This window comes from Notamacropus eugenii, chromosome 5 (genome assembly GCF_028372415.1).
Source record: "Notamacropus eugenii isolate mMacEug1 chromosome 5, mMacEug1.pri_v2, whole genome shotgun sequence".
Classification (NCBI taxonomy): domain Eukaryota; kingdom Metazoa; phylum Chordata; class Mammalia; order Diprotodontia; family Macropodidae; genus Notamacropus; species Notamacropus eugenii.
This window is the reverse complement of record NC_092876.1, coordinates 125,934,431-126,198,726: the sequence shown is the minus strand read 5'-3', so window position 1 is coordinate 126,198,726 and position 264,296 is coordinate 125,934,431. Positions and strand designations below refer to the sequence as shown.

Below are 264,296 nucleotides of genomic sequence, written 5' to 3'. Positions count from 1 at the left end.
TACCAAACAGGTAAGTTAGTTTTCCCAAAGTGGATGATATTCGCCTCCTGAAGGGTACTAGAAATTTTCAGGAGGGGTGGTAGCAGCCTTAGGTGTAACTGGGGGGCATGCATCAAATAAAAATAAGTGTTAACCTCACCTAAGGGGAGGGGGGGCACTAAGTAATTTTTTTTAAAAGGTACCAGTAGGTCAAATATCCTTGGGAATCTCTGGAAGATGCAGAGCACCCCCTTAACCTTCACATTTTTGGAGATAAGCCTGTCTCATCTCCACCAAAGGACTAGACTAAAAAGACCAGGCCAAAACTCATCAGTACCACAGGTGAAGTTCCCCTCTCTCACCTGCGTGAAGATGAGCTCTTTACAAAGATTTCAAAGGAAAATACTGTTCCCAAAAGATGTAGCTATGTGGAACTGGGACATTCAGGAATCATGAAATGAATTCTTCAAATTAGTGAACTTAGAAACCTTCCACAGACAGTGATAGCTGGCGATCCCCCCCCCAAAAGGGTTTTCTTCTGACTTTTCCCAAATCCCAAGCATTCTTTGCCTGCAACCACCACTCATTTTCTTCATCTCGGTGCTATGTTCCCCAAAGACTAGCAGAAGCTAAGATTCTTGGGGTCCATAACTGGAAGCCAGAGCTTCTAAATAAAAAATACTTAACACCCAGGAAAATTACAAAAATTAAGGAACCACAATCAATATAAGACCACCAGTGGTTTTCAAAGTGTGGTCCCCCAGACTTCCTAAGACACTTTTCATAAAAGTTGGAAAGTGTCTCATGAAAGAGTTATAAATAGGTCAAGATCCTTCCAAAACTATTTTCATGATATTAAGAAATTATTTGCCAATTTTTACTCGTTAGCATACTGTGGAGTTGTCCTAAGGCTATATGATCCATAATGATGTCATCACTCTTGAAATTCTTTGAGCAAGCTCATGGGGAATCAACTGGCAGTGATGTTCACTTAGGGTCTTAATGACCCATCTCAGTCTCAACACAAATCCAGGTAGTGACACCAATCTGTACCTAGTCACTATATTCTTCACCTCCATGAGCTCATATTTTGAAAAAAAAACACACCAATTTCACTTAAGAATGCACATGGTTTAGCAATAAAAATGACTAACTACCCTTATTTTATTGTCCACATTTTTTTTTTTATATTCTGTGTGATGAAATGGGAAGTTGGAATAAATCCTTCTGTGGCATAGCCAAGTCTGATAGTTCTCAAGGTAATGTCCATGGTTCTACATTTTTTTTTTAATTGTAAGCTGAACTAGTCACCTTTTTTATGGAACACCATTTTTTTTTTTCAGGGAAAACATTTTATTGTAGGTGCAGTGAGACAGCTGGACACAGTTTAGATGATTCCAATTTTGTTGGCAACATCCAAAGCATCATAGTCTGGTACAAGCCAGACATAAGCTTTCTTCTCTCTGTCAGGCCAGATCAGTGTGTTGACTTTGGCCACATCAATGTCATACAGCTTCTTTACTGCCTGCTTGATCTGATGCTTGTTGGCCTTGACGTCCACAGTGAAAAAACTAGGATGTTGTCCTCAATCTTCGTCATAGCAGACTCAGTGGTCAAGGGAAACTTAATGATGGCATAGTGATCAAACTTGTTTCTCTGAGGGGCACTTCTCTGAGGGTATTTGGGCTGCCTTCTTAGTCTTAGTGTCTTGGGTCGCCAGAAGGTGGGGGATGTTCAGATCTTTTTTTTGTGGCCATGGACACCTTTCAACACTGCTTTCTTGGCCTTCAAGGCCTTGGACTTGGCTTCTGTCTTAGAGGGACAACAGCTTTCTTCTTCACCTTCAGCACCATCTTCGAAGGAAAGGGTCCTAGAACACCATTTTTACATGAAAGAGTGATGGACAGGCTCAGATTAAATCCAGCTCGGACTCTGTCTGGCTGAGATTCTTTCTAGCCCTCTTATATATACAAGCATCACAAATGATTAGGCTCCTAAGAGTCAACCCAATGTGGAGAATCTTTAATAAACTTTCACTTTTGCTGAAAGAAGGCTTGAGTCAAATTCACTGGGCAGGATGCCACATGTCGGTATTTTGGAATCCCTACTACCCCAAAATCTCAACATCCCCGATCAGAAATACCCCTCATCTCAAGTGCTTCACCAGTCAACACTGGAAAGTATGTAAGCCTCACCTTTCTCTTTCCTCCCCTTCAAAACACCCTGAAAGTTAGTTTTTTGGGCCTGATTTCTCTGGTCCCGGTAGATCAGACAGATAGGAGACCATCTCAGACAGGTTTTCAGTACAATTTGAGGCCAAAGACCTGGGCAGCATACTTTCTGAAACATGGAGGACAGGGATAGATGCTCTATTTGGAAGTGAACGCCAGATTCTTTCAATTCTCTTGGCACTAGGGAATTGGGAAAGCTTCAGGTACCCTTTTGTGGGGTTTTTTTTGTCTTGTTTTGTTCTGTGTTTTTCAAGGCTTACTCCCAGATCCTCCTTTATGGAGGAAGGGACTTCCAGCCCCAGGTCACTCCTTTGCAATTCCCCAAAGTTCACCTTTGGGTTATCTTTTACAAAAGTGGGAAAATTTTAGTTTCTCTAAAGAATATAGAAAGAAAAAGTTGGTGTTCTTTTGCAATACTGTTTTGGCCTCTGCGTGACCCATTTTGGGGACTATAAAAATGAATACTCTCTTGCAGTTAGAATTATACTGTCACCGAGAAGAAAAATGGATGTCTCCTACTATATAATGGCCTTTGTCGAGCTCTCTCAGAACCCTGTTCTCAGAAAAGATTGTGAAAGATGCTCATAGCTAGAGAGCCTCCCCACAAAAGGAGAATGGGAACCATTTAAATGACCCCCTTCTAATGGCCCCCAGGGCTTCCATCCCCTCTACTCCCCTGGCCCCAGCTGTTCTCTCCCCTTGCCAGCCAGATTCCCCAAGCCTTGCATCCTAATCCAGGTCACCCAGCATTCCCCTAAGCCCTTCCCTCACAAGAAGTGGGACTTCCTATCTCTCTACCCAATCTCCTTTCAAGGATTTTTTTCCCCCTGAGGGAAATGACTGCCTCACCTAGTGGGACAAATAGAGTGCATGTCCCATTCTCCATCACAGACCTCATAACTCATTAAGCAGAAATTGGATACTCAAGAAGACCTCATATTAAGTTTACTGAAGGTTTTAGAGACATATCCTTACAACTCGAGCTTTCTTAGGGTGATTTCCTTGTCCTCTCTTCTCCATCTGTTGTATCACTGAAGAAGAGAATCTGGGAACAAGCCCAAAAAGTTTGGGGATCATTTCACTAGCGATGACCCCACACAAAATATCTCCCTTGAACTGCTGCTGTTAACACCAGTGACCCAAGATGGGATTACCAAAGGAGTGAGGATAGAGGAAAGACACCATGTGGTGATTTGCTTTACCCGCTAGAAGGCCTAAAAACTGCATTTCAAAAGTAAACTTTCAAAAAGTTAGGGAAATTACTCAAGGAAAAAAGGAAAAACCCTGCCTCTTTTCAAGACTGGCTATTAAAAGCTATTAAAAAGTATACCAATTTGGATCCTGACTTCATAGAAGGGGGCAGCAATCCTTAGCATGTACTTTATTAGTCAGTCGGCTCCACATATTCGGGGGAAACTGCAGAAATTGGCAATGGTGATGGGGTTCACACTCTGGGAACCTCCTTGAACTCCCCCCTTGAATCTTCCCACTGAATCCGGGACTTTCACAATCAAATCTGTTGCCCTTGGCCTAGCCTGGCCTTCCCCCTTCCATTTCTGTTACCTCTGGATTGCCCCACCTGCTTCCTACCCAAGTCCTTAATTGTCTAATAGCTCCCAATTGCCTCTGCCTGTTTCCCACCTTGTATTATAACATCACTAGTTACACCTCAGTCCCATCCAGATCCTTCTTAGACTCTCCTCCCAGACTACTAGACCACTTCTAGGTTTTTCTAAATTCCATCTCACCTCCATGAATGTGCTCAGATTCAATCCAGCTCTGACTTCTGTCTAGCTGGGATTCTATCTGACTTATTTATTGCCTGACCTCTCAGCTTAGAAGAAAAGCTGTTTTACATCCACTAGGGAAACTCAACAAGTAAAGGTTAGGCCAGGCCCTGTTACTAGAATCCTTTCCCTTTTCCACGCTAGTACTGAAGAAAACCATCTTCCCAAAGAGTATGACCCCAATAACCTGGGGCATCTGGGAGGCAACCAATGAACTTAGAAACATTCTATAGGAACTTCTGGTTAAGATGGCAACGATTGTAATGGAAACCCCTGACTTTCCCACACATATATCCAAACAAAAGAAAACCAGGCTTACCAAAGTAAAGTACTCCACCCATTCAAGATCTGGTCAACACAAAGATGGCAAGAATTCACACTGTGAGAACATTTACACCAGGAATTGGTAACTAAGAAGGAAACAGTATGACCAGGAGAAACTGGAGAGGTAATACTTAATCAAAAGTAAAACTCCACAATGAGCAGAAGCAGAACCATGAAGTAAAAAAATGCCTTAGCCATGAGACAAGTGAGACGACGACAACAACAACAATAGCAAAAAAACCAAAAAATTAAAATCCAAATAAAACCCTAGTGATTTCAAGTATGAAAGTCCATGGCAGTAGAACATTACATCTATCCTCAGATTTTTTCCACCATGCTAATGTTTGGCTGTTTTGTTCCTTATTTCCATTTAAAAAAAATTCTTTGGTGCAATCATATTAAACTTATTTTCACATTAGTCATGTTGTCCACCTTGATAGACAGACAAGTGATACACTAGAGGTGCAGAACGATGATTACATTTTTAGATACGGGCAATGTTTCAAGTTGTTTTGCCTTATTAAAGTTGATGCTGAAAACTAAAAATAAATTAAAAGTTTCATATGTTTGCTGCCTCCTAATTCCTCTCTACAGATACAGCCTCAAAGAAATGAGATACCTAACAGATCAAAAACTAAATGACCTAAAGTCCTCTGACCACATGAAAGGTACCTCTCTCATTAGGATGAGGAGGCAAGCATGTCCCAACTAGAATCAGATGAGCAAAGATAAGTCTAATTTAGACCATTAGAAACAAAGGAGCTTCCATTATTCTTCTGCCTGAAGATATATACCTCTCTTTGCATACATGCCTTAGGAAAATCCCCTTCCCAAAAGACATGGTTATGGAGACTATGGCATCCAGGAAATAAAAGGATGAACTCCTGGAACTACTGAAGTTAGAAACCTTCCACAGATCAAGAACTGTCTTGATCTCCAAAAGTATTTTCTGACTTTTCCCCAGTTCCCAAAATTCACTGCCTGGAAATGAATACTATTCCACATCCTTACCCTGGTACCATGTTGTTGTCCCTTGGCCATTAGACACTGGACAACATGGTACCTTCGTTCAAAGCAAACATACCCCATTTATGCTTTATTTTATCTCCAATCTATCTTTCTGATGAGGAAAATAACATTCAAAGGCCCACAGGGGAAAAGTATACTATTTCTCTCCCCAATGAAAGTGAGTACCACACTGCCTCAAGGCCAGGGAAAATGTCAAGCCTCTCTTCCCCAGGTCAGTGATAACTATGCCTTCTTGTCAGATAATGTAACCAGATAAGATTAAGAATAAAGAAAAGAGTAGAAAGAAGGTAAGCATCCTTCTGACCTCCTGGCCAGGAAAGCACTGGCCATTAAACTCGGTATAAGAAGTATTTCTCCCTTTTCTAGGCAAAGTAACAACAAGGAGATGCCTCATCACATGTGGTACAAAGAATGAAGTTGCTTTACTTCTCTCTCTTAAAGCATGCATCTCTGTTTACACATAGGCTAGAAGAAAATCCTCTTTGAAAACAGCATATTACTGGGGATTAGGCATGCAGAAAGCATAGGAATGAGCTCTTCCTAACAATGAATTTAAAGAAACCTTTCACAGATAAAAGCTTTTAGCTTTTCCAAAATACTTCTTTTTTCTCCAATCCCAAGAATTCCTTGCCTGGAACCACCAGCCCTCATTCCACCCCCCCACCCCCCCTCCAGTCTGGTCATCTACTGGCCCTAGCAGAAGTCACACAACTTGAAGGCCAGGCCTATTTGGGTTTGGTTTTTCAGAGTTTCTAACACCAAATTCACAAATGTTTGTGGGAGTCAATCTAGTGTCTAATCCCTCCCTTCCAAAGAGAGAGGGGGAAAGGCTCAGATGACAACAGGCACAATGCAAACTTCCAAGGACACTACTTTTTTTGCCCAATGAGGAAGAAAAAACAAAGGGACATTGCTCTAATTCATCCCCCAGAACAAAGCAGTCTTTTCTTTGAGATTTCATTATATCCCACTATCTATATCTCCCCTCTACACTTGAATACAAATACGCAAAAACCAAGGAAGTTCTTTGAAGAATCTGTGGGACCAAGGAAGTGAGTGTGCTCCAGATGCCAAAGCTGAGAATGCCAAAGCCAGCCTTGCTCCTCTATTCCAGCATCTCACTTGTCTATTTTTGAGGAAGAACTACGGTTTGTTATAACGTATGGATACAACCTGAGACAACTAAGATGTTAATCAGGTTACAACTCCCCATAACTTCAGCCCAACCTCCTGACCAGAATGGCACCTCTCACTTGACTTGGGAAATGAGCATCTCTCATCTTCTCCACCAGAGGACTTTGACTAGTATTGCCAACGCTAGGCTTCATCGCCATTACTGCAAATACTGAAGCCTCCTAACACATCTCTCTGAAGATGTGCATATATATTCAGGAAAAAACTTTTCCCCCCAAAAAGACCTGGCTATGAAGTATTGGGGCATCCAGGATGTATAGGAATTAGCTCTTGGTAACAATGAATTTAGGAACCTTTGACAGACAAGCATTTAATCCTACAAAATTATTTTCTCTCCCTTTCCCCCTAAATCCCAGGAATTCCTTGCCTGGAACTTTCAAAGTCCACATCCTCTCCCCCATGTGAGGCTCCCAATGGCTCCACTAAAAGCTTAAAGAAGCTCTCTTTGAGAACCAGGATTGTTTCATTTTTTTCAGTGTTTATGTCCCTAGCTTAACAACACAGTGCCTTTCACATAATAGGCAGTTAATAAAAGTTTGTGGAAATGAATTCAGTGCCCACCCCTCTACTAAACAGAAGAGAGAAAAAAAGGCTCATAAGCCCACAACAAGCATGATATGCCGACTCCCAAAGACTCCTACTTTCTGCCTCAAAGGGCAGAAGAGTCCTTTTCCAGAGCCAACAGGGACAAATCCTCCCACTGATGCCTCCAGGACAATGTGCTCTTACCCTGGAAATTTCACCCTTTTATTCTTAGTAGCCTACCTCTTCTACCTGGTAAAGGGTAGAAAACAGGCCAGAATCCAGCAACAACTTTTGAAATACTATTCCCCATCAATAAAGGGAGTACACCCCAGAGTTCAGGACAGTAATAATGCCATATTAGTTTCTTCTGCTAGTGTCTGACCTGTTTTTAGGTAGAACCATGGCTTGTCACCTGTGGATTCAGCCAGCTAACCTTATACCTCCTGACCAGAAAGAAATCTCTCACTTAGTTTAGAAAATGAGCACATCTAATTCTCCAACAGAGAACTAGATCACCAATGGCAAGGCAAGTCCTCATCACCACTACTAGAAATATTCAATATTACTTTATTCATTTGCTAGAAGAAAAGTCTTCTTTCAGACACACATGGTCATAGAGAATTGGGACATCCATGAAACATAGGAACGAACTGTTGGAACCAGTGAACTGAGAAACTATTCATAGACAGCATATTTCTTAATTCCCAGTATGACTTTTCTCTGATTTTTTTCCAAGTATTTTTTGCTGATTTTCTTCCCCTAAGAATTCTTTGCTTGCAATCCATCCCCCCCATGTCCATATTACCCATTGGCCCTAGGAGAAGATAAGCACACCTTGACAGCCAGGACTCTGTTTTTAATTATTAGGTTAAGACTACACCTTGTATGTAACAAGATAAAATTTTTTAATTGACTCATTCATGTTTCAGATAAGGAAAATAACATTCCAGAGTCCCACAGGTCCAAAGCAGACTTAAAAGACATTGCTCCTTTCCCCACAATGAGAAAAAACCCAACAGGGAAAGTTTTTCTTCACGTTTTCCCCAGGACAAAGGCATTCTTCACCTTTCTGTGGTCTAGCCTGTCTCCTTTCCACTCTATTTCTACTCCCTTTAAAAGTACCCAAACTAATATGTATTGTACCTTTTTAATTTTTCTTATCAACACTGTATAATTTAATATCAAAATGAAAAGAGTTTTATTTTGATTTTTTGGCTCGGGGTGAAGATTTCCATTTTCCTGAGCAGAAGAAGCACCTTCAGCCACTATTATTGAAACTTAATAGTTTTGGGAATCAATTTTTGCTTCAGACTTGATAAGATTACTAATGAATTCATCTCAAATACTTATAGCAAGCCAGGTTTGTCTGGGCATTCCCAAATTTTGATATGGTAAATAAAGGGGGAAACGAGGCAGCCCCTTTTGATTGGTTGCATAATGAAAACTGGCCATATCTTTAAAATTGGCAAGACAAATAAGTCTTTCTGCCATGCTTGCTGGTTTTACACTCTCTTTCCTGTGTTCATCCAGGGAGGGAAGACAGAAGTTTACTAGGATGATCACTCACAGCATGGATGCCATGAACTAAACTGTTGAGAGAGGAAGGCCTTCCTTCCACTGCTCTCTTCTAACCCCTATTATCTCCCCAGAGACTGAGACAGAGTAAAACAGAAGATCCAAAGAGACTGTGACTCCCATGTTTTAAAAAAGTTTGTATTATTTATAAATTATCAAGTAAATATTTCTTTGTAAAAGCTAATTCAACTGTGTCTAAACAAAACTGAGGTTCTGGGGACCCCCCTACACTCTAAGGAACAACAATATTGGGGTCTGATACCATTTACAGAGTACCTAGAAATCCCTTACCCTCTCTTAAAGGCATTGAAGAATCCTTGAGGAAGGGTGAGATGTACCCTACTTGGCATTCAGACAATGGGGGTCAGGGTAGTTAGCGTTACCCTTATACTGCAATAAAATCAATCGAATCACAAAAGCTGCTTTATACATTTCCTGTGCTGTCAGATGTTAAAATGTGTCTTTTCTCCACACAAATTTTCAGTGGACATTTTCTGAGCTCAAACTACAGTTCCAACTGTTTTTCACTGTGAGATAAAGAAATCTATACGGAGTCCTGCTTTCACAAATACTGTCACACACAGACCTGGCTAAAAAACTGCAGCGTTAACAGATGAGCACATCCTGTTTTTGTTGTTGTGTTTGTCCTTCGTTCTCAAAGAGGACCAGGACATCAAGATGATGGCATGACTGGCAGTTGAAAAGTCACAAGGAATGAAATGTGCCACGCAGCTGTAACTCGAGGGATCATGTATTGGTCACCAACCCCCAACTACTGAGCATGCTTAACTATCTTCATTAATATTAACTTCTCCGTCCAGGGGGAAGCAATAGCACAAAATTAGGCACAATCCCTATATTAAGGGGAAGAGGGAACATATCAAGGAGATATGTAAGTGGAATGCAAGTCAATATAAGTAGGAAAGATTGGTGGCTTAAAGTACTGCCTTGTAGGTCTGGGATTTCATCTTAGGTGGACCAGTCCTTGGAGGACTTGGAGAAAAATTCCTAAGATGAGGAGTAACAGCTCTTAAAGTAAATAAATAAATAAATAAGATACATGGGGAGGATGTGGAGAATCCTCTGGATATTCCCCAAAACAGTCTACTGGGGAAGATGCTGGCTAATCGGGCTAGTCTACCTTGGGAAAAGACATGAAAAAGATGATTAAATATTGTTATTTTCAGTAGCCAAATGAACCAATTCTTAAAACTTTCAGTATTTTGGCCAACATTTGTGGCAGATAAGGATTAGACATGCCAGGCCTTGAATTTGTATGTAAACTCTAAAACTTCTATTAACAAAGAGAAGTCAGACTATGCTTCCTACTAGAAGGGAGGTAAGTACAGGGACATTATTATTCCTGGTGAAGGAAGGAGAAAAACTCATGGGACTGCGCTCTCTCCTGCCACCCCCTACTACCCTCCCACTTCCACTCCTGATAGATCAAGTCCCTCAAGAGAAAGAGGGACCCCTCAGCAGAGATTAAGGAGCCTAGGGGAGAGAAACAAGGGAAGCAAGAGGACAGGCAAAGAGGGCCCTAAGGAAGGCTGCAAAAAAAGTTAGATCAATGTAAGCAGGATCTGATAAACTTCCAGCCTCCATCTAGCCCCAAAGCAATTCCCCATGCACCCATTAAGACAAGTTCCTATAGGAGGGGAAGAAATTGGGGTTTGTAAAACCAACCCCAACTCCTCAAGTGCAAATGAAGTTAGGAACTTCAAGAAAAAAATCTAGTCCCTGACTGAAGAACAGGTGGGACTATCAAAACAGCTGGAGCAGTTCTTGGCCCTAATATATACACTTGGGCTCAGCTGATGTGTCCATACTTAATTCTCCCTTTTTACAGGGGAGGGAAAGGAAATGAGCAGAAGGGCTGCAATGGAGGGGGAAGGAGACAGTCTGGCCCTGGAGTACTAGCAGCAGACAGGAAATTTCCAAATGACAGGAGAACATCGTAGGCATATGCACAATCTGAAAGAGTTAATAACAGAGCGAAAGAAAGGGGCCCTGCCAAAATCTCAGAATATAAATAAAGCCCCCTTGGAGATAAGATCAGGAAAAGAATTAATCTCCCTCACAATTTTTAGAAAAGGATGAGGTAAAGAATGAGGAAGTATTCAGGTATGAATCCTCAAGATCCTGTGGACCCAGGGGATGTTGAACATAAACTTTGTAACCAAGGCTTGGGCTGGACATAAACCGAAAACTGCAAAAGATCAAGAGGTGGAACATGCGAGACTCTCAGAGGACTCTTATTGAGAGAAGCCCAAAAGGTTTACGTCCAGAAAGAGAATGAAAAACAAAGACAGAAGGCTTGAGTCATGGTCTAGGCAGTAAAAGAGGTTATGAAAAAGCCTTACATAAAGGGAGGAATGAGTTTCCTAGCCGGCAAAACCAAAGAGGAAACAGAAACTGGGAGAGCAAAAGGAAGCCAAAGAGTTGACCCTCATCAGTGGATGGGTAGCATTTTCCTGCTACCACTGTGGGAAAACTAGACATTTTAACAGAATGTCTGGAACTGAGAAGGAATTCCTTTCTCCTCACCCTTTGAGGAGGATTAACAGGGGGGCTCGGGTTCTTCCTCCTCTGGCCCAACCAGGAACCCCATTGTAAATTTACAGGTTGGAAAAAACAAGTGATTTTTCTGGAGGATACTAAACAGGGCAGAGAGATCCTCTGTCTCTTACCAACAGGAAATAAATTTGGGAGGGAAACTTGAAAGGTTATGGGGGTTAAGGGAGAATACTTTTTGTGTACACATCATTCACAGAATCCCCATTTACTGGCAGAATAAGGAGATTTTAGCAGAATTCCTTTATGTAACCAGAGAAGGGAACAACCTGCTCAAGAGCCACTCGATAATTCAATTAAGATTAGATTTAAGAGTGGTGGAGGACCAGATTATAGTTAAAGACACACTCCTTGACTGTTCAGGATTAGCAAGAAATTGACCCTAAGGTCTGGGCAAGAGAGGGCAACAGGGGAGGATTATGAGTAGACTCAAGAAATACAGATAATAAATGAGGTCTTGGCACTAGTGAACTTAGAAACCTTCCCAGACAAAAAGGTTTTGACATGTAAAATCCAAATCCCAGGAATTCCTTGCCTGGATTTTCCAACATACATCTTCACACCCATCCCCATGCCAAATTACCCATTGGCTGTAACAAAAGGTAAGCTCTTTTAAGACCAAGGCTGTTTTCGGTTTTCAGTATTTACACTCCTAGGATGAACACAAGTCACTTTCCCCGCCCCCACCTTTATTGCCTATATCTCATTCCCACCTCATCTAGGCTTCACTTTAAGATAACAGCAATTTTGGAAAAATTCTTCACAGGGTGGTTCTCCTTCCAGGATGGAGGCCAAGTCAGTATTCTCTTCCTCCTTATGACCTGTCTTGTTCACCTTAGTAGTAACTATAGGTTCTTATCTGTAAATACAAGTCTGAGACAGATAATTAAGAGATATGGAAGAAATTAATCTTCAGAAAACTATCCTTCTGACCACAAGAAAGTCACCTGCCTGCACTCAAGCTCCTTAGCCAATTATGACTCACACCCACCTGAGGAGCTAGACTATTTTAGGCCAGATTAGACCCAGCTGATCCTACTGTAAAACTGGATATCTCCAAAGCTTTCTTTGAATTTGTCTTTCCCACACTAACCCACAGGAAAACCTATGGCAAGTATGTAAACCAATAATAATCTGACTAATTCAGGTAAGACTGGAATGAGCTCCTGGTACTATCAAACTCTCCACTGACAAGTGTCTCCACTCCCCCAGGTTATTTCCTATCCCATTTCTCCAACTTAAGTTCCCTAACAAGTTTCCTTTCTTCAGTTCCTTTCACCCCTTCTGCTTGGGAAAATACTGGTCCCTTTATAACGGACATTTATTGTTTTTTTTTTTTGGTGTGCCTCTGTATACCTTAGGCCTTGTACATATATAATGGATTAATAACTACGTTTTGAATAACCACCTTTCCAGGAGGTAAAATTAAGACCCCAAGTCCCCTGTAGCATTTAATACATTCCTGTAATGCTGTCTAAGCAGCAAGAAAAGGCTGACAGGTTCTCCACTTCTTTAAAAAAAAAAAAAAAAGTCCTATTTCCCTAGAATATTATTTCTCCCCTTTTTCCTGATATCTCATTTATAGGTCAATGCTTTTTAAAAACTGCTTCCCAAATAAGAGTGCATCTCACAGTCTTCTGTGGCCCTTCCTACCTACCCAAAGAATACCTATAGATTATTCTTCATGTAGCCCAGGGAAATTGTGACATCAAAGATTAGAAGTCCCAGAAAACTACTAGCTTCGTGACTTAGGTTACTCCTTTCACTAACGCTTGAAATACTTGTATTTTTTAGTTTTTCTTTTTAAATCTTCAAAGCCTATCCTATAATCTTTGTTGCTTACTAACAGTAGAGAATAGAAGTTCTTTCCTTTAAAATAAATAACATTTTGCCAGGTAGGCAAACTCATACATCCATGTAGCTCTCATTCACCTTTTCATTCCTCCTCTCCAACCCAGAGCAGGGAACCCAAATTTAGAGTATGCCATGGCGTCTACACTCCTAAAAGTTAAATACAAGTAACTAGCTGCTAATGGCAAGAGGAGGAAACAATTTCTCTACTTCGTTCTGGGATTTCTATATTGCCACTCAGCCTAGATTGCTATGGAAAGAGGACCCCCGCGGTCCCACCTTCTCCCACCCTTGCCTATTCCTATGCCACATCTTCCAATAGTTAGGAAAGGCTGCAAAGTGTTTGGCCATTGTGAAGCAAAGTGGGCCGGTTTTCCGTAGCTTCTTCAACGGCATCTGTTTGGGGGGTGGGGGTAGCAAGGTGGCCCCGATAGCTCTGGAGGAATGAAGGGAACCTAGAAAGGACTGGCTACTCCAGCGCATTAGCCTGCAACCGGTAGCCCAGCAGCTTTTTAGGGTGGACACTTGAGCCGGTCATTCTTTTACCGCACTCCCTCTCTAACATTAACTGGGGTTCGAATGTAGAAAGCAGTGACAGGGTCCCCGTTGTCGGGAAACCCCGCGGTATCTCTGACGGCTTCCCCTTCTTGGGGGTGGGGGGTGTAGGAGAAACGAGGCTGGCCCCGTCGTGCGGGAAAGGATTCCCTGGCACCACCCGGCCCACAGGACCTCATAGCAGCAGGTGGGGAAGGCTGGCACCGCCCAGCGCGGCCCTAGGGCACGCAGGGGCCGGCCGGCCTGGTCCTTTCCCAGGCCCAGCCCCAATCTCTCCCTTCCCCCGCCATCCTCATTCCCCCCGGCTTCCTTGGCCTCTCAGAGCCTGGGGACCATGGAAGGCAGACACCACAAAGGCTTCCTCCGGCGCCCAAGTCCCCTAAAGATGAATTTCAGGAGCAGGCTGCCAGAAAACACCCGCCCAAAGCTTCCCGAATTTCTCTGAAGTTCTAACTAAAACCCCATCTAATACCACGACACCCCGGCGCGCTGCCGGCTAAACGGCATCTGCCGCGGCCCCCCAGGGGCTCTGCTCTTAAAGGCTGTGGGCTTGGGCGGGGCAGCCTCGTTCTCGGCTCTGGACGCAGCCTCGTTCCCATCCACGGGGCAGACTATCCACCAATGAACAGCGTCCTGGTCGGGTCAACGCCCCGCCTCCTTCCCGGAGCAGCCTCGCTCTCCGAACTAGTTCCTAGGCCAAGTTAAAAAGTCAGGGTCGGGAGGAAAGGGCTGCCCCTCCCCCAAGTTGTATTTGTAAATTTTAATTTTTTTTAACCCAATGTAAACCTTTTTACCTTTATTCAAATATATGAAATTGTATTAAATTGCATTTGTTAAATTTCCTCAATGACTCAACAAGCCTTTATTCAAGATTTCTCATATCCCAGGCATCATGCTAGGTTTGGAGAATTGGTTCACAGACATAAGGGACTTGTATTTCGTAGATTAGGAGCGCCTAACCAGGGCTCCGTACGCTCTTTTTTTTAATATTCTAATAACTTTTTAAAATTTTAAAACATTTCCATAATTTGAAAGTTGCGCTTTCCCACAACGAGTCATTTGAACCACAAAACCCAGCGCTCCGCTGAACTGTACTTCTTTCCAGCTCCCCAGGACGTGCCCAGCAGTCCCGCCTGGGTGCTCAGCCCCGCGGGCCCCGGGACGCTCGGCCCCGCCGGCCCCGGCCCCGCCGGCCCCGGGACGCTCGGCCCCGCCGGCCCCGGGACGCTCGGCCCCGCCGGCCCCAGCCCCGCCGGCCCCGGGACGCTCGGCCCCGCCGGCCCCGGCCCCGCCCGGCCCCGCCTTCCGGCTAAAGCCTCAGCTTCTCCAGGCCGCCTTCCCCGCGGATCCCGCAGGTTCCTTGCGTGCACGGAGCTCCCGGAGGGAAGGGGCCCCAACACTTGGTGCCTGGAATTCTCAGGTGCTTAATACCATGAACATTTAATGGCCGCCCAAGACCAGAGTGAGCAGACAGGCGGCGCTGCCAAGTCCTCTTCAGCCTCCGCACAGCCCCGGTTGAGCTGTATCCGACCTGCCTGCGTCTTACAAGGTGAAACAGTGGAAACCACAAAGACGGGCAGCGCCTGCGTGGGCACCTTTCACCACAGTTCCTCCAAACCCCCTCGCCCCGGTGCAGACCTTCCCTCGGAAGGCCGTGGAGTTTCCTCTGATGTAGAATGGTCAGCTTTCTGAACCCCAGCCCCATCTGGTTTGTCCCTTTTGCCACGCGAACAGCGGCAGGAGAGACGTGTCTTCGGCGGGCAGTTCTGAACTGCATTTCCACATGTAATCCTTGGCATTTCACTTTATGCATTTTCTTTTAAATTTTAAGAGCAGTATTCCGAGAAGGGCCATAAACTCTCCCGGACAGCTCATGGAGTCCATGACATCAAAAAAGGTTAAGAATTGGAGGGCACACACGAGCACACGTGTAACATGCATGAAACACGTGTGTTACCTGTGTTAAAGATAACTCGGGAGGGACGCCCTCGTGCTGGAGGTGGGCTTTGAGATGAGGCAAGGGAGAGAAGGGAGAACATCCCAGGCTTGCGTGATGCATCAGGCCCAGCGCTCAGCCTGTGGAGGGCTGTTGGGTGAGCTTCGTCATCTGCAGACTTATTAAAGCATCGTCCCTGAGCTTCTTTTCTGGAAACCTTTAATATTTCCAAATTCACCGCTGCCAAGATCCCGGAATTCTCAGGCCACTCTCTGAGTTGACGTGTAGCCATTAATGGACACTTCTTAGGTCTCACACTCAACTAGTTCTGATTCTTCCTAATTGTACCCTACATTAACTTGTATAGCTACCTATTTTCCATTAAAATAGCATAAGACTTTTGTCAATACTTTGCTAAAATTATATAAACTACATCTGTCACAGCTCCCTGATCTACCAGCCTAATAACACGGTCCAAAAATGAGATTCCTCTGGTATGATCTGTTCTCAATGAAAGTGTCTTGGCTCTTTGCGGTCACTCCTCTTCTTTTCTAGATTCAGAATTTTTAACCTTTTTGGGTCACAGTCCTCTTTGCCAGTCTGGTGAAGTTTATAAACCCCTTTTCAAAAAGAAGTTTCATTATTCATTGTTCAAAGATAAATTCACAATTTTGAGATAGCAAGGTAGCAGTAAGGTAGCACAAGGGACCTAGAATCAGACCGACTTGAGTTAAAATCTGATCTCAGACACTAGTTGTGTGACCCTCAGCAAGTCACTTAATCTGTTTCAGCTTCCTCATCTGTAAAATGGGGATAATAATAATTCCCACTTCCCCAGGTTATTGTGAGGATCAAATGAAATATTTATAAAGCACTTTGCAAACCTTAAGGCACTATATAAAAGCTAGATATTATTCTAATTGTAGCTACATAAATAATCTTCCTAAAGCACACATCTGACCTTATTAGTTCCCTGCACATTAATTTCCAGTGGCTTCTGATCACCTCTAGGGTAAAACAGAGACTCATCACTTTGACATTTAAAGATCTTCCTTTCCCAGTCCAAGCCAATCTTTTCAGACTTATTTTGCCATGTTCTGCATCACACACTCAATTCCAGCCAAATGGGACCAGTGACTGTTTACCAGGCTCATGATTCTATCTCCTGTGTCCATGATGTGCCACAGGCTTTTCTGCATAGCTAGAATGCAGCATTGTCTTACTTCTACACCCTCTAGGGTCCTCCGAGGCTCAATTCAGAGACTACCTCCTACAGGAAGCTGCCTTCCTCCTCAAATTGTATTCAGTTACCTGTGAATATTTGGGGACTCCAATAAGACTAGGTTCATTGAAGACATAAGCTAGGATGGGTCTTTTTAATTATAAATTCTGAAATTAACACCAAATAAGGAACACATTTCCAAATACAGAATAGACCCAGAAAACTGTAAATGAACAAATATCTATGATTTTGAGCTTACTTTTGTTCTAAGTATATAATAAATTCAGCATGTAACTTTCAAAGCTGGCCTGCTTGTCCATGATTCCTTCTAGCTTTCTTTTTGTTTTCTTGTGTTTTTTTTAAATTCTTCAATGACCCTCATGACCCCCCCTTTTTTTAGTGCCTTCTAGTACCCTCCAAATAGAAAAAAAGGTCTTAGAATGTTAAATTGACCAAGATTGGAATTGTCTAAAAAATACACACAACCAGCAGGGGGCATCTTGACTCCATGAATAATACCATTCCCTTGGACCACATGTCATAGTGGAAAGAACCTTGGTCTCAAAATATGGAAACTTGTGTGTTCAAGGTCAATTCCTGGCTCTGACTCTGTGACCTTAGGCATGCCCCCAGCTTCCCCTCCTGCCTGTCTCTCTGGGTGTCAGTTTTCCTCTTCTACAAATGGGGATTTAACTGCCCTGCCTTCTAGAGGGAGCTAGGTGGTTCAGTGGGTAGAGCTCTGGGCCCAGAAGACCTGAGCTCAGATCCAGCCTCAGACACTCCCTATCTGTGTTACTCTGGGAAAGTCACTTAGCCTGTTTTCCCCATCTGTAAAGTGGGGATAATAATACCACCTATCACCTAGGGTTCTTATAGGGATCAAATGTGATAAGTGTACTTAGTTCAATGCCTGGCACATAATTTTTATCATGTGAGCTATTCTTATTATCGTAAAGTACTTACCGCAGTGCCTGGAACATAATTATTATGTAAATGTTAGTCTTATTATTGTAAAGGACTTAGCATAGTGCCTGGGATGTAGTATGTGCTGTAAGATGTTAGCTATTATTATAAAGCTGGAAGATAACCAGAACTCAAAACTTTTAAATTCTATAATCCATTTTCTTTCCACTACATCACAAATCCATTAGATTAGTCCAAGGGTTGGCAAACTATGGCCTGTAAGATCAAATCAGCCTGAGCTCATAATAAATTTCCCATTTTAAAATAATTGTATTTATGAAGTTGACTTCTGAACCCAAGCATAAGACCTTAACAGATCATCCTATTAAAATTTTCTCTTTCAGTGTGATATTCTAGTCGAGACTTCCTTTTCTTCTCGTCCAAATCTTTTTCTGATCTTGATTAGCAAGCGTTGGCTGCCCCTTCCAGCTTTGTGCCACCTACACATTTGGTAAGTACACCATCAATGCCTTTATCCAGGTCCTTGATGAGAACATCCAGCCAGAACAAGGCTAGGCATGGGTCCTTAGGGCTTCCCAAGGGGATGACTACTCTGAGACCCACATTTGACTAGCCCACATCACTCCCACTTATCCACAGAAATGTCTTGAGAATTTATTAAATGCTTTTCTTAAATCCAGGTTACCTCTTATGTATACCATCCTCTGATCTAGCAGTCCATTAATCCTGCCAAAAAGAAATTAGGGTTTAGTCTGGCATGACTGTTCTTGATAAAACCATATAAGCTCTTTTCTTTTCTATATGCTCATTAACCATCCCTTTAATGATGCATTCTAAAATTCTTCCGGAGAATCAAAGTCCAGTTCACTGGACTCCATTACCAACTCCATTCTCTTTCCCGATTTGAAAATGAGAACATTCTAGTGGGGGGTGGGTGGGGGTAGTGGGTGGTGGGTGGGGAGGGATAAAATCACAATTGTATGGCAGTGATTGTTAAACATTAAAAAAATAAAAAAATTAAAAAAAAAAAAAAAGAAAATGAGAACATTCTCCCTCCAAATCCTGCCTTAGAGGATCATAACAACACTTTCCTCAGAATTATTGTGAGATCAAATGAGATAACATAAAGTACTTTGCAAACCTGAACAGGTTAAATAAATGTGAGTTTTTATAAATATATCCATGTTGTCACAGCTAACATTCCGAGATGCTCTTTATACACATTATATCATTAGATCCCCACAACAACCTGATGGAAGTGTTATTATCCTCCTTTTACAGTGAAAACTCAGAAGTTTAGTGACTCGTCCAGTCACATAGCTAGTAACGTCTGAGTCTGGATTGGAACTCAGGTCTGACTTTATGTACAACGCTCTATCCATTGTCTAACCTAACTGCTTCCTGCTGTTTCTCTGGTTCTTAATGAGCCTATATTGGCTGGCTCTTGGTGATTCGCCTCCTTCTGCTTGTTGGCTCTAAATGCACTGTCACTTTAAAAATCCACCATAGAATTTTACCAGGAATCTACATCAAGCTCACCAGCCTGCACTGCTTGAAAATATTCCCATTCGTCTTCTTCCCATCTCCCAGGCCACTGGTACCTCTCCTGTTTGCTACCATTCTTCAAAAATCTCAGCAGTCACATTGAAAACTCCTTTTAGCACCCCATGACGAGTCTGATCCATGGCAGAAAACGGAGATTCGTTAAGGGGCTGCTAGATGCTCTCTTAACTCTCTTAGTTTGGGTTTCAGTTTCCTATTAACCATTTCCATTCCATCCTTCCCTGTTATGGGAGGCCTCCAAGTACCCATCAGGGATACTGTAGAAGGGCAGTCTTCTCTAGGGTCCAGCTAGATGACTTTGGAAAATCCTAAGACCCATTCTATAATTTTAGGCTTCAGGGAATGTTTCTTGAAAAAGCTACTATTCTGGTTCCCCTATTTGACTGTAAACTCCTTGAAGGGACCAAATCTCTATCTAAAGGAGCTGCTCTCCTTACCAGGCTGCTACCTGTTCTGAAAGGTAGACTCAGAAGGTCCAGAGTGGGATTCCCACTGTGCCAGGAGATGCCTGAATGGCCAATAAAGAAACACTCAATGAGTTTGATGGAAATTATACTTTATCCATAACAGTTCAAACAAGTGATACCTTTATATAATTCTTTACCATTTATAACAGTTCTTCCTCACAATTATTTTAGGGTAGATAGTCCAAGTTTCATTATTCTCAACTAATATATAAGGAAACTGGGACTTAGTAAAGTGACTTCTATAGGTCACATACCTCACAAATAGCAGAACCAGCCCTTAAACTTGGCTCTTCCAATCGTGAACCCAGGGTTCTTTCTTTCCACTGTATCATGGGATTGCAGATTTAGAGCTTGCAGGGACTTTTAAAGGATATCTAGTCCAACACCCCTATTTTATAGATGTGGAAACTAAGGCCCAGAGAGGTTAAGTGATTTCCTTAGGGCCAAACAGGTAATAAATAGAGCCAGATAAGTAATAGAGCCAGGTCCTCCATGTTGCTGTTGCTCTGTTGTGTCTGACTCTTTGTGACCCCATCCAAAGGGTTTTCCTGCAAAGACACTGGAATGCTTTGCCATTTTCTTCTCCAGTGAATTAAGACAAACAGAGGTTAAGTGACTTGCCCAAGGTCACACAACTAGCAAAAAGTCTAAAGCAAGATTTGAACTCGTCTTCCTCCAAGCCCAGTGTTCTATCCACTGAGCCCCCTAGCTACCTCCTAGGTAAACAGGTTAATGACTTACCCAAGTTCATATAGCTTACTAAATGCCTGAGGCCAGATCTGAACTCAGGTCTTCCTGATTCCAGGCCCAGCACTTTATCCACTGACCCATCAAGCTGCTCCCAGATTCTCTGTATTACAGGAATATTTTCAGTGCATCATGCTTTTGTATGTATGTGTGTGCACTTGTGTGTGTATGCATGTGTGCATATACATATACATACATAGAGACTTTTTATACTCACTGTAAAAAACAGTGAGTGGAGAATGAGGATGAACTGTACAGACCACTCAAAATTCATAGGTTTAGAGTTAAAAGGACCCTAGCAGTTCACCCAGTCCAATCCTTTCTTTTTACCAATAGTGGAACTGAACCTTAGAGACTTGGTCAAGGTCTCGCAGACAGGCAATGTCAGAAGCAACATTCAAAACCTGGTCCTCTGGCTCCAAACCCCCGGGACACTTTACTTGGTCAAGGGAGAGATGCTGAGGAGGGATACCCACAACCTGTCATCTACTAAAACTGAGCTCTCCCAGATAGGACATGCTACCTCTTTCTTGACCCCAATAGATTTTATATAAAGAAAAATGATGCACATATAGTATTTTCATCTCCTTTTATTGAAGGAAATAAAAACTTGTGCTGCGAAGTCTGGGATGCCTTCAGAGTAGGACTCGGTAGCCAACAGGCCTGACAGGAGGCCACAGCTAACAACACCAGCCCAGGCCCTGTCAAGGTGGGAGAACAGACTACAGAAGGGGTAGATGTGAGCCAACCATTCCAACTGCACGTGGAAAGCCAACAGCCAGGCCATAAATCTCATGGGACAGCATCTCCTTCATGGCTGCCAAACATATCATCTCACGCTGTTTCTCTTGTGCTGTAAAAGCCAAGTTTATCCAATCCTCCCCGTAACCAAGCCTGCCCCAGATCTGCCAATGCTTGAAATTTCTCCCTTGGCTCATCTGCCTTGAAGAGCCAACTTCAATCGTCCAGCTAAAACTTCTAGGCTGAAATCAGGTTGAGTTCTCTCTAAAAATAATCTATAGTAAGTTGGCATAGCCACCCTAAAAGAAGAAAATTCCTGGCTCGACAAATTTCCCTGCTCTCAGCTTTCTCTCATGTTACCCCCTCACTCAACATGTGTCCTTGGAAACTTCTCAGTGGCACGAAACATGTAGAAAATAATGTTGAGAGGGAACGAGCTTCAGGGAAGAAGGGGGCCAGTACAGGAGCAAAATTGAAAACTGTTACATTAGGCAAGGCTGGTTCACGAAAAAAGCACAGGGACCTTTATTGGGTCAAGTCCTCCCAATGGTCACAAGCAGCGCACAAACACTGAAGAGTCCAGGTCTCACCCACCAATGGGCCAGAGGGGCCCGAGTCAGGCTCCAGCAAGCAAATCCATCTCCTATCCCCTGTTGGTTAAAGCTGCTCACCATTCCTCCAGTATGTTCCAGTCTTTGAATTATAATGACGTTGGTAAATGTGGCTTGGGATTAGGAAGGCAAGGAAATATGGAAGCCTTCACTACTGGGAGAGATAGGCTGTCACAGGATCAGGCCACCCAACAGTTCTGTTTTCTTTGCAGGATGACAATAAAAGTTATAGGGAGAGAAAGAAAATATTTTGCTATGTGGAAATCAGGTTCAGCGGTTCTCCATGAAGATGCCGAGCCATCCATATGCAATCTTACCTCCTGGCCCACAGCAGAGAGGGCAAGCTCTCGGCTTAGGAGCAGCAATGGATGGATGGAGTAGTGTCTCCATTCCAGATCTCTCACTGATGTTGGACCAATGCTATTTCTGCCAACCTTTACCCAAGGTTCCCAGTCTCAAGAGCTCTAGGTGAGCAGGGAGAGGAGGACAACGACAAGGAGGTGAGGACCAGGAGCGCGCCAGGGATTGAAGGTCTCTGCGGGAATGGTTCACAGCAGGCTTGGCAGGTGGATGCTAGGGGTGGTTGGGGGTTCTAATGGTTGTTTTTGGTAGCCTCCTTTGCAGCGGCAATCAGGGGTGTGAGACTGGAGAGGGGCTTGGCGAGTTTCAAGAACTGATGCTAGAAGAATTAAAGAACAAAGAAATAGTGAGTGTGGGAAAAGCCCCCTCTGCCTCTTATCCAGAGCACCTGGCATGCAGTACTCACGAGACAAAAGGCTTGCTGATTTGACATTAAGGATCTGTCTATACAGGATGTAAAGACTGAGACAATTTTCAAACAATAACTGGTAATCATATTTTCTTTTATGGTTCTTTTATGTCTTGGCAAGTCCCAAACATTATCCCACTTGAGTCTTATAACAACCCCCAGCACAGGTGCTATAGTCAGCATTATTTCCTATTTACGGAAGAAGTGACTTGCTCGTGGTCATATAAGACAGGGAGCTCCAGAAATTGGTAGAAGTCCAACTTGGTGTTCCTGATATGCCAGGAATTACAGATGAGGAAACCATGTGTGGAAAGGGAAAGAGAACTGGATTAGAGTCTGAGTTCAAATCCTGATTATGCCTGAGTACTTTCCAAATAAGTCACTGAACCTCTCTGGTCCTCAGTTTCCTCATCTGTAAAATAAAGGAGTTGGGTTCAATGAATTCTAAGGTTGCTTCCAGCTCTAAATGTAGGATCCCATGACTCCAGCCTCCAGCCCCTATCTACTACACCTTGTCTCTGTAATTCTAAAGATGACTTTCAGGAGTCCAAATTGTCTCCTCAAACGTTATTTCCATTAGGCCCACCTAAGTTCTAATATACTAAGCAGGGGCATTTAAGCATCCCTCTTAAATTATAAGGAGATGGCAGTGGGTAAGGCTGCCTGGACAGACCCCTATCACTATTATACCTTATGTAACATTGCATCTTCCCTAGTACCCAGCATTGAGCTCCACATACAGTAGGTACTGCAAGCCTTTGTCATCATGCCCAGTTATGGTAAACCCACTTTGAGAGAAGTATTAACAAGCTTAAGACAGCTAAATGGCGCAGTGGATAGGGTGCCAGCCCTGGAGTCAGGGGGACCTGAGTTCAAATTCAGACTCAGACAGTTACTAGCTTGTGTGACCCTAGGCAAGTCACTTAACCCTATTTGCCTCAGGGCAAATGTAAAATGAGCTGAAGGAAAAAACCAATTACTGGAGTATCTCTGCCAAGAAAACCCCAATTGGGATCAGAGTTGGATACAACTGAAAACACCTCAACAAGAACAAAAATTGACAAGCTCGATTGCATTTGGAGGAAGGTGCCTGGGCCAATACAGGAAATCTAAATTAGAGGTGTCAAGAACACAAGGCCTAGAACACTCCCAGGTGCAGCCAGAACCAGATTAAAATGAGACTGGGAAATATTTCTCAAAATAAATGAAAATATACTAAAACATAAGATACCTTCACATTTGTAACACCAATGTGATACCCATAGCAGTTGCTATGAATATGCATACACACTTCCAGGGTAGATTCGTAAAATATAATAAACTCTCTTCCTTTAAGAAAAAACCAAAATACTTATTTGGAACATCACTATTAGGATACCAGAAGGCAAGATTTAGCAAGTACTCATCACCAATCCAGGGAGTGCCGACCTCAAGATACCTCAAAAACATTTTTTCTGTTAGGCCTCCCCACAAGCAAGTTTCCCCCTCTGCTCTGCCTTGTGCTGTCTCACTCTCTGCCCCACTCTCTGTTTGCCCAAGCCCCTCCTTCTCTAGAATTCTTTTCTGTTAGGTCTCCCCTCCTCCAATGGACTCTGTGTGACTCAGGATGTATCACAGTTGTTACTAGGGCCAGAGAGCAAAGCAGATCATGTAGGTCTATTAATGGACAGGGAAGATCTTCCTATTCCATTAACATTACATCATTTTAAAACATTTTAAGTCACTATATAGGCCCTCAGGGATCTTTCTATATGGATTAGAGTTTGACACCCTGCCCTAACTGTATTATAAGAGGGCATAGATTAAATAGGAATCAGTTTAGACTGGAGAGAGGAAGGTGTAGGGGGAATAAAACTGCTGTCTTCAAACACGTGGAGGACTGTAATAAGGATAAAGGAATAGTTTCACTCTACTGGGGAGTGTGAGGGAGGATGCTCAGAACTAGGGGCAATAGGAAGAAGTTAAAGGGAGAGCTTTTAGCTGTAAGCAAAAAGAAATCTCTAATAAGAAGTACTCAACAAAAGAAAGAAGAAATAAAGTGTCCTGTCACTAGAGGTGCTAAAACTGAGAAAGGATGCCAGCTACTTCTCAGGGGGACCTCAAGTAAGGGCTAGTCTAGCCCTTCTGTGATCCCTTCCAGCTCTGAGATGCTAGGACTCCAAGGAGTCAAAATGACTTAGAAATAACAACAAGGACAATAATAATAGCTAGCATGTCAACAACACTAACAACAGCTGGCTGTCAACAACACTAACAGCTAGCACGTCAACAACACTAACAACAGCTGGCATGTCAACAACAATAACAATAGCTGGCGTATCAACAACGCTAACTACAGTTAGCTAGAACGTCAACAACACTAACAACACCTAGAACATCAACAACACTAACAACACCTAGAACGTCAACAACACTAACAACAGCTAGAATGTCAACAACACTAACAACAGCTGGCATGTCAACAACAACAACAATAGCTGGCGTATCAACAACGCTAACTACAGTTAGCTAGAACGTCAACAACACTAACAACAGCTAGAACATCAACAACACTAACAACACCTAGAACGTCAACAACACTAACAACAGCTAGAATGTCAACAACACTAACAACATCTGGCACGTCAACAATAACAGCTAGCATGTCAGCAAAAATAACTACCATGTCAACAACACTAACAACAGCTGGCATGTCATCAGCAATTACTAGCATGTCAACAATTACTAGCATTTCAATAATAGTGTGTCGACAACATGTCAATAACAACAATAATGGCTAGCATGTTGACCACAACTAGCATGTCAACAATAGCTAGCATGTCAATAATTGCTAACATGCTGACGACAATAGTTAGCATGTCAACAATAATTGCCAGCATATAAACGATCTGCATATCTACAGTAGCTAGCATGTCAACAATAATTGCTAACAGGTCAGTGACAATAGCTAGCATGTCAGTAATAACAGTAACTGCTAGCATTTTAACAATCGTTAGCACATCGACCACAACAGTTAGTGCGTATATAGATAGCCCTTTGCGGTTTACAAAGTGCTCTGTTATCTCATTTGGCACAACCTCTTCTTTCCACAGGTGTTTGAACCACCACAGCCAAATAACAGCTATATTCTTGCAAAAGTTCCCCTGCTTTCCCTCACCAGCCCCTTTCACAACTAAATATGGCTCTTCTCCTGAGGTGCCTGAGTAGGACTATTTCTAGGTGTGGTTTCTCTTTCCGGGGAGAGTTCAGAAAAAAATGGTGACGTTTTTCAGCATACATCAGAATCCAATTATAATCTTAACACCTTTGGATGTGGAGTCTTCTAAATTTAAGCTGTCATGGCAAAGAGAGAACAAATTTGTTCCACTAGGGCTGTAAGAACAACATAGGATACCAATAATAGCTGATTTTATATGGTGCTTTAAAGTTTGCAAAGCATTTTAATGTAATAATATAATAAACATTTTAATATAATAACACAATAAGCATTTTAAGATAACCTAAAAGCTAGCATTTATACAGTACTTTAAGATCTGCAAGGCACCATATACATGCTATTTCATTTGACCCTTTGGATAGGTGTTATTATTACCCTGGGAAGAGTGAGGTTGAGAAATATTAAGAGACTTAGGGTCACACAGCTAAGCAAGTGTCTAAGGCAGAATTTGAATTTGGGTCTTCCTCACTCCAAATTCATTGCTCTACCCCCTGTGCCATCTAGCCTCAGAATAACCCTGTGAGGAAGATACTATAATATCCATTTTAAAGCTGTGGGAACTAAGGTAGACTGAAGGTAAGTGACTTGTCTGGGGGTCACACGGTTAGTATTAGAGGCAGGATTTGAACTCCAGTCTTTCTGACTTGTCAGGTATGTTATAAGGAGAATTCTTTTCACGTATGGTGACCAAAGTTCTTTCCAACTCTAAAATTCTGTAAATCTGTCACCAAGGCCAGCAAGTGACTACACACCATGCTGCTTTTCAGGAGGCAGATTTCAGCTCAATATGACAAACTTCCTGATAATCATGTCTGCAATGCAGCAGGCTGCCTTATAAGGTAATGAGCTCCCCTTCGCTGGACTGATGATCTACACCAGAGGTTCTGTCATTATATGGCATCGACATATAAATATGTCATCAAACCTTTGGATGACTGTTGGACTCTGAACAGCACCACATTATGTGTATAGATGCATGGCCACCTTCAGTTTGTCAGATTCATTATTTATATTTTTCTCATTTCCAACTAGACACTTTGGGATCAGTAACACTGAGGTTTCAGCCTTCCTCTGACACATACAAGTCATGAGACCACAGCCAAGTCATGGATCATCTCTGTGCCTTAGACACTGGGGAAGGAGTTTCCACAATGGAAATTCCCTACACTGATGAAATCACAAGGCTGGACGTTGTCACCTGCACGTCACTCCCATGAGCATCTCACTCAAAATGTCCAAAACAGAACTCAATCATCTTTCCCTCAAACCCATCCCTCTTTTGGGGGTGACTTGTCCTTGGTCACAAAGGCAATAAATGGAAGAGTCAGGATTTGAATCCAAGTCTGCTGACTCCAAATCCAGTATTCTCCTCAATGTGCTTTGCTCTGTGTACCCAGGAGTCACTTAATAGTTCCTTATTTCTGGGGGCATGAAGGCACACATTGATGGAAATGGCCGCAGTGATTGATGAACCCATTTGGCATAACCCCTAACCACCAATTCAATCATTCATTCATTCATTGACTGACTTATTCATCCATTTATTTATTTGATCAGTTGTTCATTTTGTGGTGACACCTGGGTGTCCATTCTTATCTGCCTTACTTCTGACTGGTAAAATTACGGGTGCCTGGGTTTTTCTTACAATTGGTGATTCCTACTAGAGTAGCTTCTTTATCACCCTATGCTATAAAGGAATATGCCCCAGGCCGGGCAGGGAGTCACTGGGGATCATTCTCTAGTCCTGGCAAAGGCAGCTAGACCTGGTTATATCCCACTCATGCCACAGAATGTCACGAAATCAGAACAGATGGGACCCACAGTAGCCCTGTCATGGGCTGGCATGTGCACCCTCACTGTACCAGATGGTACAATGCCAACAAATTCTAGTTAGGTGAGTCCCCTGGAGGTGTGTGAGTCATGTACCTTTTGAATCCATATGCGAACTATTACAATATCTCCCCCATAGTCTCTAGCCCAGTGCCTCAGATGAGCATCTAGAGTTGGAAGAGACCTTAAAAAAGACATCTAGTCCAATTCCCCCATTTTACAGATAAGGAAACTGAGACCCACTGAGATTAAGTGACTTGTCACAAAGGTAATAAATGGCAGAGCCAGGATTTGAACTCTAGCCTGCTGACTTCAAACTCAGTGTTCTTCCCACTCTGCCATGCTCTCTGTACTCAGGAGTCACTTAATAATTGTTTGTTGAATGAATGGTTCTCCCTGTCTCTGGTCTCTCCCCTCTCTCATAATATATATATATAGCCCCATTTATATATAGCCCCTTAAGGTTTGCAAAACATGTTACATATACTAAATCATTTGATCCATACAATGACCCTGTGAATTGCTATTACTACATCCATTTTACAGATGTGAAAACTGAGGCTGGAGAGGTTAGGAGATTTGTTCAGAGTCACACAGCTTACTAAGTGTCTGAAGCAGGATTTGGACCTAGCTACTTTAATGCATTGTGCAAAGGCTCCCCTGCTCCTAAAGCTTCAGTGGTTCCTCATGCATACAGGTTAACACCTATAGGCCTTAGACTATACTCTATGGATTTCTAATCTTATCTCAGTCTACATTCCAGGCAAATGGGTACACACAGTATAAACCAAAGAATTCTTAAGATTTTCCCCTCTCCTTGCTTTTGGTATCATAGTTTCCTCTGCCTGGAATACTCTTACCCTGTCAGCTCTGTCTATCTGACCCCAGTTCTAAGGCCACCTCCACCATGAAGCCTTCCCTTTCCTCCAAAGCAGAAGTGATCTTTCCCACCTCAGAAGATGCACGAATGTTGTACCTTTCCCCTCCCTGGTCACGTTTTCTTTCCCCTCCCAGACTCGGCTAGACTTCACTCATCATTGGATATTCTCCATTGCTTAGCACATGACATGCCACAAGTTTGGGAAATGTTTGTGGTTCCTACGCATCCTCTAAAGCCCAGCTCAGCAGCTACAGAACCTAAGAGAACACCACAGGTTTACAGTAGAAGGGATCTTAGAGGTCATCCCTTCAAATCCTCTCATTTTACAGAAGAGGAAGCCAATGTCATACATTCAGTGATTTCTGCTCCAAATTCAGGGGTCTTTAAAGGTACCAGACCACTAATGTCAAATTCAAATAGAAACAGGTCCCCATGGGCCACATATTGACTTGTAAAACCACAAATTAACATTATATATATTGGTTTTTTATTTATTTTCATTTATTTATTAATTTATTTTGTTAAGCATTTCCCAACTACATTTTAATCTGGTTTGCTGTGCTTAGGAGTGATGTGGCCTACAAATTTGACACATCTGTCCTGGACTAGACCACACATCTTCTTTGATGTCTGCCACCCTCAGCCCCTCAAGCCTGGTTGCTGACAATTTTCCTCCCCATGGAATGCTTTTTCTCCCTCTCTCTGAAACACTTGTCCCATGTGTAATAATAGTCTGTGTATGTGTCTTATCTTCCTGCTAGGTTATAAACTCCAATAAGGCAGGGACCAACTCTTTTACAAAATTCCTATCTCTCTCATCACCTTATACAGTGCTCTGCATGTTGGAAGCACTTAAGTGTTTGCTGAATGACTAAATGAATGAATGAGTGCCCTCTAGGCTTTGTGGACAGAATGAGCTGGGATAAGGACAGAGGATCCAGGAACCCAGGGCCCCACCAATCTGGGTGCCTGTGCACAAGGGCAGCTGTTACCTGTAACAGCTCTTTGGCTGACCCTCTCTTCTCCACATCCATCTCAAGACAGCGGTTCAGGAAATCCCGGAAGATGGCAGACAGCTTCTCTGGATTCTGGAGCTCAGGAGTACCATTAGTAGCAATGAGGTATAGGGCCTGTCAATACAAAGAGAGAGCAGACTCTGGGGACCATCATTTGATATACTCTACATGTCCAGAAACACAGTCAGTGTGTCTCAATCCCTCAAGCAGAGTAGATCCTGACATCCTGACTGGACTTTCTAAATTTCAGCCTACCAAGACCCAGATGCTGGTATAAAAATATGGGTGTATATTTCTGTCATGTATTAGGGTGACATGTGTATGTGTACACATATATACATCTGTGTATATACACCTGCACTGTTACATATACATACATGGGTACACATATACACACCACACACACACACACACACACACACACACACACACACACACTCCCCAGGTGTCCCAAAATTCAGTTCAAGTTTTAACAGCTTAAAACTACACAAAGACTTTCAGGACACTCTATACATAATAACTCCCATTTTTACAGCCCTTTAAGGCTTAAGTTCTCTTTCATATCACTTTGTGAGGGAAGTAATGCTAACATGACCCTCCCCATTTTTGAGGTAATAAGACAAAAAAATAACTTGTTAATAATGAATGTCAGAGCTAGGTCTTGAACTCTGATCTTCCTCCTCTTGCTTTCCTCCCAGCTCAGGACACTAAGACCAATCCCTGTGCCCATTTCTGCAGCATGGAAGGCTCATGCAGCATTCCCCCAATGACCCCAAGACAGCCAGGAAGACTGGCCTTATTTTCCATGTGCTCCAATAAGCCCTTGAGGAGATAATCAGCCTCCTGAGGCCCATCTTCTCTATCTCACCAATGTCCCATTGAGGCATGGGGAGAAGTGTCAACTCTTAGAGGGCTGGAACACCTTCACTTTTGTCTCTGCGACCCCTTCGTTTAGTACAGTACCCGGCACATACAAGGGTCATGAATATTTGTTGATTGCTTGATAGTGTAGGGACAGCTAGGTGATACAGTGGAGAGAGCGCTGGGTCTGGAGTCGGAAAGGCCTGAGTTCACATCCAGCCTTAGACATCTACCAGCTGGCTGACACTTGGCAAATCACTTAACCCTTTTTACCTCAGTTTCCTCATCTGTAAAATGAGCTGGAGAAAACAATGGCAAACCACTCTAGTGTCTCTGCCAAGGAAGCCTCAAATGGGATCATGAAATGAGACACAACTGAACCATAACAATGGCAGATTGTTGGAGACAACCTTGGTTCTACACAATTGGAAAGGCTTTGAACGTGGTCCTGATCACAGACTATGTCTGTTTTCTGAGAACTGGCCTAGCTAACTGTAGAGGGACTACCTGGTGACTGATTCTTTAGCAAAGGCAAGCCATGAAGCAAAGGATATATATACGTGTGTATAGGTATATATGCACACATAGAAACACATAGGTTATATGTACACATATGTTTGCGTATAGATATGCACATATCTTTATATACATGCATACATATGCATACATACATATATATGCACATATACATGCATGTATATGTGCATGTGTATACACACACACGTGTACATATGCACCATCCAGGTACCATCCAGCACAGGATTCCAACCATGATGCTTCGTTTGGTCTGTTTTGGTAAAAACACACACGTGTGTGTGTATATGTGTGTGTGTATATGTGTGTGTGAGTTTGTGTATTCTCTCTCTCTCTCTCTTTCTCTCTCAAACCCTAAAGCACTACAAATGGACAAGCAATGATAAGGTTGCCATCCATAGCACTGGGCATGGAGGAGGTTCGAATAGGAGGCGCAATCAATAGCCTAACCCCTCACGCACCCACAATCTGGCAAACAGAAGCCCGGTACACTCACCCTCAGAGGGTTTTCATTGAGGTAGGGGGGTTCCCCCTCAATCATCTCTATGGCCATGATGCCCAGGGACCAGATGTCCACCTTTGGCCCATAGGCTTTCCGAGTCACAACCTCCGGAGCCATCCAGTATGGGGTCCCAACCATAGTGCTTCGCTTGCTCTGTTCTGGGGTGATCTGAGCACAGAAACCAAAGTCGGCTGTAGAGGGAAAAGAGAACAGAAAGTGAGTTTTATTTGAACATTCATTTATTCGCTTAACATTTATGGCTTTCATTCCATGAGTCTTTAGAGATTTTAGAGTAGGCTGCAAGGTCAATATTAACCCACAATGTGATGTGGCGCTCAGAAGAGCTAACACCACCTCAGGCTACCTTAATAGAAGCACAGAACATAGGGTGATAATAACAATAACTAGCATTTATTAATATTTTTCAGCCATTTATCAGTCACGTCTGATTCATTGTGACCCCATTTAGGGTTTTGTTGACAAAGACAGTGGAGGGATTTGCCATTTGCTTATCCAGCTCATTTTACAGATGAGGAAACTGAGGCAAACAGGATTAAGTGATGTGCCCAGGGTCACACAGCTAATAAGTGTCTGAGGCTGGGTTTGAACCCCTGAACATAAGCCTTCCTGACACTCTATCCACTAGCTGTCCATAGAACACTTTAAAGTTTATTTTCTCATTTGAGGCTCATAATAACCTTGTGCAGTGGGTGCTATTATTATTCCCATTTTCCAGATGAGGAAACTGAGTCTGAGAGAGGTTAAATAATTTGCCCAAGATCACACAGCTATAGTAGGTGTCTGAGAAAGGATTTGAACTCAGGTCTTCCAGACTCAAAAGTCTAGGACTTATTCCCTGTGTCACCTAGCTACCCTCAATAAGTGAGGCAATAGTTCCTCTATATTGTCACCGTGACATTTGGAATACTGTGCCCACTTCTGGAACGCGTTCTTCAGAATTCCAATGACAAGTGGGTGTGTGTCCAGAGAAGAAAGGTGAAGATGGCAAGGAGGCTGGAGATTATATCATATGAAGAAACTGGGAATGTTTAACCCACAGGAGAGAAGCCTTGGAATGGCCATTACAACTGACTTCAGGTACTAAGGGGCTGTCATGTGAAAGAGGAATTGGACGTGTCTTGCTGAGCTCAGAGAGTAGGACTAGGAATAACATGCGAAAAATCTACCAGTTCCTAGTAATTGGAGCTGTTCAAAGACTAATGGGCTGCTTTGCAAAGCAGTAAGTTCCCCATCACTAGAGTTCTACAAGAGGAAATTGGATGATTTTTTTGTCAGCAATATTATAGGGAGGTAACATGACGTATCATAGAGTGAGGAGTTAAGGAGAGAGTAATTGCAGCCTACCTCTGATATTAACTATCTAGGCAGATCACTTAATCTCTCAGCCTCTATTTCCTCATCTGTAAAATGGGCAGTTAGGTAATGTAGTAGATAGAAATGCTGGGCCTGGAGTCAGAAAGACTCTTCTTTCTAAGTTCAAATCTGGCCTCAGACACTTACTAGCTCTGTGTGACCCTGGGAAAGTCACTTCACCCTGTTTGCCTCAGTTTCCTCATCTGTAAAATGAGATGAAGAAGGAAATGGCAAACCCACTCCAATATCAGTAACCTAGATGGGTTAACAAAGAGTCGGACGTGACTGAAAACAACTGAACTAAAACAACAACAGATGGTGTTACTAATTCTCTAGTATTTATCTCAGTGTTGCTAAGAATAAAAAGAGATGATGTACATAGGATGTAAAGTACGCAGGATCAGAGATATACAGCTGGAAAGGTGCTCTGAGGCCATTTAGTCCAAACCCTTCATTTTACAGATAAGGAAACTGAGGTGCAAAGTAACTTTCCCAAGGTCACAGAATTTGAACTCAGAGCTAGTGATCTTTCCACTGTACCATGGGCTATATACAAGCATTACTTATTGTCCTTATTAAGGAGGGGATCGTTATTCAGGTAGAAGTTGTACTAAACAAGTGGTGTCAAATTCAAATAGTAAATGAGTCCCTGTGGGCTGCATACTGACTTAGAAGACCATAAATTAAAATTATCTGTCGTACTGTGTCTTTCCTGATTTTGTTAAACATTTCCCAGCTACATCTTAATCTCTCTCTGTACCAGATGATCCCTTCCAACTTTGAGAATCCATGATTCCACTGAGCATGCACCTTGTGCCCAAAGCCCTACACTCAGCACTGTGGGGATGGTGTGGGTGTGGGTGTGCATGTTTTGGGGATGGCGTGCCACAGAAAATGCAGAGTCATAGAGGAAGCCAAGGAATGTAGAAATGAAAGGAGCCTTCACAGTTCATCTGGTTCAGACATCTCATTTTACAGAGGACATACAGAGAGACCAAAGTCCCCTTACTAATGAGGGACAGTGAGTTACCCAACATCACACAGTCAGGTCCCAACTCCAAGCATAATGAGTACCTAGCTGTGAGAAGGACCATCCAATAGAAAGCCAAACTGCAAAACAGGCTACGTTTATCTCCAGTGCCTGCCATCCCACATGCCCTCATACTTCCTCCCACCGCCAAATCAAACTCACTCTCCAAAAAGGGTGATTGATAAGGCTGACCATGCTGCTTCTCTTGTCGTCCAAGGACCTGTCCCTGATATAACTCAGTCTTCTGCAACACAGACCTCACCTACAGCCAGGACCCAGAGCTCCACAATTAACAAAGGGGTGATCAATACCCGAACGATCAACATACTTAGCTTGACAGAACCGTCCATCCCAAGCAGGATATTGTCGCTCTTAATGTCCCTGTGAATGACCTGGCTGGAATGCAGAAACTCCAAGGCCTGAAGACACTAGAGGGAGAGAAGAGAAAACAGTTAACACACCACATTCTGTGATTCTGAGGTTCTGTGGTGCTAATCCTAAAATCCTAGGAGAATCTAAAGTTCTACCATTGCAAACATTCTAAGACTTTGCAGTGTAGATTTCCTCTTGCTTCTGTTTGTGCCCAGCCTAGTTAGTTCTAGGCCTGAGTCTCTCCAGGTTGGTCAACTAGGCGTCTAAGGCCAATCTTACCTCCCTGCACACCGCTGCTATCTGTCCTTCATCCATGCAGGTTTCAGTCACGACATCTGTTAAGGAGCCACCAGCCAAGTATTCCATGACAACCCACAGCTCATCTCCCACTAGGTAACTGCAAAGACAGGAGGCCACAGAGAGAAACAATGAAAAAATGAAAAAAATCTATGAGCCATGGTACTTCCTGAAACTGAAAGGTAAAGAGTATAGATCTCCAGAGGAAACAAAACCTGCACGGTTTCCTTGCACAGCTCAAAGCAAGACACTTGGACCTTTTCTCATGGAGAATCTATGGGGCTGGGCAGGGTTACAAACCTTAGCTTCCCACTACCCTGCTATGTGAGCACCAATCCCTCCACTTCTCCTATGGTGGTTTCTTTAGATATGGGCTATGCAAGAGACTGACTGGGCCTTGAGTTTTAATGGAGACTGGGGCTAGCCTACTTAGCCTTATTAGTAAGGCCTCACAAACACCCACAGAATATGGCAGAAAAAGGAGTTCTCTGGTCTCCTTGAACCTCTGATCAACCTTAACTGGATATGGGATGTGTGTGTGTGTGTGTGTGTGTATTCATCCTTCGTTACTGAAGAATACCATGTCATCAAAGAAATAATGACATGACTTGCACTTGTTTGTTTTGTTTTTTTGTGAGGGAGGGAGGGCTATGCAGGTCACCAGCCTCACTTCTCCTCCAGAGCCATCTGAATCCAGTGACCAGATATTCATCAGGATGACTGGAGATGACCCAGGATGAGGCAGTTGGGGTTAAGTGACTTGCCCAAGGTCACACAGCTAGTGAGTGTCCAGTGTCTGAGGTGAGATTTGAACTCAGGTCCTCCTGACTCCTGCCCTGGTGCTCTATCCACTGCACCACCTAGCTGTCCCGACACCACTACCTTCCCACACCTCTTCCATTATGTGTTATTGTTCAGTTGTTGTCAGTCAAGTCCAACTCTTCATGACTCCATCTGGGTTTTTGTTTTGTTTTTGGCAAAGATACTGGAATGATTTGCCATTTCTTTCTGTACTCACTTAACAGAGGAGGAAACTGAGGCCAACAGGGTTAAGTGATTTCCCCAGAGTCACACAGCTAGTAAGTGTCTCAGGCCAGATTTGAACTCAGGAAGACTGACTCCAGGCCCAAAACTCAATCCGCTGTACCACCTAGATGCCCCCTCTCCCATTATAAGATCAAATCAAAGAACTGGAAGGCCCTTTAAGAACCCTCCTAATTTTAAGAATCTGTGATTCTGTATTTCCAAGATGCCAAGATGCTATGATTTCAACATTTTAAGATGCTATGGGCAGCATTCTGTATGTTCATCTTAAATCATGGTTAGTATTCTATATATTCATCCAGACGATTTAACTCCTTATAAAAAGAGCCATTCAAAAAAGGCAAAGAATTAGCAACCAAGACCTGCCTTGGGGCACTTAGCACAGGGAATGAATATTGGAGCTAAGCCACTGAACAAAAAAACATGACAGATGACCTGACAGGAGGAATGATTCATCAACACACTACCTGAGCCAGCTCTTCAGCAACTCCCTGACTAAGGAGAGAGGGAGAGAGGGGGAGAAGAAGGGGGAGAGAGAGAGAGAGAGAGAAAGAAAGAGTGTATGTGTGTGGTGGATGGAGAAGGGTGGCAGAATGCTGCTGGTCTACTATAAATGAATAAATATGTACGTACATAAAGAATGCTTTATTCTTTTCAAAGTACCTTTATACCCATTACCCGGCCTGTTGGAGAATAGGGAGAGTGGATTTTGGACTCAGGGGGTCCCTGTCACTTATTAACTGTTAGGCAACTTACTTAATCTCACCAAGTCTCAGTCCCCTCATCAGTGAAATGAGGATGATTATGCTTAGGCTATCTGCCTTTATGGGGGTATGAGGAAACAGCAGAGTAAATTTTACAGTGAGAAACCAGGGTCTATGACAACCTCAATCAGTCAGCAAGCACTTATATTAAGCACTCATTATATGCCAGGAACTATGCTGAGGTCTAGGGAAACAGAGAAAGGCAAAACTATGGCCCATGCCCTCAGGGAGCACACAGTCCAATGGAGGAGACAACATGAAATTCAGTAGGCACATATATGGAATATGTGGAAGGTGATTCAATGGTCATGTGATCTCTTAATGCCCATCTAAAACAGAGAGAACATGAATAAGGGCCCACATCAAACATCCTACCCCACTCACCCCGTTAGGCTGCCCAATATCCGCCAAGCCCCAAGCATAGTCCTTGTAGGGACAAAAACCCCAAAGAAACCTCAGTGGTGCCCATTCTTCAGATAAAGAGAATATTATCATTTCCATCAATGCTTATCACGCAGCATTATATCCATTCCATATCTGTGTGAATGAAAAGTTTTAAGATCATGTTTTTAGAGTTGGAAGAAACTTTAGAATTCTGGTTTCAGTATTTTGGTGCTCCCAGATTGGCATCATGCCACCTTCTTGCCACATCTGCCACCACTCTGTGTCCTTCCTAATGTCCCCAAACAGATCTCTGGAGAGGCCATCAACTACTCCCCTCTTCCTCCCTTGAGAACCTTCCCACACCAAAAATAGCACCTAGGCCTCTGCCCCTCTACAAACTCTTAGCATCACCAAGTGAGAAAGCTTGGGGAAGATGGCCAAGCTAAGCTAGGGAGGCTACAAATGGGGACCCTCCTCAACTTGGCAGAGCCTTATTGCCAACAGAAAGCCACAACATGTGCCAGTTCCCCTGAGTATTGATGCCAATTCCCAGTGAGGGGCCCTATACAGAGTAGACTGGTTGGAGGGGATACATGGAACCAAGGTGACTCTATTAAGGCTCAGTAGAACCCAAGGTTCATGGACTCATAGAAACCCCAAACCTAGAAATCATTCAAGTCAAACCTGATGCAGGAAGCTCCTTTCCAGAGTTCAATATGCGGGGTATGCCAAAGGTGTTACTGCAAATTAAGGTCATTTAGGGAAAGAGAAAATACAAACAACTAAGGGAACTGGAGAAGGCTTCACCCGAACCAAGACTTGAGAAGTTAAAGACTTTTGAGAGACAGAAATAAGGAAGGAGGACATGGCAGATGTGGAGGACAACTTGGGTCAAGGCATGGAGGTGAGAGATGAACTGGCAAATTAGGGGAACCATAAGGAGTCCAATGGGGCTGGAACAGAGAGTACATAAACTAGGGGGTCATCATACTGTGGTCTCCCTCCATCAAAACTCAAGTCATGGGAAATAAGCATCTCGTGCTCAAACACCTGCAGTGATAGGAACTCACTATCTCTTCTGAAGCTTCCTGTTCCACTGTGACACTTACAGTTCAAATGGTTAGTGCCTCTTTATACTGAGCTGAAATCTGCCCCCTCCCCGCTAAAAAACTTTCTTCCCCCAGTTGTGGTTTTACCTCTAGACAGCACCAGGACCAAATCTGCTCCTTTGCCTCTGACAAACTTTCAGATAAGAGGAGAGCAATCACATCCCTCCTAAGACTCCACTTACTGCTGCTAAAACTTTTCTCCTAAGCCTAGTGGATAGAATACCAGATTTTGAGTCAGGAAGACCCAGGATCAAATCCTTTCTCAGGCAGTCACACAGCTAGTGAGTCAGAGTTTGAACTCAGGTTCTCCTGCTTCCAAGTCTATCCACCAAGTCCCCTAGTTGCTCTAGCAATAAGGAACCCATTAGAACTTCTTAAAGCAATCCAGTCCACTTTTGGACAATTGTAGGATTAACAAATTCTTCCTCACGTTGAACTAAAAAGTGCCTCTCTGCAGTTTCCACTCCACTGCTCCTGGTTCTGTCCTGTGGGATCAAGGGGAAATGTCTAATCCTTTTTCCACATGACAACGCTTCACTGATCTGATAAGAACTATCATGTTCCTCACAGGTCTTCTCCAACCTAAACATTTCGCAGTTCTTAAAAATAATCTTTCTGTAGCACAGCAGTTAACAAGCCTCTCTTCTCCAGGAAAAGTTCCACATGCTTTATTTACAATATCCTTCCAAAAATGGGGCATCCAGAATGAGATAAAGTAATTCAGAAATAGGCTGACCAGGGCAGAGAGGTGATCTCTTTCATCACTTTGTACATCAAGCGCCCACTTGATGCAGATAAAAATTCAGTAGCTGAGATATTCTGCCCCATTGATGGACCCCACTGGCTCAACATCCTCTGATCATTTTTGAATAAATTTGTGTACAGCCATGTCCATTCTATACTTGTGTGACTGACGCTTTGATCCAAGTGTGGGATATGATACTTAGCCCTATTAAACAAGCAGTCCTTGTTAAATTACTTTTTATTCGATGCAGCCCATTACTTTAACTTGCCAAGGTTTTCTGAACTCTGATTCTAACATGCACAAATACTTATCAGCAGACAACATACATGCATTCATCCAAGTCATTGAAAAAATTCTGAATAGCACAGGGCCAAAGAATCGGGACACCCCACAGAACCTTTCTTCTGGGGGATATTAATTCCTTAATCACTATGTTGGGATTCTGTCGCATGTGTTGCCAATGGACTCATTTGGGATCTTCTTAGAGGCTGTCATCAGTCACACTGTTGATGTTCTCAATCAAATCCCTTAGATTATCTATTTTTCACAGAAACGACTGTGTATCCCCACTTCTCCCATCCTGTACTTAGTAAGGTGGTTTAAAAAAAACCCAACTAAGTAGAGAACATGTAATTTAACTCTTTAATTTCATCATTTTTTTATTTGATCCATCATGATAGGCTGTGAGATCTTTTTGCAACCTGACTTTGTAAGATATCTTTGCAAACTTTGTGTCACCTGCACATCTGGAAAGCTTTCCCCCTACAGCCTCGTTCAAATAATGGGTAAAAACGTTGAACTGTATGAGGCTAAGGGTATGCAGGACTCCACTAGAGGTCTCTCTCCAAGTTAACATCCTCTGATTTTCTCATCTAGGAACCCCTTCCAAAAATGAAATGAGACTCCTCTGGCATAACCTGTTCTCTGGGATAACTGCTTCCTTTTCTAGATAGCAACTAACTATCCCTTTAATATTTTTTTATCCTATCTGTGATTTCATTGGTATAGGGAATTCTTGGAAAGGAATTTCTTCTACCAACTCAGATTGGCATCTTCTCCACAACTTAGACCCTTTATGATTTTCCTAGAAGAATAAGAGATCAAGTGATTTTCCCAGGGTTACACATTCCATATGACAAACTGATAGCACATAAACTCAAGCCTTCCTGAATCTGTAGTGAACCTCCCTATCCACTTTTCCACACTGACCTTTAAATACCTTCTTGAATTTTGACAGAGAATCAAGTACAGCTCTCTGTCCTAAAATTTGCAGATGCAAAACTCTTTCATTTTTTTGAAAACTGGGACAAATATCCTTTCTTCCAGTCAGTCACATAAGTTCTATTCTCCACCATCTTGCAAAGATCACTGATAATAGCTCAGACGTCATTTTTGCCAGTTCTTTCAACCCTTGAAGATATGACCCCCAGGCTTGGACTCATCAATGGAAGTTTAGTGCTTTCTTTTGGTTTAGTTGTTTTTTGTCTGTGTCCAACTCCTCATGAGGACCCGCATTTGGGGTTTTCTTAGCAGAACTCAGAAATCAAAAATAATTTTTAAAAGAGTGTTAAAATTGTTTTAACATGAGGAATAAAACATTAGATTAATTTTTTTTAAATGTTCGTTACCCTTAGCATGCATCAGACAAGCCTCAGCTCATTCTGTCACTGCTGACACTTACTGCTTTGTATTCATCCTCAGTTATCCAGCCTGGTTTCCATCTTCTCTGTAGCTTTTAAAAACTCTGAATCCATTAGTGAATTCCCTGTGCATTCATAAGAACCGCTTTAGGAAACTCTTCTACATTCTGTTTCATGACAAATATGTCTGCTTGAATCTTCACAATTTCATGGGATCTAGATTTATAATTACAAGCAAGGTCATGGAACCTAATTTCTTCTTTTTACAGATAGGAAACTAAACTTTAGAGAGGATGAGTGACTTGCCCAAAGGCTCACATCATTAGAAATCTGAGTCAGGATTAGAACTTGGGTCTTCCTGACTTTTAACCCAGTGCTCTATTCATTACACTACTCAGCTGCCTCAATTCTAGAGACTCTCATCCTTCTTGGGCCTGCTTCCCCTGTAAAATATTAGAACAACAGATCCTTCTTGTCCTTTTGCTAAACATTTTAAAATCTGCTTTTCCAAAATCTAATGCATGTCTCAGGCTATGCCCATCATTTGCCAAAGTTCTCATCATTTCTTTATCAGCAGGCAATTCCTTTCATGGGTCAGAATCAGATCACTAACAGATCACTAACTACTTTCTGTAGGAAGAAACTGTCCTGGTTTTAGAAAGGAGAAAGAGCACTGGAGTTGCCCCATCATGACTACATTATGTCTCCAAGCCAGGTTTATGATCTAATTCTTCCTTCTGTCCTGGTAGTCTGCAGTATACTATCAGATGTAATGTACTATCAGACGATATCATTTTTGTTTTCCCGTCTCTTCTTATATGGTTATTGTAGGCAGGATAATAGATAGAGGACTGGACCTGGAGTTAAGACCAAATGTCAAATCCTACATGAGATACTAACTGGGCCAATTCACTTAACCTTTCTAAGGCTCAATTTCCTCTACTGTAAAATAGGGATAATAACAGCACCTAACTCCTGGGACTGTTGTGAAGATCAAATGAGATGGAAACTTGTAACATGAGTAAAGAGTAGCTAGGTGGTGCAGTGGATAGAGCACCAGGCCTGGAGTCAGGAGGATCTGAGTTCAAATAAAGCCTCAAACATTTACCAGCTACGTGACCCTGGGTAAATCGCTTAACTCTGTTAACCTCAGTTTCCTCATCTGTAAAATGAGGTGGAGAAGGAAATGGCAAACCACTCCAATATCTTAGCCAAGAAAATCTCAAATGAGGTCATGAAGAGTCAGACACAACTGAAAAATGACTGAAGGACAACAACACAGGTAAAATGTTTTATAAACTGTAAAGTGTGATATAATTACCAGTCGTTGTTGTTAGGAAAACAATCTGCGCACTTTCAAACACTATAAAAATGGGAAGCATTACAGAGATGACCACAAGTAGAAGATGCTAGAAGGCATCAGGTTAAGCAATAACCTCCTCTCCCCAGGTACATTCCAGCTCTGTGATTCTACAGAACCCCTCCCCATCAGCCTACAACTGACCGCACCTGAAATGGCATACCTGTCCAGGTAGTTCACAATGTTGGGGTTCTTGTTTTCCCTCATGACCAGGATCTCATTAATAATTAGCTCTTTCTTGGGTTGCTGTTGCAAGTTCATCTGCTTGATGGCCACCTGAAGTCAGAGCACAGAGAAAGGTCAAAGGCACTTCTAAAAGCCAGCAGCAATGACCTAGCAAGAAGCCCACCTTGCTCACAGTCAGTCAGACATCATGACCAAACCCAAAGGACAGGAAGATGGAGCATATTAGGTTGCCGAAGCATTGCCACTCTCTCCCAAGAACCAGGACATGTCTTCTGTTCAGAGACTGGACTCTTTCCCCAAGGTCACCCATGTACTAAGTGCTGGAAATGAGGGCACTCTTGATAGAAGAAGAAATGATCTTGAGGTCAGAAGACTTGGGTCCTAGTTCTGATATATCTGAGCTGTGTGAGCTAGGGAAAAGTCCCTGATAGCTTCTGGCAGACTTAGTTCCTTCACTTTGGAGGTACTTGGATGACCTCTCTCAAGTCTTAAAGGTCTTAAAGGTCATCTGGTCCCATGCCCTCATTTGACAAAGAAGGAGACCAAGGCCTGGAGAGAGAAGGAAGGGACTACCCAAGCTCACACATGTAAGTAAATAATAGAGCCAGAATCTGAACCATTTTTGTGGCTTCAAATCCAGTGACCCTCCTGCCATACCATACTACCTCCTGTACATTATCAGAAAGAGCGATTTGTAAGCCTTACAGTGCCATAGAACCGAGGGCTCTAAATACTGGTACTCCTCCTGGGACAGACTGGGGCAGCTAGGTGATGCAGCAGATATAGCCCCTGACCTGGCGTCGGGAAGACCCAAGTTCAAATCTATCTTCAGAGATTTGGACCCAGGGCAAGTCATTTAACCTGCCTCAGTCACAGTTTTTTCATGTGTAAAATGAGGATAATGATAGCACCTTCCTCCCAGTGTTATTGGGAGGATAAAATGAGATAGTATTTGCAAAGAACTTGGCAAACCTTAACGTCACTACATAAATGCTAGCTACTGTGATTCCTGTCAATCCCACTAGGTGTGAACATAAAGTCTTTTACAAACACAAAGTATTATAAATATAGCTATATATCCCATATACATATATACACACACATATAATATACATATATGTATGATATATCATGTGGACATAGAACATGTGCATTATATCACGTATGCACTTTCTTTGTTGGAAATGGAAGGACCAGACTTGAAGCTTAGTTTGTAAACTCCTCAAGAGCAAAAACAATGTCTCATGTAGTTCTCTTTCTATTTCCCATATTAAACCCTGGGTCCTGTATATTACAGGTGCTTAATAAGGATTTGTTGAGATACAACCCAACCCAAATTTTGGAAAAGTTCAATGGCCCCAAACAAGAGTAATGAGAAAGTACCACCTGGCATTCTTAAAAGAGGACTGCGAGCTATGGGTGTGGAGCTCTGTCTAGAAGGTCAGACTTTTTTTTTTTTTAATGTGTTTAGTTTTGCCTTTCTCTTTTTTTTTATTTTTAGAATTTCTTGTTCTAAGGGATGGTTCTCTGGAAGAGGAAGAATATGTGTGTTTTGTCCTTCATTGCCAAAGAAGACCATGCCATCAGAGAAATAATGACATGACTTGCATTTGACTTTGTTTTGAGTGAGGGAGGGATATGCAAGTCACCAGCCTTACTTCTCCTCCAGAGCCATCTGAATCAAGTGAGCGGATATTCATCAGGATGACTGGAGATGGCCCAGGATGAGGCAATTGGGGTTAAGTGACTTGCCCAAGGTCACACAGCTAGTGAGTGTCCAGTGTCTGAGGTGAGATTTGAACTCAGGTCCTCCTGACTCCTGCACTGGTGCTCTATGCACTCCACCACCCAGTTGCCCTGAAGGGAGGATATATTTGAGGAATAGTAATGTAAAAGGGTCTAGGGGAAACAAAGGATAAACAGAACAGAAAAAGGTCTTAAAGATTATCTAGTCACCCCTTCTCCTCCCTGTCCACCTCTCTCTCTCCCTCCCTTCATCTCTCTTTCCCTTTCTCCCACTCTTTTTCTCCCTTCTCTCTCCTTTCTCTTTGCTGTTCCCTCCCTTCCTCTCTCTCCCACTCTTCTCTCTATCCCCCTCTCCTCTCTCTTCTCTCCCTCTCTTCCTCTCATTTTCTTACTCTCTCCCTTTACCTCTACTTCCCCCAGAGGAAACAGAAAACAAAAGAGAGTTACTTGCCCACATCACAAAGCTAATAAGTGGTAAAGCTGGGGGACCTTGAATTGAGGCACCTGGTGGCAGAAATAATGCTGAGTCTAGAGTCAGGAAGCTCAAATTTGGCCTTAGACACTTACTAGTTGGGTAACCTTGAGCTAGTCACTTAGCCTCTCTCTGACTCAGTTTCCTCAACTACAAAATGGGGATTTTACACCTACTTTTCAGGGCTGTTGAAAGGATCAATGAGATAATATTGTAAAATGATTAGCACAGTGTCTGGCACATGGTAGACATTTAATCCTTCCTTCCACTCTGAGGTCAACGACCAAGGTATTGTTGCATGCTCAACTCTGAAGTACAATGATATGTCCATGTCTTAGCACCTCTGCTAGACCAAAAGGTCCTTATACATCTTGTAACTCAAAAACTTTAATAAATGTTCACTATGTACAAGATACTTCATAATGAGAAACATGGGCTCCTACTTTAGGCAGGTAGATGGAGTAGTAGACAGAGCGCTGGACATGGAGTCAGGAAAACCTGGGTTCAAATCCAGCCTCAGACACTTCAGAGCTGTGTAACTTAATCTCTTGCCTGCCTCAGTTTCCTCATCTGCAAAAAGGGACTAATAATAGCATCTCTATCCCAGGGTTGTTATGAGGACTAAATGAGATAATATTTGTCAAGTTCTTTGGAAACATTAAAGTGCCATATAAATGCTAGCTATTATTACTACTGTTATTGCTTTAATTATCATTAATGAAGGAGAAAGATGACCCTATTCAAAGTTCAAATGATGCCTTTCTCTGTTCCTGTGTGACACCAGACACACAATTTTACCATCACTAAAATGAGAAGGCAATTAGACCAGATGACATCCAAGGATCTACATCTTACAGATTACATCTACAGTCTTCTGCTACTAAGAAAAGAAACTCCCCCATGCCTGTGGTTTCCTTCCTCCTCATGACATCCAATAGCTCCTACCTCCCAGACCAACCCTGGGGCATTATGCTCCCATCCATTATTCAGAACGGCAAATGCCTATGTGCTGATGGCTCATTCAAAGATCCACAAGCCCCGATGACAGAGAGCAGCCCTTCCAGCAGCGCTGCATCAGCCACTCTAATGGGACAACTTCCATTCACATGTTATAACCACGTATAACACCAGACAATGTGACATCAAACTTCTCTTCCAGCCTCCCATGGAACAGGGCTTCTAGGGCCTTCCAGGAACCCTAGGTCTGGAGATGTTCTTCCAGGAAGACCTAGGGAACATGGATCAGGGAACCAAACGGTCCTGGCTGACTATATAGTACTTCTAACGTTTATTTTTAAATGTGTCGGGCCTTGAGAATGAGGACAGTTTCATTCCTTGTGGCATCCCCAGCATCTAACATAGTGTCTAGCACACCGTAGGCATTTAATAAATGCTTGTTGATTGTCACATTTGTCCCCACTTTACAGATGAAGAAATTGAGACTCAGAAAGGGAAAGTACCAGTTGCCACATGGCTAATTTGCACAGCTGGCTCATTAAATAAAATGGTTTTTTCTAAAAAAAAGAATTAGAGAATATTTAAATTAATTAATCTTATTGCTATATATTTTAAATCCTCTCAAGTTTTGCTGTACACATGACATGCGTTTTTTTCTTTTCTTATTTTGTATTTAAGTTTCAATATTTAGGTTTATAATATATTTCTTTTCTTATTGTATATTTAAGTTTCAGTAATAAAAAAATAATTAATCTTTAGGATTGATCCCGATCTTCCTCATTTAGAGGATTAAATAGGAACTATTATCCTCATCTTTTGAGCTTAGACTTTCTGTGCCATGCTGTTCCTTGGGCAGTTAGGTGGCACAGCACAATGGATAGAGTGCCAGGTCTGGAGACAAGAAGACTCATGTTCAGGAATTCTAATCTGGCCTGAGACACTTAGTAATTGTGTGATCCTGGGCAAGTCACTTAACCCTATTTGCCTCAGTTTCCTCATCTGCAAAATAAGCTGGAGAAGGAAATGCCAAACCACTCCAGTATTTTTTCCAGGAAAATCTCAAATGGGGTCACAGAGTTGGACATGACTGAAAAAGACTAAACAGTAAAAGTTGTCCCTCAGCCATATTCAGCTTAGTTCCTCACATGGTGTGGTACATCCCTTCGAGATATTCTACATTCCAGCCAAAATCACTGATTTATCATTCTCTGAACTTAGCATTCCTTCTAGCACCTCCATGTTTTTGTACAGCCTGAACCCCATATCCAGAATGGACTCCCACCTCATACCTCCTTTAGAGAATGGGGTGCTTAGCCTGAGTCCATGAGTTTGTTGCTTTTGTTTGATAACTGAATTTCAATAAAATTAGTTTCCCTTGGAAAGCTAAATATTTTATTTTATGCATTTGAAAAACATTATTCTGAGAAGGAGCCCTCTGGCTTCATCAGACCGCCAAGGAGGTCCAATGACAAAACAAACAAAAGCTTCCTTGAAAGCTTAGTTCACACTTCTTCTTGCTGGTCAGTCATGTCCAAGTCTTCATGACCCCATGGGCCATAGCACTCCAATATTGGCCATGCAGTTTTCCTGGCCAAGATACTGGAGTGGTTTGCCATTTACTTCTTCAGTGGATTAAGGCAAACAGAGGTTTAGGGACTTGCCCAGGGTCATTTGGCTAGCAAGTGTCTGAGGCTGGATTTGAACTCAGATCTTCCTGACTCCAAGCCCAATGCTCTAGAAATCACTGTGCCACCTAGGTTAATTCATGCACCAGCTCCTAAGGTAGACTTTCCAAATTCCCTTGGGCATTGATCTCTCCCTTTCCTCAAATAATCATGTATTTACTTATCCATTTCCTTGTTGTATTCACTCCAACAGAATGCAAGGCTCTTGAGCACAAGGACCATTTTTTCTTATTTTGTCTTATATCCTTGGTGTCTAGCAAGGTTCCTTGAATGCAGTAGGTGCCTAATAAATGTATGTTTGCTCAGACTAAATGGGAAGAAACTATACAACACAGACTATTTGGACCAGAATGAACCTCAAAATTACATAACCAAAGAATGTTGGAATAGAAAATGACAGACTCCAAAACACAGTGTTACATGTCTGCCATTGTGCTCCTGCAGCCTTCTCACCCTGAAGATCCCTCCACCCAGCAGGCCTCTTCTTCTGATTTCGTGCTTCCTCCCAGAGCCTCCATATTGCAGAAGGGCCTCAGGGCCAGCCATGTTCACACCTTCATTCCTCTCTGGATCCTGCTCCTGTCTCTCCATAGTTTTTCCACCAAGACCTAACCAGAAGCACCTTTTTCCACCAATGCCTCATCACCATGCTCCCTTCCTCTTCCTATCCAATTCAGCTGTCTTTTATATGTTGTCTTTCCCCGTTAAAGTGGGCAGGGACTGTCGTACCCCTAGCACTTAACACAGTGTCTGGTACATAACAAGTGCTAATTGACAACTATAATTGGAAAGGACCTCACAAACCATAAAATCCAACTTCTTCATTTTACAATTAAGGAGACCAGCAGAAAGCAACTTGCCCAAGATCCCATGGTGAATTTGCTTTCTTTATCTATTTCTAATTCTTTACCTATTGCTTAGGGTGCAGACATGAACAGATGCTTTTACTATTTTTCACAGAACTGGTCTTCACTACAATACAAATTTTACTATAGGAAAAAAGTGTTTTGAGTAAGTAATACGGCAATTCTATGAACCAGAGTTATGGTCCCAAAGATGGGATTTTAAACAAATGACAAAAACCAGTACCATCTCAAAAGCAGTTATCAATGACTGCCACTTACCTCCTGTCCTGTGGCCACATCCATTGCTGTATACACAGTGCCTGAAGCTCTGCAAGTGAACCAGAAAGAGGGAGAACGAGAGAATGAGAGAGAAAAACACAGATATTTAATACAGACAAGATTGCTTATTGACTTTAACTCCAAACTCATACTTCTTCAAAACATTACCATTCAGACTTTTAGCTAAGAAGAGGCTTATATTAGGTGAGCTATTTCAAGATTTCCCAGATTAAAGAGATCTTGGGATATAAAAAAACTTAGTCATCAGAGCTGGGAGGGACCTTAGAATGAATACCAGAGACAAGAAACCTGCCCTGTCTTGTCCCAAGTCCTTATTTGGGCCATGAGAAAATGGAGAACCAAAAAGAGAAAGGAATTTGACCAAAGTCACACAGAAAACTAATTAGACTTTCAAAAAAATCAAGTGGAAATTTAAAAAGAAAGGCAAGGAAGATCAATAGGTCAGGAATTGGGGAAACTGGCAGTGGCAGATTCAGATATTCTTGAGATCAGGTGTTAACTCTCTTTGTCAAGGATTCCTCCTCAGACTAATGTTTGAAAATGTATAGAATTACAAAGGAAATAAATTATATTGAAGCAGTTATTAATTTAAAAAAACAACAAGTTTACAGGCTCCAAATTATGAGTCTCTCTGGTTCAGATAGATATTGGTAGATGTCTGGTCACACCTGTGATTCCACTGATAAGAGGAAGAACTAGCATTCAGATAGCATTTTAAGGTTTTTATTGTTGTTCAGTTGTTTCAGTTGTGCTTTGTGACCCCTTTTGGGGTTTTCTTGACAGAATTACTGGACTGGTTTGCCATTTCCATCTCTAGCTCATTTGACAGATGAGGAAACTGAGGTAAACAGGGTTAAGTGACTTCCCCAAGGTCATACAGCTAGTAAGTATCTGAGGCTGGATTTGAACTCAGAGTTTCCTGACTCCAGGCCTGGAACCCTGTCCACAGCACCTTCTAACTACTCTACTTCAGGGTTTACAAAGCATTTAATGAATAATATCTCCTTCTATCCTCACAACAACCCTGAGAGATAGATGTGTTCATTATCCCCATTTTACAAATACAGAAACTGATACAGACAGATTCAGTGACTTGCCTAGGGTCACAAACCTAGTAAGTAAATGAGACTGGATTTGAACTGATATCATCTTTAACCTAGGACCAATACTCTATCCACTGGGCTACCCAGATGCCTCTACCTGTCAGTGAAAAGACTCCCTTTACCAATGCAGATCAACAACTGGTCTACAGTTCATAGTCTCAGACCTACAGCTGGGGCACTGAACAGCTTAAGGGAACCTGCCCATTATCACATAATCAGGTACAATTTGAACCTAAACCTTCCTGACTACAAAAGCCACTATGCCATGGTCCACTTCCATAACACACATACCCACAAAACCAGTAATACATATGTATACAAATTTATATATACATGTGCACATAAACAGGCAACTAGTTCAGGCCTGGAGTCAGGAAGACTCATCTTCCCAAGTTCAAATCCGGCCTCAGATACTTCTTAGCTATGTGACCCTGGGCACACAGTTTGCCTCAGTTTCCTCATCTGTAAAATGAGCTGGAGAAGGAAATGGCAAAGCACTCCAATATCTTTGCCAAGAAAACCCCAAATAGGTCACAAAGAGTCAAGACATGACTAAAACAACTGAACACCAAATAGGTATATATACCACTCATGCAAATCATATGTTGTTTCTAGATGTGTGTAGAAATAGAAATGAAATATAATTATATACTGGATACATACATACCTGAAAAGATACACACAATGAGCTATTCAATCCACACAAGGTCATGCAGGCAGAAAACAAACCTCTCACAAAGAGAAACACATTCTTAGAGTTATTTTGATAAACCATCAAGGACACTCTGTAGGAGTGGATTCAGAGTATCTAGAAGTGGGGTCAGAATGTGCTCTGACATTCCATATGCTCCCATCCTGTAGTTTAAGGTTGTATGTTCTAAAGGCCTTTCTAGCACAGAATATGAATGTATACTACAAACCAAGAAAAAAAAAATTTTGTGCCAATAACCGAGACTCTTACTGGCATGTGTTTCTTTCCAGAGTGGGGGTGGGGATGATGGTAGGAGAAAACCTAATTTGACAAATTAAAAAAAAATTTATTAAGTGCCCGTGATACATATGGCATAATTTTATGAACCTGTATCTTATAACTTTTACTTTTAGATAGCAACCTTTACTTTTCATTGAAAAGTAGAAGAGTTCCAATTACGTACTAGGGCAGGAGCTCTTTGGAGCCTATTTAAGATTACAAGGAATTTACAAGTATGCATTTTGGCCTGAAAATTACAGTAATCAGGGCCACAGAACCATAGACAGCCTTTTGCTGTGGGGCACAAACTCTATGAATCTGGAGCTAACTCAAATCCTGCAGTCTCCTATCAAGATCACCAACTACACAGGCCTTGTCCTAAGGGGGAGTGTATGCCCCCCACCCTCCATGGGGCCCAGACATGGTCTAGGGTCATGATTAGTTGACAACGAATGCCCCAAAGCTGCTTAGACCTAACAAGCCACTACAGAGCACTCTTACACTCTCTTTCTCTCTCTCTCCTTCCCTCCCTCTACCTCTGTCTCTCCCTCCATTCTTTCCGCCTCCTTTGTCTTCTCTCTTTCTCCCTCTCTCCCCATCTCCCTCCCTCTTCTCTCTCTCTCTCTCTCTCTCTCTCTCTCTCTCTCTCTCTCTCTCTCTCTCTCATAAGGGAGACATGCAATTAGCCCTCAGTCTCCAGGACTTAAAAAAAAAAACAAACCACCCACGGACAAAAAGCCAGGCTGTGGAGATTTAAAAAAAAATCGGAGCCTGAGCAGTGAGAGAATTCTAATGCATAATAAATAGATCCGAGTGGGCCAAGAACCTCTGAGACCAATACATCATTTCATCACAGAGGTCCCCAGAATGGGTCCATCAGGCACACCATAGGACTGGCATACATACTTGTGAACACCCCCACACCCATCACAATGATGATACAAGAAGAAGACCTAGAACCAATCACTTTGATCACTGGCTGGAAGCAGGGCCAATTCACTCTCTGCTGGTCTCTCACGCACCTTGCATCAGGTGCTTCCCCAATCTCACTCTCCATCTTACATTTTCTCACACTCCCAAGGCCAGTCTCAACCTGCCATGAAATCACTCATACCTCAGACCCCTTTCTGCTATCTTTGCAGGGGATTTGATGGTTGGAGGAAACTCCCTCTGCCAACGAAGACCAGAAACTATTGGGTAACTTTCATTCCTAGAGATCTGTCTAGGGCACTCAGAGGTTCAGTGATTGAGTTGAATCCAAGGTCATAAAGGCACATTCACGTCAAATCTAAGTCTTCTTGACCCCAAAGAGAGTTCTAGCCATTACTCCAGACTGCCTCTGTTACTTATCATCTGGGACAGACTTAGGACAGTTGAGGGCCACGGTACTCTCAACATTACAAAGCTATGCCAGCCCCTCTGCCCCAGGCTCTCAAGCTCTTGGTAAAGAGCTTACATAACACTGTAATACTTCAATGCAGTTATCCTGTAATATTCTGTATTACAGCTATCTGCAGTGGGATATTATCCATCTGCTTGAGGGGTTCTTAACTTTTTTTGCATCATGGACCCCTTACAGTCAGGACAAACCGATGAACTCCTGCTTGGAATAATGTCTTAAGTCCTTATGTTACAAAAAGAAAATTGAGAACCAGGAAGGAAACGGTAGTTGACCAAGGTCACACAGAGAGTTAGTCAGTAGCCAAGGGACACTTTAAAAAATAAATAAATAAGACAGGAGAGGGAATGAAGATTTACAATGATAGGTATAGGCAGTTTAAATCAGGGAGTCTCTAACCTTTTCTGCATCATAGACCTCCCCCCCAACTTTGGCAGCCTGATGAAGTCAATGAGTCCTTCCTCAGAATCATGTTTTTAAACACATGAAATAAAATATATAGGATGATAAAAGAAACCAAAAGTTAAGCAATGATAAAAATGTCATTTTTTCCCCCATCCAAGTTCATGGACCCCCAACCACTAATCCTCAGACCCCATGAGGGCTGAGGACCCTGGGTTAAGAATACTCAATCTAAAAGTGGCATAGAAGAGTGCTTAGATTTATGGGAATGGAAAATAAGGGAGGAATCCTTGGAGAGGGGGCAGGCTAGATTAAGTAATAGGAGGGCAAGGTAGTGGGTAGAAGTGGTAGAGTTAGGCTGGATAGGAAATAAGAGATATGCACAAACATAAAAACAAAGATCAGAAATAGAAATTGCTAAGGAAAGTATATGTCTATATATGTATGTATGGGTATATATGTTTATGTATATCTATGTGTCTATATCTATATCTATATATAAACGTATTCATGATTAATTGCAGCCTGGGGGTGGGGGGAGGAAGGGGGAAAAGAGCCAAGTAAAAAGCACACAGCAGGAAACAAAAGAAAACTGACAAGGAAGCAAGGAAAAGATGCAAACTCTCAACACAACAGATAGTATTCATTATAGAGGCTTTCTTGAAATGGAAATTTATTGCTATGTATTTTGAATCCTCTCATGTTCTGCTGTGCACATGGTTTTTTCTTTTCCTATTTTGTATTTAAGTTTTAATATTTAAGTTTATAATATTTCTTTTTCTTTTCCTATTGTATATCTAAGCTTCAGTAAAAAAAAAAAACAACACCCCATCTACTTGAATATACATGCCTTTGGGACAAACCATTCAACTGTACCTCCCCCCAGAGCTAAGGACGGGGCCCCAGTACAGAGCCCACAGTGGGTCCCTAATAAAGATCGGTTGTATTGTCTCCATTTATTTCTTGGGTTGCCCTACAATTTTTGACTCTTCACAGGATTCATAATAATAATAACAATTGACATTTAAGGTCTGCCAAGCACTTTACACAGATAAATGATCTTCCCAACAACTCTGTGAGTTCAGTGCTCTAGATCTGGAAACTGAGGCTGGGGTTAAAATACTCAGCCGTAGTCACTCCTCTTCCAAGAATGACCCCTTCAGCCCCTCTGATGCTCCCCTTTTGTGTACTGCAATGAGAAGAGAAGGTCTAGAGCAGGTGGAGAAGACAGATGGAGGGGGAGGCTGAGCTTTGTGCAGGCAGAAGAGCATGGAGATGGGCTGCAGTGAAGCAAAAGGTATAGGAGGGAGGGAGAATGATACAAAATGGTACAAAAGAACCCTGGTGTTGGAAACAGGACCCAAGTTTGAATTCTGCCTCTGCCACTTAATACCTATGTGACTGTGGGCAGGTCACTTAATGTCTCTGGGCCTCACTTTCCTTTATTGGTAAAAATGAGATTGGAACATAACAAGGAAAGTAGTTGAAAGTGAATGTTAATAAGATTATAAAGAACAAACAGCACCAAAGAAGAAATATGAAAAGACACCTCTTCCCACTCCTTTGCAGAGATGGGAGAACAATGGGCGTGGAACACTGCATGTATTTTCATATTTTTTTCAATGGATTCAGTGCTTTTCCTGATTTTCTTTTCTTTTAAAAAATATTCTTTGTTATATGGACTTGTTCTTTGTGGAGGTTGGGAAAGGGGGAGGCAGAAATTTAGGGGATATAAAGATAAAAGATAAAAAATGTATTTTTAAGTGAGTGGGTAGAATTAAGGTCCTTTGGGGTTTCTTTCAACTCTTAGTCTATGATCAAATGATATATGAGCCTATGATCACTAGCTGGGTAACCACAGACAAGTTTTCCCATCTATAAAATGGGAATAATAAATAATTCTTAAGGAAGAATCAACCAAGAGCACCACTCCTCCTAAGCTCCATCATCTCCTCTCCCTTCTCTGAGATTTCACAGCACTCAGTCCTCCCCATACACACAGATCACTTTTCAAATCCATAGTAGAATGCAAAACACCCTATAAAACAAAGAGTCTCCTCCTGAACTTTCTCTATAATGCTCCATCAATTTCTCACCCAGGAAGCTTCCTCCACTCTTGGACCAGGACCCACCACTCCCGTGGCCTCTCCCTCTGATTGGTTGATTTCTCCCAGAAACTTCATCTTAAGGAGGAGGCCAGCCATGTCTCCATGTCCCTCCAGGCTCCATTCCTGACTTTCCTGGACTTTCTCTAAAACCTGGTATTTTCATCTCTTCTCTCCAGAGGTCTTCAGATAAATGACATCCTAGTGTTGTTGAGGGTGATGATGACAGCGAGTATTTTTATAGCACTGACTTAGTTCCAGGCACTGTGCTAAGCACTCTACTAATAAATTTTTAAAATTAAAAAAATTACTAATGTAACTAAACCAACTAAAATAATACCCATCTCCATCTGTGCCTCACAAAACTCCTGGGAGTAGGTGCTGTCCATTTTACAACTGAAGAAACTGAGGCAAATATAAGCTAAGTGAATTAAGGATAAAAAACACATTTTATTTATTTTGGGGCTCTCCTTGTTACCTGGCACAGGCAAGAGTCAGTAGACAGCAAGAGAATAATGCCTACAACTCCTATTTCTATGATTTTTTTTGTGTGTCTTAAGGCACATTGTTCGCTTCAGAACCATGAGGTAGGCTGTTGTTTTTCAGCTGTTTTCAGTCATGGCCAACTCTTCATGACCCTTTTTGGGGGTTTTCTTGGTATACTGGAGTGGTTTGCCATTTCCTTCTCCAGCTCATTTTTACAAATTAGGAAACTGAGGCAAACAAAGTTAATTAAGTTATTCCTTTGAGTTAAGCATTGTCTGGTAGAGGAAATAATAACAACTCATATTTCTAGAGTAATTTAAGGTTTGCCAAAGGATCATGATAACCCTGTGGTAGGGAGTGCATCATTATTCCTTTTTCTAAGTAAGGAAACTAAGGTTAGCTGGGGTAAGGTGCATGCTCAAAGTCAGAGAGATAATAACAGAGCCAAGATTTAAAGGCCAAGACCAGTGATCTGGAAAAGACATTCGGTGGATGAGTGCATGAATGAATATGAAAAAGCAATTATTAAACACTATGGGCCAAGCACTGTGACAACCAGAAAAGCAAGACAGCTCCTGTTCTCATTTTAAATGGAAACAACACCTAAAAGAAAATTCATCTACAGGATGGAGAGAAAGGCCTAGGAATCCTAAGGAAGCAACATAGGGGGCAGATGGCAAAGCCCAGGGGTCCTTAGGTTACAGCAGGTCAGAAGAGAGTGCCAGGAAATAGATGCAGGGCAGATGGTAAGACCTGGGGATTCTCCATATCACTTCAGAGAATAGAAGAGGTGATTCCCATCTCATCTAAGCCCTGTGAACAGAGGGTCAACGGGGAAGGAGACAGGGGAGAGCAGTGACGGCTGGGATTCCCACCAGGTCTTCCTGTATGGGTTCTGCAAAAGCCTGGGGCTGGGGGAGGAGGAAAGCCGAGAGAAGAAAGGCCTACCCATACTAGCTGGTCTCCCTGTCTCTCACTTGTCCTGGATTAGAAAACCAGGGTATATAAAACAACCACAACTCAATGATGACAATGCTCACCTTCTAAAGTATATTTTAAAATGTGCAAAGTGCTTTCCTCCCAAAAACCCTGTGAGGCAGGTAGCACAAATACTATCATCTTATATTGCACATATGGAAACTAGGGGGTCTACAGAGCTGAAATAATTTGTCCAAAGTCACAGAACTAGTCTGTGGCAGAAGCAGGATTTAAATTCAATTATTCTAACACCCAATCCAACTGTTCTTTCTCCAGGACACTGTTGTTGTTTAATCAATCATCTCACTCTTTGTAACCCCATTTGGGGTTTTCTTGGCAAAGACACCAAGGTAGTTTGCCATTTCCCACTCTAGCTCATTTTACAGATGAGGAAACTGAGGCAAACAGGATTGAGTGATGTGACCAGGGTCCTGAAGCTACTAAATGTCTGAGGCCAGATTTGAACTCAGGTCTGCCTGACTCCAATGGAGATCCTCAGTCAGAGACTGGATGACCACTTCTTAAGGAACACCATGGAGGGGCTTCCTAAAGACTTGACTAGAATCTTTCAAATCCCTTCAGGGTCTAGAGTCAAGTATGTCCAGCTGTTCTTCCTAGACCCATGTCACTGGAAAATGATTCACATGCCATCCGTATAAGCCTTCTTCAAATTCCCAAGGTCCCCACTGGCTACAACACACTCCCTTTTGTGGTCTAACAGGCCCCACCATGAGGTCCCTCCTGGCTCTTGTTCCGACATCCTATGTCCTTTTTTCCTAACATTCAATAGGCTAGAATCCTTTCCCACTAACATCTCTTCATCATTATGGCACTCCTTCCTGGTTTGATATTTTGTGAACCTGTGAAGATCTTTACTTATTCCTTTCCATGTGAATTTCATTTAGCCAACCTATAGCTGCTAATGTAGATCCAAAAGGTTCTAAAGCCCAAACTAGCCCTGGCACCGGCTCTAACTGGCTGTCAGTCTTTTCTAAGCTAATCTTTGTTTTAGTTGGTTGGGCTTCTGATTGTGCATGTGTGCACATGCACACACACACACGACCCTAGTATTCATATTTATACAGTTTCCATTGGACTGTAACTGCTCCCTGGGGCCTTATGGCACAAAGCACATGTTTTAAAGTGTTGAATAAACAAAGGACGGGAGGCAGCACAGAGCGGGGGAAGCATCCCTGGCAGGGTGGTAACTGTTATTTTAACGTAGGTTCTGACTTGCTGGGTGCCTTTGGCCAGGTCAGTTCCCTTTTCTTGGCTTCCACTATCTTCGCTAAAATGAGAGTAATCATTCTTTCCTGAAGTACCTCACAAGAGTTTGGAGATTCAAGGAGATAATAAAACTATAAATTCCAAGGTAACAGATAATATAAATATAAAAATATAAATTCCAGGAGATAATAAAAAAACTATTAAAAATATAAGAAGTTATGATATGTAGAAAGAAGATAGGGAGAGAACTGTATAGTCTAAAGTTCTGAGGAAATCAAGTGCCAGCTGGGACCAATATTCTTGAGAAGCAATTTGGCACTGCTGCTGCTACTAGCACTGTTACTACTATAACCACTACTACTGAAAGTATTACTACCACTGTTTACTACAATTCTGACTATTGCTGCTACTACTGCTACTACTAGTAGTAGTAGTACCACCACCACTACTACTACTACTACTACTACCACCACCAATCACCACTACTACTAGTACTATCACTACTGTGCCGATTACTATTACTACAACTACTAGTACCACTACTACCACCACTACTCCTACAACTATGACTGCTGTTGCTGCAACTATTACTACTATAACTATTATAATTATTACTATTATATATTGTATTACCACAAGTACTGTCACCCCTACTATAACTATAACTAATACTACTGCTATAACTACAATTACTACTAGTACTAACTACTTCCAATACAACTACTACTACTAGGACTGTGACTACTACTACTAGTATTAGGTGACGACTACTACTAGTCACCACTACTAGTATTATGTGACGACTACTACTAGTCACCACTACTAGTATTATGTGATGACTACTACTAGTCACCACTACTAGTATTAGGTGATGACTACTACTAGTCACCAATACTAGTATTATGTGACCACTACTACTAGTCACCACTACTAGTATTATATGACAACTACTACTAGTCACCACTACTAGTATTATATGACTACTACTACTAGTCACCACTACTAGTATTATGTGACCACTACTACTAGTCACCACTACTAGTATTATATGATAACTACTACTAGTCACCACTACTAGTATTAGGTGATGACTACTACTAGTCACCACTACTAGTATTATGTGACTACTACTACTAGTCACCACTACTAGTATTAGGTGATGACTACTACTAGTCACCACTACTAGTATTAGGTGATGACTACTACTAGTCACCACTACTAGTATTAGGTGATGACTACTACTAGTCACCAATACTAGTATTATGTGACCACTACTACTAGTCACCACTACTAGTATTATGTGACCACTACTACTAGTCACCACTACTAGTATTATATGACTACTACTATTACTCCAATTACCACTTGACCACAATGATGCTTACCAGTACTATGACTATTACAACTACATCTACAGCTACTACTCCTGGTACTACTCTCAGTAGTACTTAAAATAAGAACTAACTTTGCTATAGTGCTTCCAAGTTTAGAAAGCCCTTTTACACATGTGATCTTATTTGATTCTCACAACAGCCCTGAGAGATAGGTGCCACTATTATCTCCATTTTACAGATGAGGAAATTGAGGTTGACTTGCCTAGGGTCACAAAATTAGTAAGTATCTGACGAGAAATCTGAACTTGGGTACGTCTGGTTCCACGCTCTCTGCTCTATCCACTACGTCATCTACCTCCCTCTGTTATATGTGTCACATGTGGGATTGAAACCTAGGGCTCTGTGGACTCCAGACCTGTGCTCTTTCCATTTGTACCACTTTTCAGTCCCAGAAGGAAGAACTAAGACCAAATAGGGTGCAAATTACAAGGAGACAGATTTTAGCTATAAAAAAAACAACCAAAACCCTTCTTTAAATGATCCTTCCCACAATAGAACAGTCTGCCTGGGAAGACAGATAGCACCCTCTCTGAGCAGAAGCCTTCTGAGCACTGGTCTAGGTTACTGCAGTGAGGCCCACAAAGAGTGGGAGGTTAGACTATTATTTTCCCACTTTAAGATTTTTATGACTCTAATAATCACAGCTTACATTGCTATAACAGCTTTCATTTCTAAAAGCCCTTTCCTTCCAACCATCCTATGTGGTAGGTATAGCAAGGTCCAGATCAGTGTGAATAAATGAATCCCCTAAAGCGGTTGCATGTATGCTAATTTGCCCCATTCAAAGTGATAATTATATAAAATATGGTTCCACCTCAGTGGAAATATGCCAAGCAAATTCAAATCATGTGACTACTTCAGGGGATTCTTCAGGAGTACCAAATGGGAACTGGCTGTAATGTGGATAGTTGCACCTAAGTTTTCACAGAATTTCAAAGTTGGAAGGGGCCATACCCCCCAAAAAAGGGCCTCATCTATAACATCCTGGTTACTTGGTCATCTGGCCTCTGCTAGAAGACCTTGGGTATATCTTTCATTTTCAAAGAAGACCATGCCATCAGAGAAATGATGACACGACTTGCACTTGACTTTGTTTTGAGTGAGGGAGGGCTGTGCAGGTTACCAGACTCACTTCTCCTCCAGAGCCATCTCAATCCAGTGACCTGATATTCCTCAGGATGACTGGAGATAACTCAGGATGCACTGGGAGACCTTGGGCCCTTCAGGCCAAGGTCTTTGCAGGTACTCCCTTAGGGTGAGGCAATGCCCATTCACTGAATAGGCCTGTTTAAGAGGTAGCCAGGGCATGGCCCCTTTAATGAGATCCAGAAAAAGAAAGACATCAGGCTGGGTGGGAAACAGCAACAGTTACTATTGATAATAACTCTAAAGCTAGGGAGGTCCAGAGGAGTCCTTAGGCAGGGGCCCATTGGAGTCTGAGTTTGAGAGTCCAGTAGGTTTAAGGTTTTGGGAGAAGACAGGACAGAGGGCAGGGCAGAGTAGGGCAGGGTAGGGCAGAGTAGGGCAGGGAAGGGAAGGGAAGGGAAGGGAAGGGAAGGGAACGGAAGGTAAGGGAAAGGAAGGGAAAGATGGCTCTTCATGGCTTCATTTTTATGAAAAAGAAAGCAAGACTCAGTAAGTAGATGACCTGGCCCACAGGGATACATCTAGTAATATACATTTCAGGTACAGGGCTCTGTCCCAGGTGCTCTGAATCAAGCCCAGCCTCCTTCTGGCTAGCCCAGCTCCCAGTCTAATGCCACCAGTAGGACATTTCCATCCATGCCTAGGGAAATGCATGAGGACATCTTAAGATCTAAACAGCTCTGATATTCTAAGATTCCCCTGCTCTTCTCTTCGATGGGCTCCAGCTGGAGGCCTCCCACCCCTACACAGTGTCTGCATTCAGATAGGACAGTTGACAATGGGAGAAAGAGCTACAATTTGGGTGACTGGTTTGGCACTCACAGAGTAAATGATTCTCGCTTCCTGTGGGAGTATATTTAGCCAGTATGGTCATCTAATGGCAACCCCCTCACATTAAGCATAATTACTTCCAGAGGTGGAAGAAGGGGATGGGGGAGAGAAGGTCAGAGTAGAGCGAAGTAAATTTGTTCAGTCAGAGAGACACATGCATCCAAACAAGCCACTGCAAACCATTTCTCCTGGGAAAGGGATGCTGGACAGGGGATCCAAACATCAGGCAGAACTGGCTCTTCTGATACCTAAAGCCCCCTCCAGCTCTGAGATGCTAGGATTTGGTTGCCCTCTCCTTAGGAGGGGTCTGGTTCTGGGCCTCTTATTCATACAGGGTAGGCACCACCAGGAAATGTCAGCATTCAGACCAAACACAGCTTCTCCAAAGAAGTAGCCTTTTAGAAGTCTGGTTTGGGGTTGAGAAACAAGCAAATCACCCTTTATATCAATCCTCCGAAGCAGGTGGGAAACAGAGAAGAAAAAGCTCCTACTAACCCTTGTCCAATTTTCTCAAACCGCGTGTACTTCTTCTTGGGGTCACCCACACTCACAATGCTCCCTGTGACAGAGACAGAAATGATGAGACATTGTTCCCTCCTAGCCCATCAAATACAAAGTGCATGACATTTCCCCACCCCATCCCAGGGGTGGAATAAAGAGCTAGCTACTTCCCCCTCAGAAGTTATCAGAGATAATGGTAGTAGGGAATAGCAGAGACTCCCAAATGAAACTCAAACCAAATTACAATGTAACTGGGTAATATTTAACCAAAATAAATAAAAATACAGTAGAACACAGACAATGTTAACATGTAGTTTTCTAAGTCAACACCTATGGTTTAGTGGCCCATGTTTCTATCGGAGTTCAGCATCGCTATTCTAGGGAATCCCCAATCTTCAAGTCCCTTCCATGAAGCCTGTCCTCATGGATGACCACCACCCTCATCTTCTCCCCTTTCTGGATGTCCAGAGAGAGTGAGGTAATGGTAACACATCATTCTGTCTCCTATTTCCTTACTTTTGTATGGGCTGCTCCCCCATACCTGGAATGCTCTCTCCCCTCTCACCACTGCTTCTGAAAGTTCTCCCTCCCTGCTACTGCCCCCTTGCAGCTGCTAATGCCTTTTCCTTGCAGTTTGTTTAATCTATTATGTATATATCGTGTATAAATCTAATTATTGACATGTTGTCTCCCCCATTAAAATGTATACTCCTTCAAGACACAGTCTATTTGGTGTTTTGTTTTTCATTTTATTTCCTTGTATGCCCAGTGCCTGTTTCATAGTTAATGAAAACTTGTTGACAGCATCAAACTTTATTTCAGGGCTACAAACTTTAAGGAGACCTATGCTGCCATCTTATCTCCCTTCCCATCTCCCACCCCATGATATACTGTTAAGCACCTTAAAAGCCATCAGGGATCTCTCTTATCTCAGCTTTGTGTATGTATTGACCCCTTTAGGACCCACCTGCTGCCAACCCCTTTAATTTGCAAGATCCCTCATGGAGGAAAAAGCCCAAAGATATTACTCTGGCTAGGGACTCCCAGGCTCAGGTCTGAGCTGACTGTTCCCATTAACGTAGGAACAGATTAGTTATATTTAGAGAATGTCTAGGAGGAAAGAGGAGGAAATTCACAGCTCTGGTGCCTCCAAATAAAGCAAGCAGAATGTGGCCCATAGGATGACATTTGTGTGGTTTCTCACTTGACTCTCCTTCAGGTCTTCTATGTCCCCATCCAACTCTATAACTCCAGAATATAACCAAACTGTGACTGCAGCCCACCTTTCTCATCCCACCCTTGCACATCTCTGTCCAGCTTCTCCTCAACCCCCGCTCTTCTCTAAAGACCCCTTCCCCCCTTCCTTGGAAGCCCAGCTTCCACACTGCCTTCTCCGTGAAGCCTTCCCCCCATCATCCATGGAAAAGACTTGTCCCAGCACCTGCCCTGGATGTCTCCGGAACACATCTCTGTTTATTCTTGTGTATGTTGGAACCTCCCTAAGGGTAGGGATTGCATCAAATAAAAGTTTAAATCTCCCTGACTGAACATATGGGAACCTAATATGTTATTATTATTTTAAAATCTAAACTAAGTTAGATTCTTTCTATATTTTTCCAGATGGCCCTGAGAGAAGGGAGAAAAGATTTTAGCCTAAAGTCAGACTGTCTCCCCATCTTATTCTTCCCAAGAATCTTGAGAGGCCCTGATTTCCCTAGCAGTTAGTGTTCTCTTACATATTCTTTCCTCCAATAGAACATAAGGTTCTAGAAGGTAAGTATTGCTTATCTAAAAAAGCTTCTGAATCCCCAGCACCCAATGACAGTACCTTCTACACAGGAGGCCCTGAAAGACAGTTAACTGAAGTCTACGAAGAACAGGTTATTTCCAAATTAACAGTCAGGAAAAACACAGCTTGTTCCCCAAATATATGTTCAAGCCACTGATAATGACAATCATTTTTTCATGGTAAATTAAGAATCTTGAACTGGGAACCAAGGTCCCATTTTATTAACTGTATGTTGGCAAGAAGGTACACACTAACCATGTGGCTGTGGTCAAGTCATTTTGCCTTAGGAGGTTCAGTTTCTTCATCTTTAAAATGGGAAAGACTTGTACTACCAATCTCACAAGGCCATTGTGAAGATAGCATTTTGCAAAGATTTAAGGTGCAACAGAAATGCAAGTTATTACATCATCATTTCAATTCTCCCTCCTGCAGTCTAGGAAAATATGTCTTGGTTTGGGGGAACCACATAGAGCACAGAATAAAGCCAAAGGGTCAAGTCTACCTTGGGCCCAAAATTTGACCCAGCAGGAATTGTGAATGCTGGAAATGTCCTAAAAGCAGCAGCTTTTCTTGTATCTCCAGGGATTCTCTGACATACAGTCGGTGCTTAATAAATGCTTGTTCACTAATCAGCTTCATTTCAAGGAGGGAAATGTGTGTAAAATACATGGGCATGTGTATCATAGTAATAACTAGAATTATATAGGGTTTTAGAGCTTATAAAATGCTTTTACAAAGCAATCTACACATATGTTACCTCATCTTATCCTCACCTCAACCTTGTGGGGTAGGTGGTATAAATATTCTCATTTTACAGATGAGGGCACTGAGGCTGAGAGTGGCCAACAAGTAGCAAAGGCCAAACTTGACACTTTCCCATGTCCACGATCAGCACTTACTTAATTTCTCCAAGATCTCTTCATCTGACATTTTGGGCTTCTTCTTCTGTTTCTCAGCATTGCGGGTCAGGGTGTCTGGAGGAGTAGTGCTGTTATTCTCAGTGGGGGAGATTGGAGATGTGGCCACGTCGCGAGTTGGAGTGACAGGAATGGGGTCGATCACTGACCGTGTGTACACCTGGATGGATGGCAGGGGAACCAGAATGGAGTCAGCTTTCCTGAACACAGAGAGAGCCTGGGGGACGGTTCTCAGGCCCAAGATCTTGGCTCAGATCAGGAGACATGGTGGAGCTCACCCCAATAAATTCACCTCACAGTATTCTATCAGGTCCAACACATTCTCTTTTTTAAAAAAAATAAATGAATGAATCGGGTTCTCTGTTGTTTTTTTAAAGAGTTTGTTTTATTGATTTGTGAGTGTGTGTTTATCTGTACATTACAATCCCCTCTTGTTTAGCAACTTCCCTTCCCAATATACGCACTTTCTACACAATGGGCAGAGTAGAGACACAGGTGATATTAACCCCATCAGAGAAGGTTTGTTTTGAAGGGACCAAAGGAAGGAAGGAATTCTTTCTCTACATTCTAGAAACCAGGACAAGGTGATGCCATCATGTGGCACCAAGTCCTCAAACATGATGAGATCAATTGTCCCTCCTGCAGCCCTCTCTCTGACTTTGTCTCTCCCATCTTGGAACAGGAGAGGAATCTGGTGTAGCCACCATACTATGAAGCACTGCTCTTCCTAGCCTTTGGGGGCATCAGCACAAGCAAAGCTGGAAGAGACAGGTAGTGTCCAGAGGCTCTATGCCCCTTATTTCTTAAATATGAGCACCACACCAATGTGGAAATCACACCTGTGATCTAGGCCCAACCCTGGCACTAACTACCCCCCTGAGTAAGACAAATTACCTCAATGAGCTTCAGTTTTCTCCCCTGTAAAATGAGAGGATTGGACCCAGATGATCTCCGTGGTATCTTCAAACTCGTAACATTCTACGTTCTAAGTTCCCTCCAATTCTAACACTGCACGCTTTAAGGTTCCTTCCAGTTCATGCATTCTATGCATTATGTGTTACACCCATCCAAGTAGAGCATTGTACAGAATGAGGTCAAAATGAGACAGAGTGGTTGATAGCAACAATTCTACCAAGCTTCCTCCAAAGCTAGCTCTCTTCTTGTTCTCTTCCCTCCCTCCACCCGTGATGTTTCAGCCTACTTTCCTAGCCTAAGCCTCCTGGTTGCAGGTACAAGAACCCCCAGCTCTAGGATGCTAGATGCCAGCAGGCATCTCAAATGTTAGTACCTGGCTCTCAGATATATCTCAAGCTCCTCATTCTTTTCATGTGTGACGCCTTCCCAAATGTCTCTGGACCACATTCAAGGCATTGTGGCATGATGGAAAAGTCTGTGCATTTGGAATCAAAAGGACTGGGTTCCATTCTCTTTATTATCTATAAATTAAGTGATATCTAGTGGACTAGATATTAATAATATAATAATAATAGCCAACATTTATATAGCACTTATTATGTGCCAAGCACTATGCTAAATGTTTTATAAATATTGTCTTTTGATCCTCACAACAACCCCTATTTTACAGATGAGGAAACTAGAGCAAATAGAGGTTAAGTGACCTGCCCAGAGTCACACAGCCAGTAAGTCCTGGATTTGAAATCAGGTCTTGCTGTCTCCAGGTCTAGCTTTCTACCCACTGTACCACTGAGCTGCCATAGATGCTATAAGGTGCCCTCCAAATCCAACGTTCTATTATTATGGACTAATCTTCCTGGGTAGCTAAGGGACACAGTGCTGGACCCAGAACCAGAAAGACCCAAGGAATGAGATCACAGTGGAAACTGGATAAAAACAGGATGTGCTGATGTCTTGAATTCACTTTTCTCAAGGTGTTCTCACAATGTACTCTCTTGGCTACTCTGAAGGTAGATGCCATGTGAGATTCCTGGCTTGGGAGTAAGAATACTGGGTTTTAGGGCCATTAGTTTTGTCCATCACTATGTGACATTAAGCAAGTCACAACAATGCCCACTTCTACAAAGCCTACAAGGTTTCATGGACTAAAGTGGTGCAAGGATACTGTACCCCTCTGACCAAGGCCCTTTAGGGACGGACTTTCTTGTCTATCCGCTGTGTCACCTTGCTGCCAGGGGAAGCCCTCGGTACTTAAAAGTGCTGTGGACATGTATGCCATTGTCCTGGGATGAGGATGAAGGGTTAGTCACTTGCTAACTGATGGGAACCTTCAACCAGAACTACCGGCTCTATGGCATCATCAATCCTACTCTGTTTCCATCTCCACTGAGGCACTAAGTTTCTGTGTCACCTTTACAATTTTAGGGCTACCTTCCTGCATCCAGCTTCCTTCAGAGCAAAGCTTGGGTCCCACTTCCTACCAGAGTCCTTCTCTAATTCTCTGCCTCCTCCCACACAATTACAAACACCCTTTGCCTCTTCAAATTACTTTATGTTACTTAGATTTGATTAGTTAGTGTCTACACTGTATGTCCACCTCCTCTCCCCACCAAGAGAACCTAAACTCTGCCAGGGGAGGACCGTTTCATTTTCTGCCTCAGTATGCCCACAGTGTCTTGCACACAGTAGGTGCTCAATAAATAACTTCAATGTAAGCATACACTTGGCTCACAGACACTGCCCCTTCTTTCATTCCTCTTTTCTCAGGCCTGAGAATCTTTAGGTGATGGCAGTCTGAGCCATGAAATGCCAAAGCCGAAAAGACCTGAGTGATCATCTAATTCAATCCCTTCACTTTGCAGAGGAAGCTTTTAATTAACAGAAGATAACATAGAATTAGCTTTTTTTTTTTTTTTTGGCAGCCAACACTGTGATGTCAGAGAGCCAAAAGAGCTCATGTGAGCTGAGGCCTAGCACCCCCCACAGCCAAGGAGGTGACAGTCCCACTCCTCTGGCCTGGTCAGAGTCTATCCTAGTGATCTGAGTCCAGTTCTGGAGTCATATTTGGGGAGAAATGCCGACCAACAAGAAGAAAAAGAAGGGCAGGTAATGGGAATAGAGGCTGTTATATAAGGGATGGCAGAAAGGTCTAACAGGATGTTTAGTTTGGAAAGAAGAAGATTTAGAAGGGATGCAATCATTGTTACCAAGTGCCTGAGGGGTTGTTACATGGCTTCATTCTCTGTGGCCCCCAAAGGGCAACACTAGGAACCGTGGGGGAAGACATAAGTAAGATTTCAGTTCTTCTCCTAACAAGCAGAATGGAATGAGTAGTTTCAACTGGTAGCAAGCTCCCCATCACTGAGACAGCCTACAGTAGATGGCCATGGATACTGCAGAAGGAATCCCTAATATATAGGCTTTCTTGAAATGGAAATGTATTGCTATATATTTTGAATCCTCTCTTACGTCCTTCAGTGCACAACATGCTTTTTTTCTTTTCTTATTTTGTATTTAAGTTTCAATATTTAAGTTTATGTTTCTTTTTCTTTTCTTTATTTCTTTATTCTTTCTTTTTCTATTCTATTTATTTTATTGTATTTTTAAATTTTATTATTTAAGTCTAATAAAAATTTTAAAAAAGAAGAAGGAATCACTAGATCAGGCAAGGAATTGCTCTAGTTCCCTTTACTAAGGCCTCTTCTAGCTCTGTTTCATAGGGTGAGGAAGTGATCTACTCAAGGTCACACAAAAAGCCAATGGGAATACCAAACCAGGGCCACCTAAGTCTCCTGATTCCTCACCCACAAATACCTTCTCCAATCCTTGCCATTGCAAGATTTATGAATGGGACATGTTTGCTTGTATGGTCTCTCCCCTCTTCTCAGTGATTCTTTTGTTCCTAGATCACTGCTCCATAAGTTTCCACATTTTTTAAATATGTATAAGCAGGAATGAACAAGGCATCTCAGAATTTCTCAGAATTCTGCATCACATCCTAACATCAAATTTAAGACTCATATATCCCCAAGACAGTTGTGTAATTCAGAGACTCTGAATTTCTGAGATCCTACACTGAGACCAGAAGAAAGGAAGTCACTTGCCCAAGGTCATGCCATGAGTTAATGGCAGAGCCAACTCAGGTCTCCTGGTTCCCTGGTCACTGGAACCAAGGCTACCACTTCTCAAAGTCCTGTGGGCCTAAAAAGGAAGGCCGACAGAGACGCAGCCTATATCCAGCACGTGAAGAGTTTCATGGTGGTTATAAATTCCCAGTGGGGCCATCCATCATGCTCCTTAGTATCACATGCTAAGTGCTGCTAATTTCAAGCAAACCTTGCAGAACTGCAATTACTGACTTCCCAGGAGAAGACAAGAGTGACTCACTTCAGCCAATAATGTTGATTGTACTTAAGGTAACATTGGTGGAAGGGAAGCTTGGGGAGCCATGGGAGGAGGCAGGAAAGGCATAAATGAGAAAAAGACCTTCCTGTTTATCTCCTACCACTCCCCTACAAATACTCTCCCCACAGCAGCCAAGTCCATGACCATTTAATGTGGAAGACATCTGAGAGGCCAATTTTCTGATATTTACAAATGAGGAGAAGAAAGGTCAATGAATGGGATGTGACTTACCCAAGACCACACAGGTAACAAGTGGCCTAGATATGGATTAGAATGCTCATTCTCAGACTACAGTAGTAATGATGATGATAACAATACTAGTAAAAATAGCGTTTATTAAGATTTGCAAAACACTATAAATGTTATCTCATTTAATTCTCACAACAACCCTGGGTGGTAGGTGCTATTGATATCACCATTTTATAGATGAGGAAACTGAGGCTTGAGAGAAAATAAGTGACTTGCCAGGGTCACTCAGCTTCTAAGTGTGTGAGCAGGATTCTAATTCAGGTCTTCCCGACTCCAAGTATGGTACCCTAGCCACCTAGCTAGACAGGAAGACTTGTGTTTAAAAAACAAAAAACCAAAAGTCTTGGCTTCATTTTCCTCATTTGTAAAATGGCAGTGCAACTAATCATCACCTACTTCATAGAGTTGTTTTGAAGATCAAATGAGATAATAAAATGTTCGGAAACCTTAAATTGTTATATAAGTGTTTATTATTATTATAAAACCAAGTCTTATCATTATATCATGAAATCTGCCATTCCTTCATCCTCTCCTACCCTCTCCTACTTCCTTGGATTTGTTCAGGCTGCCTCCAATGGTTAGAATGGACTCCTTCCCTCCCCAGACCTCCCATACCTAACTACCTATCTCTGCTTTGTCAAATTTTTCCTGTCTTTCAAGGCCTAACTCAAGTCCAACGTACTCCATGAAGCCCTCCTTGATTCCTTCTCCCCTCCAAGCTAAAATGATCTCTACTCATTTTTTTTCCTGACCCTTTTCTCTGCACCCCTCCTCCTTAACACACTCTAATTTGTATCATAGTTGGTTATATTATTATCGTGCATCTTATTTCTAGAGCATAATAGGGGCCTTGGGAACAAGGAACATGAAGTAATTTTTCTTTCTGTCTCTCCCAGGGCTAAGTACATCTTACACTCAGCAGGTATTCAATAAATACTTCTTGAAAATTGACTTAAATTGTTGCTGACTCTCTACAGGCAGTTAGGCAGTATAACAGACAAAGGGATGAACCTGGAGTCAGAAGGACCTGAATTTAAACCCAGACTCAGATATTTACTAGCTGTGTAAACTCACTTGATATGTTTGCCTCAGTTTCCTCAAATGTAACATGGGGATAACAATAGCACTTACCTCTCAAGGTTGTTGTGAGGATCAAATGAGATAATAAAAATACTTAGCATTGTGTCTGACACATAGTAAGTCCTACATAAATACTAGGAGTTATTATTTCTTCTTTCCTTCATAAGGATGATGATGATGATGATGTTAATGGACTGCTTCAGAGATGTGTTGAAATAATAGATAACATTTCTCTAGTGCTTTTTTACAAAGTACAAAAAACCTCCAGTAACTTTGTGAGAAATATAATATAAGCATTATTATCTCCATTTTACAGATAAAGAAACTGAGGTTCAGCAAGTCATTAGACCAAGATCAAGGAGAGTTAACTCACCAATTAAACCTATATTTTTCACTCACCTTTAAAGAATTTTAGCTATAGGAATAGAAATGAGGACAAGGATAGGATAAGACTCGACATTTCATTGGTAGGGGGAACACAGATCCCTCCTCCATTGTAGGTCAGTACCCGCTCTACAACTTACAGTCCTAAAAGTTGACTAGAACACAGGGTGGGTTCCATGGCCCAGCATGTACCAGGGCAGGACTTGACCCCACACGTTCCTCATTTTGAGACCACTATACCAAAGTGGAAGTGTGTATCAGCTACCAAAAAAACCAACAATGTCTCACTTGTACACCCTTGGCCTTTGGAAGTCTTAGGGCACCAATTTCTCCCCTCCAAAATTCACTGGCAGCAAAAGGTTTGGGTTCAGACCCCCAAGAACTCACAGATTTTGTATGCTCCGGCCGAGGTGCTATCACTGGAGGGGGAGCTGCATCATCCTCATCATCTTCATCCTCTGAAACTGGAGGGACTGCAGGTGTCTCAGACACACTCTTCACATTCTAAGTGAGAAGCAAATATAAGATTGGTTTTATTCTGCTGAGATAAGACGTTGCGTGGAGATGTGGACCTCACCATTCACATGCATAACCAGAAATGTACCAATCCCTAAAACCTAAGGCCAATCCTCATTCCAAAGGATTATCTGCCCCATGCCAACGTTACCACATTTGAGGGTAAATTTGGTCCTCACTGATAACCTGCCTCATTGTTTCAAAAGGCAAGATGGTCAGAAGTCAAGAATCACAAGTGCTCCTAGCTAAAAGAGGACCCAAGGGCTCTTAGCCTATCCCACACTCTCGTCGCCAACAAGTGACTTCCAGTAAGCAGCCTCTCACTACCTGCTGAGGTAGCCTCTTCTACTTTCAGACAGCTTTCTCACTGGGAAATTTTCATCCCATTGAGCCAGAATCTGTCTCTCTGAACCTTCCAGCCACTACTTGTAGTTCTAGGCCATGCAGAACAAGAGTCAACCTTCTTCCACATGGCAGACTTAAATACACTCCATTTCCTGAATTCAAGCAATCCTGCAACTGTGGCCTAACTATGGACTAAGGACAGCAGGACTGACATCTTGCTGGTTCACAACACCTTAATTAACACAGACTGTAATTAACAAGGCTTCTTGGCTACTCCCGATCTTTCCAGGCTTCTTATACCTTACATCCCAACAGGTACTCTACAATCCAGTGACACTGGTCTCCTCCACTGACATTTCCCCTGGGAAATGTTCTCTCTTCTCAGCTCTACCTCCTGGCTTCCTTCAAATCCAAGTTACAATTTCCCTATCCCCCTTAATTCTAGTGCCTTCCCTCTGTTGATCATTTCCTATTGATTCTGCATTCAGCTTGTTTGTACATAGTTGCTTGCAAGTTGCCTTCTCCATTAGACAGTGAGCTCCATGAGAGAAGAAATTGTCTTTTACCTTTCTTTACATCTGCAGTGTTTAGCGCAGTGCTTGGCTTACAGTAGGTGCTTAATAGTGTTTGCTGATTGACTGGCTGTGTCATACTGCTGACTCACAGTAAGCGTGCAGTCCACTAAAACCCTCCAGATCTTTTTAGCACAAAGATCTGGTCATGCAGGAGAATGAATATTGATGGCCAATGTCTTCAGATATAAGCAAGGCACCCTCACATTGTAGCAGAGGAATGAACCATCCACAGAGCCATGAATGGAATGAGGTAAGCTAAGGAACACTTTAGAAGGCACTGACAGGGTCACCCTAGAGCTGAGAAAACACCTAGGCACATCCTGCAGAGCACCCCTGAACCTCACCTCCTGAAATGCTAAAGGTTCATGAAGACTGAGACGCTGGATTAGATGACAATCACAAATGATTCTCAGGAGTGGGGAAAGGAGGGGTAGGGGAGGGAAGCTACATCTTAAGAGACCAGGAAGATCATCAAGGAGCTCAGTTTTTAAAATAAAAGGGATCTGGCCACTCCACTTAAGTCCTCCTTCACTGCCTCATCAATGAGAGTGGGCTCAGGGGGGGCGGAAGGGAGACCTGTACGGTCTTAGCAGAGGCAGCTCAGGAAGTGGAATCACAAAAAAATTGAGTGTGAATCCTGTCTCTGCCACTTACTGCATGTGTGACCTTGGGTAAGTCACTCTCTTAGGAACTACTTTCTCAGGTATAAAATGGGAAAGCTAGAGGTCCTTTGAAGGTCCTTTCTACTCTAAATCCCATGTTCCCAATCAAGTACTTTACTTCTGTATTTGCTACCAAGTCAACAAGCATTTATTAAGCATTTACTGTGTACCAGGCACTGCACTAAGCATTGGGAGTACAAACACAAGCAGAAAGGGAGATCAGAACAGAGGATTAATTGAGAAGCATGTAACAAAGCTTGATTTGGAACGAGACAACTGGATTCAAATTCTTCCTCTTTGACTTACAGGGCAAGTCACTGAAACTGTCTGGACCTCAGTTTTCTCATCTGTAAAAAGGATGGGGATGGGCCCCTCTTTAAGACTCCTTTCCAGCTCTAAATCAATGAGCTCAAGATAACGCAGGTAGGCAAAGGGCAGCGAGCTGTCAGTCACCAGACTCAGACTGACCCCACCCCAAGCTTCCCATCAGCCACCCCAGAGCTCAGCCCATCCTCATGCCACACCTTGGCAGGAGCCAGGGGTCAGCTAGCAACTCCCTACACAGGCCAGGCAAGATGTCCAAACACAGGGCACTGGGCCACAGCCATCAGTGAGTGTGACTTGCTTCTCAGACTCTGGAGAGAACAAGACACTGCCACCCTTCTCAGACATTCCATCACATTGTGAGGACAGGGAAAGGTAGTAACCAGTAGAAGCAAGAGTGACTAGGATAGAAGGGCACCAGAGGCTATGCAAGGACCTGAGGGTACTTAGTAACAAATGAAAAGAGAGGATACATATTGAAGGAAGGTGATTTAATACCTCCCATCCAACCTATCTCTCCAGGCCCCCCCACCCAAAAAAAACCAAACAGTTCTTTGAGTCCTCCAAAAAGAGGGGTTCTTCATGGTCTAATTTCTAAGTGGAATTGGCTTGTTCAGTGTGGTCCACCGAAGGAGAGGTAAAGGTAAAAGAAGGAAGCAACAGAATGAATAGTCTTTTATTTTCCTCCCCAGTGCTTGAATGCAGTAAGCATTTAATAAATGTTTTTTTATTCATTCATATATATATATGTTAATACGTATATAGAGATTTAAGGTTTTCAAAGCACTATTTATATACATATATATCTATACCTATGCATTTACATATCTGTGTACACATAATCATACACATGTGTAGTATGTGTGTGCATATACATGTGTGTAAATGCATATATGTGTGTCTATGTGCATATATATCTGTGATACATGTGCATATGTGTATATGCACACAAACACACACAAGTGTGAGTTTCTAAGACTTAAGCTGTAGAGATGGCACTGACCTAATTTGGTAAAAGGAATTTTTTAATCCATGAGTCTCCTTATCAAAGAGCCGCTCTCCAAATCACACAGCCACTCACTTTCTCAAATACAAGGTAATATTATGAAAAGAGTTCTGGATTTAGAGTGAGGACCTCGGTCTGAAATCTGGTTCTACTACATCCTCATTGCATGACCTAGCCTCCTTCCAGCCTCAGTTTCTCCTCTTCTGTAAAATAAGGGCATTAGGCTTGAGGATTAGAATTGCTCAGATTGTAGATGAGTGAATCAATCCTCATTCAGTCCCTCCTCATCCAGCTGGTCCCAGATTCCCTAGAGCTCAGCCAGTGGAGAGGCATCCTGCCTGAGGTGGCTCATGATCGAGCTTCCCCGTGTCACCTCCGACTCAGATCAGTACTGACATTTCTATTGTCACAAAGGTCCTGGCATACTCCTGGGGACTGTCAAGGGCACAGTCCCTTTCCCCAGGCACCACTCCCTTTACAATAAGTTTTATTGATATTTTTGTTAATATTTTGATAAGTCTTCCTAGAACATAAACTCTTTGAGAGCAAGACCTGTCTCACTTTTGTATTTTTATCCTCAGTACCTAGTATACAGTAGGACCTCAATAAATGCCTGTGGCTTGATTGCTTGATTAATCCCTTTCATTGCTGACAGATTGTGTTTAAGGAAAATTCAATGATCCTATAAATCTCTCAAGAGAGGATAAGGGCTGCCCCACAAGAGACAAACACCGAGGTGAGCAAAAGAATATGGTCCTAAACACATTCGAGCAGATGTTCTACGATTCCCTGTCAGGAAAGCCACGCTACAGAGAGGATCTCTCCATGCAGTGGTCATGTGGACTAGTTACCCTCCAAGGTCCCTAACTTGGAGATTCCAGGATCACCCAGCCCACAGAAAGGTGTAACCTGCTTAACTCTCCGTGCCAAATTAGACTTTGGTCAAGAATAACATACAGGCCCCAAGCGGACTTTTGGACCCTTAGTCCCCTGCGACAAAAACAAAGACAACATGCTCAACAGAAGAATGCACTCTCCCATCTTACAGGAGGTCTCAAGCATGGCCGGTGAAAGGAGTCATTCAGCCTGGGTTACGTCTCAAGTCCACCATTTCCCTTAGACATAGGACAAGATCATGATATTCAGAGTGGAAAGGGCTCTTGAAGGTCATTTAGTACAACCTCCTAATGTTTTTCAGCTGAGGAACTTGAAACTCAAGAGAGCATTAGAGACTTGCCCAACATCAAATGTATAACGACCTGAATTTGAACTCAAATCCACTGACTCCAAATCTAGTGCTCTTGCATCAATTCCCACATCTATAAAGGAGAGATTAAAATTCCTGCCATGCTTCTCACATAGATCTATTGGACATGTTGACTAGTTGCTTAATAACTGCTGGTTGAATGAATCAATGAATGAAATAACAGATATGTAAGGACTTTGAAAAATAGAAAGTTCTGTACAAACATGGTGAGGATAATGTGTATAGAGTACTTTGGCATCCTTAAAGTGCTATATAAATGCTACTTATTATTATGAGTATTTTTTTTCTCTTAGGCAGCTAAATGGAATGTTGGATGGAATTCTGGGCCTGAAGTCAGTAAGTTGTTGAAGCCATTTCAGTTGTGTCTAACTCTTTTGGGTTTTGTTGTTTTTTTTGGGAGGCAACTGGGATTAAATGACTTGCCCAGAGTCACCCAGCTAAGTATTTGAGGCTGGATCTGAACTCAGGTCCTCCTGACTTCAGGATCAGTACTTTACCCTCTTTGCCACCTAGTTGCTCCCATTTGAGGTTTCCTTGGCAAACATACCGGAGCAATGTGACATTTCCTTCTCCAGCTCATTTTACAGATTTGAGAATTTACAGAATTGAGGCAAAGAGGGTGAAGTGACTTGCTCAGGGTCATACAGCTAGCATCAGAGGCCAGATCTGAGCTCAGGAAGATGAAAGTTCCTCACTCCAGGCCTGGCACTCTATTGCACCATTAAGCTTCTCAAGTCAGTAAGACTTGAGTTCAAAACCTCCCTCCCTGTGAGACCCTGGCTGGGCAAGTCACTCCATCTTTCTCTGTCTTGATTTCCTCAACTTTAGGGATTATAATAACACCTACCTCCCAGGATTATTATGAGGAGCAAATGAGGTAATATTTGTAAAGTGCCTAGCGTTGTGCCTGGAACATAGTAATTTAATAAAACATTTAATTAAATATTTAACAAATGTTTGTTTGTTCTCTTTCCTGGCTCCCCTTTTCCCTTCAAAAAAAGGACACAGATATAGATAGATCCATTTATGTAGATATCTATAACTACAGATATCGACACCTCTATCTATACGTATATATGTGTGTGTGTGTGTGTGTGTGTGTGTGTGTGTGTGTGTGTGTGTGTGTGTGTGTATGTGTGTGTATGCCTATATGGAGAAAGAGACAGAGAGAGATTGAGATTCAGGGCATGCCACCAAAGGGTCAAAAGAATGGCATTGGCCCAGTATAACGTACAGCCTACCTCTTTTACCAGTTACTCAAGTGCCCCCATTGCAGAATTTTGCTGAGTTGGTACCATCCTATCTGCCATATGGCACTAACCTCAGGCCACTTTTTCCTAAACACATGGCAGGGCTACCTATTTTCAAAGTCACGGAAAGTCAGAGAGAGAAAAAGACCTGGAACACAGAATGTCAATGCAGGATAAAGCCTTAAAAACAAATAATGTCAAGAGCTCTAAAGGACCTTGCAACACAACGTTAGAGCTGGATGAAGAATTATCACTGGGAGGAACTTCCAAACTGAAGGGACCACAGATAGCATCTAATCCAACCCTCTTAGTTTATAGATATAAAAAGAACCGTCCAGGGCATAGAACAAGAAGGGAGCCTTCATATCAAGCTAATGTCAGCCAAGACTAGAACCCAATTCTCCAGATGTCTGATCAGAGTTTTACACCCCCCTCTACCCATCATCTTCAGTGCCTTCATCTCCCTTGGTCCTATTCTTAACTATGCTGTATTCTCCAATACTCCATAACCATTCACCAGTTTGAAGAGGCTGATGCCCTCACCCATGCCCTACAGCCCATGCAGCCTTGAGGTCACAGGTGGCCCTCTAGGTCCTCGAGTGCAGCCCTTTGGCTGTAGGTTGCCCACCCCTGCTTACATCTACTAGTCTCAAAGTGGAAAACAAAAGCTTACCAAAGTGTTGGATGAGTTATAATCTTCTGTTGACTTATCTGAAAGAGAAGAAAGCCAATGAAAGACTTAGACACCGTTAGGCAACCAGCAAGGCTCACTGAAATCCTGAGGGGCCAAATGGGCCAGTTAGAATAAGGATAACAATAATAATAACTTATATGTCTATAGTGCTTTAAAGTTTACAAAGTATTTTCTTTACAAAGTATAAACCTATGTCAGTTTACGGGTAAAGTCAAAATCACCCTACTGACTTAGCCCTGATACCTTCATCAGATGAGAACATGCCTCCGTTGTTCAGTGGGTGTGAACAAGGTCTAGACTCCTAGGTGCTACAAGAAGTGTGTTTAGATTGGTTGATGGACTTGATTACACTCTTTGGGGCTTCTATAAAACCATCAAGTTAGCTGGAAGCAGAGATTCAAGCAAGCATGGACCAGGACAGAGTATTCCAACCCAAAGTATGAAAAGGGATTGATTGCTTGAGAGAGGAAGAAACCTTGGTCTCCTCTCCTGAGGAGGGTCAAGAAGATTTTCAATTTCGTATTTTCTTCTCAGAGTCCTAGCAGCATAGTCAAAACCAGTGATGGCAGTGTCTCTATCTGAAGCCAGTGTTTCAGACTTCTAGCAGGATGTTTCATCTGAATTGTTCCTACTCTACAACACCAAGTAAACACACCTTTTTAAATACTAAGTCTGTCTGACTAATTTATATCAACTGATAACCTTAGAAGGGGGAACACACCACTGGGAACTCAACTCATGAGTTCTGTTGTTCAGTTTTCAGTCGTGTCCAACTTTTCATGACCCCATTTGGGGGTTTTTCTTGGCAAAGATTCTAGAGTGGTTGGCCATTTCCTTCTCCAGCTCATTTTACAGATGAGAAAACTGAGGCAAACAGGGTTAAGTGACTTGCCAGGGTCACACAGCTAGCAAGTGTCTGAGTCTGGATTTGAACTCAAGATGAGTCTTCCTGATTTCAGATCCAGCACTCTATCCACTGTAACATATAGCTGCCCAGAGCTTTGGCAAGCATTCAACAAACAACTCCTCATCCCCTCAAGGATACCACCTGGAGCTCATGGTGGCCAGGTCTGGGAACCCAACCTGCCAATGTGTACAGAGGGTGGGAGAGTAAATCCCAAGCTTGTTTCCATTAGGTAGGTGGTAGAAGTATTATACTCTCTTTTTATAAATGAGAAAATGGTTTCAGAGAAACAAGATGATTTGACCAAGGTCATTAAACTAGTGTAATGTCAGCCCCAGGATTCTACTTCGATTCTCTGGATTGTAACATTCTTTCCAGTATACCATCCTGCCAAAGACCTTGCGGTCCCAGAACACTGTTTCCACCATGCTCTAGCATATCTTGAAACGATCCATCTGAATCCTGGGAATATTAGACGTCAATGTCCCAGAAAGTTTTTTTCAGGGTCAAAAGAAAAAATAACCTCAGAAGGAAAGACAGGCACAGAACAAGGACATGAGCTTCTGGCTCCCTCCCCAAGCCTTCCAAAACGAGTCGTGACCCAGTCTAACTGTCTGCTCTTAGAATCAATCTCTCCATGTCCATGTCTTCTCTCCTCCAAGGACAGAAAGGTTCAAGCTTACAAGCTTCATTATTCTAAGATTGGAACAGGGCCATTCATCATGTCCCATTCGATTACAGGCAAAGAAGAGTATTGCTCCTCTCCCTAAGGCTCTGAGCCTTGAGCAGCCCAGTACAGACCACTTTATCTTTTAATCACTGTTTCAGTATTACCTCTGGAACTTACTAGCTCAGTTTTCTGGGTCATTTTCCTTCTCTGAGCCTCAGTTTCCACACCTACAAAATGGGGGTAACAAGAATACAGTAAAAAAGAGCGCTAGGTGTGTGTCCAAGGAGCTGGATTTAAATCTTGGCTCTTGCTACCTGGCTGACCTTGGAATGATTAATTTCCCTGGTCATTTCTCTGAGTCTCAGTTGCTTCAACTATAAAAGAAAAGGGTTGGACCTATGTCCTTTACAACTCTAATTCCTATGATCCTGTGAAATTTTACTGCCAACCTTCCTACTAAGAAGAAAGGACTTTGTAAGCTTAAAAGCACTATTGAAATGTAAGGTATTATCATCATCACCATGAGATCCGCTCCTGGAAGGACTCATTATGTAGATTTATACCAAGATGATTAAGTTTAGGATCAGGGCAGTGTAAGGTAAAGAACCTTAGACAAGTAGCCAGGGGCAACATGATGGAGTATGGATACTGTGCTGCCCTTGGGAGTCCAGAAGAACTGGGTTCCAACCCCACCTCAGACACTTACTAACGGGGTGACCAGAGGTAAGTCATTTAAACGTTCTGAGCCTCAGTTTCCTCATCTGTAAAATGAAGGCGAATAATAGTTGGTTGTTGTGGCAAATAAGCTAATTTATGCAAAGTGCTTTAGCAAGCTGTGAAATACTCTAGTAACATTTAATATTATGGGTCTCGCTCTGCTAACCAGTCACGTGTCTTTCAGCAATTCAGATCCCCAAATCTCAATTTCCTAACTGGTAAAATGGGGACAAAAATTTTGCCTGACAAATTCCTAGGGTTGTTCTGAGGACACGATCGATCACCCAATCAAATGAGAAGAACAGATGGGTAAGCAATGAACAAATGGCAGGAATTCTTATTCCTACCATGGCTGGGATGGGGTGGGGGCGGGAGGGGGGGGTTGCAAACACATGATGCAGCCAAAAAAAGCCCTGGACATTTAGGAATCAGAGGTCCTGGGTTTAAGTCCTTATCCTGCAAAAACCACTCCCTTTCCATAGTACAGAATCCCAGACACTATGAACCATCATGAGTTATTTAGAGGACGAACAGCAGTGACAGGAGGCAGAAAGTCAGGACACCTGGGCCCTAATCCCAGACGTACCATTTGCTCACTGACTATGTCTGGGCCTCAGTTTCCTATTCTGTAAGATGAGGGGTTTAGACAAGAAAACAAAAAACACCTCCAACGTCCCTTCCTATTCTAATCCTCTTATGATGAATTGATTAATATAAATCCCAGGCATGGAGGATTAGGGAAGGGATTCTTTGAACCCATGTAATTAGAAAGCAAGAAGTCTAGACTAAACATTTGACCAACTCTTGCACCTTCCTCATTCACAAGTTAAACCCATAAGACCCCACAGCCCCAATTCCTTTCATAAGAAAAATCCAGTTCCAACCTCCTTCTTCCCACAATGAAGCAAGAATCCACAAAGCAGTAGAGCACATCAATATAAAAGATAAGTCAGTCCATTATTTTTTCAAATCATATCCTTCTGTGGTCAACCATACCTCATGGAAAACACTTCTGCATTTGCATTCAATACCTAGAAAACACAGCTCCACCATTACAGGCCAATGGGCCGGCCTACAAAGGAGCCCAGGGTTGTACTCTCCCTACTTTGATCAGCAGCCTCAAGGTAAAGAAGCAGGTGCCCTACCTGGAGCTCTCAGAAGTAGCTGCTGCCCCCCTGCTCTACTTGCAGTTTATGGGGACACTAGGATTGGCCAAGCATGTCCTTGGTCATGGCTGAGGATCCTTCTTAAGGAAACATGGCCTCTCTGGGGGCACCTTCCAGGCAACAGGAGCTGGTGGTGCTTCCATCATTCCAACTCTCACTTGCCAACTGCTTGATCAAAACCAAGTCTCTTCCTCTCTCTCTGAGCCTCAGTTTCATTATCAACAAAACGGAGAGAATAACATTTGCACTAACAATCTCCCAGGGCTGCTGTGAGGGGAGTGCTTTGTTAAACCTTCAAAGTCTGTAGAAAAATGAGTTGTCATTATCTTACCATCTGTGTATTTCTCTTTGACCTGGAGGAGACTGAACCAGCCCAGCTCACCACAGGGGAATGTCATTAGGCATGGACTTCTCAATCATATTTATCAAAACACAGGCAGTTTGCCACAATATTTGTTCCTGTAGCAACAGCCCATTAAGGCTGGTTTTTTCCAGAGATGCTGGCATCTCAAAGGCACCTTACAGGGAACAGAACAAGCTCTACTTAGGAAAGAGGAGTCCAAAGGAGAAATTTAATGATCTCTGAAGTCTCTTCCAACATTAATCCACCATGGTTCCCTGATACAGCTCTTAGCATGGTTTTGAAGAAGAAATGTTAGACGTGAGGACAAATTTTAGGTCCAATTTCTCCTTATGATCTGTATGACTTTGAGCAAGTCACTTAACCACTCTGTGCCTCAGTTTCTCTGTCTGTCATATGGACAAGTATAGGATGATAACTGACCTGTCCAGACCATTTGGAGTATCGAATAATAATAATTCCTCACTTGTATAAGGTACTTTCTATGCTCCTTATATCAATCCGTTATCTCTTCTGATCTCAATAGCCCTGGGAAGTAGGATATTATCATTCCCAGTTTACAAATGAGGAAACTGAGACTCACAGAGAACTGCTTGGGGTCAAACAGATAGTAAGTAGCACAGCTGGGACTCCAATCCACATCTTTCAAATCCTAATTCAGGGTTCTTTCTACTACAATGCACTGCCCCCTCTATGCACCCTACCCCAAAGAATAAAGCATTTGAAGGCACTCTGAAACATACACAGAAGCTTCCACAACTACAGGGTATCAGTATTGTCCCCTGCTTTCTTTTGTTAGCATACCTCCTCCTGTGCCTCTGAGCACACACAAGAAACTTTGCTTGTCAGTCAGTTTTACCTAAAAGTAAATAATTCCAGCTCTAAAATTCTCAGATTGGATCCTGCTAACACTAACTCAATGGGTGATCCAAGACCAAGTCACCCCAATCACTGATGCCTCAACTGTAAAATGAAGGAGTTGGACAACAAGATGTCTACAGTCTCTTTAAATCTGTCTTCAATTACTGATGCCTCACTGAGTTGTGGAGGTGTGACCCTGGATTCTCAAAAGCTAAGATAGCAAACCATACCTCTGCAAACCTAGCCTCCCAAGCCAAGAAGTCTTCAGCCATGGTCCGAGCAATAAAATGTGTGTCCACTGTCCCTGGGCAAGCTCAAACTCAGGGAAGCCTGTCACCAGAGCACTGAACCCCAGGGGAGACCCACAGTAGTGCTCAAAGACTATCTAATAGTGGCCAGCTGAGGTTCTTAACTTGGCCTCCTTGGATTTCTTTTCCTGTTTCTTGACAACTGTAGTTCAATATAATTGATTTCCTTTGTAATCCTAGGTATTTTCTTTTACACATTTAAAAGCATCATTCTGAGAAGGGATCCACAGATTTAAAACTGCCAATGAGGTCTGTGAAAAAAAAAAAAAGGATAAGAGCCCTTGAACTAAAAGTATAGATGGGCTCCACTCTGCATAAGAAGCCCTATGGACACCTCCAAAAAATGAATAATCAATTATTAAGCATTCAAGAGGTACTAGGTACTGTGTTAGAAAGAGATATAAACAAAGACAGATCTGGATACATAGATATAGACATAAATAGGTATTTGTGTGACAAACAGGAGTTTGTAGGTGATGTCTAGAGGAAATGAACTTTAGGAATTTACGGAGGAGAGTGATATGTCTAAAGCCCAGTGCTTTAGGAACATCATTTGGCAGCTGAATGGAGAATGGATTGGAGGAGAAGGAAGAGGGGAGAGACTGGAGGCAGGAGAAAATAGACTAGTGCAGTGGTCCAGGTGAAGTAATAGGAGACTGAACTAGGGTGGTGGTCATGTGAGTGGAAAGAAGGGGATGAATGGGAGATGTTTCTGAGGGAGAATGGACAAGATTTGGCAAATGACAACCACTCTACACTAGCCTTCCACAGGTTACTGCACCTCCAACCTTCAGTCTTTACCCATCCCATCCTTTTTCCTTTCTGCCTCGGAGAATGAGGTGATCCCTCCCTCTTCTCTGTTAAAAGCTCAGCCCTCCAACTGTCCCCTGGTCTCACCTCTCCCTAGGAGGGGGCCTCGACATCAATCAAACCCACTTCCTCTTACCTACAGCGTCTCCCTCTCTCATGATTCCTTCCCTTCTGTGTTTGTACAGAAGTTTGCATGCCCTCTCCCCAGTAAGTCCCTCACGGGCATGGACTATTGTGGCCTTTGTGTCCCTAGTGCTTAGTAGAGTGTTTGGCACATAGTAAAGGCTTGTTGACTCAGGTCTCTCCAATCCTTTTTGGAAAAAGCTTCCCCTGACTCTGTCTGCCACCTGTCTGAAGCTACTGTTCTGTCTTTCTTCTCCCCTTGACTTCTATGAATCTGTATTTGTTGTATACTCTTTCTTGACAGCTACTGACTCCTCAAACCTTTACCATTTGGGCTTCTGTCCACCATTATTCAACTGAAACATCCCCCCCAAAATCACCAATGATTTTGGAATCACCAAACGTCATGGCTTCTCTCAGTTCTAATTCTTCTCTAAGTCTCCTTCAGTATAGGAGACTGCTCCTCTTCCTTCCACATGCCTGAAATTCTGTCCCTCTTCCTACCTGCCTCCTGATTTCCATGGTTTCCTTCAAATCCCAGCTAAAATCTCACCTGCAAGAAGTCTTTCCCATCCCACTCAACATTGGTGCTTTCCCTCAGCTGGTTACCTCCAAGTTACTCTGAATTTTTCTTGTATGTATATAGTGGTTATCATGTTGTCTTCCTGTTAGACTGTGAGCTCCTAGAGGCCAGGGACTGACTGTCTTTTGTCACTTTTTGTATTCGGAGCATTTAGCACAGGGCCTGGCACATAGTAGGTACTTAATAAATGTTAATTGACTGACTGGTTTTGCTTTTATTTCTATCTCCATCGCTTAGCACAGTACCTATATATAATAAGCTCTTAATAAATGCTTGTTGATTTAACGTAACTTCATCTTTTCTCCTCCCTTTGCCTTCTGTAACACTGTTCTCTCTCAGTTCCTCCCCTCTTTCTTGCCTCTATTTCTAGACCTCCCTTCAATAATTTATGTTGTCCTTCCTGACTCCCAGGTATAGTTACCCCCAAAGCTCTGTTCTCAGCCTTCTCTTTCCTTCTCTATTCTCTCTCCATAGAGAATCTACTACATTTCCATGCCCTCCAGCTACCGTTCTATATCTGTCCTCCTTTTCACATTCAATTATTATCTTAGTTACCTACCAGACATCTGTCACCAAAATGTCCTGCCAGCACCTCAAACCCAACATGGCCCAGGCAGAATGAATCCTTTCTTCTATATCTGTCCCTCTTCTCACTTTCCCTTTCTCTGTTGATGGCAACACCACCCTCCCCATCCTCAGGTTTGAAAAGCCCAGAGTCAACTCTGATAGTTCCCCTTTCTCACCCTCTACTTGTCCAATCAAGTCCTGCCAATTCAACTTTAACTATAATTCTTCTATCTGTCTCCATTCCATTCCAATGGCTACCATGTCACTGGGAGCATCCTTCTTCCATTGCCTTCTATTCCCATTGGCTCCCTCCCTCTAGCCCTGGACAAGTCCAGAACTCATCTGGGACCCCAACCCCTCCCCCCAGCAGAAGCATCCTTTCCTGCTGACCTTTCCTCCTCCCTCTTCCCCACCCATGCTGCCCAGCACCCATATGTGCTCCTTGATAGCTCACATGGCATGGATGATACAGGAGTAAATAGCTTTATTTCTTAAGATGAGATGGATAAGCTGGACCAAACCTTACCAGGCTTTACAGTCTATCCTATCATGGTACTCTGCAGATTACTGTCACCTGACCTAGTGTAATCTAAGAACCCCTGGACTTTGCCAACTACCCCGCTGCTGTATTTTCAGGATTTCTGGGCCATCCCATGCTCCTTGAGGCTGAACTTTTTTTTTTTAATGTGTTAGCTCCTTCAATTAGAACATAAACTCCCTGAAGGCAGGAACTACTACCTTACTTTTGCTATTTGTATCCCCAGTATAGAGCACAGTGCTTGTCCTATAGTATGCACTTTAAATAAATGTTTTTCCCCTTAATTTAGCATGATTCAGACCCTCATCACCTCTAATTCTGCTCCAATGTGATTTAAATGGTCTCTCCTTGACTCTGGTCTCTCCTTCTCCCAATCACCCTCATACGACTGTTAAAAAAAAAATCTTCAAAATGATTATATTACAAATATACAAAGCAAAAAAGTCTTAAAAGTTCAGGGGCTCCCTGTTTCTTACAGCAGAACTGTCAGACTCTAAGGTCTGCAAAACTAAGTGAAGCAGAACAAAATTAAAATATAATTGGACAACGCTTAACAAAATAAATAAATTATAATACAACACACATAATGTGAATTTGTGATTTTCTAGTCAATATGTGGCCAACAGGAATCTGTTTCTATTTAAATTTAACATCACTGTCATATATATATATATATATATATATGTGTGTATGTATGTATATGTGTGTATGTATGTGTATGTACATATATGTATATATGCATATATGTGCATATGTAAGTGTGTATTATACACACATCTTATATACGTTGTATATAATATATACATTGTATGTGGAGGTATATGTATGAATATGTACATGTAAGTATATAGATATAGGACTGAATATAAACATTTTTCCTAGTATTTAAAATTCTCTACCATGTAGAAGGTCCAACCTACTTTTCCAGGCTTATCACACTCGATGTTCCTCCGAAACTAGAGAGTTCACTGTCCCTGTCTCCTGCCCTCACCCATCTTTATGCATTTGAGTTAACTGTTACTTTTGCCCAGAATATCTTCTCTGGACATCTCACCATCTTGTCATAGCCCAGCTCTGGTGCCAACTCTCTCAGGAACCTCTCTCTCAGGGAAGGTATGGAAAGCAAGCTCTCTCACTCTTTTACATCGATTTCCTTTAAACCTATCACACTCCATCTTGAAACATATTCATTTATAGACAAGCCTCATTCCCTCCATTAGACTATAAGATCCTTGAGGGAAGGAACCGTGTCATTTTTCATCTTTAATATCCCTACCACTTGTACATAATAGGCATTTAAATAAATTATGGATGAAATGAATTTAATTAGGAAGACATCTTATACTGGTAAGAGCTGTGTTTTCACCACCTGTTGGTGCCTCAAGCAACTCTCAAAGACTAGAAATTCCAGAAGAAGTGCCAACCTGCATTGGTGGAGAGAGTTTCATCATCTCGGAATTGCCCATAGCAATGACAATTGCAGCTCCACTCCCTACCCATCTTGTATGCACCCAATTCAGTGCTTAGCATAGTGATGGGCACACAGGAAATGTACAGTAACTACTGGCAGAATGATGAGTTAATACATACACACACACACATACATACGCACCTACCTGTAAAACTCATGTACTTTTGGCTGTTGGAGGTTTTCTTGGAGTTGTAGAATTCCAACACGTCAAGCACAGCCTGGGGGTTTTTCTTCTGTTCAGACTTGGTGATGTTAGACGTCTGCAACAAGCGAGCCCACTGTTCTGGCATCCCCTACAAGAGAGGTTGGCACAATTGGCTGATTTATTTTCACTGTACTTTTCTGTTACAAGGGAAGAAGGAATTCATTGGTAAGTGACAGCAGTGTGATTTTAAAAAGAACAGCAATAAATTTTTTTTTTTAAAAGAGAGAGTAAAAGGCTATCTGAGTCATTATAGCCACCAGTGCATCTCAAGACTCAAGTACTGACTATCTTCTTCCCTCCCTTGAAGAAGGGTGAACAGATAGGAGGGGACTGAAGCCAAGGCTGAATGCTTAGCCTGGAGAAAATAAAATGTAAGATCGGTACCTTCAAGGATTTGATAGGCTGACACCTGAAAGCTGAATTTGACCGATTTGGCCAAAGAGGAAAGGACTAGGAAAGAGTGCATGCTACCAGGAACAAAGATATATGCTTGATAAGATGAAAAACTTTCTAACAATCAGTGTCCCACAATGGAATAATTGGTACCAGATTTCCCTTCAAAATCACCTCCCATTTGCCGTGTATACTGATAGTTGTTTGTGTCGTTTCCCCAGTTAGAATACATGACATCCTTGAGGGCAGAGACCTTCTTTACTTTTCCTTGAATTCTCCAGTGCTTAGCATGCAGTAAGAACTTAATAAATGCTTGTTTATTTATTGGACTTGATTTAGAAAAACATGGTTCAAGTCCTGGGTCTGACACTTACTAGCTATGGACAAGTCACTTCACTGTGCTAGGGTCTCAATCACCTCATTCAGATACACTAATAATAATAGTTAACATTTATATGTGACATTAACAATAGCTAACATTTATATAGCACCTACTATATGCCACACATAGTGCTAGGCACTTTACAGTTATTCTGTCATTTGGTCCTCACAACAACCCTGGGAAGGAGATGCTATCATCATTCTCATTTTACAGATGAGGAAACTGAGGCAGAGGGTGAGTGACTTGCCTAGGGTCATCAAGCTATTAAATGACTGAGGCTAGATTTGAATTCAAGTCTTATTGACCTGGGCTCTGTGCACTGTGGTACCACCTAGCTAAGCACTACCACTCTACCTAACTTAGCAAAATCATCATACCTATCAAAAGTATGATGAGGAACTTTGTGAACCTTAAAGAACTTGAGAAAAATGCATACAATGTAAGGGAAAGAGCACTGGATTTCAAAGGATAGGTTCAGATCCCAGCTCTGGCCCTTACTATTTCGTATGACCCTGGACAAGTTTGCTAATTAGTAAAATTAAGGAACTGGACAAGATGATCTCTAGACTCCCTTCTGACTTCCAGTTCTGAATTGATGACCCTATGATCCGTCCTCATCTAGGTACTGACTTAATTCCTTGCCTAGAAGTGTTAGAATAATGATTGTTTTTCATGATGACCCCTGTGAGGCCCTTCCAAATCTAACACTCTAGCATTCTAGCTTCCCACGACTCCTTATGTATGGCTCTAGGTCTCACTGGGTCTAAGTCAGACATTTCATTTTAGGACCAACGATCCCTTAAGACACAAAATTCACTGTTGTTGTTATTCTGTTACTTCAATCAAATTTGTGACTCCATTTTGAGGTTTTCTTGACAAAGATACTGGAGTGGTTTGCCCGTCTCCAATTCATTTTCCACATGAGGAACCGAGGCAAACAGGGTTAAGTGACTTGCCCATGATTGCACAGTTAGCAAGTGTCTGAGGCCAGATTTGAATTCATGAATATGCATCTTCCTGATTCCAACCCAATGTTCTATCCACGGTGCCACCTAGCCACCTGATTCCAACCCAATGTTCTATCCACGGTGCCACCCAGCCATCTTAAGGGACCTAGAGGAAGTCACGATTACCTCTTCCGCCTGATTTTTAAGGTCCTCCAAGATCTGACCATATCCAGAGTTATCCAAAGTCATCACACATTCCTTCCAACATGCATTCTACCCTGATCATCAAAACTGATCACCCCTCCTGTACATACACACACATACACACACACACACACACACACACACACACACACACACACACACACACACACACACACACACACACACACACACACACACACACCCCCAGATGCTGGTCCTTGGTTCATATAATTGTCCTTTCCCCACTCTTGGAACGTCTGACTGTCCAGGCTGTCCCCATCCTTTGAAGCCAACATCAATGAAGTCATTCCTTCTCCACCAAGCTCTGATCATTACAATCCACATCCTTCTTTCCACAATCTGAGCTCCTACTGCATTCAGAAGCTGGCCCTCACTTAATTACTGCCTTGACTCTACAATATGAAAGGCAACTCTGGGGAAAGCAAAGATCACTGAGGCATGGAATCACAACTCCTGAGTTTCATATATCCACTGATCATTGATAAGAAAGCGCTCTGCAAATTATTAAAATGGGATCTTTCTGTTGTTTTGGTGAATTTAATTCCCTAGTTACAGGAAGGTGAGCCGAAAACCCCTCTCTGTTTCAGTTCTGGCTATTGAAAGCATTTCTACTTCATTCATGGAGAGACCATTCCTGACTCAGTGAGTTAGATGGGACCTCAAGGGGGATCATCTTGAATACACACACACACACCTTTTTGCTGCTGAGTTGTTTCAGTCATGTCTGACTCTATATGATCCCATTTGGGGTTTTCTTGGTAAAGATACTGGAGTGGTTTGCGATTTTCTTCTCCAACTCATTTTACAGATGAAGAAACTGAGGCAAACAGGATTAAGTGATTTGCCCAGGGTCACAAAGCTAGAAAGTGTCTGAGACCGGATTTGAATTTAGGAACGAGTCTTCCTTATTCCAAACCCAGTGCCCTAATCCACTGCACCATCTAGCTATCCAAAGCCCTCTCTACCTAAAGTAAGAATACCTCCTCTAAAAACCCATTGGTAAAATGTCATAAAAGAAGAAACTGAAGATCACCCCAAATCACACAAGACAATAAATAGACAGAGCACATCCTGGAATCTCCACATTCCCTGAGCAATTATCCCTTCTATGAAACCCCTACTAAACACCATGCCTAGCACAGAGTAGGCACTTAAACGCTCACTCGCTCTATCTCCTGCTCCTGTTCCTATTTGAAGACCTCCAATAAAAGAAAGCCTGCTCTACTTTTATAAGAAGTTTTTTCTGGGCCTAAGGCCAAAATTGGCCAAAGGGAACCTTGCACCCATTGCTCCTATTTCTGTCCTCTGAGGCCAGGCAGAACACGTCTAATCAGTCTTCCACATGGCAGTCCTAAAAATACTTGAAATGGCAATTGTGCCTCCACCTTTCCCTCTGAATTTCTCTTGTTCGCTGAGAACTTCAGCTTGGTCTGATGGAAAAGAACATTGAATGGGAAGTCATGAAAGTTAGCTTGGTAATGATCATTAACTTGCTGAGCTACCTTGAGTAAATCACTTGCCCTCTCTCATCCTTAAGTTTCCACATCAATAAAATGAGGACACTGTAATAAATTATTTTTTCTTTCCTTTTTTTTTTTTTGAGTCAATCAAGTGAAATGACTTGCCTGGGTTCACACAGCTAAGAAGTGTCTGAGGTCAAGTTTGAACTCAGGTACTCCTTGACTCCAGACCTAGTGCCAACCAGCTGCCACATAATGAATTATTTCTAAAGCCTCTTGCACATTCATTCAGTGCTCCAACACCCCTCGAAACTCTAACATTTTGCTTTTCACAGCACTTCCAAAATCTCTCAAGGTAAGCCCTGCCACTCTCATCATCATTTTTATTTCCTCCCTACTAGAAAATTGGACTCTGCCCCCAGAACCACCCTGGGCTCTGACAGGCCAGCTTCACCTTATCTTGCTTTGTTCCTGGCATCCCATTCAAGCCATCATGCATGCCTACTCGGCCCCCTTTCCATCTCCCTGCTCTGCATTGTCTTCCTCCATTAGAATATAAGTTCCTTGAGACAAAAACTGCCTAGAATGTTTTTATTTGTTCCCCCAGCACATGGTATAGTGCCTGGTATACAGTAAGCACTTAATAAATGCTTTATCACTGTTCTCGGATCTCTTTCAGTTCTGATATTTTAAATCCGAAGGCTCCTTTCAGGCAGCTATGTGGCTCAGTAGATAGAACACTGGACCTGGAGTCAGGTCCTGAGTTCAAATCCAGCTTCAGACACTTTCTAGCTGTGTGACCCTGCGCAAGTCACTTAACCTCTGTCTTAATCCATTGGAGAAGGAAATGGAAAACCACTTTAGTATCTTTGTCAAGAAAACCTCATGGAGAGTGCTAGCATTCTATGGTCCATGGGGTCACAAAGAATTGGGCACAACTAAACCACAAGGGCCCTCTCAACTCTGACCTGCTATTTTCTTATTTCCAGGGCCATGGGATCATAGATTTAGAACTGGGAAGGACCTTAAAGATCATCCAGTCTGATCCTTAGGCCAAGAAGATTAAATCATTTGCCCAAAGTCACATCAGTGGCCAAGCTAGGATGTCATAACCCCTCCCTCTCCGTTGTTCATCCTTTAGAAATGGCTTTTCAGACCAAATCCCCTGTATGAGGCTGCAGAAATTTGCCTCCTTCTGCCAAAAGCTGATGCTTAAAAAAAAAAGATTAACTGAGGATCCCAGTGAAAGAAACCCCCATTAACCTAAGATTAGCTGAATCCTAGTTCCCAGTTAGGAAATGTTAGTGACAGTGCTTTGATAGAAGACAGATACCCCTCTTGTACACACACACACACACACACACACACACACACACACACACACACACACACACACACCCCAGTCCAATGCCTTGTCTCAGGTAACTGTCCTTTCCCCAGCTCTGGAATGTCTGATAGAATAGGGCATCCCCACCCTCTGAAGCCAGTCACAACCAAATCATTCCTCCTCCGCCAAGCTCTCTCTGACCATCACAGCAAAAGCATGGCAGTTATTGATGTCTGCTGGGGAGAAGTAGCCAGCTGGCTTTCGGGAAATCCATGGAATCTAAGAAAGGGCCATTTTTTACTTACTTTGGACTCACTGGTTCAGGAGAAAGGACCCTGTATCAAGAATCTGAAAACCTTGTTTCAAATCCTGGTTCTATTACTGATTGCCTGTGTGACCTAAGATAACACCCTGTAAACCTCAGCCTCCTTGCCTGTCAAATGAAGGGGATGGATGGGATGACCCCTGAGGTCCTTTTCCACCTCTAAACTCTAAGAGCCTAGGAACCTAGTTCTCCTATGGAGGATAACCCTGAGGATTCCAGCATCCATTGCATCAAGGAGAAGATTCATGATGGTGCTAGCTGGCATCCTTAGTGGTGTGGCTGTGTTACCATTATAAGTGTTTGGTATCTAATATTATGATTACTGCTATTCCAGACCTGCAACTTCATCAGCATAGGGGAACTCCCACTATGAAGACACTAACGCATATTGGCAATTCTTCCATCTTGCATATGGTTTTTAACATTTGTGTGTGCATGCACACACACACACGTATTTGTCTGCCTGTACTCTCCTCTAGTCTGTAAGTTCCTTGAGGAGCTTTTGCCTCTTTTTGTATCCCTAGCACTTAGCACAATGTTTGGCACATAATGAGCATTTAATAAATGTTTAATGATTGATTGATTCTGTACTGTTTAGTCTTAGAAAGTTACTGAGAGGGAAAGGAGCTTGTCCAGGGTCACTGAGCTAATAGACTTCCCAATTCCAAACCCATGCAATGAACCAAGTTGCTTCTTACGTACGTAGTACTTTATGTTTATAAAATAATAATAATATTATTATTATATTTATATAGCACCTACTGTGCTAAGTGTTCTACTAATATTATCTTATTTGCTTCTCACAAGAATCCTGGAAGGTAGGTCCTATTATTAGACCCATTTTACAGAGGAGGCAGAGTTTAAAATATATCTTTACTTAAATACATCATTTCATGGAAATCTCAAATAGTCCAAAGATGGCAAGCGTTATCATCCCCATTTTATATAAAAAAAACTGAAGCACAGACAAGTAAAGTGACTTGTCTAATGCAGTGGTAAAACCAGGATTCCAATCTGGGTCTTCTGACTCCAAGTCCAGTGTTCTTTCCACCATACCAAAGGTCCATGTTCCTTCTCAGCTCCAGATCTCTCCCTTATAGAACAGTTCTACCCTGATCTCAGTAGGTTATTCCTTTTTTTGAGGTAGGAAAGAAGTGAGAGAGGGAGGGGGTGGCAGCTAGTAACAGAATCACAGAGTCTCTGACTTGAAAGAAACCTCTTAGTCAGAAGTTGTCTAGTGCTGCCTTTAAACCACAGTGTCAGAGATCAGCAGTCATTAAGCCTACTTGAAAAGGATAGGTGGACTCATAACCCCAAGGCAGCTCATTTTATTTCTGTGCCACCTAAGTGTTAATGAGCTTTCCTGCTTAGATCCAACCTAAATCTATCTCTCTACATTTCTACCAGTTATTCCTAGTTCTGCCTCCTGGGGCTAAGCAGAGCAAATTGAAGCCTTCTTCCACATAAGCAACTGGGATACAAGGAAAAGACACTGGTTAGCGACATACAGAAGAGGTGGGTTTAAACAAGGCCAGAGCAGAAAAGGGACCACAGTTCCTGGGACTCACCGTGAACTCCCCAGTAACAGCGTCAAACCCAACGTGAATCGTGTGTTCAAAATCGGAAGGAAGTGAAATCTCAGGCCGTTCCTTCTCCTTCTTTTTATTGGCTGCAAGACAAAAAGGAGAAAGGAAATGAATGATATTAACATGATTAGGTGAATCAATATTTATAATGCACACCACAAAGATGAATCAGATGAAATCCCTGCCTTCAGGCAGCTTCTAGTCTGGTGGAGGGGTAAGACATAGAGGGATATAATGGATATGGAGTGAGAAAGCTCAGGCTGAAAGGCTCCTCAGCTTACTACCTGTATTATCTTGGACATATCCCTTCACCATTCTAGGCCTCACAGTTTCCTCATCTGACAGATAAGAAGTATAAGAGAGATGACCTCCCATATTTAATTTTGAATTATACTACAAGGTGAAATTTGGCAAGCTTAATAAGAGAGGAAGAATATAGTACTATGGGTACAGAGAAAAAAAAGATCACTTCCAACTGAGGTGAGAGAAATCAGGGAAGACTTCCTGAAGGAGATAGCAAGATTTTAGGGCCTGGCAAGATTTTAATCGATGTAGATGGGGGAAGGGAAATATTCTGCGCATAGAGAATAACATTAAGAGCAAAGACAACCTGTAGAAGGAAGCAGAGTGAGAAAAGACAGAGGGAGACCAGAAAATATTTGGGGGAGGGCAGGGAGACCCATTTGCCCAGAGAGGTAACAAGGAAAAAAAAAGGCAGGAGTCAGATTTGGGGGACTTTGAACACCAAAACCATAGATTTAGAGCTGCAAAGGACCATTCAGAGGCTATATAATCTAAACCTTTCATTTTACAGATGAGTAAACTGAGACCCAGAGTATTGAGTGACTAGCCCATGGTCACACAGTTATGAAGAGGCAGAGTCCAAGCTAAAACCAAGCCATTGTGCATACCACACACAGCAGGACTTTTAGGAAGTGGGAGCCCCTGAAAACTTGAGTGGGAAACCCATGTAATCAAAGATAGGTTTTAGGGAAGAAAGAAAAAAAGAAATGTACCTACTACGTGAAAGATTCTGTGCAAAGCACTTTACAGTGGTTATCTGACTTGATCCTACCTCACACATTGGTGATATTACTATGGTGTGTCTGTAAAATGGTGATTATTGTTATCACCATTTTACAGATGAGGAAACTGAGGCAGACAAAGGTTAAATGACAGCTTAACCTTAGTTTAACATAATTAGTAGATCTAGGAAACAAACTCATGTCCTTTTAAATCCAATGTTCCTTCTACAACCCTTCTGGGTCTGGTGCTCTCGGGAAAGGGAAATTAAACAGCTGAATAATCGTAGTTGTGGATGGTAGCATAAGGTTCTCTCTAGGTTTGTTTTTATTGGTTAAAGACCTAGATTAGGAATTTTGAGGTGGACCCTTCTTGCTAGTATTGGTCAGAGATGGGGGGGAGGCAGGCAGGGGGAGGATCTTCATCTGGGATCCATTAACGCTTACTTTTTGAAATTTTGGTAACTGTATTTTAATATCATAAGTTCATTTGTCATTTTAAGTATCTTAATTTATGCATTTAAAAACCTTATTTTGAGAATCGGGCACCTGGTAGCCTAGTGGATAGAGCACTGGGCCTGGAATCAGAAGACTCAAGTTCAAATCCGGCTGCCCTTACTAGTGCTGTGACTCTGGGCAAGTCACTTAACCTCTGTCTGCCTCAGTTTCCTCAGTTGCAAAATGGGGATAATAATAGCTCCTGTTTCCTGGAGTCATTTTGAGGCTCAAATGAGACACGTGTAAAGTGCTTAATTAACACAGAGCCTGGCACAAAGAGTGTGCTATCATTATTACCATCACTCACTTTCTCCCCCCAGGCCTCAGATCCTTTGTGTACAAAATAGAGGTGTTGGACTAGAATGGCCTCAGAGGTCCCTTCTAACTCCAGATCCTCTGACTTTATGCTGTGGAGAATGCCAGATCTTCTTCCTACCCTGCTTCCTGGGCCCAGCCCCAAGCCCCTTCTCATCTCCGGCCTGTAGAAGGGAGGGAGGGCCAGGGACACTCATATGATGTCATTTATCCTGGTCCCACTGCAGGATTCTGGCAGCCACTCACTCATCCCTCCCGGGTGATCTTTTCTCCATGCGGCAAGAGAGGTTTTCAGAAAGGAAAGAGAAAAATGGAAGGAACAAAAAACATCCCATCCCAAAAATGAACAACCTGACTTTCTAAAGTCAACAGTCATTCATTAATTAATGTAATTAATGTGTAAACACTCTTCATCTTCACACTGGAAAAGCAGGCTACAAAGACAGACACCAAAAGGGGAAGCGTGCCATCCAATATTTTGTCACACTATCTGCTGAGGAGAAATAATTAGTTTGGATCCACTTGGCTGATTTTTTTAAAGAGCAGGGTGCAGTAGTGGAGATACAGCCGACCCTGGATTCAAGAAGACCTGAGTACAAGTCCCACCCCTGACGCATATTAGCTGGGTGACCTAGGCAGGAAAAATCACGTAACTGCTTTCTGCCTCAGTTTCCTCTTCTGTAAAAGGAGGAGGTTGGACTTGACAGCCTCTTAAGTCCTTTATGTTTCTAATAAAAAAAAAAATCTAAGTCCTGCCCCTGAAACATACTGGCTGCTGGGTGATCCTGGGCAAGCCAACTCTAAGGCTGAAAAATTGCAGAAAGTGTCCATCTACGTTAGCAGTTCTCATCAGGAACTCCCCAGACCAACGTCTGTTCAAAAACAAAAGCAAGAAGACATTTGTGAACTGTAGGTGTCATCTACAGCCTGCTGATTTTCCTTGATCCTCTCCACCTGCTTCCATTAATACGGCAGCTTTTAGGTTTGCAAAACACTTTACATCCACCACCTCACTGGGTTCTCTCAATGACCCAGCGTGTGTCATGACGAATGTTGCTGTCGTGTCGTTTCACTTGTGTCCAGCTCTCCATGACCCCATTTGGGGTTTTCTTGGCAAAAATACTGAAGCAGTTTTGCCATTTCCCTCCTTTATTTCTTCCTTCTTTTCTTCTCTCACTCTCTCTTTCTCTCTCTCTCCAAATATATATATATCACAAATACGTACATATATATGCATATATACTTGCATGTACTATATATGTATAGTATATGTATAATATATGTATACATACTATACTATGTGGACACTAGGATTCTTTTAGTGCCACCTTAATGACAGATGGCTGTCATCTCACAAATGGTCATTCAAACTGAGTTTATAATACACTAACACCCCCAGATCTTTTTCAAACTAACTACTGTTTGCTTTATATTACATTACAATTGTTTTACATCCCTCATCTTGTACTTGTGAAGGTAATTTTTTTTTAACCCAAATGTGAGATTTTACATTTGTCTCTATTAAATGGATTAGGTTCAGGCTGTTGTTCTAAAAGTGTTGAGACACTTTTTGGACCCTACATGACACCCAGTGTTAGCTATCCCTCTCAGTTTGGTAGCATCTGTAACCTTTCAGAAGGAAGATTTTCCCAGTTCCCCTTAATCGCTTAAGTACCTTGCCTTTGAGATTATCTCCAGTTTGTCCTTGATATATATTGTTTGAACATAGTTATCTATATGTTGTCTCCTCTATATTAGACTATGAGCTCCTTGAGAGCAGAGATGAACTTTTACTTCTCTTTGTAACCCAAGTGCTCAGTTCACATAGTAGGAGCTTAAAAAATGTTCATTACATGAGAATCATAGCATCTGTGCATTTGGTCAAATCACTGATAGAAAAATCATAGCATGGAGCCAGGGCTACACCCTCTTAGGGTGTTCCATGGAACACCTCCCTCCAAACTTCACAGAACTTTTGTTATTCAGTCATTTTCAGTCATATCCAACTCTGCATGACCCCATTTGGTCACCTGGCAAAGATACTGAAGTGGTTTGCCATTTCCTTCTCCAATTCATTTGATAGATGAAGAAACTGAGGCAAACAGGGCTACGTGACTTACCCAGGGTCACACAGCTAGTAGTCGGAGACCAGATTTGATGAAATCTTCCTGACTCCAGGCCCAGTGCTCTATCCACTGCACCATGTAGCTGCCCTCTGCATAGATCAGTTAATAACGATTCCTGGGGTCTTACTGTTTAATTAGTTCCAAATCTCCCTGACTATACTATCACTGAGCCCATATCTCCCATCTTCTGCACAAAAATACCATGAGAGACACTGTCCAATGCTTTGCTGGAATCTAAATAAACTCTAATAACTACAGCATGCCCAGATCTACCAGCCAGGTAGAAGACATAAGCCTCACTAGGCTTGTTTTCGATCAGGTTTCTGTAACTTTCAAGCCTTATCTCAGGTTATGATGCTCCATACCCTCTATACAGAAAATAATACAGGGTAACTGTGCCCTAACATGACCTAAATTCTCAAGCCATTGCACACACTATTCATTACCTATGGCTGGAATGTCTTCCCACCTGTTGTCTGGTTGGTGAACTGTGATCAGCTTAAAACCCAATTGGAATGCTACCTCTTCCAGGAAGTTTTCCTGATTTCTCTCTTTCTCCAGCTCCACCACCACCACCACCACTACCTTCTTCCTCCGATTTACACACTTTGCTTATTAGTTACAATACTACCCAAACTGTAGTGTAGTGGATAGAGAGCCAACCCAAAGCTAGAAGACCTGGATTCAAAGCCTGCTTTTGACACCTATTAGCTTATATGGCTCCAGGCAAGTCAATGCTGCAGGCAGAGAAGGCCCTAGCTGATCTGCACTGGTAGAAGGAGTTTCTTTATCTCAGTTCCCAATACCAATGAAATCAAAGGTCCAGTCAGTCAATAAGCATTTATTAAGCATCTTATATGTGCTAAACCACATGGTGTGGTAGACAGAGCAATGGACCTGGAATCATGAATACCTGTGTTCAAATCCAGCCTCAGACTCTTGCTAGTTGGGTAACCTTGGGCAAATCACTTAAAAAACTCTTGTTCGCCCCAGCTGCAAAATGGGGATAATAATAGCACCAACCTCCCAGAGTTGTTGTGATGATAAATTGAGATAATTGTAAAATGCTGAGAATACACGGGAAGAGACATGGTGAGAAGGGGAAACCATCCTGATCAAATCGCAGATTACAGAAAAAGAGAAGGTTGCCACCACAGGAAAGATCCAAAGGTAGATTCTGGATTACCTTCTCAGATCTAGGGAGGCCCTGATCTCTTCCCAGTGCCTGACTTAGGATCCCATACTCTTCCTTAGCCCAGAGCTTTAAGTCAGGCAGAGTTCCCCAGCACCTGAGGTATCCTCCTAGCAAGCACTCCATCTCAGTTCAGCCTATCACACTGACTCACTCCTGACTTCTCCATGTCTTACTTGATTCTCCTACAGCCTATACCATGTAATTTTAGTAGCATCTCTCAACAACACCTAATCCATGGGAAACAAAGCCATCTCTTAATCTTAGTTATCTAGTTATCTATCTAATGGGCAAGTAAAACTCTAAATAGATTTTATAGAATTATGCCATGTTAAAGTTGGGAAGGACTTTGGCAACCACCCATTTTACAGGAGGGGAAGCTGAGTCTTTGCACTTTTAAAGAATCATAACACTTATTTTCTTAGAGCCCTATTCTCAAAGCTTTGAACTGAGAGCTCAAAAGGATCATTTAATCAGAATAGACTGAGTTGGGGAGTGGGAAGGAGGGAGGAAGAGAATAGATTTTTGTTCATTGGAAAAAATAAAATAAAATTTTAAAACAAAAGAATCATCTAGTCTCAAACCTCTCATTTTACAGAGGAGGAAACTTAAGGATTGGATAGGGAAAGGGACTTGCCCAAGGTCACATACTGAGTAAATATCAGAGACAGAACCAGATTCCATGTCTACTGACTTCAAAATGGCCAGAGCTCTGTCTGCTATACTTCTCTGTCATCAACTTTTCTCAAAGGCAGTCACAGAAGCCCTCACCCAGAGATAATATTCTCATACTTTAAACACAAATTAATCATCTGGACTAATGATTCTAAAACCCATAACAGAACTGAACCAGCCAATTAGAAGGATGTTAAAGGGTACTGATGAGAGAAAGACACAACCAATGATGAAGGTAGGAAGGAAGGAAGGAAGGAAGGAAGGAAGGAAGGAAGGAAGGAAGGAAGGAAGGAAGGAAGGGAGAAAGAAGGAGACTTTAGAAATCAAAACAGCAACAATTTAAAATAGAGATAAACAGCTTTATAGATTTATAGGGGGGAAATGTCATGTCAAAGAGACTTTAGAGCTTTAAAACAACAGATATTAGAGCTGGAAAGAAATCAAACCCTTTCAATCTCCAGAGAGGGAAACTGAGGCCCATGGAGGAAACAGGAATGACCATGAGCATGCTGATGAGAACAGGCAGACTGGACGCTGTGGAGGGGAAGGCACCAAGCTGAGGGCCAGCAGCATGGGAGAGTCTAGCTCTGGCTTGTTCACTCCCTTACTGCACGACCTTGGGTAAGTCGCCACCCCTCTGGAAGTCACTTTCTGCATTGTCAAAAGGGGAAGTAGGTGGAACCCTCCCAGCTTACTTCAGAGTTGTTTTACAGATGTCATTAGAACCCACCTGTGTCACCATGGGCTGCCCCCTTCCAAGCTTTAAGCATCTTCCTCTGTAAATGGAAGGGCTGAACCAAATGACCTCCAATTAAAGATCCCTTTGAACTCGGAGGAGACGGAATATGCTAAGACGGTGGAAGTTGTGAATCTTTACAAATACAAAGAAAGACCCCAAAGGGGACAGAAAAAATATACCATCTTTTTTGGTTGTTGCTGCTACAATTTTATAATAAGCTAACATTTACCTAGCAGCTACTCTGCTTCAGGCACTGTTCTAAGAGCTTTGCAAATATCTCATTTGAACCTCACACATAATAACCCTGGGAGGAAGGCGCTATTACAATTATATTGCCACTTAAAAACTCAGAATATAAACAGTTTAAGTTTTAGGATTTTATATGGAAGTCTACTCCATATTTGGTTTGCTCCTTTGTTTGTTAGTATTTGTTGTAAGTGTTATTTGTAAGAAAAGAGAAAGCAGACAGAAAAGTGAAAAAGAAGGAAGAGAGAGGGAGAGAGACAGAGACTGAGAGAGATAGAGAGAAAGAGAGCAAAAGGAAGGGAAAGAGAGGGAAGGAGAGATGGAGAGAAAGAGACAGAAAGCAAAATGGGGAGAGGGAGAGACAGAGAGAGAGGGAGAGAGATGAGAGAGAGAAGAGAAACAGAGAGGGAAGGAGAGGAGAAGAAGGAAAAGAGAGAGACAGAGAGAGATAAAGAATAGGTATTAAAAGGAGAATGCAAGAGACTAGGATCAAAATCCACTGCTTGGTTAGGAATCGTTACTGTTAAAAGAAATAAAAAGGGGTGAGTTCCTCATCACAAGGAGTATTCAAGCAGAGGTTAGAACTCACCTGCCAAAGCACATCAGCAGCAGCTGGGGCTGGCTGACAGCCCAGGGAGGCAGAGGATGGAAGAAGCAATCATTCTTCAAGCTGACCTGCAAACAATCCTATGGGGATGGCAGGGAGGGTGAGAGTAGGTGCTCCCTGCTGGACCAACTAAATGATCACCCTCGCAATGACTTACTGTACCCAAGTAGGCAGCACAATGGATGCAGAAGCTCTGCCAGTGTCTCACACTAAATGACCTTCCCTCTCAATCTCATTCAATCAGTCCTAACTCCAAGTATACAGGATGGAGGGGGTGGGGAGAGAGAGGTTGCGAGTCCACCTGCCACACTTATTTAGTTGTAAAGACCATAGCACTAATTCATTTAACTAATCTCTTTGAGTTCCCATTTCTTCATCTATAAAAGGGGGATCATCTCACAGGGCTACCAGAATAATCAAATGAAATAATTTATTTAAATAGCTTTGCAAACCTTAAAATGCATACTAAAAAAATCAGCTGTTATGACATTTTTTAAAATTATTGCTTGCATTTATACAGCACTTTAAAGCCCTTTATACACAATAGCCAACAGTGACAAAGCCCTTACTATGTGCCAAATGCTTTACAATTATTATCTCATCTGATCCTCACAACAACCCTGAGAGGTAGACGCTATTATTTTTCCTATTTTACAAATGAGGGAACCGAGTCTGAGACATCAACTTGCCCAAGGTCACACATAGCTAGTAAAGTTTTCCACTATCCTGGAGAAATAAAGTCTTAGGAAAGCCTAGGTGGTACTTCTCGACAGTAACGGGGGAAAGTACACCAGTCAGGTAAGGATAGTTATAATCCCCATTTTACAGACTTGCTCAATGAGTATCTGAGGGAAGATTTGAACTCAGGTCCCCTGACTCCAAGCCCAGAATTCTACCTGTTGGGCCACCTTAGCTTTCCTGTCCTTTTCAGTGATTATTATTATTCTTCATCTCATTTTTCTTATCTCTCTAAAAAGAAATGGTCCTGAGACAAGTGTCTATCCTACCACTATTCATTTACATTTAATGTTCTGTGGACCATTGTATATGTTGATAAAACAGCCTCTTGTTTTGGTTAAAGAAATGCCCGGGGTCTAAAACTCATCTTTTGTAGGCTCCCAGGAATTATCTTGGGAAAACTATCAACCCTAAAGAAGAATAGCAAAGAGGACATGGAACCTCACCCTATTCCCGTGGGTTTCATTTCTTCTCCTATCACTATCACTCAAAAGCTTCTCGTTCCATGAAGTATGGAGATGATGAGTCTTTAGTGCGACAACATCTGTGATCACTGAGATGCCTCATGGGGTTATCATAAGGTTCTGAGATAATGGAGAAAAAGAAGTCATCCTTTCTCTGCTGAGCTACAGAGGGCAAAATTTATCTTGGGATGGAGGAAAATCAGCCAACAGTGTAGGGCCAGGAAGTTCCTAATCCGTCCAAGACTTTAAGTGGAAGCCGGACAGGCTCCAGGCCAGAATGCACTAGAGGGTATTATTACTCTGGTGCTAGGTGCCCAAGAGCCTCTGGTGCTCAGGAGCCCTTTCCCACTCCCCAGGATAGTGGAATACTTTACATTTCTTTTATGAATTACAAAAGACAGGATCTGTATCTCTGATTTCACTGATGTAGGAAACTCACAAGAAAGGAAATTCCCCCTACTAATCATACAGGATCACAAGCCCTATAAGTGTCCAAGGCAGAATTTGAACCAATTCTGGTTCCGAGGCAGGTTCACCATCCATTGAACTGTCCTGATTCTCATACTATGGGTGACTCTCATCATTATTGGGAGGCAGGCCAGGAACCATTATATACACACATTGGAATGAGGAAGATTCAGTATTACTCAATCTTTGACTCCTCATCACAAAGCCCATCACTGTGGGCATTTAATATATGTGTATCCAATTGGAAAGTCTGTTGAACCAGTTGTTACTTTCTGGGACAGTCTTTTTTCCTTTGACTTTTAAATTCAATTTACTTGTACTATAAGAAATGGTAATAGGAGCAGCTTCAAAGAATCCTGGGAAGATTTATATGAACTGATGCACAATGAAGCGGGCAGAACCAGAAGAATAATTTCTATAATAACACTGTAAAGATTAACAATTTTAAAAGACTTAAAAATTCTGATCAATGCAGTGCTCCTAGGGAACTACTGATGACTGCAAATTACCACCTAAAAGAGAGAGGATGGACTCAAGATCAAGAATGAGATGTATTTTTGGAGATGGCCAGTGTGGGAATTGTTTACCTGATTATGCATATGTGTTACAAGACTTCTGTTTTCTTTGAGGGAGGGGAGGGTCAGTCAAAAAACATTTATTAAGTGCTTACTAGGTGCCAGGCTAAGCACTAGACAATGAGCTATGCCACCTCCTACAGAAAGGCAGAGTTAAGGGACAAGAAAATTTGAAAACAAAATTCAAAACATATCTATTAAGTAACTACTATGAGCCAGACACAGAAGGGAAGAGGATTAAGTAAAACAAATTTCATGTCCTCAAAAAGCTTATGATTTATGAGAATAATACATTTACAGTTTACCAGTTAATTTACCATTTACAAATAATTGTACTGTTTACAAAGCCCTTTACATTTAGCAGCTCGGTTAACATGCAAAGTAGAAATATCACTGGACATACACCAGAAGACTATGGGTTCAAGCTCCACCTAGATTTCTTCTCACTGTGTGATCTTATTAAATCATTTTATGTCTCTAGACATTAGCTTTGTGCTGTATAAAATGAGAGGACTGGATTAAATAACCTATAAAATCCCTTCTAGCTCCAACGACTTAGGGTATGACTCACTGACTACTCATTCTCCAGCCATCAATTCGCTTATCTCAGGATAAGCTGTATTTGGCAGCTAAGCAACACCATAGTGCACACAGTATTGGACCTGGAGTCAGGGAGACCTGAGTTCAAATCTAGCCTCAGATATTTAGTAGCTGTGTAACCAAGTAACTCCTTTCATCTGCCTGCCTCAGTTTCCTCAACTGTAAAATGGGGATAATAATAGCACCCCTCTACTAGGATTGTTGTGAAGATCAGATGAAGTAATATTTGAAAAGTGCCAAGCATTATATACATGCTCTTTATTATTCCCCCTAGAAATGTAAATCTCTTGAAGGTAGGAACTATTTCATTTTTGTCTTTATGATATAAATGTCAGTTTAATTGGACCACAACACATTAAAGTTTACAAAGTCCTTTAAAGCTTCCTTTTGCATCCCTATCTTCCTTAATTTTTTAAATTACTATTGGAGGTCAACAGGGCCAGGGTTATCATTATACCCATTTTACAGAAGAAGGATCAAGATCCCATGGCAAGTCTCTCCCCTGATTCAAAGTTCCTTGTATTACAGGAGAAATCCTCAAAGTAAGACTCTTTCAGGGGATCTCTGAAGTTGTTTTCATAATACTAAGACATTTTAATTTCCAATATGGTAAAATATCAAAAGAAGTAACTCACATAAACAGAGTCTCTTAGGGGTGGGATCCTCAAGAAGCTTCAGGAGTATAAAGGGGGTCCTGAGACCAAAGAGCTTGAAAATCCAAACACCGAATTCTCAAGGACCCAGAAGGAATCTGAAAACAGAGGGCTACAGCAAACAATTCACAAGTCTGTAGTATTTAAAGATTTCCAGAACCTTTAACCTCACAGCAGCTCTAGGAGGCAAAGCGGGTACAACAATGAGTCTCTTAATTTTATAGATAAAGCTGAGGTTTAGATGAAGTGACTTGTCCAGAGGTCATATTTCTACAGTACTTTAAGCTACTTTCCTTACAAGAGTCCTGGGAAATAGATGAAGAGAGACCATGAGGGAAGGAGAAAAAAGCCTGCCTCCCTAAGATGTAAAAAGGGGGTGGTCACACCCTGCAAATCAGGAAATGAGGGTCAGACATAGAATACAAAACTAGAAGGGACCTTGAAGATCATTTATTCCAATCTCTTCATTTTCCTGAGAACCCCAAACATGGAAATGACTTGTCCATGGTCCTATAGGTGGTTAAGTAGCAGTACCAGAAACTACAACATTGTGAATTTCTAAACGTCCCAACTTCAGGTCCTATCTCCCACCAAATATCTTCCCTACTTGTTTCCCACAGGAGCTGCCTCTCCCACCTGCCCTGAAGTCTCTACAATAAAAAACCACCCCACTGCTTTGAGTCAGAACCCTGAAGGTGGTGGGTGCATAGGCTCTTATTCTTTTACAAAGCACAAATTTTACCTGGGAAGGAACAGCTCAGATCAGAGGGGAGAGGATCTTCACTCACGTTTCCTCCAAGCCAGAGAAACAAGAGTGAATGGCAGAATGTTTTCTTCTAAATGTGCCCAGACTGAACCTCTGAATTCCCTCTTATTGCCTTGCTGGCAATTACCCAGCTCCTGAGGCTGAATCCAGCAAACAACTAACTCATCAACAGCTCCTGATCCAATTTTAGCAATGTCATTTTTAGGCGAAGAAAAGTTTGCTTTGGTGACTGGGAGCGCTATTCTGGGTCTGGCATTCACAGACAGATTCATGCAAAAAAGCCCTGGTGGGAGAGGGGGATGGGGATGAGGGGAGAGGCAGAGGAGGAAAGAACCGACAAGAGGAGTGGATGGTGGTGTGAGGTTTAAAGAAGTCACTGTGTGATAAATAAAGCTTTTGCAAAGTAATATGTTATTCAATTCCTGCAAGGAAGAATTTAACATTTCTGCCAGAGAAAGGTAGCTGAAAAAGAAGGATTGAGGACAGAATTAGACTAGCCTAGGACCTGGAAATCCTCATTGGAGCCTGGTTTTGCCATTAATTTACTGTGTGACCTGAGAGAAATCATCTACCCCCTGTTGGTGCCTCAGTTTCCCCATCTGTGAAATGACAGGATTGGGCTAAATGACATTCAGGCATCCTTCCAAAGTCTGACCATGATGCAACACGTGGGGCATTCTCATAGTTACAGCCATCTTGTTCTGAGGGATGTGGACTGACCAGACATAACTCTGAGTCCTGTTGTTAGAAACAAGTTCTTCTGTGGTGGGAACAGAGGAAGCATAGTACATGGGGAGCAGTCCTTTCTTCAACAAGGAATGAGAAAACATATATCTTTAAGAAATCTTAGACCATAAGGAGAATGGAAAATTTCACTTAACTATCCACACAGGGAAAACTAAGTGGATAAAGAATCCCTATGGTCCAGATGATTTTATGTAGTTAGATGGTCCATGGAACTGGTTCATCAATACAAAAGCCTTAGACAAACACTGAAGATAGATAATAATTTGGGTTAAGAAATGAATAAAAGGAAGACAGGAGGTTTGATAATATTTGGGAATTTTTGCAGTGTTTCCAGTGACATAAGTTTCTTTCCTCTTTTTTTAAATGCTTATTTAATGCTATACCAATCAAATTATTTTGAGAGGCAGAGCTCTTATTTAGGGAGGAATAATCTCACCTGGAGAGAGTAAGGATGAAACTGGGGAAAATGGATTAAATTCAATTCAGTAAACATTTATCAAGCACCTATAACAAACAATAAGCTATTCAATGCACTGGAGATACAAAGACAAAAATGAAATCATCTCTGCTCTCAAGGAGTTTATATTCTACTAGGGAGTTATGGTATATACACAAGAAACACAGAACAAGGTGGGGAGGGAAGAGGGCAAGAGAGACCAGAAAAGGTGCCTAGAAATATTTCACGAGAGAGAAAGCCCTAACAGTTGGGGAACCCAGGAAGGTTTCCAGGAGGAAGCAACAGCAGCATTGAGCCTTGAAGAAAAAAGGAAAGTCCAAAAGGGCAAAGATGAAAGGAGAGCACATTCCAGGCACTGGGGAGAGAAAGCTTATGTGAATGCCTAAGACTGGCATGGGAAAAGAGAGAGAGAAGGATAGTGTGCCAAATTTGGGAAACAGATAATAGTTTGGCCAGAACATGGAGTGCATGGAGAGAAATAACATGAAATAAATTCAGAAAAGTAGGTCAGAACCAGAATGTGGAAGGCCTGAGTTTTAGGCTAAAGAATTTGTATTCTACCTTAGAGACAAGAAGGAGCCACTGATGATTTTTGATCACGAAATGAAGATTGCTTTGGCAGCTTTGGGAACCTGGACTGGAGAGAGGAGAAAGTGATGTCCAATAAAGGTATTTGCTCCTAAATGACAAAAAGGATGGCTTCAGAGAAACCTGGGGAAGAGGCTGTATGAACTGATGCAAAGGAAAATAAGCAGATGTGGGAAAATAGTTAATACAATAATAATAACTTCGTAAAGGCAATTTTGAAAGACTTAAGAATTCTTATCAATTCTTATCAATGCAGGAACCAACCAGACATGATTACAGAAGACTTAGGATAATGAAGATATCACCCATCTCCTAAGAGAAGAGATGCAGAATAAGACATGCATTCTGGAGCATGGCCAATATGGAGACTCTACCCGGAGGCCCACTCAGTGACTGCTGGGTCCCTGCTGACTTTCCCTGTCATCCAACTCAATGACCAGTGAGATCCTACCTAGGATCACTATACCTTGAAGAGTCCCAGAAACTCTATTCTGTTTACTGCATTCTTCTAGTTCACTTTCCATGGTACCTCACCTCTCCCCTAGCAACCTTGTCCAACCAAGGATGATACTCCCCTGAGGCCCATGTCTACCCTTCCCTCCCCTTACGGTTTCTAGCTTCCCTTCAAGTTTTGTCTTCCCTATTAGAATATAAGCTCCACAAGTGTTAGGATTATCTTGTTTTCATATCCTCAGGGCTTAACAGTGAGTGACATGAAAAACACATAATAAATGCTTTATCTATATCTATTTGGAAATTTGTTTTGTTTGTCTATGAAAAATATAAGAGCTTTGTTTTTCTTTTCAAAGGAGAAGGAGTCAGGGAGAAAATGAATGCTTGTTAATTTTTTAAAAAATTTTAAATTTAAAACAAAATTATAGTATCTATTCTACAGATATTAACTGTCCCATCAGACCTTCTATTTTCTATTCCACTAATGGGGGGGACCAGCTGAATTTGATGTCAAAAGAGCTAGCACAAAAGACCTGACCACTTTCCTAAGCGTGACCTTAAGCAAGTCAATTCTGCTCAAAGGGTCTCAGTTTGTACAACTATAAAATATAAGAGTTAGACTAGATGATCTCTAAAGTTTCTACCAGTTCCAAATCCTATGATATTCCTTTTGCTTTGTGGAAAACTCTCAAGACCAGGTCCCAGTGGGAACTGGGATCATTTAACAGTCCCCATCTGTAACTTGTCAAACACGTTTTCTGAGAACGCAGGGATTCAACAGACTGAGAGACACTTATCTCTGAGTAAGACGTTAACATTAAGATCCAGCTGGCTGGAACCCAGGGGAAACAGAGCAGGCTGGAGAAACCTCCAGAGAACACAGTCAGGGCTGGCAAGTCTGACCCCTCTCCCTAATCCAACCCAGAATAACCAGCAAGAATGGGTGCTGAAAATAAGCGATCACCACAATCCAACAAACATTTATCAAGTACTACTATTGCAGTGTCCTGGGCTCAGCAACAGCTCAGGTGTATGTGAGAACTCAGAATAGAGTCCCGATTACAGTGAGGGATAAGAAGTGAATATGACCAAAGGTGAGACAAAGTGTACGGGACACCAGAGAAATCAAGACATGTATCCTGGAAGAGATGGCACTACAGTTGGGCTTTAAAGGAAAGGACAGAGAGGAATTCCAAATGCAGAAAGTGAAGGAATGAATATTTTTTCTACCTGCCTGGTGTCTTTTCTCTTTCCTCTTTGTTTAATGAAATTCTGCCCAACCTCAGAGCATCAGTGTGATGTAAGAGAAGTATGGAACTCAGAGTGAGGAGATCTAAATCTGAATCCAGTCTCTCTGTGGGAGCTAGTTTCATCATCTGTAGAATGAGACTAATAATACTTGTATTTCTTACCTTGAAAGGCTATTATGAGGCTATGTCTTCTAAATCTAAATGGGTTTAAAAAAAAATGTGAGTTATCCTATTAATAGCTTTGAACACCGGGTCTTATAAGTCCTGATCCCTTTAGTTAGAAATAGTCATGAGCAGGATGGTTTCAGAAAAACCTGGGAAGACTTATATGAACTGATACAAAGTGAAGTAAGCTGAACCAGGAGAACATTGTATACAGTGAAGGCAAGACTGTACAATAATCAACTGTGAAAGACAGCTACTCTGATGAGGACAATGAGCCACGTGATGAAATGTGCCACCCTACCTCCTGAAAGAGAACTGATAAACTCTGAGTGCAATTTGAAACATATTGTTTAAAAACTTTCTTTATGTATGTTTTCTTTTGCAACGTACCTAACATGGAAATGTTTTTGTGACTTCATGTGTCTAATCAATATCATATTGTTTGCGTTCTCAAAGGGTAGAGGAAGGAGAAAGATAGAGGGAGAGAACTTGGAACTCAGAATTTTTTAAAATGAATGTTAAAAAAAAACTACATATAACTGGAAAATAATGAAATTTGAAAAAAATTTTAAAGACAAAAAAAAATAGAAATATTCATTCCTTCCTGGCACTTCCAAAAAACCCTTCTAACATCCCTTCAGCACTTAAGAGGCATGGTGCCATGGGGATGGAGTGCTGGATTTGGTGCTCTGATACTGACTAGCTATGTGACCATGGGGGAGTCATCTAACTCCTATGAGCCCTCATCTGCAAAATAATGGGGTTGGACTAGATGGCTTCTGAGATCCCTCAAGCTCTAAATCTATGATCCTAGAAACTATATCAACAAGTAGAATATTCTATGTTATTATTGTTATGAAACAGTGAGCTTCCTGCGATTGGTGACTATGGTATATTCATCTCTGTTGCACTTAGTACAGCAACTAACATGCAGGAGGCACTTAATAAATGCTTGTTGATTGGTTCCATCAGTGCCACATAGAGTGAAAACATTTATTATACACCTTCTGTGTGCAGAACTTTATGATCGACTCTGGAGAAGATAAAGCAATTATTAGGCACTTACTTTGTTCCAGACACTATACAAGGTATTCTAGACATACAGTTAAGTAAGACTCAGCCCTCATTTTTATAGAATTAACCATCTAGCAAAGGAGATAAAGCATGCACATATAATTACAATACCCAATATTACACGTAATTATATTACATGTAGTAATATTACATATAACTCTTCATTTTCCTTCAGCTGCTCTGCTTTGTTTCCACTCTACAAATATCATGCCTCCCCCAGGACATGTTCATCACCTGAAATTTCAGCCTCATACAGAGACTGAACCAGCTTTGATATGCAGCATCTTCTCAGCACCCTCAGCTACCTTTCCCCTCTGGAGAGCTACAGGGTAAAGCAATAGAGAAATAAATTTTTCCCTAAGCCTTCCTTTAGAGAGGGCTTAGAACTTTTCCAGGTAAATGCTTCATTTTTCATGGGTTGGTTCCACCTCACCTGTCTCCCAGACCCTAAGGCCAGTATTCTATCCACAAGGCTGTACTGACTTACTGAGTATCAGGTAAGAAAATCTAAACTTGATTCAGAAGGCAAGAGGATCACTGAAGGTGTCTGAACAGTTAGTTTAAGAAAGGTTATTGTGTACTGAAAGACAGACAGGGAGGGCTGAGAATGGATGCAACAAAGCCTGTTAAAAAGTTATTTAAATGGTCCAGGAAGGTATTGTCTCTGATAAATGATTATTGGATTACTGAATTTGGATCCTCTGACCCAGTATCTGTGGTGTCATGATGCCGAGAAGCCAAGTCAACAGGAAATAGAAACTTTCCCCACAGGCTGTCAGTTACATATTAATTAAGTGAATGATCCTGCACCTCATCTGTTCCCCCACAGTCCCAGCCAATCAACCTGAGTAGTTATGATCAGGTTTCCAGAGTGTGGATGGCCATCTTACACAGAGTCTAAAAGGCATTTGGTTTAAGCTTATACTTTCAGGATATGTAGCATCTCATTGAAGCAGCAATTTCAGAGCAGGAAACCTTCCTCTGGGGGCTAAAAAACACAACCAGAAACACTAATCAAGGGCAACAGGCTTAGTAAGAGAAGAACAGAGAACTAACAGGTGGAAGAAAGGCCACTGACATCAGATGGCACCCCTTACCATCTCTACATTGGAAAGGACCTTACTGACCCTAGAAAAAGAGCTGTAAGGTACCCCAGAAAGCAGTCAAGCCAGCACCAACCTAGCAAAGGAATCTCACTCATCCACATCCCTGGCAAGAATTAAGAATAGGTAAACTCATTACCTTTTAAGGTGGTCAATTCCAATTTTAGAAAACTCTCATTATTATAGAGCTTTATATTCTAGTAAGTCAAAATCTGCATCTCCAAAGGCCCTAGACAAATTTCTTACCCAATCTAGAAAGCCTCCCTGAAAGACATCTGGCATCTGTTTGAACCAATCTAATGATGAGCAGCCAGGTGGCACAGTGGTTAAAGTACTAGCCTTAGAGTCAGAAAGATCTAAGTTCAAATCTGGCCTCACTTACTAGCTGTGTGACCCTGGACAAGTCACTTAAACCCTATTTGCCTCGGTTCCTCATCTGTAAAATGGAGACACAAAGGAGAGGGAAATGGCAAACAACTCCAGTATCTTTGACCAGAAAAAATGCCACAGACTTGTCCATGGGGGTCATATAGAGTTGGGCACAACTGAACAACAACAATGATGAGAAATTCAGTTACATGAGGTACCTAGGTCCACTACTGAACTTCCCTGTAACTTCTGCCCTTGTTCCTAATTCTGCCCTCAGGGTCAGGCTAAGATAGTTGCCCAGTTATAAGAAAACTACAATTATGCACAACTGCAGGCTTTTCCAGTCTAAATGTTCTAGTACTCTGTAAAATTTGAGGGGCCAGATGGAGTGGATGGTAGAGTGGATACAGATCCAGCTTTGAAAGAGTTGTTTCAAGTCCCATCTTTTAACATACATTGGCTGTGTAAACCTGGACAGAATCTGTAACTTCTCAGCAACGGCCACAATTATTTCTCTAAGGCCACATTACAGAGAAGATGCACAGGTAAGAGGTAGTTGCCTCATCAAGAGCTCCCTATACCAACTAAATTACAGAGCTAGGGCAGAAAAAAAAAAAGAATTAAATTGGCCTCTAAAACCCCTTCTCAGCTCTGATTCTACATCAACTAAAGTCCCCTATCAGAATGACTATAGGATAGACATAACAGGTATGTGTGATTTCAGATTTCACATGTCTTAAAATCAGGAGGCATGGATTCAAATCCTGGCTCTGGCACTAACTCATGGGAGACTTTGGGAAGTCAATTACTTAAGAAATCATCTAAGTGTTGTGCTGAGTCAGGAAGATCCAAGTTCAAATCTGACCTCAGACATTTGCTGTGTGAACCTGGGCACGTCAATTAATCCCTGTTTGCCTCAGTCTCCTCATCTATACAATGGGGCCATCACCAGTCATCTTGACTTTTGTCGTGCCACTGGACTGCAATGACTCTAGGGGAGAGAGTGAGGCTGATGACTTTGCACAGTTCTGCTTCACTTAAATCTAATTAAGGCACGAGTTAAGACCACCTTCATGATGCCATTGGTCTTCTTCAAGAACAAAGGAAGAAAAACAGTGGAGATAATGGTGCCCACCTCCCAGGATCGCCGGATCAAATGAGATACTATTTGTATCTCATTTAAAGTGCTATATAAAAACTAGCTATTTTCATTGTCCTTTTCCTTTTCTGTGACTGTCTACGCTTCTCAGAAAGTGAAGCACAACGGGGAGGATGAAGAGAGAAGGCTACGTGCATCCTTTCTGCCTCTATTCCAGCTTCTCCCTCATAGAAGGAAGATTCAAAGAAACTAAGGAATCCCAGACTATTAGACCTTGGAAGGACCTTAAAACATGGACAGTCAGAGCTGGCTGGCATCTTAAGAGATCATCTAATCCACCTGCCTCATTTTTCAGAAGAAGATACAGAAAAGCATAGAGGGTCAGTGACTTGCCCAAGGTCAGTGAGCAAGCGCATGGAAGAGCCAAGTATGGAAGCCAGGACTTATGACTCCCAGGCCATGTTCTTGCTACTTACGTAGAGAGAGGAGCTGAATCAAGTGAAGGGCACCGTTGTTTGCCGTACCACACACACCTAAAAATGATGATTTTATTGCTCTGATGAAGAACAAAACACCATTTCTTACTGGGCTTTGCTCCACTGAGTCTAAGTCAAGGAACAGCTCCAAACTGGAGAAGGTAAACAGGGCTTCAGGGAACAGTCTTAAAATTAACTTTGCTAAGCCATTCCCTTATTGAAACAGTTTCCCCATTCAGGCAGGAAAATACAGACAGACTATGTTTTGCATGACTTCATATGCATAATGGGTATCATATTTCTTGCCTTCTCAAAGGGGAGAAGGAGAGAGAGAATTCAAAAATGAAAATATTAAAGAAAAATACATGCACCAAAAGAAAAAAATAAACTTAGAAATATTTTTTTTAAAAGGAAAATATAATCAGAGGAAAACTTCCAGACTAAATCTTTCAGTGTCATTCTGAGACAAACCAGATTATGCAGAGCCTGACCAGAATAACCCAGGTGCCAATATTTTACTGTGGGGCTTTAGAACAACATAGTCTGGCACTAGAGCTGTTTCTTTCATTCACCCATCGATCTATCCATCTAGTGAACACATAATGAGGGTCTACTGAAGATCTAGCACTGGGCAAGGTTGGGGAACCACCTCCAAACCACCCTTCAAAGGGCCAGTTCAAGTCCCCCCTCCCCACCTTCCCTGGCTGCTCCAGCTTATACTGATTTCTGCTGGCACTTAAAAATACCCTTGCGCTAAATGATATACTGACCTTTAATTGATGTCTAAAAGTCTCTTCTCTCCAATTAGACTGCAAGCTACTTGAAGACAGAAAATGTGTATTCTAAATACCGTCATCAATATCCTAACACTGTAAAAGATCAACAATTTCACTGATCTGGATATTTCTTCCACTGATATAGTTCACTATTCATCTTAGGCAATTCTTGACCAGCTTGTCTAAAAAAATCCTGCATGAAGGTCTATCCAATGGACTGGAAACCTTCCTGTGACCCTTGGGATCTATTTCTATTCTTGGGAATACAAATATACCAAAATGGTACAATGAAGAGAACACTGCCTTAGAGCCAGAATACCTGAGTTCAAATACTAGCTCTACCATTTACTAATATGTCAAGTCACTGAATTTCTTATTTCAGATTCCACATCTGTAGAAAGGGGATAACAGTACTTGGATGAAATGCCACAAACATTGAGAGGCACTGTGCTGAAGTGAACAGAGAGCTGGCCTCCAAGGCAGGAAGACCTGGCCTGCCTCTGCCACAGACTGGCTATGTGAACCTGGGCAGTCAACTCGTCAATACTCCCTGACAACTCTCTAAGACAATGGGTGGTTGGGTGGTGCAGCAGACAGAGCAACTGGCCCTAGAGTCAAGTTCAAATCTGGCCTTAGACAATGACTTGTTGTATGACCCTGGACAAGTCACTTAACCCTGTTTACCTCAGTTTCCTCATCTGTAATACGAGCTGGAGATGGAAATGGCAAACCACTACTCCAGCATCTCTGCCAATAAAACCCTAAATGGGGTCACAAAGAATCTTACACAACTGAAACAACTGAACAACAAGGGTAGTCGTGAGGAAAAATGAGATAGCATTATAAGGTGCCTTATAACATTGCCTGGCACACAGCAGGCACTATATAAATGCTTATTCTCTCCCTCCCCTTCAAAAAGATTGCAGAGAAAATGCCAGTCTACATTGGTAGAGAATGTTTCTCACCAGAAGCTTCCTATACTAATGAAAATACAGTTCTAGTCAAAAAGAAAGATTTAAAAAAAAACCACACAGGGTTATGAGTAAATGTTCTAAAATTTTAAAGTATTGCACATATAATTATAATAGAATTAATTTTAAAATAATTATACTTCTTTTGTGTTCCCCACAGTGCCTAACACATAGTACTGATTGCACAAATACCGGGTGATTGGCTCATTAACAACAATAATAGCTTTCTTCTATGACATTCATGATTAGCTATTAACATACAAGCAGGCTGCCAATGGAAAAACTTTCCATAAAAAGAAAAAAGTCTAAGAATTATTTTATTTCCAAAGATTTTGGGATTCTAGATTTTAGAACTGGAAAGAATCTTTGAGATCATCTAGGCTAGGAATTCTTAACGTTTTGGGGGTTCACAGACCAGGTGAAGCCTATGGACACCTCAGAAACGTGTTTTTAAATGCACAAAATAAAGCACATAGGATTGCAAAGAAAATTGTATTAAAATATAGTTAGTGAAATGTTTTTTAAAAAACAAATTCACAGGAAATGACAAGGGAATGGTTTCAGAGAAACATGGCAAGATCTATATAAACTGATGCAAAGTGAAGTGAGAACCAGGAGATCATTGTGCACAGTAACAGTAATGTTGTAACGATGATCAACTGTGAAAGGCTTAGCTATTCAGATCAATACAATGTTCCAAGACAATTCCAGGGGTTCACGATGAAAAATGCTATCCACCTCCAAAGAAAGAACTCATGAACCCCGAATACAAATGGAAGTATAATTTTCTCACTTTCTTTACTTTTATGACTTTTTAAAAAAATATGGCTAATATGGAAATATATTTTGCATGATTTCACATGTACAATTGATATAATATTACTTGCCTTCTCAGTGAGTGGAGGAGGGTGAGGGGAGAGAATTGGGAACTCAAAATTTTAAAAGAAAAGAATATTAAATACAAATTATGAAAAATGTAAAAAAAGTTCACAGACTCTGTTAAAAACCTCTGAATGAGGTCAACCCTTTCAATCTATAGAGGTAAAAAAACAGACATCCATATTGTAATAAGCAGAGCTGGGATTTGAACCTATTACCTCTGATTCCAGAACCAGTATTCTTCCTACTCTATTTAAAATCTAGGGAAGAAACTTGTTCATGATGTTGAATAGAAAATGTTTACTATCTAGTGGAGATGAGTAGGCCACTAATCAATTCATCTATCATTTTCCAAAAACTTCTGGCAATTTCCTCTTCCCAGCTGTGCGCCTTTAGAAATGGAGCTCTTATCTAAGAATTGGGGATGATGCTCTGGATACAGCTAGGCTCTGATGATTCAGTTGCAAGTGAATAAAAGATCCAGATGCAGCCTGGACTTACAATGTGCACAGGATCTCAAGATCATGGAAGGGAACTTAGCAATTCATTGAGTCCAGCCACTTAATTTTACAGATAAGGACACTAAGGCACAAAGAAGTTAGATGGCTTGACCAGGGATACAAGTAGCAGGTGAGTAGCAGGTGAGGGAGGTGAGAATTGAACCCAAAGACTTTGGTTCCATTGAGAGTTAAGTGAATTACCCACGCAGCCAAAAGGGTGTCAAGGGTAGAACTTGAGTCTTGGCATTCCTGGATTCAAGGCCAGGTCTCTATCCATTATATCACATTGCCTCTTATCAATTCAACAAACATTTAATTGATTTGTGAGGCAGTGGAACATAATGGATGGAGTCCTGGGCACGCAGCAAAGAAGTCCTGGAAGAGAATCCAGACTCTGATACTTAATAACTATGTGGCATGAGCTCAGTATCCTCATGTATAAATCAAAATAAAACCTGTAGCACCTACCTCACAGAGCTGGTGCTAGCCTCCAATGAGATAATAGATGGCAAGCACTTCACAAAAGTCAAAGGTACCATTCCCAAATCAGCCATCATTGTGTCTTCCACCTCTGCCTCTCACAGAGCTGGAGGAAGTCCTATGACCCAGATGACCCAATCCACTAACAATCTGTGTTCCCTAACTTCATCCTGGTCCTCATGGAAGCAAGGCAATGCTTTATTCCTCTCTAATGAGAGTGAGGCTGCCTTGCTTACATCATGAGCAAGTCATCACCCTCCTGATGTCATTGGTCCTCTTTGAGACTGGAGGATAAACGCCAATCGATTCTCCAACTCATTCCTCAGAGAAGCTGTTCCAAACCTCTTCTTTCATCACTGCCTTTTCCCCTTGCCCTCTCATCCGAGGACCTTGCTTAAAAACAATGCTTGGCATATTTTGCTTTATTCAGTCACTTCAGTCATGACCCCATTTGGGATTTTCTTGGCAAAGACTCTGGACTAGTTTGCCATTTTTTGTTCAGTTCATTTTACAGATGAGGAAACTGAAGCAAACAAAGTTAAGTAACTTGCCCAGGGTCATATAGCTAATAAGTGTCAGAGCCCAGGTTTGAACTCAGGAAGATGAGCTACTTAGCTGCCCTTCTTGGCACATAATATATGCTTAATAAATGCCAGTTGACTGACTACTTTTATAGAGAAAAATTAGGCTATTTGCCAGAAGTTCCCTTTTCTCTTTTTTTCATACTAGACATCTCTCACTTTTTCTTCCTGTCCTGACAAGGTGGCTCTTCTCCATAAAACCAACCCTTCTGAATGTGCCTTTGATCCCATCTCCTCCTGTCTTTTCCAACAAATGACTTCTTCAGTCATCCCTTGTCTCCCTTTCTAGCCTACAATCCTTCCCCTTTTCTACTGGTTCCTTCTCTGCCACCCACAAACATGTCTGAGTGTCCTCCATCCTTAAAAGAAAACCTTCACACGATGCAACCATCTCAAGAGTTTTCTCTCCTCCCTTTCTCAGTGAAAAAAATCCTAGAACGTTCTCTGCTTCCACCTCTTGCTCTCCTCTCATTCATTTCTAAACACTCTGCAATTTGCTGTCCAATCTCATTACTCAAATGAAACTGTTCTCCCCAAAGTTGCCGAAGATCTCACTTGCCAGATCTACTGGCCTCTCCTCAGTCCTCATCCTTCCTGACTTCCCCTACAAGTATAAAACTGTTGATCACCCTCTCATCTTCTTTTTTTTTTCTTGGTAATTAAGGTTAAGTGACTTGCCCAGGGTCACACTGAGAGAAAGTATCTGAGGTCGAATTTGAATTCAGGTCCTCAGGGCCAGTGCTCTATCCATTGTGCCACCTAGCTGCCCCCGGTTACTCTCTCTTCTTAAATCTTCTCTCTTCTCTGGGCTTTGGTAACACTCTTCTCTCCTGGTTTTCCTTTGATGTGGCCAATCAGTTCTCTGTCTTCTCTGCCCATTTCTTTTCCATGTCATGTTCCTTCCCACGGAGCCCTTTCCTAGATATTCTTCTCTCTAGATACTCACCCACTTGGTGATGTCATCAGCTCCCACGGATTTCATCATCATCTGCATGTTGATTATTGCAAAATCCACATATATATATAATATGTATGTATATATGTATGTATATATCAAGTCTCATTTTTTCCTGAGCTGCAATTCCACAACAGCCTACCAGACATTTCAAACTGATGTCCCATTGACATCTGATACCTCAACATATCCAAAATAGAACCGATTATCTTTCCCCAAAAACACCCACACTTCTTCTGAATTTCTCAGTTTCTGCTGAAGGCATCATCATCCTTTCCAGTCTCTTAGGACTCCAACTTCAAAATTATCATCAAGTCTTCATTCTCCTTTACACCACATACACAATTACTTACCAAATCTTGCCATTTCTACCACCATGTCTCCTGAACGCATCCCCTTCTCTCCATCGATACTTAATTCAGATCCTCATCACCTCTGGCCCTAACTACTGCCCTGGCCTCCTAATTGATCCCCTTGTCTTATATTTCTCCCCACTCCAATTCGTTCTCCATACAGCTGCCAAACTGATTCTCTTTAAGTACAAGTTTAGCTAGGTCACTCACCAACTCAAGAGACTTCTGTGGTTCCCTATTATTTCTACAATCAAACAGAAGCTGTTCCAAATGTCTTAGTGCAATAATAAGCTTTAATAGCCTATGATATAGCTTATACAAGCTATGAAAGTTCATCACTGATTAGGAGAACAGTTTGTATAAAATCCTCTACTTGGCATTTAGAGTTCTGCATAATTTAGCCCTAATCTATCTTTCTAAAGTCATTATACAGCACATCCCAAAAGTCTAAGCTTTAATAGTTTAAAATGGCACTAAGACTTTTGGGACATGCTATCTTAATACTTCCCTTCTAACACATTACAGTCTAGTCAAAGGGGTCCATGTGCTGTTCCTTGCACATAACATGAAGTTTCCATCTCCTGTCTCTGCTGCCAAAGGTGCCCTTGGCCCTGGCCACCTTCCATCCACATCTGCCTCTCAGAATCCCTTAATCTTCAAGATTCAGCTCAGGTAACACCTTCCACAGAAAGCCTTTCCTGCTCTCCCCCATTTCTCCAACAGCTGCTAGAGCCCTCCTTCTAAAAACTACTTTGCATTTCTACTGAACATATTCTATACATACTTGTCTCCCCCAACAGAACATAAGCCTCTTGAAGGCAGGGATTTTCATTTTTGTCTTTATAACGCCATCACCTAGCACAGCGTTGGGCACATAGTAGTAGGTGCTTAATGAATGCTTGTGAACTGATTTTAATGCAATTGAAACTTTGAGTTAGTGGCCACCAGGGAGCCCTAGATCTGGGCTTTAAATGAAATTGGCCTGTAAAAACCAAACAACTTAGAAAGGCAGAGAAAGGAACAAAATGATGCACGTACTCTTATCCCCTGGTAAGATGTTGCGATAAAATCGGTCTTTTTTCTTCTTTTCCTCAGGGTTTGGAGGCAAAGGTTTGGAGCCGTGGTTCAGGGTCCCAGTGTCTTTCCCGCCAGCTCCAATCATAGTGCTGGTGTTTCTCATCGGAGGGGCCGGAGGCTTGTCCTGGATGTCCACACTGTTATTGGACATCTTCACAAGGAACCGCTACTATAGTGGGAGGCAGGGGAGAAGAAGAAAAGAGAAGAGAGAGAGAGAGAGAGAGAGAGAGAGAGAGAGAGAGAGAGAGAGAGAGAACAAAATTCAACCTCAATAATTTGAAGCAACAAAGAATTAAAACATGAGTTAAACACATAGGTGGCTCAATGAATACAGCACCAGACCTAGAGTCAGGAAGACCTGAGTTCAAATACAGCCTCAGACAATGACTAGCTGTGTGACCCTGGGAAAGTCATTTAGCCCTGTTTGTCTCAATTTCCTCATCTGTAAAATGAGCTGGAGAAAGAAATGGTAAACCATTGCAGTATCTTTGCCAAGAAAACCCCCAAAAAGGGGTAGTGAAGAGTCAGACATGATTGAAACACTTATGTTTGCACCCATTTTCCCAGGCAGTATGGCCATATCACTTTATATAGTCAATCAACATTTATTAAACACCCACTATGTATGCATCATGCGCTGAGCCAAGCACTGGACTAGACTTGGGAGTCAGGGAGACGTAGGTTTGAATCCCACCACAAATGCCTTCTAGCTGTGTGAATGTGAATAATCCCTCACTTTACCACCTTGAGAATCAGTTTCCTCATCTACAAAATTGGAATAAATTCCCTTCAGTACCTGTACCTAACTCATAGAGTTGTCCTGAGGTTCAAATGTAATCAGGTATGTAAAGAGCTTTGTAAGCCTCCTCGCACTATACAAACACAAATTCAGGCCCAGCTTCAGCCCCACAACAACAGGAAATCCCCACATTTTTACTGTATTTTATTCTTACACAGTACTTCCCCAACTAGTCTCTTATTTGCTCTTCCCAACAGCCCCAGGAGGATAGCAGGGCAGAGATGACCTTTTGACTGTCTGAGTCTCAGAGCTGAGAAGACTTGCTTGGGGTCAAAGTCAGTAGCTGAGTCAGACTGCAAGAAATCCAGGTCTTCTCATCCCAAACCCAGTGCTCTTTTCACCATACTAGTCTTGTCTCACCCTCCGAAGTAACTTTTAGCTAACTCCTTGCACTTGGAGATCAAGACAGGGAGTCAGCAGATGTGGGTTCCAGTCCCAACTCTCCCCCGACTGACTCACTCTGTATATGTGTGTGTGTGTGTGTTGTTGTTGTTGTTGTGTTTGTCCTTTGCTCTTGAAGAGGACCATGATATCGAGATGATGACGTGACTTGCAGTTGATGCTGATTTGAGTGAGGGAGGGCTAAGCAAGGTCACCAGCCTCACTTTCTTCTCCTGAGCCATCTGGGTCCAGTGGTCTGATATTCATCAGGAGGACTGCAGATGGCCCAGGATGCAATGTGTGTGTGTGTGTGTGTGTGTGTGTGAGAGAGAGAGAGAGAGACAGAGAGACAGAGACAGAGAAAGAGAGACAGACAGACAGACAATTTGGGCAAGGTGCTTTCTCTCCTCTTATCTACTCATCCACAGAAAGAGAATGATAATCCCTGCCCAGGTACCCAAACAGGAATATAGGGAAGACTCAAAGAGAGCTAATGGATCAAACTGTTTTATAAACCCGCAATCACCATTCAAAAGTCCGCCACTGTGTTTACTGTCTAAGAAGCAGAAGTGAGCTCAAGTCAGAGAAAGGAGCTATACAAGCCACAGGTTGCCTGCCTCCAGAGGCGGTGAGTTCCCTGCACTAGAAGCAGGCAAGGGGTGCAGTAGAGACAAGAGCCTGGGGTCAGAAAGAGGAGTTCAAATCTAGACTCAGACAGACCCTGGGTCACACAACCTATTAGCCTCGGTTTCCTCAGCTGTAAAATGGAGATCATAATAGCGCCTACCTTCCAGTATGTTATGAGGATCAAATGAGATAAACATCGTAAAGCACTTTGCAAACCTCAATGCTCTATATAAAGGCTGGCAATTAATAGCTACCTTCAAGCAAAGAGTAAAAAGGACTGGTCACTTGTTTAAGGAGCTGCCTACGTGAAAATGTTTCTTTGTTTTGTTTGTCTTTTGTATTTATGTTCAAAATGAATAGAAAAACATTTTTAAAGGAAAAAAATATCCTGTAGAAGAGATTCTTGGTATGGTACAAGTTTACACTTGATGGAAGGACAATAGGACAGTCATTTCCCTTACTCTAGACACCAAGCCTAAACTCATATGACACACTGTTGACTCATACTGAGCTTCCACTGGAATCTTGTCTTTTCCACCAAACTCTTATCTAGTCATGGGTACTTCACCCTGCACTTCTGCAGCTCCTCTTGGATCCCCATTCAATTTAATCTCAACAGATTTGAGCCATCATTTTAATCTGTCCCTTTGGGGATCTCTTTGGACTGGAAGCCAGATCTTGGGGTTCCGAGGCTAATGCTCTTCCTACTGTACCATACTGGTACAGCAGAAAATACCCAAAACAAGGGAAGAAAAGATCTTTGCAAAGGGACTGAAGCAAGATGTCTCAGTGAAATTCTCTGCCTTAATCCCCCTTACTATGTCTATGTGCCAAGGATTAAGGAGGATGAGCTGTAAAAGGGTCATGATGGGCAACCCTAGGCCTTAAGCCAAAATTCTGGAGATGTTATTCCATCCTGGTGAAATGCATGTTCCTGCCTAACAAGATTTCAAAACTAATTATAACTGGATCAGGATGAGGTGATGGATTGACCACACTTTCCCAATACCTCCAGAGTTCCAGGGAGCTTTTATAATTTATGAACAACTAATTATACAAGTATTAATTATGCATTGACTAAATGACTCTACAGTTATAATAGTGAGATTCTGCAGGAATGAGGGTTAATGTTACCTTTCTCCAATAAATCTTAAAATCCAAGTAATCTCTGTGCATGCTCTCAAGTCCCAGAAGGAACAGGGTAGTAGTCAGTTATGCTCATCCAACACATGGAGAAAATGAGACCCCAGGAGGTAAGAGACTACCCATAAGCAACTCAGGGGTATTGCACCAATAAATGTCTCCATGCCAATAAAAGAATGCAGTCTGAGAGAGGAGTTAAGCACCATCTGACTGGACTAGTGTTTAACAGGAGGAACTTAATCAGAGTCTGAGCCACAGTGGGTATGACTGAAATGGAGGAACAAAGGTTTTCTATCCACATTCAAAGGAGAGATAAAGCTAACATAATATACAAGTCGGGAAAATTACTGAACAACAGAGCAGAAGGCCTAAGGTTCTAAGCTAGAGTTTGGAACAAAGTTCAAAGAGAGAAAAAGCTGGAAGGAGCTTCAGAAAACTAAATGTTTAAGAACTGATAGGAATCCTAAAACATCAGCTGCTCTTGGGTAGGCCAAGCTAATAGAATAAAAATGACAATTGTACCTAAATTAATTTACTTATTCAGTGCCATATCAATCAAACTACCAAAAACCATTTTACGGATGTAGAAAAAATAATATCAAAATTCATCTAGAAGAACAAAAGGTCCAGAATATCAAGGGAATTAATGAAAAGAAGTGCTGGGGAAGGTGGCCTAACCATACCAGATCTTAAATTGTATTATAAAGCACCAATCATCAAAACTGGTACTAGTTAAGAAACAAAGGGATAGATCAGTGAAATAGATTGGGTTCACATGACACAGTAGTAGATGATTACAGCAGTCTATTGTTTGATAAACCCAGGGACCCCAGCTTCTGGAATAAGAACTCACTGTTTGACAAATAGTGCTGGGAAAACTGGAAAATAGTGGGGCAGAAACTGGGCATAGACCAACGCCTGATACTGTCTATCAGAATAAAGTCTAAATGAACTAGGTATAAAAGCTGATACTATGAACAAATTAGGGAAGCAAGGAATAGTTTATTTATCAGATTTATGGAGAACAGAGGAATTTATGACCAAACAAGAGATAGAGAATATTATGAAATGCAAAATGAATAATTGATCACATTAAATTAAAAAGTTTTTGTACAAACAAAGCCAATGCAATCAAGATTAAGAGGGAAGCAGAAAACTGGGAAAGGGTTTTTACAACTGTCTGTGATAAAATCCTCATTTCTAAAATATATAGAGAACTAAGTCAAATTTACAAGAATACAAGTCATTCTCCAATTGATAAATGGTCAAAGGATATGAACAGGCAGTTTTCAGAGGAAGAGATTAAAGCTATCTATAGTCATATAGATAAAATATGGATAAAATCATACAGAAAAATGTTCTAAATCACTTTTGATTGGAGAGATGCAAATCAAAACAACTCTGAGGTACCACATCACACCTATCAGATTGGCTAACATGACAAAACAGGAAAATGATAAATGCTGGAGAAGATGTGGGAGACGTGGAACACTAATTCATTGTTAGTGGAGCTATGAACTGATTCAGCCATTCTGGAGAGCAATTTTGGCTATAAAAATGTGTATACCCTTTGACCCAGCAATACCATTTCTAGGGCAATATCCCAAAGAGATCATAAAAATGGGAAAAGGACCTACATGTACAAAAATATTTATAGCGGCTCTTTTTGTGGTGACTAATAACTGGAAATCAAGGGAATGCCCATCAACTAGGGAATGGCTGAGCCAGTTGTAGTATATTAATGTAACAGAATACTATCATCCTATAAGAAATGACAAACAGGCAGACTTCAGAAATACCTGGCCAGACTTATATGAACTGATGCTGAGTGAAGTGAGCAGAGCCAGGAGAACATAATACACAGTAACAACCACACTGTGCAAGGACTGTTTTTGATAGATAGTCCTCCACAGCAAGGCAAGGACCTAAAACATTTCCAAAGGACTCATGATGCAAAATATAATCCACATCCAGAGAAAGAACTATGGAGTCAGAAAGCAGAATGAAGCAGACTATTTTCTCTTTTGTTATGTTTGGTTTTGTTTCGTTTTACTCATGTGTTCTCCCATTCATTTTAATTCTTCTTTGCAACATGACTAATGTGAAAATGTGTTTAATAAGAATGTATGTGTAGAGCTCGTATAAAATTGCATGCCTCTTTAGGGAGGGAGTGGGGAGGGAGAAGGGGAAAATTTAAAATTTAAGGAAGTGATTGTTGAAAATTGTAAACAAACAAATAAAAAGAATTGGTAGGAATGGAACCCTAAACCAGAAGGAATCTCAGAAAAGTGGATGCTGAGAATTCTTAGATACTTGGAAAGACTTACATGAAATGATGCAAAGTGAAATGAATAGAACCAGAAAAATGTTGTATACAGTAACAACAATACTGTACAATAAGAAACTGTGAAAGCCTTAGATATTCTCAGCAATACAATGATCCAAGACTATCCCAAAGGACTAATGATGGAGCACACTATCCACCTCCAGAGAAAGAATTGATATTGATCGAATAAAGACTGAAGCATGATATTTTTCACTTTCTTTCATTCTTTTTTTCCAAGTCTTGTTATGCAAAATGACTAATATAGAAACGTTTTTACATGACTGCACATATGTAAACTATATTGGATTGTTTGCCATCTCAGGGAAGGGAGAAGGCTAGAACTTGGGACTCAAAACTTTTGTTAAAAATGTTTAAAAATTGTTTTCACATGTAACTGGGGAAAAAATAAAATATTGTATATACATATATACATGTACATATGTATGTATGTGTATACATATGTACATATACATTCATCATATACACACACATATACATGTAACTGAACAGGTAGGAACCCTAGAATGAAGAATGACAAAACTGGAAGGAGCCTTAGATGACAAAATGTAAGTGACATTAACAATGAAAGAAAAAGGCAAATAAGCAATGGCCATCATGAGGTTTTTAATAAACATACAAATAACTGTAACATATTATTGTCTAAGTGTATAAAAGAAGTAGAGGCAAAAGGCTGGCTACAAAGAGATCAACAGAATCATTACTGACTTAGGCGAAAACGTGGGTAGGATTTCGACAGACAAGTGAAGGGACAGGAATTCCACACATAATGAACAGAACGATCAAAGGTATGATAGCAGGGTAGCAGGAGACACGTTGGCGGAATGTTCAGTTTGGCTGAATCATAAGATACATGAAGGGGAATGATGGAAGATAAGACTAGAAAGGTAGGTTTGTAGGGGAAAGGTGGAACTTGGATGCCAGCATAAGAAGTTCGGAATTGAATGGCTAGGCATTGGGGAAATACTAAATTTTGCAGGAAGGAGGGAGAGGGGGGAAGAGTCTGACAGTCAGACCTGTACATCGGGAAGATCATTCTGGCAAACAATTCAGGATGGAGTGAAGGAAGAGATATTGGAGGCTGGTTGGAAGATTACTTACTAGCTCAGTCTAGAGGTGATAATGACCTGAACTAAGGTGATGGCAATAGGAATGGAAAGGATAGGAAAGGAGTGGACAGAAGAAAGAGTGATGAAGGAGTTAGAATCAACAATTCCAGTCAAATAATGGAAGCTTAATTGTTGGGGACAGAAGTGCCTCATTTACATGAGAAAGGTCTTATTAGGCAAAGATAAAAGAAACTAAAAGATGCTAGACTCAAAAGTCAGAAAACCCACGTGCTAATTAATCCCAGTTCAGCCATCAAACTCACCGTGACCTCAAGTGAGTTACTTCCTTTCTATGGGCCTCAGTTATGTGTAGACAAAAACACCAGTGAGTTTCCTTCTAGCTCTGACATCCTCCAATGTTGTGATTCCATGACTATGCAATTTCACGGAACATCCCAAACTGAACTTTTGTAGCTCTGGGCCCTGATGGACAAACCTTTGGGGCTGAATACAACAGCCTCCCCCTCAATGGAGTAGTAGCACTATGTGTAAAATAAACATTCATAAAAACCGAGACAAAATTGCATCAGAGAAACAAGAAGTCAGAGGGGTAACTTAATAAGTGTCTTCCAGTTATTACAAGAAGGAGGATAGCCAGCTGTTTTCCATTGAGAACAGAGTAAGGGGTCAAGGGCTTAAAACCATGGGAATAGACAAAGAGTCACAGAATTAAAGTATGTCCAAGCTGAAAGGGAGCTCAGAACACAAGCTTTTAGAGACAAAAGGGGCTTTAGAATGTAGAATATTAAAACAAATTAAGTCTGATCTTGAAGAAGCTTAGAAAATATATTAAGAGATAAGAGGGACCTTGGAACACAAACTATGAGAACAAAGACTAGAATAACTTCTGGAGGGAACCATCAACATAGAATGCTGCCTTATACAATATTTGAGGAGCAATAGACTTTAAAATATAAAATGTCAGACCTAAGAGAACCTGTGGAGTCACTTAGTCCAAGCTCCTCATTTTACAATTGAAGAAAACGACTCCAGAAGAAATAACTCAAGGTCATGCAGTGAGTCAGTGGTTGAGCAGGGACTCAAAACGGGCAAACTCAGGTCTCCTGCCTCCCAGTTCAGGGTTTTCAACATCACACTGGTTCCAGTTTAGAAGGAAGAATTTCTTGACTTTCAGAAGTTATTAAGATAATGAAATGGATTCTGAGGAACCAAGGTACAGTATTTCTGAATCTTAAGTTTCAAAAATGGTGATGTATGGCTAAAAATAAAACTGCAAATGGATTCTGAAGACACAAATTCAAATCCTGGCTTTGCCACTTAAGACCTGTGTGGCCTTGGACGAAGCATTTAACCCTCTCGAGGTCTTAGTTTCCTCATCTATAAATGGAGGAAGGAGAAAAAGGATACTTGAACTGGGTCAGGTGTTAAACTCATGGCCAGAGAATTAAATGTAGCCTCACAGTTTCTGAGTTATGAGCCAACCAGATTAAAATGCAATTGGGAAATGTTTCACAAAATAAATTAAAATGCAGTACAATATAGATAATGTTCATTTGTGGTTTTCTAAGTCACTATGCAACCCACAGGGATATGTTTCTATCTAAGTTTGATACCAGTGGACTAAATGGTCTCTAAGGCCCCTTTTAGCTTTAAATCTATGACCCATTTCTACTTTGCACAGAAGCTATTCAAAGGCTCTTCATTCCTAAAAGACTCCCGGACCTCCTCCTCATACCCACCCAACACCTCCCCACCTCCCAAGCTGAGAGCTTTGCCTCTTAACTTTCCTGGGAAAAAAAATGGTCACTTGACGAGAACTTCTTAACCCATTCCCTTCATCTCAAAATCCTACTCTTTCCTCCCACCTCTAAAATAGAAGTGGCCCTTTCATCGCCAAGGCCAGCCCTTCTACATGTGTACTTGATCTCATCCCCTCCAGTCTTCTCCAGCAGATTTCAGCTTCAATCATCCGGTCTCTCAAGTCTTCAGTCTCTATCAACTGGTTCCTTCCCTGTTGCCTACAAGTAACCTTCTTTATTCCTCATATGTAATACTCTATTGCTTTATGCCCTTGTACTGGCTGTTCCCCAAGTCTGGAAAGCAGTCCCTCCTTATCTCTGCCTTATAGAGTCCCTCTCTTCCTTTAAGGTATAATTAAGCACTATCTTCTACATGGAGCCTTTCATAATGACTTCAAATGTTCATACCCTCCCTCTCAAACTACTCTGTATTTAACTTCTTTGTATATATTACCTTTATGTTTATGCTATAATATTTTTATATGCTATAAAGTTATAATAGTGGTGGACCTCAATGGATCCCCTTCAGAACTAGATAAATCTATAAAGAAAGAAGTTAAGGACTTGAAGATTATCACAAAAATTATCTCAAGAATGATAAATCTCTTGTAATTATTGAATGGTAATAGAAAGGAGTTTACATATTGCTCAGCTGTACATCACTTCACTTCCATAGGCCTCATCTATTAAATGAGAAGGATTTGCTAGATGACCTCTGTGGTCCTTTCTAGCTCCAGAGCTATAAATCTATGACTCTAGAGATAAGAAGCAATATAGTGTTAGAATCTCAGCTCTGACAGTTATAAGGTATCTGACTTCAGAAGAAAAAGGAAACAACTCTACCATTCTTCTGAGATTCATCTATAAGATGGGGATAATAATTTCCTATTACTTACCTCACAGGATTATTGCAAAGGAAAGCACTTGGAAAACCTTAAAGTGCCAAAAGAAATGAGCATTTGCTTCTACAGCTGCTGTTATTGTTTGTATTCATTTTAAGGCAGGGCCTGGAGGTTTAGGGTGGCTCATTTGCCCAATGGAATGCTGCAGCTTGGTATTTGCTGGGGTGGTTGTTTTTTTCTTTCTGGTATCTGTTTGGCCCATGGCCTGCTACAAAAGCCTTTGGTCCTTGCCCCTGACTATTACTGGAAAACCACAAAGCTGAAGATATTTCTTAGAGGCTGGAAGGAGTGAAGAGGGGGAGAAAAGGGAACTTCATACCTTTTCATAGACTCATAGGACCTGAGTCAAAAAGGACCAGAGGTCAAGTCCAACCCCTACTAGAAGCATGAATCATGTCCACAGGAGAGCTTACTGTTATATTTTTCTAATTTAGCACATAAAAAACACTAGCTTAACAGGGAGAACTGAATTCTCATCTTGGATTTTCCCTTAACTCAATGGATGACCTTGGGTAATTCTGTTCAGTAAATAGAACACTGACCTGGGAGTCAGGGCCTAGGCTTTATTTCTGGATCTAGCATTTCCAGCTGTGTGAACCTTGGCAGAACACTCCTCTCTTGTTTGTTTCCTCCTCGGTAAAATGAAGGGCAACTAGATGATCTCTAAGGTCCCTTCCAACCCTAATATGTCTGTTTCTTGGTCACTTCCTCAATTTAACCTGTTTCCTCATCTGTAAAGTGGAGATAGCTTCTCAGGTCACACAATTATTCTCAGGATAATATTCATATATTTCATATTCAATATTATATATGAAAGCAATTTGAAGAATCTAAAGAAACTTCCCTAAAATAGAGTGGGCTGCCTAAGGAGGTGGATGGTTTCACCCAATGGAAGACTTCAAGCAATGGCTAAATCAACATCTCTTGGAAATGTTTAGAAGGGATTGTTGAGTATGGACTAGACCAGATGGCCTCTGAGGCCTTTTAACTCTTAGATTCTGTGACTACAAAAAGGGCATCAGCCTTAAGGACAACATATGGTATTGGTGTCTCTGAGAAAGGTCTTAGGAAATGAGGATGTTAGACTGAAGTCCGAATCTTTAGGCAAGTGCTGGAAAACTTAGGTTTGAATCTCAGCAGTGCCAGGATTTAAACACAGGCCTTTTGACTTCAAATTCATGGAAGAAGGAAGAAAAAAAAACCAAGGAGGAGAAAGAATCACAAAAGGTAGCAGAGGAAGAAGAGGCAGAGAAAAGAAAAGGTAGGAAACAGAAGAAAAGAAAAGGAGGGGCAGGAAGATGAGAGGAAAAAGGAAGGACCTGGAAAAAAGGAGGAGAAGGAGCAGGAAGATGAACAGAAAAATGATGAGAAGAGATCTTGGACAAAAGCATGAATGACAAGAGTATCTTATGATACAAAGCAGGGAGGAATAGCTAACACCATCCTTCCTCATCCTTATTCTCATACTCATAACTACTGAATTAGGTACCTACTATGTGCTAGGCACTATGCTTAGAGTTTTTGAAATATCCTCATTTGATTCTTACAACAACCCTGGGAGGTAGGTGCTATTATTATCTCCATTTTACAGATGAGGACACTGAAGCAGACAGAGGTTAAATGACTTGCCCAGAGTCGCACAGCTAGTAAATGAGGCTACATTTGAACTCAGAACATCCTGATTCCAGGCTCAGGACTCTATCTACTGCACAACTTCAATGCCTAAGATGCAGATAACAGGGTTGGGACCCTAAAAGACTTCAAGCTAGAACAATGGGCACAAGTTAATAAGAGGAAATATAATTGTAATAGGAAGCTTTTAGATACACATACAGGTTCAAAACTTCAACTTCACAAGTACTAGATGGCGGGGGAGGCATGAGTAGAATTTTTTGCATTAAAAATATCTGGGGGTTTGAGTGGCCTACATGTTCAAAATGAGTCAACAGTATGGGGTGGCAGCTGAAAAAGCTAATATCATCTAAGAGTGTTTTAAGAAAACACCCTATGCATAGGAAAGGCTAGTCCTGTTCCATTCTGCTCTGGTCAGGCCACAGCCATAGGCTCGTGTTGGTAGAAAGCCAGCTGGAGAAAGAACATCCAAAGAAGGGAATGACCTTGAGACCACACTGTGCAAAGATGGGATGAAGAAACTGGGGATGTTAAGCCTGGAGAAAAGAAACTTGAGGAAGGATGTGGTTGCTGTCTTCAAATATCTGAGTGGCTTTCATGAGGAAGAAGGGTAAGACTTCAGTTCTGTTGGCCCCAGACATCAGAACAGAAAGCAATGGCTGAAGATAGGAAGTTTTAAATTCAATGCAAGTAAAAATTTCCTAATGATGGTAATGTGCAAAAGCAGGCTCTACTTTAGAGAATTCATAAAAGAGAACAATCTATTTGAACACATTCAGTAACAGAGAACTCACTACCTAAAGAGGCAACACATTCCATTGCGGAACAAGAAGGAAAGAAACTCTACCTCATACTTTAATTGGTCCTAATTCTGCCCTTTGGGACATTTAAATAGCAGCCCATCAAATTGCTGAAAGCAACTACCCTATCTCCCCTAACTCCAAACCCCCTCAGTTAATTCAACAGATGTGGGTATGACCCCGTCTTCAGTTCTCCTTCAGGTGATCTTTATGTGGACACGCTTCAGCTTAACAACATCCTTCCAAAAAGATATCACCCAAAACTGAACACCACACTTCTCCTAAATCAGTCTAAGCTGAAGTTATCTTTGGGTTGTTAGGTTTAGTAATGAAAAGCCTCCCCAAACCACAGCCTGAGTTTTAACTAAATTCAACAAAGATCTTGCTGAGTTATTGTGTGTGTAAGCAATGCTCCCAGTGCAGCACTGGAAAAGAAAGATGAATAGAAGGCAGCTCCCTCACTCAGGAAATTTATGTCAGAAAGGGAGAAAGAGAAAGCTCACTGGCCCAGTTTTCCATTCAGTCATTCAACAAACATCAGGACCCAACAGTGGACAAAGCCCTCTGTTGAACGCTGCAAATATGAGTTAATAACATGATATGATATAGCTCTCAGACAGCTGCATGGAGTGGCAGAAAACATATGTTGAATCCCAGCTCTATTAGTCACCAATTGGGTGACCTCAGCCAAGTCCCTTCCCTTCTCTGGAGCTCCTCTATAAAATTTTGGGATTGGCACAGTGGATAGAGCCTAGAGTCAGGAAGATTCATCTTCTTGAGTTCAAATCTGGCCTTAGACACTCAGCTGTGCGACCTTGGGCATGTCCTTAACTCTGCTTGCCTCAGTTTCCTCATCTGTAAAATGAGTCAGAGAAGGAAATGGCAAACCTCTCCAGTATCTTAGCCAAGAAAGCCTTAAATGGGATCACAAAGAATTGGACACAACTGAACAACAACAGTTCCAAAGCTTCTAATCCCAGGTTGGGGAAGGGCTGAGAGATTGATAGAATGAGGCCAGGAAAAGTTTACCTGAGAAGGCAGCACCTGAGCTGGGCCTTAAATGAAGGAAGGACTATCAGTACTCAGAGATTGGGGGAAATGAGAAGAATCATATATTAAAAAAATACACAAGATCTCTGCATTGAATAGGATCTCAGAGTTCATACTGTACAGACCAAGGTATCATGTTATAATAGCAAGAGAATTGGACTTGGGAATTAGAGAAATTTGGATTCAAATATAGCCTGTGACACTTATGAACATGGTCAAGCCACCTAACCCCTCTGGGCCTCAGTTCCTCATCTATAAAATGAAGAAACTGGATTCTAAAGTCCCTACGGTCTCATTTGGCTCTAAGCCTGGGATCCGATGACTTGTACTCTATAAACAAGAGTGCCCCCTCTACAGCAAAGTTTCTTGGTAGCAGACTAGTGCAGCCTGGATCCCTTCTCAGAATTTTGCTTTTAAATGACTATATGTGGCTCTTATTATTCAGTCACTTCAATTGTGTCTGACTTTTTGTAACCCCATTTGGGGTTTTCTTGGCAGAGATACTGGAGCACTTTGCTATTTCCTTCTCCAGATCATTTTACAGATGAGGAAACTGAGGCAAACAGGGTAAAGTGACTTGTCCAGAGTCATACAGCTAGTAAGTGTCAAACCTGAACTCCGGAAGATGAATCTTCTTGATGGCAGACCTGGCACTCTATCACTGTGCCCTTTAGTTGCCCAAAATGAATGTAGATACACAGATCTATAGCTGTATATATGTATAGAGATATGTATGCATATGTATATATGTATATATACACACATATATGTATATATATATGTATGTGAGTGTGTATATGTATGGGTGTCTATATATTATCTTTTTTCAAAATTAAAAAAATGACCCCCTGAATCTATCCACAGAGCATGAGAATGGGTGATAAAGAGTAGCCCAGTTTGGTTGAACTTTGAATATACCAAAGGAAGTGAGCAGTTTGACACCAGACAGAACCACAGATTCATAGAATCTGGGAGTTGGAAGGGACTTTGAGTAGGTATCCAGTCCAACTTTCATATTCAATAAATGGACATTAACCATTTCCTGAAAATCACCAATGAGGGAGAATCTACCACTTCCTAAGGAAGGTTCATTCCACCCTTAAGCCTGACTCTTCTTCTGAGCCTAAGTTTCTACATCTGCAAACCAAGAGGGTTGGAGAGATAAGCCCTAAAAATCCTCTCTACATGAAACTTGTTCTCAGATTACAAATAGCCCAGCCAGGTGCCTAGTCTTCTAGGTATTCTAAGAACACAAGGAGGAAACCTACTTCACTGCCCTCACAGCCCTTGGGTCTAGTTGGGTCAGCAGAACTGACATATTGAATGATAAAAGGTAGATGGAAGTAATATCATTCAAGGCCTGAACTTTGTTCAAGAGGCAATAGGAATCCTAAAGGTATTTTAGCAGGGGAAATGACAAGATCAGACTGGTGTGTAAGAAAGACCATAGAATCACAGACACAAAGCTGAAAGAGACCTCTTAGGTCATCAATACAACCTCCTCATTTTACAAATGAGGAAACTGAGGCCTAGGGAGGTAATGTGACTTGCTGGAGATGACCGAGGTGGTAAATGTCAGAGGTGGAATTTGGACCCAGGAATTCTGACACCAAAGAGTAACTCTTTTCAAATGATTCAGGCAGTAGTGCTGAGGGTTGAGTTATTTGGAAAAGTGGCCATCACCACCATTCCTGAAATGCCCCTGGTGTAATTGCCTTTACTCACACTGATCTTTCCATCTGAAATGTATACCACTCCCTCTACTTGTAGAAATCCTATCTGTCCTTCAAGGCCAATGGGACGTTCTCCAGGAAGCCCTTCTTGATTTCCCATCTGGGTGAGCTGTCTCTTGCCTCTAAGTCAAGGAAAGATTTAAGGGATTATTATTCTAGCCTGCCTTATACTAGAATAGTGTTTACCTGTCATCCTTCCTAGTACTCAGGGAGCTCGACAAGAACAAAGGTCAGTGTCTTCTTCAAGTCTGATCCCTCTTGGTCTATAACACAGATTCTCAACACAGGGTGGGTATGCAAGTCTGGCCACAGCAAGAAATCAATATGGCGCCACACTCTTTCCCTAACCATATTTCCTTCTACATCTGCCCTCACAAGCTCTACTTTGTCTGACCAAACTCTTGTCTCCTGTTCTCCTTGAACCCATTCTGCTATCCCTAGGCAGGAAATGTACTTGATCTCCATCTTAATCTGCTATAGTCCCTCCCTTCCTTCAAGGTCCAAGTCAAGTATCACCTCCTTCCTGAAGCCTTCCCTGATTCACCCTGCTGAAAAAGTGAACTCCTCCTCTTCCAGTTTTTAAATTTTTTAATATTTATTTAAATAAACATTTTGTGAGAATTAGAAGTATCCAAAAATAGAATTGGCTGCCCTGGAGGAGTTCTCCAACACTAGAGGTCTTCAAGAGGAAACTAGATGACTGTTAAGGATACTCAAAAGAGAATTTCTGTTCAGGACCAGGAAGGACTAGATGACCTGTGTGGCTTCTTCCAGCATTGAGTTCTGAAAAACAGCAAGTGAGCCTGGGGAACTCCCCAGGACTATGAACAATAGTTGCTGCCATAATCCAGGGGGTAATTTCTCCCTCTGATAGAGAAACCCATCCATAGGACAGCCCACCCACGGCATCTCATCCTGTGCCACTCTTGCCATAAATTCTTAAAACAGATGTTAAAACTAGCTAAAGGCCACCTCATTTTTTTAGCTTCTTTGTGGAGAGACAAAGACAGCACTCAGGTTGTCTATCTATTATCTGTCATTCTTGCTGTATGACCAGTCAATCTTCTTTTGCAGTCATATTGTTCAGTTGTTTCAGTTGTGTCGGACTGTGTGACCCCATTTGGAGTCTTCCCTGCAATAATAATGGATTGGTTTGACATTTCCTTCTCCAGGTCATTTTACAGATGAGGAAACTGAGGCAAACAGGGTTAAGTGACTTGCCCAGGGTCACACTACTAAGAAGTGTCTGCGGCTAGATTTGAACTCAGGTCTTCATGACTTTAGGTCCAGTACTCTTATCCATTGAATCACCTACCTGCCTCCATTTCCAGTCATTAATATCCTTTATCTTGGCTTTTATGCTACTTCTCAGATCTGAGCTGTTGGCAGTAATGTGGTACTTAAGCCAATAGCATTTATTAAGCACTTACTACATACCAGGCAGAGTAGGCAAAAGACATACCTTGTTCTCAAGAAGCTCACAGTCCAGTGAGGAAGAACACATTTGAACAACCATGTATAAACAAGAGACGGACAGGAAAAATTAAGAGTTGATCCCAGATCAAACTATGATTTAAAAAAGACCAGGAAATACTTTTTCAAGATGGGAGATTCCAGCTGAGACACCATGAGTCCCTGCCTTTCTTTGTAATCTCAATGTTAGGCACTAGAAAGCACTTCATTGCTGACTTGTTTACTTGACTGCCCTTGGCCTGGTCTGACTGTCATGGTCCTAGTACAGACCTTCATTCCCACTAGCCTAGATCATTGCAAAGGCTTCCATATCTTTATACACACTGTCAGATTAATTCTCCTGATGTACAGGCCCATGTTCATCTACAACTCAACACTTCCTGACATTTCCCGTTGCCTACAAGACTGATCTTGGCCTTCACAGGACTCACAAGTGATCTGATATCATCCTACCCTCCTCAATGCCTTCTCACACCATTCATAGAAGTGAAGACTTCAAAGGAACCCCAGAGATCATCTAGCCCAAATTCCTCTGTGTATAGGTGAAACAACAAGAGAAGGGACGTGGCTTGCTGAAGGTCAGACAGTTAATAAATGTCAGAACTTCGACTTGAACCCAGGTCTATTAGGTTCAAATTCAATATTTTTCCTACTGCACTCAAACTACTTCACATGTAGGGCATAGATGATGATTCTTATTTTACAGATGAAGAAAATTGTGGCCTCAAGTGGTAAAACAACTTGACCAAGGTGACAAAAGGGAACTTGGGATGACAAGCCAGATGTTGGATGAGAAGCATGAGGCCTCCCCAGGTCATCTGGCTTTTCAATCAGTCAGAGGCCCTGAGTTCAAATCTCTACTCTGTGACCTTCAACTAATACCTTTCTAGGCCTCTATTTCCTCATCTGCAAAATGAGGAGGTTAGACAAGGCCAACAATTCTTAATTTTGTGAGTGTCATGGATCCCTCTGGAACTTTGATGATACCTATGGACCCCCTTCCTTGGGAAAAAAAAAAGTTATGAAATAATTAAAGGAAATGCTAAATTTCAGTTAGAGGTCATAAAAATCAAAACGAGTTTTTTTCCTCTCTAAGTTCTTGGAGGCCCTAAAATCTATGAGTCTGTGGCCCCAGGCTAAGAAGTCCTAGACTAGATGAGTGTACAGCCCCTTCCAGACCTAAATCCCATGATTCTGGGGGAGTTCCCATCCTCTTCACTTCCCAATCTTTCCTTGGTTTGTCTTGCCTCCCTAGCTAGGAAGGGCTCACTCTTGCAGCCTGATTTGTACTCTGGATCCAACTCCATGATCTTGCCAGCCTGAAGTTGACTTTAAGAAAGAGAGGTGGGGGAGTAAGGGGGTAGAGAAGAAAAATCTGCCTATGTCACACAATTCGGCGATGTGGTGAGTCACAGAGGGAGCTTAGCTCAGCTCAGCACTGAGCCGTCCAAATGGCCCAGAGCCAGGAGGAGAAGTTAACATGCTGCAACCCTGCTTCTGTTCCAAGCTAAGGATTGTATGTCTGGCCAGGGCACCGAGGCCGACTAACTGGCTTTTCCCCATCTCCTCAATGCAAATTGTGGGTAAGTGATCAGAATCTTAGGCTATCAAGAGCTGGGAGAGGCCTTAAAATATAGAACTGGCAGAGCTAGAAGAGGCCTTAGACCACAGAATGTCAGAGTTGGGAGGGGCTTCAGACCACAGAATGTCGGATCTAGAAGGGGCCTTAGAACATGGACTGTCACAGACAGAAGATACCTTAGAACATAAGAGTATCAGAACTGTCTAAGATCACAGAATATCAGAGTTAGAAGGTACCTTAGAACACAGATTGTCAGAACTAGAAGGAGATTTAAAACACAGAATGTCAGAGCTGGGAGGAGCCTTAGAACGTAGAATGCAGAATGTCAGAGGCACAAGGAATGTTGCAACAGAAAACATTAGGGTTGTAAGAGAATGTTACAGGTGGAAAGGGACCACAGAAATGGGGAACAATATAGGATGCTAAAGTTGAAAGATGTTAGAATACACACAATCCAAATTCCTTATTTGGCAGATTAGGAAAATGAATTTGCAAAGAGAGAAAAGAGACCTGTCCAGGGTCACTGAAGTTAGTAAGCAGAAAATACAAGGAGTGGTTCTCTCAACTTGTAGCACAGAGCTCTTTCCATCCCACTAACCCTAGATAAGGGTCCCTTTTTAGACCCAATCCCAGCTAAATTCAGCAATGTTCAAGGCTCTGGCCTGAGGCCCATGGGCACTGTGTACCCCTAGAACCAAACTTTCCCAGACTGACTCCACAGCTGCAAATACCAAAGAAATAGAAAAGTCTCCTAAAGTCAATGGGAAAGGGGGTTTGGCCTGAGTGTTCAGATGACGCTCCTACTCTTGAGTTATTTCCTTTGGTTTTCCTTAAAAAAAAAAAAAAATCCATCAGCAGTCAAATCATCTATCCAATTCAACAAATATTTATTAAATACCTCAACCCTGAAGGCATCCACAACAAGGTCATGTAGGGGATACAGTGAGTAGGCAATCTAACCAAAGTGGGGAGGGGGGAAACAGTGGCCTCAGTTTCCTCATCTGTAAAATAAGAGGTTAGTCCCTTGCAATTCTTGGTAGTATAAACCTTAAGTATAAACTGCCATGAAATCTGATGAGGAAAAGATGCCAGGGAGCTGAGGGGCAGAAAAATTTAAAGAGCCCTCAACTCAAGCAGAGGGAAGTGAACAGAATGAGAAAGACCATTTATACAGTAACCAGAAAAATATTAAAGACAAACAACTTTGAAAGACATAGAAACTCTGATCAATGAATACAATGACAGCCATAATTCCAGAGGGCTCATACTATGACGTGCTCTCCACTCCCTGACAGAGGTAATGTACACAACAGTACAATCTGAGACCTATTTTTCTGGACGTGACCAATGAGGGAATTTGTTTTGCTTATCTATACATGTCTGCGATAATGCTTTTGTTCTGTTTTCTTTCTCAATGTGGGGTGGGAGAGGGAAAGAAAAATTTTTGTTAACTGAAAAAAAAAATTTCATAAAAACAAAGATCTCTCAAAAAATATTATCTCATTTGGTCCTCACAACAAACCTTCCAGGTAAATGGAATGAGGATTATTAACATTATGATTATTGTTAATAATAATAATAATGTTTGTTGAACTGAATGAGGCCCAGAATGACTTGCCCAATGTCAGGCATTAAGTTGGCCTCCTGTATCCTCTCCAGCTCACACATTTTTCTCACACACTACATTGTGACTGAGCCAAAAATGGAACCCAGGCCTCCCACCTCAATATCACTTCCTAGTGGGTTGGGAGAGGGGAAAAGGGTGAGAAAGTTGAAAGCAGCAGAGAGATTGCAGGTGGTAGTCTACCTGGTCCAAGGAGAGACAGGCCACCCATGACCTCACCATAGAGATTGGCCTTCCAAGGTTCCTACAGGTTTCTGGGCATTCCTATCCCAACTCCCAGATGCCACATAATCCTGCCCCAGATCACCAATAGCAAGTCTCCCCATCAACAGCCTTTGGGACTTCAAGTTCCTTGGGGAACTTAGAACTCAAAACTTAAAACCTGGGTCTCTGTCTGAAACAGCCAGATCCTAAAGGCTCACTGCAGATTCAGAGAGTACTCACTGGCTTCCTACCACTGATTTCCTGTACCCATTTACTCACTCACCTCTCTGCTGTTTCTCTCAAAACAGAAGCACGTCTAGGAATTATAGGATTTAGAGACAGAGGGGGCTTTATAAAAGAAAGTCAGAGATGAAAGCTACCCCAATGCCAAACAGTCCCAACTGCCTTTTTTTGTAATGAGGCTATAAAGAAGAAATTTGCCGATAAGATCACACATCATAAAAAGTAGAGCAAGTTGTTTCACTTTAGCTATGAAAATTTATTATGAGTTTTCTTTTTTTCCAGTGGATAGGGAGCTGGAGAGAAAAAAAGGCAGAACAGAGGTCTGAACCCATATCTTTTGACTTCAAACCCAGTGTTCTTTCACTCTATCACAGTGAGGTGAAACGTAGCAACTATTCATCAAGCCAAACAGGACTCACTGTCCTCTGGCAATGATCTGGCAAACTGAGATACTGGCGGGGGAGAAGAACACTGAGAGGCTGAGCAGGCACAAGGCTCCCTAGCCACAACCCCAATGATCTCCACAAAGAGAAAGTTTCTGGTTAAGAGGGAAGCCTAAGCAGAAATTTCAAGAGGAACTAGTCATCTAAAGTGGCTTCTAAAGTGGGAGAGTTCAGCAATTACCAGAAATAGGGGTGGTTATTAGAGAGGGAGGGCAAGGGGGGAAAGAGGAGAAGAAATGGAAGGAAGCAGGCAAAGAGAGGCTGAAGGGGGCAATGAGTAACAAAGGGAGAATGAAAGGAGTGAGAATAAGGAGTATGTAGCAGAGGACAGGGGAGAGGTAGGAATGGTAAGGGAAGAGAGAAGAGGACTGGAAACAGAAAAGGCAAGGATGAATGGAGAGAGAGAAGAGGAGTGACTAAAGGAAAAGAAGAGAAGAGGAGAAAAAGAAGAGAAAATGGGAGTGGGAGAGATGGATGCAGGAGAGAGAAAAAGGAAAAGATGAGGAGTAAAAAGGAAAGGAGAAAGGAGGAACCAATGAGTGGCTAGAGAGAACGAAAATTAAGAGGTCAGAAAGGAAAGAGAAACTGGACAATGGAAGTAGAAGGAAGGAGGAGAAGAACCCTGAAGTTCTATAGCCATCAACTGGGAAAAGAATCAAAGTTGCCATATTTCTTGACCAGGATAACAAAAGACGAAGGAAAGAATTTTAGAACTGTCCCAAGTCTTTCCCTGTTCTCCTCAGAGCCTGTCTGTCCATCCTCACACCTAGCCTAGCAGTTCTCAGGAATCACTCACTAGGCAGCCCTTCCTCTGGTAAGCTGCTTGAGCACAAGAAACAAGAAAGGTATTGGGTCGCCTTGCCAAGCAGAGCAAGGCTGTTTCACTACCAAGCTCCCCTAGACCTTTGCCCTTCTCCTTCGCCATCCCCCTCACAATATAAAATATTCAAGTTAGAAGAGATCTTAGATCTTAGAATATGGAATGTTAGTGTTGGAACAAACACTTTCCAAGCTGGGAGAGAGATTATAGTTCAACTGGCCTAAGGGGTTTCTGAATCTGGGACCAAGACCTTGGCAGTTTTAAAAATATCTATTTTAATAACTGCATTTCCTAGGTGATCCTACGTATTTTGTTTTACGCATTTAAAAACATAATGCTGAGAAGGGATCCATAGGTTTCACAAGGTGCATCAAGCAGATCAGGACACAAGAAAAGATGAAGAAGTCTCAATTCCATTTTGCAGATGATAAGCCCAGAGAATGAAAAGGACTTACTCCCTAGGGAAACTTTGGTTCAATAAATGAATTAATGAAGTTGTAAAACCTGTCATTAGCTGAGATCCAAAGAAGACCAGTTAGTTCACCAGCACCTCACTAGGACCAACATCTTCCTTTTCCCCCTTCCCCTTCTCCTCAGAAAAATAAACATCAGCCCTCTCAACCTTTCCCTCGATATGAAGCCGCTGAGTCTTGGACACGCTGGAGGAGTGCCATCTCCAAGCCTGGATTCATGGAAAGGCATTTAATCTAAGGGATAGGACACCTGGGTCCTATTCCCACATCTATCACTGCCTGCTGCGGGAGAGGGGCCTTAGCAAGACTGGTTTTTAGAGTTGAAGATCATTAAGCCCAGTCCCCACATTGCGCCTGGGAGAAGAAACTGAGATTCCGAGAGACGTAACTTGAACAAGGTCGGAGAGATAATAAGAGCAAAACGAGCTTTAGAAGCCAGGTCCTGGACTCAAAATCCATTGTTCTTCCTCTTTGGCTGGACTCTTAATACGAGCGGGTGGAAACTAACCCCACCCCAAGCTCTGATCTCACTCCCACCCCCTAAGGAAACTCTTAGCTCTTACAGAATCAATGGTCAGTCAATCTGAAAGGGGAAAATGCCTAGTCTGGGCCCCTCCGGAGACGCAGGGGCCCCCAGCTCCCAAAGAAGGAAGTGGTTTGTGCAAACAGCTCCGGCCAGAAGAGTAGTTCCCCAAAAGCACGGCTTCCCCTTGCCTTTCCCAGGGGGCTCCTCCCAACCCCTGAACCTGTGCAACCTAGTACTGCACCGGGCACCTGTGCGGGGCTCAGGACAGACCCCACTCCAGGCCAGGTTTTAATCGGTCCCATCCAAGAGCTTACCACGCTAACTGATCTATCCGAGTCGAGAACCCCAAGGAGTCCGCCAGTATGGGGTCACTCCTCAGCCCCCTCCACTCCCCGGAGACGCTTAATAAAGAAACCTCAAACCTGGATCTGGGGTCCCGTTTTGCAAGACCTCCCAGAATACCAAGGAGCCGGGGGAAGGGAGAAGTAGCCAGGCAGTGCCTCCCGGGGGCACAGCGCACCAACCCCAGCAACCAGGAGATCCCCCAAAGCCTGAGGGCTTCTCCCATCCTACAAAGACCCCCGGGCTGGGGTGTAAGGGCGGTGCCAGCCCCTCCTCCAGGGCCAGGGTGCCCTAAGAGGTTCCCCGCAGCCGCACCAGTCCTCTCCCCTCCCCCCGGGAGGCCCCCGAGGGCTGCCCGCGGTGGGAATTACCTGGCGCAGCGAGGAGCCTGCCCCAGCATGTCCCGTCCTTCTCCTCGGCCTGGCCCAGCCAGGCTCGTACCGCGCAGCAGAAACGGAGGCGGCTCGCGCGCCCCGCGCCCCGCGCCCCAGCCTGGAGAGGCTAGGTAGAGGCTCCGGCCCGCAGGGCTCCTTCTGCCGCAGTCCGCGCACACGGAGCTAGCCAGCCCGGCCGGCTGCCTCCCTCGCCTAGCCTGGCCTGGCCAGGGCTCGGCTTCCCAGAGCTGATGCGCGCTGCCCGCCCCGCTCCAGTCCGGCGGGGTAGGGTTACAGCGCCCAGCAGGAGGAGCCGAGCCGAGGTTGGCAAAGGGGGGAGGGGGTGAAGCAGAAGGGGCGGAGGGAAGAGTAAACCACAGACCTAACTGGAGCCTCCTCCTTTCTCCAGCCAACGAGCTGGGGAAGCAGTTTCTCCTCCCCGCCTCTCCCTATTCCATCCCCGAGCCAGAATGGACAGTGGATTCAGCTGGATAAGGTTTTCATCTCCACGCAAAAGCGGCCCCCAAGGGGGGAGCTTCGGTGTCGCCCTGGAAGGACCGCCCTGGGACATCAATTAATCATCAACTTTCTGCCCCCCCAGGAATAAAACTCGATGTTCCTAGGACCCCTAGGAAAAACGTACCACCTCCCCACCCCCAGTAAAGGCAAGCAGGAGAGGGAGAAACCATCTCTCAGTCTCTTCCTCTTTCGGGGTCTCAGGGTCCTCCTCCGTCAAATGAGGGGATTAGAGTACAGAGCCACTGAGGTCCCCTTCCAGCTCTGTTTTAAGATCCCTTCAAAGAGCTAACATTCCAAGATTCTAAAAGCACCTAAAGTTATTCATCTCGATATCAACACCTTCCCCCACCCCTCAGCCCCCAGCACAATGCTGAACGCAGCATACTTGAGAGATGTTGAGCGAACAAATGAAGGGATGAAATCAATCATGTTCTCTGGTCCCAGGATCCTTCTAAAGACAGAATGTGTGTGTGTGTGTGTGTGTGTGTGTGTGTGTGTGTGTTTTGGGGAAAAGGAAAGGGAAACGGAGTTTGATGCAGTGATGGAAAGAGGATTGTATTTTTACAGTCAAAGATTCAAATTCTAATTCTGCCACTGGGTGACCTGCAAGTCGCTGCACGTTGGATGAGGTTCAGCTTCCTTAAATATAAACTGGTGAATCTGAACTGGATCCTCCCTAGTGATGGATCCTTTGAGCAACCCCATGAGGTGAAAGTTGGGGGAGGGGGGCCAAGAAATTTATTGCAACAAATATTTACTGATAGGCACAAGGGTTACAAAAAAAATTCAGTCACTACCCTCCAGGAGGATGGTTATTTTCTACCAGAGGTGGAAGATGGGGAAGAGGATGCACTATGTATTGTGTATAGTGTGACAAGTCAATGCAAGATAATTTGAGGAAGGAAAGAATACTAACAAAGGGAGGGGGAGGAGAGAGAAGAAGGAGAAGGAAGAGTCCAGGAAGGCTCTGAATAGAAGGGAGCTCCTGAGTGGAGCCCTGAAGGAGGCTAAGGTTTCTTAAGGAAGGAAACTAAAAGACAAAGCTGAGGAGGGAGTTGGTCCATGCCAAGGCATGGAAATGGGATGTCAGGTACCAAAATATGTCAGATTCTTATTACCTATTACCTATAGTCTGCACCATTGAACAGCTTCCAAAATGGTCTCCCTGCCTCCAACCTGTCCACCACACACAGTTGCCAAAATAATTTTCCTAAGGAACCTCTAAGCTCAAAGACCTTCAGGGATTCGCTGCTGCCTTCAGTGAAAATAAAACTGTAAGCTCCTTAACCTGGGATTGCAGATCTTCCATGATCTGGATTCCACCTGAAGTGGACGTTATTTCCCACCCCCCTCCCCAAGCCCCTGGATTGAGAAATGTATGTTGAGTTTCTAGGCAGGGTTGGGCCTAGTAGCCACTCTCTGTTGTGCCCCTTTGCCTAGCAGCCCCTACTAGCCCCCCTCTCTGTTGTGCCCCTTTGCCTAGGAACCCACTCTCTGTTGTGCCCCCTTGCCTAGCAGCAACTTGCTGTCAAGGCTGTACCAGGAAGTGCCGAAATGCTTAAAAGGCACACACACACCTTGTTCATGGCTGCCTCCTCTGGGTTTCCATGAGATAGCCCCCGGCTAATGAAGATGCTCCCAAATTTTCAATTGACTCTTGCCTGTGCTTTTTCTCGATCCGTCCATTTCACACCTACCCTTTCAGCCTTCTTTCACACTAGTCTCCTTTAAGAAGCATTTTTCAGACAAAATGGACCAATCACTGTTTCCCTTGGTACTGCATCTTCCTCCCATCATATTCACAACTTGTTCCCCATACCTGGAAAGCCCTTCCTTCTCATCTCTAACTGTCAGAAACCTTGTCTTCCTTCTTCTCTGTGAAGCCTTTGTTGATCCACCTTGGTCATTTCTTCCTCCTCAATTTTTCTTTTACTATACTTGCCTGTGTACATATTGCATCTCCAAGTAGACTTCCAAGGTCTCTGACCAGAAGAATTATTTCATTTTGATTTTGTATTCCTAATGTCTTGCTGTGAGAATCAAGCTGGCCTGGCAAGTTTTAAAGGACTATATGCATGTGAGCTATTGTTACTGTACATAGTAGGTTCTTAGTAAATGTTCAGCTGCATTCAACTAAACCAAAAAATAGGTGTGACCCAGACTCTGAAAAGCCTTAAATCTGGGGATGGAGGAGGCCTTTATATTACATCTCAGGTGGCAAGCAGTATACAGCCACTGAGATTTCTGAGCAGAAGAGAGACTGGGCCTTAGAAAGATTAATTTGCCAGCTATGTGGAAGGTGGATTGGACAGAGTAGAAGCAAGGAAACCAATTAGAAGACTTTATCAGTCTCCCTAATGCAAGAGTTCCCACACAGTATAGCAACAGTGAGAGGTGACAAGGGCCTGAAAGAGAGGAGCGGCTGCATAAACAGGGAGAAAGGAAGGGATGCTAAGGAAGTCTAGGAAGTAGAAGCCACAGGATTTGGCAGCTGTCTGGATGGGGCATGGGGAAGGGAGGGCCCAAGGATCCTGAAATGTCAGGAATGACTCCAAAGACTTGAAACCTGAATGAGAGTACACTGAAAGATGGAGGTTTTGTAGGAAAGATGGGTTCTTAACACCTTTTTGTTTTATGGACCTTTTTGGTAGTGTGGTGAAATCTACAGACTTCTATCAGAATGTTTTTAAATGCATACAATATGTAGGATTTCAAAGGAAATCATTTATATCGAAATACAATTAGCAATTTTTTTTTAAAATCAGTTCATGGATTAAAGAAACCCTAATTTAGGGCCACAGAGACTACTGGCTTTGCCTTTAGTGGTAGGAAGGATGGAGGTGGGTCCTATTATAGCTTGAGCTAATTTTTTTTTAAGTCCTGAAGCTTACATATCAGCCTATAAATCCTATTCCTCCCCCTCAAACCACAAAGATCCCTTTTACCCATTTGAGACTACACTTGGTGCCATAGTTAACCTCATTTCATACTTGAACCCTGCTTCTACCAACTGTTTCTAGGCCCATTTCTCTCTCTCTCTCTGTCTCTCTCTCTGTCTCTCTCTCTCTTTCTCTCTCTCTCTCTTTCTGTCTCTCTGTCTCTCTCTATCTCTCTCTCTCCACACACACTCACACAACACACACTCTCATTCTCTCCTCTCTCTTTCATCACCTGTACACATGCACGCACACACACACACACACACACACGCACACACACATTTAACCCTACCCTCCTATATCTGAATCAGGAATATTTTAGTGTGGATTGATAGGTAGAAGCCTCCCACCCCAACAGGATCTGCATTTTGAAAGAGGACCCACAGGAAGGATTAACCAAGAGGTGTATGTCTTCCGATGGGATTTCAGGTACGGTGACATCCTGATAATTAAATACTTACATTTCCATAGTATTATAACCCTTCAAAGTGCTTCCCTCGCTTCCAACTGTGCCAAAAGGTACTTAGTGCCAATATCATTATCCTGATTTTTGTCCATGAAACCACCACAGAGGTAACAAGATTTAGCAGACGTCATTTATATGGATGGGGAGGACAGGATTTTCTCTCTGCAAATCAAGCATCCTGTATGATTGACCACGTGTGACTCCTCACAGGGCAGGCCTAATGAAAGAAATGCGATGGTCATCTCAGGCCATCCCAGAGCCTCCATAAGGACATCATACCAATCTGCATCTACAGCTAGATCCCAGATTAGTCTCTGAGGCTGAATCTGAACTCTTGGGTCCTTCCTCACTCTTTGTCTAATACTCTATCCGCTCTGCCACCTAGCTGCTTCACAGTTCAAGTGGAGGCTATCAGGGAATTGACAGAGGGGATGCACGTTCAGGTAGGGCTTTACTTGGGCTGCCTCCCTGGATCTTCCATCCCTTGCCCTAATCCTGCCTTCTGGGACTACACAGAGTATGTTTAAGCCTTCTTCACTGTGACAGCTCTCCAAAGGGAGCTAGCGATCATGTGGAACTGACAGGGCCTCTCTGGTTCCTTCAAAACTTTAAACTTATGATGTACTCATTTCCAGATCACTTTCCATCCTGGTCCCTCTCCTCTGGATATAATCTAATTTGTAAGTGTCCATTTTAATGTAGCCCCTAGATCATTAAAAGCAGGATTCAGGACTCAAGAGATAGGTTTACCTCCTCCATCATTTAAGTGTGATGACAATAACAAAAATAGCTAACATTTATATAGTGTTTACTATATGTCAGGCACTGTGTTAACTGCTTTACAATTACTGTCTCATTTGATCCTCATAAGAACCCTAGGAGGTAGGGCTATTATTATCCCCAATTTACAGATGGGGAAACTGAGGCAAACAGAGGTTAAGTAACTTGCCCAGGTTCACAGTTAGTAAGTGTCCAAGGCCAAATTTGAACTCAAGTTCACTACTCCACTGCTTCTTCTACTACTCCAGATGTGGTAAGACCAAGGCAGAAGAAGATGACATGTATTCCCTTTGCTTTAGAAGTGATGAGTCTACTAATGCAGTCTATCAATTTCATGTGTAGTGTCCAAAAGAGAGCTCATTTTTGGGTGGCTGGTAATGTCTGGTAATGAGCCTCTCCATCCTTAAGTCACTCACAATCAGGTTACATTATGTTACCAACAATAACTAGATCATCTTCCCTTCAAACAGAATACCTGAAAACAAAAAATAAACCATAGAATAAAAGATGTTATGGAAGATATATTGGGCCTGCCAGGAAGTGGGCCAGTCATGTAGCAAAAATGACAAGTATTTCCAATAGCACCATCCAAGTGGTACATTAGCACATAAGTCTGAGATAAGCAACAGAGATAAAGGAAGCCTTCCCTATGTTGAGTGGGTGAATCCTCTAATCATGGAAAAAGAGAGACCAGAATCATGCAAGACAGGAAGGTGTCTGGGTGTGTTGGTGATCAACAATCTGTATCAGTGGAGGAAGAGCTCATGCAAATATCATAGCTCCAGGAAAGCAATCACATATTGTTGGGTTTTGCTTTTTTTTTTTTTTTGACTAGTACATCACATGTCTAAAATTGAACCTATAGTTCCAAGTAGATTCTTATTGGACTTTTATATTAATCCCGGTTAGATTCCATTTTCATCATCACAACTGACACTTCTTCTGACCTTGATATACACTCCCCTCCTTGGAGCAAAATGGCAGAGTGCTAGATTTGGAATGGAGAGGCCGAGGGTTCAAATCCTGGTCTTGCCACTTAACTACCATGTTGCCCAGCAACTTAAGCCACTTCACCTCTGTTTCACTTTCTTCATCTGTGAAAAGGGGGAGTGGAAATGAATGGCCTCTGGAGGAAGTCCTTCTCAGCTTAAAGTCTATGATTCTGGAATCCTCAAAAAAAACCACAGTGAAACAGGCAAGGCTATTTTTATTATTTCCATCACAAAGATGATGATGAGCACAAGCAAAAATGCCTGCCACTGTCATATGGTTAATAAGTAGCAGAGGTCAGATTCAAATCTGGGTCCTTTGAATTTCTTCTGTGCCATCCCACTCATCAATTCATATCTATTTAAATCTTGATTCTCTCACCCAACAGGATCCAGTTAAGTCTCCTCTCAGTTTCATGTCATCCCCAAATCAGAGAGATATGCCATCTAAATCTCCATCCCAGGCATGGCTAACAATGGGGGACAGAACAGCTAACTATTAGTTGTAGAGCAGAGAAGAAAAATTAGCAAATTCACACTTCTGTTTTAAGAAGTCAACCTCAAAAGCCACCAGGTCTTAGAGGTGGGCTTTCTTTATCTTTTATCATTTTACTGTCTCCTTGCTATCCTTCACAAGCACAGGTAGGTGGCCTCATTTGGAGGAGATACAGAAGAAATAGCTCTGTCTGTGCGGTCAGAGCACACAGGTTCAGATACCATTTCTGATGCTTATCATCAGTAGATGAGTCACTCTACTAATATCCCCAGGCCTCAGTTTCCTCATCTGTAAAATGAGGAGGTTTTGGTTCATAGGATTGGTTCATAGCATCACAAGTATCCTAGACCTATGGTTGGAAAGGCACACTGGAGGACTTCTATTTCTATCTCACTTTACCCTGTCTGCCTCAGTTTCCTGAAGAAATGGCCAACCACCCCAACATCTCCAAGAAAACCCCAAATGGAGTCACAAAGAGTTGGACACAATTGAAATACACTGAAGAACAACTTCACCTTCATCAATTACCATCTCTATACAGATGACTCCGAAAACCCTTCTCTAGCTCCATACTTACATTACCAGTAGCTACAGGACACTATAGGAGGTGGATGGTATAGTAAGATAAATTGGAATTAGGAGTCAGAGGGCTTATGTCCAAGTTCCAGCTTCTTACTTACTGTGTCACTTTGGACAAGTCACTTAACATCTGTAAAATAAGGAAACTGAATTATACGATCTTAAAAGTGCCTTCAGTCACTAAACTCATGATCCAATGATTTTTACCTGGATGTCCCATCAGCAGCTCAAACTCAAGATGTCTACATCTTATTATATGTCTCCCTAAACCTGCTAGCTTCACTCTATCACTAGCATTATCATGACAATGGGCAGAGTGGTGAGTTTAGACTTAGAAAGACTTTGATTTAAATCCTGCCTCAGACAGCGTATTGACTCTAGGCAAATCACAACCTCTCTTCAGTTCCTTATCTAAAAAATTAGGGCACTGCATTTAAAATATAAATAAAATACAAATCTACCCTCCAAGACACACAGAGGTATTATATTAATACAACTACACTTTATGTAAATAAAGACACAACTAAATAATTGGGAGAAATACTAATTGCTCATGAGTAGGCCAAGACAATATCAACAAATTTAAATGCTACCTAAATTAATGTACTAATGTAATGTAATGTTAAATGCCATGCCAATCAAATTATCACAAGATTACTTTACAGAGTTTAAAAAGAAAAAGCCAATTCATCTGGAGGAGCAAAGTGTCAAGAACTTCCAGGAAAATAATGAAAAAAAAGTGGAAAGGAAGGGGGCCTATCAGTAGAAATCTCAAACTATACTGGAAAGTAGCAGTCATCAAAATACATGATACTAGTTAAGAAATAGATTGATCAGTGAGACAAATTAGGAACAGAAGCAAATGAATATAGTACTGAATGTTTGAAAAATCCAAATCAGTTTCTGAGGTAAGGTTCAATAAAAACTTTTAGGAAAATTATAAAGCAGCCTGACAGAAAGTAGGCATAGGCCAACATATTATATCATGTAAGAACATAAGATTCAAATGGGTATGTGACTTAGGCAAAAAGGATGACATCATAGGCAAAGTAGATAAATTAGAGGAGTAAGAAAGGAATTACTTTTTGGGTCTATGGATGGGGAGGAGTTCATGACCAAATAAGGAATAGAGAAGATTATAAAAGATGAAATTCAAAGTTTTGATTACATAAAATTAAGAAGTCTGCACAAATAAGACCAATGCAGCTAAAATTAGAAGGTAAACAAGTAACTGAGAAAAAAATATCTGAGAAAAAAATTGCAGCAAGTTTCTCTGACAAAATGAAATATCTCATTTCCAAGACATATAAGAAACTGATTCAATTTCATAAGAATAACAGTCTTTCACCAATTAATATATGGTCAAAGAATATGAATAGGCAGTTTTCAGAGGAAGAAATCCAAGCTATCAATAGCCCTATGGGGAAAGAAATGTGCCAAATTGACAATAATTAGAGAACTGCAAATTAAAGAAACTCTGAGATTCTACCTCACACCCATCAAATTGGCAAAGTTGACAAAAAAGGAAAATGAGAAATGCCAGAAGGGTTATGAGAAAACAAGCACATGAATGCACTGTTGGTGGAAGTGTGAACTAGTCCAGCCATTAGGGAAAGCAATTTGGATTCATGCCCAAAAAAGACATTAAACTGCGCTCACTCTCTGAACCAACAAAATCATTACTAGGTCAACACCCCAAAAAGATCACAGAAAGGTGAAAGAGACTCATATGTACAAAACTAGTTATGGTAGTTCTTTGAGTAGCAGTAAAGAAAAGGAAATTAAGGGAGTGCCCATCAATTGGGGAATGGTGGAACACATTATGGCATCTGAATGTAATGGAATACTATTATGTCATAAGAAATAACTAAAGGGACATTTTCAGTGAAGTGAGGAGATTTGTATGAATTAGGGCAGAGGTGAAGTGAGCAGAACTAGGAAAACAATGTACACAGTACTGTAAAAACAACTCTGAAGGCCATAGTCAAGTTAACAACCAACCACAATTCCAATGGACCAACGATGAAACACATCACCCACTTCCTGACAGAAAAGTGATGGTCTTCAGGTACAGAATGAGACATATTGTTGAACGCAACCAACAGGGAATTTGTTTTGCTTGATAATACCTATGTTATAAGAGTTTGGGGTTGTTTTTTTTTTCTTTTTTTCAATTGTGGAGAGTTGGACAAAAGGGAAAGAGAATCATTTTGTTTTTGGTAATTCAATAACATTTTAAATTAAAAAATAAAATAACAGGAGGGGATTAGATTCAATGACTACTAAACATTCCTTCTAGCTCAATAAATCTATGATCCTATAATCTCCCATAATTGAAACTGAAGTTCCCACAAAGGCAGGTAGTGTTTCATATCTAAATTTTGTAAACTGCACACCCCACTCTAGCAGTGCCTAACAATGTGTCATATATTCAATAGGTATTTAAAAATCTTTTGTTGATTTGAATTGAATTAGGTTAGCTAAGACTCTTCCTCTTGATTATGGCCTTTCCCCTAGGAAGGTATTGCTGGAATGGGGCTTCCTCATATGAAAAACAAGATTTATGAAATTTAGATACTCAGCAAAGTATCAAACTCCCATTTATTAATGAAGTCTGCTGGCCTTCAAATAAAGAAGGACCTGCTAGCTAAAGAAATGTAAAATTCAAATACTGGATCCACAGATTGTGATAACTGAAAGAACCCTCACACCATTAAGTCCAATCTCCAGATCTGATATATGGGGGGAAATGGCCAAAGTAAAAAATGGGGGCAGAGCCAAGAATTCAGGGTCTAGATATTCTGACCCTTCAGACAGTGCTCTGTCCAGAGAGTGACCTAGGAATAACTGGGTAAAAAAAAAAAGCAACTGTAAAGGCAGAAAAACTTAAAAATGAGAACTGACAAAAAATGGAACGGGGTGCTTTGGGAGGAGTTTTCCCCAACACTGAATGTTTTCAAGAGAAGGTTAGACCAACACTTGTCAGGGATTCCAGCTCAAGTACAGGTTGGACTAGATGACCTCAGAGGTCCCTTCCAAGTCAGATCCTTTGATTCCAAATCTAAGGTCTGCCCTTTCCTGGCTTCAATTCTGTAGGCTCCAGTTAACTCTCCAATGTAAAATGCAAAGAGGTTGGACTAAATTAGAGGTTCTTAATCTTTTGTGTGTTTTGGACCACTTTGGCAGGTAGGTGAAGCCTAGGGACCCATTCTTAGAATAATATGTGTTTGTTTGCTTTGAATTCATAATAGGAAAAAATGCTAAATTTCAGTTAATGAAAATAAAGACGTAATCACTTTCCCAACCAAATTTATGGACCCCCTGAAATCTATCTATGGATTCCCCAGGTCCATGAACCCCAGGTTAAGAATCTCTAGATGGTCTCTGTAATACTCTATGAGTCTTACTGATTTGCATATTGGCAGCCATGAAGACTCCATGCCTTTTCAGTGAGTATGTCCCCTCGTCAGTCGTTATGGCCCAAAATAATTCACCACCTGGTAGTTAGCCTTCTGATGATGAGTTCTCTTCACACACAGCTGGGCTAGTCATTGAATGGTGGGGGTTCTTTGCTATTGTCAGGAAGTACTTTACAGTTTGAAAGATCTACTAGAGCATGCAAGTCCCACTTAACTTAGGGTCCATGAATTAGTTTTGTTTTTTGTTTTTTAAGTATATTTTTGATAACTGTATTTCAACATAATTGGTTACCTTTGTAATACTATGAATTTTTTTGTGCATTTGAAAATGTTATTGTGAAAGGGGTTCATAAGCTTCACCTGACTGCCCAAAGGGATCCATCACACACACACACACACACACACACACACACACGCACATGCACATGTACACACACACAAAGTTAAGAACATCTGGACTTGACATTATGGTTCTGAGAAACAAAGGTCACCTTCAAGCAATGATATATATATTCAACAGAAATGTCTCCCCATAACTTCTCTACATCTCACACGTATAAGTGTGTTTGTCCTTCGTTGCTGAAGAAGACCACGCCATCAGAGAAATCATGACATGACTTGCACTTGACTTTGTTTTGAGTAAGGGAGGGTTGTGCAGGTCACCAGCCTCACTTCTCCTCCAGAACCATCTGAGTCCAGTGACCAGATATTCATCAGGATGACTGGAGATGACCCAGGATGAGGCAACTGAAGTTAAGTGACTTGCCCAAGGTCACACAGCTAGTGAATGTCAAGTGTCTGAGGTGAGATTTGAACTCAGGTCCTCCTGACTCCTGCGCTGGTGCTCTATCCACTGCACCACCTAGCTGCCCTCACATATAAGTAAACACAAGGGAATTGGTGTCACTGATAATTATAACTAACACGTACATAGTGCTTTAGGGTTTACAAAACATTTTACAGATATTTTACCATTTGATTTTTATAACAACTTCTGAGGCAGGCACTATTTTTATCCCCATCATGTAGATGAGAAAACTGGGGCTAGAAGAAATTATGTGACTTGCCCAGAACCACACAGCTAAGAAGGTGTGGGAGGCAGGATTTGAATTTGGGTCTTCCTAAGTCTAAGTTCATCACTCTCTCCATTCTGTCATTGCTCCTAATTTGTATCTTCTGGAGTCAAAGAGAACAAGTCTAATCCCTCTTCCAGAACACATCTTCAAGTATCTAAAAGATTCCTCTGTCCTTCTCCCACTACCTCCCTCAACCCTACTAAGCCTTTTCTTTTCCAAGCTAAATATCCCCACTTCCTTCCGTCAACCCTTGAGACACCATGATTTCTAATGTCTTCACCACCCCAGTCTTCCTCCTCCTCTAATCATTCTCTAGTTTTTCAAAGGCCCTCCAAAAAATGAGATGCCCAGAACGAGACACAATACTCCAGAGATGGGGTCTGACCAAGGTAAATTGAGTGGCACTATAAGCTCTCTTTTTCTGGAGATCATGCCTCTCAATGAAGCCTAAGTTCAAATGTGTTCCTTGGGTTGCATCATCATGCTATCAAGGGTACCACCATCCTCCCAGTCACCCAGGCTCATAACCAAGGTGTCGTCCTCAATTCCCTACCCTCCTTCAATCTCCATATACAACCAACTATTAAGTCCTGTTCATTTTACCTTTGTAAAATCTCTTGTACATCTCCTCTTCTCTGATGCTACATCTGCCTGGATACAGATCTTCATAACCTCACTACTGACTACTGCAGTAGCTGGCTGGCTGGTCTCCCTGCCTCAAGTCTCTCCCCACTCTAGTCAGTCCTCCAGATGTAGCTATCAAAGTAATCTTTCTAAAGCTCAGATTTGATCAGATCACTGTCTTACTAAAAAAACAAAAACAAAAAAAAAAACAAACTTCAGTGGCTCCCTACCACTTCAAGGATCAAATATAAAATCCTCTGGCATTCAAAAATGTTCCTAAACTGGCCCTTTCTTACCTTTCCAGTCTTCTTACACCTCATTCACTTCCCATATAGTCTGTGATAGTATAACCCTGGATACCTTGCTTTTCCATCACAACACTCCATCTCCCAACTCCAAACATTTGCATTGGCTAGTCTCCCTTCCTGGAATACCCTCCCTCCTTATTTTTACCTATTCCCTTCCCTGGCTTCCTTTAAATCTCAGATAAAATCTCATCTTTTACAGGAAGTCTTTATTTGTCCTCCTTAATCTTAATGCCCTCCTTCTATCAATTATTTCCAATTCATCCTGTTCTATATCTTGTTTGTACATAGTTGTTTGAATGTCATCTCCATCATTAGACTGTGAGATCCTTGAGAGAAGGGCTTGTCTTGTACCTTTCCCCGTATCCCCAGTGTTTAGTTTGGCACCTGGCACATAGTAGGCACTTGATAAATCCTAATTGACTTTTTTACAGAAACTATTGTTGTCATCTCTCCCTCACCTCATACTTCAATAGTTGATTTTTTTTTAAATCCAAATATATAATTTTACATTCAGCCCAATGAAATATTAGGTAGAATGATTTACATAGCTAATAAGTGACAGTGGTAGGATTAGAACCCAGATCTCCTCACTCTAAGTCTAAGGTTCTTCTTACTCAATAGTGCCAACCCTCAGGGGATTTACAGTCTTGCAGAAGGTACATTTCCATTTTAATTATCAATGGTCCTGATTAGAGACCCAAATGTAGTTTGTGTTGTCATTAGAATGGGAAGAGACATTTTAGTGATATTGAAGTCTGGAAACTCATTAAAAGGGCTCCTATCTAGCATGTTTTGAACCTGAAATGATGATTCTTTCAACTGCGATAATTAATATGTCAATGAGCTGTTCTCATCTCCTGCTCTGACAAGATAATACTCCAAAATGTTCTGGGGTATACAAACAACTTAGTTCTTGTTAATTTTATTCTAAAAAGTCACTTCTGCTGCTCCAGCATTATAAGCTCTCAGGAAAGGTATTTATGGCATCTGTTAAAAGAAGCATCAGGCCTAGAGAGTCTAAAATAATAATAAAAATAAACAGCCTGTGTATTTCCTCATTTGCTCCTCTCAACAATCCTGCGAAGTTTACAAGGAGACAGTTATTAGCCCCATTTTGCAGCAGAGGAAAAGTAAGTCTTGGAGAAGCAAAGTGGATTTGCTTAGTTCACATGACAAGCAGATACCCAAGCCATATCTTGTGGCTACAAGTGTAACCTGCTCCACTGAACCACAATGTGGTCATTTGGGAGCAGAGGTGAAATGAGGGTCTCAGGAGTGAAGAAGACAATTTGGGGGCAGCTAGGTGGTACAGTAGATAGGGCGCTGACCTGGAGCTAGGAAGACCTGAGTTCAAAAACAGCCTCAGATACTTTTTGTGTGACCCTGGCCAAGTATTTAAGCTCTGATTGCCTCAATTTCTTCACCTGTAAAATGGGGCTAATAATAACACTCATCTCCCAGGTGCTGCAAGGATCAGATGAGATGATGTTTGTAAAATGCTTAGCACAGTACCCGATACCCAGTAGGTGGTATATAAATGCAAGCTAGTATTATTATGGACACTGGAATTCCAAAATAAATGTAATTTATCTGATTTTCCTTTCAGTTCCTTTGTTGGGAAACCTGGGTTCCCAGCAGGCAAAATTCTTCAGGCGAGGAAACCCAGGCCGCAGAAGGAAAGTGAATTGGCCAAGGTAACAAGTTAGTGTCGGAGCTGGGACTCACAGAATTACAAAATCTCATCATTAGGAGAGACCTCAAAGGTTAATTAGTCCAAACTCTAACTGAATAAGTATTTCTTCTGTATCCCCCCCAGATGGTCATTCAACCTCTGCCTGAAGACTTTCAGACCTGGGAGACTTACTACCTCCAGAAGTAGAAAATGCCATGTTTGGACAACTCTGATCATAACCTGTCTCTCTACAACTTATGCTCTGGACCCAAACAGAACAAATCCAGTTCCTCATCTGGGTCAACAGCCCTTCAAATGCCTAAAAACCACTCTCACAGCCAACCAAGGCTCTTTTGACAAAACAAAACGTTCCCAGTTCCTTCAACCAATCCTTTTGTTAGTTTTCAGACTTCTCAGCTGATTGTTTTTTGGACCCTCTCTAACTTTTCCAGAAGCATTTATTAAGTGCCTACTAAGTGTCAAACACTGTGTTAAGCACTGAATATTCAAAGATAGGCAAAAAACAGTCCCTGTCCTCAAGGCATTCATATTCTAAAGGTGCAAACAAGATGCAAACAGCTATGTACAAATTAGATATATAAGCGACCAATTGGAGATAATCAACGGAGAGAACCGCTCGAGCATTAAGGGGCCCCAGGCAAGTCTTCTAGCTGAAGATAGGCTTATAGCTGAGATTTGAAAGAAGTAGGAAAACCAGAAGGCAGAGATAAGAAGAAAGAGAATTCCAGGCATGGGGGACAGTCAGCCAGTGAAAATGCAGTCAAACTATGGTGTATCTTGTGGGAGGAATAGACCAGTGTCACTGAATTACAGGGTCAGACAAGGAGAGGATGGTATAAAAGGCTGTTCCTCCTCCACAACTATCCAGTGCTCCAGAGTATGGTAGGGTGGGCAGAGGAGAAACGGGCTGATATTGCCCTCATTCTGGATTCTGTGTTTCTAATAATGCAGCCTAAACTGAGGTAGCGTTTCTGACTGCCAAGCAGTATTAAGTTTGCAGAAACAACCCCTGATTCTTCTAATTCCTAAACGATTGGTCTTTGCAGCGCTTATTATAATGTTCCTGCTATGTGTTTGTTAGTCACTGTCCTAGGTGCTGTAAGAAATGCAGAAGACACAGAACAGGTGGTCCCAGTCTGCCAGGAGCTTACAGACTCACCAAGGAATTCAGCATGTGATCACCAAAGCTCTGCCTCAGGCACTGTACTCTTCTCTTTCCATACTCTCTCAGGGACCTAATTAGCTCCCATGGATTTAATAATCATCCCTACATTGAGGACTGCCTGATCTACAAATAACTATCATGGTCTCTTCTCCAAACATTGACCTCTGCCTAGTGGACATTCCAAACTGGATCTGCCAGAGACATCACAAATTTAATATGTCTAACACTGTACACATCATCCTTCCTGCAAATGCTCGCTTTGTCCAAACTTTCCTCTTTCCACAGAAGGTATCATCACCATTCCAGTCTCTCAAGTTTGTAACCTCAGTCTCATCTTTGACTCCTCATTGTTCCTTACCCCACAAATCCAACCAGTTGCTTAAAAAAAATCTCTCATATATGACTCCTTCTCTCTGCTTACACATCTACTGCTTTAGACTCTCATCACCATTTGAAGACTTGTCTTCCTGAGTTCAAATCTGGTCTCAGACACTTACTAGCCATGTGACCCTGGGCAAGTAACTTAGCCCTGTTTGCCTCAGTATCCTCATCTGTAAAATGAGCTGGAGAAGAAAATGGCAAATCACTCTAATACCTCTACCAAGAAAACCCCAAATGGGGTTATAAAGAGTCAGACGTGACTCAAACAGTGAAACAACCACAAACCTAATTCCAGTCTCTCTCCTCTTCAGTCCACCCTTTACCTTGCCATCTTCTATGCTGTCAAAGTTTGGCATAGGTTCAGATCTGACTCTAGTCAAATAAACTCCAATGGCTTTCTCTTTGCCTCTAGGATAAAATATAATCTCTTCTGTTTGGCTTTTATATCCTTGCCTTTTTTCCAATTTTTTTGGCCTCATCCAACATCACTGGCCTTTCTGCACTTTGCAATCCAGCCAAATAGATCTCTTCTTCCCTCACAAACTACCCCATCCTTAACCATGAGGATATTTGCATTTATTCTCTTTATGCTAATTTTACATGTATTTGTATATGCCCTTATTTTCTTCCTCTCTATAAGGTGAGCTCCTTGTTCTAAGCTCTGTGGGAGGAGGGATTGCTTCAGTCAGTCATATTCTCCAAGTAAGTACTGAATAGATTTATAATATAAATACAAATAAACCTATTTGGTTGACTGAGCAAACACGGTGAATAGATGGTACCCCCAAAGAACTAGACTCCAATCCAAATTCATTCCTCACTCAGCTGAACCTAACCTTGAGCATCCCTTCCCACCTTTGGCCCTCTCTTTCATCCTTAATAAAATGACAGTGTTAGGTAAGCTAGGCAGTTGTCAAACTTTTTAGTCTCAGGACTTTACACTCTCAAAAATTATTGAGGAACTCTTTACATGCTAAAAAATTAGAGGACCTCCCAAGAACTTTTATTTATGTGGATTATTTCTATCTATATTTACCATTTTAGTATCATTAAGAAAATAGTTTTGATGGGAAGGGTCCACTGAACAAAATCTCTGAGACCCCTGGAAAAATCAAGGGATTAGCTGATTTTTAAGAATCCCTCTAGCTTTAAATTCTTTGTACAATTAAATACAGAACTCAGCACTTGAGTAGGTACAGAGAACAGGACCACCAGGCTACAGTTATACCATGATACAGAGAAGAGATTCAGATGAGCTTCAAAAGGAAACCATCTTGGTAGATCGCCCATAGTACCAAGCACAGGTCTCAATGCAGCATTTGTCAGGTGATTAATAAATGTTTGTTTACTTGAACTGAATTAAGAAATGGAGAAGGAAGGTGACAAAAAGGAGGGAATAAATAGAGGCTGTGAGTTGGGGAGCAACAGGAGAAAGGACAGCACAGAATGGTTGGGGAAAAACACTGTAATCTGAATCAGATGACCTGAATTAGAGACACTGCTCTGACATTTATTAGTTATATGAATTTAAAAGCCACTTTCCCTCTCAGGGCCTCAGTTTCTCCATATGGAAAATGGAGATAATACATAAGCATTATTGGAACAAATCTCCCAGCTTGTTTTTTTTAAAGATAAGCAACAAGTTCATTTGAACTGAAAACTGAGTAACTTGCAGGGCCCAAGGAATTCCACAAGCCCAGACAGCCTCCCTACGTTAGGTCTTCAATGTCTCTAAGACCTTTGGTCCGGAGGTTGCACTAAATCCATTCCACTAGAGATACACCTTTTATACCTCCTGCCCCTCCCCAGACATATCAAACTCTCCTATTAGAGGTGAGACTAAGTGACTACTCTCTCATTGGGTAATTCAGTGAAATATCAGCCCTCCCTCACTCAAAAACAAAGTCTAGTTCAAGTCATGTCATTATTTCTCTGACGGCATGATCTTCTTCAGCAACGAAGGACAAACACACACACACAGTGAAATACACAGATAAGATTTGTTCTTTTTGGCCCCAAGGAAAGAATTAGGAAAAACAGGAGAAGAAGGAGTTTCAGATGGGAAGATTTTGGAATATATTTAGAAAAATTCCTAACAATGAGAGCTATCCTTAAGTAAAATGGGCTGCCTCAGGAGGTTGTGAAACCCCAATATCCTCAGGTAGAAGCTAGATAATCAATTGACAGTGATCAAGTAGAAAGGAGGACAGCTAGGTAACATTAGGGCTTTAGAGCATTGAGAACAGAATCAGGAAGGCACATCTTCCTGAGCTCACATCCAGCCTCAAACCCGAAGCTGTGTGACCCTGGGCAAGTCACTTAACCCTGTTTGCCTCACTTTCCTTTTCTGTAAAAAAAATAAGCTGGAGAAGGAAATGGCAAACCACTCCAGAAAACCCCAAATGGGGTCACAGAGAGTCAGATACAACCAAAAAACAACTGAGTGTGTAAAGAGGAGGCTTACTTAGATAGAGGTTATACTAAATGACCTCTGAGACCCTTCAAATTCTGAGATTCTATAAGCTCTGACCACAGAGATAAGCTTAAGAAACACAGGACCATTTGTTTAGACCTTGGAAATCATCTAATCTCACCCCCTCACTTTTTTTAACAGATAAGGACAATGAGGTCCAGAGAAGATATAGTTAGTGCTGGAATTTGAACTCAGGTCATCTAAGTCTAAATTCAGTGGTCTTTCCACTTACTGTCTTCTGTATCACCAAACATCAAATATAAATGAGAAACAGAAAACCTCTCAGGAACATGGTAGAGCAGGAATTTATCACCTTTTTATATCATGGAACCCTTGGGCAATCTGGTAAAGCCTGTGGATCCCTTCTAAGAATAATGCTTTTAAATGCAAAACATAAAACACACAGGAATACAAAAGAATCCAATTATATTGAAACAGTTATCAAAATATTTTTAAAACAAATTTACCAGATCCCTGGTTAAGTGCCCTTAAACTATATACACTGAGCAGTATTCATCTCAGGACCCCTTTATACTCTTAAAAATAATTGAGGACCTCCCTCCCAGAGAGCTTTTGGTTACCTAGGTAATATCTATCAGTATTTACCATATTAAAAACTAAAACATCTTATTTTATTATGAAGATACTTTGACCTCACGGACAAACTGAAAGGGTCTCAAGTAAGCCAAGGGACTCCCCAGCCTACACTTTGACTATGGAGAAAAGAGCATCAAACTAAAAGTAAGTGGACTATTTCCCACAAGCTCCTTGGACTGGATGCCACCTTCAACATGCTACCAGGAAATGTAGCCACCAGGAAACTTATCAGCCTGCCAGATTGCATCAACGCTGGTACTCACACCTCTTCAGGACCCTCTGCCTCACTGATTGGAGGGCTAGAGGGCAGAGCAAAGAACTCCCCCCCAAAGCTTCTTTCATATACATACATACATATTTATACTCATACACACACACATAATTTATTTTTTGTTACATTTTGAGTTCTGATCTGCCTCCCTCCCTCCAAAGCCCAAACTAGAGAAGGCCAACATTTGACACAGATATATGGGAGACCACACAATGCATATCAGTTGTTTCTCTGGAGGTGGATAGCATTTTTCTACATAGGTCTTTCATGGCTCACATGAATGTTCCCATTACTCAAAACAACTTAGTCATTCACAGTTACATTTCAAACAATATTGCTTGCTGCTGTACCAGATGTCCTCTCGGTTCCGCTCACTTCACTCATTATTTCACGCAAGTCTTTGTGCGTTTTTTTTAAAATCAGCTCGTTTATCATCTCTTACAGCACAACAGCATTCCATCACAATTGCACACCACCACTTATTCAGCCTTTCCCTAGTTGATGGGCATCCCCTCAGTTTCAATTCTTTGCTACCACAAAGAGAGCTGCTCTAAATATTTTAGAACATCTAGGTTCTTTTCCTTTGGCCCTAATCACCCGGGGAAACAGACCTGATAGTGGAATTGCTGGGTCACAGGGTACACACGGACTCTTTGGACATATTGCTCCAGATTGCTCTTCACCAAATCTTTCATTTAAAGAGGGCTCACAGACCAACCAACTCTTCATTTCCCACCAGCTTCCCATTCCTTGGGCTAAAGTAGTTAATGGATTCTATCATAGCCCTATATCCCAGGGAAACTTCTGCCTCTGTTTCTGTGTGCTGTCTTCTCCCTTCAGATTATAAACTCCTTGAAAGCAGGGGCTGTCTTTCTTTTTCTTATTTGTATCCCCAGTGCTCAGCACAGAGCCCAGCAATGGTGTGCACTTAATAAATATATATTGACTGACCAAGTGACCTGAGTTCAAGACCCACCCACAACACCTGTTAGTTATTTGACCTTAAAGAAATCACTTACCTGTTTCAAGTCTGTTTTCTAATCTATAAAATCCTGACTGTACTAGATCGGGAAGTTGATCTACCTGCCTTCTGAGGTTCCTTATAGCTCTGAGAATCTCTGATCCTATGACCTACAGGTAAAGTCCACATGTGGCCACACCCACAACACAGTCAGGCCCAGAGAGATTCCAGGATATGGCATGAGTCTGTGTCAGAATCTAAAATCCTCTCCTAGTTTCCCCAGCTCCAAAGAGAATGACAGAGAGAATCTGTCAGGGGACACATACAGTTCTTAGAAGTTGGTCTCCAAGAGGATTTGGGACTTGTTTTTTGTTGTGTTTTTTTGGTTGGTTTTTTTTTTGTGGTCTGTCTTTTGGGAGGGCCAGGCAGCTGCTCCAATTATTCACAGCTTTAAATATGCATGTGCATAATGGTTTGGGATTGTAAAGGAGTGGGACAGGAAGGCATCAAAGCCCAACAGACTGGGTGTTTCTAAAAGGAGTTTGAGAGCAATGGAGTATCTGGGCCACGCTGTGCAGTCCAGGGGGCTCTTCTCCCTCCTGCAACCCCACCTACCCTCCCGGGCCTAGGGAGAGCTTACCAGCCAGGCTCCTGGGAATTCTATGCAGAGAATACTAGCAGATACCTCTAATGCAACCAATGGGCTTATTTGCTATCATATTCTCATAAAGTCACAGCATATTAGAACTGTAAACATCCAGTCCAACACCTTTATCTTACAGATGAGGAAACTGAGACCCAGAGGGGTTTTGAGACTTTGCTAAAGAGGCATCATTAATCAGTGGTAAAAAATGGACAGGAACATCTATTTCCCAACTACCATATCTACTCAATAAACTCCATCAGTTCCATATGTTACCTTAAGGATCTAGGCAGCATAGTGGATAGAACACTGGACCTGGAGTCAGACAGATATAAGTACAAACCCAGCCTCAGACATTTAATGGCTATGTGACCCTGGGCAAGTCATTTAACCTCTGTGCCTCAGTTTTCTCATCTGAAAAATGGGGATAATATAGTACCTACCTCTCAGAGTTGTAGTGAGGATAAAATGAGTTTTGTAAAGTACTTTGTAAATCTTAAAGTGCTATATAAATGGTAGTTATTATAATATTATTACAACATACACACAACATGCATACCTATATATGCACATGCTGATAAGAATTGGAAAATGACTAGATGCTCATTGACTGGGGAATGGCTAACAAATGGTGGTACATAAATGTAACGGAACATTACTGTGCTCTTTTTGTTATTTTCGTTCAAGTCATTTCAATGGTGTCTGATTCCTCCTGACTCCCTTTGAAGCCATAGAACATAAAGGTATAAAGGCAAAGTCCATATGTGGTCACACCCACAACACGGCCCATCCCAGAAAGGCTCCAGGGTATATACACTATGAGTCAGTGTCAGAATCTGAAATCCTCAGCCCCAAAGAGAGACGCAGAGAGAATGCTAGGTGGACAATGACCTGGCACAACTTAGCCCAGATATTGTCCATCACTTTCAAACTCCTTTCAGGGGTTCCATGGGATTTTCTTGGCAACAACACTAGAGCAGTTTGCCATTTCCTTCTCCAGCTCATTTTACAGAGGAGGAAATTGAAGCAAACTGGGCTAAGTGACTTGCTCAGGGTCATACAACTATTAAGTATCTGAGGCCAGATTTGAACTCGGGAAGATGGGTCTTTCTGATTCCCAGCATAAGGTTCTATCTACTAAATGACTAATAAAATGAGCACACACAGAGAAGGATGGGAAGAGTTCCATGAATACACAACTACACCAATGTAAATGGAAAGAACCACCACAAGATAATCAAAAGTGAATGCTACAAAATTACAAAGAATACGCCTGTCTTCAGTGAAGAGATATGAGAAGAGATCTCTCTCTCCACTACTTTGCAGAGGTGACAGGTCCACAGACATCACTCATATTTCCAGACTTTTCAATGTATTGACCATCTTTGATTTCTTTCTCTTTTTCATTTTTAAAAAAAAATTATTATTTATTACATGGGATGGCTTTCTAGAAGAAGGTAATGGGATACTAGGAAAAATGTGGGAGATGCAATAAAATAAAAAATGGATAAAAATGTATTTCAAAAAGCAAAAAATTTTAAATGTTTGTTAATTGACGCTCTTGAAGGCTCTTTCCAATACATTACCCTACTTCAGCCATAGCCCAATTATACTAAATACCTTTGACAAAAAGTCTGAAATCCCAAATCCATGGGGAACTGATAAAATCTATAAGTTTACTACTCATTTTCCAATAAGCAAGTAGTAAAAGAAGTTATACAAATGGAATTAATAATACAGTGTAATCAGAGAAACTAAATTTAAAACAATTCTGAGGAACCATTTCACACTAATCAAAACAGCAGAGATGGGAAAACTCATTGCTAGAGCAGCATCAGTGGGGAAAAAAGGCAGGCTAATTCAGTGCTAGTGGGGCCTTGAATTGGTTCAGCTTTTCTGGAAAAAAACTTGTGATTCTACAAGAAAATTTAATTAACTGTTTATGTTCTTTAACCTTTCACTCCTTCATTCCTCTTTGGACTTCCCATCTTGACTCTGCATGTCTTTCTCTGCTGTGCCCGGGATCTTCTCAACCTGGAACATCACTCCTCCCCTATGACCTTCTCATCCTGGAAGACTCTTCTGCCCCTGTGGCCCTTTCCTCTGATTGGTCAGTCCCTTCCAGAACTTCCATTTTAAGGGAAATGCCTATCAATCAATCGTGTTCACTCCTTCATTCCAGTCTGACTCCTCAGACTTCTTTCTCAGTTGGTACCTTCTCTTCTCGCCCACTCCTTTTCAGTTTCCTTTCTTTATTGTTTTCCCCATAAGACTATGAGATCCTTGAGGCAAGGACTCTATTTCTTTTGGCTTGCATTTGTATTCCCAGTACTTATTACTACCTGGCACATAGTAAGTGCTTAATGAATGCTTTCTGACTTGACTCTCACCCCCAAATCCCACTCTTGGGTCTACACCTCTAATGAGGTCAAATAATAGGAAAAAAAGACCTATACTGCTAAAAAAAAATGTCCAAAACAGTATAATTTGTGACAACAAAAATTGTAAAACAGAATGTGATCAGACACTGGAGTATGGATGGTGATACATGAAGGTAATATGTATGAATCATAATATGATAAATCATAAATAAGAATTCAGAGAAATATGGGAAAATTTATATGAAATGATACAGAGTGAAGAAAACAGAATGATGAAAACAATAAACACAATGATGGCAACATTGTTCATGAAGTCAATATGGAGAAGCAATACAATGCATATCAAATAGAAAGATAATGTTAGTCCCACACTTTGAAAGTTAAAGGACACACATAGCCTTCCTTCCTGTTAATCAATAAACAAAAGTGGAAAGGGACTTGTATGACACAGTATCACTACTGGGTGGTTTTGATTAAATGGATTTGAGGAAGGTAATTTATAAGGGGAATATTCTGATTTGGGAAAAATCTATCATTTGAAAACATGTTTCAATAACTTAAAAAATAAATTGATAAACACAAAAGAATGATAATTCCTTATCCCACTTTGGGCCAAACATATAACTGACCAATAATTAAATTAGCCCTAGTCTTCGTGTTTCTGTCAAGGTTCAAGACCATTTGGGCCTTAAGAAAATGGTGCACCTATAAACAGAAACATCTGAACCTTTCCCAAAGTGGCTGAGTGGGGCCCACAGTCTCCAAACCCCTCCAAGTCCCTTTCAAAAGGCTACCAGGCCTTTACTAACAGTAACATCTCTCTACAGTTCTCCATCCCTAATTCCAAGCACTTTCACATCTCTCCCCTGTTCAATTTCCACTCTACTTCCAACAGGCAAAGGAAAGAATTTATGGACTAAGAGAATCTCAGAGTTATAAAGGACTACATGGTACAGTGAAAGGAGCAATGGTTTTAGAGTCCAAAGTTTGTACCCTGGTTCGGCTGATGACTGACTTGGAGCAAATTACTTCCCCTTTCTAGGGGAAGTTATTTCATTTCTTCATCTATAAAATGAGGGGATGCCCTTCCAATTCGAAAGGGACTGGACAATATGGTGCACAGAAGGAAGCAGAATATATGAAAACTGCAACAGTAGGAAGGTATCAGGTTATAAAGTGCTTTAAATGTCAAATAAAAGGGGGCAAGTTTGATCCTAAGAGTAATAGGGAGTCACTGGAGTTTACTGAGTAGAAGGAGTGATGCGATGAGACAGGGGAGATGAGAGACAGGAGTTCTAATCCCTTTTCTACCATGATCCTGTCAACCTCACCAACACTCTAAAGCACATATTTCCTCCATGACATGCTTAGCAGAGGGTCATCTATCCTTTGTTTGAACACTTATCCCACCACCACAAACCACATTCAACGCTGCCAATAACAGTCAACTCAATACTTTATGAAAGAGTCTGTGCTATTTTCAGACAGCTCTGACTATTAGGAAGGTCTTCACAGAATGAAATCTGCCTCCCCATGAACTATCCACCCATTGGTCACATGTTTATACGCTAGCAACCCCCATTTCAAAAAGTCACTGAATCTCATCTCAAAACTTGAAGAAATATCTGCGATTAATAAGTCTAACCTAGACTTGAAAATAGATCACCTCTACAATATGACCTTCCATAAGCTGTTCTCTTTCCTACAATTCTAATTGCTGAGGAATTTTTCAAGATGTCAACCTTAAATTTAACTCTGTAACTTGAAATTCTGCCATGTGGAGTCAAGCAGAACAGATCTGATCCTCTCTTCACATGGCAGCCCTCTAAATATTCCTAGACCTCTATCGCATCCCTCCTAAGTCATTTCTATTCCTGACATCCCTAGCTCCTTCAGCTGAATTTCTTATGTCATGATTTCAAGGTTGTTCTCTGGATTCTCTGAAATTTATCAATATCCTTCTTAAAATCTGTTCCCTAGAAGTAAACATGATACTTAGCTGTGCTCTGGCCAGAGCAGAAGACAGTGTCCAATCTTTCTCTAGTGCTGTCCTCAGACCAACTGAGAGGTCAGTTGTATAAGGAATATGAGCCTTAGTTTACAGATGTGGAATTTGAGTAGCTTGCCCAGGATCATACAGCTAGTCATTATAAGAGTCCAAACTAAAACTGTTTTTTCTAAGTTTGGTTCTTGTTCTGTTTCACTACTCTGACTTAGCAGAAAAAGTACAATTCTTCTACATGGCAGCCCTTTAATTATTGTCATCATTTCCTAGATGAATAAACTAATCAAGACATCATGACATAAGAGAATAAGCTGAAGGAGCTAGGGATATCAAATGTATAAGACTAAACACTAGAACTCTGGCTTCCTGGTGCTGGGCATTCTCAATACAACATAATACATGAGATAGGGATGGGAATTCCTTTTCTGGGAGTAGCTTCCCATTGCTTTTTTTTTAAAGTATAGTTTAAAAAAGCAATGAACTTGGAATCAGGAGACCTAGGTTCACATACCAGCTCCAACACTTATAAGCCATGTGCTTCAGGCAAATCACTTAACTGTTCTGAGCCTCAGTTTACTCAATTGGGATACTGAGATTATGATCCTTGCAATGCCAACCTCAGAGGGGGTCACTGAGGAAAGTACAAGCCTTAAAAATACTATGGAAATTCAAACTATTATCATTACATCATTGTTAACTCCGATAAAGAGCTGTTAGATGCTGTCTTAGCTGCCCAGCACAGGCAGCCACAAAGAGCTAGAAGCGGGTAGAAATTGGGGAAGCAGTGTGGCTCAACCCTCACTTCCCTCCCCATCCCCACCCCCAGCCACATACACGCTCATTAGACATACCACTTGGGGCTTTTGTGGGCCCTAGGGAGATGTGGGGGAAGGAGGAGACCGGTCACCCAGAAAAAGAACTGGCCACCTTTCTCATTGATTCATTGACTCCCACCACAAGGGCAGACTTCTGAACAGCTACACACAAACATCAGGCCCAGAAAGAAATGATTCAGAATGACAGGCACAAGTGGAAGTTCCTAGACACAGGACAAAACAGGTTCAGAGTCACAGAAAGTCAGAACTAGAAGGGGCCTTAGAACATGGAATGCCAGAGCTGGAAGGAGACTTAGAACACGGAATGTCAGAGCTGGGAGGGACCTTAGAACATAGAGTATCAGAACTGAGAGAGGCCCTAGAACTTGGAATGTCAGAGCTGGAAGGAAGCTTAGAAATGGAATGTCAGAACTGAGAGGTGTCTTAGAACAGAGAATGTGGGAGCTGGGAAGGGCCTTAGAACACAGAACGTCAGAGCTGGGAGGAGATTTGGAATGCAGAAAAAAGGATGTTAGATCTGGAAGGAATCTTTTAACAGAGATGTTAGACATACAAGGGACCTTCTCAATTTACAGACAGGAAAATCGAAGCAAAGAAAAGGGAAGTGACTTCTCCATGGTCGAACACCATGTTAGTACAAAAGCCACAACCAGAACTGTCTCTTCACTCACTCCCTGTCCAGTCAATTTTCATTTTAACCATCCTTATTGCAGTCCCATGAGAGTAGCAGCCGATACTGCTCATTCTCACTGACCACACAAAGAACCATCCTCCCAACAGCCTTGTGAGGCAGGTAGCATAACTGGAGACAAAAAGTTGAGGTCTGAGTCCCCAAAGGGGGCTGGCTTGTAGATTTGGGCAAATCATGCCCCCAACTGTCCATTTTCTCCTCTGTGAATGGGACAATCATATATCCCTTCTATCGGCTTCACGGGTTTACTGTGGGGGAGGCACTTTGTAATCCAGTGCTGTACAGAGACATGAGTGGTGAGCCTCAGCAGTATAAATAACCACGTGCTAAATGCTACCTGAACTGAACTGAATGGAAGTGAGCTAAAGAGCAGAAAGGCAGTTACAAGCTAACGCTTTGAAGGAGGAGCCCGGGGAGAAGCCTAGGAGTCCGATCCCTAGCACAACTCCATCATTTGTCTTCTTCTTCCCGCCCCAACCAACCCACAGCCCACGTCGGCCACTTCCCCAGCACAGCTATCTCCAACGAACCACACACAACACAGGAAGAGCTGAAGTAATCCACGCCATCACTTCCTGGCTCTGGGGTAGCAGGTGTTCAATTCAATTCAATTTTGCTTTCTCAATATAATGAGATTTGAATTAAATGATCTCCTGGGACCCTTCCGGCTCTAGATTCTACAAAGACAACAAACACTCCTTGAACAACCAACCCACAAGCATTTATTAACCACCTACTGTTTGCTAGGGGTGGGACAGTACATCACAGTGGAGACAGAGATAGCCAAGAGGGTCTGGGATCATATCCTACCTCTGACACACACTGACTGTGTGAGGCACTGCCCCACCTCATGCCAGCTCCTGAAGGCAATTTAACTACTCTGTGCCTAAGAAATTAAGGCTTTAAGTTAAAGAGAAGGTACTGACCTATTTTGGGGGAGGGATTTTCCTGATGCAGAAGTTCCAAATATCCATGAAATCACAAGTCCAGTCCCTACCTATTCCTATGTTCCAGGCACTGTGCTAGGCTGGGCTAGAGATGTGTACAGCCCATTACCGATGTTAACTCATTGGATCATCAGAACAACCCTGCTCAGTGTTACTGCTGCTTTTTCATTTATGTTACAGCTGTGGAGTCAACTATAAAAACCTCTGCCTTTTAAAGTCCCTCATATCCATGCTTCCAACCTTACCAGTTTTCTTACACACATACACGTACACATACACACATGTACATGCACATATGCACATGCACACACACTCACATATTCATACATACACACTCAAATACATACACACTCACACATACATACACTCACACACATACATATACTCACTCATACATACACACACACTCCCACATACATACCCACTCATCCTCACACATACATACACACACTCACATACATACACATACATATATACACACATACACACACACTCCCACATACATACCTACTCATCCTCACACACATACACATACTCACATACACACATACATACATACACATACTCATACATACATACACACACATACACACTCATACACTCACACACATGTTCTCTGAAACATAGGCTCTGACATCTTTGCCATTCCCTGCACAAGACGCCCCATCTCTGCACTCTGCACATTCTCACTGCCTGTCTCCTGGCCCTGGCATTCTCTCACTCCTCATCTGTACCTCGTGGACTCCTTCAAATCTCAGCTAAAATCCCCTCTTCTGCAAAAAAACCCCAAAAAACCAAAAACAAAACAAAACAAAAAACCTTTCCTGATCTCTCTTAATATTCGTGCCTTCTCTCTGTGATTATCTCCAATCTATCCCAGACATATCTTACTTATACGGAGCTGTTTGCATGTTGTCTCCTACAGCAGACAGAGAGCTCCTTGAAAGCTGGGGCTGTCTTGTGACCTTCTTTCTGTCTTTGATACCGAGCACGGTGAATAGCACACAGTAGGTGGTTAATAAATGCCTACTGACTTGAACAGATGCATGTTGACTTTCAGACTCAGAGAGTAAATCACTGTGGGTCACCAAGCTAGTGTGTGAGGCAAGACTTCAACCCAAGTGTTTCTGATTCTAAGTACAAGAACTGTCCCTTATGCTATGCATATATGTATATATAATATACATATATGCTACATATATACTCTATCCCAAGCATAAGACAAAGATAAAAGAAAAATACATCCAGTCACAATGAAAAACTACTCAAAACTATAAGCCCAGGTGGAAGTTAACTGATGCAGGACACAAGGTCAGAGTCACAGAATATCAGAGTTGGAAAGGTCTTTAGAAACTTCAGGCCACTGTCTTTAGGTAACTCACAATCTGGGGGAGAGGGGAGAAGAACATACAAAAAATAACAGTACAAAAGTGCATGGGGGCACAGAGACTTAGTCTGACAGACCTAGGGGTCTGAGTTACAGAGGATGATGGTGGGATCCAAGAAGAGTTGAAATTGGTTCCCAATGAAAAGCCTCTCCCCCTGCCCATGGAGTTATCATCTAACGTCCTTCATTCAGCCTGGGCTAGGCTAGGGAAAGCCCACTGGACTCAGGATCAGAACACTCAGGTTCTAATCCTGGTTCCGCCACTCCAAGATAGTCAGGCTCTAGGGTGACTCATTCTCAGAGACAGAATCAGGTCTATAATACAGAAACCTAGAAAAGCTGGAGCTACAGAAAAACTTTAGAACAAAGAACATGTGAGCTGAAAGCTGTCATGCCTAGAAAATGGTCTAACCCTCTCATTTTACAGGGGAGGGAGTGGAGGCCTGAGATAGCACAAAGTCAACTAGAACCCAAGGTTCCTGAGTCCCAGTTCAGCTTTCTGTCTGCTAGAGTAAAAGTGTCAAACACGGCCTCCCCTCAAGCAGAACCAGATAAAAATATAATTAGGTAATATTTTAAAAAATAAACAAAAACACAATAAAACATGTTAATTTGTAGTTTTCTAAATCAATATGTTGCTCACAGTTTATTGACCCTCCCCCTTCTATCTGAGTTTGATACCCACAGAATTGCTTATAGGACCACAATGCTACTCAGAAATCCCTCTGCAGACACAAGAAGAGTCTCCTGGAGGAAACAAGCCCTCCTCCCCCAACCCTCTCTCCACCTCCAGCAGGGAGGGAGATGAAGAATCATCAGAAGAACCTCAGCCAGCACCAGCATCCCCAAAGGCTTGGAGGAAAGAGTCAGAATTTTAAAATTCAGATCAGTGGGATGTCAGAAGGAACTTAGAACATAGAACCAAGGAATGTTAGGAACTACAGGCCATGAGTTAGTCATCAAACGCAACATTTATTAAGTGCTTATGTGACAGACCCTGTGCTCATCCATGGCAACACAAAGATAGGTCAAAAGATAAAAATAGAAATAACCTGGCTCCTGCCCTCAGGGAGTTTATATTCTAATGGAAGAGACAGTATGAAGATAACTTTGTGCATATATGATACATACCGAAATGGGAGGTAATCTCAGAGGAAATAAGCTGGTGGAGAGGAGGACAGAGAAAGGCCTCTTGCAGAAGGAGAGATGTGAGCTAAGGCTTGAAGGAAGCCAGGAGACAGAGGGGAGGAGAGTGAGCATTCCTCGATGAAAGGGCCAGAAAGATGGAATAAAATTCATCCCTCTTTTTAGAGGAAAAACAACCCAGAGCATTTAAATGAAATCATTACAGGGTTACACAGCAAGTTGGTGGAACAGCTGGAACGGGACTCCTCCTCCAGAAGCTCCATCCAATAATCTCTCCCCCACCCCCTTGTAACACATTTCCTTGAACCATCACGACACAGAGGCTTTATGGGGGAAGTTTCTACCATAAACGGGGTGGGAAAAAGAAAGAAAAATGAAGCTGCTCCCACTGTCCCTGCTGCCTAAGTCTAACAGACTCCATCTGTCCCAGCCCACAGACTGGCTCCGCAGCTGCCTGCACCACATTAGCCCAAGATGCCAGGTGGGTCTTCAAAGGGAACCCCAAGCAGGCATATTAGCCTGAGGGCAGAAACCCCGAGGGGAGACAGACAGATTGTTCCTGGATAGTTCAAATAAGCCCCCTAGGTCCCTAGGCCTCTCTGTCCCTCTTTATCATGGGATTCATTATCCACCCCCTGCCCCCTACACACAGCCTTGGCCTAGGACAAATGTCTGCATTCAACAAACTGATAAGCTAGTAACAACTCTCCTTGTGTCTACAATGTTTTATGGTTTACAAAGCCCTCTTCTCACGCCAGCTCTGTGGAAGAGCAGTGTATCCCATCTTTCCCTGCCTCCCTCATGCCTCCAGCCCTCTTTGATATGTCCCTCTCCTGAGCACCCACACAGAAGCCCTTCACGAAGGTGGACCCTTCACCAGCCCCACATTGTTGGCTGCTTTACAGTGCATGCACACTTCATCACCTTGAGCCTCAAGCTTATCCCTGTGGCTGAAGCCCATTTCTTTAACACAAGTACTTCCCTATAGAGCTGCAAGGTATGAAGAGAAGAGCTTGGCACCGCAGAGGACCCACATGGAGGTCAGAAAGTTTCAGTAATGACACATGCTAAAGAATAATAATAACGACAATAATGTTGTTATTTTCAGTCACGTGAGACTCACCGTGATGCCATTCAGGGCTTTCTTGGCAAAGATACTAGAGTGGGGTTTGCCATTTCCTTCTCCATTCATTTTACAGATGAGGAAACTGAGGCAAACAGGGTGAAGTGCCTTGCCCAAAGTCACATAGCTATTAAGTGTCAGAGGTCAGATTTGAACTCAGGAAGATGTGTCTTCCTAGCTTCAGGCCAGGCAATTTATCCATCGCGCCACCTTGCTGCACAATAATAATAATAGCTTGATAAATGGTCAAAGGACATGAACAAGTAGTTTCCAGAGGAAGAAAATAAGCTAACTATAGTCATATAAAAAATTCTCTAAATCACTATTGATTAGAGAGATGCAAATCAAAACAACTCTGAAGTACCACATCACACCTATCAGATTGGCTAACATGACAAAACAGAAGATGATAAATGTTAGAGAAGATGTGGGAGAGTTGGAACACTAATTCATCATTGGTGGAGCTGTGAGCTGATCCAAACATTCTGGAGAGCAATTTGGAACTATGCCCAAAGGGCAATAAAAATGTGCATACTCGTTAACCCAGCAATATGGCTTCTAGGGTTGTATCCCAAAGAGATCATAAAAATGGGAAAAGGAAGCACATGTACAAAAATATTTATAGCAGCTCTTTTTGTGATGGTCAAGAACTGGAAACTGAGGGGATGCCCATCAATTGGGGAATGGTTGAACAAATTGTGGTATATTAACGTGATGGAATACTATCATGCTATATGAAATGATGAACAGGTGGACTTCAGAAAAACCTGGAAAGACTTATATGAACGGATGATGAGTGAAGTGAGCAGAAGAAGGAGAACATCGAATACTGTAACAGCCATAGTGTTTGATGACTAATTTTGATAGACTTTGCCCTTCTCAGCAATGCAAGGACCTAAAATAATTCCAAAGGACTCATGATGAAAATGCTATTCACATCCAGAGAAAGAACGCTAGTCTGAATGCAGAGCAAAGCAGATTATTTTCTTTTTTATTTTGTTTTGTTTTTCTTTCTTATGGTTTCTCCCATTCATTATAATTCTCCTGTGCAACATGACAATGTGAAAATGTGTTTAAAAGGAATATATGTGTAGAGTTTGTATCAGATTGCATACCATCTTGGGGAGGTAGGGGGACAGGGGAGAGAACATTTAAATTTTATGGAAGTGAATGTTGAAAAAAATTAATTAATAAAAGAAAAAAGAAAACACTGAAGAAAATAATAATAATAGTTTACATTTATAGAGTGCCTTAAAGTTTTACAAAGCACTTTACATATATTAGTATGTCATTTGAGCCCCTCAGCAATGCGGTAGGGTAGAAGCTGTTAGTACTCCATTTCACAGGTGAGAGAGCATATGGGACTTGTACAGGGTCATACAACTAATAAGTATCAGGACAGGATTTGAATTGAGATCTTGCGGACTCCAGGAGTCTAGCTCTCTATCTACTATACCATGTCACGATGAATGAGTCACAACTTCCAGCCACTCCCCAGGCAACTCTCAAAGACCTTAAGTCACAGGTGAGTTGTATAGGTGGCTGATCCATATCAGTGAACCTTTCCCCCAAGTAATGAGGTCATAGGTCTAGACTGAAAAAAATAGCAGCAAATCATGGAATATGCTTCCTTCGGAGAAGATGCACAGTCACAAGATAACTGAAATGCTACAGTGTGAAAATCAGCCTACTGAGCATTTATCAAGTGCCTACTGTGTGTCAGGCACTGTGCTAAGGGCTGGGGAAAAAGAGGGTACAACATACTGGACCAAAGACATTTGACATAAAAGTCATCCTCCAAGAAGTTGCTGAGGTCCTGAGGGGGGTGGGATAACAGATGCAGAAGAATTCAACTGCTACCCATATAATAAAATCCATAGGATTTTACAAGGCACTCCCAATAGATTGTGCTAACCATCTAACAGAGGATTCACAGAAAGACTAGGAGAAGAGCCACCTGGGGTGAAAAGTCATGGGTTCCAATGTGTAACCAGCACTAGGAGTATAGTGCTTACAATACACACACAGTAGGGGCTTATTGACTTGAGAAAAGGGTGGAAGTGTCCTTGGGGCAGATCTTGATGGGACAAAGAAGAAAACTATTCTAAATTATCTGTACTGTCCAGAGGTGAGATGGGCAGCCTCAGGGACAAGAGTACTCATTGGCACTGAAGGTACTATTTGAGTGGAGCCTGGATGACCCGGTGAAGGAGAAGTTGTGGCAAAGATTAGATAGAGATTGAATCAGATGCCCTCAAATGTCCCTTCTGGCACTGTGATTTTGTCACAAAGCCCAGGGCCCTTTCCACTCCCAAACATTTTTCCATTGCTAATTTTAGTCTCATCAGAGCAGGCATTCCTGACATCCTAGGCTCAGTCAGAGGCTGCAGAGCTGAGGACAGATCCCTTTCCTCCTCTAAGGCTGTTTCTTCATCTGTAAAATGAGTGTAACAGCCTTTGCCTAACCTCCCTTTACTGGGTAGTGTTGAGGAGCGAATGTGATGCTGTATCTGAAAGGGCTTTCTTTCTAAATGGTGAGACCTATATGCCCATGACCAATAACTACTGGTGCCTTCTAATGTTCCTAACTGTTCTGACACTCTATGTTCCATGCTCTAAAAACATTCTTTATTCTAACACTGTTCTTGCTCTGAAATGCTGTAGTCTAAGGTCCTTTCTGGTCTTCACATTCAGTGCTCCTATGGCCTCTCAATTCTCCACTGTAAAGTTCACACAGGAGTAAAAGAAAAGTGAATTCTAAAAGTTAAGAACTGAGTGTCCCCCAAAAAATCAAGGCAGTTTTAAGATGTCAAAGTTTAAAACTGTATTTTACGCTTACTTCACAAACACAAGCAATTCCCTTCCCTCTATCCCTCAGTCCAACCCACACACTCCTAATGGTCAAAAATGGTACCTGTTTCACTTTCCTCAGGAAGTCTCCAGTTGGTCTCTGAGTCTACCCTCAGGCTTCCTTCCAAGGGACAGTGGCCCTTCTGGGGTGCTTGTCCTCCTCTGCAGGCCCAAAGTTCCAAGATTCTCACAAGTCTTAGATAGATCTCCAACAGTCCCCTGGCCTCTATTTCTCTGCCTCTATTTCTCTGCCCTACCTGAAGGCCCTATGAGAGTGAGCACTGCAACTCTATCTCCCCACTTCTCCCAGTCTGAAACAGAAAGACAGGTGAAGGGGAACGGGCCAGGGTGGGGTGGAGCTCTTCCTCCCCACCTCTGGGAATGTGCCCAACCCTTTCCTGCCTACCCCACTGGGAAGGAACCTCCCCTTAATATGGTCAAACCACCTCTGGGCTGGACTTTCTCCCAAGGAGGGAATTTCTTTTTTGGTTGCGTTTTTTGTTTTGTTTTCTTTGTTTTATTTCCTAAAAGTCATAGTTGTCCCAGGCAGAAAAGGTAGATACCATGCCTGGGGTAATCAGGCACTGTGGCAATGTGTGCAAAGCACTGGACTTGAAGTCAGAAGACACCTGGGTTTAAAGCAACGCTGCCTCCTCCTAGCTGTGCAAACAGGAGCAAGTCACTTAACATTTGACTCTGTTTACTCAATCATAGAGATAATAATCCTCAAATCCTCCATTTTGGAGGGCTGTGATAAAAGTCGCAGAGATGGGAGTTGTCATTATTACAGCTCCCTTAGCTTCAGCCAACCCATTAGTCAAGGTGGAGGCAAGGGGACTGGGCAGAAACCTTCTGAGATACAATCGACAAAAAGGGGGCACAGCAAGGGGCATCTCTGAATAGAGCTTTTTAGAAAAGCATATATTTTTCAGAAAATGCTGCTCTCCCAAGCTTGGTCAAGTGGGAAAAGCAATGAATTTGTATTTAGAATCAGAGCCTGGCCTTAAATATCTATCACCCCTGTTACTTCCTACTGGTATGACCTTGGGCAAGTCATTTACCTTGTCTAGGTTTCAAGCTATCAGCAAAACAAGGAGTTGGATTAGATTCTAACTTTTTTTTGAAAGTCAGCATGTAAGATTCCACCTATGAATGCCTCTCGGTACCCTGTAGGCAAACCTAGGTCAATGGGGTCTATCTCTATCAGTTCTATCAGACCAGAAAGCAACTATGCCAGCCAACAAAAGACAAGCCTAGCTAAGTGCCAGGAGGCTCATTACCAGAGAGTGGACAAGGGATTATTTTTTTTTTTAGCCACAGAAAGTTGTAAAGACTGCCCATCTAAGATGGGCAGTAGGTTCCTACAGAAGAATGGTACAGGCCAATAAAATGGCAAATTCTTAAAATGTTGGTTCAAATTCCACTTCTGATACTTGACTACCTATGTATGTGACTTTGGGGCTCAGTTTCCTCATCTGTAAAATGGGAGGACTGGAACAGATGACCTATGAAGTGACCTAGTTCATCCCTGGAATCCTGAGGGGCATGTACTACATACAATAAAGCCAACAGAAGGGTCTTAAAACATTAGAGTTAGAAGGAACCAAGTTCAACTGTCTCATTTCACAGAAGGAAAAAATAAAGTTTAAGGAGGGAAAAATAATTTGCCAATGGTGCCATAGTGCTTTTATGGCTGAGTCAGGTAACTATCCTGACCATAACAGTAAGAACAGTAATAGCCAGAATTTATAGAGCACTTAGGGCAGCTAGGTGGTGCCACAGTGCACAGAGCACTAGGCTTGGAATCAGGAAGACATCCTCTGAGTTCAAATCTAGCCTAAGACAATTACCTGTGTTTGCCTCAGTTTCCTCATCTGCAAAATGTACTGCGGAAGGAAATGGCAAACCACTCTACTGTCTTTGCTAAAAAAATACCCCAATGAGGTCACAAAGAATTGGACATAACTGAAAATGACTGAACAATACTACCATAAAATATAGCACTTTCGTTTGCAAAATCCTTTACAAATAGCAATCAATTAACATTTATTAAGTGTCCACTATGTTCTAGGCATCATGCTAAGTACTAGGGATACAAAAAGAGGTAAAAGACAGTCCCTGCCCTCAGATCTAATATGAGACAACATGCAAATACATACGAAGCAAGTTATATACCGAATAAATAGGAAATAATTAACAAAGGGAAGGCACTAGAATTAAGAGGTGTGGGGCAAGGCTCCCTGTAGAAGGTGGGATTTTTAAATCCATTACAAATATTAACTCATATTATCCTCACAACAATTCTAGAAACTAAATGCTATTATTATCCTCCTTTTATAATTTAGGCAACTCAGTGAGACAACTTGCCAAGAGGTCACACCTCTAATAAGTGTCTGAGGCTGGATTTGAAATCAAGTTTCTCCAACTCTAGTCAAGAAGCCATATCTCACAATTCCCAGTCTGGGACTCTGTGTACTAATATTACACTACACCAATACATTTTTTAAAGGGACTGACCAAGCTAGATCAACTTGATATCTCAGGGGAAGGTAAACTGAGGTGGAGAGAGACCAATCGGAAGGTTATTTAACAGACTGGGTTGTTGTCATTCTTGCTTGAAGAGGACCAAAATAGTGCCACTATGTCGAGGTCCAGGCACCGTGTGTCCTCCTGTGGCTGATTAAACCAGTATGAGCTTGGAAGGCTCTGCCATGAATCAGGTACAAATAGTTCATATGAACATCTGGAAATAGACCAGGAAGGAGGTGAGGAGAACCTAACCTCCTGGACTAGGCTGGTGACATTGTCAAAAGAAAAAAGAGGGTGATATGAAAGCTGTCATGAAGGTAAAATGTCTAAGACTGTCCTACTGATATGGAAACTGGCGGAGGAGGGGGAGAAGAAGAGAGGGACAGAGAGAGAGAGAGAGAGAGAGAGAGAGAGAGAGAGAGAGAGAGAGAGAGAGAGAGAGAGAGGAGCAGAGGGTGATAGGTGATTCCTAGGTGCTGAACCTGCGTGACTGAGAGAATGGTAGTGATGTTTATGGTAATAGGGAAGTTAGGAAGAGGGAAGTGTTTATGGGGTGGGGGGAGGATAACAAGTTCAGTTTTTGGCATATTGAGGTTAAGATGTTATAAGATCCATTTTGAGATATCTAAAAGACAGTTGGAGATAAGAAATAAGAGATTGAGAGAGGGTAAGACTAGAGAAGTAAATCTGAGAATCATCCATGTAGAGGAGGGGTGAGGAACCTGCAGCCTCAAGGCCACATGTGTCAATTTAGGTCTTCGAGTGTGGCCCTTTGACAGAATTCAAACTTCACAATAGGGCTGCACCTGAGGACCTAGAGGATTCTGGTGTAGAGATAATTGAAACCATGGGAATTGGTGCAATCATCAAGTGAAATAAAGGAAGAAGAGAAGGGAGACAGGGCAGAGCCTGGGAGGACCCATCCCACCCTCCACTAGGCTAGCAGGCAGGTCAAGGATGAAGATTCAGCAGAGGAGAAAGAGGAGAAGGAGAATCAAATCAATCAATCAAACAGATAAGAAAAAAACTAGGAGAGAAGGGTGTGGAAAAGCTCTCTAACTTTGAAGGCTAGAAAGATGAGGACTGAATAAAGGTTATTAGAAGTGGCAATTGAGAGATCACTGGTCTAGCATTGGCCTGGAGATCTGAAAGCTTGTGCTCTTATCTCAATCTTACCACTAATTAACAGGGTAAATTGACTGGTTAGTGATTAGAGATGGGCAGTTCCCTACTGGCAAGGATCAAAGTTTATCCCTTCGACAAGGTAGGTACCCAGCAAACATTTGCTCACTGGTTGTAGACAGGGCATTGTATAGTGGGAAAAAAATGGAACCTGGAGTTAGGAAAGACCTGGATTTTACTCTATTAGTTCCAATGACTTGGAGCAAATCACTTCCCATTTTCCATTCTGTTTCTCCATGTATCAAACTCTCCACGGCCCCTTCCAGCTCAGATTTCCTATGTTTCAAAGCACCTATTTTCTAAATATATTTTTATACATTTTCTAAATACTTTCTAAATTTCTAAATACATTCTAAATCTAAGTTTCTAAATACACAATTTTCTAGACACAATTCATATTGTGTTCTAAGATCTTTTCCAGTTCTTACATTCTGCATTCTAAGGCTCCTTCTAGCTCTGACACTCTTGTATTCTAAAGTATCTTCTACCTTTGACAGTCATGTTCTAAGGCCCCTCCCAACGCTGGTATTCTGTGATATAAAGCCCTACCCAGCTCTGACATTCTGAGTTCTAAGACCCCTTCTAGCTCTCATATTCTGTGTTCTAAAGGTCCTTTCGAGGTCTCATATTCTGTGTCCTAAGGTCAGTTCTGGGAAGCTAAATAGTACAGTGGATAGACTGCTGGGCCTGGAGTCAGGAAGACCTAAGTTCAAATCCAGCCTCAGACACTTAGCAGCTGTGTGACACTGGGCAAGTCATTTAACTGTGTCTTCTTCAGTTCCTCACCTGTAAAATGTGTTGCAAAAGGACATGGCAAACCACTCTAGCATCTTTGCCAAGAAAATCCTAAATGGGGTCACGAAGAGTTGGACACAACTGAGAAACGACTAAACAACAAAAAGGTCAATGCTAGTGTTTTATATTTTAAGATTCCTACCAAGGCTGACATCCTATAAGTCTAAGGCAATGTGCCACTTGTTATCTTCACAAATAAATAAAAATCAGATCGCCGTCTGTGTAGGTCACACTGAATGATCTGAGCCTCCAAGAGGTCTAACAGAAAGCAGCATACTTCACAAATTGATCCTACCGTCATGTTTTAAGTCATTGTTCTTCATAAAGTACAATTCTTCTCTGCTGTCAGTCCTCACAACACCTCTTCTCAGTTATAAGGTGCAGAGGTAGAAGCTAGCTCTCAAGAAAATTGAGTTGGAAAGCCAGATGTACTCAGCCAATTCCAGCTAATTTCAAAACCAAGACAGAAGGTCACTGGTGACCATGATAAGGGTGATCCCCTACATTTGCAGACTTCAAGATTGCTAGGTTATTTAGTGTTTTCCTTTCCCTGCTGCTTCTAGGAAAACTCAAGACTCTCCTGGAAAAACCAAGACTCTTTACAGAGAATAATGAAATGTACCTTAGAGGTCATTGGTCTGACTCTTTCCTTTCCTAGATAAAAGGTAGAAAGGGTAAGTGAGAAAGCGACATGAGATCACACAGCAGGTCTGAGGTGGAATCAAGACCAGTGTTCAAAATCTCTTGACTTGTAGGACACAGTTCTTCCCATCGCACCTTAAAATATATGTCAGTAAATAATTTGGGGAGGCAAATTTTTTTAATTTTTCAAAATTTAATTCCTAAAAAAAATTTTTAATTGACATAAATTTTTAACTTTTAAATTTTGAAAAAAAATGACCATAATATCATCATACATTTGCAAAGTACTTTATAGTTATGAAGTATTTTTGTATCTGTGGGATAGTAAATTAAATATGCATTCATTAGATATCTTCTATACAGGTGGTGCTGCAGATACAGCACTGGATTTAGGAAGACCAGAGTTCAAATCCTACCTGAGACACTTACAAGCTGTGTGAATGGGGGCAAGTCACTTAACCGCTGTCTGCCTCAGTTTCCTCCTCAGTAAAATGGGGAAAAAAATAGCATTTGTCTCAGTCCTCTAAAGACTCTATCTAAACCCTTCCCCCTCATCCCAATCTGAAAGTGCTACCACTGATCAAATACCAGCTACTCACTAGACTCCATCTCTAATCCAGTTATTCTCAAGGGTGTTCCCATGGAAGTGAATGAGGGTCCACTCTACTTAAGGTTTACTGTCCCTTTGCCCCAGGATCCAGAGCCAGAGAGGCTGGGAAAAGAGCTGTAATTCCACTCATGGGATATACCAAATTTAATTCCACAAACATTTATTAAGCACCTTCTAGATGCAAGGCTCTCTATCCAGTCTCTAAAATGATTACTCTGCTTGCTATTAGGCAAGTCCTTTAACCTCCATGCGTCTCAGTTTCCTGATCTGAAAAAGCAGGAAACAGGCGATCTCTGAGATCCCTTCAAGTTCTATATGTTTGGTCTTATGATCACTCAGTCAATAAGTATTTTCTAAGTGCAACACACTGTGATGAGCACTGTGGAGAAAAAAGAAAGGTATAAAGTCCCTGCTCTCAACAACCTTATAATCTAACGTAGAATCATGTCAAAGTGTAGTATAATATAGAGCAGCGAGGTGGCTGACACCATAGTGCATGGAGTGCTGGACTGGAGTTAAGAAGACTTATCTTCATGAGTTCAAATGTGCTCTCAGATACCTGCCAGCTGTGTGACCCTAGGCAAGTCACTTAACCCTGTTTGCCTCAGTTTCCTCATCTGTAAAATGAACTAGAGAAGGAAATGGCAGACCACTCTAGCATCTCTGCCAGGAAAACCCTAAGTGGGGTCACAAAGAGTCAGACACAACTGAAAAACAGCTGAACAACAACATAGTATGTATGACTGTACCTGACACGCAGAAAGTCAGCAACATCCCCCAGAATGGGACAAGAGCCAAGCAGGTTTTCTGCCCAAATAAAGATGATAACAAAAGCTCGTGGTAACTATAAGACTTTAAGGTTTCATAATAACACTGACAACTCACTTTCCTGGCCCAAATCCCTAAGGAGGGAAATACATGGTTATAAGCAGTTCTAGATCCCCTAATGTGTCCTCTCTCCCTAAATACCTTGTATTTAACTACTAAATATATTTTGTGTTTGCTTATTTTGTGTATACTTTTGCACGCACACATTGTCTCTACAACATGATGTTAGGGCCTTGAAACAAGGAATTGTTTCATTCCTTTTTGGTGCACTGATAAGACACTGGGCCTGGCACACAGTAAGCACTTAATAAAGGCTTCTGGATTAATTCTAATTTTACAAATGAGAAAAATGAGGCTCAGCAAGGTGTAAAAGAAAGGATGTTTGATTTGTACGCAGAAGACACAAGACCAAATCCCAATTCTATGTGACCTTGGCAGATCACTTAACATGTCCAGACCTCATTTTCCTCATTTGTAAAAGAAAGGGTTTGGACTAGAGGCTCTCTATAGCTGCCTTCTGCTCTAAATCCACGATTCTAGGTCACACAACTAATGTATGCCAGAGCTGGGAATGGAACCCAAATCTCTGCCAGCTCCAATTCCATAGCACAGTGACTCTGCCTCTGAACCTCACTTCCTCTCCTGGTCCCCTTCTCAGGGAGGATCCCAGAAAGTGACAGATGTCACAAAAATCAGCAGGAGATTTGCATCTAAATGTCCCATGGGAGCCTCAATAGGGAGGCCAAAACTGCTCAGCTGCTTAGCCCAGCCTCCTCCCCCCACTTCTTGGGCATGGGGGGAGACCGGTTCTGTGTCTTTCATCCAAAAACCTGTGTAGCAGAAGAGCAGAAGGTGCTGGTGCAGAGAATTAAGATGCTGCCCTGAGTAGCCTCTCCTCCCCACAGTACCCACCACAAAACCTGTTTTTCTGATCAAAAAGACTGAAAGAGAAAAGGCAGGATCATTTTGGGGGATGGGATTTTGGCTACATTCCTAAGGTCTCTGACTTGTCACCATCATAATTACAGAGACTCTGTAGAAAGAGTTGGTCTGTCAATAAACATGTATTAAGTGCCTGCTATGTGCCAGGCACCGTGCTAAATGCTGGGGATACAAAAGGAGGCAAGAGATATCCCCATGCCCCCAATGGAGAAGACAACATGTAAATAGCTATGTACACACTAGACATACATCCGGAGTAGAGAGAAGGTAGCCTTACAGAGAAAGGTATTAACAACTGGGAAGATTGAGAAAGGCCTCCTACCTGCAGAAAGTGGCATTTGAGCCGAATCTGGAAAGAAGTAAGAATTCTAAAGAGGAAGAGGCAAAGAAGGGCAGCTTCCCAGGTATGGTGCACAGTCAGTGCAGACACACAGATACAGGTACCATGATGGAGAAAAAGCAAAGAGGTCAGTATGGCTGGACCTGCAGAGCATATGGAGAGTGTGAGATGATTGGAAAGTTAGGAAGGAGCCACATTAAAAAGCACTTTCCCTAGACTTCCAGGATCCTCGTCAAGGGTGGTTGCTCCCTCCACCCACAAAGATCCCAAATTCTACCCCCTTATTGGTCTCATGAGTTGCTGTGAGAAAAAAAATCCTCACCTGGTATCCATCTCTCCCATAATGCATCTCTTGGCTCAGCTGGTCCTTAGACAGTAGACAGGGAGACAGTCTGTTCTTGGACCTTGATTCAAAGCCTCACTAGTTCAGTAGGTCCCACCAGATCATCATTGGCAGAGCCCTCAAGAGCCCAGGGTCTCCTCCTTTCCTCACAACAGTATGGGAGTTCAGAGATTATGGTCAATTTTTTACAGAGGAGAAAACAAGCTCAGAGACAAAAAAGTGGCTCCACCAACATTAAAAAACTAGTGGATGGCCCACATTGAGACCCAGACACAGGTCTTCTAATTCCTCCTCTAGTATTCTAGATAGTTTTGTTGTATAGTGTTGGACTTGGAGTCAGAAGAATGGAATTGAAATCCTGCCCTAGACATTTCCTAGCTGAATAACCCTGGGCAAGTCACTTAATCTCCATCTGCCCTGTTTTCCTCAACTGTAAAATGAAGATAATAATACCTACCTCCCAGAGTTGTATCAAATGAGATAACATAAGCAAAGTGGTATTTCCTCCATCCTAGTGATGGCTCTGATTAAACTAGAACCCACGTTTCCAAGACTCCCAGGTCCTAACTCATCAGGGATCCTCCAAGGGAGCTTTGGCTCCAATAAACCATGCAGATTCATTCTCAGTTTCTACTCACAACATTGATCGCCACTAAGGTCAAATAGTACCCTAAGGGATACATGTTTATGGCTATGGTTTTTCTCAGAATAAATTTAGCTTTGTTTATTGGTCTGGGATATGTTTTTAGGTGTTTCTTTAATACCTTTAAAATAATTTTTTTTAATGGGTAGGGGAATGGGGTTGTGCAAAGGTACAAGCCCTTTGAGCTGATGTCATTCACTGCATTATTAATTCTACTTAATTGTTTTACTTTGGTTACAAGAGACATCCCCCAGAGTGGAGGGTAATCTGCAAATGTTTGTAATGTAAAAAGAAGCCACAGAAACAGCACTTTCATTTTCAAGAAAGGATTAAGGGCTAATCAGTCTGAATTCTTGCCAGTGATATAAGCTAGAGCAAGTGAATCACTTCCCCGGGAGCCTCAGATTCATCTACAAAACAGACTCCCAAATCACAAAATTTCATTGTTTCCTGATAGTAAAGAAAATGCTTCAGCCTAGAATGGGGAAGTGTTTTTTATTAGCATTGTTAACACAGGTCAAAAATGCTGTGCCTGTGGTGTTGTCCAAAGAGCTCTAGACTTGGAGCCTCCTAGATGTAGGATCCCAGGGACGTCACTTACCCTTGATTATTAATTAAATTGTAGCAAGAGAATTGATACAGTAGCATCATCGGGAAGATAACAACTTAGGACCAGCTGAGTGTCCTCGGGGAGAGGGTGCTGGACTCAGAGGCAGGAAGTCTTGCCTCAGACACTCACTAGTTGTGTGATCCTGGGTAAGTCACATCACTGCTGTCTGCCTCAGTTTCTTCATCTGTAAAATGAAGATGATAATAACCCCTATCTCTCAGGGTTATTGTGAGATAAAATTTGTAAAGCACTTTGCAGACCAAATGCTGTTATTATTAGTTTATTTGGACGGGAATGCAAGATTTATGAAAGGCAACGAGTAGAATGAAATGAAGCTGAACAGGTTCCTCAGAGGCAGACAGCGGTGGGTCTAAAATACCTGAAGGTGTCCCTGAAGCAGTAGGGAGAGGAATAATGAGGGCTCAGGGTAGAAAAGGAATGGGTCTGCCTAAGGGGCGAGTCCTCTCCTTTCTCTGATTCTTCACTTGTTAGGAAAGGAGAGTTAGATTAAATGTTATTTTTGTCCCTTCCAGCTCTAATGTTCCGCAACATAAGAATATTAGCATTTATATCATAAGCACTTCACAATTATCACCTCATTTTATCCTCACAACAACCTGGATGGGGGAAAGAAGGTGCTATTATCCTCCCCATTTTACAGATAAGGAAACTGAGGCAGACAGAGTCTATCTGGCTTGCCCCGGGGTCACAAGGTTTCTGAGGCTTCCTTTGAATTCAGCTTTCCCTCATGGCAAGGCTGCCTTAGACTCTGCCCACTGAGCCACTTAGTGGCCACTCTTTGCATTTCCAGCACACTGCAAGCGGTTCACTAAATGTTTGCCCAACCCAGGTCTTCCTGACTTGGGCTCTCTCTCCACTATGACTAGAGTCTGATCAGTATGTAAATGAAATGTATTCTAATTATTATCATAATCTTGGGTTTTCATAGTTAATACAGTTCAAAACCTATTTCCTAGCCCTCTCTTCTAACAACAACAATAAAAAAAGTCGTGCCACGAAATTTTGGAGAGAAGGTAATGGGGAGTGGACAGCCCAGCTCAACTGGCTGGGACATCTGCAGTATATTGCTTGACCTCTTGATGCTCAGGCATCCTCCTCAGTAGTACCATTCCCATCTTAGCGGTTCTTCTCTATCACACAAAAATAGCACAAAGATAAATTACGTAAGCTCCTCAGATAATCGGCAGCTCAAGAAAAGGGGCAATTTCTTCTATCATTTCAACTGTCACTCATCCAGTGATCCACAGGGTCAAGTGCACAAGGGATTCTGGGAGAGGTTTAGGGTTAGTTGTAGGCCTGGAATGGTTTATCAGGGGTTCTTAACCTGAGATCTATGAACTTGTTTTTAAAAAATATTTTGATAATGGTATTCCAACTTAATTTGTTTCCACTGCAGTTCTGTAAGTATTTTATGCATTCTAAAAAAAAAAACCTTTATTTTGAGAAGGGGTCTATAGGCTTCATCAGACTTCCAAAAAGCCACTATACTAAAAGATTAAGAACCTTTGGTTTAGAAATATTCCCGTTCAGAGGAAAAGCTTGGGAACTGTAACCCTTCTTCAAAGCACAAAGCAAGGGCAGGAGAAGACCTTGAGGAGCCAGAGAGAGCATGAAGGAGGAAATATAGAAGACATAAAGCAAGGACAGAAAAAAAGGAAGGATGTCTATCCTATATTACTAGCTTATATGTCCCTAGGCAAGTGATTCAACCTGTCTGCCTCAATTTCCTCATCTGTAAAATGGACATAATAACACCTACCTCCAAAAGCTGTTGTAAGGATCAAATGAGATAATATTTGCAAAACTAAATACTAGCTATTATTATTGTTATTTTGCCTTGCAGTCTCATCCATAAAATGAGGAAGCTGAACTCCAAGGTCCCTTCCAAATTCTAAATCTATGTTCCTGCAGGACTGGGTCAGTATTGTTTTCCTCTTTGTATATATTCATTGCCAAGTGCGAGTAAATAATTGTCCCTTAAAAAGTATTTGTTGAATTGTACTGAATCTCAGAACAGTATCAGTACAACGCAACCCAGAGCTGCTGCCCAAACAAAAAAATGGGCACCAATTCTCTCTCTCTCTCTCTCTCTCTCTCTCTCTCTCTCTCTCTCTCTCTCTCTCTCTCTCTCTCTCTCTCTCTCTCTCTCTCTCTCTCTCTCATTGTTCTAAAATCACAGAATCATACCTTTAGAGCTGGAAACATTCTTAGAGGTCATCTGATCTGACCTCCTCATTTTGTAGATAAGGAAACTGAAGCCCAAAGAGTCTGGGTGACTACTTAGGGTTACACAGATACAAAGTGGAAGAACTCATATTTGAACCTCAAATCTGGAGCTCTCTTCACATCACACTCCTTCTCACCAGACTTCCCACATTGTCAGAATCATAATATTATTAAAAGGGATCTTAAGGGGTGGTGAGATAGCACAATAGATAGAACACCAACTCTGGAAGTCAGGAGAACCTGAATTAAAATCTGGTTTCAGACACTTACCACTTGTATAACCTTGGGCAAGTCACTTAACCCCATTGCCTCTAAAAAAAGGGGAGGAGGAATCTTCGGAAGCTGCTGAGACCAAATTAGGCCTTTGTATTTGTGAGTAGGCCAGTCCTAGGCAAGCACTGAGAAACTTGCTGCTAGATTGATCAGCTCTAAATAAGTCCAGCCTTCGCCTGACAACCTCTAGGGAAGGGGAACTCAATGAAAGCTCGTTGGGTAATGGAGGTAGAGGGATATATATTTAGAAATGAATGTGACATAAAAACAAGTAGCATCCATTTTTTTTAAGGGTGAAAAAGGAAGTAAAGGAATTCATTACCTCCTAAGGCAATCTTTTCTCTTTTCAGATAGCTCTAATTGTTAAGAGGTTTTGCCTTTTACATCTAGCCTAAATATGCCCCCTTTTTCCCACTCAGTGTTCCTCATTCTGCCCTCTGGGGCTGAGCAAAGAAGGCCTAATTCCTTTTCCACATGACAGCCCTTCAAATATGAGAAGACAGCTATCACTTCCCCTTTAAATCTTCTTTTCTCCTCCAGACTAAACACCCTTGATTTCTTCAATCTCTTATAAAAGGATCTCCAGTCTTTTCTCACTACGTTCCACTCCTCATCACTAGCACCCATAAACTGTGGCAGCCAGCACTGAACACAGTCCTCCAGATGTGGTCTAGATAGGACAGAGGATGATGGGATGCTCCCTTCTTCCTCCTGGACCATCATGCAGCCCAAGTAAGGTCATGTCAGCTTTCTCAGGGGCCATAACACCCCGGTGACTCATCTGTACCTGGCAAGCAGCAAAAATCTCCTTTTCAAACAAACAACTCTAACTATGCCTCCCTCATCTGGTACTTCTGAAATTGACTTTTTGAACCCAAGTATAAGACTTTACATTTTTTCCCTATTTGATTTCATTTCATTAGCCTCAGCCCAACTTTCTAACCTGCTGAGATCTCCCTGACTCTATCCAGGGACAGGGAATCTGTGGCCTCAAGGCCACATGTGGCCTCTAGGTCTTCAATTATGGCCCTTTGACTGAATCCAAACTTCATATGCAGCCTCAAGACCACATGTGCTGTACTTGAGGACGTAGAAGGCCACATGTGGCCTCAAGGCTGCAGGTTCACCACCGCTGGTAAGCATAGTGTTTCTTAAACCGCTTGCCTCCATATGGGGTTTCAAAAAATTTGGCAACAGTAAAAGGTTGCTGAACGCACAATGACCAAAAATTAATTCAAAATCAAACTCATGATGAATCCCAGGTGTTTCTGGCAGGTCTTGCCCATGTTACATTGTGTTACATCACAGAACTTCACTGCAACCTTGGTTCTGAACACAAAGCTTGCATACTTTGTACTATGCATGCCCTGGGGTCACACAAAGCCAACCAACATGTCCCCTCTAGAGGAAAAACTTTAAGAAGCTCAGGCTAGAGCATCTATCCTTCCCAATATGTTGTCATCTCCAAGGCTCTTAGTTCTACTAAATTCAAAAACAATTATTAAATGTCCACTATAAGCCAAATACTATGTTATGTGCTGGGGAAACAGACCAAAATGTAAAGCATGCTTATCATTAAACAGATAACATTTTAGCAAGAGATACAACACAGTATGAATAATAATAGCTAGAAGAAAATAAGAATTTATTAAGCACTTACTACATGCCTGTGCTAAGCACTTTTACAAATATTATCTCATTTGGTCCTCCAAACAGTCTTGGAAGGTAGGGGTTACTACTGCCCCCATTTGACAGCTGAAGAAATTGAAGCAGACAGAAGTTAAGTGACTTGTCCAGGGTCACATAGCTAGTGTCTGCGGTAGAATTCAAATGCAAGTCTTTCTGGCTCCAGCCCAGCATTTTATCCACTGATCTACCTATACAAATAAATAAATTACAAGGAAAATGGAGGAGAAAGACAACACTAAGGGAAAAAGTAGGAGGGGGTCAGGTCAGGGAATTCTTCATGGAGGAGATGGCTCCTGAGTTCAGCGTTGAAGGAAGATAAGCCTTCTGAGAAAGAAAAAGGAAGGAGTGTGTGTTCCAGTCACAGGGAATGGTTTGTGTGAATTCACAGAGATGGGAGATGGGGCATCAAGTTCCAGGAATGGCTAGTCATCCAGATGGACTGGAATAGAGTTCGTGAAGGGAATAGTATGAAATAAGGCTGGAAAAGAGAACCCTAAACACCAGCATTTTATCTGAGAAGCAATAAGAGGCCCACTCAAGGTTTTGAGCTGAGGAGGGATAGGGCTGGGCGTGTGCATTAGGAATGTTCTTTTGGAGGCTGTTCTGAGGATGTACTGGAAAAGGAAGAGAAGAGGTGGGGAGACCCATGAAGAGGCTACTGAGGGCCGTGAATCAGGGTGATGATCCTGTGGGCAGAGAGAATAGAAGCAGAGGAGTTAATCAGGCCTTCTATGTCTTTATTCAAGCCATTAATAAAAACGCTAACCTCAACTTCCAGCAAGAAATCTGAGCGAGGAGGAGTGACTAAGCTCCATTCCCCTCCATCACCTAAAAACAGCAAAAATTGGGCTAAATAAATATTGTCACAAAATGGAAAGACATGTAATATTTCCCGAGCACAGGCCAAATGAAAGAATTCCCTCTAACAAAGTTCTCCAGAAACTCCTGTTTGCAGATGGCTTGTATAAGTCTATGAAGTCTTTGCCCGGCCCAATAGGATTCAAGGCCACTCCAAAGAAATTGGCCTAGAAATTCACAAAAGAAACATCAAGTGACCGTAGAATACCTATCCCCACTGGACTTTCCTAACTCATTGACAAAGGATTCTTTCATAGGCTCCCTGGCAAAGTCAATCCAGGTGGAGAAACAGAGAGAGGGGAAAGAAAAGAATTAAAGCAAAACGAGGATTTGGGTGAGTCTGGCAAAAAGTGTAATTATGAAATCTAATGGGGAAAGCAGTTAGGCATAGTTGGATAGAGCCCCTGGACCTGGAGTAGAGAGGATCTGAGTTCAAATCTGGCCTCAGCTACTCACTAGCTGTGTGACCCTGGGCAAGTCACTTAACCCTGTCTGCCTCAGTTTCCTCATCTGTAAAATGAGCTGGAGAAGGAAATGGCAAACCACTCCAGCGTTGTTGCCAAGAAAACCCTCTAAAAAGGGACACAGAGAGTCAGACACAACTGAAAACAGCTCAACAACAACAATGTGGAAGTCACAGGAGACCTCAGGTCTAGCCCTAGTTATGCCTCAATGTGACCTCCAGGCAAGCAACTTCCCTACACCGGGTCTCAGTCCCCTGCTCTGTAAAATGGGGATAATCATCTTTGCCTTGCCTCCCTTCACAAGGGTTCTGTAAGAATGGAATGAGACTGATTCATGCCATTTGAGAGTCAGCTGGTAATGGACAGAAAGACTCTGAGACACATGAAGTCCTAAGGCTTCTGTCAGCGTAATCATCACCGGCACTAGTGGCTCAGGTTTAAATAGTGCCTTTACAATTTGCAAAGTGATTTCCTCATTTCTCTCACAGGGTTGTTTTGAACATCAAATGAGATCATTAGAGGATAGATTTAGAACTGGAAGGGTCATTAGAGGTCATTTAATGGAACGTATTCTTTTTACAGATGAGGAAACTGAGGCACAGAGCAGTTAAGAGACATACTCAAAGTCACACTAATTAATAAATGAAAGTGCAAGAACTCAAACCCAGGTCTTCTATCTTGAAATCCAGCCTTATTTCCACTGTTCCATGCTTCTTTCAATAACACTGTGAAAACGCTTTGTAAACCATTAAGCACCATGTAATCTGTAATACAGGCAGCTAGGTAGCGCAGTGGATAGCGCTCTGAGCTTGGAACCAGGAAGACTCATCGGCCCTCAAACACTTACTAGCTGTGTGACCCTGGGCAAGTCACTTATCTTTGTTTGCCTCAGTTTCCTCATCTGTAAAATGAGCTGGAGAAGGAACTGGCCAACCACTCTAGTTAGTATCTTTGCCAAGAAAACCCCAAATGGGGTCATGAAGAATCAGACACAGACACAAATTTTAAAAAAGAGAGGAAAAAAAACCCTGTAAAATACAAAACAGATGGCAAGAAGCTGAAAATAAGAAGGGGCAGAAGATGGCTATTGGGGCCAGGTACAGAGGTGGAGATGTTTCTCACCTCTTTGATCCATCCAAAATGATCTCACCAGTACTGAGTAACCCAGCCTGCTCATGTGGATGGGATGAGACTGAAATTGATGGCCCCGTGTTCCCAGCACTGGGTTCCTCTGCTGTGGAAAAATAGGTCACAGACGCCTGATAAAAATAAACCAGGCTTGGGGGCGACTGACTGTCTCTGAAAGCAGGAAGAATGTTTCAGGTCAGAACAGAGCTCCCCCACCTTGCTGGTGGTGAGAAAGACAGCGGCAGCTCTTAGGAATGGGTTTAGAACAGAACATGCCCAGAGGTAGGTGTTGGTCCATCTGCCAAACAGCTGAAAACAGGGCAGTTAAAAGAATCAAGATTCCATGATTCCTCTCCAGTTCCAATGGAATCATTAGGCCCACCAACTACGCAAAGCCATCTTTGAGTCTGGAAATATGGTGACCTCGGGCAAGTGATTGGGACTGAGAAACGAGTGCTGGGTCAGAGAACCTGGGTTCAAATCCTGGCTTTGCCACTTTAATATCTGCATGAGCTGGGGAAAGTCAGAAACTCCTTGTGCCTCAGTTTTCTCATCTGCAAAATGTGGAGACTGGACTGGTCAGGGCTTCTTAAACTGTGAGTCACAACCCCATACAGAGTCAAAAAAAAATTGGCAACAGTAAAAAGTTTCTGAACATATAACCAACAAAAATTAATTTAAAATCAACCACATAATGAGTCTGAGGTATTTTGGGCAGTGCCTCCCCATGTTATATCACATAACTTGACTGCGGCCTTGGTTCTGACAATAAAGCATATGCACTTTGCACTGCGCATGCTGTCATGCCATGCAACACCAGTGAACGCTGCTGAAACTCAAAAAGGAGCTGTGAGTGGAAAAAGTTTAAGAAGCCTTGGACTAGATGTCCTCCAACACTAAATCACAGACTTCTCTAGCCCTCAGTTTCCTCATCCATAAAATGAGAGTTTGACCAAATACTCTAAATTTGTGATATGATGATAATTTTGTGGTTCAATTGTTTCAATCCTGTCTGACTCTTTATAATCACATTTGGGGTTTTCTTGGCAGAGGTACTACAGGAGTTTGCCATTTCCTTCTTCAGTTCATTTTACAGATGAGGAAACTGAGGCAGACGATGGTTAAGTCACTTGCTCAGGGTCACACATCCAATAAATGTCTGAGGCCAGACCTGAACTCAAGTCTTCCTGAATTCAGTGCCCACTGGGTCTTCTAGCTGTCTCCTGCTACTCTTGGGAGTGGAAAGTGACAGAATATAAGCCTCAACTTTTGTGTGTCACGGGTTTCAGCATTCTAGTGAAACTTACAGAACTCTGAATAACGTTTTTAAATAATTGAAGGAACTTCTAAATTTCAGTTTGAGGTTAGTGAAAATAAAGATATGGGGTTTTTTTTCCATCTAAGTTCACAGTTCTTGGGGATCCAGGGACCCCAGGTGAAGAAACCCTAACGCAGAGTGTGAGAAGAAGTAGACTGAAAGAAGCTGGAAATCTCTGCCACATCCCTAGGGTCAGTTTGCTGCACTAGAGATTTCAGAGAATATTCCCTTTGGGTGAGATCTGGGACTTTCTCTTTTGGTTGAGTTCACTCCCAATGGGAGAACTCTATATTATCTGGTATGTATTCTCCTATGTATACTTTTGCTATAGACTTGGATAAATGGGTTTCTTTGCTATTTACTATGTGTGCTTATAGAGCAACTGGGTGGTGCAGTGGATAGGATGCTGGGTCTGGAGTTAGGAAGACCTGGGCTCAAATTCGGTCAAAGACACTTACTAGTTGTGTGACCTTGGGCATTCACTTACCCCTGTTTGACTCAGTTTCTTCATCTGTAAGATGAACTGGAAAAGGAAATAGCAAACCACTCTAATATCTGCCAAGAAAACACCAAAATGGGGTCAGGAAAAGTCAGGCGCAACCAAAATGATTCAACAACAATTGTGTCCAGAACAAGGGAAATGAGTCAATATAAAGTCTTAAACTTAGATTTAAAAAAATAATCAAATGTCCAAGTACAGCTTGGGGGAGATGTGAGTAGATTGGTTGTACTTCCTTCTCAAAGAGGACCTAAATGACATCACTATGTTGGGGGCATGATACAATGTATCCAACTGTGCCTGATCAGACCAATAGGAGCAGGGAAGGCTCTGCCACAGGTTGGCACAAATAGTGCCAGTGAGTAGATAAGATTGCATACAAAAGAAACCTTGGGCTTCTCATGGGTTGCAGCTGCAAATGCAAAATGGTTCAGTGGTTGGATGTAACAGTCAAGTTCGAATGTACAAACATTTATGAAGTATCGATCATACAAAAGCTCATGCTCAGGACTGCAGACTCCTGAGCCGTGGATCCTGCGCTCAAGGAGTTTATAGTCTGCAGGGAAGATGGGACTGAAAGCAAGAACTCTAAGGTGCATTAAAGAGAGCCGCAACATCCAAGATGAGGGAGGAACTAGTGCTGCCAGCCTCAGCCAAGGTCCAACATCATCCAGGAATATGTCAGTTCTGAGGAAAGATACTGACAAACTAAAAACCATGTCTAAGAGGAACGAGGGGGATGTGAAACTGTGTCATATTGTGAGCCACTGGAGGAACTGAGGATGTACAGGCTGAAGACGTGATGACTGCTGTCTACTCTGTATCTTGTTATGCTCATTAGTTGTTTACCTGCTATCTCGCCAGTTAGAATATAAGCTCCATGAAGGCAGGGACCTGCTTTTGCTTTTCTTGGTGTCTCCAGGACTTAAGTGCCCAGTAAATACTTGTAGGTCAATTTTAACAAGTTAAATAACCGCACTGACATGGTAAATGCCCCCAGGAATTTATATAGTAGTTATCTAGAAGAGGAATAAAGAAATTTTTTTCTGCTTGGTCCCAGAACAGAGCTGGCATCCATGGGAATGAGCTAACGAAAGGCGGAGCGTCAGTTCAAGACAACAGAAAAAACTTCCTATCAGAGGTGCATGACAATGGGATGGCCTACTTTGGAAGAAAGAGTTCCCTATCACTGAAGGTATTCATACAACAGCTGGAGAATCATCCTTCAGGGACAGGTTGAACTAGCTGACTTCTGAAGTTTCTTCCACCTTTGAAACCCTACGCTTCTAGCTCCTAAAGGTGGCCCTTATGTGAGGGTACATAGCTGCTGCTGTACCATAGACAGTCATTGGCAGTCTGTAGAAGTCTGTGGGGCCCTTTTTCAGAATCATGTTTTTAAATAATTGGAGGGAATACTAAATTTCAATTAGAGGGGACTGAAAATAAAAATATAAAGTGTCTCATCCAAGTTCACGGAAATCTAAAGGGTCTATGAACCCCAGGTAAAGAACTCTTACCCCAAAGAATGCTGGGTAGCAGCAAGTAAAGCATCCCACTAGCCAAACACCCATATGGATAACCACCAGACAGGTAATTTGTAGAATGACAGAACAGTTTTTAAAAGCGGGTGAGGGAGGGAGAGAAAAATTTCCAGCTTGAAATGCTTTGTAAAACTTAATGTACCGCCTAAATGTGAGATATTATTATACCAAAGAACAGATGTTCTGTGCCTTGAAAATTATTCCTTGGGGATAGCAGCAAGGGCCAGCCAGGACTAAAGAAGAGAAATCAGCAGCAGTATATATATATATATTCACTAGGAAGAATTACCTCTCTAACAAATCTCTCAGGGATCCAAATACATTCTAATGTATTCTATCCCAATATATCCCAATAATTCCTTACTTATATTTACATAGCAAAGCATTAACTGAAACCTAACAACCTTCAGGGGCCCCCTAGTCCCTATAGGATAAAACACAAATTTCTTAGCCTGGCATTCGTGATTCATCACAATCTGGCTCCAATTTACCTTTCCATATCGGTTTTGCGTTAACCCACTCCATTCACTCTGCATTGCAGACAAACTGGACTTTCAACCATTTCCTGAACTAAACAGGCTGATGGTAGCCCCTGCCTCACTAAACTCATGTCTAAAATGTCCTTTCTCTACACCTCTGTCAACCATTCTCTTCCTTCAAAGTCCAATTCAGGTACCTCCTCCAAGAAGTCTTCCTGGATCCCTGAAGCTGAAAAGTGATTTCTCCCTCTCTCCTAAATTGCCTTAGAGAACTTTATCTCCTCCATTAGACTGTGAGCTTCCAAAGAGAAGGAACCAAGGGGCTTTTTGACCTTTTTTTGTATCCCTAGCACTTAGCACAGTGCCTGGCACATGGTAGGCACTTAATAAATGCTTGTTGTCTAGACTTGACATGATTATCTGGATCTCTCCTTTGCTCCTATCACATTCCACTTTGCATCATGCCAAACAGGCATATATATGATTACATCATGTATGAATATGTGCTCCTGGGAGATGCTGAGTCAGCTCTCCCTGACTGAGAATCATTTGTTTTCAGTATGAGCATTTATACCTCAGAAACAGGCAAATATTAGGGGCAACTCAATGCCACGGCGGATAGAGCACCAGCCTCAGATACTTACTAGCTGTGTGACCCTAGGCAAGTCACTGAACCCCAAATGCCTCCAAAAAAAGAAAAAAAGAAATTGGCAAATGCTACAAATCAGAGCTTACTTTATCATTTTGTTGATTTTATTAGCTTGAGAAAATGATGGAGAAAATCTTAATAATATAGATGAAACATTAAATGTATCCTATGTACAGTTTTTCCTTGGAGAGTCAGGTACTAAAAATTTGTCAGCACACCCCTGCGTATGATCATATAGCTTAGGGATTCTTAGCCTAGGGTCCATGAACTTTTTAAAAATATTCTGATAATTGCATTTCAATATAATTGGTTTCCTTTGTAATGTTAGGCATTTTATTTTATGCATTTAAAAATATTATTCCGAGAAGAGGTCCATAGACTTCCCCAGAATGCTAAAGGGGTTCATTACAGAAAAAAAAAGTTAAGCATGCCTAATATAGACTGTACTTTTTTGCACATATGCATACATTTGCATATATGATATCTTGGCTCTGCCATTTATAATTACCAGAAGTCAAACACATAATAAATGGCAGAACTAAGACATCACATATGGGTTCTCAAAGATTATCCAAGCAGAATACAGCCTCCATCAGGGCCTGCTCTAAAGGGAAAGGCTTTGAGTATGGGCCCAGTGATGAAGTTCAATGCTGTCCAATGAACAACCCAACTAACTATAAACAGACTGGTCATCAAAGGGCTGACTGCTGAGGGCCATGGCCATGTGCAACGATCACCTCCTGAGGGAGATGTGGGAACTTTGAGATCCCTATCTGTAGAGAAAATATACACCCTGATGAGTGAAATAAAAACTTCTCCCAGCAACTCTTTGGGGTTAGTGGCCTGAGAACCACAGTACCTATTTTTCAGATCAGGAAACCAATTGTGAATAAGTTCAAGACTGGGAAATAATATCATCAGAAAAAGAGTGACCAGCAAGTGTCACTCACAGAACCCTCAAAGCCATATATATAGAATGACACTGCTGTCAGTTCCTCTCATGGCCTTTGTTTCTCCTCATTGGAAAAGCTAAGGGAATTAAACCAGGCAAAAGGAAAAAGATACCGTGCTGAGACCCAGAAGACTCAGGTTCGAGTCTGAATCTTGTTGCTACTTCCCTACATGACTCTGGGCATGTCCTCAAATCACAGGATCCTACAGGGGAAAGTGATCTTAGGGGTAAGTTTAGTCCTATCCTAATCAATCCCCAAACCTGGAACCCATGGACACTCAGGGTCCCTGAAGGTTCATTTAATGAAAGCTGCCTTGGCCTGGCTCTCCTGTCTAACATTCTCTCTTATTGTCTTTTTCTGGAAACCTCCATACCCCACACTTTGACCCTCTCTCTGGTTCACCAGGCCTCCTTGTGCCAGCACCAGAAGCCAGTACCTAGCATCAGGCCTTCATCTGCCCATCTATAAAATGGTGGTAGTACCTGCTTCGCCTCCCTCAGAGGGAGGCTACTGTTAGGATTAAATTAAATTAAAAGACTAAATTGGTTCAATCAAACTAAATTAAAATTAAAGTAGGAAAGAGTGTTTTACAAACTCCAAAGTGCTGCATAAACACAGTGTGTTGCTGTTCAGTCACGTCCAACTCTTTGTGACCCCATTTGGGTTTTCTTGGCAGAGATACTAGATGGTTTGCCATTTCCTTCTCCAGCTCATTTTACAGATGAGAAAACTGAGGCAAACAGAGTGAAATGACTTGCCCAGGATCACACAGGTTGTAAGCATCTGAGGCCAAATTTGAATTTAGGTTTTCCTGACTCCAGATCTGGCACTCTATCTTTTATGGCACCTAACCACCCAATACTATGGTATCATTCCACCAACAAAAGCCAAAATGTATATGTAGTTTAAATAAGACACTGTCCCTACCCATATGGCATTTATAGTCTAATCATTAACCAGCCCTTACAGTTAAAAACACATTCACATACATTATCTCATTGGAATCTATGAGATAAGTAATGAAAAGGTTATCATATCCATTTTACAGGTGATAAAACTGAGGTTCAAGTGACACAGCCAGGGAGCATGGACTCAAATCCAGGTTCTATGATCCTCCCTCTGCAACACACTGTCTTAAAATGTTTCTATTTCTGAATAATAAATACCCTGTACTTGTGAAATCAATATGGATAAGCATCCCACCATACTGAAAACCATGACAAAGAACTGTTCTTTGGAATAAAGCAATTCATCCATCTCCTCCCATGGTAACCGCAATTTGTTCAAAAGGTTACTTAGAATTAGCAACAATTACTAATCCTGTAGGACTGACTTTCTCTGCTCTGGGGTGGCTGAGGGTTTCAAGAACTTCACTCACTGCTATTTACGTACAACCATGGGACCCAGGGAAGGTCACTGAACCACTGGAAGACTTAGTCTTATGATCATCCTTTCCAAAATGAGGGGGTTGAAAAGCAACTCAATTATATACACCCTTTGACCCAGAGAGATCACTCCTAGGTCGATACCTCCAAAAAGATCGAAGATACGACAGGGACCCCTAAGTGCAAAAATATTTACAGCAGCTCTTTTTGTAATGGCAAAGAATTGGAAATTGAGGGAATGCCCACCAACTGAGAAATGACTGCACATGTTATAGTATATGTCTGTGATGAAACAGTAATATTCTATAAGAAATGACATGAGGGATGAGTTCAGAAAAACCTGAGAAGAATTACATGAGTGAAATGAGCAAAACCAGGAGAACAATTTTTATATACCAATAATTTTGTAAAGACCAAAAACTTAGAAAAACTTAAAAACTGATCAACGCAAGGACCAACCTCGAATCCAACAAGGAAGCATGCTACTCACCTTGGAAAAAGAGGTGGTGGACTCAATACAAAATGAGACCTATATTTCTGGACATGGACAATGCGAGATTTGTTTTGCCTGACTATGCATATTTGTTATGAGTGGCTTGTGTTTCCTTTTTCTTCTTTTTGAGGGAGAGAAAATAAATTTTTGCTAGTTCTTTACATTTTAATTTAACACTTTAAAAACATAAATGGAGTAAGTAATAGTTGACAACCTTAAAGACCTCTTCCAGCACTAACATCTTAGGATCCTGTAATTTTACCTTTCCTACAACCGCCAAATAGGAATCTCTACAGAACTAAAGGTTTGTTTTCTGTCCAGGTTTTTTGGACTTTTAGTAATTAACCAAATTACATCACAACCAAAATGGAGGAATATCTGGTAACATTTACCTTAAGAGTGATTTTTCAATATGACATACATTTTTCAATATGATATACATAAGGACTTGCAGGTTCAATACTATAGGAAAATACACAGTTAAGATCAAAGTTACTACCCTCATGGAATGGAGTTTATCAGTTTAGAAATTTCCACAAGAAATTTACAGGCTGAAAGGCAATGAGACCAGCGGGTCTGACATCAAGATCCCTGGATTCAAATCCTATCCCTATCACTAGCTGTGTGATTTTAGAGAAGTCTTTAAGCTCTCAGGGCCTCAGTTTTCTCATCTGTAAAATAGGGATAATATTAGAATTACCTACCTTCATGGGGTTGTTTTAGAGAAAGCACTTTGCACAACTTAAACTGGGCCTGCACAACCTGTGGCCTGCCAAGGGAACATTCTCTACGTTTTTCAGGGGCCATCCAAAATCCTTTGGAGGGCTGTGGGTTATGCAGGACTGACTTAAACTCTATGTGTAAACACACACACATACACATACACATACACACATGTATGAATGTATATTAAAATATATATATTACATGTATGCACATTGCTATCGATGATTATAATAATAAAGAGGCAAGATGACACAGAAGTCAGAAAGTCAAACTCAGAGATAAGGATACACGGGTTCAGGTCTTTCCTCCAATGGGCTATGATCCTGGACAAATTTCTTAACCTCTAAGTATCCCAGAAAGCTTTCTAAGACCATAAATTACAGCACAGATGCCCAGGAGTTTCCCACCTGGGAATTCCCTACATAAAGGAAATCATATCACAAGCCCAGACAAAAATGTTAATAATGATTCACATTTATATAGCATTTTAAAGCTTGCAAAGGACTTGACTTTAGAGGGGCACCATAGTGTGGCTGACAGAGAACCAGCCTGGAAAGCAGAAAGATGTAGATTGAAGTTTCCTCCTCTGACACACACTGGCCAAGTGACCCTGAACAAATCACTTAACCTGAGTATTCTAGGCAATTCTCCAGGACTATAAATTGCAGAGATAGTGGCACCCTGCATTGGTAGAAGGAGTTTCCCCACCCAGGATTTCCACAGCAGTGAAATCTCGGATTTAAGTCCAGTTCTCATCCCCTTCCTGCATGAGCCTACAATTAGTAGCAGCAGCAGTAGAAAGGACAAAAATAATACAAAAGAAATCAGAATAAGTGCCTAAGAGAAGTACAAAATCTATGTGAAATGACCTCCAAGATCCCTTTCAGCTTTAAATGTATGACTCCAGCTCAGAAGAGTAAAATGCATGGGGGACAGCATATGGCGGCATTTAAGGTACCATCTTTTAGGAATTCATCATGAAAAAGGGGAAAAGAAGGGTATTTCAAACATTTCTGCACAAGAAAAAGACAAGAAATTATACAGCACATTGGGAGACAAGGGGGTTCTGTTTGCCTAGCACAGAAATCTTTTAATGGTCAAATCCAATGGCCTTTCCTCAATGCCCGTCCTTCATGACCTCTCTGCAGCTTTGGACCCTGTTTATCATCTCCTCCCCTTGATATTCCCTTCTCTCTAGCTGTCATGACACTGCTCTGTCCTGGTTCTCCTCTCACCTACCCAACTGTTCCTTCTCAATTCCCTTTTTGATGGATCATCATCATCATCATCATCATCCAGGTAATGTCCAAGGCTCTGCCCTGGACATACTTGGTGACCTCATCAGCCATGAACCCCATGGATTCCACTAGTATATCTATACAGATGTCTCAGATTTATTTGTCTCATTTTCAATAGTCAACTATTGACCATTTCAAAGCAGATGTCTCAGAGACACCTTAAACTCAACATATCCAAAAATGAACTCATTATCTCTCCCATCCACCCATCCCAATCCTCTTCTCTTCACTATTTTCTTATTACTGTTAAGGGTATCACCATCCTCCCAGTACTCTAGGCTCACAAACTAAGTTTCATCCCCTCCACTCTTCATCCTCTCTTATTCCTCACATCCAAACCGTTGCCCAGGCTTATCATTTCTACCTTTGTAACATACTCCCTCTCTCCTCTCTTCTGACACTGCACTACCCTATGCAGGCGTCTAATATGATCACCACCCTAGGTCAAGCCTCCTTCACCTCTCAGCCCACCTATTTTAATGGGCTCCTAATTAGCAGGGACACTTCCTGTTTCTTTCCTCTCCAATCTGTCACCTCAGTGTCAAAATCACCCTCCCAAGCACAGCTCTGACCTTGTATTTCCCTTCCCATTTCAAAATCTTTAATTGGTTTTCTAGTGCCTCTAAGGTAAGATGAAATGAACTCCCTGTCCTGACACTTAAAGCTGTTTACAACCAGGCTCCAATCTACCTTTCCAGTCTCTTTTTCCAAAACTGCCCTTTATTCATTCTATGTTCTGGTTACCACAAATTAGATGCTACCTCCCAAATTTAACATGCCACCTACCATCACTTTGCACTCACTTACCCATACTGTCCCTTTTGTGTCCCAATCCCAAGCCTCTTATCTCTCTAGGCAATTAGGTATCAAAGTTCATAAAACACTGGACCTGGAGTCAGGAAGACCTGAATTCAAATCCTGACTCAGATACTTACCAATTATACGACCTTGAGCAAATCACATAACCTGTTTGCCTCAGTTTCTTCATTTGCATAAAGAGAATAATAGTAGCACCTATCTCCCAGGGTTGTTATGAGAATATAATACAATAATATAGCACTTTTTTCAAACCATAAATGCTACAGAAGAAATGTTAGCCATCATCATTATCAAATTTTTCTATCTGGCCTTGTCTGGATCTCTTCTTTGTCTCTATAGCATTCTACATGTATTAAGTTTATCTCTGGGTAGAGGTTATATGTTCCTCTAGTGGAATGTAAGTTCTTCCAGGCTAGGGATTATTTCATGCTTGACTTTGTATCCTCAATAATGAGCATAATGCCTATCACTTAGTAGGTACTCAAATTAAATATCCACTGAACTTGAATCTTAAGCAGGAGGAACATACCATGGGAAAGATTATTTTAGAAGCACATGAAGGAGAGAAGAAAGCAGAGGCAAGAAGACCTGCTGGGGAATTACCGAATGACCCATGTAGGTAGCAATGAGAGTATGGACTAGGGATGGTATTAGATGGAAGAGCAAGGAGGAAATGGGTGGATGAGTGCAAGAAATATTGGAGACGTAGATTCAAGGGCTTGGTAACTGGTTACATGTGAGAGAAGGTAAAAGAAAAGTCAAAGATAATGCCAACGTTTCAAAAATGTAGATATGAAACAGTGAAGTTGAGAGGGGATTGAGAAAAATACTATGAGGTTGGGACAGATGCTGCATTTGAGGTGGCAATAAGCAACTAAGAGAAGTTTCTAGAGGAAGAAGGGTCTAGAAGTCAAGGTTGGAGATACAGATTTGAGAGCCTTCTGATGAATGAAACCATGGAAGGAAGGGAGAATGTCAAGACAGACGTAGAGGAAAGGGTTGAGGAGAGAAGAGAAGGAAGCAAGAGGAGAGAAGACAGGAATTGTGAGAACAGGAAAGAGAGGAAGAAAGAAGGAGGCAAAGAGACAAGAAGGGAAAGAAGACCTTAGGTACATCTACCTTCAAAAGCCAAGGAAGCCAAGGAAGAAGATAGTATCCAAAGCAGGAGAGCTAATGGCATGGTTCTCTGGGACTGGGGGGAGCTAAAAAAAAAAAAAGACAATAAAAGCTAAAAAAAAAAAAGCAATGAAAACATTATAAAAAACAAAAGATAACTTTTTTTTCAAAAAAAATTAGAGACTTCTTCTAGATGATCCCTAAGAATTTTCAGGCTATAAACCCTATGATCCTGCCCATATCTACTTGGGGAAATTTCAACCAATATTCTTTAAGGTTCAGCTCAGAGTAACAAAGTCAAAAGATCTTTATTCAAATCCCCATTCTACCTCTTTTTAGCTATAGGATTTGGGGCTAGTTACTAAATTCTCTGAGCCTCAGTTTCCTCATCTGTAAAATGGAGGTAACACTACAAGAGAGTTGCACTTCTCTAAAGTCATACTGAAATGTGAACAATTATGACTACTATTCAACTTTGAACTAAAATCAGCATTTCTTTCAATTTGTTGTGATAGTTTAGTTGTTTCAGTGTGTCCAACTCTTCCTGACCACATTTGGGGTTTTCTTAGCAAAGATGCTAACTAGAGTAGTTTGCCATTTCCTTCTCGAGTTCATTTTACAGATGAGAAAACTGAAGCAAACAGGATTAAGTGACTTGCCCAGGGTCACACAGCTAGTAAGTATCTGAGGCTGGACTTGAACCCATGAAGGTAACTCTTGATTACAATTCCAATACTTTATTCACTACATCAGCAAGCTGTCCCATCTTTCAATTATGAATGTAACAGGGGCAGCTAGGTGGTGCAGGTGATAGAGCAACTCAGGAGTCAGGAGATCTGAGTTCAAATTCAGCTTCACACATGTAGTAGCAGTGTGACCCTGGGCAAGTCATTTAACCCCAATTGCCTAAAAAAAAAAAAAATGAATGTAGTAACAAACCATTTTTATAAGAACAGGTCCATGACACAAAAAAGGTTAAGAACCTATGTTTTCCAGAAAAGGAAAATGCGATTCACAGAGACAGAAATTGAACTGTCCAGGGTCCCATAAGTCTATAGCAGAACCCAGATTTCTTGCCCCACCCCACCTTCATTCAGTGCTTATTCCAAAGAAATAAACTAGCTAGCCCTTTATCCACAGAACGTTAAGATAAAACAATTCAGAGGTGGGTTTTTTCCAACCTTACAGTATATGTTTGACTAGCAAGTTTCCTAAACTGAAAAAAATTACATTTTCTCCTTTTGATGGTTCTTTCACAGCTTGAAAAAGTGTGATGGTTGTGCTGGACAAGGAAGTTGAGACTAGTGGTTCTAGTCACAGTTTATTGGACAGGAACCCACTTCTTCATGGGCCTCAACTTCCTTCTCTGTCAAATAGGAACAGTAATGCCTGCCCTGGCAATCTCACGTAAAGACCCTTTACAAAGTTCCCAGCCCATCAACCACAAGGCTCAAACATGTCCACTCTATACCCCCCCCACCTCCCCCACACCCGCAAGGAGGAGCTATTCAAAGTTTTTTAACTGGGGAAGGGGAGATTATACTTGAGGATCGTGGTGGTGGCAAGGTGCATAATAAAAATAGTTTAGCTTCCATATAACAATTTACAGTTTACAAAGAGCTTCCGCTCACAATCCAAGATTGTCCAAGGGATATTATTCTCATTTTTTAGATCTGGAAAAAAGAGGTTCTGAGGGGCAAATTGTTTTGCCTAGGATTGAAGTCAGGAAGACATCTTCATGAGTCCAAATCTGGCCTCAAACACTTTTACTTGCTGTGCGATGCTGGTCAAGTCACTTAACCCTGTTTGCCTCAGTTTCCTCATCTGTAAAATAAGCTGGAGAAGGAAATGGCAGACCCCTCCAGTATCTCTGCCAAGGAAACTCCAAATAGGGTTACAAAGAATCAGACAGGATTGAAATGTCTGGACAAGAAGAAGGGTCAAAAACAGCCAGTAAATGGTGAACGCATGACTCAAACCTGACTTCCAGTCCACTGGAAGCAGCCTAGTGTATGGATCAGAAAGAACACTGGGTCTGAAGGCAGAAAGTCCATCCTGGCTCTGAGCAAGTGTGTGACCCTGAGCAAGTCAATTCCCTTATTTCTGCAAAATAGGGGTCATAAGGAGCCATACCACACACCTCAGAAGACTGTTATTATAAGGAAGTATACTGGAAAGCAATTTAGAAAGGGCAGCTATAAGGGGATCAATTATTTCCATCATTCCTGGCTACCCTTCCTGTTTGTCTGCAAAAACCTCTGCTGGCCCTGATAATTAGTGCCTCGTCCTCATGCTTGCAACGTCTATAAGGTCTGGGACTGGGACCATTGACCAAAGCACAGAACCTCAACCAATTATTTTCAAGGCTTCTTTACAATCTGCACATTAGCATTAAATTAATTGGTGCAAAGGAAGCTGTGGGACAACAGCTGCAGCCAACCCTGTGGACCAGCAGGAGGCAGGAGGCTGGAGACTTCCAACAAAGGACTGGGCTGGGAGACTGAGATTGACTGCCCTGGGTCAAGGTCCTGGCCGCCACCCGGCAAGAAATTCAGTTAGTTCCAACTTCTTAGGAAATTAGATGCAGGGGGCCAGAGCTACCCCAACCCCCCCAGGAGCCCTCAAGCTGCTCATTACCATCCAAATCCCCAGATGGAATTTCCATGAGAACACCCCAGCCATTGTGGACCTGCAGGCTGTGCATATCAAAGGACTTGGCTGGGGCCCAGAAATAGAGCAAGAAGAGGACACATACTCACACAAGTCTCAGACAAAGAACTCCCTCCTGTCACCCCCTGAAGACGTCCCAGAGAGAAGAGCAAGGAATGGATGTTTGGGCTCCTGAAAAATCCTTGACTACACACTCATTGTTAGTGGAGCTGTGAGGTAATGGTCCAACTATTCTGGAAAGCAATTTGGAATTATGCTTTAAAAGGGACTAAAGTACCCATACCCTTTGGCCCAAAGATTCTATCCCAAGGAGGTAAAACATAGGACTTATAGGTCCCATATACAGCAAAATATGCCACTATGTTGTTATTCTTGTTGAGTTGTATCAGTCTTGTCCAACATGTCCCATTCGGGGTTTTCTTGGCAGACTTACTGGAGTTTGCCATTTTTTTCTTAGCTCATTTTACAGATGAGGAAACTGAGACAAAGGGAGTGAAGTGACTTGCCCAGGGTCACACAGCTAAGTGTCTGAGGCTGGATTCAAACTCACTACTAATAAAACAAGACTCTTTTTTGGCATTAAAGAACTGGAAATAGAGTAGAAGTCCATCAGCTGGGGCCAGGCTAAACAAATTGTCATTTATGAATGCAATGGAAGAAATAATGAGTAAAGCATTCAGAGAATCATGAAAAGGCTTCTGAATTAATGCTGAACTAAGGAAAAAATACACAGTGATAACAAAAGTAGAAAGATCGACACTTCTATCTTCCTCCCTGCCTAGATTACAGGAGGCAGTATCTCCAACTGTGAAAAATTGCGAATGATGTCAGGCTAGTTGATATGCTGGTTAGTTTTCCTGAATTACTTTTTCCCCCCTTCTCATTTTTTTTTTTATTCTTTCTTATAAAAGAAATGGCTCACTGGACAGGGGAGGTGGGAGAGACATATTTTGTAAATGATGGAGATATAAAAACAAAAGGAATCAAAAATTAAAAGAAAAAACACCCATGGCTAGGTTACATGGAGAATTAGTAACAACTCCTCAAGACTTGAATCAAGTTCCTGGAATCCAGTGGTAGAACAGTTGGACCAAAATGAATTCTCAAGTCTCTTCTACTAGATCAGACATCAGGAAATGAGGTAAGCAGTCAGGCTAGAGAAGAGAGTGTTGGGAAGTAGTGGCAGTTATAGATGGATGTGTTGGAAGGGACCAAGCTTTACGGGTCTTCAAATGCCAGGCTGCAGGATTTAGACAAATTAACCTACTTACATAAAATAATGACATAGTAATAAATAGATGATTAATTGAACAAATTGTGGTATGTTAATGGAATAGTACTGTGCTACACAGAACAACAAATCAGTTCCTATAAGAAAGACTTCTATGAACTCAAGCAGAGTAAAGTAGGCAAAAACAGGAAAATAATATACCTGGTGACTATGATAATGTAAAAGATAAAAAAAAGCCAAAACCTAAACTCTACATAATTATAATGACCAAGTTTGGTCCCTACATCAGAACTATGAAAATGCACCTCCTTCCTCCCTTCAATGCAATAGTGAGACTCTGGGCATGAAAACTGTATTTATCATCAGATACAGTCTTTTTACATCTTTCTCACTAAGGGGGAGGGATTCATTTGGAAATTAATGTTATATAAAAAGCAATATCAATTTAAAAAAATAAAAATTTAAAAATAAACATAGTGGATGAGTGCTGAAGGCTTATTCTGAGTTTTACCTTGGCTGTATGTACCAGATTGCGGAGGTAGTGGCACAGTCGATAGAGTGTCAAGCCTGAAATCAGGAAGACTCATATTCCTGAGTTTAAATCTAGCCTCAGACACTTACATCTAGGGTGACCCTGGGCAAATCACTTAACCCTGTTTGCCTCACTTTCCTCATCTGTAAAATCAGTTAGAGAAGGAAATGGCAAACCACTGCAGTATCTTTACCAAGAAAACCCCAAATAGGGCCACAAAGAGTCAGACATGGCTAAAAATGACTGAATAGTAGGCATTAAAGTAAGTCAGAATCATAAATTGGAAGACAGAAGGGACTTCAGTAGACACCATTCAGTCATTTTACAGATGAGAAAACTGAGTGTCAAAGAGGTTAAGTGACTTGTCCCATACATGGTTCCAGAGTCAGAATCTTTCACCATCTTATATGGGCCTCACAGGAAGGTTAAAAAACCACAGATACAAAATAATGCTTATACTGACAAAGCAGTCACAACAACATAGACTTACTGGAAGGAGGCAGGGATATATCTGAAACTCTTATATAAAAATAAGAGTTATGAATAAAACTTTTTTAAAAACCCAACAATTCAACACCATGGAACCTAAAAACCATGGCCCATCGCACAACTACAGCCTAGCATTCAAGTCTTCCCCATAACGGGGACCCAGCTTTCTTTCTAATTTACTTTCCCAACCTTTTCTCTCATAACTCTCACTGGCTCCAGCAAGACTGGAGTCTTCACTACCCTCTACCAGGCCATGATTGTGTCTACAAAATAACAACTCCCCCTTTTATGGTGTTTTATGGTTCAGAAAGTGTTCTCCTCACACACTTTCCACACACACACTTTCCTCACACTAGCCCTATGAGGCAGATAATGCAAGTATGATTATACCTATTTTTCAAAAGAACAACCAAGATTCAGTGAGATAAAAATGATTTGCCCAGGATCACACCATGTCAAAACTAGGATTCAACACCTAGATCTCAAATGCTTAGTCCATTCTCTTTCCACTATGTCACAAAGACCCAAAATGCCTTCTCTCTCTTCTGAGCTCCAAATCCTACAGTTTCCTCCTTCAGGAATCTCTCCAGGACCATCCCATCCCTCAGGAGACTTAGGAGTTCTCAGCTTTCCTACATATAATACTTAAAACAATCACTCTTACCTTGGATTGTCTTGTGGCAGCTCTTGTAAGTATGAACCCATAATTATAACAGTCATCTTCAAATAATTAAAGAACTGTCATCAGTATCAGTATTGTCATTAATAGTAGCTTACATCTGTGTAGTTCTTTACATACATGATTTTACTTGATTCTCACAAAAACCCTATGAAGTAGACAGTACAACTGCTATTGTCCCCATTTTGCAGAGAAAAAAACTGAGGCTAAAAGGAGGAAGTGATTTGGCCAAAGTCACATTTATTACTAACTAGTGATATAACCAAGATTCAAACCCAGATCTTAATAACACCAAATCTGATGCTTTTGTCCTTCAGTCCATTAGGGAAGGTGAATTAGATTTGAGTTATTTGGTTCCAAACACAGAACTAAGAAAAATAGGAGAAAGTGGAAAGCCCAATTCTAGCCCAAAATAAGGGAGAATTTCCTAACAATGAACATCCAGTAATACCTCATAAAGTAACAAGCTCTCCATCACCAGACATCTTCAAGCAGAAGCTGACTGATTATCTGTCTGAGTTATGGTAGAAAGAAAAAGTGTGTCAGGTAAAGGATGGAAGAAAGATTATACCATTGAGGTTCAGAGACTTTATGACTCTTTGTCTCCTTGTTGTGCCAACCACCTAGTCATTGCCCATTGACTCTCTGAACCAGTAATGAATGCTCCCAAATGAATTGATCAATTATTCATCAAATTCAAGCTTTTTCTTCTTTCAAGAAAGAAAGTCCCAGGAGGAAGACTGGTTTAATTCTGAACTTAAAAATTCTGCTTTGGAAACATCAGTGAAGGATTAACCCTGGAGCCAAAATGTGCACCTGCTCCTATGAGAGAAGTCACAGAGGAAAGAAGAAAGAGAGAAGGTAGAGAAGGCAATAATTGGTTGTGTAAAAGCCCTAAATAATACTAACACTAATAGCTATCATTTCTATAGCACTTAACATTTATTTGCTGCATCTGGAGTCAGGGAGGCCTGCGATGAAATTCTGCCTCAGACACTCATTAGCTATAACCTTGGGCAAGTCACTTAACCTTTGTTTGACTCAGTTTCCTCACCTGTAAAATGGGGATAATAACAACACTTCCCTTACAGGGTGTTGTGAGGCCCAATATATAAATGCTTATTTCCTTCCCTTCACTGTAGACTCTTGGGCAAATCCCTACTCTTTCCATCTCTCAGTTTCTTCACGTGTAAAATGAGAGAAAGGCTGCATCTGATCACCCACCAAGACCTACTTTGAATGCCTTAATCTGACACCAGAATTAACCATGAAACCTGCACAAATGGCACTCCCTTGGACTGTCAGCCCCAAGAGAAATATCAGGCATCAGAATTATGGCAGACCCATTCCCAACAAGACACCTCCTCTAACAGGATACATCTCACACAATCAACAATGTATGCTTCACACACCTTACCAAAAACACAAGACACAAAATGTCAGTAGTCCTGAGTGCTCTAAAAGTCTGCCAGTACTTGCAGTCAAAAAGAGACCTGGATTCCAATGCTACATCTCACACTAACTGGCTGTGTGACAGAGGGCAAGTCCCTTAATAATAATGAGTTAGCATTTATAGATCACTTTAAGGTCTGCAAAGCACTTTACAAATATGATTTTATCTATCCTCCCAACAACCCTGGGAGGTAGAGGCTATTATTCATCCCCATTCTACAGATGATAAAACTGAGGCAGAAAAGATGAACTGACTTATCCAGGGTCACATAGCTACTAAATGTCTGGGGCCAGATTTGAACTCAGGCTTTCTGGAATCTGGATCCTGCACTCTATCCTCTTTGCCACCTACCTGTCTCTCATAGACTCAGTTTCCATATCAATAATATAAAAATTACACAAAGGATTGAGAGACTCAAATGAAATAATGTATGTAAAGTGTTTTGCAAATCTGTAAACACTATATAAAATGTTAGTTACTATTATTACCAGGCTAGAAAAGCTGAGTAAGGTCCCAGGAATGGATTATATTTGTTAATTATTTCCTAATTATTCTGTGTATGTATGTATGTACACACACACACATACATGTATCCACACATACACATATACATATTTGTCTGCATGTTGTCTCCCCATCACACTGTAAGCTCTCTGAGGGCAGGGACTCTATTTTGCCTCTTTTTGTATCCTTGGCACTTGGCACATAGTGGTGGTTTAATAAATGTTTACCAATTGATTATTTATGTGCCTGTCATCCCAGGACTAGCCTAGCTACATACAACAAAGATTTATCGCCGGGGGTGGCCACCAGAGGATGATGAATTTGGCCATGAAAACACATAAAGACCTTCTACATACTAAGACGTTGGAGGGGCTGAGAGGTACATGGGTAAGGGCAATGCCCAACAGATCAAGCTTGGGATCTTTCAAAGAAAGATTGAAATGCGTGTACTCCTTTCCTCACACAAGGTAATTGAATGCAAAGAGCAGTCATGGGAATTGGAGTTACATCTGCCTCTTGCCATTAACTAGCTCGGAGTCTCTAAAGAGTTCAACTAACCTCTCTGAGCCTCAGTTTTCTCAGATATAAAATGAGGGTATTGGATGAGATGACTTCTAAGATCCCTTCAAACTTTGGCATTGTGTAGTTGTACAGCTATAATAACAAAAACACACACACACACACATATATATGTATCACTTGAGGGTATGCAAAGTGCCTTACCAATATTAACTTTACTTGATCCTCACAACAACCTTAAGAGATAGGTACTATTATTTTCTCCATTTTTACAGATGGGGAAACTGAGGAAAACAAACTAAGTGACTTGTCCAGGGTTTCACAGCTAGCCAATGTCAAAGGCAGGATTTAAACTTAAGTTTTCTTGACGCCAAGTCCCATTATCTATCCACTTTAGCACTTAACTGGCTAGGAAGGCTCTTTATAATTAGAAAAAAATTATAACATGCAACTATGAAGGATCAAGGTCATAATAATTCTGCCTACACCCTGAGCTTCCAGTTCACAAGATGACTGTGAATTTAAGCCAATGAATACAAATGTAAAGCCTACTGTGTACAAGGCCTTGTTCTGAGTGCTAAGAATGAAAAAAAAAGAAAAGATTTAGTCACTATCCCAAAGAGCTTACAATCTAATTGGATTTCTCTCTCTCTGTGTCTGTCTGTCTGTCTGTCTGTCTGTGTCTCTCTCTCATACACACACACACACACACACACACACACACACACACAAACACACATACATGCACACACACCTGATACAAGGTAGAATACGATAGGACAAAGGAAAATGAGGTGCAGAGCTTTGAGAACTGTGAGGAGGGAGAAAGCATGTCCCAGAACTGCCAGCCCCAGCTGGCAATCTGGGAAGGTTTGGTGGCGATAATTTCTGAGTCAGGCCTTGAAGAAAAGAAAGGAGGGACTTTGAATGTCAGAAATGTCAAGGGAGTCTGGATAGCAAGGAATAGTCTATTCCAAAAATGAGAATGGCACTAATGAAGACCCAGAGACAAGAGTGGGTAAGGCAAGAGGAAAAAGGCAGACTAAAAATGGAGAGCTCTACAGCTACAGAACAGATAAAGACAAATAAAGGGGAGTGGTAGGAGATAAGTCTGCCCAGGCAGGTTGCAGCTACTTTGTGGAAGGTCTTGAATGTCAGTCAAAGAGTTTAAATTTGATTGGATAGGCAGTTAGGAGCCATTGAAAGTTTTTGAGGAATGACAATGTTAGAAAGGCTTTGTGGGCAGCTGAATGAAGGATGGATGGAAAGGAGTGGAGACCAGTTAGGAGGCTATTACAGGGATCCAGATGACTTTATGTAGTAGAAATGAAATGGATATCCAGTGATTGACAAATGACCCAATAAACGGTGGGGCATGAATATTATCATGTCCTTGCAGAAGAGTGACCTGAAGGGTGTGGAGTGTTATAGGTGTTGTCAGACATGGCTCAGGCACTGACTGGTTTTGCTGAATTTTTTTCTCTTTTTTAATCTTTATTACAAGAGGAGGCTCTCTAAGGAAAGTGAACAGAGATACATTCAGAAAGAATGTCATGTAAAAACAAAAGGCATAGATTTTAAAAAATATTATTGTGCAGTAAAAAAAAATGACGGGGGGGGTGGAGCCAAGATGGCAGAGTAGAAACACACAAATACGCTAGCTCCAAACCCACAGCCCCTGAAATATCTGTAGAAAAGAGCTGCCAATAAATTCGGGAGCAGGAGAAGCCACATAACAACAGAGCGGACAAGATTTCTGTTCCAGAGAGCCTGAAAACCTCTCGCAAAAGGTTCTTCGTGCCGCGGACTGGGAGCCGAGCACAGCCCTGCCGCGGCCGCCGGGTGCTGAGAGGAGCAGATCCGAGCAGACTTCAGGGACAGAATCTCCAGCAGCTGCGCAGGTCCCTCTACCCACAGGTGACAAGGGTCGGTGAGAGGGTCTCTTCAGCGGGTCGAGAGGGAAGTGGGGAGCCCCCATGACTCAGGCCCCCTCGGGAGGCACCAGCTGAGGTGGGAGCAGACCGGGGCTCCCCAAGCAGGAAGGAGCCCGGATCCATTGTTGAAGGTCTCTGCATAAACCCCCTGAGGGAACTGAGCCCGTGAGGCAGCCCTGCCCCCACCCGGGCAGCTGAACTTGATCTCACACTGAATAGCAGCCCTGCCCCCGCCCAAAGCCCTGAGGCTGGGAAGCAGCATTTGAGTCTCAGACCCCAAGCGCTGGCTGGGAGGATCCGGACGCAAGGTGGGTGTGAGGAGAATATTCAGAGGTCAAGTCACTGGCTGGGAAAATGCCCAGAAAAGGGAAAAAAAACAAGACTATAGAGGGTTACTTTCTTGGTGAACAGGTTTCTCCTCCCCTCCTTTCTGATGAGGAAGAGCAGTGCTCACCATCAGGGAAAGACACGGAAGTCAGGACTTCTGTATCCCAGCCCACTCAATGGGATCAGACCTGGGAAAAGCTCAAAAAGAGCTCAGAAAATTTTGAAAATTATGTTAGAGAGGTGGAGGAAAAACTGGGAAGAGCAATAAAAGACTTGCAAGCAAAGTATGAACAGCAGATCAGCACCCTGCTAAAGGAGACCCAAAAAAATGCGGAAGAAAATAACACCCTGAAAAATAGGCTAACTCAAATGGCAAAGGAGGTTCAAGAAGCCAATGAGGAGAAGAATGCTTTCAAAAGCAGAATTAGCCAAATGGAAAAGGAGATTCAAAAGCTCACTGAAGAAAACAGTTCTTTCAAAATTAGAATGGAACAAATGGAGGCTAATGACTTTATGAGACACCAAGAAATTACAAAACAAAACCAAAAGAATGAAAAAATGGAAGATAATGTGAAATATCTCATTGGAAAAACAACTGACCTGGAAAACAGATCCAGGAGAGACAATTTAAAAATTATGGGACTACCTGAAAGCCATGATCAAAAAAAGAGCCTAGACATCATCTTTCATGAAATTATCAAGGAAAACTGCCCTGAGATTCTAGAACCAGAGGGCAAAATAAGTATTCAAGGAATCCACAGATCACCACCTGAAAGAGATCCAAAAAGAGAAACTCCTAGGAACATTGTGGCCAAATTCCAGAATTCCCAGGTCAAGGAGAAAATATTGCAAGCAGCTAGAAAGAAACAATTCAAGTATTGTGGAAATACAATCAGGATAACACAAGATCTAGCAGCTTCTACATTAAGGGATCGAAGGGCATGGAATAGGATATTCCAGAAGTCAAAGGAACTAGGACTAAAACCAAGAATCACCTACCCAGCAAAACTGAGTATAATACTTCAGGGGAAAAATTGGTCTTTCAATGAAATAGAGGACTTTCAAGCATTCTCGATGAAAAGACCAGAGCTAAAAAGAAAATTTGACTTTCAAACACAAGAACGAAGAGAAGCATGAAAAGGTAAACAGCAAAGAGAAGTCATAAGGGACTTATAAAAGTTGAACTGTTTACATCCCTATATGGAAAGACAATATTAGTAACTCTTGAAACTATTCAGTATCTGGGTACTGGGTGGGATTACACACACACACATGCACACGCACACACACATAGAGACAGAGTGCACAGAGTGAATTGAATAGGATGGGATCATATCTTAAAAAAAAATGAAATCAAGCAGTGAGAGAGAAATATATGGGAGGAGAAAGGAAGAAATGCAATGGGGCAAATTATCTCTCATAAAAGAGGCAAGCAAAAGACTTTTTTAGTTTGGGGAAAAAGAGGGGAGGTGAGAGAAAAACATGAAGTTTACTCTCATCACATTCCACTAAAGGAAGGAATAAAATGCACACTCATTTTGGTATGAAAACCTAACTTACAATACAGGAAAGTGGGGGATAAGGGGATAAACAGGGTGGGGGGGACGATGGAAGGGAGGGCATGGGGAGGAGGGTGCAATTTGAGGTCGACACTCACAGGGAGGGACAGGATCAAAAGAGAGAATAGAAGTAATTGGAGGCAGGATAGGATGGAGGGAAATATAGTTAGTCTTATACAACATGACTATTATGGAAGTCATTTGCAAAACTACACAGATTTGGCCAATATTGAATTGCTTGCCTTCCAAAGGGAGGGAGAGGGGAGGGAGGGAGGAAAAGAAGTTGGAACTCAAAGTTTTAGGAATAACTGTCGAGTACTGTTCTTGCCGCTAGGAAATAAGAAATACAGGTAAAGGGGTATAGAAAGTTATTTGGCCCAACAGGACAGAGGAGAGGATGGAGACAAGGGCAGAGAGGAATGATGGAGGAGAGAGCAGAGTGGTGATGGAGGCAATTGGAATGCTTGGTGTTTTGGGGTGGGGGGAGGGGACAAGGAGGGAGAAAATTTGGAGCCCAAAAATTCTGTGAAAACGAATGTTAAAAGTTAAATAAATAAATTAATTTTAAAAAATAAAAATTTTTTAAAAAATGACAGAAGGAATTCACAGAAACATGGGAAGATCTGTATGAACAGATACAAAGAGAAGTCAGCCAAGTCAGGTGAACAACACACACAATGACTTTAAAGGAAAAAGAAAAGGAAGAACTCTAACTGTACTAACCAATCTGAATCCCAGGGAACAGATCATGAAAATATACCTTCCTCCTCTAAGTGGAAAACTACAAGAGTACTTATTGTTTCCCATGCTCTCCGAGGGGAATTTTACATAATTATTTTCCTTTGTTACAAGGGAGGGTTCAGTTCCTGGAGGAATCTGTCCAGAAATTATATGATGGAAAAAAAATTCATTTATGAATTTTAAGGTACAAAAGAGAGGAGATTAAGGCCTGAATTAATGTGGTAGTAATGGGAGAGGCAAGAAGAGCTTCTTAAATACATCTACAAAGTGCTGTTTGAATGAAGGATGTTATTTAATATTACTGTAGAATTCCAGATGTCTCTCTGAAGCAGTGGTGACAGGCAATGAATCTATCTTACCAATTTACCTCTTCTCCAATGTGCCACTCCCTAAGAGCAGGGCCTCTGTTATCTTCCCCAGAGTTACCCTGAGCTCCTGGAACAAATCCCCCCAGTTTAGAGTCTCATTCCCCCCAATTATAACATGGGGAAAATAAAGTTAACACTACCTGCCTCAGACGGTCATTGAGGAGAAAACATTCTGCAACTGTAAACCTACCCACAGACTATGCAAGCTATGACTGCTTTTTCTCCCTGTACATGATGACAAAAGTAATCTAAAAATTACTCCTGAAAAACTGTACGAAGCAGGAAGTCATTGAGCTGGACTCAATCAGCTAATCCAGCTGATGGGAGGAAGCTAGCAACCGGGTCTAACTAGAAGAACTGATGGATTAGTTACCTATTCTAATTTCTATGGTAGCTAGGTGGCTCAGTGGATAGAGTACCTGGGACTGAAGTCTGGAAGACCCAAGCTCAAATCCAGTCTCAGACACTTAGCAGCTACGTGACTCTGGGCAAGTTACTTAGCCCTGTTTACTTCGGTTTCTTCATCTGTAAAATAACATGGAGAAGGAAATGGCAAACCATTTCAGTATCTTTGACAAGAAAATCTCAGTGAGGTCAAAAGAGAGTCTGAAATGACGGGACAACAACAAAATTTTAATTTCTAACCTGAAAGGAACCAATCTGATTGGAGAAACTTCAAGCCAGGTAAGGGAAGTGAGGAAAAAAGAAGGTTCCTATGTACAGGGAGGGAGATGCTTAGAGGAATGTGGATGTTCCTAATGCCTGTGCAGCTGCTAACACAGAATCAGCAGGGCTTGTAATGTATCGTCGAGGCTGGTTTAACAGTAGTGGAAAACACTAATATGTTAACAGCCACATTCAGACCTTACGCACCAGGAGATCAGAGCAGAGACAAGGAAACTGGAGCAGTGCCAGGCAGTCAGGCAGGCCCCTGGCAGCACACCCCACCCCGAATGGAAGGGATTCTTCAGAGATAAACCATAAAACTTCCATATAGGATGTGTTCTTAAAGTTTGAAGCCTTCCCTACACTGTGGAAGAGCAAGTTGGGCTGTGCAGTTAGTTCCTCATTAGGCACCATCTACAACCTGTTACCTATTCAGACACTCTTGAATGGTAAGTGACCAACACAACAGAGAATGTATTATACTCAGTGGGAGATGAAGGAATCTGGGTTCTAGTCCAATTCTAGTATGACTTTGGGCTAGTTATTTCCCCTCAGGGCCCCAGTAAAATAATGGGGCTATGCTGGACAAGCTTTAAAGGTCTCTCCCAGTTATAAGATTCCATGTTTTAAGATTCCCTTCCAAGGTCTGGGATTTTTTTAGTTCTCAAATGGGGGAAAGGAGGGTATGTGTGAAAAAGTAAAAAGGCAGATTTTTTGCTAATTAAACAAGTAAAATATAATTTTTAAAAGAGAAAAAGATCCCTTTCTGGTCTAACATGCAATGTTCCAAAAGTCTTCTACCCTGATCATCCATCTGTATGCTGACTCTTTTCAGATCTGGCATTCCCTACTGTAATATCCCTTCTTGATCTGATGTTCTGTGATCCTTTTTTATTTTGTGGTAGATAGGCTGGCTTTTTTGGGGGAGGGGGGAGGCGCAATCAGGGTTAAGAGACTTGCCCAGGGTCATACAGCTAGTAAGTGTCTGAGGCCGAATTTGAACTCAGATCCTCCTGACTCCAGGGCAAAGTCTCTAACCACTGGACCATAGAAAAGTGAGCAGGCTTTCTGAAACCCACACTGAGCCTAACCAGGGGAAGCACTGCTACTCTTCAATTCAAAAAATCTATTTACTGCTGGCCTGGGAGGAATATAAAAGAAAAAAAAAAGTCCTCCTTCCCCCTACCCCCAGAGCAGATTTATGTTTATCCTTCCCGTAGTACTTTAAGGTTCACAAGCAGCTTTACATACATTATCTCATTTGATTAGCACAACAGTAAGGTTAATATTACAATCATCTTTTTTTCCAGTGATTTATTGGTATAAGAAACTCCCTCTATCCACATGGATCAGTACCTGCTCTTTGACTGATAGTCTTACAAGAGATGCCTGAGTCACTGACTTGACTAAGGTCACATAGCTAAGCTAACTAGAACCCAGGTCCTCCTGACTCTTAAGGTAGGCCCTCTCTCTACTATCCCAGAAGCTGCCTCTCCACTATGAATGTCATTACTGCCATTTTACAGATGAGGGAACTTGCTCAGAGAGGACTTGCCTATGATCATACCACCACTAAACCTCAGAGGCACTAAACCTCAAACTCAAGGCTCTCAGATTTAAAGACCAGCAAGCAGTCTTTCCACAACAGCAACTGGTCTATATTTACCACCCTGAACCAACAACCAGAATAGCGGAACCCTTCAGTGAACCCATTCCCAGATTTTGACATTCACTCACTTTTCCTATTTGCTCCTAAAAGTCTTGGCATACTCAGCAGAGGGAGGGATTTTTTTTTCTCCCACTCTCAGTCCCAGCTGCAACCTCCCCAGTCTCAAGGGGTCCCATATGTCCAGATGACTCTCTGCTGGGTTTCCTACCCTGAATACAAACCGCTTAATCCTGCCCCCCAGAACAATTGCCAAGAGGTAATGGAATTTTTATAACCAAGAATCAGATCAATTTCATCCAGGCAATCAATACAGCATAAACAGACTAATAATGGGCCAATGAGCCCTTAGTTCTTTCTAGATATAATATTCCTAGACAGGAAATCAGATGGACTTCAGAATCACTGCACAGAGGCCATTTCAACTCCCATGAAAGACTAAAGGGGGAGAAGAGTTTTTCCCTAGAGAAAAAGCTGTAAGTGCATGGGGGGGAAATCCTTCAGCAAATTATACTTATGAATTTCTGATGAGATCAGCAAAGGGAAATGAAGATTCAGCCACAAATGACTCAGACACTGGGATTGGGATGTCCCTGTTGAGGGGGGGGAGGGGAATGATCCCTTCCTGAAAAAGTTAGAGTTGTTCTGTGGATAGAGTGCTGAGTTTGGAAGAGGAGGTTGTGAGGGGAGGAAAGATAATGCGTTCAGTTTTGGACATGTTTTGGACAGGAAGACCTCAGACTATTTCCACTAAGTATTATTCTATATCTTTCTTTTCTCTTCTTGGCTAATCTCTTGGAGAAAATCATCTATAATCGATGCCTCCACTTCCTCTCCTCTCTCACTTTTAAGCCACCTGGCAGAACCTCATCATTCAATAGATGCCCTGTCCAAAGTCACCACTGAACTAATGTCAAATCTAATGGCATTTTCTCAATGTTCATTCTTCTTGATCTCTTTGCAATCTTTGATACTATCATCCTCTCATGCTTGGTATTTTCTCCTCTCTGACTCTCCTGATTCTACTCCTACCCATCTTACTATTCCTCAGTCTTTTTTGCTAGATTTCCATGTGGTACAGGTCCAATAACTGGATGTGTTCCCCAAAGTTCTGCCTTGTGTTCTCTTCTCTTTTCCCTCTATACTATCTCTGTTGGTAATCTCACCCATTCCCATGGGATTCAACTATTATCCCTGTACAAGATTCCCAGATCTGTTATCTAGCCCTAATCTCTTCTTTCTTGAGCTCCAGAGTTTTAGATGAGAAAATTTTACAATTTACAAATTGAGAAAATTAAGTCATCAGCTGTCTCTTGGACATCTTGAATTGGGTGGCCTCAGATTCAGCACATGAAAATAGAACTCATTACCTTTTCACTCAAACCTTCTCCTCTTCCCATTTTCCTTATTACTGTTGATGGTACCACTATACCCCTAGTCACCCAGGCTCTCAACCTCAATGTCATCCTTGATTCTTAACTAGCACTCATTCCGCACATCAAACCATTGTCAAAACTTGTCATTTTCACCTTCACCACATACCTCTCATCTCCAACTACTTGTCTTGAGCTGGATGTCCCACAGACATCTTAAACTAAACATGTATAGAGCTGAATGCTCTGTACCTATCATTCTCCCCCCAAACCTTTCCTTCTTCCTAACTTCCTAACTTCCCTATTGAGGTTCTCACTATAATCCCTGTCACCCAGGCTCACACCTAGATGTCATCTTCAATTCTTCCCTTAATCCCCATATCCAGTTGTCAAAGCCTGTCATTTCTATCTTCATAGCATCTCTCATTAGAGAGAAAGATACAAATATAGATCTATATCTTTCTTTTCTCTTTTTGGCTAATCTCTTGGAGAAAACCATCTATAATTGATGCCTCCACTTCCTCTCCTCTCTCACTTTTAAGCCACCTGGCAGAACCTCATCATTCATTCTCTCTTCTGACACAGGCATCACTATAGTGCAAGCCTCTTCATCACTTCATGCAATAACCTATTGGTAGGTCTGCTGCCTCAAGTTTTTCACCACCCCAGGCTATCCCCCACTTAGCTGTCAAACTCATCTTCTTAAGTACAAGTCTGACTAAATCAAACTCCTACTCAATAAACTCCAATGGCTCCCTATTACCTCCAGATCAGATATAAAATTCTCTGGCTTTTAAAGCCCTTTATAACCTGGCCCCTTCCTATACCTCTCGAGTCTTCTTACACTTTCCTCCCTTTTATGAACTCTAAGATCCAACTATATTGACCAATTTGCTACAGTTCCTCATACTCAACATTCCAAGTCCCTGCTCTATACATTTGCATTGGCTGTCTCCCAGGCTTGGAATGCTCTCCTAACTCATCTCCAATTCCTAGATTCCCTAGCTTTTTTCAAGATTCACATTAAATCCCAATTTCTAAATGAAGCTTTTCCTCAGCTCTCCGGTAGTCCCTTCCCTCAAAGACTGCATTCATTTACACTGTATATATGTTGCCTCCCCCCAGGAGAATGTGAGTTGCACAGGGTAGGGACTGTGTTTTTGTCTTTCCTTGTATCTGTAGCAAAGTACTAGACACAGTTTAACTCTAAATAATGGCTGACTGAGTCTCAGAGTCACAAAATCAAAAATAACTAGGGAGTAGGACGAATCCTAGGGAGCGGACATCATAATTTTACAGATGAGAAAATCTGGACTTGAGGGTTCAAGTGCATTATCCAAGGTAATACAATAACCTCTCCCCCCACCATTTGAATTTTGGTCTGGGGCTCTTTTTAAGTCAAAAATTTGAAGGTTAACCATCAGGAAGCAAGAGGCAATCTGGAAATTGGCAACTTGACCACACAAGCCAATGAGGGGAAAATGGTGGAAGGGAAAGCATTAGGATAGGATCCTGCATCAGCTTCACCACTAACCATCTAATGAGGAAAGTCACTTCTTCTCTTGACTTCCATTTCCTCCTCTAAAACAAGGAGGTTGGGCTGAGGAGCTAATCCCTAAGGTTTCTACCAGCTCTGACATCCTAAACTCTAACATTCTATATTGTAAGGGCTGTCCCAGCCGGTGGTGTGTTGGCAAATGTTTAATAACTAGATCTCTGGGGGAAAAATATACACATGACCCATTTTTAAGTGTAGTCATCAAATGAGGTAATAATTGTAAAGGGCTTAGCACAGTACCTAGAACATAGTAAGCATAATAAAAATGTTAGTGATTGTCATCATCATCATTATTATGAACATTTTTCCATTGCTTTCAATTAAAAAAAATTAAATTTTGATTTGTATAAAATCAAATCTGGTCAGACCTGTGCTTAAGAAGTTCAGTTTGACAGCTAACTGGGGGATGGCCTGGGGTGGTGAGGTGACAGACCTACCAATAGACTATTTCGAGAGTTTAAGCATGAAATTAAGAGGGGGCCTGCATTTGCCAGTTTCTGAGGAGTAAATGCTCACGCTGAAAACTTAATCAGCAGCCACAAGAGCTGCCTCCAGCACTTCGCCTGGTTCCAGTTCATACATTTTATGGTCCTAAACAAGCAGGAGGCAAAAAGTCTCTTTTTTCTTTCTTTTTTATAAGAACTTCAAAGTTCTGTCTTTATTGTACAGAAGTTGGAATTTTTCTGTTCCTACTGGTTTAAGGGGATGAAGTTAGGTGAAATTTAACAAAACCAACAGCACAGATTGCTGGGAAGGGGGAAAGTAAGGTTGTTGGTTCTCCCCATATTTTTATTTCCACCTCCTTCACTGACAATCCAGTGTCTGAAAAAAGATTATTTATCTAAATGATATAGTCTTAACAAGAGAGGTTAGGGGTTCAGAAAGAGAAAGGACCAGAATATATCTTCCAGCCTCAGGAAGAATGGGACACCTCTTCGAGAGAGAAGCCAAGTAAGGGGGGGGGGGGGGTGGAAACTGTGGAAAGTTTCATCAGATGCAAAAGAAAAGTGAAAGAGAAAAGAGACAGAAGGTATTAAAAGGACTGCATCCGGTAGAGCTTCTCTTGGCCCCAGTGTGGAGTCAAGTAGGTCCTTGTATGGCATTAACATCAGAAGCACTAAAGAGGCAAAAACCACAGGAGAAGCGGAGGTAGCTTTGGGCTCAGAGGCTCAAACACAAAAGCGTGGGTGCTTATCTAGGCTTTCAAAACTGGGTTGCACGATCTCAAAGCATAGTTCCTCTCTAGGGTATTTGAATAGCAATTTTCCCTAGTAAAATTCGGAGTCAGGAAACCTGAGTTCAAATCCTGTATCAATCAACCAATAAGCATTTTTTAAGTGCCTAGAGTGTGTTACACAATGGAGATACAAAGACAGAAATGAAACAGATACTGCCCTCAAGGAGTTTACACTCTATCCAAGAAACAATAGGCATTATACAAGTGAAAAATACATGAAGATAACACCAACCTATAAGTCTCACAGGCTCACAACCTAGGAGTCATTCTAAATTCCTCACTATCTTCTCAATATCCAAGCTGTTGCCAAGGCCTGTTGATTTCATCTTAACAACATCTGCCCCCATCTGTCCTCTGACCCTGTCCCGACTCAGGTGCAGGTAGGTCCTCAACACCTTACACCTGGACTATTACAAAAGCCTGCTGGTGGATCTAACTGCCTCCAGGGTCTCTCCACTGCAATCCATCCTCCATTCAGCCACATCTTTTGTGATCTTCCTAAAATAAAGTCAACTTCTATTCAATAAACTCTCTCAACTCCCTATTGCCTTCAGGATCAAACACAAAATCCTCCACCTATCACTCAAAGGCATTCATAATCTAGCCCCCTTCTACCTTTCCAGTCTCCTACTCCCTGCCATGTACTCAGATCCAGAGATACTGGCCTCCTGACTGTTCTCCAATCAAGACCTTCCATCCATCTCTTGTGCTTGGAATGCTCTCCCTCCTCCACTCTACCAAATGACCTCCCTGGCTTCCTTCCTTTACTGGAATCCTCTCCCAACTCCTCTTAATTCTAGTGCCTGCCCTCAGTTATACATGGTTCCATGTACATTTGTTTGCTAGTGTCTCATCCATTAAATTGTAAACTCCATGCGGGTAGGGACTTCTTTTTTCTTAATTGCATCCCCAGAGAGTAGCAAGCAGTAGATAAGCACCTACTTCTAACATTAAATAAATATTCATTGACTGGTTAACTTAACTTTGAATTAGTGTACACGACCACAATAGAAACTCTTTCCTTTGCTATCATAGGACGCTTGGAATCTGGTCTGGAAGAAATCTCAGGGATCATCAGGCTCATCCTCCTTATTTTACAAGGGAGGAAACTGAGGCCCAGAGACAGAAAGTGACTCGACCAAAGTCATACAAACAATAAGTGACAGTCAGGATTCAAACCCAGGTCTTCTCATGCTAGATTTCCTGCTCCTGCCACTACAGCACCATCATCTCTCTGTTCGAGAAATAAAACAAGGGGCACAGCTAGGTGTAGAAGTAGATAGATCATCAGCCCTGGAATCAGGAGGACCTGAGTTCAAATCCAAAATCTGACATTGATAGCTGTGCGATCCTGGGCAAGTCATTTAACCCCCATTGCCTCCAGAGAAAAAAGGAAAGAAAGTAGCTCTTCAGACAGTTAAACAAAAATAGAAGCCAGTCACTCTACCTAGACATCCGATAACCACATAGCCATACAGACTATCTCCCTATGTGTTAATATTGTACCATAAAGTTACCCTGTGATATTTAGTGTTAAAATATGCAAGCTGAGGGTATCAGAAAGAACGCTGCCTTTTAGTAGGAAAATCAAATAATTCTGATTACTCTCCTCCCTCAGCTTTTTGATAGCTGTGTTGCATACTTCACTACCCCAGGGACCACACCCAGCTATTATCTCATTCCATCCTCCCACCAGGCCTAGAAGAGAAACTTTGGGAAAGGGGAGAGGGGGGGAGATTGCGATCTTTTTTCTACAGAGAAGGAGACTGAGGCTCTAAGGGTCATAAGGACAGTGTATAGAGCAGAGTTGAGATTAAAGCCTGAGTTCTTAGCATCTTGATGTTTTTCACAATTCAAAAAACATTTAATTGACTGTTCTTCAGTAGGGGTGAGGTAGCCTCCTCGGGAAATTGCTGTTCCTGAATCTCATCCCACCCTGTCCCATTTCCCCCAACTTAGCCAAGAACAAACCCTTCAAGATCTGGGGCAGTTGCCTCTTCCAAAAAGAAGCCTTCCCAGATTGCCACCCTTCCCCTTCTAGCTGAAAGGGATTTCTCCTAGACCCCTCTTTCAGCCTCTTTCCAGTTCCGCCTCAAAGGTAGGTGTCCCCAAGGTGGTCTTTGGCCATTGGGTCTGTTCCAGCCCTCTTTTCCCCTCTATACTATTTCAATTCCCATGGATTTCATTACCATCTCTTAATGACCACCTATACTAGCTCATGAACATAGACACAGACACAGAGCCACACAGATACACACAGACACACACACAGACACACACACACAGACACAGACACACACACACCCCTGAGGGCAGGATAGGAAGGAAAGTACTCAGAATAGGGCCCAACACAGAACTTAGGAACAAAGGAAACAAGCATTTATTAAGTATATACTGTGTCTGCCACTCTAAGTGATTTATACATATTTAGGTTTCTTTATATATTATTCCTGTTTTACTGTTGAGGAAACTGAAACAGAAGTTGACTGGCCCAGGGTCACTCAGTTAGTAAAAGGCCACATTTGAACTCTGGTTCCCCTCATTCAAGGCCCAGTACTCTATCCACTACACCCTTGCTCTGGGGTGCACCCACCCTAAGAGCAGGACATGAAGGCAGGCAAAAAGATGCACTAAAAGCTGTCATGCTTCAACTATTATGTCTATGCAAAGGACTCCCAAATCTACATATCCAGCATTAATCTCTCCTGAACTCCGGTCTACATCATCCACTGTCTAGTGGACTTTTTGAACTGGATGTCTCATTAGTATTTCAAATTCAACATACTCGAATGAGAACTCATTGCCTTCCTCCTCCTCTCTGCCCTTGAACCCCAGCTATCCTTCCACAGAAACCCAACTTTGCAACCCCGGACTCACCTTTAACTTCCCAATCTGCCTTTCCTCCCCTTCCTGCTCCCCACATTCCCCCCCCAACCAATGTCTATCTAATCAGCTGCCAGTCTTACGCTAGTGGTTGTTGTTGCTCAGTCCTGTCTGACTCTTAGTGACCCCATTTGGGGTTTTCTTGACAGAATTACTGGACTGGTTTGCCATTTTCTTCTTTAGCTCATTTAACCAATAAGGAAACTGAGGCACACAGGATTAAGTGAGTAGCCCAAGGTCATATAGCTAGTAAGTCAAATTTGAACTCTTCAAGAGGAGTCTTCCTGACTCCAGGTTCCAAACTCTATCCACTGGGCCACCTAAATGTCCCCTTAGAGATGCTACCTCCACAATCTCTTGAATTCATCCCCTTCCCTTTACTAACATGGCTGCCACCATAATTCATTGCCTTAATCACCTCATTCCTAAATTATTACAATGGTCTCCTTACTGGTCTCTCCCCTCTCCAACTCATCTTCTGCACAGATGCCAAAATGGTATTCTTAAAGCACAGATCTGACCCCAGGCACTTCCCTACTTAAACTTCCAGGTGCTCTCTATTGCTTCCAGAAAAAAATGCTCTGTTTAGCATTTAGAGTCCTTCACAATCTGACTCCAACCCACCTTTCCTGGTGCTTGCCAGTTACGGCCTATTCATGACATCCCATCTCCTGCCTTTGCACCTGCTCTCCCCCATTCCTGGAGTGTTCTGCCTACTCACCCATCCTGGAATCACTAAACACCTGGCAAATACTTGCCAAAGGCTCTTAGTGCCTTCTTCCTCTCCTAACTTTATAGTTTATGTGTATGCATATATATGTGTATGTATATATACATACACATATATACACACATGTATATACACACATATGTATACATATACACATACATACATACATACACATATACGTGTGTATACTTAAACATACAGGTTGTTTCTCCTGGCAGAAATTTAAGCTCCTTGAAGGCAAGGCCTTTGCTTTGGGGGGAGGGATGGCTTTTGTCTTTGTATTCACAGTGCCTGGCACATAGTAGGTGCTCACTTGTGGACTGATTTGTCCTTTCTTTATAGCTTGAATTATTCTATGCATGGTGTATCTCCCCTAGCAGATGAGATTTTATAACTGCCATTTGTATAACATTTTAATTGAAGCCCTTCACCTACATTATTTCACTTGATCCCCTGTAAAGTAGGTTTGACAGGTTAAAATTGTCCCATTTTACAGATGAGAAAAATGAGGCTCAAAGAGGTGAGATGACTTCTTCATAATCACACAGACAGGAAGGTAGATCTGAATCCAGGTCTTCCTGACTCCAACTTCAGCACCACATCCCCCGACTCCAAGCTGCCTCTCCTTGAGGGTAAGGACCCTGTCACTTCTAGGATCTGCAAGGCACAGTGAAAAGGGCACTGGTCAGAAGACCTGGATTCCAGTCCCTAGACAAATAACTTTTACCTGTTTGCACCTCAGTTTCTTCAACTGTAAAATGGAGATAATACAACTTAGTTTCCATATCACAGGGTTTTTGTGAGGAAAGCTCTTAGTCAATTTTAAGGGATGACAGAAAAGTGAACGTTTTCCCTCCCTGGGAATCCTAAGGCTTGATACAGGACTTCGTATATAGTACTTAATAAATATTTACTGAAGCAAAAACTAGATTAGGTTTTGTAAGACAAAGAGGAGCCCTCAAAAAGATGTGGAGTTTGGCCTCTGAGGGTCTGGATTCTAATTCCAGTTAAGCCACTTGGTAGCAGTGCTTTCTTTCTTAGAACCTCCATGGGCCACAGTTTCCACCTCGGTGAAGGGAGGAGGCTAGTTCTGGGGCCCCTTTCCGCTCTTACCCCAGGAGATGACTCCTGGGCCTACCTGAGCCGGGTTACTTCGGCAAAAAGCATGCTTCCCTGGGCTCTCCTGGCTTCTTTTCAGTCCAAACTAAAATCCCATCCTCTGCAGGAAACCTTGGCCAGCCCCTCTTAATTCCAGTCCCCCCTCTCTTCTGATGATTTCCTACTTATCGCTTGTTTGTTCACATTTATTTGCTTCTTGTCTCCCCCATCAAACTGTGAGTTCCCTGAGGGCAGCAGCTGTCTTTTGCTTCTTTTTCTGTCCTCAGCGCTTAGCACAGCACCTGGCACAAAGTAAGGATTTAGTAACTGTTCGCTGACTGACTGATGGATAATACTCAGGGGAGTCCAAACGTATTGGATTAAACCTCGCAGAATCGCAGAGTCTGTCACTCAAGAAAAGCAAAGTTGGAGGAAGTCGCCAAACCTGTACCTGCGCCCGACTCCCCGCCCCCACCCCCTCCCTGCAGCCAGCAAAAAGATGCTCCCCAACCCCCAGGGCAGACCCAGCCCCCCACGGGGCTTTGCTGCCCCTCCCCCGCAGGCTCCACACTCCGTCCCAGCCGGAGCTAGCCGCCGGGCAAGGACCCCAAGGGGCCAGACGGTCTTTGTTGGGCCAGCCCAGGGCAGCCGATCCGGGAACCTGGGTTAAGGGTGGCTGCCCCGCCGAGCCTGCCCCCGACCCGCCCATGCTCCAAACTTTCTACCTTCAGTCCGAACTCCGCTTCACTCCACCACCCCATCCCCACCGTCTAGTCCGCAGCCAACTCACCTGGCGCCCCTCCCCCAGCTCCGGTCCCATCCTCAGCCTGGGGGGAACTTGTCCGGAGATGGAGAAGACTCCCCCACCCCCGCCAGTCACCGAGCTGCCGAGCTGCGGGTGAGGACGGCGGGGAAAGGGAGAGCAGCCCGGAGCAGAGTGGGGGTCCTCCTCCAAGGAAAGGGGCAGGACAGTCCCCACACACACCCCGTGCCCAGGACGTCGGCTCCCCGCACCCACCCGAATCCACCCTGGGCTTCAAGTGGCGGCCGGCACAAAGCTGAACCCCCGAGCCGAGCACGCCCATCGCTGCCGCGGGACTCACCTTCTCAGACTCGCTCCTCCAGCTGCTGGGGCCGCTCCCGCAGCAAGCCCGGCTTCTGTCCTTTCCTCCTCTCTGCGTGACCGCTCCCTCGCTCCCTGGATCGCTCCCTCTCTGCCTGGATCGCTCCCTCTCTGCCTCGATCGCTCCCTCGCTCCCTGGATCCCTCCCTCTCTGCCTCGATCGCTCCCTCGCTCTCGGTCTCTCTGCCTCCCTTCTTCCCCCTGGCTTCCCCTACACTCCCTCTCTCCTCTCCTCCTCTCTCTCCCTCCCACCTTCTCTCTCTCCCTCTTGCCCGCCCCTCCGCCGCTTCTCGCTCTCTCTCCCCAGCTGCCCGGACGGCCCCTTCTTCTCCCCCGCCCGCCTTTCTCGGCTGCCTTCTCCCCACGGGGTCCCAGGCGGGAGGGAGGGAGAGGGGGTGAGTCCACAATGCAGCCCCTACCTTCTGCCGCCTCTTTCGCTGCCCGTCCTCCCCCTCCTCCTCTCTCTAGCCGTCTCTATTGTCAGCTGCTCCAGAGCCCAGTCCTTCTCCTCCTCCTCCTCCTCCTCCTCCTCCTCTCCCCTCCCCTCCCCTCCCTCTCACACCCCTCCTTCCATCTCCACCGGCCGCCGCCTCCCGTCCCCAGAACTCCCAGCCTCTCCCATTGGAGGCTGCGGGCGTCAGGACTGAGCCTCCCTTCCCCCAATTTCTCCCCTGAAGTAAGTGGACTAAGTCAAGGAGGAGGAGGGGCCGAGGGGAGGAGGGAAACTGGACAGACACACGTGAGCGAAGCCCACAGGGAGTAGGGGGAAGGGAGAGGGCTTGCTTGGGGTGACGTAATGTGAGGGTGACGCAAGAGACAGGGGAATCTCCCGGCTGGCACGTGACGTCACTGCCCAGGCATCCCTCCCTCTCCCTGCCTCTCTTCTGCAAACCTGACCTCTTCCTCTGGTGGACCCTGGGGACCTGTGGGCTCCTCTCTGTGGATGCCACCCACCCTCAGATCTGTGCTTCTTCGGACAGTGGAAGAGCCCCTAAAGTGTATGTAATGGAAAGAGGACCGGCCTTGGAGGCAGGAGAGAGCAAACAAGCCCACTCTGTCTGACTCTGTGACCTTGGGCAAGTCATTTCTCTCTGTGCTGCAGTTTCCTCACCTACAAAATGGGACTGATAATGCGTCCACTCACCACCTCGACAGATTTTTGTAAACCTTAAAGCCTGTAGAAATGGGAATTGCTTATTAGTGGCAAAATACAGTAATAATAGTGTTTGTTGTATCTTTCCCTAACCCCTCCTAATAGCAGTGCTTTCCTTCTCGTAAATATTTCCTGTTTATTCTGTGTGTCGCTTGCTTCCTATATATTTGTTTGCATGTTGTCCCCCTCATTAGACTGTAAATTCCTTGGGGGCAGAAACTGTCTTTTGCCTCTTTATATCCCCAGCACTTAGCACAGTGTCTGGCGCATAGTAGGTGCTTAATAAAAGTTTATTGAGTTAATTAACTAATGGCAGATTTTGTATTTAACGAGCTAAGTATGACAAGATTTCACATGGGTCTCAGCCATTGTGTGTTTGGCTCTCTTTATATGGTAAAGGAAGGTGGAGCAAGAGGGCCTAAGGCCATCAGGGTACAGTGCGGGCGGGATATCAATGCAGAGCTGATATGGAGAAAGACCTCCATGCTGGCACAAGCTGGAGGTAAAGCTGATTGTTAAATTTTCAGAGTGAAAAATGGCAAATGCTAGAAATCAGGTGTTGATTTATTTTTCAGTTGTTGAAACTTTTAAAAGTGATGGAGAAAATGCGAATAATGCAAATTAAGCTTAAAAGTGAGTCCTGTGCATCTTTTGGACAGAGCCAGTTATTAAAGATGTCCCAGCACACCACGAATCTGTGGTGGGGTACTCCCTCCAAAGGTACAAGTGGCAAGGCATCCATGTCTTCTGGTCCTGTCTAACTCTTGTCTGTGGCCTTCTATGATTTCTCAGGGAGATCACCCAAGATTCTGCTAGCCTTCCTTTAGATCAAGAAGAGAAATACATATTTCATTATGCTATTATTGGGCAGCTAGGCGGTACAGTGGAAAGAGCCCCTGGGCCTACAGACTTGACTTCAAATCTCCCCTCAGAAACTTATTAGCCGTGTAACCCTAAGCAAGTCACTTAACCTTTTTTTGCCTCAGTTCCTCATCTGTAAAATAGCTGGAGAAGGCAACACTACTCCAGTATCTTTGCCAAGACCTGAACTGGGTCATGAAGAATCAGAAAACAAATAAATATGTATTATGTTAGTATTACTTCCCCTGAGAGAGTGGAAGTATCGGGCACCCCGAATTGCTCATCTGCATGGAGAGAATATCTATGCTGGAAGTTTTCTACCCATACTCACACATATACCATCATCATCATCATCAACGTAGGAATGTTTCTGTAGGATTTCAGATTTATAAACTGTTTTCCTCAATTATCTTGTGAGGAAGATAGTGTAAGTATTCCCCTGTTCTACAAATTACAGAACTGAGAGCTGAAAGGGCCACTTGTTTCCCCAAGTCCTGGCTACAGAACCTTGGAAACCACAGGGTAATTGCAAAGGGGTCCACTGAAGGTGGAACCAGACCTAGGACTGAAGCATTCTTCAATTCAACCAAATTTCAAATCTCTGAAAAGGGCAAAAGAACATCTACCTAATTCTGATTAACACCATTATTATCATTCCCCCTTTCACAGATGAGAAAACTGAGGCTGGTAGAGATTAAGAGACTTGCCCTAGTCTAGTATTTGTAGCTGAATTTGAACTCAGAACTTCCTGTCTTGAGGCCCAGTGCTCTACCCACTGCACCACCTGATTTTTATTAACTATTATATTGCCCACTAGCTTTGTTTCCTCTGCAAGTTTGATAAGGATAATTAATAAACAAGCAGACCTTCTTTAGATTGAACAAACAATGACTCACACTTGTATCTATTGCCATCTCTCAAACATATGTAGATACTGTTGTGATTAATAAAATACAAATTCACTGAAACATGTCATTGAATTCATTGTAGCTCTTTGTGTATTGTATATTTTCTGATTCGATGAATCAAAGTTACAATTATTATCATGTTGGAGGGATTTCCATTAAATTTCTCAAAGTTAAAAAGATTGGGAATCATTGACCTAGTCCAATTCCTGAGGAATTGAGGTTCAGCAGGGAAACTGATTGACTCAAGATCGCATAACTAGCAATTGTCAGTGTCAGGACTCCACTTGAACTCAGATCTTTTGACTTCAAGATCAAGGTTGTTGTCCCATATTAGAGATGGGGACACTGAGGCTCAGGGAGGCAAGAATGCTCCAAGTTACTTACCGAGGTGGTCACCTGTCAGGGACACCTCCAGCTTCTCATGTGTTCTGGGTATGGAGACCAAATGAGAAATTGCCAGTGGGGAGCATCCAGGCTAAGTAAGAACTGAAAGAGCTAGAATAGCTTCTCCAGGCATTAGTGTTTGGAGCCCCAGTACTTGATGATATTTCTAAAAATCTCATTCACCTGTAGCATCATCCACAGGCTCACGAAGGGATTGAAAACCCCCCTTGGCACTTGTTCAGTCATTTCAGTTGTGTCCCACTCTTCATGACTCTGTTTGGGGTTTTCCTGGAAAAGATGCTGGAGTGCTTTATCATTTCCTTCTCCAGCTATTTTACAGATGAGGAAAGTGAGGTAAATAAGGGTTAAGTGACTTGCCCAGGGTCACACAGCTAGTAAGTGTGTCTGAGGCCAGGATTTGAATCAAGTGGTCCTGACCCCTTCCAGGCCCCATGCACCACCCAGCTGCCCTATAAACCCTCAGCATTAGTGAATTTCTAATTTTTTAAAATTCTTTTTAAAAAATATTTATTTGCTTATTTGTTTATTTATTTATTTTTAGTTTTCAATATTCACTTCCATAAGATTTTGAGTTCTAAATTTCTTTCCCTTCCTCCCACCACAAGATGGCATGCCATATGATATAGGCTCTACTTATACATTTCATATTTTCACATTAATCATGTTGTAAAGAAGAATTAGAACCAATGGGAGGAGCCACAAGAAAGAAGAAACAAAAAAAAGAGAGCAAATATTATGCTTCAATCTGCATTCAGACTCCCTAGTTCTTTCTCTGGATGTGGGTAACATTTTCTCTCCTGTGTCTTTTGGAGTTGTCTTAGATCCTTACATTGCTAAGAAGGGTTAAGTCTGTCAAAGCTGGTCGTCACACAGTGTAACCGTTACTTTGTACAATGTCCTCCTGGTTCTGCTCACTTCACTCAGCATCAGTTCACATAAGTCTTCCCAGGATTTTCTGAAGTCCACCTACTCATCATTTCTTATAGCACAATAGTACTCCATTACATTCATATACCACATCTTGTTCAGCCTTTCTCCAATTGATGGGCATCCCCTGAATTTCTGATTCTTTGCCACCACAAAAAGAGCTGCTATAAATATTTTTGTCCATGTGGGTCCTTTTTGAATTCCTAATTCTTATCATAGCTATATCAGATTGCAAACAAGACCTATGTCCCACACATCTTTATTTCCCCAATACCTAGCACAGGGCCTTGCATGTAGCTCAGATAAGAACTGGACCTGTAATTTTATTGCTATATAGAGCCCCCCAGAAGCAGATACTCCCTTGACCATTCACACAGCTCTGAAGGCTTACAGAATTGCCTAGATCACTGATCAGATCTTCCTGACTCCAAAAGCCAGTTTCCCATTCACTAAGGACTAGACTCCAGCTGCCTTCCTTGCATATAACAGGTACTCACTTAATGTGTGTTGTATTGTACCAAAAACCAAGCTTCCAGATTCCCAAGTCAGGCCTCTTGAACACCAGAATAGGACACCAAAGTGTCAGTGAATTTTTTGTTGTCCTTTCAAATTCAACCTCTCATTGCTGTGTTGCATTAGGGAGAGAACTAATCTTTATAATTTATTTATTTTTCGTTTTCAACATTCACTTTTATAAGATTTTAAGTTTTAACTTTTCTCTCTCTCCTTCCTCACCCCCTCCCCAAGATGGGATGCAATCTTATATAGGCCATACATGTACAATCATATTAAATATATTTCCACATCAGTCATGTTGTAAAGAAGAATTAGAACCCAAGGGAAAAACCATGAGAAAAAAATAAAAAAAGAATAACAGTCTGCTTTGATCTTCATTCAGACTTCATAGCTCTTTCTCTGGGTTGTGGATGGCATTTTCCATCATGAGTCTTTTGGAATTGTCTTGCATCCTTGCATTGCTGAGAAGATTTAAGCCTGTTATAGTTGATCATGTCAAAACATTGCTGTTACCATGTAGAGTATTCTCCTGGTTCTGTTTACTCCACTCAGCATCAGTTAATAAATTCTGTGGAATTATGCATGAGTGTATTGAGTTAGAAGGAAAGTATGTAACTGAGGCAGTTTAATTGGTAATATTAGGAGAAGCAAAGCAGGGTAAGGCAAGGGAAAGAGTTCTGGAGAGGGGTCAGGGTTCATCCCAGGGCCCTGGATCTTCATCTAGGGTCCATCACTAATATACTGGATGACCTTAGGCAAGTCATTTTCCCTGTTTCTCTGTGAAATGAGGATATTAGATTGGATGAGTTCTCAGTTTTTTGTTAGCTCTGAGAGCAGTGTAATGAGACTATTAATCACCTTCCTACATCTCCCTTAATGTAGCCAAAATGCCATTAGCTTTCTCATCTGCTATATCACAGTGTTCACCCTCATTGAAGTCCAATAAAATTTCTGGATCAGACAAACTGCTGTCAAGCCAAGTGTGTTTCATCCCCTGCCTCCCAACTCATGCTTGTAAAATAGATTTTCGGGGTCCAAAAGAAGGGCTTTATATTTATTCCTATTAAATCTTGTCTTACTAGATTTGGTCAGTGCCTTGCATGACAGTGACAGTAAGTAGACTGTCAAAATTTTTTTGGATCCTGACTCTCTGAGTAGTGTGTAAGCTATTTCTCTCACCTTTGTTGTATCAACAAATGGGATGAGGATATGATTTTATGCCTTTATTAAAGTCATTCATAAAAATGGGCTCAATTACAGATCCCTGTGGCACCTTCTAGGAGGCTTAAATCAAACCATAAATGCCTATTCCTGGATTCCAGTCACTCAATCAATCTGGAGTATACCATGTGAATTTTTGGAACCCAAGTGTAAGACTTTACACTAATTCCAATTAAATTTTATCTTCTTTGATTTAACCCAATATACTAAACTAATCTTCAATTCTAAATACCATTTTGCCCACATTTCTCCATTTTCCCCAAAAAGATAACACAAGAAACTTTCTCAAATGCTTTGCAAAAAATCTAGAAATAAGGGTGGGCTCTCTGGGTATAAGAGTGAAGGGAAACACTTCCAGAAATAAATGTGATATAAAAACAAAACACATTAATAAAAATAAATTTCTGTAACTACATACTGGTATGGATGGACTTTTTTTAAAATAGATGCAGCATACACTTTAAAGGTTGGGTTTGAACCTAGGTCTTCTGACTTCAAAGCCAGTACTCTTTCCTTCATAACTTAACAAGGTTATTGTAAGAAAGAAACTTTGCAAACTTTAAAAGTGATATAAAAAGGTGAGCAACTGTTTTCAAGGTTACAAGCTGCGTTTGCTATTGCCTGACTTCCATTTCAACTGACCAACTCTCTGACTTCAGGCTCATCCCTTTTTGACTGAGGCTTAGTGTTTCCTAACCTCTGTTAGGTCTTCCTGTTCTTGCCTCATTTCTTTCCCCATGGAACATCCAGGTCCATAGTTGATAACAGGTAGGAAGGGGTTAATGGCCCCAGCTCCCAAGGCATTAACTCTTGATTTGCTGCCACCTGGTGGTGAGATAGGACAAATGGTTGGTCCGCGTTGGAAATGGGATTTTAACACAGGTCTCCTGACTGCAGGGTTCTTTCCCCTACTTAGAGAAGCAGAGTCAAGTGAACTCCGTGCATATACAATGCAGTGATGAACAACTGAGAAAAACAGCCCTCCAGTGCTATCTACTTTACAAAGTGATCTCCCATCCATTCTATCGTGGGTCTGAGAGAAAACAAGGATGTAAGTCCCAGATTTACACAGACCAGAGGGCTTGCCCAGGATGCCAGGCACTTTGATGGACCTTTCTGGTATAGAGAATCCTTGGGCTACACTATTCCACAGACTTTCAGGAATCTTCATTTTGTTTGGGGATTCCAGTGGCCTTGAGGAAGGGACTTTGCCCAAGTCTGGGGGTAACAGACAGGCATTGGAGGCAAGGAAGTGAGAGTGTTCAGACCAGAGAGCAAACACAAAGATAACAAGCATGTAGTAAGAGTGAACTGAAGCTGAGACTTGGTCTAAACAAGCAGTTGTGACCATTGTGGTAGTTTGGTAGTCAGAGTAAAGTCCAGTGAACAGCTCCTTTCTGTCCCTGCTTTGCTGGAGCACAACACTGAGGCAAATTTTCACCCAGAATTTAGATCTCAATCCCTTTCTTTGGAAACCTTCTCAAAATGACTAGGATTTGTAGTTAGGGGAAAACAAATGACCTTGGCTATGAGACCTATCACATATTAGTCTTCTAAATTCCTTGTTTGAATGTTAATTTGTACTTTATGTTACTTGATACTGCTAATAATTTACATGGTCATTAACAATAGTTTTTTAATAAGTTTATGATCTAAAATGGAAAGAGGGGAAACTATACTATGGAACAAGAGATTTCCTCAGCTTTACTCTGGGGTGAGGGACAGGTCAGTTAGAGAAAGAGCTTCTGCAAATTTGGTAATTTCTGAGAATGTTCTAAAGTCTGCCTATTAGACTGCCTTTGAACTCAGAGAGAGAATTAATGATGGAATGAGCCAACAGTGGAAAGTGGTTGAGCTTCTGTGGTTGTCCCCAAGTGTACCTGAAATCCCATACTCCCACCACACAAGAGCTACAAAGTCATACTCCATGAGGAACAATAGAAGGAACTGAAGTGTGTAGCCAAGTGAAGAATTAGGATGGTCGGGATCAGTGTTCTCAAATGTCTCAAGTGCTGTCACGTGGAAGATGGAGCCAGTTTGTTGTTTTTTTAAAGCTGTCATTCAGTCTCATGTACCCTAGGTCATCTGATCCTTCCATGTATGACCAGTCACTCCCACCCTCACTCCCAAACAACATAGCTCTCCTCTATTTTAGAGGGGCATACAAATTTAAGAGATCATGTTACCAAGCAAGATGGCAGAGTGATGACTTTTCCTTAATCCCAGCAAGCCAGCAACCTCTAAAAAAAGAATTATGCACTAAATGTAGAGTAATTACAACTGAATCTACAAGGTAAGTGGATAGCAACCTGTATAAAGTAAAAATCTCATGAAATAACGCTGGAGAGCTTTACTATTTAAAGGTCTCGTTCTTATTTCCAACCTCTCCTACAGGCTGGGATCAGTTAATACAAGCAAATTTGTAGGCTTCCAATTCAGGGTCTAGCAGTAAGGACCCTTATCTGTTTCCCACACTGCATTTGTGTTCGTCTTTTGTTGCCAAAGAAGACCATGCCATCAGAGAAATATTGATATGACTTGCACTTGACTTTGTCTTGAGTGAGGGGGGCTGTGCAGGTCACCAGCCTCATTTCTCCTCCAGAGCCATCTGAATCCAGTGACCAAATATTCATCAGGATGACTGGAAATTACCCAGGATGAGGCAATTGGGGTTAAGTGACTTGCCCAAGGTCACACAGCTAGTGAGTGTCAAGTGTCTGAGATGAGATTTAAACTCAGGTACTCCTGACTCCTGCACTGGTGCTCTATCCACTGCACCACCTAGCTGCCCTTCCCACATTGCAATGACAGCCTGAACCCCTCCCCTCTTTTCCTGTCATTCCAAAAGAGCTAGAACACACTGATTCTGCCTAGCCACTCCAAGAAAAAGGAGAGTTTATTGGGTGAGAGTATGGAGTAGTACAGAAGATACAGACAGGGCAGAAAATAAAGGCAGAATGTGAAAACATAGGCTATGTAGTCACAGGCTAACAGGGAAAGATCTTGAAGCTGGAAGAAAAGTGTATTAGAAATCCAGCTGGGACTAGTTCTCTTCTCCAGCGTTCACTCTGAGAAAAAACTTGGGCCAATTGAATCCATATTCCCCAGTGTAAGGTGACTGAGGACACCTAGCCAGTCTACTTTGAAGAATTATGTAACAGTGGAAAGAAGAAAGGTCAAAGAGTGAGGAAGAAAACTAGAGGTAAGTTATAGGGAATATATGAGAAAGGTAGAAATATAGAAGTTTAAGAGAGAAAACCTAAATAAAAATCTAGTTTACTGGGAGAGAAACCAACAGAGAGGAGAGGAACCTAAAAATAGAAAGAATGAGATTAGTTGGTTTGTTTTTAAAAGAAGAGTCTAAAACACCACAAACAAGTATTATATCATAAGGAATAGAAACAAAATTACAATGGAAGAGAAAATCCTGCTTATTCTTCGGAGATGATAGAATAGCAGCAAAATATTCTAGAATGGGTCAAAAGAGAAATAAAAATTTTAAAACATGAATTTAGATCAGCTATCAGAACTCTCAATTCAGAATTTAAAACCCCAAATAACAGAATAGGGGAAAAAATAAATACAAAATGAACCTTCTCTCAAAAAAAGAAAAGCTCTGAAAGAGAATAACAAGTACAAAAGCTCTGAAGTAGAGGACAATTTGGTAGAAGAGAAGCAAAAGGTAATAATATTAAAAGAACACATGTATTCTCTACAAGCCAAAGCAAATGACCTTGAAGACAGGATAACTTAGGGATTATAGGTTTACAAAGCACATTTCTTATAAGCATGTGAGATTGACAGGGTTATTATTCACATTTTACTGCTTACTTCACTTTATATCAGCTCATATTAACCTTTCCATACTTCGCAGAATTCATCATGTTAGTAATTTCTTATAGTTCAGTCATATCCCATTTACATGCATGCACCACAATTTGTTTAGCCATTTTCCAGTAAATGATCATTGACTTTGTTTCTAGGTCTTTGCTATTACAAAAAGTGCTATTATAAATATGTCAGTGCATATGGAGATTCTTTTTGTCAGTGACTTCCTTGAGATATGTGTATACACATACACATGTGTATGTATATATGTGTATGTGTGTATGTATATATATGTACATATATATGTGTGTGTGTGTGTGTGTGTGTGTGTGTGTGCATACTTAGCAGAATCTCTGGGTTAAAGGATATGGATGTTTTGGCCACTTTACTTGCCAAATTCCAAACTGTTTTCCATAATGGTTGTACCACTTCACAGATTATTAACAATGTAATGTGTCTACGTTACACAACCCTTCCAACAGGGACTGTTCTCATTTTTGTCACATTTGCCAAATTACTGGATCAGAGCAGTATTTTTATGGAGATATTATCATTATTACTTCATTACTGCATGAATTGTGAGTTTGTTGATGTTGGCACCTTATTGATAAAGATTAGAATACTCCAACCCTCAGGTAATATTCTTTAAGAATTACAGCAGCTGAAAAATCTGCTGGTGGTCAGCCCCATGAAGCTGAGTCTCCCTGAGATACGCTTGGGACATTCTCCAACAATGGCACTCAAACCATCGCTGGGACTATCTGGGTTGACCTCATTAGAGTTTGTGCCTTCCTTGGCATAACTTTCAAGAACCCAGTCACCTTCACACAGTGCTTAGGCATTGGAGGGGGACTTATTCATAGTAATATACCTCCAGATCTTAGACAACTCAGCATCACAGCCAGATAGATAAAAGGAACTTCCAGGGGAACATTCCTAAGATCAGAGAAATTACTCACAGACACACCAGAGCATCAGTCCACTGCAGCTATGCAACTCTCCTTCCCTACAAGGCCTCTAATGTGGTCCTCTCTTCTGGTACTGGGTGGTTCTTTAGACACAGGGTGATGAGGACTAGTTTCCACACATGACCAGTGAAATTTCTTGAATGTTTTGGCTTCTGTATAGATCCAGCCCCAGCAAGAGGTTAATGTCTGTCTAGGGCTATTAGCTATAGTTGCTGCAGCATGCCCCAATGGACTAGCTGTATCATCTTTCCTGTTGTACTAACGGAGAGAATCATCATGACAACAAAGTCAGCAGGAGCGGAAATCACCAAGTCCTGTCCAGGTCTATGCACAGAAAAAGAGGCCAGGACAACCCTGGAGTCAAAAATGATCTCGGGATAAAAAAAAGCCAGACAAGCAGGATCCAGGCAAGAGCCCAGGATTTTCATTGAAATCAAAGCAGTTTGCCATTTTCAGAAGGTAATCTGTCTTAGCAGTCTTTCAGGGTCTGCAAAATGCTTTATGTAGCTAATAGAGACAATCAGGGAAGCCCCTGATTTCTTGAAATGGGGCACCTTGCATAGAACTGGACATACTCACTCTACCTGTGAGAATGGACGGGAGCTCAGAGATGAAAGGTTTGCAGATTGGGATAAGGAAACAATCTTTGATTGGTCCCTGTGAGTGGGGGCTATGTAGAAGATGATCAGCTACCGAACCAGAAAGACCTACCTACTCAGAAAGATATAAAAGGCGAGGAAAAACTTTGTCTCTAGTTCTCTGTCTCTCCCTCTGTCTCTCTGTACTTCTCTGTGTCTGTGTCTTTGTCTCTGCCTCTGTCTCTGCTTCCTCTATCTTGTGTGTGTGTGTGTGTGTGTGTATGTGTGTGTGTCTGTTCTCTCTCTGTCTCTCTCCATTGCTCTATCTTTCCTTCGCTCTTCACTTACTTAATATTCAGGCAGCCTTTCTCTTGGACTTCTAGCAAGGGAGTAAAGTGAATTTCTCTTCCCTACCCCTGCAGCTACAACTGAAGCACATGGCTCCTGTTCTTGCCCAGATGAGCCTGACTCAAGTACCTGAATACCTCTTATGTTTTGGACTTTTTTCTCCCGAGCTCAAGTCACTAAACAGTGATCCAAGGTACATAGCAAGAGGAGGTTTCTACAATTATACCAACTGGACAATGATCTAACCAAAAGGACTAAGGAACTCCAAGCAAACCATGCCCAGATGACTAGAAGATTGAGATTTTGTGAGTTTCTTAGACAATACAGATTCAAGTTGTTTTTACCTCCCACTGGAACATACTAGGTATAATGTGTCATTTTTTATACCCTGTAAGTATTTGCTAAGGAGCACTTGAGTCTTTTGTGTTTTTATAATTTATTTTGTGTTAGAGGAAACAGACAATCCATATCTCATATCTGCTCTATATTGCACATCTTCTCTAGAAGGGATTCCATTCATCTTTTTTGAGGAGAACCTAGACTTAAGGAATATATAATTTTGTTTAGACGTATTCTCAAGAGGTCTTTCCAGGATGAATCTGGGTTGACTTGAGTCGAGGGCCAAGGGTCCCTTGTGAGAGGAGATTCCCTAGGCTACAGGGGCATCTAAAAAAATCCTTTTGAAAGATATTTTAGCATCCTTGTATATTTGCAAACTGCTTTACATACATTGTCTCATTGAGTCCCATGTCAAGGTAAGCACTAAAGTGATTATCATCCCTGTTTTGGTTCAGACCTATCAGAAGCCAGAGTTTTCAGTGCATTTTGAATTGGAAGCCAGATCAAAGAGCATTCATCCATTCAGTGCCCACAAAGTGCAAACACCTGCTAAGTGCTGGGTACACAAAGACAGAACAACAACCAAAAAGTGGCTCTTACCCTCAGGGAGCTGTCATTCTGCTGGTTGGAAGGGACCTCAGAAATCAACTAGCCTAACCCCCTCACTGCAGAGAGGAAATCCAGCCTCAGGGAAATGAAGTGATTTTGCCCAAAGTCCAATAGGTAGTAAATGGCAGAGTAGGAATGAGAAGTCATGTTCTCTGATTCCACATCCAGGACTCCATGCATCCCCAGTGCAAACAGATCCTGGTGATTAAGGACTGCATCTTTTTCTTCCTTGTGTCTCCCATGGCACCCAGCACAAGGCCTTGGATATAACAGGCACTTAATAAACCTTTATTGAATTTGCTTGAATGGAATGACTAAATCCCCAGCAGCTCAGAGGATGTGAGAGCATCATTTATCAGGGGTGTACCAAGCAGAAGAGGGTAGTGCCATCAGCTGGCTCTGGCTCTGAGGAACAAACAGAGATTCTTTGTTCTCCAGTCAGACAGCAACCTGAACCTTAGTCAGCTGGCTTGAGATGATTTCACTGCTTTGATGGAGTTGTGATCTCATTGCAAACCATGCTCTCTGACACTCTGTGACTCCTGCCCATGTCCTCCAGTAACCCTTCCTCAGCAAATCCAAAATGCTGAGCCCTACTTGCAGGTCTCTCCCTCCCTTTCAGTGCATGTCTGCCTCACCTTTCCTTTACACATTTATGTGCATAGGTCATCACGGGAAATACGATATAGTTTATTTACACCCACAAACATACCTCTGTCCATGGTCCTCTGGGCAACCTATAAGTCTGATTCTCTTAGGGTCTAAGACTTAGATCTCATAGCTTTTCATGATTCACAGCTATACAGCATTACCCTCTGCATGAAGCCTTCCTGATCCTCCTCTCAACTACCTCCCTTCCAAACTACCTTTTATTTACTTACTTTGTACATAAATTTCCTTAACAGAAAATTCAGAACTTCATTTTCCATCAGTGACTCTGATTGGTTTTGGCTCCTGAAGACCATCTTCCTCTCCCACTGCCCTACTTTTGTGTATATTCTTTTTTGTATTGTCTTCTCTCATTAGATTGTAAGCTCCTTGAGGCCAGGGACTTTATTTTAAATCTCCAGCAGTTAGCATGATATATCCCACACAGTAAGGGCTTAGTAAATGTTTATTAACTATTGGTAGTTTCTGGGCTCCTTACCAAATGAAGGGGAAAAAAAATCTTTCAACAATTCTGCTTAACTGGAACTGAAAATGCTTATGTTATAGGGAAAATATCTCCTCTCTGAGTTCATATGGTAGGAAACTGCCTCCAAAATATATTTACCACAATGCAGAAATGATAGATGTAATAATCTAGGTTTTATTATTATGTTCAAACAAAGACTCAAGCCTCAGAGAAAACCTGAACCATCATTAGGATTTTAACAAGGCTTTTTATAGGCAAAATTACATCCAAATGACAGAGGAATAATTCTTTTACATATTACAATCTTGTACATTCCTCTTAGGCCATAAAAGTTAAAGAAAAGACAGATTCATAGTAGTTTACTTCCTTCAATGTCATAAAAGTTGAACAATCTTACTATAGAGTCTTAATCTCATACATCCCTTAGGGAAAGAAACTCCATCAAACAAACTCCATAGGTAAACTAAGTCAGGTTACAGATTAAGTTACCTTTAGAGGATCCACAAATAGGATGATTAAAGAGGAAGATTAATACTTTACCAAGATCACCAAGAAGACTAGGTGTCCAGGGAATTCTTCCTTCAGCAATTAGCTCGGGGAGTTAACAAATAACTATCACTTTGACTCTCCTTGGCTTCTATCTGAGAAATATCAAGCAGTTTTCCCTCATTTCATGAGTCAGAGTTTGGACAGGCAAGATTAATATTAACAGAAGACAGCTTTCAGTTAACAAAAATTTGCAGGAGGTATAACCCTGAGTTCCAAGTAATAAAAAATTTTAAAAGAAAATTTAAAATTCCCACAATACTTACAAAAAACCTATTTACTTGTCTGACTGTTTAAAGTGAATATGTGCTCTAAGTCTCTGAGTGGGGAGAGATCTTGAGCTCTACAATCTGAGGCCTGCATACATAAACCTCTAGCTTTTGTCTTTTTTGGGTTTATTCATTCCTATTAGGAGAAGGAATATTCTACCATGCTGCAACTTTGTAAATTTCAAAAAGTCTAGAGAACAGTCTAGCACAGAGAGTCAATGTTAGTATAGGACACTGCAAAGAAGCAATGATTTTGCTAATAGTGGAGCTAAGTTAAGGCTAGTGCAAGCTAAGGGAATGACCTGGATCAATGCATCCAACTGAATCCAAGGAGACAAGTAATCTAGCAACTGTGCCACATTCAGAAGTAAACTTAGTTGGGTGAATGCTTTACAACAACTGCTCTGAGCCTGAGTCCACTCCTTTTGGGGAGTGAAATGATAAAGGTAAGAACTTGTCCTCAGGTTAGGGGAAATGTTTATACTAATGATCTTGCAGTATACTCTCAGTAAATATCCCTTTGCAAAAGCTATTTGATGTTAATTGGTTATATCATATTAGAGGGCTAACCTTTGGCTATTGATGTGGGGAGAACACCCCAGAATAAGAGCTTGAGCGGATAGCACTAGAAAGATTCCTCCAACCCTGTCAAGGGTATCACTAGAACCCTGAAGGGGAAATGTAGCCAGCAGAGCTCTGGGGACCCAACCTGATAGTATGCCTACAGATGTGATGAGTCAATTCAGTTACTCTCCACACAACTGTATAAATGAATGAAAAACCACTATGCTATGTGATTGTACTATGCTAAGCACTGAAGATAAAATGCCAAAGCAAAGATACAAAATGCCCTGGCCTTAAGGAGTTTCCATTCTTAGGGGAGAGACTATCCACACAGGGGAGTAGTGACCAGAACAGGGCATTTTGGTCCCAAAAGGTACTTGACTTGTTTAAGTGATAATCTCATCATTCTAAAGGATCTGGAATGATTCTCACTTATAGGGGAAAACTGGCTGTCCAGTGAAAATGATAAGAACACTGAAAAAAAGCAAATAACTTCTAGAATTTTTAATGAAGGAAATGAAAACTGGACATATTCTGACATGCCCCTGAAAGTTCAGGAAAGATTTACAATGGTTCATAGAAAGGATAGTCAGGATTCCTTAGGCCAGAATTCCTCTGCCTTAGTCAGACCACATCTGGAATTTTGTGTTCACTTCAGTTGGAAAGAAAATTTGATAAGCTGGAGGGAAAGCTTCCAGTGGAGTGCATTGAGTCTATGCTAAATGAGGATAAACAGAATGACTAGGGATATTTAGCTTTAGAAAGAGAAGAGTGAGGAAGTGACATTTGAATGTCTGTCATATATGGAAGCAGGATTATACTTGTTCTTAACAATAGACAGACATTGCAAAGAAGCAAAGTTAGGTTTGATGTAAGGAAAAACTTTGCAGCAATTAAAGCCGTTTGTTGTCGTTGTTTGTCCTTGGTTCTGAAAGAGGACTATGACATCAGGGAGTTGATGCCATGACACGCAAGTGAAATGGATTTAAGTGAGACAGGGCTGTGTAAAGTCACCAGACTCATTTTCTCCTTCGGAGCCATCTGGGTCCAGTGGCCAGATGTAGATCAGGATAAATGGAGATGGCTCCCAGCAATTAAAGCTATCCAAAAGTACATATATGTCTAGCTCTAACAACCTGTGATCTACATCAGCACATTCTACGTTCCCAGGACCCTTCCAGCTCTAACATTCTGTGTTTTATATTAGAATGTTCTATGTTCCAAAGACCCTTCCAGTTTTGAAATTCTGTGCTCTACATCAGAATATACTATGTTCCCAGAACCCATCCAGCACTGACATCTTGAGTTCTATGTTCCCAGGACTCTTCTGGCTATGATACTCTGTGTTCTGCTTTCTAAGGACACTTCCTGCTCTGACATCCTGTGTTCTATGTTAGAACATTCTACATTCCCAGGACCCTTCCAGCTCTGATAGTTTTGACATCTTGGGCTCCACATTGGAAGGTTCTACATTCCCAGGACCCTTCCACCTTTCACATTCTGTGTCCTATGTAAGAAGGTTCTATGTTCCAAGGACCCTTCCAGCTCTGGCATTCTAGGATTCTTAGGGGCTAGCTGAAAGTATTTTTAACATTTGTTTGCAAAGACTTCATCACTGCCTCTTTTACTAGGACTCTGATTGTTATTCAAGTTCACAGTGAAGGTGAATAGACACTGAAAAGTATTTGAATTTTTGCTTAAACTGGCATAGCTTGAAAGTTTTTATGTTACAGAAGTCAACATTTACTAAGCCCCTTGAGTAGAGTCATGAGTAGATGCATAAGCTATACAAGACATCACACAACACACACACACACACACACACACACACACACACAATGACTTTAGAACACTGAGAAAGTAATATGATTGCAAGACAATTGTTGTATTCAATAAGCAAAATCTCTCTGCATCTTCTCCTCAGGGTTCTTAGTTCTATCTTCTAAGACCAAGCAGGACAAAACTATTCCTTTCTTCATGTGACAACCATTCACATCCTTGAAGATACTAATTGTGTCCCCCTTAAATCTTCTCTTATCCTAGCTAAAAATCTCAGTTCCAACAGATTGCTTGACTTTACGCAAGTTGCTTCATTTTTCTCATCCTTGCTTCCTCATTTCTCTGACTCCTTCCTGGGAGGGGGGGGGTATGGTGAACAAATGAAAATAATAAATGGAAAGTGCTTTGAAAACTGCAACAGACTCTAACACTGTATTCTGGGTAAACAAGACTATTAGAGAAATGGCCTTCAAATTAGATGGTGTCACTTGCCTTTCAGAGACGATTTTAAAGATTTTTTGCTGTCAGACACAAAATGCAGGGCTATGGGATGCAAATGGCTAAATACTAACTCCCATAACTTCTGGGCAAGCCACTTTCTTATACGTAAAATGAAGGCTGAGATGGACTGAATAGAAGATATCAGAAAATTACAGAATTTAGAGTTGGAAGAGACCTCATTGCCCTTCTTATCTAACTCATACTCAAAAAGGAATCTCTACTGTATTATACCCAAAAAGGAGTGAAACAAATTTTGCTGAAAGACTTTCAGTGAGAGGGAGTCCAGAGTCTTTTAAGGCAGCCTGTTCCACTTTTGGATAGATCTGTTAGGAAGTTTTTCTTGACATTAAGATTCCTTCCATGTCTGCCATTATAGAATGTTCTATGTTCCAAAGGCTCTTGAAGCTCTGTGTACTACGGCAGGGGTGGGAATCTGCTGTCTTGAGGCCATATGTGGCCTTCTAAGTCCTTGAGTGTGTCTTTTTGACAGAGTCCAAGTTTTACAGAACAAATCCTTTTATTAAGGGGATTTATTCTGTGAAGTTTGAATTCAGTCAAAGGACCGCACTTGAGGACTTAGAGGGCCACATATAGTCTCAAGGCAGCAGTTTCCTCACCCCTGTTCTATGGTGTTAGTTCCTTTAAGGCTCCAGTCATCTGTGACTCTATGTTTTTACTTATAGGTGAATCCCCTTGTATCAGACAGTCCCCTGACTTGAAAGGCCTGGCATCCTTCATTGTGACAGCTCTTCAATTTTGATGTTTCTCAAGGACCTCATCTGGACACCAAAGAAGGCTGTATTTAATACAACTTGTCAAGCAGCCAAGACACCTGATTAGCATAGATCCTAAGAGCCAAGGAATGAAGTAATTGTATTTGCCTATCTACTTATCTACAGCCCAGGGCTTCCCTGAGCAAAGCGCTGTGTAAACAGAAATGTGTTAGAAAAATGGGAGCTCTTCTTATCTAGTAAGGGTTCTGTAGACTACAAAAGACAGAGACAATGCAAGATGTGTATAAAATGTGTTCTCTGTCCAGAGTTCTGGGTTGGTACTGGGGAAATAACAATCTAGTAGGGGGATAAAACCACTGACCCACATAGCTCTAATAAAACAGTTCTGTCATCAATGCATTGGAGAAGTGCAAGACAAGTATTATATGAGTCCTGACAGGCAAAGTTATTACCAACTGAGCAGATGGGGGATTCTTAAAGGGCCTGGTGGCACTTGAGTTGGTCTTTAGAATTTGCACATAAGTTCTATGACCCAATCTCATGTTACTAATGAGAAAACAGCCTAGAAGAGTTAGATCATTGATTTGTTCAGCATAGGAGATGTATTCTGGGAAGATGACAGAGTAGTAGGTCAGAAATCTCCAGGTTCTCCAGATTTCCTCCACAAATAGACAGAAAATTTCCATGAAATGAATGGAGAGCAGCAAAAATAAAGAGGTAAAGTGTGACTGCTCATAAGGTTTTTGTTGATCTCTCCCCAGCTGCTACTGTCTCCCTTTCTCCCCTCCCCCACCTAAGTGATCTTGCATGGACTTTGTCCATATTTTGTATATCCTATTATGTGTATACTTTGTTTTCTCCAACCTTGAGGGCAGGGTTCCTATCATTCTTTGTATCCCTAGCAGGTAGCACAGGGTTGAAACATAGTAGATGCTTAATAAGGATTTCAGGAATGATCTAAGAGTCAGGGTTTCCTCTCAACTTTTACATCTGTGTATTCAACAACCGTTTGCTAGGCATCTTGTATGTGGAATGCACAGTACCTAGCAATGGGAGAGACATGCGACAACAGGACAAGTTGCCTGCCATCTTGGAGCTTATAACCTAAGAGTGGGAATATATAACTAATGGATAAGAGGTTGTTAAGTGGTATAGTGCCCAGAGAACTGGATTTGGAGTCAGGAAGTCTTGACTTCAAGTTGTATGACCCTAGGGAAGTAACTTAACATATCTGTGCCTCTGTCTCCTCATCTAGAAAATAGGGACACTAATAACACCTACCTCACTGAGTTGTTAGGAGGATCAAATGAGGGAACACAAAGTGCTTTGCAAACTTTAACGTGCTAGCTATTATTAGTATGCAAATATACTACTACACAATAGCTAAAATGCAGAATGAACATAATAAAAGCATAAGACAGAATAAAGGAAAGCGGGATCATTTTCACCAGGGGAGATTCACAAAGCCTCACGAGGAAGCAGGAACCTGAGTTGTATCTTGAAGAATGGATAGAATTTCAACACACAGGAATGAGGAAGCAGAGAGGGCATTACTGGCATGAGGAATGACATGAAGAAGGGCATAAAGGTGGGAAAACCCCTTTCAATGTATTCAAGGGATAGTGAGTAGTCTAGTTGGAACCCTCATCTACACTGACCTTACTTGCTAATCTCTAGAGTTGGCATCCTAGCCACTGACTCTATACACCTTTGTATAGGCTGTTACTATGCCTGAAATATACTCCTTCCTCAACCCTGCCTTTTCCAAGTGCAAATTTTTAATTCTTGAAGATAACTAGCATGTCTTCTCTAAGTTACACATTCTCAATTCTTTCATTTGGTCTTTGTCACTATCTCTAATTGGGTTGTCCTTTTTGGACCCCTCCACCTTGTCAATTTCCTTCAATAAGCATCCAAAATGGAATAAAATATTCCACATGGATCTATGGGAGAATTACAGGTAGGCAAGTTTGGGCTCAATATAAGGAATATCTTTCTAATAGTCAGCACTGCCCCACACCAAAATGAATTGGCTTTCTAAGTAGCAAGCTTCCTGTTATTTGATATGTCCATGTGAAATTTGAATGGGGATAATTAGTGTGGAGATGAGAAGATCTAGTGCATTAAAAAAAAGAGGTAATTCATGAATGGGGATGTGGGGGAGGGGAAGAAGAGGACAGTATTGTGCTAAACTAGAAGAAATTTATTGGGCTCCTTCAGCTCTCATATTCTATGATTTTAAATGTAATCAATATTCTGAAAGTACTTTTGGAAATATACAGGCACTATTTGTAACAAGTGTACCTTAGGCAGGGCCCACAGATTGGAGGACTCACCAGGGACCCCCTGGGACCCATTCATAAAGATTCTGAGTTTGCAATGACAGGAAAAGTTCAAGGTGTGGGGATTTTAAGAGAGGTCCTAACCCAGTTGTGGAGAGGAAGACTGGGGAGCTCAGAATTCAGCAAGAGGAGACTTGTGTTTTTCCTCTCTTGATGCCTCTCTTGATTACAAGACCCTTATATGGGGGAAATGCTTTATAGGTAGAAATTCCCATTCCCATCTCTATCCCCACACTTGCTAGTGAAAAAGAGCAGAAATGTCCATTTAATGCATACCTTGAACAAAGATTTGGGATTGAGAAACAGAGATTGAGGATGAGGAGAAGAGATACAACAGAATAAGATCTCTTTGCAAGATGAAATCTGTCTACAAGGCCTGAGTCACCTTGAGAGAGACCAGAGTCAACACCCTAGGTTTCTGTTTCAATGCACAAGAAACTGATTCTATGTTTTGCCATGAGTAGAAAAGCCCCAGATTGAACATCTTGCCAGCTTCCTTTGAGAATGAGAGGAAATGAAGTATTGGGTTTTGGCCTCTCTGACAGAAGGAGTGGGAAGGGTGACTTTCTGGTCTGCAGTAGATCTTAAGGGCTGGTTGGAAGCCCACACAGTGTAAATTTATGCTATTGATGACATATTTCTAATTTTTAAAATTATATATCTGTCCATGAATTAGAGGAGAATCAATGAAACACACAGCCAATGATTTAAGGAGAAGGAGAAATTTTCTAAAGGGATGGAGGATTCACATGTATGTATACCCTCCAGAGGAGTTCTTAACCTTTTGGGGGTCATGGACCACTCTGGCAGTCTGGTAAAGACTGTGGAGTCCTTCTTAGGATGATTTTCTTTTTGTTCTCTAATACATAATTGAAGGAAATGCTAAACTGCAGTTAAAAGTTAGTGAAAATAAACATGTAATTTTTTTCCCCTTCAATGTACAAATCCCATAAAATCTATCAGCCCACAAGGGGTTCACAAATCCCAGTTTAAGAATCTTTGTTCTAAATCAGCGACTCTCCATGTTGGTCCAGGGATGTTTAAAGGTCCCTTTAGCCCTTGCAGGGGGTCCTTGAAAATCAAAACTATTTTCATGATAATACTAAGATGTTTTAATTTCTAAATACAGTAAATATCCATATCAATAGATACAAGCTACATAAATAAAAGTTCTTTGAGACTTACATGAACTGATGCTGAATGAAATGAGCTGAACCGGGAGAACATTGGATACAGTAATAGCAATATTGTGTGATAATCAACTTTGATAGACTTAGCTCTTCTCAGCAATGCAATGATCTAAGACAACTCCAAAAGACACATGAGGGAAAGTGTTATCCCCATTCAGAGAAGTAACAGTGGTGTCTGGAGGAAGATTGAAGCATACTATTTTCTCTCTCTCTTTTTTCTTTCTTATAGTTTTTCCCTTTTGTTCTGATTCTTCTTTCACAGCACGACTAATGTGGAAATATGTTTACTATGATTGTACATGTATATAACCTGTATCAGATTGCTTGCTATCTTGGGAAGAATGGAAGGGGGAGGGGAGGAAGAAAAAACTGGAACAAAATCTCATAGAAGTGAATGCTGAAAATTAAAACTAAATAATATTTTTAGAAATAAAAACTCTTTGAGGAGGACAGGTTCTTAATGATTTTTAAGAGGGTAAAAGTTTCCTGAGAGAAAAACACTGCTCTCGATCAATGAAATAGCTCATACCTCCCACAAAGAACCAAGGGCAGACAAAAAGCTAGTTTTCTATGAGTTGGAGTAATGGTGCTCAACAGGTAAGAATGGGTACTTGATTGACCATACCTGGTCCCTATAACTAAATGTTATTAAACACAAGTCTCAGCAGTTCCCCCTAGCTGTAACATATACAAATGTAGATGTTATTATCTAGAAAGGTAGTAGGAAGATGGACAAGTGTTTTATCTAATCAATCAATAAATATTTATTAAGTACCTACATGTCTCAAGCACTGTGCTAAGCATTAAGGATCCAAAAAGAAGCAAGAGACAGTCCTTGCCCTCAAGGAGCTTATAATCCAATAGGAGAAACCACATTCAAACAAATAAACAATGTACAGTATACATAATATTCTAGATAAAAATTGAACTGAAAGAGAAGTGGAGTCGCTATAGCAAGTCTCATTTGGTTTCTGATATACTGAGTACCACAGATTGGAGGACTCATCAGGGACCCCCTGGGACCTTTGCTCTTTACTTTCAGGTTTAGTACCTGAGGGCTCTCATGGGGGAAAAGAAGAAAAGGTACATATTCCAATATCACTTCCTCATTCTGTCTCATCAGAACAATAAAGTCTCAGCCTGAAATCATCAAATCTCTTCTCATTTAAAACAATTGAACTAGAAGGGAACTTAACAATTATTCAAATTTATATGGGACTTTAAAGTCCATGAAATTCTTTTTAGATGTAAGAAAGCATTCTGGCCCCTGCTAGCACTCTAAAGTCCGGATGTAGTTTCATCTGCCTTCATGTCTCTTTGAATGAATAGCTCCTAGAGGGGGCTGACATCAGGCACAGAATTGCTCATGACACAAATTGAAGGACACGAAAAGAGAGGAATACTGAATGGGAAAATCGAAGAAACCAGGACAATTTCCTGCAGTTTCCCCTCACCCAAGCAGGTATAACAGTCCTCAGACCCTTGCCCTTTAGTCTTGATTTCCCTTAGCTTCCTTCATCTCTTTCCAAGCTAGGAAGAAATATAACACCCAGCACTGTTACATGGGCAGAAGACTATGAGGTTTTTCTTTGCTAGTCATTGGTAGCTGAAGTGAGACGAGAGGTGGTGTGAGGTGAAGTAGGTCAGATGCTGCTTTGCTCTTGTCCTATTGAGCCTAAGCAGTATACTACAGCATCTATGGAAGGAGGAATGACTGAAGTGGAGAAACCCAGCCCAGTGTTTTCTCACAGAGAGGATGACTGTGATCCCTTCCCTGTGCAGCTAACATAGGGGAAGAGTCTAATATAAAACATTGTATGTCCAAGTTGACCTACTCCTATTCCTATGTAGTGGTGGGAGTCTAAAGAAGGAGGAACCAGACTCCAACCTGAGGGAGGTTTTGCCTTAAGAAATGGAATTGGACAGAAACGAAATGTTTCTCTTTATGGTACATCTGTCTATTTTTATTATGCTACTATGTAATGTAACTAAATGACTTATTCAGAAGTGACTTTGATGAAGGGCGAGTGATTGAAAAGACATGCTCGATCTGGAAATTTAGCCAGTAGAGAAGAGTGAAGCCATAAGGAAGAACATGACCCAAAATGACACATGTTCCTAAATGAAGATATAGCATATAGAAGCAAGGGGCAGAGTGCAACAGAAAAGATAATCTTTTAAATCAGCAACCCCATGGTCCTGAATTTTGACAGAAGAGCCCAATGAAATAGGTACTGCACAATGTTAAAATTAGAATATCTAAGTTGGAAAGGACCTTAGAACACAAAACATTCAGATTCTTCTTATAATCATCTACAGCAGACCTGCACAACTTGACAGTAGGTAGGTGCCAAAATTAAAACAGGCTGAACTCTGGGCTGCAGATAGGTTAGACTAAAGACAGGCTGACGATGGCTGGTTCCTACAGGTCACATTACAAACAGGAGAGAGCACAGTGGCAACCCTACATTTTTTGTGGGTCGCTGGAAATCCTTTGGCAGGCTGTAAGTGGCCCGTGGGCTATATGTTGTACAGGCCTGATCTGCAGGCTTCCAGATTATTCTCTCTCCTTTCCCAAGGAGTTCAATACCAAACTCAGTTTTTCTCTCCAACTAACTCTCAAGCCTTCATACATAGGAACTTCAGTATATACATTCATATCTACTTAAAAACTTTGGCCTCCCTGTTCATTGACCTCCTCAATTCCTATACATACATACACATATGTATGTATGCGTGTATATATATATATATATATATATATATATATATATGTGTGTGTGTGTGTGTGTGTATGCATAGATAGATAGATGTCTTTATGATCCTGAGCTCTGAAATTCTATTCTCTGATTAAATCTCCTGTCCTTCCATATGGCCCCTTTCTTCAACCCTCCTAAAAGTCATTCTTCGACTCCACTAGAACATCTAGGTCCTCTACTGATTCCAATTCTCTTTGTCTGTCACTCTTGCTTTAACTTTTCTTCCTCCCTTCACAATTCTGACCCTAGAATTGGCCAACAATAGAAACTTTCCTTGTAACAAAAATAGATATGCAAAATTAGCACAGCCATGTCTGAAAATGTATGCCTCTTTCCAAGACTGTAGCCCACTACCACTCTACTGAGAAGCATGCTAAATTATCAGGCTTCTGAAGTCACAACTGGCCACCAAACTGATTAGTGTCCAGTGCTGTTCTCTTTCCATGACATCTAGTTCTCGTGACTCTCCTTTGAATCTCATGATTCTCTGTATAACTGCTTCTAGGTTTCCTTTGATGGCCAGAAACTCATCTCTCATTCTCTATCTGCTCCTCAAGGCTCTGTCCTGATCCTCTTTTCTCTCTATACTCTATCTCTTTGTGATCTAATCTACTTCCATGGTTTCAATTAGCATATCTATGTAGGTGGCTCCCAAATGTAGATATCCATTTCATATTTCTCTACAGAACTCCAGTCTTGTATAATCACCTGTTCACTAGACAGCTGTATCTGAATGACTTATTATCTCAATCTCAACAGGTTCAAAATGGAACTCATTGTCTTCCCCCAAAAACCCCTTTCCTTCTCTAAACTTTCCTATTTCTGTTGAGGTCTCCACCAGTTTTTTCCAGTAATTCAGGTTCACAATGCTGGAGTCATTTATGGCTCTCCTTTGTCCCCCATAATTGATCAATTGCCAAGTCTTATTGATTCTTTATCCGCAAATCTCTTGTATCCATCCCCTGCTCTTCATTCAGATGATCACTATTTTAGTTCAAGTCCTCACCCAAAAAATCATAGGATTCTTAGAGCTGGAAGAGACTTTTAGAGATCATCTAACTCAACTTGCTCATTTTATAGATGAGGAAAGAGAAGCTAAGTGACTTTTGTAATCTGAGACAAGACTCAGATAAAGTCATTGATTACAAATCCAATTAAATTTTTTATTATTATCTCAGTCATCAACAAAATAAAACATTGCAACAAAGAACAAAAAAAGAGGACCATATAAGAAATGGTGAACTTTTGTTATGGTTTTTTAAATTTCAATTAAATTGAAGTTTAAAATAAAAAAATAAATTTTATATAAATTTTTATAAATGAATAAAACCACTTATTTTATTTATATATACAATATATATTCAAATAAAAAATTTAAAAATCAATTTAACAAGAGTACAACATTGCCCCATTTGTATAAATGCTTTATTGATGTTCTTTTCTTTATTTTTAAACACTTTATTTTATCACTATAACTACTGACCAACTCTCCCACTATAAAATAAAAGCTCTCCTTTATAACAGATAAGTAGACTCTGGCAAAATAACAAAACAAATGAATGTATAGCCCTTTTCTGCAATGCATGTCTCATTCTGCACATCTATTCCATTGTTTCTCCATCAAGAGGTTGGAAGTGAGCTTTCTCAATCCTGTGGAGTCATGATTGGCCAGTCTTTGATCAGACTTTTGAATTTCTTCAAAGTCGTTTCCCTTATATTATTATGGTCCCCATGTAATTTGTTCTTCTGGATTCCTCATTGTACTTTATATCAGTTGATTTAAGCATTCCTTTTTCTGGATCTGCCATATTTGTCATTTCTTATAGAATTCATTTATCATTTATTTTTCATTTCTTATATATATATATATATATATATACATATATATATATTTCATTACATTCATGTACCACAATTTATTCATCCATTCCCCAATTGATGGGCATCCATTTTGCATCCAGTTTTTTCTACCAAAAAAAGTGCTGCTATAAATATTTTTGTGGACATGAGCCCTCCCAAAAATGGGAGGTGCCTCTTCATCTTTTTTCTCCCAAGGCCAAGGTTACAATAACTCAGCATTCATCATCAGTTTGGTTTTCTTTTTTGTTTACTGTCCATGTTTTCAGTAACTGTCCATGTTTTCCAGGTTCTATTAACTTTATTTATATGTCAGTTCATGTAACTCTTCCCATTTCCTATGTTCATTATATTCATTTCTTAAAGGTGTGTTAATATTTCATTACATTCATATACCATAATTTGTTTAGCTATTCACCAATGTGCATCTACTTTGCTTTCAGGTTTTTTTCTATCCCATGTAAAGGCAGGCTCATAGTGAGGGCCTTGTCCTGGATGTGCCCATAGGGGATATGCACACAGTGGGGACACACAGGGGATGCGCGCACAGTGGATGTTTGCAGAGACTGCAGAATAGAGAGGCCCAGATTTTTACTTCAGAGCATGTAGTTATTCTGTGACTTTCCTGACTGCTTATTATGTGATGATAAAAAGCATTTGAACTGTTTGCTGATCCAGAGCTATGTGTATAAAAAGGCTGTCACCAGTCAAGTTGATCTCTCTCTTTTCTCCCTACTGGACAAAAGTTGCCCAAAGGGGTTGTCTGACCTTCTGAAGATAGGGCAAGGAGGAGTGCTTTCTTTCCCCAAACACACACTTGGAATACCAATTAGTACAAGACCTTTAGGCAATCCTGCGTCTGGGATAGGGCTATCTCCCATTTGTGTTTGCCTTTCTTTGGTTACAAGGCCTTGTGAAATTTGTAAAGGTCAGAAGAGCCACCAGAGGTCAAGTTACCAAGCCTAGGAAGGAGACAGCTCAGATTCCAACTGCCCAGCATCTGAGACATGAGGCCCTACAAGGAAGGGACCAACTTATCTATTGGTCATGCCACACTTGAAAGTGAATTTAAGTTGAAACTTATTCTTCCAAGGGACTAAGTTGGTGGAGGGAATATTATTATGGACAAGGAATGTAGAATTTTAGATTTAGAACAGAGATTAGAACATAATATCTTAGATATGGGAGGAATTTTAAAATGTCAGAGCCAGAAAAGACTTTTGTATCCCCAGTATTTAGTACAATTCCTGGAATATATTAGGCAGTTATTAAATATTTATTGCCTCTGATTCTGACCTTAGAGCCCATCATGTTAAAATTTTAGAGCTGAAAGAGAGTTAAAGGTTAGTCTAATCCAATCTCTTCATTTTACAGATAAGAAAGCTGAGACCCAGACATGGAAAGTAACTAGGCCTAGGTAGTAGGAAAGTAGTTTCAGAGGCAAGCCTTCTTGACTCCTGCTTTGACATCATTTCCATTGTATCAGGCTGCCTCTCTATAAAATAGGCTATGGAAAGAGAAAATGAAAATATACATGTAATATTTTTTCATGATAATTAACTCATTTTAAGTCAATGAGGTGATGTAATGGCCCCTAAAATCCACCTAGTTCCCTCTTCTTCAGCTTTAGAAGGTTTATTTTAGAACAAGAGTCAGCAATCATTTTCTGTAAAAGACTAGATAATAAACATTTTAGGATTGGGGGGGCCCAAAAAATAGAGGATATTATGTAGGTACTTATATAAAAAGAGAAGACAAATTTTCACAAATTTTTACTGACAAAATTCAATATATAATAATAATAATTGACTATAATTGTTTTTTTACAATACAGGTCTACTAGTGAGAAAAATGAAACTCTGTAGTAGAGGGACAACATTTTGCTAAATTGAGATTCAAAGTTAGTGTTGCAGGGATTAAAACTGTCCACCCTACAACAAAAGAGCCTGAAGTAAAGCTCTGAGCCAATGGCACTTTATCAAAGGGTCCATGGTCCCCTCTAATGAAGTGGACCTCAGATCTTCCTCATAATCTGAGATGCCCCCTGCTTCTAGGATCTTGTATTTATAGAGTTTGATACCTGAATATACAAAAGAGGCATAGCAAGGTACAGAATCCCATTGGTTGACACATGACAGATAAGCTAAAAGAAGCAAAAATGATGTGTCAGCAGGATCACAAGTTGGGTAAAGCAAGGAATATCTCCACTGACTAGGTTGTCATAAAATGGTCATAAGATGGTCATCTGCTCATGTTGGACAGAAGAGAATGGTCCAGAGGCACAAAAATAAATTGGAGGACTTTTCATGTAATTGAGCCATCTCTGTCATACTGGGCTTCGTCACCATGACAGGGAAAAACAAAGGTAGAGGGTCTCTAGTTAACTTTCTATGATTAAGCAAGTGGACTTACAATCTGCAGCTCACAGCTCTGATATACAGAACTTGTAATCGCTACCTTTATGGCATCATAGCAAAATGATTGATACCGATTGACATAGAGTAGGGGTCCAAATGAATTATTTCTCACATTCCCCCTCTTCGATCCACAGAAAGATCCCAGTCTTCCTTTGGATTGTTACAATCTAAATGCATGGAGGACAATCCTCCATGGGTGACACAAAATCAAAAGTGTCCCCTTAAAGATGGCATTAGAGAACAGAGGAAATGAGCACTACTTATACTGATTATGTTCATCTGGTTAAATATTAACTGAATAAATGACTGAGTTGACTCTCTCACTAACCAAGAACCATGAGGGACAAATGCCTCCTAGTAAAACATGCCCTACAAGATATGTAAATCAGGAGACCATAGGGCATTTGCTCAAAGACAGCAGTGCAAGCATTTTTTTGCCTTACACACAGGTTCTGGAAATCTTTTGAATTCATAAAAACAATTAAAGCAGTTTTGACAAACAGCCACCCCATTATGGTGATGAAAGGCAACAGCCCTGCAAATAACACAAATACATCTAGACAACTGTAGCATAAGGGATAAGTTGAGTTCCATGAACAAAGGAATTATCAGTCCTGGCTGTCAGTAGTGGAGCAAAGGTCGAAGTAGGAGACAGAAAAAGAGGATTCAAGGTTCCAGTCACTACAGCATCAGGAACAGGTGGATTAGGAATTGTTTGTGGAGAAGATGATGATGATGATGAAGGTGTCATGCTTACTCACTGCATCTCATACAGTTCTCCAGTTTCTGAATCATCCTTAGATGCAATCCTGTGCTACTCTGGAGATCTCTCCTCTTAGAAATACTGGAATGAGTGGAACTTCAGAGCAGCTTCTAAATGGATTTGCTTCTCCAGTTCATGTTACATCCCCTTCTCTGTTAAAAATCTCTGACAAAATAGATCTTAATACCATTCTAGTTTGCTATTATAATAACCAGGTCAGGTAGTGAGAGACAGATCAAACTTTAATAGCACTAATATCATGTGAGGAAACTGAAGAAGATTCTCCCCATCCCCTTGCATGACCGCCACATGACCTAATGTAAGGAATGTAACTTCAAGTTGATATGCTTAACTGGGAGTGCCAGGGAAAGCAGCAGAATTAATGAAGCATGTAGCCAGGGCAGAGACCCTTATCTTAAGAGTCATAAAACTCCATAAGGGAGGAGGTGTCTGTGTTCAAGGACCTGACCAGTCCCTGGGGACATACATCATAATCAACAACTGGAACTTTTGGCCAGAGTTCTTTCTTTGTTCTAACGGTCCTCTTTTTCCTGAAGTTACATGTATAAAGAGACTAAGAGATGAATCTTTGGAGGTCTTTGCTGCAGAAGTGGGAATGCCTGTTTCTGCTCTCCCAGCCAGGACCTTTGCTGACTGCTCCTCCCCTTTCAGTCTCCCCAGTTGTGCCAAAGTGTTGGAGCTCTGACTTGGTTGGTGACATATACTTTTTCTATTCTGTCTTAACTACTTTCTACAGTTTATATGTTTACACTTGCTAACTTGCACTACTTGTAGTAATAAAACTTAATTGCTTATTAAGCTTGTTTTAGTGCATGTCATTGTATCTTAAGATCTGAACCTAAAGTAAAAGTACTGCACAGTCTATGTATTCCATTTTGATTACATATGAACATCACTAGACCAGAGAATTTATAATTTTTTGGTTGGCAAATTCAAATAACAACTGAAAAATTCTGAGCCCAAATTTTATATTTGCATATGTAATTAGCTAATCTTTTTGCAACTATTTATTAAAACCAACTGAAAAATTTTTACCCTAGCTATTTTCCTTAAGCTAAAACGTAACTGAATTCCTTTAAAATTTGCCAAAATACTTTTGCATGACTATACATGTATAACCTATATTGAATTGCTTGCCTTCTCAGTGGGGATGGGTAGGGATGGAGGAAGATAGAGAAGTTGGAACTCAAACTTTTAAAAACGAACATTAAAAATTGTTTTTACATACGAAATAAGACATACAGGCAATGGCATATAGAAATCTATCTTGCCCTATAAGAAAATACAGGGGAAGGGGATGAGAGAAGGGAAGAGTGTGATAGAAAGAAGGACAGATTGGGGGAAGGGGTAATCAGAATGCATGCTGTCCTGGGATGGGCAGAGAGGAGAGATGGGGAGAAAATTTGGAACTCAAAAATCTTGTGGAAGTAAATGTTGAAAATTAAAAATTACTTAATTAAAAAACTTATAAAAATCATTTTTAAACTGCACACTTTTTTTGTGTGTGTTTGCCTTTGTTTCTTTTTTTTAATTAAATTATTTGTTTTCAGTGTTCAACAATCACTTCCATATAGCTTAGATTTTTTTCCCCCTCCCATCTCCTCACATCCCACTCCCTCTCCACTCCATCCCTGAGACGATGTACAATCTTATATAGGTTCTACATGCACATTCCTATTAAATATGTGTTGCATAGAAGAATTAAAATGAATGGAAGAAAACATAAAACAAACCATAATACAAAAGAAAATGGTCTGTTTCTATCTGCAATCCAATTCCACAGTTTTTTCTCTGGATGTGGAAGGTGTTTTGCCTCAAGAGCCCACTGGAAATTTTTTAAGTCTGTGCATTTCAATGAAGTACTAAGTCTACCAGAAAAATTCCAGTGCACACTGTGGTTGTTGCTGCGTACAAAGTTCTCCTGGTCTGCTCCTTTCACTCAGCATCAGTTCACATAAGTCTTTCCAGGCTTTTCTGAAGTCTTCCTGTTCATCATTTCTCATTGCACAATAGTATTCCATTAAATTTATATATCACAGCTTGTTCAGTCATTCCCCAATTGGTGGGCATCCTCTTGATTTTCAGTTTTTGGCCACCACAAAAAGAGCTGCTATAAATATTTTTGTACATGTAGGACCCTTTCCCATTTCTATGATCTCTTTGGGATAGAGTCCTAGAAGTGATATTGCTGGGTCAAAGGGTACGCACATTTTTGTAGCCCTTTGGGCATTGTTCCAAATTGCTCTCCAGAATGGTTGGATCAGCTCACAGCTCCACCAGCAATGAATTATTGTTCCAACCCTCCCACATCTTCTCCAACATTTATCATCTTCCTGTTTTGTCATGTTAGCCAATCTGATAGGTGTGATGTGGTACCTCAGAGTTGTTTTGATTTGCATCTCTTTAATCAATAGTGATTTAGAGCATTTTTTCATGTGATTATAGATAGCTTTAATTTCTTCCTCTGAAAAGTACCTGTTCATATCCCTTGATCATTTATCAATTGGGGAATATCTTGTATTCTTGTACATTTAACTCAGTTCTCTATACATTTTAGAAATGAGGCCTTTATCACAGTCACTAGTTGCAAAAATTCTTTCCCAATTTTCTGCTTCCCTCCTAATCTTGGTTGCATTGGGTTTGTTTGTGCAAAAACTTTTCAATTTAATGTAATCAAAATTATCCATTTTGCACTTCATAATGTTCTCTATCTGTTGTTGGGTCATAAATTTCTCCATTCTCCATAAATCTGACAAATACACTATTCCTTGCTCCCCTAATTTGTTTATAGTATCAATCTTTATACCTAGATCATGTGTCCATTTGAACTTTATTTTTGTGTACGGTGTCAGGTATTGGTCTATACCCAGTTTCCATCACACTCTTATCCAGTTTTCCCAGCAACTTTTGTCAAACAGTGAGTTCTTATCCCAGAAACTGGGGTCCTTGGGTTTATCAAACAGTAGATTGCTATATTCATTATCTACTCTGTCTTGAGTACCTAGCCTATTCCACTGGTCTACCCCTCTGTTTCTTAGCCAGTACCAAGTGGTTTTGCTGATTGCTGCTTTATAATACAATTTGAGATCTGGTAGAGCTAGGCCACCTTCCCTAGCATTTCTTTTCATTAGTTCCCTTGATATTCTGGACCTTTTTATCTTCCAGATGAATTTTGATATTTTTTCTAGCTCTAGAAAATGATTATCTGATAGTTTGACTAATATGGCACTGAATAAGTAAATTAATTTAGGTAGAATTGTCATTTTTATTATATTAGCTTGACCTACCCATGAGCAACTGATATTTTTCCACTTAGATCTGACTTTACTTATGCAAAAAGTGTTTTGTAATTGTGTTCATATAGTCTCTGGGTTTGTGGTGGCAGGTAGACTTCTAGATATTTTATAGTGTCTACCATAGCTTTAAACAAGATTTCTCTTTTTATCTTTTGCTGTTGGGCTTTGGTAGTAATAAATAGAAATGCAGATGATTTATCTGGGTTTTAAAAAAAGAAATAAAGAATGTGAATAGTATAAAAGTTGCTACAGAACACAGAAGGATATGTATTACCCCAGTTTTCAAAAGAGAAAAAAGTAGAGTCTTAAAAACTATAAAACAGTGAGCTTGACTTTAATCCTGTTAAATTCTACACAGTGTATTACAATCTTTAATTATTTTTCCTCATCTTATTGTTAACATTGGTGTTCTTAGTATTATATCAAATATCAAATACTTCCTAGGAAAGTTATGGTGTTTCACCATTGCATATAATGCAATTTTGAGTTGAGATATATACTTTTTTCTTAGGTTAAAGAAAGTCCTTCTAAAAATAAAATAAAATAAAAAATAAAATTTACCAAAATAATTGTGATTATAAGAAGAAACTCTGGGATGGGATATATAAATGCATTGAGTAGTCAATTTCAAGAAAGTGCAGATCAAGTAAGTTATTTATAATAAAATGTTTGTCTTTCAAGACATGCTCAATATTCAGGTGGTAATAATAAACCCAAATAAAACTGGCTTTTCCCATTTAGGTAACACAAGGTAGTCTAATATTCTTTTCTTCTAACTGAAACTGAAGATATTTCTGTTTTAGACTTAATAATTACTAGAACAACAATTTGGTCCCATAAACTGTTCCATCAATACCCAATGATCCTCACATTAATTTTAGGAAGGACTAAAATTTTAGGCAAAATAACTCAAATCTTATCTTCAGTATTAATCTATGAAACTTCAGAGAATTTTAATTGTTGCATCATGAGTGCCTGAACTGCAGAATGAGTCTTTGTATCTCTTAGTATTATTAGACGTTTTAAACAATTTTTACATTTAAAATTCTTAATCCTATTTTGAAAACTGTGTCACATCTCCTAGCAATCATGTTATAATGATGAAAGAATATTTTAGGGTGGTCTCTTATGAACTAAAAAACCCACCTGTCGTAAGGCTTTGTGGTCTCTCTTATTTGTGATTCAAATGACAATTCAAAATGATCCCTCATTAGCATATATTACTTAATCAAAAATCACCAATAAGTTTCATCATCTTCCTCTCTCATTTGCTATGTGAAGAAAAAAGCAGGGAGGGACATAGTGATATTAGTTCTGTTTGATTTCAGGTACGATTCATAGGTAGCCAATTGTATGACAGGACATCACAACCAGGCTCAGAATTAACCAGGTTGGAAAATGTCTTATTTATCAAAATGGGGAAAAGTCAAGAGAATCCTACCTTTACCTTCACCACCACAAAAAGAGCTACTATAAATATTTTTGTACATGTGAGTCCTTTCCCCTTTTTTATGATCTCTTTGGGAATATAGACCTAGAAGTGGTATAGCTGGATCAAAGGGCATACACAGTTTGATGGTCCTTTGAGCATAGTTCCAAATTTTTCTCCAGAATGGTTGGATCAGTTCACAACTCTACCAACAATATGTCAGTGTCCCAATTTTCCCACCTCTTCCCCAACATTTATCATTTTCCTTTTCTTTCATATTAGTCAATCTGATAGATGAAGTGTTACCACGTTTAATTGGCATTTCTCTAATCAATGATGATTTAGAACATTTTTTCATATGATTATAGATAGCTTTAATTTTTTTCACCTAAAAATTGCCTGTTCATATCAATTGGGGAATGACTAGTATTTTTATAAATTTAACTCAGTTTTCTATATATTTGAGAAATGAGCCTTTATCAGAAACACTTGCTATAAAAATTGTTTCCCATCTTTCTGTTTTCCTTTTAATCTTGGTTAGGGGCAGCTAGGTGGTGCAGAGGATAGAACAACAGTGCAGGAGTCAGGAGGACCTGAGTTGAAATCTCACCTCAGACACTTGACACTCACTAGCTGTGTGACCTTGGGCAAGTAACTTAATCCCAGTTACCTCATCCTAGATCATCTCCAGTCACCCTGATGAATATCTGGTCACTGGATTCAGATGACTCTGGAGGAGAAGTGAGGCTGATGACCTGCATGGCCCTCCCTCACTCAAAACAAAGTCAAGTGCAAGTCATGTCATTATTTTTCTGATGGCATGGCCCTATTCAGCACTGAAGGACAAACATACACACATAATCTTGGTTACATTGGTTTTGTTTGTGAAAAATCTTTTTAATGTAATCAAAATTATGTATTTCATCTTTGAAAATGTCTTTTCACACAGATACATACTGCCAAACGCTTGTATCGATCCATGAGCATGTGATTTTAATTTAGGCAAGTGGGTGGTATAGTGGATAGAATGCTGGGCCTGAAGTCAAGATGACTTGCGTTCAAATTTGACATCATAAATTTGATCTTATTAGTATATGACCCTGGACAAGTCGCTTAACCTCTGTCTGCCTTAGTTTCCTCATCTGTAAAATGGGGATAATAATAGCAGCTACATCCCAGGGTTGTTGTGAAGATAAAATGAGATAATAATTGCAAAGTGCTTAGCACATAGTAAGTGCTATATAAATATTAGCTATTATCATTGTTATTATTAATTTCAATTCAATTAAATAAACATTTGTTAGATGCCTATTATATATGTTAGTTGCAATGGTAAGCCCTGGGAATAAAATAAGAAAAAGAAAGAGTTCTGCCTTCAAGGAGTTTACTATCTAATGGAGAAAGATACACAAAAGGAAGATGGGAAAGGGGGAGGTAAGGTTAGGGGGGGCATACCTGGTACATAGGGACAATAATGTTCTATAGAGCTCAAACCAAGTAGAGCTGCAGATGGGAAGTGGAGAGTTAGATGGAAAGTCCAGATTCTAGTCCTCTATAAAGTAAAGCTTGAGGAGAAATTTATGCTTTATCCTCAAGGTCTCCAAGCAGAGGAGAGAGACTGAGAAGTTGAGAAGGTGTTGAGTATCCAAGGTGAGTTAGCAGCTACATGACAAGATTTCCAGTGATCAGCTTATCCTGGAAGGGGCAGCTGTGTTCTGTGGAGTTGAAAACAAGCAGAGCTGTAGATGGAAGTATAGTATATAGAGGTAGTACATACTGGAACACATTCATTGTTTGGAAGGCATTTATAGAATTTTATTAGATTCTTCTCTTTATATTTACCTTTAGCATGTTATTACACAGCAGATAAATCACTTTCAATGAAAGGGTAGGTGGAAACTCCTCAACTCACAATTAGATGGATTTTGAAATATTGACATTTCTTTTACATTTGCACCAAGGTCTGAAAAACACTATTGGAACTGTAGTTTGAGCTCGGAAAAAAATATCTGCTCCAAATTTGTGTGGGAATAGAGAGCTCACTTTTTGCTTTAACTTTTGACAGCACGGAAAGTATAAAGCAGCTTGATATTACCTGTGATTTAAACACTGCTGATTGTCATTAAAAATAACTTTCACATGTTGTTTTGTCTTATCAACTTAGGCTGAATTCATTAAGAAACATTACCAAGTTTGCCGCAAAAGCTAATTTCTAAAGTCATTCAATGTTTAATAATAATGGGTGACAGCAGTTCTCATACAGGAAAATAAATTTTCAATCTCAGCCTTGAGCTCAAAAAAAAATCATAATAAAATTTTTCCCTCATCTTTTTCTGTTTTGACATAAGTATGCACTGATAATAAATTTTTTAAAAATCCTGCATCATGGCAATATGTATGGCACTAAAAATGCTGTCAAGTTATAACTGCTGTCACATTATAACTACACCACTGAATGTGTAGCATGCCAAGCAGAAGTGAAAAGCAATGAGAGAGAATAGTGTCTTCTCTACTGCAACTATTCAACTCTGTCACTGTATCAAAACCAAAGAGAGAATATGTAAATGAATGAAGTTGGCTGGATTCCAACAAAGCTTTATTTTAAAACGTAAAAACCATTCTCTGCTCATGGGTCATACAAAAACAGGTAGTGGGTCAGATTTGGCTCACTTTGCTGATCCTGTTTTTGGCAAAAAGTTATTAAATCAGTCAGAATTGCTCTGAGCACCTAATATTTAGGAAGTGGTTCGGCACTCTGCCTAACTTTAAATTTATAGTTGTTTCTGGTTAAACCCTGGCCACTTTGTAGTTGAAGCAAAATTCGATTTTACAGGAAACTTCTGGATAATGAAACAGTAGATTATACCATAATGTCTATGGATAGACAGGCACTAGGAAGGGAAGTTGGAGAAAGAGTGGACCCTTTCTCTCAAGCTGGACTTCCCTCAGCTTGGATCTGCTCTGGGATGCCTGTAGGGTCAATGACTATCCTCAGTATCTTCCTTCTCTGCCACCATTCAGTCGTACCATTATTCCTTGAGGGTGTGAAGGAATTCCACTTTTGACTGAACCCTTCTCAGCTTGCTTGGTAACTTAGAACAACCACAAGGGTTCTGTGTTCAACACAGAGAGGACTTCCAGAGTTGTGAGTTAAGCCTTGTCACACATATTTCTTTTTCTTCTCCTGCTCCTCCTCCTCCTTCCTTCTCCTCTTCTTTTTTCAAAAAGGAAGTACAATTTACTTTTTGTCTTATACAGTTTTCATTTCTGAGTTCTTGAAATACAGCTCTGGAAAACAGGCTTTTAAAAAGTCTGTTGTGTTTTAAATGGTGCTCTTGACTATGCCTTTAAATCCAAATCACTCCTCTAGCTCTCACTGAATGGCCAATAATAGCTCCAACCCATGTCTCTGAGACTCATTGTTTAGATTTTGATGGCTTAGAGTGAGTAGAAGTAACAATTGTTACTTTCCTGGCCAGAAACTCTGAGGGTCCTCCCATCCTAGACTGATATCTTTGCAAGGAC

General features: G+C 41.6%; 1 protein-coding gene and 1 pseudogene across 5 annotated transcripts; both read right to left on the bottom strand.

Moving 5' to 3' along the window:
• Positions 1-1,286: 1,286 nt before the first annotated feature.
• LOC140507678 (large ribosomal subunit protein uL23-like) lies at positions 1,287-1,863 on the bottom strand (annotated as a pseudogene).
• A 19,192-nt stretch (positions 1,864-21,055) lies between these two features.
• PAK1 (p21 (RAC1) activated kinase 1) lies at positions 21,056-227,041 on the bottom strand. Of its 5 annotated transcripts, none has more exons than XM_072610766.1 (15): positions 226,489-227,041; positions 117,602-117,809; positions 91,586-91,686; positions 84,899-85,046; positions 75,654-75,691; positions 69,423-69,539; positions 62,985-63,162; positions 60,291-60,354; positions 47,734-47,782; positions 41,727-41,839; positions 34,500-34,617; positions 34,177-34,276; positions 31,439-31,635; positions 29,524-29,661; positions 21,056-22,514 (listed from the first exon to the last, which is right to left on the bottom strand). In XM_072610766.1, exons 2-15 carry the CDS (start codon positions 117,789-117,791, stop codon positions 22,428-22,430), a joined length of 1,638 nt encoding a protein of 545 aa, XP_072466867.1. In that variant the 5' UTR covers positions 117,792-117,809; positions 226,489-227,041; the 3' UTR covers positions 21,056-22,427. The 5 variants fall into 5 exon arrangements, with proteins under 5 accessions (XP_072466867.1, XP_072466870.1, XP_072466869.1 ...); XM_072610769.1 differs by having other exon boundaries at positions 226,928-227,041; XM_072610768.1 differs by lacking the exon at positions 226,489-227,041 and adding an exon at positions 173,834-173,849.
• Between the last annotated feature and the right edge of the window lie 37,255 nt (positions 227,042-264,296).

Excerpts from the sequence above, each read along its gene's own strand:
- PAK1 (XM_072610766.1), bottom strand. The coding sequence starts at position 117,791 with ATGTCCAATAACAGTGTGGACATCCAGGACAAGCCTCCGGCCCCTCCG. Across the intron at positions 63,163-69,422 it reads GGCCGGAGCATACAAAATCT|GTGTACACACGGTCAGTGAT; the intron begins GTGAGTTCTTGG and ends CCATCCATCCAG. Across the intron at positions 47,783-60,290 it reads TTTGAGAAAATTGGACAAGG|AGCTTCAGGCACTGTGTATA; the intron begins GTTAGTAGGAGC and ends GTTCACTTGCAG.